This window comes from Schistocerca americana, chromosome 6, assembly GCF_021461395.2.
Source record: "Schistocerca americana isolate TAMUIC-IGC-003095 chromosome 6, iqSchAmer2.1, whole genome shotgun sequence".
NCBI lineage: Eukaryota > Metazoa > Arthropoda > Insecta > Orthoptera > Acrididae > Schistocerca > Schistocerca americana.
The window spans coordinates 586,172,478-586,460,835 of NC_060124.1; the positions used below are offsets into that span (position 1 = coordinate 586,172,478).

Sequence of the window (288,358 nt, forward strand, 5' to 3'; positions counted from 1 at the left end):
ATTCACCATCCGTTTTGAGGCAAATTTTGTAGAAAAAGCACTTTTCATATTTCATATTTATTTGATCGTTTCTTTACCTTCCTGTTTCTTTCTTTATTTCTTGAAAGACAGTCCACTCCTTTTGTAAAAATAGGTACACACAATGCTGTGCGACTGTTCAGCGATAGAAAAAGAGTGAAAATGTGGTTTCGTTAGTTCTGTCATATATTTTAAAACTGTAAGATCAGTTTGTGATTAGTATAATAACGTTATACCATAAATTTGATAATATCGTGTTGTATGCTCGTTCAGTTTGGCACCGACTCTATAATTAATTATAAATTATAGTTTCCAATTCTCTTAAATTCTGGAATATCGTCCTAAATAAATATTGCTTACAGTCATGTACGTGAATTAGTGACCAGCATATTGGCCACGGGTCAAGTAAGCAGAGCAGTCGGCAGACAGCTCTCAGGGTGTAAGGTTTTCTCCACATTTGAGGTGTCTCGCTGCCAGCTTGGCGTTGAAGTGCTTTGCTGCCATATTTAGGAATGAAAGTGAACGCAATACTAACAATATTGGCAGCAGTCGTCGAACAGTAATATAATAAAACTATTACCATTAAGGGAAAGTAATCGGCAAATCACAGACTCGGATAGTTGAAAATTCCACTAGTGAAACACTTTTTTTAATTTACGAAGCATCGTCTCTGAAGACAGGACCCCCACTATCGAAATTAGAAAGTCAACGAGATAATCCAGGCACATCAGGACGTGGGAGACATCTGCTAAATCCTTAGATGCTTATTGGAATTGAAAGCCAGATACAAAAGTAAAATAGATGAATAACTACTGTAAATGGTGCAAAGATGGACGTGGAGGAGGGTCCGCAGAAGAAGACGAAACTAGAAGAAAAAAAAGCGGGAATTCGAACACGCTATAAAAGAAAGACAACCCTTCAAGGAAACACATAAGAGAGTGGTAAAACTTCCGTGCTTTATACTAAGCTATAAGGAATTGTGTTCAATGCAAAAAATTAGGTTGAGGGGTAGATGTAGATCTGAGAAACAAATATATTGAAACATGAAGGGGACTGAAGTACGAGAAGTATAAGGTGCTGAAAAGGGACTCGGCAGAATGAAAGAAGCAGTCTTACCAAGCAGCCATCAGGGCAGTTGATCCCAAACTGGCAGACATTTTGTTAGGAGGTGGGAGGCGGGTATGGGGTAGTAGGAAATTGTCTACAAGGTAAGACAGACAGGTGCGATTATGGTTCAGGCGTCAGCTAAGTAGTTTTTTTTTACAACATCGTCTTCATTATGTTTATATCAGGCGTCTCTGACCCACAATAACAGATAACGTATTTCTTTGCAAACTGACATTGCTCGTGGATTTCTTTGAATACGTAAACTGGCTTAATCTCGCCTTTACAAGTAAATATGGTGAATATTTTGAAAGTAGCAAATAAAGTTGTTAGTTTTCTTTGAATATTGGAACTTTACCAAATGGTGCCGGAGTTAAAGACGCTTCAATGGGAAATACCAACAATTATGACCGAAGCTAGAAATTAAAATTCTACCACGTCTCCGATGCGAAAAATTTAAAAATAAACACCCTTTGTCAGTGAATAAAAGACTACTTTTAAGTAGCGAAAAACGAACTATAACCCAATTTACTGAACTGTGGAAAGTCAACAGAAACGGTCTCAATAACACTGACTCCATTCGCCGGAAGGAAGTCAACCGAAAATGAAGTTTAAAGTACGACAGCAAAGAGAACGAAAGCGAATAAATATGTTAAGTTGGAGAATGACATAAAATGCTCATAGCAAGGTACGCAGAAATATAATTACCGTGTCTCAGATCAAACCGTATCTAAAAAGACGGTAAGAAATAAACAGTAGCAACTGTTTGAATGCCTCGTTACTTCTTGGCTACTGTGCACGTGAATATTGCAAAATAAGGTCGCTTTGACCAGGCGTTTTCTTCGCCTCTCCTCGTAAGTTAGTAACTAACTTGTTAGCCCACTTGTATGCAGTATGTTCATTTCCATGTTTCATAAATTCTGAAATATATTACTTTTCACTTTTGACTTGTAGATCTTGACGACTGCGGTAATGCAGAACCAGTTAACCGCGCAAATAAATAAATACCTACATTGTGTGATGAGTGGCGGCTGCCTCTGAATGTGGGAAAATATAAGTTAATGCAGGCTAGAGTGAAAATTATCATGTAATGTTCCAACATAGGATTAGAGCTGAAGTGCTTAACAAAGTCACGTCCATTAAATTTCTAGGTGTGACGTTGCTAAGCGACGTTGAGTGGAACGAGCGAGTGAAGTTGGTAGTAGGGAAGGTGTACAGTCGACAGCGGTTTGATGACAACTCTGACGCCCAGTCCACAAATGAAAAAAATCTCCGCACCGGCCGGAATCGAAAGCGGGACTCCGCGATCTAGAGGCAGCGACTCTGTCTGTTACACTACGAAATTGCAATGAAATGAACACCCTTAGCTGCTTACAGGCGTTGACATATCTCAACAGGGACAGATGAAAATGCGTGCCGCGACCGGGACTCGAACCCGGGATCTCCTGTTTACATGGCAGACGCTCTATCCATCCATTTTTTTTTTTTAAATCTCGTTTTGTTCGCTTTTGTTCGTTGCATCTGATCGAGGCGGACGTCGTAAGACGTCCATTGAGGTTCGTTGTTGATCGATTAACTCAGTTCTTATTATTACTTAGAGCACCTACAGCTCTGACCGAACACGCTGAGCTACCGTGCCGGCTATACATCTGAGCCACCGAGGACAGAGAGGATAGGGCGACTGCAGGGACTTATCTCTGGCACGCCTCCCGCGAAACCCACATTCTCAACTTATTGTCCCGCACTACATTTGTAGTGCCCCCGCCCATTATACTCATTACTCGCGGCGCGTTGCCGATTCCCGCAATAGTTGGGGCACTGTTTGTGTATTCGCACGGAAGAAGAAGATGGTCAAGTGCCCGGTGAGCCTTAACTATATATATACTAAGATGGTATCTGTTCTTTCGGACATGTCCGAAAGAACAGATACCATCTTAGTACATATACACTACGAAATGTAGACAAGACGAGAGAAATCAGGACTGACAGGGAAGCAAATAGATAGTCGTTTTTCCGTCGCTCCATTTGTGAGTGGAACAGGAGAGGGAGTGACTTGCCGTAATACTAGGTACACTTCCCCATGCAAAGTTTGGTAGCTTCCAGAGCATGGATGTGGGTGTAGAAGTTCCCAGAAATAGGTGTGTACGTTGATGAAAAATAGTTGTAAAGTTTAGGTAGGTGCACAACTCGGGTGTACAGGCCGACGTCTTGCGGCGATGAGGTCTTGTGAGCAATGCTGGGTCACACTTTTCTAGGGCGTGGTGGTGGTGCTGGATCTCGACCCGGCTGCCCCCCGCTCTCAGCCCTTGACGGCCGCGTATCCCTGCGAGACGGTGGCGGGCTGGAGGCGCGCGGGCTCCGCCGTGGCCAGCTGCCACGCCAGCAGGGGGGCGGCCGTGCCGTGCACCTCCTGCGAGTCGCGGTCGGCCTCCGGGGGCGGCGCGCTGGGGGCGGCGGGGGCGGGCGGCACCGCCTGCGGCCGCGAGCAGCAGCGGCGGTCTCCCGTGTCGCCCTCGAAGCGCGGGCAGAAGGGCTCCTCGCCCTCCGGAGTGCTCACGCAGAACGAGCCGCTGGCGCTGCCCACGCAGGACACAAGTAGCAGAGTAGGTAAAATAGCTAATATTAACACAATGGAAAACACAGGATGGAATGTAACAGCATAATGAAAAGGATAGTTGCTACTCACCACACAGCAGAGATGCTAAGTTGCAGAAAGGCACAACTAAAAGACAGGCACACAATTACCTTTCGGCCAACAACGCCTTTGTCAAAATGATTAGACAACACACACACACACACTTACGCAAACACACCTGACACATACACACACACAACTACAGTCTTTGGCAGCTGGAGCCACATTAAGTCTGCTTCCAGCTGCCAGAGGTTGTGTGAGTTGCATTTGTGTGGCTATGGCTGCCAGAGACTGTGGTCATGTGTGTGTGAGCTGCTTTTGTGTTTGTGTGTGCGAGTGTGAGTTGCGTTTCAGTGAGTGTGCGTGTGTACGTTGCCTGCCTCCGGTTGCGATAAACTGTGGTCTACATCTACATCTACATTTATACTCCGCAAGCCACCCAACGGTGAGCGGCGGAGGGCACTTAACGTGCCACTGTCATTACCTCCCTTTCCTGTTCCACTCGCGTATGGTTCGCGGGAAGAACGACTGCCGGAAAGCCTCCGTGCGCGCTCGAATCTCTCTAATTTTACATTCGTGATCTCCTCGGATGGTATAAGTAGGGGAAAGCAATATATTCGATACCTCATCCAGAAACGCACCCTCTCGAAACCTGGACAGCAAGCTACACCGCGATGCAGAGCGCCTCTCTTGCACAGTCTGCCACTTGAGTTTGCTAAACATCTCCGTAACGCTATCACGGTTACCAAATAACCCTGTGACAAAACGCGCCGCTCTTCTTTGGATCTTCTCTATCTCCTCCGTCAACCCGCCCTGGTACGGATGCCACACTAATGAGCAATACTCAAGTATAGGTCGAACGAGTGTTTTGTAAGCCACCTTCTTTGTTGATGGACTACATTTTCTAAGGACTCTCCCAATGAATCTCAACCTGGCACCCGCCTTATCTACAATTAATTTTATGCGATCATTCCAGTTCGAATCGTTCCGCACGCTTACTCCCAGATATTTTACAGAAGTAACTGCTACCAGTGTTTGTTCCGCTATCATATAATCATACAATAAAGGATCCTTCTGTATATGTATTCGCAAGTGTGTGTGTGTGTGTGTGTGTGTGTGTGTGTGTGTGTGTGTGATGTCTAAGTCTGGCTCTGGCTGCTAGAGAATGTGGTCATGTGTGTGTGTGTGTGTGTGTGTGTGTGTGTGTGTGTGTGTGTGTGTGTGTGTGAATTGTGATTTTGTGTGTGTGTGTGTCTGTGTGACTGTATGCATGTGTGTATGTTCTCTAAGTGTGGCTGTGGCTGCCAGATGCCGTGGTCATGTGTGTGTGTGTGTGTGTGTGTGTGTGTGTGTGTGTGTGTGTTGTTTAAGTCTGGCTGCCAGAGACTGTGGTAATGTGTGCGTGTGACCTGTGTTTGCGCGAGTGTGTGCGTGTGTGCATGCTGTCTAATTTTGACAAAGACCTTGTTGGCTGAAAACTCATTGTATGACAGACTTTCTGTTGTGCCTTTCTGCGACTCAGCATCTCCGCCATATGTGAGTAGCAACTATCGTTTTCATTATATTGTTCATATTAAGGCAGGACGAATTAAAATTAGCCAAGTGACAACTTACATAGTATAATAAAAATGTATGAGAAGTCAGATTGCTACTTACTGTAAAGAAAACAGGTGGAGCTGCCGGAGTTAGTGGTCTTGTGTGCGTGAGGTGTGCTTGCTCGTGTGAATAAGTGGTATGTGTTGCTCTTTTGCTCATGAAAGCTGGGGCCAGAAGCTTTGTGTGCCTTTTAATTGTGCCTGTCTGCAACTTAACGTGACTTCTTTACGGCAAATAGCAATATATTTTTTTCCCAAGTTGTTGATACTCCTGTCTGGAGTTTCCATTGTTTGTTAGGTAGCGTAATAGCTAAATATCACCGTAATATTCCCCAAAAATCACTGAGGTGACGAAACTCCTGCGACACGTCATGACGTCGTGTCGGACGTCCTTTTGCGCGGCACAGTGCAGCAACTAGACGCGGCGTGAACTCAACAAGTCGCTGGAAGTCCCCTGCAGAAGTACTCGGCCGTGCTGTCTCTTTAGCCGTACATAATCGCGAAAGTTTTGCCGGTGCAGGATTTTGCGCACGAACTGACCACTCGATTCAATTCATGTCGGGCGATTTGGGTAGCAAAATCATTCCCTCGAAATGTCCAGAATGTTCTTCAAACCAATCGCCAACATTTATGGCCGAGTGACATAGCGCATATTCATCCAAAAAAATTCGATCGTTGTTTGCGAGCATGAAGCCCACGAATGGGTCCAAACGATCTCCATGCAGCCGAACATAACGATTTGCAGTCGACGGTCAGTCAGTCCACGTAAACGTAGCCCACAGCAGTACTGAACCACCACCAGCTTGCACAGTAGAATAAATTTCTTCTATTTTCGGAGATTATTACAAAATTTTTGGTCATCAGCTTGCACATTGTCTTGTTGGCTACTAGGGCCCATGGCCTCGTGGGGTCTGCACCACACTCGAAATTCACTATCAACTCTTACTAACTAAAAGCGGGACTCACTGAACCGGCAACGGTTTTCCAGTCGCGTTGGATCCAACCGGTATGGTCAGGAGCCTAGGACAGCCGCTGCAGGCGAAGTCGCGCTGTTGGCAAAGAAACTCGCGTCGATCATCTGCTGCCATAGCCTATTAACACCAAATTTCGCTGCACTGTCCTAACGGATTCCGTCGTCCGTCCGTCCCACATTGATTTCTGCACTTACTTCACGCAGCGTTGCTTGTCTGTTAGCACTGACAGCTCTACGCAAAAGCCACTGCTCTTGGTCGTTAGGTGAAGGCCGTCGGCCAGTGCGTTGTCCGCGGTGAGAGGTAATGCCTGGAATTTGGTATTCTCGGCACACTATTGACACTGTGGATCTCGTAATACTGAATTCCCTGACGATTTCCGAAATGGAATGTCCCATGCAGGCGCAATTCCAGCTGCCACTTCGTGTTCAAAGTTTGTTAATTCCCGTCGCGCAGCCATAACCACGTCGGAAACCTTTCCACATGAATCACCTGAGTACAAACGACAGCCCCGATCCTGCCGTTATGGCCGAGCGGTTCTAGGCTCTTCAGTCTGGAACCGCGCGACCGCTAGGTCGCAGGTTCGAATCCTGCATCGGCCATGGGTGTGTGTGATGTCCTTAGATTAGTTAGCTTTAAGTAGTTCTTAGTTCTAGGGGACTGAATACCTCAGATGTTAAGTCCCATAGCGCTCAGAGCCGTCTGAACCATTTGCCAATGCACTGCCCTTTCACACCCGTTGTAACTGATATTAGCGCCATCTGTGCAAGTGCATATCGCTGTCTCAGCGTATGCTGCTATGACCAAAAATTGACAAAAGTATGCAGAATAACATAAAGAATATGAAAAAAATGGTTCAAATGGCTCTGAGCATTATGGGACTTTACTTCTGAGGTCATCAGTCCCCTAGAACTTAGAACTACTTAAACCTAACTAACCTAAGGACAACACACACATCCATGCCCGAGGCACGATTCGAACCTGCGACCGTAGCGGTCGCGCGGTTCCAGATTGAAGAGCCTAGAACCGCTCGGCAACACTGGCCGGCTGAAGAGTATGAGCTATTAAAATGAGGTAAAATTTGTCTTGTAAAACAAATTACCAAATCAGTTTATGATAATCAATTATTTAAGAATAAAATACGCATAATAATCAAGCGAATCTATGGAATTAGATGTTGTTTACGTTTTTTATTGACATTATCACATAGTTAACCTACGATTTTCTATCGACTCCCAACAAATCCTTTTACTACAAAAAAACCTAATTTCTACCCGATGAAATTTAGAATCAACAGCATTTGAATTTAAATCTAAATTACTATCAGAGAACACAATGTATGATAGCCTTCATTTTTTTCTAACGTTCACACCATTTTCTTAGACATTTATTTTCCCACTTTACGACAAACAGTTTCTAATCTCTAAGCACAGGCTTCCACGGCCGTTGCACAGTAAAAAATTGCTTTTGGGTATGTGACCGCACTGTCAATGTGTAAAATTCTCCGACGTATTGGCCACTGTGCAAGTGACCTTCCTCTTATGTTTCTGTTAGCAACAGTACTCAGAGAAAGGCCGTTTGCAACAGTGGCCGAAACTTCGGAGAAATTTACACACTGACAATGCGGTCACATACCATGAAGAATTTTCTAATTTAATCAAAGTTTTTTCACTTGTTCTGTATTCTCCACTGTTGGCACTTATGATGGCTCCAAAGCAATTTGGGCAGCGGGAATAAATCCTAAACTTGTTTCTAGTTTGTTACTAGTTTACCGTATATCTTGTGTCAAGAAATCAGAAGATTAATACCTTTATAACTATCACATTTTCTGCGATCACCTTTTTTAAATAATGGGATATCAACCGCTATTTCCCAGCATTCTGATATGTTGATGTATTTCCAACAAGAATTTATAAAATTCAGTAGTTTTATAAGTAACAATTCCGAAGTATATTTAAATAATTTCACATTGCGGTTGTCTTCTCCTGAAGATTTTCTGTTTTTAGATTTTTTAACACAGCGTTTAGTTCTTGCCTTGATCCTTGTCACTAGCTGAATTTTTTCCATTTTCCTCATCATCTCTCCATAGACTATGGAAACAATCCAACCACTCATTTTCTGAAATGGGGTTAATTTGAATTACATCTCTTCCACCTTTATTGTTTCAGAAACACATAAGTTTTAGTTTGTTTCCCATGTACATCATGCTCCACTTCACTCAGAAAGTATTCCCAGCTTTGCTATTTTATTTTTTTCGTCTCTCTTTTGACAACTGCTATGCGTCGCTTATACTCGATGTAGACTTCTTGTTTCTTCGATTGTAGATATTTCAGGTAGGACTGTTTCTTCCATTTTATGATGTGTGCTAGTTATTGGTTACAGACTGGAATTCTTCTTTTGTCCTTACATTTCATCCGTTTCCCTAAAGCTTCACTAGCAGCTATGTCCATTGTTCTTACTATTTCTTTCCACTCTTCATTAATGTTCTGTTTTTCTTGCACGTGCTTTAGTACTTCGTCTAAACTTTTACTGTTTGAACATCTAATACTTGGATATTGTAGCATATGTATTCTATAGACTTCTTCTCGTTTAGGTTTTTGATTGTGCTTTTACTGTTATAAAGTGGGTTCTTAGTTTTGATATTACCAGAAAATGATCAGTACTCTGTAGACTCTAGTGTCTTCTACCACTGGGATGGCTTTCGCATTTACAATAAGATAGTCTATTATAGATCTGTTACCTCGTAGCATACCATGTAAATTTATGGATGGTTGTATGTGGAGAATACTATTTCTTATTCTAAAGTTGATAAAGGTAGAAAAACCTCTTAACTAATTTCTATTGTATTTTTAGTACGTTCTCCATGTGGCCCTACTAAGTCTTGAATGATAGATTTACCTGTCCTCGCACCTCTCACTGAAATCTCCAGGAAGTATTAAATACCCTGCTTTAGGTTTTCCATTAATCGTCCCCCGCATGTATTCGAATCTCCTCTGTTCCGGTTTGCCCACTGTCCATGATTCAGTACCATACAATGGTTTGCTCCGAACGTACATTCTCAAAAATCACTTACTCAAATTAAGGCATATGTTTGATACTAGCAGACTTCTGTTGGCCAGGAATGCCCTTTTCGCCGGTGTTAGTCTGCTTTTCCAAACCTCCTTACTTCTTCCATCATGGGATATTTTGCTTTCAAGGTAGATCTTCGTCAATTTCGTGATCAGCAATTTTGATCTTATGCTTGGCTATTCTCATTTTCGCTACTTCCGATTACTTTTGTCGTCTACCAGCTTATTCTCAATCCGTATTATGTACTCATTAGACGTTCCTTTCCATTCACCACATCCTGTAATTCTTCTTCACTTTCACTGACGATAGCAACGTCATCAGGGAATTTATCATTGATACCCTTTCATCTTGAATTTCAATCCAGCTCTTGAACATTCCTTTTATTTCCGTCATTGCTTCTTCACCGTGCAGATTGAAACCAGCGGGTGAAAGACTGCGTCCCTGTTTTACACCCTTTTTAGTCCAAGCACTTCGTTCTTGGTTTTACACTCTTATTATTCTCTCTTGGTTCTCGTACATATTGTATATTACCAGTTTTCCCTACAACTTACTCGTATTTTTCTCAGAGATTCGGATATTTTTCACCATTTTACATTGTTGAACGCAAATCCTATGAATTTGTCGATTTTTCTTCAGTCTTGCTTCCAACGTCCGAACTGCCTCTCTGGTGACTTTACCTTTGCTAAAGCCAAACTGGTCGTCATTTAATTATCCTCAATTTTCATTTGCATTCTTCTGTTATTCCTGTCAGCAGCTTGGATGCGATAGTTCTCGTACTTATCTGCCGTTGCTGTCTTCGGAATTGTGTGGACGATATTTATCTGAACGTCTGTGGTATGTTGCTAGTCTCATACACTGACGGAATAGGAACGCAACACCAAAAAATAATTAATGTACAGTAATGAAATTTCTGGAATACTCTTGTCTAGGTAACAAATTTAAATGATTAACACTGCAAATCGCACGTTAATGTAAGCGCGATGGCCGGCCGGAGTGGCAGAGCGGTTCTAGGCGCTACAGTGTGGAACCGCGTGACCGCTACGGTCGCAGGTTCGAATCCTGCCTCGGGCATGGATGTGCGTGATGTTGTTAAGTTAGTTAGGTTTAAGTAGTTCTAAGTTCTAGGGGACTGATGACCTCAGAATTTAAGTCCCATAGGGCTCAGAGCCATTTTTTGTAAGCGCGATGTCTAGTCGGCAGACAGGTTGGTTGCAGGGACTCAAACGGCCTCCTTCTAAACAACACACGGCCATGACTGGCACCGAGGGAGAACCCAGTTTCGTCAGAAAACGCAAAAGGCCACTCCCTTGCCCACCAATGAGCTCAAAAAATGGTTCAAATGGCTCTGAGCACTATGGGAGTTAACATCTGAGGTCATCAGTCCCCTAGAACTTAGAACTACTGAAACCTAACTAACCTAAGGACATCACACACATCCATGCCCGAGGCAGGATTCGAACCTGCGACCGTAGCGGTCGCGCGTTTCCAGACTGAAGCACCTAGCACCACTCGGCCACAATGGCCGGCCCAATGAGCTCAGACGTGACACAATTGAAGTCACAAATGGCAGTGGTTTGGGCTCTGTGGATGCACGCTGTGTTGGAGCTGTCGCTGAAATAACCGGTTGGTAACAGACTGCTGCTACAGATGCAGTACGATGCACCGGAGCCATACGCCGAACGCTGTCGTCTTCCCTCTTTGTAGTGCCACGTGGCCGTTCGGAGCCTGCTCATATTTCCGTCGTTCATTCTCGTGACCTCAGCTGCCAATATTCGCGGGGTGCAGTGGCTACATTTCTGCCAAGACTTTCTGCATTATCGCGTAAGAAACAACCAGTTTATCGTAGCCCTATTACACGACCTCGTTCAAACTCAGTGTGATGTTGATAATGGCATCCTTGTCACGTTAAAGGCATTCTTGACTAACATCAACTCACCATGTCTAATCTAAAAGGTAAGTAACAATTACGACCGTTATAGCGTGTATTTAAAGCAAACCTGATTTCTATCCTTTTAGTGGCGCTATTGTCCCCACTATTACGCGACTGGCGAAAATTTTAAATATTCATTTTTCACACGTAGAAACACGCCTCCCAACTTTATGTCGTACAACTCCTTTTCGTGTTGCGATTTTTATCCGTACACATCAACTTGAACAACCGTTAGGTTGCTACTTCCCCAAATGCTTTGAAATACTATGATGAGCCGCGGGTTTGGGCGAGCGGTTCTAGGCTCTTCAGTTCGGAACGCCCTGCTGCTACGGTCGCAGGTTCGAATCCTGCCTCGGGCATGGATGTTCTCAGGTTAGTTAAGTTTAAGTAGTCGTAAGTCCAGGGGACTGATGTCCTCAGATGTTAAGTTCCATAGTGCTCAGAGCCATTTTTGTTATGATGAAATGTTGTCTGTCCCTCCTGTTTTATTTTATCTCAACTCTTTTAAATGCTGAGTCTAATACTGGACCCCTGTGTCTTCCATATTGACTCCAGTTTGTTCCTCTATCACGTTATCGGCCAAGTCCTCCCCATCATAGAGGCCTTCAATGTACTCTTTCGACTTCTCCGCGCTCTCTTTGCGTTTAACAATGGAACTGCATTCATAATGTTGCAATGCTTGCTTTTAATTTCATTGCTTTTGTTTTGGTTGCCCTATATGCTGAGTCAGTGCTCCCGATGATCATTCCTTTATCGATTTCTTCATATCCCTTCCTCAGCCATTTCGGCTTGGCTGCCCTGCTCTTTCTATATATTTAATTCGCAACGATTTGCGTTGTAATCCTGATTGTTCTGGAACATTTTTTGTGGTTTTTTTTTTTCTTTCGCCAGTCAACTGAAGTATTTCCCTGGTTACCCAAGGTGTCTTCTGATGTGCAAGCGCTGTTCCTAAGTTTGTCCGCCCAACACCTCTGATTGCCCTTCATATAGATGTGCAGTCCTCTTCAACTGAAATTCACGCGATAATATTCCTTATGGGAGTATGCACATCCATAGCGACGTTCAAACACGTCTGATCATTCCTTAGTACTTCAGCATCCCATTTCCTTCAGCAATAATTCTGCCGGTTGATTCTCTTAAATTTCTGTATACCCTTCATCATTGCTAATCTGCGATCTGACTCCATATCTGCTCCTGGGTACGCCTTACGATACAACATCTGATTTCGGATTCTCTGACTATGCTATAATCCAGATGGAATCTTCCCAAGTCTCCACGTCTTTTCCAATTATACTTCTTCCTCTTCTGATCCTTGAACAGAGTATTCGCTATTACAGTCTGAAATCATTGTAGAACTCAGTGTTTCTCACCTCTTGCTCATACAGCCAAGCATATTTTCTTCCGTAATACTTCTTTCTATTCCTCCCCCTACAACCAAGTTCGAACTGCCCTTGACTAATTAGATTTTCATCTCCCTCTGCACACTGAATTACCCGTTAAATATCCTCGTCTACTTCTTCTCTCTCTTCATCTTCTGCTTGGCATGTATACTTTAAGTATCATGATTGGTGCGGATTGGCTATAAATTCTGATGAGGCAAGTCTATCACTGTTATCCACTCTCTGACCTACCTTTGTATTCACAACGCATCCTGCTGGTATTGACGTTATACTGTACTCACTTCACTAGAAGTTCTTGTCTTCTTTCCATTTAACTTCACTGACCCACACTATATCTAGATTCAGCGTCGGTATTTCCCTTTTCACATTCTCTAACTTGTGTACTACGTTCAGACTCGTAGACTATTATCCCACCATTGGTTATTCCAACTTTTTCCGCCGTGTGGGGCAGCCGCGCGGTCTGAGGCGCCTTGTGAATGTCCGCGCGGCTCCCGCCCGTCGGGGGTTCGAGTCCTTCCTGGGGCATGAGCGTGTCTGTGTGTGTGTGTGTGTGTGTGTGTGTGTGTGTGTTGTCCTTAGCGTAAGTTAGTTGACGTTAGATTAAGTAGAGTGTAAGCCTTGGGACCGATTACTTCAGCAGTTTGGTCCCATAGGAACTCACCACAATTTTCCAGTTTTCCAACTTTTCCCCATGGTCACCTCGCCCCTCGCAGTCCCTTCCCAGAGATCCAAATGGAGGACTAATCCGGAATCTTTTGCCAATATCTAGATCATCATGACACTTTTTCAATTACAGACCCCATTTCCTGTCGACATATGTACATCATGTGTCTTAATGCAGTGGTTTCCACTACCTCCTGTATCCTCGTGCCGTTGATCATGGCTGATTTTTCCGCCTTTTGCGGCAGTTTCACGCCTCAGGGGCAAGAGAGTGCCCTGAAACTGCGTAAACTTTGACAAGGCCACTAATGGACCAGAGGGGTCACTTTTTATGCCGGCAGTATTTGGCCGCCATTGCCGGTGATTTTTATTCAAAATGTAAGCAGTGTCTGGATGTGAACCCAGGATCAAGGACGTTCTGATCTCTGGTCAAAGTGGCTACCCCTAGGCGACAGTTGGACTATTGTCATGTATGAGGGTGAGTCAAATGAAAACCTTAAATATTTTTTAAATATTATTTATTGTGCAGAAGTGGTACAAAGCTGTATCACTTTTAAACTTAATCTCCCCAACGCTCAATGCAAGTCGTCCAGCGCTTACAAAGTGCATAAATACATTTAGAAAAAAATTCTTTTGGTAGTCCGCAGAACCACTCATGCACCGCGCGGCGTACCTTTTCATCAGAACGGAATTTCTTTCCTCCCATTGCGTCTCTGAGTGCTCCAAACATATGGAAATCACTTGGGACAATGTCTGGTATGGTGGATGAGGAAGACACTCAAAATGCAGGTCTTTGATTGCTGCAACTGTTGTACGGGCAGTGTGGGGCCTTGCATTGTCATGTTGCAAAAGGACACCTGCTGACAGCAATCCACGTCGCTTTGATTTGATTGCAGGCCGCAGATGATTATTTTTTAGGAGGTCTGCGTATGATGCACTGGTGACAGTGGTCCCTCTAGGCATGTAATGCTCCAAAATGACGCCTTTTTCGTTCCAAAAGAGAGTCAGCATAACCTTCCCTGCTGATGGTCCTGTTCGAAACTTCTTTGGTTTTGGTGATGAGGAATGGCGCTATTCCTTGCTTGCTCTCTTCGTTTCCGGTTGGTGGAAGTGAACCCAGTAACGATTCTTGCAAGGAAGTCATCACCTTCTCGTTCAAAGCTCCGAAGAAGTTCTTCACAAGCATCAACACGTCGTTCTCTCAATTCACGAGTCAACTGCCGTGGCACCCATCTTGCAGACACTTTGTGAAACTGGAGCACATCATGCACAATGTGGTGTGCTGACCCATGACTAATCTGTAAAAATGCTGCAGTGACCTTCTGTGTCACTCGGCGGTTTTCCTTCACTATGGCTTCAACTGCTGCAATGTTCTGTGGAGTCACAACTCGTTGTGCCTGACCTGGACGAGGAGCATCTTCCACTGAAGTCATACCATTTGCGAACTTCCTACTCCATTCATAGACTTGATGCTGTGACAAACATGCATTACCGTACGGAACCTTGATTCGTCGATGAATTTCAATAGGTTTCAAAGAGAACGCTGTTCTTCCGTGGTGCAAGTCGCAAGTGGGGCGGCCATCTTTATACTGATATTGCGACGGTATGTGTGCATCTGCACCATGCTGCCACTTTTAGGCCATTCTGCACGCTGATTGGAGCACGCTTACCAACTTACAGGATAACGGCGCGAAATTTCGATTTGTTATTACAAATTTAAGGTTTTCATATTTGACTCACCCTCGTATAAGTAGTTTGAATTGTAATAATACTTTTTGCCTTTTATGATACTTTTTCTTCTTGGATGTGCAGAACTATGTAGTTGTTAATGTAAGGGAGAGTGTTGTACCGGGAGGATAGCGTACCTAGGAACACATGATGTTTGCTGGTCAGTGTTTGAATCTAGTGATCGATTTTAAAATATTACGTGTTCTATGTATGGAAGTGATGTATAATATGTTGCAGCTACGTGGGAGATACTGTAAATTCTCCAGTTTTTATGTCGAGTAAAATATTTACGTATGATCAGTTAAGTTGTACTTCATTAGTAGCACACAATGTCGTAGCTTGAAACAGAACATGTGATATTTGCAAATGAAATCGGTTGCTTTAATGCCTTATTGCTCTATCTCGAAAATCGGAATTTCTGTTAGTTTCAAGCAGTGCGGGTGAGGTGTACCAAACACGTACAGCTCAGTCTGGCTGCTTTCTCAGTTCTAGACACGCCATTCTCACTTGAGAACGGTTTTGCTGCGGGAGACCGGTGTGGGACAGGAGTGGTGAAATGTGTGGCAGCGGCTCCGTACACACCTGGGGGGCGCGAGGTGTCCGAACAGCAGACCGCCGGGCCTGGTGGCCGCGAGGAAGCTGCCCGGCCTGTGGGCTGCTCTCCCTGCGGGGGCGGCGCCGGAGGCGGAGGCGGCGGAGGAGGCGGGGGCGACGCAGCGGCGGCCGCAGGGAGCGGCACGGCGCGCGCCCTCCGCCTGCAGCGTCTCGGCCAGCAGGCAGACGGAGCGCACGTGGCTGCACAGGTGCGGGTCTGCAACAGCGGCGGACGCGGCCACTGAAAAACACACTCCCTCCTCCCTGTACAGCAGCTGCAAGCACCCCACTCATGTTCCTATCTTTTTATACAACTACCCTTCTGCTCGTAACTCTGCCTCACACACACACACACACACACACACACACACACACACACACAAGCTGATCATTCAAAACATTGTAACCATCAACTTAATAGCTTGTTTGTCCATCTTTGGAACGAAATAAACTACTGGCTATTAAAACTGCTACACCACGAAGATGACGTGCTACAGACGCGAAATTTAGCAGACAGGAAGAAGATGCTGTCATATGCAAATGATTAGCTTTTCAGAGCATTCACACAAGGTTGGCGCCGGTGGCGACACCTACAGCGTACTGACATGGGGAACGTTTCCAACCGATTTCTCATACACAAACAGCAGTTGACCGGCGTTGCCTGGTGACACGTTGTTGTGATGCCTCGTGTAAGGAGAAGAAATGCGTACCATCACGTTTCCGACTTTGATAAAGGTCGGATTATAGCCTATCGCGATTGCGGTTTATCGTATCGCGACATTGCTGCTCGCGTTCGTCGAGATCCAATGACTGTTAGCAGAATATGGGATCGGTGGGTTCAGGAGGGTAATACGGAACGCCGTGCTGGATCCCAACGGCCTCGTATCACTAGCAGTCGAGATGACAGGTATCTTATCCGCATGGCTGTAACGGATCGTGCAGCCACGCCTCGATCCCTGAGTCAACAGATGGGGACGTTTGCAAGAAACCAACCTTCTGCACGAACAGTTCGACGACGTTTGCAGCAGCATGGACTATCAGCTCGGAGACCGTGGCTGCGGTTACCCTTGACGCTGCATCACAGACAGGAGCGCCTGCGATGGTGTACTCAACGACGAACCTGGGTGCGCGAATGGCAAAACGTCATTTTTTCGGATGAACCCAGGTTCTGTTTACAGCATCATGATGGTCGGATCCGTGTTTGGCGACATCGCGGTGAACGTACATTGGAAGCGTGTATTCGTCATCGCCATACTGGCGTATCACCCGGCGTGATGGTATGGGATGCCACTGGTTACACGTCTCGGTCACCTCTTGTTCGCATTGAAGGCACTTTGAACAGTGGTCGTTACATTTCAGATGTGTGACGGCCCGCGGCTCTACCCTTCATTCGATCCCTGCGAAACGCTACATTTCAGCAGGATAATGCACGACCGCATGTTGCAGGTCCTGTACGGGCCTTTCTGGATACAGAAAATGTTCGACTTCTGCCATGGCCAGCACATTCTCCAGATCTCTCAACAACTGTAAACGTCTGGTGAATGGTGGCCGAGCAACTGGCTCTTCACAATACTCCAGTCACTACTCTTGATGAACTGTGGTATCGTGCTCAAGCTGCATGCACAGCTGTACCTGTACACGCCATCCAAGCTCTGTTTGACTCAATGCCCAGGCGTATCAAGGCCGTTATTACGGCCAGAGGTGGTTGTTCTGGGTACTGATTTCTAAGGATCTATGCACCCAAATTGCGTGAAAATGTAATCATATGTCAGTTCTAGTATAATATATTTGTGCAACGAATACCCGTTTACCATCTGCATTTCTTCTTGGTGTAGCAATTCTAATGGCCAGTAGTGTACATCACTGATCCTGCGTACCAGCGATCCGACAGTTTGTTGGTACGTATGTGGCATTTGATGTGTCTCTGCACAGGTCATGTAATTCGCGTAAATAAAGGGTTGCGATTTCAGTACGTGGTGATGGCGCCAGATGAGTTCCGTAGGATTTACATCTTCCACTACCACCCCAGTTCCCATTCGAGAACTGTAGTTGGCTGATTCCAACTACACACAGCAGAAATGGAAATTTCAAATATAGTGTAGTTGGAATCAGCCGAAACAAACTGTTCTCATCATGTGTTTCATGGGACGCCAGTGTCAATTTCTTTACTGTTCCTAAAAAGATGATTTTAAAAGCGGAATTTTTCGTACCCATTCGACAGGGCGGTCCCATATTAGTGTGTGCGATATTTGTTTTATCAGAATGTATTAACAGGGACAGTATATATATATATATATATATATATATATATATATATATATATATACGATGTGCGCCAATAAACTAATGAGACTGATTTTATTTGCAAGATATGGCAACCCTGCAATCTTGCGTAGGCACAGTATCTTTGCCTTTGGTCTATAAGCTGCTTCAAGCCCAAGCAGCACATCGATGCAACTGCTCAGTCATGAGTTGTGCTGTACTAAGTTAACACAAGTTTGTGTCTCTCATCATGGAAATGGAACCGAATAATATAGCGCAACGGTACGGCATTTCTTTTTGCGTTAAATTGGGTGAAAACGCGACGACAACTTACGGTAAACTTCAGAAGGCTTTTGGAGAGGAGGTTACGTCAAGAGCTCAAGTTTTTTGTTGGCATAAAATGTTTAGTTGAGGCAGAACGAATACTGCAGATGAATACCACAGTGGACGACCATCAACCTCAAGGATGGATGTCAATTTGGCCAGGGTGAGTGAACTCATACGATATGATCGAAGATTATCCGTGAAAATGATTGCAGAAGAACTGAACATCAATCGAGAAATGGTTCGTCTAATAATAACTGAAGATCTTGGTATGAGAAAGATTTCTGCAAAAATGGTCCCCAAAAACCTCACACCACAACAGTGAGAAACATAGAAAGATGTGGCAGCCGATCTGTTAGAGCATGCGGAAATCAATCCAGAATTGTTGAGCCGTGTTATCACTGGTGATGAAAGTTGGTTTTTTCTGTACGATTCAGAGACAAAACACCAAAGTTCGCAATGGTGCTCAAAGAGATCACCCAGACCAAAAAAAACTCGCATGTCGAAGTCAAAAGTGATATGCATGCTTGTGTGCTTCTTTGATTCCAAGGGAATTGTTTATAAAGAGTGGGTGCCTCCTGGACAAACAGTTAACCAATATTACTAGAAAGAAATTCTAGAAAGACTTCGCAAAAGAGTTCTTCGTGTCCGTGTCAACATTGCTGATAATTGGATTCTGTATCACGATAATGCGCCATCCCATACTGCTCTGTCAGTACAGCAATTTTTAACCTGAAAACAAATTTCAGTACTACCACAGCCACCTTATTCGCCAGATATCGCTCCTTTCAAACAACACAAGATGTCCAAAAAGCTGTGACGAGGGTCTTGGAGGATATTACAGAAGATGAGTTCCAGAAATGTTACCATCAATAGCAGAAGCGCTGCAATATATATATATATATATATATATATATATATATATATATATATATATATATATATATATTGCGGAAATGGAAAGTGTTACTGATATATGATTTGCACATAATATAATAGTATTTATAAGCTGAATTTTTTTGCGCACATACTCTTTTTTAAATGGAACAATGCTTATTGACGTTAACAAACTAAAACTAGGATAAATTAGAAAGTCAATGGTGTTTGTTGCAGATTTCTAGTGCCCGTCGTTTACGAGATATGGTATTTTGAAAAGTTACACACTGACACCTGTTTGGCCCATTCAGCCTGCGTTGTTGCTAGGTACGAAGTTGTAATGTTTATTTAGAGTGTGCTTGTGTGTCCGTTGAGTGTATTTCTACACGCTAGTCAGTCAGTGAATGGCAGTCCAAGCAGTAGGTCGTGAGTAGACGATGGAATTCACCAACGCAGAAAAAGCCGTCATGCTCGTGGTGCATGGAGCGTGTAGGAAGAATGCAGCTCGTTCTTGTGTACTGCATGTGGAAAGATATCCCAACAGACGTCAACCATCTCGACAGTTATTTACCAACCTCTTCAACAAGTTACCTGAAAGTGGTAATGTAACACCCAGAGAATGTAACAGAAGAAAGCAAGTGACGACAGAAGAGGGCAAAATTAATGTCCTTTCTGCTGCAGCAGTTGATCCACAATTTAGCTCCCTCACAATCGCATAAGGAAGAGGCATGAGTTAGGCAAGTGTCCTAGGCATTCTCCATCGACACAGGTTACAACTGTATCAGAACTCTCTCCATCAAGAGCTGCATGGAAACGATTGCGATAATCGTGTTAACTTCTGTACATGGGAATTAAGGCAGGATACTCCGGATGTGTCATGTATCTTATTGAGTGATGAAGCCACATTTATCTCTCATCGGTAGGTAAATCACCGAAACATGCATTGTTGATCTGTTGACAGCTCTCAGCTCTCATTGGCTTCATCAGGTGGAACGTCAGCGTCCATGGAGTGTAAATGTGTGGTGTGGGATAGTGAACCATCAACTCAAAGGCCAGCATTTCATAGCCGGAACACTGAGTGCACAAAAGTATTGCAGCCTCCTAATGTACTATCTTCCATGAATGCTAGAAGACGTTTCTGTGGTACCAACACGATGGCTGTCTAGCCTATAGTGCATGAAGTACTACAACATGTCTTCAGGAATTGTTACCAAACCTTTGGATTAGACACAGAGGATCTGTATCCTGGCCAGCCCATTCCTGGATTTGACGCCAGTAGACATTTTTCTGTGGGGAAAGCTGAGAGACACTGCCTGCAAGGATATAACAACTACACGTATTATTGCTGCCTGCTCGGATATGTCTGCTGATATGCTAGTATGTGTGCAGCAGTCGTTCCGTACCAGACTGAAACCTTGTATTTCCGTTGCCGGTGATCATTTTGAACAAAACCTGTGATGGACAATTGTCTCGTTACTAGTCAGAATCCAAATAACTAGTGTATGCATTTGTGCTGTTCTTCAGTGTGTGCTATCACAAGTATTGTATAAGCGTCGGTTTGGTAACTTTTCAAAATAAGACACCTCGTAAACGACTCACACTAGAATCCTGCAACAAACACAACTGATATTCTAATGAACACTACTTTTAGTTTTTTAAAGTCAATTGAAAAAGTGTTTGTTTGCACAAAAAATACACTTTCTAAGCACATATACAAAGAGCGTTCAAAAAGTTTTGCACAGTCGTCTCTATTTTTTTTTATTTTTTGCCGGAGGAGAATGAAATTTTTTGTGAACGTACTTGAAAGTTTAGCTATAAGTTGGTGTATAAAAGCATTTTAAATTATTTGCAGGTGAGCCATAATGGACCGTGAAGTAGACCGGCGATGATTCTACACAGTGGATCGCAACAGTATCCAGCGATGGTTGCAGAGGTTAAAAGAAGGGGAGGGTGGACAATGCAGGATGCGGTAGACCATCGACGGTAGTGAGCGATGTGAATAAGGAAACCATCGATCAAATCATCCAAAATGACATGTGTGACGACACGACAACTTGCTGAAATGACTCGTTTGTCATTGGGTAGTGTGGTATCACTGATACAGTCACTGGGCACAGAAAAATCTGTGCGCGTTGGGTGCCTAGATTATTGACAAGAGAAATGAAAACGATGAGGAAGAATGTGTGCGGGGGGCTCATGAAGACCTTTACTGAAGAGTGGAAACAGTGTTTTGACGGCGTCATTACCCAGGATGAAACATGGTTGTTTTTGTCCGAACCTCAGAGCAAAACCCAACCCATGGAGTGGCGTCATCCGGGTTGCCCTCAGAAGAAGTAACCAAGGCTTTCACGAACGGCAGGCCGAAAGGTGATGGCCTCCTTCTTCTGGGCTCAGTGTGGTGTCATTTTCATTGACTTTTTGGATCCTGGCTCCACAATTAACCGGGATCGTTACTGTTTGTCATTGGACAAGCTGCTACTTGCCACCAAGATCCACAGACGACAGCTAAAGCTCAGCTTATCAGACTACACCATGACAATGCCGAACCCGTACAGCCCTTATGACGCAGGAGAAAATCAGGAAAATGGGTTGGAATATTGTTCCTCATTCTCCCTACGGTCTGGACTTGGCTCCGTGTCATTTTTACCTGTTTGGTCGTCTAAAGGCCCACCTGCGTGATAAAACACTTGATAGTGAGAAAGACCTTATTTCCTGTGTCAAGCGATGGTGTAAAAGTCAATAGCCAGAGTTTTACCGAAGTGTATTTACATCATAGAAAGATCGTTGGACCAGATGCGTCACAGATGATGGAGGCTACAGTGAGTAGGCTCAATATAATAAAAAAATTAGAGACGACTGAGCAAAACTTTTTGAACATATGAGGTAAGGGACCCTGATCCAGAAACTACTGAGTGGAAGTGACAAAGGAAAATCCTTTTCATACTGCATACATTGGACCTCTACTGATGCAAGCTCTTTGGTTTCCATATTTTTGGAGGAGGTAGTATGGATAAAATCAGTGATAAAACGTCAAGTAAACATGGGTTCTGAAATGCATACCTTTCGAGCTATGAACACTTTTTCACTAGAATGCATGTGTTTCACAGCAGCAAAAATGAACAAGTGCTGATTGCTCCTAAAGTATGCACTTTAGAGCCCATGTTTACTTCACAGTTTTTTCTTGTTTCGATCCAAGTGGAAGAAAAAGAGCTTGAACTAGGTCCACCGTCAGAGATGTCAGAACGATTTGCGCTTACAACACCCGACTCGATCGTTTGTGGATCAGTGTCCCTTACGCCACAGTGAGGTGATATTAAGTCGTGAGATGGCAATATGCACGTATACAGGTGGCGTTAGCATCGCGTACAGCGGATATAAAAGAGCGTGCGTTGGTGGAGCTGCCATGTTTAGTCACGTGACTCGTGTGGAAAGATGTCCGACGTGATTAAGGCTACACGACCGGAATCAAGGGACTTTGAACGCGGAACGGTAGTTGCAGGTAGACGCATGGGACATTCCATTTCGGAAACTGTTACGGGATTCAATATTCTGAGATCCACAGTGTGAAGCGCGCGCCGAGAACACCAAATTTCAGGCCTTACCTCTCATCACGGGCAACGCTGTGCCCGACGGACTTTACGCAAACGATACTGCTATTGGTCATTAAGTCGAATTGCCAGTGCTAACAGACAAGCAACACTGCGTGAAATAACCACTGAAATCAATGTAGAAAGAACGACGAACGTATCCGTTAGGAGAGTGCAGCGAAATTGGGCTATGGAGTCGGATGATCGACACGGGTGCCTTTGCTAACAGCACGACTTCGCCTGCAGTGTCTCTCCTCCGCTCGTTACCATATCGATTGGACGCAACACGATTCGAAAACCGTGAACATTTGAGCCCAGATTTCAGTTGGTATGAGCCGGTGATAGGGTTCGAGTGAGTCGCAGTCCCCGAGATGCCATGGGCCCAGGTTGTCAACAAGGCACTGTGCAACCTGGTAATGGCTCCATAATGGTGTGGAATGGAGTGGTTATGTTCAGCTCCTTGGAGTCCATTTCCAATCATTCATGGACTTCATGTTCCCAAACAACTACGGATGTATGGCAATGCCCTATCTTACCAGGCCACAATTGTTTTCGATTAGTTTGAAGAACATTCTTGCTATTCCAGCGAATGATCTTGTCGCCCAGGCAGCCGGACGTCTGCACTGTGTGGTGTTCGTATGCAATGTGTGTTGCTTATACGGCAGTCGACTGCTCCGTGCGAACTGGGGTAGCCTGAGCTTCTAAAGATCTTTCTCCGCTTAGAGACAATCATTCTTAAGTTTTCCATTTGAAAATTACTCTATCAGTTTTTCAATGTAGGTAGCACGTACATGTAGCACACCTGGTTAGTAGGTCCTCCTAGTTAGCCGAACTCTTGTCGTTCCAGAGCCGGCGAATGCAGTTAAACGACGTCTGATGGCGCTCTGAACCGTCGGAGAACAGTTTGTATCTGACACTAAGCTAGGTGCCTTCTTTATAATATGCAGTAATACAGCACAGTGAACGCATTGTCGTAGCCTAGACAGACACGAAGTCCACACCTACCACAGTAGTACAAGTTAACTCTGCACATGATGAAGAGATTGGAGAATTGTTTAATGAGATAATAGAAATTATTCAGATTGCTTAGGGAGTCAAAAATTTAATTGTGATGGAGGACTTGAATTCGATAGAAGCAAAAGGAAAAGAAGGATAGGAATGATAGAGTAAGCCGCCTGGTAGAATTTAATCATCGCTAACGCTTGGTTTAAGAATCATAAAAGAAGGTTGTGTGCGTGGAAGAGAGATGGAGACACCGGCAGATTTCATATTGATTGTATAATGGCGAGACAGAGATTTCGGAACCAGATTTTAAATTGTAAGACATTTCCAGGGGCAGATGTAGACTATGACGACAATTTAGTGGTTATGAACTGCAGGTTAAGCTACAGTTCATAACTGAAAAAACTGCAAAAAAGTTAGGAAGGCAAGGAGGTGGGACCTGAATAAGTTGAAGAAACGGAGGGTTATTGAGAGTTTCAGAGGAGAATTAGGCAACGACTGACCACAAAAATGGGAAGATATACGTTAGAAGACGGATGGGTAGCTCTGAGAGATGAAACAGCGAAGGCAGAAGAGGATCAAACGGATAAAAAGACAAGGCCTAATCGAACTTCTTGGATAATACAGCAGATATTAATTGTCATTCATGAAAGGAAAAAAAAAAAAAATGCAGCAAATGAAGCAGGCGAAAAGGAATACAAACATCTAAAAAATGAGACTGACACGAAGTGCAAAATGGCTAAGCAGGAATGGCAAGAGGACAAATGTAAGGATGTAGAAACACATTTCCCTTGGAGAAAGATAGATACCGCCAACAGGAAAGTTAAACGCGCCTTTAGGGAGAACAGAAGCATCTGTATCAATATCAAGAGCTCAAATGGAAAACCAGTCCTCAGCAAAGAAGCCAAAACTGAAAGGTGTAAGGAGAATATAGAGGGTTTATACAAGAGATATGAACGCGAAGGCAGTATTATAGAATTGGAAGACGACGCAGATGAACATGAGATGGGAAATATGACACTGCGAAACGAATCTGACACAGCACTGAAAGACCTAATTGGAAACAAGGCCCCTAGAGTAGATGACATTCCGCCTGCAGTACTGAATGAGGAAGTCGACTGGGAAAATCTCTCTGAAATTCTGAAGGTAGCAGGCGTAAAGGAAAGGTAGTGAAAAGCTATTTACAGCTTGTACAGAAACCAGACGGCAGCTATAAGAGTGAGGAGCATGAAAGGGAAGTAGTGCTTGAGAAGGAACCGGGACAGGGTTGCAGCCCATCCCCTTTGTTATTCAGTCTGCACATTGAACAAGCAGCAATGGAAACCAAAGAAAAATTTGGAGCAGGAATTAAAGTTCATGGAGAAGAAATAAAAACTATGATGTTTGTAGATTACATTGTAATTTTGTCAGAGACAGCAAAAGGCTTGAAAAAGCAGATGAATGGACAGTGTTTTGAAAGTAGGATGTAAAATGAAGATCAATAAAAGCAAAACAAGATAATGGAATATAGTCGAATTAAATGAGGTGATGCTGGGGGAATTAGATTAGGAAACGAGACACTAAAAGTAGTAGATGAGGTTTGCTATTTGGGAAGCAAGATAAATGATGATGATCGAGGTAGAGAGGATATAAAATGTAGACTGGCAATGGCAAGAAAAAATTTCTGAAGAAGAGAGATTTGCTAACATCAAGCATAGATGTAAGTGTTTGGATGTCTTTTCTCAAAGTATTTGTGTGGAGTGTAGGCATGTATGGAATGAAACATGGGCGATAAACAGTTTAGACAAGAAGAGAATAGAAGCTTTTGAAATGTGATGCTGCAGAAGAATGCTGAAGATCAGATGGGTAGATCACGTAACTAATGAGGAGGTACTGAATAGAGTTGGGGAGACGAGAAGTCTGTGGCACAACCTGATTAGAAGGAGGAATCGGTTGGTAGCACATGTTCGGAGACATCAAGTGATTAGCAATGTAGTATTGGAGGGAACTGTGTGGGGTAAAAATCGTAGAGGGAGGCCAAAAGATGACTACATTAAGCAGATTCAGAAGGATGTAGGTTGCAGTAGTTATTTGCAGATGAAGATTCTTGCACAGGATAGAGTAGCTTGGAAAGCTGCATCAAAGAAGTCATCTGAATGATGACCACAATAACACCACTACCACCATCACCAACACCACCACCACCAACAACAAAAGCCTATGCACACCAGCATCGGAAATTGGTCTCTTTTTTATTATTATTACTTATTTTATGGGCTTCATTGGACAACTCTAGTCAAAAATACTAAGTTGTAAACAAGTTGTTACACAAGGATACAATTTGGCTCAACAATAACTTGAAATGATATTTAGGTAATATAATTATTAGAGTCTATTCTTATATGAAATGTGTTTTGGTCTTCTGTCTGCCCAATATTTCTTCATTCTTTCAGATATTTTCTTTCTTTCTTCGTCTGAGACAATTCTTCCTGTACTCCTCTTATTGATTTTCATTTGTAGTCTGGTTTGCGGGTCTTGCAGTATTCTGGTATTCTCTGTCTTGTTTTTTAGGTCATCTACTGTAATTTGGAGTTCTTTTATATCTTCCATAATTTCTGTGATCCATTTAATGTTGCTCTTGCTATTCCACAATTTTTGTATTATTTTTTTACTTATTCTGTTTTCTGGAGTTCTCATCAGATGTCCAAAGAATGAATGAGATGCGTTTCTTCCTGATCGTGCCCATGACTGGGTCTATTTTCTTATATAATGTTTCATTTGATGCTATTCTCCAATGTCCATTTATTTTATACAGTTTATTTATACATGTCTTAATTATTATTCTTTCTATTTTTAGCATTCCGTCAATTTCTGCTGTATTAGTTGTTTTGAAGAAAGTTTCAGCTGCATACGTTATTTCTTGTTGTGTAACTGTTTTATAGTGTTTTAATTTTGCATCTATAGATAGGCCTTTTTTGTTGTATGTAGTTTTGGTAATGTAATTTGCGTAGTTCAGTTTTTTTATTCTATTCTGCCATGATGGCTTTTCATTTAGATTGTATATTATTATTTCGCCTAAATATTTAAATTTATCAACAATTTTGATTTCCTGTCCTCCTGTTGTAATTTTCTTTGCAAGTGGTGGATCAGTTAGCATAATCTCCGTTTTTTCAAATGATATTCTAAGTCCTACTTTCTCTGCTATTTCTTGTAGTGATTTCACTTGTTGCCTGGCTTCTTGAACGGTGTTGGTCTTTCTATTAGTGAAAACAGTTTTAAACTCTGTAGAGTAGTTCGTGAGATTGGGTTTCATGTAGACAGGAAAGAAACGTCACTCGATTTTAATTTATAATATGTATGTATTAATTACTTAGAAAATTTTATTTCAAGTAAGACTATACATTTTTAGGACTTGTTATACAATGTGTGGTCGGTAGAGGTATACTTTGACGGTCAAAATGTATTTATTTCGATAATACTTGCACTTAAGTTAATTTCAGCTTCTGCTTGTTGGTGTGTAGAAGAGCAATAACGTTAACAGATAGACAGCTGAACACATTATTGGCGGGATTTCTGAATGGAAAGTGTTACATTTCTGTCGAGTATTTCTTTCTATCTACATGATTATGTGTACCTTGGAACATGTTTTTAAATCTTTCTGGAAGAATATTTGTAATCTCACAAAAAACTGCACAACATAAAAAGTGAATGCCATAATTTAAAATCGCAGTAACAAAATATTAAATTTCAGTTGCAGAGCCGCCCCAAGGCTGAAAACTACCCCAAGTTACAACACTCCCTGCAAGTAAGTACATCGATGAGCCAAAACATTAGGACCACCTGTTTAATGGCGTGCTATCCCACTTATGAAACACGGTGCACGAGAGATTCTGCTTGGCATTGATTCTAAAAGTCCTTGACAAGATTCCAGAAGCATGTGGTACGATATGTCTACGCACAGGTCAAGCAGTTTCCTCAAATTACCGGATGGTGGTTTAAGGGCGCGCAGCTGGGGCTCGATATGTGTTCCAGTGGGTACAAATCAGGCACATTTTCTGGCCAAGATATCAATGTGAATTAATGCCTCTCAGACCACTATAGCACGATTCTGACTTTGCAATACGGACAGTGCTGGAAGATGTTATCGCCATATGGCGAGACTTAAAGAATGAAGAGATGCAGGTGGTCCCCAATAATGTCCTCGTAGATCACTGCTGTCGTGATGCATCTGTTGCGCGATGCATGTTTCATGCAACCATCCGCCTGGATGATGGCGTATGAGGACTCAACCACGTACCTGGTGTAACGAGAAATGCGATTCATGCCCACTGCAATCATAACTGACGATGTCGTTAGGTCAACACAGGAACACGTAGGGATTGCTTGATGTGGAGCTCGATGTTAGACAATGGCCTTTGAACGGTGTGCTCCGAAACACTTGTGCCTGCCCCAGCATTGTACTCTGTCGTCAGATCTGCCACAGATTGTTGCCTGTCCTGGATTATACAGTGGGGAACCCTGTGACATCTACGTTTTGTGGCGGGACGTGGTCGTCCAACACCATAAGGGCTACTCATTATTTCACCATGCTTCAACCACTTTGCATAGGTAGACACGACAATAGTACGCCAACAGGAGCAGAACTTAGCTGTTTCAGAGATTCTCGTGTCCAGCCGCAGTGCAACAACAATGTGCGCTTAGTGAAAACTGCTTACATCAGTGGATTCTCGTACTTGTGGCCCCTTCGCTGATGACTGGCCATTGGTCTCTCTTTCGCTTACATTCTTTTCTTGCTGCATAATGCTTCCTCAACATAATGTTTTGGCTCATCAGTATAGTTCCATGTGTAAACGGTTAAGAGTTGAGAGGAGCCGCACAACGTGGTTAGGAATACCGAGATCCACATTCTGTATACGAGGACAGGTTACGTAGCGGGTTTCTCGATCAGAGTGAGTGAGGAGATCCCTCTACGCCTCGCGTGAGGAGTACACAATGGCTGCCAGCACATGTCGGATGTCGACATCCGGACGATCGTTGCCTCGATCTCAGCTGACACAACTGTCTCATGGAAATCTTTTGGAACAAGTCCTTGCTTACGTTTCTTCATTTCTCTACAACTGCAAAATCTCTGTTGCCACTCAAATAGTTGTGCTGACGCACCAAAAACTTGTGTGTCACCTCTTCAGATCCTCCCAGGCTGAACGCAGGTGACCACAACACATGGCACTTGGAACTCCATTCACAAACACTACTTGGCAGAAAGACCATGCACCAGCGTGAAAAAATGGCACTTAGAACATTTTCCACTTGCATTGTTCAATTTTTTCACGCACATCTATGCCCTGCAAACCACCCTATGGTATATGGTGGAGGGTATAGCACATACCTCTATTTCCAACGTAAACCTAAACTGCTGCTTGTGACTATTTGTTTTCCCCACTTAACAACCACACTGACACACGGCAAGTTGATGCTGCTTAATCTGATATTTATACTCCTAAGCTGCAGTACTTGCGCTGATAGTATGTCACCAGATGGCACCATTTTTCAACATTTCTTAAGAGGCTTTATGAGTTTCTCGAGAATTTGACAGCTTTTCACAAAACACTCGAGAGAGCCATATTCGCATCCATAAATCACTTTAGGAAAAAAACTTATTTTGCTTTGCACAAATACAATCCAAAAAGAAGTAAAAAGACTTGTCATGCCAAAAGAGACAGGCACAACTGCAACTGAATTTTTTTGTTTACTCATTGACCGGTTTTGGGCTACACCTATTCTCAAATCAATCGATGTTTGCCAAGTGAACTGTCAATCAAAACAGCAATAAACAAAGTGCATACAGATGTGTACGGTCCCAACTAACATTCCTCAACCAGTGTCAGACTCAGTATATGTCACAAATCATGGACAACGCCTTCTATACCAGTGGCATCCATGTAAGACCAGAAGTTAAAAAAACGTTGTTCGAACCACCAATCTTACACAGACATCATTGCTATACGTGATGATCTTCATCCTCTATGACATAATTGTGGCTGGTTCTATATTTCTCTCAAAAGTAGTGTAAGCTTGAATTAAGCTGTGTACTTATTAATATCATATAACAACATGTACATTTACAAGGCAGCAGGGTCTACGTGACTCAGTTCGAAAAGTGTCCGCCCCGATAGCTGAGTGGTCAGCGTGACAGATTGCCGTCCTACGGGCCCGAGTTTGATTCCCGGCTGGGTCGGGGATTTTCTCTGCTCAGGGACTGGGTGTTGTGTTGTTTTAATCGCTATTTCATCCCAATCCGGCGCGCAGGTCGCCCAATGTCGCGTCGAATGTAGTAACACCTGCACCACGGCGGCCGGACCTGCACCGTAAGGGGCCTCCTGGCCAATGACGCCAAACGCTCAATTCCATTTTTTCAGTGGGTCCACGGCAATAGCGCAGAGCGCACAGATATACTGTTCACTCATTAGTTCAGGACCGGCCAGCCACGTCATATACCTAGAGTTACGAAATTCACTTGTCTGTAATGTGACAATTACCTAACAAACAAGGTGGCGATGCGACAGCTGGAACACCATGGGCTGCCAGCATGGGTGTTGCAGATGCAGCTCGACTTGCTGCAGCAGCAGCAGGAGGAGGCGGATCTACAGCGGTGCGTCCCGTGACATCGCTAGACACTGGAGTTACACCCCGTAGATTCTATGTGCAGCACCACAACGGACGTGCCCCTGTATGGACACTTCGAGGAGCACCAACGTTGCCAGATTTCGCTCGTCGTTGCCACATGGGCCCAACTCCTGAGGTGCCCTCGTTCACATAGCTGTTAATACGAGCAGCATCATTTAGTGGCTGCGTCCTGTCTTCAGGGTGAGGTTATCTTTCAACAGAACAACGGAAGACCGCGTGTTAACCGCACTGTGCTGCCCTACCTCCATACAGAGGCTGGTGTTCTGTCGCTCTGGCCAGAACATTCTGCACACCTCTCATCCACTGAAAACATCTGGGTATAGGTTTCCGACCGACTAGCACCCCACGACTTTCCAACCACAGGAGTTGACAAACTATGGCACGGTGTTGAAGGAACATGGTGTGACGCACCTCTGTCAGCCATTCAGTCTCTGTTCGATTCGGTGGAGAGCTCGGTCAGAAGCATCGTTGAAGTCTGAGGTCGCAGCTCTGAGTGCTAATTTTCGCACCTGTACACCCTATACTCCCTACAAACTTGATCATATAGCCTTCCTACTACACTGTAATCGCAGAACATGCACGATTTCGTTGTTTGCTACCATCCCTGGTGTCACATTTTTAATCTCCGGTAATACAATATATATGCTATTAGGCAGTGAGTACAGCGTACCAGCCCGTCACAAGGAGCTTCTTTTGTTCTTAATTCATAGAACGAGCATTACTAAGTGTGACTGAAAACGTAGAATTGAAGGAACTCAGTCTGAAAGTTAGCCACGTCAGTTAAGTCAGTATTAAGTCATTATATAAATAATCACGTGCTTGCAAGGAAGCGCGTGGAAATTTTCTGATCAGATGCAAGGTAACGCTAGGTTTCAACAAAGTCACGCAGTACTGCATGTCGCTCATGATGTTCTAGTCTACCGTGGCACGGAGGAGCTATCTTCTTCATCATCTGTCATTAATAACTGAAATGCAGTCCGTTAGACAGAGCGGGGTGGCGCAGTGGTTAGACACTGGACTCGCATTCGAGAGGACGACGGTTCAATCCCGCGTCCGGCCATCCTGATTTAGGTTTTCCGTGATTTCCCTAAATCGCTCCAGGCAAATGCCGGGATGGCTCCTCTGAAAGGGCACGGCCGACTTCCTTCCCCATCCTTCCCTAATCCGACGAGACCGATGACCACGCTGTCTGGTCTCCTTCCCCAAACCAACCAACCAACCAACCAGTCTGTTACCTGTGGTGGTGCACCACTACGAACAGGAAACGTCTTCTGTGTCCCAAATGTGGTTTCACCATCAGGCACAAGACTCGGGGATTTACTTCTTTCCATCAGCAAACGAAACTGAATTTAATCTTGGCTAGAGTCCTCCCACTTGCACACAATGTCTGTGGCTCTCAGTCCCAGCCAGCCAAACATAAATCACATACGTAATTCTTGGTCGATACAGAAGAAAACTGCAACGAAGTGTTTCGCACCTGTCAGCAGTGGACATAGCTGCAGCTGTTTCTCGGCCGCGCCCCACCTGCAGGCGGAAGCCCTGGAGGGCCGCCGCCGTCACCGTCCCTCTGTCTGGGTGGCCCTTTTATAGCCATCTTGGCCCTTCGTCATGTTTACATTACAGTCTCGTTTACTTTCTTTTCCCTGGCTTCGGCAAGTATCTTCACAGGTCCGGCGTGTTATTCTGGATTTAGCAACGTTGCTGGTAGAGGGTGGCCAGATGCCCTCCCTACCGCCACCCCTTTCCTCCTGGGACAGAATTTGTGAGTTCCAGTTGTGCGCTCCTGGTGTTATCCCCTGTGGAAGTGCTTGAGAATTGTGTAACTGAAGCGGGACGTGGATTCCAACCTGGTGTCCAGCTACTCGCAAATAGAAAACCGCCAGGCTGGCGGCACACCGTCCATCGTCGTTAATCCGCAGGTTGGTGACGACCTGGGTCAGTACGCCTTCCCGAATCCCGGAAGCGGTGTGCTAACACGCGCAGCTATCTTGGCCGGTAGTACAATTTAAGCGCTATTAGACAGTGGCTACAGCATTTCTATCGGTGCCTTACGTTATGTTCTGTTAGATCCTTTTCAATCTTGGCGCCTTCGTCCTTACCACAGAAGCCAGGCTGGTGCTTCGTTCCCTCTTTCTGCCCTGAAAACTGGACTATAGGGAAAGCCTGAAAGTCTCCATTTGCCCACTAAAATGGTGTTCTAAAGGAGGCTATCAATTTAAAATCATAATAAGACTCATATCTTAATTAATCTATTTCAGCGATGAACGTGCTAAACGGCAGGAAGGTCATTATTGTTTTTTTCGTTCGCTTTTGTGTGTTCCATAGTGACATGGAATGGTCTCTCGGTTAGCATTTCATTTACCGACTTTGCCAGCCTTGTGCATGTGATAATACGTAGAAATTTGTAGATTATATCCTTCCTCCAAACTGTGTCGTACGCTGCCTTAAAGTATAAAAATGCAGTTGAGGGTTTGAAGTTTCTTTAGTGTCCCGCCTTAATGAATGTTGTAAGAGCGAAAACCTGACCAACGCAACTTCTGTCTGGTCGGAAATCAGCTTGCTCAAGAGGTACAGTGCTCAGTATTTTCTGAGTTATTCTGTTATACAGTAACCCTCGCTAGCAGTTTGTAGGTCGTGCTAAGTAGCAATATGCGGTGGTAGTTCTCAGGTCTATCGTTCTGTCTATTAGGCTAAAGAATGACAATAATTCTTGCTCTCGGTGTGGTATAATACGAGATTGCAAAATGTGGCTCAGAAATTATACCAACAATATTTTTGTATATTTTTTCACAATTTTTCTAAAAGTTCTAGATGAATATCGTCTTCACCTGTGGACCTGCCAAGTTTTATGCCGTCTATATTTTTATTCACTTCCTTGGAAAAATATAACACGTATACAGAATAATACGGATGTCTGTTTGGCATAAGTGGCACTTCCTACAAGAGAGTCTTCGTGTAGCACGGTGTGTCTTTCTGTTAACATTTGAAGCACACGCATCCCAGAAGAGTCAAACAAATTACTGCTGTCCTCGAGTTGAGAGGTCCTCAAAAAGCGTTAAGCAAAGCCATAATGCATGTGCGTAGAAGCGCCCTGGCAATACTGTGCCACATGAGACAGTGACACGTTTACCAGGTCTACCCACAGGGTGGCGTCTACTGCACGTCCCCTGTCCACACCACTGGCATACAAAACGCGAGTTAGGAGTGGTTGTGGTGACAAAGGAAGCGCAGTGGTTCTCCGTAGCATGGCTTGTATCGGTGCCTTCCACTGACTTCCCAAAGGGGTCACAAATTGTGTGCGCCGCGGTCATAGACTCCCCGTGCATCTTAACCCTTAACTCTAGGGGTGACTTTTCTGTAATGTATATTACGAGATGTACTCTCCAGCATTCCTATGTTAAAACAGAGATTTAAGGAACAAATCATTTGCAAACTTTAGTGTAAGTTATGTAATATTTATTTTTATAATTATAAAATGGTTGTTTATTGCAGTAAACAAAGCCTGCTGTGTTTTACTTTTCATCACACATCATCACATATTTTAGTGGGTTTTCTAAATAGTACACATAAACTCCTACAGAACTCAATTTTACATTCTGAAAAACTGTAGAATCTCTCTAGCAAGTAAATTTTCACGTAAATCTAAACTACAGGATTTGATCTTATAAAAAATAAATAAATAAATAAATAGAAAAATAAAAAAATGCACTCGATAGGTACAAAAAGAAGGATTCAAAAATTGTCATTCAATGCTGGGATCTAGATTTCTTTTTGCCATCGTTCAGAACCCATTTGATTTTAATTAAGACTAAGTATTTTAATGGAGAAACAGAAAGGCCCTTAACACTACTGTCCTGAAGTTGTTCTTACAAATGATCCTCTTGTTCACTATCAGAATTCTGGTAGTTGGCTATTGCGAAATCGTTCTCTGTCTCAGCTATTGCTTGACGTACATCACTGACATCACTGGCATCTTTTTTCATCCTCTGAGTAATTATTTCATCAGATATAGGATCGTTAAACTTGTCACGTTCCTACGAACACAGTTGGTGTTATGCTGGAGAAAACAGATAAATAGTTCACGGGGTGTGTTCTAGAAAATCCTAACTTATGTCAGAAACAGGAGTGAACAACAAGCAAAGAAGGTGAAAAACCAATCAAGAATGGAACGTTGTGCGGTTGTTGATTTAATGGAGGGGGAGGGGGGAGGATTAAAGAAGCATTCCGCCAGAATCGACACTGGAGAATGAGTTCGAAAATCCTCGCTCAGTGTGAGGAACCACACCTCGTGAGTTATGTCGGGTTAAATATGTATCATTAACTGTGATCCTACTTAACTGCAAACAAAACTCACTAGGAATAGGTAAGCTTTTGCCACCCCGGAACGCTCTGTCGTTTCAATTTAAAATCGCGTGAATGATGTTGCTGCTGCACAGTCCACACTGCAATGGCGGGACACGTACTGTGACTAAGGTCAGAGTTTAGAAACAGCTCTCGTCCGATACAGTCCACTGTCCGCTACTTCTCGTTCTTCTAACAAAGTTCGTGCCTTCCTCGCCGCATTGCCTCGTTTTCGGCGGCAGTACCGAGTGGTAGCAACCACTCAACGTGTGTTGAGGAAGTGAGAGTATACGCGGATGCGTAATGCTGCGCCTGCCGGCCGGCAACCCGTCCTACGGCCGCGCTACACGGGTAACAACCGCACAGGCGTTACTCTGAACCTGCCGCGGAGCAGCAATGCAATTGCACCATTTGACGGTTGCCGAGTTGGAGTATTAACGGGTGTGGTATGGTAAGAAGGCAACCTCCAAGGGACAATTAGTCTTAGAAAGCCACAGTTATGTAAGAAGGGACGAATTTCACTGTGATTACTTTTAAAACGCTTTGATTGCTTATAGCAGAAAATATGTCGCGAGGACAAGACAGTTATTCATCGACTGCACTATTTCTACCACATAAACTTCGCTGTGTAATGTTATTACCATTATCTGAAGGTGACAAGTCTTTTGATGATTCAATAAGTGATCAAAGTTCGTGATTTGATCCTCTTGGCAATCAGCCGAACATGGTGCATTTTACGAGAGCCCAATGTTCCAAGGTGATTGATGAAAAGGTGCAAAAGCCTAAAAACCAGAAGATTTTTATGAACTCTTTGTTACAGATGAAATATTACAAAACATCAATAACAAACATTTGTGCCACACAAAAGACAATGATTTCATAACGTTTGAATAATACCATATTCAGATCACTTTATAGTGGAGGAAGTGAATAAAGATATAGATAGCATAGAACTTGGCAGATCCACAGGTGAAGACGACACTCATCCAAAATTTTTAAAAAATTATGAAAAAATATACAAAAATATGGTTGGTATAATTTCTGAGCCACATTTTGCAATCTCGTATTATGCCACACCGAGAGCAGGAATTATTACCATTATTTAGCCTGATAGACAGAACGACAGACCTGAGAACTACCACCCCATATTGCTACTTAGCACGACCTACAAACTGCTAGCGAGGGTACTGTATAACAGAATCACTCAGAAAATACTGAGCACTGTACATCTTGAGCAAGCTGGTTTCCGACCAGACAGAAGTTGCGTTGATCAGGTTTTCGCTCTTACAACATCCATTCAGGCGAAATACTTAGGAAACTTCAAACCCTCAACTGCATTTTTAGACCTTAAGGCAGCGTACGACACAGTTTGTGGGCAGGATATATTTTACAAAGTTCTACGTATTATCCCATGCACAAGGCTGGCAAAGTCGGTAAAGGAAATGCTAACCAAGAGACTATTCCACGTGACAACGGAACACACAAAATCAAACCAAAGAAACTCAATAATGACCTCCCTCCGGTTTAGCACGTTCATCGCTGACATACGTGCAACAGCTTTAAAATTTGGATATGCTGACGATTGTGCCCTGGCGACACAGCATACAGATATAGACGACACTGAAATCACAACACTGAAATATGGTTCAAATGGCTCTAAGCACTATGGGACTTAACATCTGAGGTCATCGGTCCCCTAGACTTAGAACTACTTAAACCTAACTAACCTAAGGACATCACACACATCGATGCCCGTAGCAGGATTCGAACCTGCGACCGTAGCAGCAGCGCGGTTCCGGACTGAAGCGCCTAGAACCGCTCGGCTACAGCGGCCGGCCTGAAATTAGGTCTTAGTATCATGAGTAACTGCTTCCGGTATTGGATGTTATTGCTAAGCCCAACGAAGGCAGAAGCTACATGTTAGCACTTGAATAATAAATTGTAAATAAAGGGCTAGTGCTTTATGCTAACATCCATTTACTGACCAGTAATATCTACACCGAAGTATCTGGGACTCACCTTGGATACTACCACCAGTTACAAATAGCACTTATCAAAAACAGCTGCTGAACTCCTAACCAGAAAGAATATAATTCATAAGCTATGTGCCTCACCTTGGGGCTCTAAGGCATGCATTCTATGAGCATCTGGTCTGGGACTGGTGTATTCGTCGGCAGAATATTGTTCACTTGTATGGCTAAGTAGCGCTCACACGAAGAAAATCGACGTGGAAATGAATAGAACCACGAGAATGATATCTTGGACATTAAAACATACAGCCATCCACTGGCTAGAAATACTTAGTCATATTCCAGCCCTCATTTGCGCAGGCAGGGTGCACTAGTCAGAGACTACAGAAAATACAAAACAACGCCCAATTCATGATTTCAATCATGAAAACTGCACCAGTAACTTATTTTGTGGTGCTTAGCACACCGCGTTTCAAGAATTTATTCTCATTTTCAAGTGTTTTTGTGCATTTGTTTACATGAATATGTTTGGTGATATTTGTATGTGTGATTTTTCTGCCTGTCTTGCGTCTTTTTGAAATTACATTGCAATCGAAAAATCGGACAAAATGAATCACTGAGTGTCTGTAAGCGTTAATGCTAGAAAAAGTACTTTTCTTTGACTCTTGCAAGTATTGTGCCTCCTCCATTATACAGAAAATCACACACACGCAAAACATCATTCACACTGTTCGTTTACAAAGATATTGTGACACTATGGCTTGGCAAAGAGTTTATACACAGTCAAATTGTTACAATGCTATTGTGTTACATTACGTATATATATATATATAAAGTTGTAAATTATAAGCAGTATTTTTTACCGCTATTGACTGCTAAATCATGGAATTTTTGTCTAATGAGGAAATGAACATATTTATGAAAATTGTTAAAATTATCATATGCAGGAGAAACATTTGAAGAAATTAGCTGATTCAGTATCTAGTCTGTCATTCAGAATTTTTTCTCCTTGCTTTTTGTGGGGCACAAAAATTTCGAGCTCTTCCATTAAATCCGTTTTTGAAAGTCGTTAAGTATATTAAGATCCTCTTCTATGTTTTCGAACGAGTGTTCAGTGTTTTTTATGTGTACTGCTATTGCTGATTTTCTAAATTGGTTATGTGTCTAACAGTTGATATGTTCATTGTATCTTATATGAAAATTCCTGACAGTTTGCCCTATATAGCAACTTGAGAAAATTTACATGTTATTTTCTATATTACCGAGACTGAGAATTTATTTTTTTATTGTTTAACGTGTTGACTAGTTTCTGCTGTAGTTTGTTGTGGAGAACGCCACTTTCATTTTATGTGACCTACGTAGGTTTGATATTATTTGAGAAATGTTACCCACGTAACATATGCTAGCCACATATTTGATTGTTTTGTTGGTTCCTTCTAAAGAGCCAGGAATTTCTTTCTTTTTTGATATTTGTCTCTGCTTACTGTCAATCACTGAGCTGAGGAAGTCATTGTCCACTGCAGCTTGCTTAATGATGTCTAATTCTTTCTCCTAGTTCTCTTTGTTCATTGGAAATTTGTTTGCTCTGTGTATCGTCGTTTTGTACACAGCCTTCCTGTGTACATCTGGATGACATGATGTGACAGAGATTGTGTTCCTGGGGATTTCTTTTTTCTGTATATCTTGAAATTGTGCCGGTTGTTATTGTTTTCTATATGCAAATATAAAAAAATTATGTTATTGTGTTTTTGGTATTCAGCTGTCAAATTTATTTCCTTGAGTACATTATTACACAAATTTAGGATGTTACTTGTGTGTTTGGTATCGCCTTTGAGCAAAATTAAGGTACCATCGACATATCTTTTGTAGTATACTATGTTTTTAAACAGGGTTCCTGGCTGTTCAGTATTTTCTGTTCTAGGTGGTTCATGAAAATGTCTGCCATTGTGCCAAATATGGATGAGCCCATGGCTAGCCCATCTGGTTGTTGATACGCGGTGCCACTGACTGCAAAGTAGTTGTAGTTGAAGATTATTTCTAGCAAGTCTATAAATTGAATAATTTCACATTGTGAATTCTTTTTATGCTTTACTAAATTGTTCTTTCTTACATCGACGGATTCTTTAACAGGGAATTGGAATATACGTTTGTGACATCTAGTGACGTAAAGTGGGCATCATCTGGAACGTTTAATTCTTTCATTTCAATGACTAGTGTGGAACTGTCCTATTCAGTTTATGTTGCTTCGTATGTGAAATACTTTTTTGGAACTGACTGAGCTTGTGAGATAGTTGGTATGCAGGGCTGTTCATACTATTAACTACAGGTCTTATGGACATACTTCCTTGTGTTTGGGATTGGGGAGCTTTAGGGTTTATATAGGTGATATATTTTTTTCATATTCTGTCAGTAAGAAATATGTTTTCTTTAAATGTCTTTTGATTTTGTTATGGAACTGTTTTGTTGGATCTTTGTTAAGTTGTACTATGTTGTTTTCTGTGAAGAATTTAAAATTTCTTTCATAATGACAGTCGTGTGGATTTTATCTGGTTTTAAGGTTAATGCCTGATTTCCTCTGAGTTTGTTGTTTATAATGCTTACTGTTTTTGAATCATTTTGTATGTGTCTATGGTTATCTTCATACTTCAGTACTTTCTTTTCGAGGAGTTGTTTCCTTTGTGATCTATGGCAGATTTTTCATTGCTGTTTAGTTTTACAACCAAGCCTGGAAGAAAACTAGCCTTCCAGCCGGTCCCAAGCCCGGATAAAGCTGGAGGGTTAATCGTTGGGCTAACTATCCAACATTGTAAAAAACTGACGGGTTCCTATATACTCACACCGAGCCTTGGATTGGAATGGATGTAATGGAAAACGACCCAAGCTTATGAATAAAGGACTACGAATAGGTACATGCAACGTAAAAACACTGTACGCTGCAGGACTGACAAAAATACTTGATGAATAACTAACAGAGTACAAGATGGATATTACAGTCCTGCAGGAGATACGATGGCCTGGACAAGGTATGCACAGAGAGAAAAACTAAACGATCATATACAGCAGAAACAAGCATGGTCACCGCATATTTGGGACAGGATTTGCGGTTCATAATAAAATAATGGCCAATGTGATGACACTAGAAAAGTCAATGAAAGAATATCCTACATCAGAATCAAGGCAAACATAGAAATATCTCATTAATAAGTGTCCATGCCCCAAGTGAGGACAAGAAGGAAGACATAAATGACGAATTCTATGACACCTTAGACCAGATGTACTCCAGATTACCACAGTACGACATCAAAATTGTGCTGGGGGACTTAAATGCCAAAATAGGGCAAGAACAGCAATGGCAGCCATATATAGGTATGTTCAGCCTTCACACTGAATCAAATGGTAATAGTACAAAGCTTGTCAACTTCGACACAGTTAGAAGCATGAAAATAGGAAGTACATCATTCCCCCATAAAGACATACCAAAGCAACATGGACCTCACTGGATGGATTAACTAGGAACCAAATAGACCATGTTTTGATAGATAAAAAACATAAAAAGGCAGTAAATGTTAGGACAATGAGAGGGGCTGAGATAGGATAAGACCATTTTTCTTGTGCTAATGAAGATGAAACAATCATTACCAAAACCACCAAGTAAGAACAACAGTGGTAAAAGAACCCAAATAGTAGATGTGAATAGGCTAAAAGAGGAGGAAGTGAATAAACAGTTTAAGATTAAGCTTAAAAATAGATTCGCTGAATTAGTGAATGACAACCACAGAAAAGAAGCTGAAGATATAAACACAAAATGGAAGGAGATGACAACAGTTATGAGGGAGACAGCGCATGAACTACTAGGAGATAATAATAATAGCAATATGAAGCGCAAGTTGTGGTTCGATGAAACATGTAGAAAAGCAGTACAAGACAGGAAGAGAGCCAGACAGGCAATGATGAACAACAACAACCATGAACATCAAGCAACATACAGGAAAGCCACGAGAAAAATGAAGAGTATAATAAGGCGAGAGAAAAGAGCATTCATATATAAACAGATAGAGAAGGCTGAGACGAACTATAACCAGAACAATAGTAAACAGTTTTACAGGACAATGAACAACTATAGGAAGAGTACAGAGCTAAGGCTGCGATAATGAAGGACGAGAATGGGAAATTGATCACTACGAATGAAGGAAATTTAGAAAACTGGAGGAAATACTTCAAAGAACTGCTGAACAACCCGGTAGATACCCACAACAATCAAAACAAGGCAGAAAAGAATCAGAACGTACAACCATTAGTCGAAGAACCAACTCTGATGGAGACGGCGAAGGCAATAAAAAGACTAAAAGATGGGAAGGCCCCTGGAATAGACATGATATCAGCAGAGCTCATCAAAGAAAGGGGACAGAAGGTATATGGGTGGTTAGCCAAACTGATGAAAGAGGTATAGAGAAAAGAAGTAATGCTGGAGGGATGGAAAACTGCTGCTGTATGTCCCATATACAAGAAAGGAGACAAAATGCTGACACACAACCACAGAGGGATATCTCTCCTACGCACATGCTATAAAGTAATATCAAGAATTATACTGAACAGGCTCAACCCACGCACTGAGGAAATGTTAGACACAGCACAAGCAGGGTTCAGAAAATATAAATCAACAATCGACCAAATTTTCACACTAAGACAAATATTAGATAAGAACTGGGAGCACAATCATGATACGTTTGGCCTGTTTATAGATTTCAACAAGTCATATGACAGCATAGTAGGAGAGGAAATGAGGAGGATAATGGCAGAGTATGGGATACCTGTTGTTGTTGTGGTCTTCAGTCCTGAGACTGGTTTGATGCAGCTCTCCATGCTACTCTATCCTGTGCAAGCTTCTTCATCTCCCAGTACCTACTGCAACCTACATCCTTCTGAATCTGCTTAGTGTATTGATCTCTTGGTCTCCCTCTACGATTTTTACCCTCCACGCTGCCGTCCAATGCTAAATTTGTGATCCCTTGATGCCTCAGAACATGTCCTACCAACCGATCCCTTCTTCTAGTCAAGTTGTGCCACAAACTTCTCTTCTCCCCAATCCTATTCAATACCTCCTCATTAGTTACGTGATCTACCACCTTATCTTCAGCATTCTTCTGTAGCACCACATTTCGAAAGCTTCTATTCTCTTCTTGTCCCAACTGGTTATCGTCCATGTTTCACTTCCATACATGGCTACACTCCATACAAATACTTTCAGAAACGACTTCCTGACACTTAAATCTATACTCGATGTTAACAAATTTCTCTTCTCCAGAAACGATTTCCTTGCCATTGCCAGTCTACATTTTATATCCTCTCTACTTCGACCATCATCAGTTATTTTACTCCCTAAATAGCAAAACTCCTTTACTACTTTAAGTGTCTCATTTCCTAATCTAATCCCCTCAGCATCACCCGATTTAATTTGACTACATTCCATTATTCTCGTTTTGCTTTTGTTGATGTTCATCTTATATCCTCCTTTCAAGACACTATCCATTCCGTTCAACTGCTCTTCCAAGTCCTTTGCTGTCTCTGACAGAATTACAATGTCATCGGCGAACCTCAAAGTTTTTATTTCTTCTCCATGGATTTTAATGCCTACTCCGAATTTTTCTTTTGTTTCCTTTACTGCTTGCTCAATATACAGATTGAGTAACATCGGGGAGAGGCTACAACCCTGTCTCACTTCATTCACAACCACTGCTTCCCTTTCATGACCCTCGACTCTTATAACTGCCATCTGGTTTCTGTACAAATTGTAAATAGCCTTTCGCTCCCTGTATTTTACCCCTGCCACCTTCAGAATTTGAAAGAGAGTATTCCAGTTAACGTTGTCAAAAGCTTTCTCTAAGTCTACAAATGCTAGAAACGTAGGTTTGCCTTTTCTTAATCTTTCTTCTAAGATAAGTCGTAAGGTTAGTATTGCCTCACGTGTTCCAACATTTCTACGGATTCCAAACTGATCACCCCGAGGTCCGCTTCTACCAGATTTTCCATTCGTCTGTAAAGAATTCGCGTTAGTATTTTGCAGCTGTGACTTATTAAACTGATAGTTCGGCAGTTTTCACATCTGTCAACACCTGCTTTCTTTGGGATTGGAATTATTATATTCTTCTTGAAGTCTGTGGGTATTCACCTGTCTCATACATCTTGCTCACCAGATGGTATAGTTTTGTCATGACTGGCTCTTCCAAGGCCATCAGTAGTTCTAATGGAATGTTGTCTACTCCCGGGGCCTTGTTTTGACGCAGGTCTTTCAGTGCTCTGTCAAACTCTTCACGCAGTATCTTATCTCCCATTTCATCTTCATCTACATCCTCTTCCATTTCCATAATATTGTCCTCAAGTACATCGCCCTTGTATAGACCCTCTATATACTCCTTCCACCTTTCTGCCTTCCCTTCTTTGCTTAGAACTGGGTTGCCATCTGAGCTCTTGATATTCATACAAGTGGTTCTCTTCTCTCCAAAGGTTTCTTTAATTTTCCTGTAGGCAGTATCTATCTTACCCCTAGTGAGACAAGCTTCTACATCCTTACATTTGTCCTCTAGCCATCCCTGCTTAGCCATTTTGCACTTCCTGTCGATCTCATTTTTGAGACGTTTGTATTCCTTTTTGCCTTCTTCATTTACTTCAATTTTTATATTTTCTCCTTTCATCAATTAAATTCAATATTTCTTTTGTTACCCAAGGATTTCTATTAGCCCTCGTCTTTTTACCTACTTGATCCTCTGCTGCCTTCACTACTTCATCCCCCAGAGCTACCCATTCTTCTTCTACTGTATTTCTTTCCCCCATTCCTGTCAATTGTTCCCTTATGCTCTCCTTGAAACTCTGTACAACCTCTGGTTCTTTCAGTTTATCCAGATCCCATCTCCTTAAATTCCCGCCTTTTTGCAGTTTCTTCAGTTTCAATCTGCAGTTCATAACCAATAGATTGTGGTCAGAATCCACATCTGCCCCTGGAAATGTCTTACAATTTAAAACCTGGTTCCTAAATCTCTGTCTTACCATTATGTAATCCATCTGATACCTTTTAGTATCTCCAGGATTCTTCCAGGTATACAACCTTCTTTCATGATTCTTGAACCAAGTGTTAGCTATGATTAAGTTATGCTCTGTGCAAAATTCTACAAGGCGGCTTCCTCTTTCATTTCTTCCCCCCAATCCATATTCACCTACTATGTTTCCTTCTCTCCCTTTTCCTACTGACGAATTCCAGTCACCCATGACTATTAAATTTTCGTCTCCCTTCACTACCTGAATAATTTCTTTTATCTCGTCATACATTTCATCAATTTCTTTATCATCTGCAGAGCTAGTTGGCATATAAACTTGTACTACTGTAGTAGGCATGGGCTTTGTGTCTATCTTGGCCACAATAATGCGTTCAATATGCTGTTTGTAGTAGCTAACCCGCACTCCTATTTTTTTATTCATTATTAATCCTACTCCTGCATTACCCCTAATTGATTTTGTATTTATAACCCTGTAATCACCTGACCAAAAGTCTTGTTCCTTCTGCCACCGAACTTCACTAATTCCCACTATATCTAACTTAACCTATCAATTTCCCTTTTTAAATTTTCTTACCTACCTGCCCGATTAAGGGATCTGACATTCCACGCTCCGATCCGTAGAATGCTAGTTTTCTTTCTCCTGATAACGACGTCCTCTTGAGTAGTCCCCGCCCGGAGATCCGAATGGGGGACTATTTTACCTCCGGAATATTTTACCCAAGAGGACGCCATCATCATTTAATCATACAGTAAAGCTGCATGACCTCGGGAAAAATTACGGCTGTAGTTTCCCCTTGCTTTCAGCCGTTCGCAGTACCAGCACAGCAAGGCCGTTTTGGTTAATGTTACAAGGCCAGATCAGTCAATCATCCAGACTGTTGCCCCTGCAACTACTGAAAAGGCTGCTGCCCCTCTTCAGGAACCACATGTTTGTCAGGCCTCTCAACAGATACCCCTCCGTTGTGGTTGCACCTATGGTACGGCCATCTGTATCGCTGAGGCACGCAAGCCTCACCACCAACGGCAAGGTCCATGGTTCATGGGGGGATACCTAACAAGCTGATAAAGCTAACTAAAATGTGTGTGATGGAATCAAAGTTTAGAGTGAAAGTACAGGGGGAGTTCTCAGAAGCATTTGAAGTAAAAACAGGAGTGAGACAGGGAGATTTTATATCACCAACCCTGTTCAATTTGGCCCTCAACAACACCCTGAGGAGATTAACATGTGAAAGTGCAGGAGTCACTATAGGAAAAAAGATGAACGTCCTGGCTTTTGCGGATGATATTGTGCTGATAGGAAAGAACATGGAAGAACTTGAGAAAATGGGGACTGTGCTAATGGAAGAAGCTAAGGAAGTAGGTCTAACCATAAATTAAAGTAAAACAAAGTTCATGGTAGTAGAAAGAAGAGGTCATTTAGGACCAAACATCTAAAAATTGGAAATCTAACAATACAGAAGACAGACACACTCACATACCTCGGCATCAACATAAACCAACAAAACCTTATAGAACAAGAGATAGTAACAAGAATTCAAGCTTGGGGAAGATGTCTAGCAGCTATGCACATCATTACAAGATCGAAGTTATTATCTAAGCAGGCAAAAAAAAAAAAAAAGAAAAAAAATACATCATACCATTATCAAACCAATAGTGTGCTATGCTAGTGAGACATGGACCCTGACAAAGAAAACAGAAAAAACTCATCACTTTTGAATGTAAAGTAAAGTAAAGTACTGAGAAAAATATACTGGCCAGTGAAAGAAAATGAACAGTGGAGAATAAGGAAAAACAGAGAACTTAGACAATTATACACACTGCCTGACGTCGTTGCGAATGTGAAAATTAAGAGACTAAGATGGTACGGACATGTGGGGAATAGAGGGGAGAACACGGTAATAAAGGCTGGAATGGATGGAGAAGCTGAAGGAAAGTGACCACCGAGACGGCCGAGAATGAGATGGAAGGATAATACCATGGGAGTCATGCAGATACTGGGTATGGGAGATGAAGATGCAGATGACAAGAAAGTTTGGAAGGCTGGACTGAGAGAGGCCAAGGACAAGTTGCGGTTTGTGTGGCCAGTATAAGTAAGCAAAGTAAGTTTAGTTTCACAGTGTCTGTTGCATTCTTTGTTGTCACTATGAGCTGTTTTAGAGTGTTGTCTGACGGATTTGCTTTTGCATTATTTTTTAAAGCTTTATTTAACAGGTTTAACTCTCTTTCATTAAAGAAGAAATGTAGTGTTGTTCACGACTCTGCTGCAGAATATGTTTGTGTTTTTAACAATGTTCCCTTCCTTACTACTCTGATATGGTATGGATTTACGATTTCTAACAATAACTTTTAAAAACACTCAGTGATTCATTTTCTCCGATTTTCCAATTGGAGCTTAACTTCAAAAGATGCAAGAGAGGCAGTAAATCACACATCAAAACATCGCCAAACATATACATGTAAACAAATGCACTCGAAAACGAGAATATGTTCTCAAAAGGCGTTGCGCTAAGCATAAAAAATAAGTAAATGATGCAGTTCTTTTTATTTAAATCATGAATGATACAGTTGCAGGCTTTCCTGAATCATCTAATATGATGAACGAAATTAAAAAACTACCAATGCCCTATTCATTGCTTCTCTGAAGATGCAAACATTAACAGATTTCAGTCAAGAAATCTTCCAATCGTTACTGCTGTAGATCTGCAACGAGATGACTTCGACATGATAGAATGTGCCAAATTTGGTCTTCTCAGGAGAGTGTGGACAAGGCTCAAAAGGAAAAGAACGGACCACGGAAGATTTGCAGACGCCGTATGATTACTTCTGGTTGTAGTGACTGCGGTGCTGAAAGACAAAAGGTTCCCTACGTCGACGGGGAATTCCCTGTGAGGAGGTAACACGCCCAGACTGGTGATTTCCTGAGCGCGAGCGAAATCATCGATTATATTAGGAATCTGCACATATTTTTGTGGACTATGTTAGTAATCTGGACATATATTTGTGATGCGCATCGTATTTTGTTGTACATTGACTGAGACTTTCGTGTCGTTATATCTATACTTCTATCTTCATTTATACTTATTTTCATACTTGTGTTTGGATATTTGTGATGTGACTGTAACTTTTATTTGTATCATTCATGAGCATTTACGAATTTATGTTCCGTATGGTGTCCTTTATAAAAAGTAATTTGTACCATACATTTAATAAATAATGGGTACCAAAAAAGGAGGATAAAATAAAGCGATTGTTTGTACTGATTTTGTGGGTGGGATTAGTGAAACTTCCATCATACATTTATATTGGTCCCACAATCCACTGTTTATTCTAACATTCTCACAAAAGAAAATGATTAAAGATCGTTTAGAAATTATGTTGTGAGTGCTGCATTTCGCAGACAAAACAAAATTTGATGCTTTAGATCGTCTCTCAAAAGTTCAGTTCATCATCGAGGATCTGCACAAAAGTTTTTAAAAAATATTATGATTCTTCCGAAATACTATGTACTGATGAGTCTCTAATACCATTCTGAGGACTGATTACATTCAGACAGTATTTAAAACAAAAGAGACACAAGTATCGCCTCAAGGTGAAACTTCCTGGCAGATTAAAACTGTGTGCCCGACCGAGACTCGAACTCGGGACCTTTGCCTTTCGCGGGTAAGTGCTCTACCAACTGAGGTACCGAAGAACGCCTCACGCCCGGTACTCACAGCTTTACTTCTGCCAGTTTCTCGTCTCCTACCTTCCAAACTTTACAGAAGCTCTCCTGCGAACCTTGCAGAACTAGCTCTCCGAAAAGAAAGGATATAGCGGAGACATGGCTTAGCCACAGCCTGGGGTACGTTTCCAGAATGAGATTTTCACTCTGCAGCGGAGAGTGCGCTGATATGAAACTTCCTGGCAGATTAAAACTGTGTGTCCAACCGAGACTCGAACTCGGGACCTTTGCCTTTCGCGGGCAAGTGCTCTACAAACTGAGCTACCGAAGCAGGACTCATGCCCGGTACTCACAGCTTTACTTCTGCCAGTATCTCGTCTCGTACCTTCCAAACTTTACAGAAGCTCTCCTGCGAACCTTGCAGAACTAGCTCTCCGAAAAGAAAGGATATAGCGGAGACATGGCTTAGCCACAGCCTGGGGGATGTTTCCAGAATGAGATTTTCACTCTGCAGCGGAGTATGCGCTGATATAAAGCTGTGAGTACCGGCCGTGAATCGTGCTTCGGTAGCTGAGTTGGTAGAACACTTGCCCGCTAAAGGCAAAGGTCCCGAGTTCGAGTCTCGGTCGGGCACACAGTTTTGATCTGCCAGGAAGTTTCATATCAGCGCACACTCCGCTGCAGAGTGTTTCATCGCCTCAAGATGTTTAAATTTTGCTGCGACAAGGAATACTGCTACAGTTATCGATTTTACGCTCGCAAAGTACTTGGTACAGAAAATACCACACCAGCAAACGTTATTTTGAATCTGTGTCATGACTTATAAAATAAAGATCATGTATTACTCAATGATAATTGCTAGACCAATGAAGGTTTGGCAAGCAAACACGTAACACAGAATATGCATGTGGTTCGTACCCTTCGACTAAATCACAAAGGAATTCTCAAAAAAATTGTAACGGCCAAATTGAAACGCAGGGAAATGATTCCAAAAGAGAACAGCCAAAGAATTACAATCCTGAAAACAAAAAACAGAAGAGACGTTTTTGTTCCTTCCACCAAAGATTCGAGTGAAATAAAAACGTGACAATCGAAAGGGTGGTTTACGGAAAACCAAATATTGTTACTGAATTATATAAAGGAATACATGATACTGACTTTTCTGATCAGATGAGTGAACATAGCAGTCCACTGAGAGAGACAGTAAAATAGTATCGAAATTAGCATTTGATCTTTTTCTGAACACCGCTGTTGTGAATGCGTTATATTTATTCCAAGATGTGTCAAGAGGGAAAAGTCAGTCATAATATTTCGGCAACAGTTGGTAACTGCGCTCACATGGTATTCACGAGAAGAAGGTAAAAGTAGGAACAAACACCAATTGGGAAAAAGGAAGGAAAGGCGCGTGAAGTGCGGAGATACTGCTCTGGATCTTACAAGACGAACATTCGGGTGCACTGCAGCTAGAAAATCAAGATGTGCAAATGTAAACTCCTTTTCTATATTTCTTACCGCTGATGTCGTCCAAACTAAAAGTGGACTACAATATTTATTCGCTGACTGCGAATTCCTTGCCAAACAAAAAGTTTTCGTTACATAAAAGCGCAGACGTTATGCGATCAACTAAACTTTATTACTTATAATATGCAATTTATATTACTGAGGACTGTTAAATGCACAACAGCCTTAAGCAATATTAATTGCATTTTTTAAGTAATACAATTTAGTTGTCACATAACTTCTGCGTTTTTATGTAACGAAACCAACAGACTAACAACGAACGATGTGCGGCTCTAATTATGTGCAAAACAATCAAACAAACAGCAAAGAGAAGTTCCCGGCCCCCAGTGTGACAGCTCAAGATAGCAAAACGAAAGCCGAAGCTCTAAATTTCATGTTCAAGAAATCGTTCACGCAGCAGAATCTTATAAACATACCGTAGTTTGCCATCGATACTGACCCCCGTGTGGACGACATAGTAATAAGCATCCCTGCACACAGAAGCAACTGAAGAAGTTCAAAAGAAATAAGTCTCCAGGTCCGGATGCAATCCCAATTTGGTTTTTCAAAGACTACACTACGGCATTGGCCCCTTACATAGCCTGCATTTATTGTGAATGTCTAGCGCAGCAGCAGACGCACTACGAACCTCTGCACTCGCCTTAGTGTAGTCTGCAGCCGAGTACTGTGCACCAGCGTGGTTAACCAGCAAGCATGTAAACAAGGTGGACACCCAGCTCAACGCTGTTACGAGAACCATAACTGGATGCATAAAGACTACCCCACTATCTTGGCTTCCAACACTTAGTCATAGAGCTCCAGCCTCCCTGCGAAGACAGGAAGCTCTGATGAAGAAATACACAAAAATAATGAATAACCCCCAACTTCCTGTCCATGAAGATGTCCCAACCTTAGAAAGAACACGACTCCACTCCAGAAATCCCCCTTTAAGACTGGCTCAACAACTGGCAGCTGCCAACTTCAGCATGGATACTAAATGACACGAGAGCTGGAATGATAGTGCCTCTCCAGACAACCGTGAACTTATATGTCCATCAGGGAAACCTAAGGGCTTTGAACTTCCACGACATTTGTGGAAAAGCCTAAACAGAATCCTAACAGAACATGGATTATGTGCACACAACCTACACAAGTGGGGAACGCTTCCCAGCCCTAGCTGTGACTGTGGGGCACCCATGGATCGCCAATTTGGACGTCAGAATTTGAAGACTTGTGTAACGCAAAATATCTGCTGTGATGTTACTTTCTATTGTGTTTATGTATTATATTTTATCTGAATATCTATCCTTTTTTTAGTGTATTTTATCATATAATTTCATAGCGTAATGAGTATAAACCATGTGTGTAGCGCCATACGCTAAATAAATAAATAAATCTAGCGCAGTGCAAGGTCCCAAGCAACTGAAAAAAGTGCAAGTGACTCTTATGTATAAGAAGAGCAAAAGAACTGACCCGCAGAATTACAGACCAATATCCCTAACCGGTTTGCTGCGGAATTCTCCGAACACAATAAATTTTAGTGAGACTGAGAAGCTTTATGTCCACGAATCAGCGTGGTTTTAGGCAGCATCACTCCTGCGAAACTCAACTTGCCCTTTTCCTTCACGATGTACTGCGAAATGTGGATGAATGGCAACAAGCAGATTCCGTATTTGTAGATTTCTGGACAGAGTTTGGCACGATGTCCCCCCCCCCCCCCCCCCCGCCCTCCCCCCCGCTCCCCGCCAGGGGCGGGTTCGTGCTTGGCTACCAGGGGGCCCCAGCCTTTGCAGCATCACTTCCCTTCCGTGCTGCATGTCTATCCTCTTGCTGTTCTCTTTCTCCTCCCTTGGGGAACATGCCTGAGGTGGTATTGGGAATGTTCTACAGCGCCTGTCGCTGACATAAGAGCAGTCTCACCACTGCTTTACGTTCCCTTTTCCTTTCTTTGTTTCCCTTCTCCTCTCGTTCCTCCGCTTCGGCGTTTAAGGTTCCTCTTTTTCTTCTTCCTCCCTGTGTGCTCCTGAAGGCCGGCCCACGCGACTGACGCGTAGCAGGTGACTGTGTAACGCGTAATTCCCAGCCCCAGGTCGACAGGTAGGGTTCGCACGTACCCCCTGGTACAGGCCAGGCCCAGGTAGGGGTGAATGCCTGAGCTGTAAACTTTCGAAACTGCCGATTTGTCCCTCTGTTAGGTGTCCAGGAGGTGTGACCTGAGGTGTGAACAGTCATCCAAGGCGGGTGCGCCCCCTTGTGAAGGGTGCCCCCACTTGGGAGGAGCGCGCCACTGGAGACGCTGGCAATCAGGGGGATTTACTCGCTTTGAGCCAATCATCTTCCCAACCAACGTCTACCAAACGTTAACGTAATGCGGCTAACGATTCAAAGACCCTTCCCACTGCACCACGGTTCCTCAAAAATGGCTCTGAGCACTATGGGACTCAACTGCTGAGGTCATTAGTCCCCTAGAACTTAGAACTAATTAAACCTAACTAACCTAAGGACATCACAAACATCCATGCCCGAGGCAGGATTCGAACCTGCGACCGTAGCGGTCTTGCGGTTCCAGACTGCAGCGCCTTTAACCGCACGGCCACTTCGGCCGGCTCACAGTTCCTCGTGGTCTCGCGTACTGAAGAGGTCAGTCATTCGCCACGGTAAATCCGTTTATTATTCAGAAAGGTGTTGATGCAATAGCCGGCCCTATGAATCCCTGTTCTCGTTTACAGAATGGCACTTTACTTTTGGAGACTACTTCTGATTCTCAAGCAAAACAACTGCTTGCCGCCTCGCTTCTCCACGGCTACCCTGTTCGTGTCGAGACCGTTGGAACTTTGAATTACGTCCATTGGGTGATGTAGATGGTAGATTCCTCTTAAGTGCCAACGCGCACTCTTTTTCTCACCATTGATAGAGTAGTGCTTCCGCCCAAAATCAAAGCAGGCTATGAAATTTTCACAGTCCGACCGTACCAGTCTCATTGTCTCATCCACACTAGAATGTCTTGTCGACGCAGCTAAATGTGTAACCTGTGGTAGTGACGTGAATGAGGGCGATTGTCTGCCTCCTCCACCACGCTGTATCAACCGCAGAGGCGGCCATGCCGCCTCCTCTCGGAATTGTCCCGTGTATCTTGATGAGCGACCTGTCCAAGAGATCTGGGAAAAACCCCGTCGCTCACAAGTCATTAGCTAGTCACAAACCCTACATTCTGCCGTCTGGCACCTGTAGTTCCGTTCTTGTTACCCTCGCTGCATGAAGGACATGGCTGCGCAGTCATCCGACCTCAAATTCAGCTCTGAAGTTGTAAAATCGCGCAGTGTCAAGGTAACATCATCACCCCCCCCCCCCTCATCCAGCTTGCAACGAACCATCAAACTCTAGCACGAGACGCGAAACCACCAGCTACACAACCAGTAGGCCAGAAAGGACAGAAGGAGTATTCCTGTGAAGACTTGCTATGTCCTTCCAGTCAAACAACACCCGAGTCTTCCTCTGCTAACTCTAAAAGGTCCACTAAAGGCAAACGTTGTTCTCCTTCGCCGACTCTAAGATCCTCCTCCACGGTGTTGTGATATCTTAGCCCGCCCGGCCTCTGTGTCGCCGGCGCGCACACCACCAACTGGTTTTCAGCGTTGGGCTCCACAGACCGACAGCACAATAAAGCTGATGCTTCTGTGGATCCCACTCAGCAGTATCCTCCTGCTTCTGTGCCCTGTGGCAGCGACTCCTCACATGCTGTCACTCGGCAGCCACCGTGGTCACACTCCTACATCTGTTCCTCATCATGACTCTCTTCCAATGGAACGTTCGCGGCCTTCGATCCCACAAAGAAGATTTACAGCTGCTTTTAGAATCGCAGCGTCCCCTTCTACTCTGCCTTCAGGAAACGAAATTGCGTCCTCACGACCGGTTTGAACTTTCACATTCCTTCCTAGTTCGGTTTGACCAGAGGTCGGCATTCCATCTCATGGGGGCGTCATGCTGTTCATACGGGATGTCGTTCATAGTCAACCCATCTCCCAGACTACCTATCTTCGAGCTGTTGCAGTTTGCGTCTTCCTTCCCTACCTGACTCTTTTCCTCTGTACCATTTATGTCCCTCCGTCATTCTATGTCACCAGGGCAGACTTTCTTCAGCTTATTGGGCAGCTACCTCCCACATTTTTGCTGCTCGATGACTTTAATGCGCATCATCCCCTTTGGGGTTCTCCCAGGACCTTTGAGTGAGGTGCCCTCTTGGCTGATCTTCTTAATCAACTTAACCTCTTCTGCCTTAACACAGGAGCACCCACTTTCCTTTCTGACTCCTCACACACTTATTCCCATTCGGACCTATCCCTCTGCACTGCCCTGCTTGCCCATCGTCTTGAGTGGTCCGTTCTTTCTGACACCAACTCGAGCAACCATTTCCTGTGTGCTCTTCCTCTGCTGACTCCTACCCTACCTGCGTGCACACCCAAATGGCAGCTTACTAAGGCTGACTGGCAGCTTTACTCCTCCCTGGCGACCTTCGAAGAACAAGATTTCCCCAGTTGTGATGACCAGGTGGAACATCTCACAAATGTTATCCTTACTGCTGCAGAACGTTCCATTCCTCGCACTCCCTCTTTACCACGTCGTGTCCCCGTCCCTTGGTGGACTGAGGCGTGCCGCGACGCAATTCGAGCACGGAGACGTTCTCTCCGCTTTTTTAACCGTCATCCTACGATGGCAAACTGCACTCATTATAAACAGATGCATGCAAAGTGTTGCCACATTCTTCGGGATAGCAAAAGAGCTAGCTGGATTTCATTCACTAGTTCTTTTCACAGTTCCACCCCTTACTCTGTCGCGTGGGCCAACCTCCAGTTGCTCTCTGGGGCCAAGATCCATTCCCCTACATCCGGCCTGACAGTAGCAGTTGATGCCATTGTGGACCCTGCTGCTATCTCCAACACCTTGGGACGCCACTCTGCGGACATTTCAATCTCCTCTTCCCACTGTCACCCGGCCTTCCTCCATCGGAAACGGGCGGAGGGGGCTCGGGCAATACCCTTCTCCGGGTCGTGAGTTCTACAATGCCGCCTTTACTATGGCGGAGCTACATCATGCTCTCAGTTCATCCCGATCCTCCGCCCCAGGGCCAGGCGCCGTCCACATTCAGATGTTGCAGCACCTCTCTCTTGCGGGCAAGCACTTTCTGCTTAACACGTACAACCTCATCTGGACAGAGCACACATTTCCCGGACTTTGGAGTGAAGCCACCGTCATACCCATACCTAAGCCCGGTAAGGACAAAAACCTTCCTTCTAGCTATCATACCATCTGTCTCACCAGCTGCGTTTGCAAAGTGATGGAATGTATGATTCATGCCCAGCTCGAGTCTTGCAATTTACTGACGAATGCAAAGTGTGGATTTCGAGAGCGGCGTTCTGCAGTTGAGCATCTCGTTACTTTGTCCACCCATGTCATGAATGGTTTTCTGCGGAAATCCCACACTATGGCCGTGTTTTTCGATGTGGAGAAGGCCTAAGACACCTGCTGGAGAACTGGTATCCTCAGTAATCTTTGCACGTGGGGCTTCCGTGGCCGCCTGCACTGTTTCCATTGTGGCATCTTTTTAAAAGACCGAGTTTTCGAGATGCGTGTGGGTTCTGCCTTGTCGGACACCTTTATCTAGGAAAACAGTGTGCCTCAGGGCTCCGTCCTGAGCGCTGTCCTCTCTGCTATCGCCGTTAACCCTGTCATGGCCTGTCTCCCGCTAGGCATCTCCGGGTCCGTTATTTTTTTTTTTTTTTGACGAGTTTGCCATCTATTGCCGTTCTGCGGAGACTCACTCAGCGGCATCTTCAGCGATGTCTTGATCGTCTTTACTCCTGGAACGTCGACAATGGCTTTCGGTTTTCACTGACACTGTCCGTATGAATTTATTTCGGTGCAATTGCTTTCGCCCACCATCTTTACATATTGGGCCTGTTCTTCCGTTCGTTGAAACTACGAAATTCCAGGGGCTCATGCTCGATAGGAATGGTCCTCCCATGTCTCTTAAAAAATGGCTCTGAGCACTATGGGACTTAACATCTGTGGTCATCAGTCCCCTAGAACTTAGAACTAATTACACCTAACTAACCTAAGGACATCACACACATCCATGCCCGAGGCAGGATTCGAACCTGCGACCGCAGCAGTCGCGCGGTTCCGGACTGAGCGCCTAGAACCGCTAGACCACCGCGGCCGGCCCATGTCTCTTACTTGGCAGCACACTGTACGCGGTCCTTCAATGTCCTACGTGCCCTCAATGGTACTTTATGGGGTGCTGATCGAGCCACCGTCCTCCGTTTGTATCGGTCCCTTGTCCGTTCGAAACTCGACTATGGATGCTTTGTTAATGCGTCTGTACGTCCATCCCTCTTACACCGTCTCAACACTATCCACCATTGTGACATCTGTTTGGCCTATGGCGCCTCTTACATTGCCCCGATTGAGAGTCTGTGTGATGAAGCTGTGGAACTACCACTGTCCTACCGCCGTGACTTCCTCCTCAGAAGGTATGCACGCTGTTTGTCTGCTATGCGTGGCCACTCATCCTATGCCTCTTTCTTCGATGACTCCTTTGGTCGCCAGTATGGGACGTGTCCCTCTTCTGTGTTACGTCCAGAAGTTCGCTTTCGGCACTTGCTATGGCGCCTTAACTTCACACTACCTGCAACTTTCCCAGTGGGTGTGAACCCTTGAGCACCTTGGCTTCGTGAAGCGGCCCATGTTAACCTTGGCCTTCATTCGCTTCTTACAGACATTACTCCAGTCTCGCTCTATCGCCTTCAGTTTCACGGCCGTCGCATGGAACTTCACCATAGTACGTTTGTATACACTGATAGCTCTCGGACTGACTGTGGGATCGAGTGTGCCTTCGTCATTGGCACACGTGTCTTTAGATATCTGCTTCTGCCACACTCCTCAGTACTTACAGCCGAGCTCTTCGCCCTGTATGAGGCCACGGAGTACATACTTTCGAATTGTGTCCTCTGCTCAGACTCTCTCAGCGCTCTTCAAAGTCTATGTGTCCTGTACACCACTTATTCCTTAGTGCAGCGGGTCCAGGAAAGCGTTCACTTGCTCACTCTTGATGGAGCCAGTGTGATGTTTCTGTGAGTTTCTGGTCATGTCGGTGTGCCAAGGCTGCAGTCCTCGTACCTTAGCCCACAAGTTCCTACATTTCCTCCATCGATCTCAGTGTTGCTGTCTGTCACGAGGTGGTGTCCCTTTGGCATCGCCATTGGTCCTCCCTTCATGGGAATAAGCTCAGGATTATTAAGCCTCCCCCAGAGGCTTGGACAACCTCCTCTCGGCGCTCCCACCTGGAGGAGGTCATTTTAACTCGGTAGCGTATTGGACACAGCCTTTTTAGACATCGTCATTTGCTAAGTGGCGCTACCCCCCTACCTTTGTACACATTGGGCCCAAGTTTTAACTGTCAGCCACTTCATGACGGAACGTCAATTTTTTAAATCGTTTACGTTCTCGCTTGGGTTTGCCGTCTGAGTTATCGACCGTTTAAGCAAATGACGCGCGGGCTGTCGACCACGTTTTACTTTTTATCTGTCAAAGCAATTTAATTTTTAGTTTTTAGTTTCTGACCTCCGTTTCTGTATGGCGTCTTTAGTAGCCCTTTCTCCACGACACTGTTTTTAGCTGCTTGGGAATGACGTTTAGTCGTTTTTTAATTCCTCTCTGTTTTCGTAATCTATAGTTTTGACGCGGGCGCATATGGCCGCAATTGTTTTTGCGCCCTAAGGCAAAACAAAATAATGTGCCCGCGTCAGTCAAACGCCTGCGCGCGCTGTGCCTCGGACGCCGTCAGAACTGGGCAGACTTAAATGCGTTCTCCGTAGAAGTAGGCCGTGAACTCGCGAGGACCGTACACCGACGTGGGTCGCTTAGCTTTCACGGAAGTAACTTTGTGTGCCGCCTGCAATGTCGACGAAACCGTGTGGCAAGTGACGAGATTAATTCTCTACTTTTAAGGCGAGCAATTAACTTTCGGTGATTGTCAGTCAGGGTGATATACCATTTTACTTGGAACTTGCCGTAGAGATCGCCTCTGAAATATTCACAGTGCTGTCTCGGAAAGGGATATTATTATTATTAATTACTATTATTGTTAGAGATGTTATTATATTTCGTGCGTGTGAAATTTTAAAAAATATATCAATCAGCTGGAGTTTTGAGCTTTTATAGTCGTAGTTCCTGATCCCGCTGACTAAATATCAAGTATGTACATTTTTCTTGAGTGAGCACAAAGAGTAATGTGGACTTGCAGGCTGGAAGTTATGGCCACTACATTCTCCATCGCTTTCTGGCTAACCGCAAATATAATTTTCGGGCTCCTCTGTACGACTAAGGTAGATGGAAAGCACGCACAGACAATTTAAGTGTCTTTTCGTAACGACATATCGAAGTAAGGACCGTTTGATAATTTACACGCCGCCCCACAGGCGGGCTGCTGGATTTGTTCCCGGTCTGTTCGAACAACATGCAAGTGGTACGGAGATTATTCGGGAACTGAAATAGGAATCCCTGCAAGGAAGGCGAATTTCTTTTCGAAGAACACTATTAGTAAAGTTTAGAGAAACGGTACATGAAGTTGACTGCCTAACCATTCTATTGCCGCGAGCATACAACGAAGTGCCACAGAAACTGATACAGGCAGCGTATTCTAATACGGAGTTATGTAAACAGGAGGAATACGGCGCTGCGGTCGGCAACGGCTGTGTAAGACAACAAGTGTCTGGTGTAGTTGTTAGATCGATTACTGCTTCTACAGTGACACGTTATCGAGATTTAAGTGAGTTGGAACGTGGTGTTATAGTCGGAGCACGAGCGATGGGACACAATATCTTCGAGGTAGCTACAAAGTGGCGATTTTCCCGCACAGTAATTTCCCGATTGTACCATGAATATCAGGAATCCGCTACAATATCAAATCTCCGACATCGCTGCAGCCGGAAAAAGATCCTGCAAGAACCGGACCCACGACGACTGAAGAGAGTCGTTCAACGTGACAGAAGTGCAACGCTTCTGGAATTTGCAGCTGATTTCAATGCCGGATCATCAACAAGTGTCAGCGTCCGAACCATTCAACAAAACATCATCGATATGGACTTTCGGAGCCGAAGGGCCACTCGTGTACCCTTGATGACTGCACGACACAAAGCTTTATGCCTTGTCTGCGCCCGTCAATACCGACATTGGACTGGAAACGTGTTGCCTGGTCGGACGAGTCCCGTTTCAAATTGTTTCGAGAGGATGGACGTGAATCCACGGACCGTGCATGTCAGCAGGGAACTGTTCAAGCCGGTGGAGGCTCTGTAATGGTGTGGTGAGTGTGCAGTTGAAGTGATATGGGACCCCTGACACGTCTAGATGCGACTCTGACAGGTGACATCTACGTAAGCATTCTGCCCGATCACCTACATCCATTCATGTCCATTGTGCATTCCGACCATCTTGGGCAATTCCAGCAGGACGATGCAACATCGCGCAAGTCCAGAATTGCTACAGAGTGGCTCCACCAACACTCTTCTGGGTTTTAGCCACTTCCGCTGGCACCCAAACTCGGCAGAGGCGAACATTATTGGGCATATGTGGGATGCCTTGCAACGTGCTGTGTCAGAAGATATGTCCCCTCGTACTCTTTAGGTTTTGTGGACAGCCCTGCACGATTCATGGCGTGAATTCTCTCTAGGAATACTTCAGACATTAGTCGACACCATGTCTTGTTGTGGCAGTACTGCGTGCTCGCGGGATCGCTACACGATACTAGGCACGTGTACAAGTTTATTTGGCTATTAGGTATACATTTCGCGTAAGAACCGCGAAGATAAGATAGGAGGAATTAGGACTCATACGGAGACGTGTCGACAGGCGTTTTTCCATCGATGTATTAGCTAGTGGAAAAGGAATGGAAATGAGTAGCAGTGGTAGAGGGTAGACTCCGCCAAAGGAGTGTAGATGTACCGGGTGATATATAAATTTGAAAACTGAATAAACCACGGAATAATGTAGATAGAGACGTAAAAATTGACACACATGCTTAGAATGACATGGGGTTTTATTAGAACAAAAAAAGCAAAGTTCACAAAATGTCCGACTGATGGAGCTGGACAGCAAAACGTCAGTGACTCCGCATGGCAATCGTGTATAAAAGGAGCTGAAATGAGAGAGAGAGAATCAGATGCGCCAGCAGTCACAGTATGTTGACGTTACCCGAAAAGGCGCTTTTAGTGAAGCTGTATCATCAGGGTCCGCAGGGGGCTCCCGTCTTGGGAGTATGTGGGTGGCAACCACACGGGCCCTTAGCTAAGCCTGGCATTACTTCCACTTACTTGTGTCAGGCTTCTCCTGTTTCCTTTCCTATCCGGCCCCCCTCGGCCAACTCTTGGTTTCTTCGACCCCAACGGTATTAGGTTTCCGAGGCCCAAGGGTGTCTTTCACTTTCCTCTCTAGTATCTATTATCTACCCTCCGACCCAACGGCGAAGCGAGCGGAAGAAGAATCTTATATCCCAGGTTCTCAAAGATCGTGGAGGCGGAAGAGGTCATGCCAGACGAACTGGCTGTAAAGGCGCCGCTCAGCCATCATTGAGCTCGCGGCAGTTCGTTGCAGTTCTGGTACCTGAAGCCACATGTCACATACATATGTGCCGTGATGAATTGTTCCAGAATCATAGTGTGTGGGTCACTTCCTCGCAAGCTGTAATCCACCTTAAAGAAATTCACGCAAATGGCAATTTCTCCTGTCATTTTCTCTAAAGACCAATGGCGATGGGATAAGGACGATGGTAGCAGGCTCCGAGTGAGGCTGGAAGCTACTAGTCTGGACCTGCACACTGGCGGCAGGTGTGTGATGGTCGCCTTCCTGAGAACCCGTGTGACTACTCGGGAATCCGGTCCTGCATCTGCGACTGAGCAGGCCTATTTAGGATGACCGCTGCCCACCCTGAATGGGGAAGGCCCTAGAAAATGTGGGCTAAACATCGGAAGTCACACTTGAACCGGGCTGGGAATCCGCACCCAGTAGGTCACTCCTTATACTGCGGACGTAAACAAAAGAAGAATGAAATGATTATGACAATAGGGACATGGAATGTCAGGACCCTCCTGGACGTGAACAATTACAGACCAGAGAGAAGACCCGCTCTTATCACCCAAGAACTAGCCCGTCTAGATATAGACATAGCTGCCTTGAGTGAGACAAGACTCTCAGGTGAGGGACACATCAGTGAGGTACGTTCAGGGTACACCATCTTCTGGAAGGGAAAGGATGCAGGAGAACCACGCATCCATGGTGCAGGATTTGCCGTAAAAACGAAAATAGTGAAAGATCTTCGACTTACACCTGTCTCAATTAATTAAAGACTGATGACTCTTAGAGTACCCATTGGTTCAGACAGATTCATCACCTTCGTCTCTGCATATGCTGCTACTTTAGACAGTGATGAAGACACAAAGAATCAGTTCTACCACCAACTGAACAGTACTCTCTCTAAAATACCCATTCAAGATAAATTAATTTTACTTGGTGATTTCAATGCCAGAGTGGGAAGGGACAACCGTTTTTGGAGAGATGTCATGGGTAAACAAGGGGTGGGAAACTGCAATGCAAATGGGTTGCTACTTCTTGGTCTATGTGCTGAGCACGAGCTTTTCATCTCCAATACCCAATTCCGTTTGCGTAACCGCTATAAGACCACATGGATGCACCCACGCTCTAAACATTGGCATCTTATAGACTACGTTATTACGCGACAGCGTGACAAGAAAGACATTCTCATCACAAAAGCAGCACTAAACATCGATGAGTGCTGGACGGACCATAGACTTTTAGTCAGCCGTTTGAGAGTACCAAAGTATCGCAAGCCACGATCCCACTTTTCAAACCCACCACGCAGAAAATTCAACATAAGCAACCTGAACAACAAAAATGTTCGCTCACACTTCCAAGACATACTGTCCGAACAACTTAACAAAGCTCCAGCAACCACAGATGACGTCGAACAAGAATGGACCACATTAAAGAACATCATCAAAGAAACTGCTGAGAATGTTGTTGGTTGTAGTGCACGGAAAAGAAGTGACTGGTTTGATGACAACCACGGAGAAATCCAAGCCATCATCAATGCAAAGCGGGATGCTTACCTATCCCTTGCTCAAGATCCATCCTGCGCAGAAAAGAAAGCACACTTTCTAGAACTCAAGCAGAAATGTCAAAGTGAAATACGAGTAATCAAGAACAAATGGTGGCAACAGAAAGCCACAGAACTCCAAAATCTTTCTGATGCAAGGAACCTGCACACTTTCTAGAACTCAAGCAGAAATGTCAAAGTGAAATACGAGTAATCAAGAACAAATGGTGGCAACAGAAAGCCACAGAACTCCAAAATCTTTCTGATGCAAGGAACCTGCGTGGCTTTTACGCTGGTATTAAAGAGCTGTATGGACCTATCCGCTCATCATCAGGAGCACTTAAAGCTGCTGACAACTCCACCATTCTTACTGAAAGTCAGGACATCTTAAATCGTTGGAAAGAGCACTTCAGCTCACTGTTAAACAGCCCTTCTACTGCCGCTGGAGATTTTCTCAAAAATGTCCCACAGCACCCTCCAAAACCCTGGCTGGCTGATCCTCCAACTTTTCAAGAATTTTGCAATGCACTCAAGAGTGTGAAACCTGCGAAGGCTCCTGGACCTGACAGCATCCCGATGGAGCTTATTGAGGGTGGCGGCTTGCCTCTAAAAACTAGACTCTTCTCACTTATTATATTAATGTGGGAAACCCGCAAGGTACCAGCTGACTTGAAGAACTCCACAATTGTCACCATCTTCAAAAAGGGCGACAGAAGCGTCTGTGGTAACTACCGGGGAATATCTCTACTCTCTGTCACTGGAAAAATTTTTGCAAGAATCCTTTTAAATCGCCTCCAGACACTTTCAGAGACTATACTACCTGAGTCTCAATACGGGTTTCGACCTTCAAGAGGGACAATTGACATGATCTTCTGTGCACGACAACTACAGGAGAAGTGCAGAGAACAGCAAAAGCCTTTACTACTTGTTTTCTACGATCTAGAAAAGGCCTTTGATACAGTTCCCAGAGAAGCCATGTGGATGGTCTTAAAACGCTTCGGCTGCCCTGAACATTTTGTTGACCTGATTGAAGCTCTCCACGTTGATATGACTGGACAGGTCCTCTGCCAGAATGAAATGACTGGTGAATTCCCAATAACAAGTGGGCTTAAACAAGGATGCGTTCTTGCACCTACATTATTTGCATTGTACCTGCCAGCTATGCTTTACGAGACAACCGTAAACAATGCAGGAATAGAACTAAAGTACAGGTTTGATGGAGGATTATTCAACCAGTCCAGACTCCATTCAAAAAGGTTCACCAGTACCACTCGTGTGACAGAGCTGCAGTATGCTGATGACAATGCCTCTCCAGCTCATTCACCTGCAGAGTTGCAGCTGTCAGTTGATTCCTTCAGCAGGGCGTACGAACGATTTGGTCTCTCCATCAATATTTCAAAGACAAAGGTGATGGCGCAGCCAACTCCTGGCTCCTCCGTTCCTGACTTCAGCATATCCATCTATGATACACTCCTGGAACAAGTGGACCATTTCCTCTACCTGGGAAGCATACTGTCATCCAACTGCTCATCTGGAAAAGAAGTGGAGAATAGAGTACGTGCTGCACATGTAGCATTTGGTCGTCTTACAAAGCGTGTCTTCCTGAATAAAGACCTAACACTGTACACCAAACTGATGGTGTACAAAGCTGTAGTCATTTCCACCCTGCTATATGGTTGCGAAACCTGGACGTTGTATCGCTGCGATCTGAAGAAACTAGAACGCTTCAACCAACAGAAGCTAAGATATATCATGAACCTGAAATGGGATGACTTCATATCCAACACGGCTGTTCTAGAGAAAGCAAAAATGCATAGCATGGAAGCTCTTATCATTGGGCATCAACTCAGATGGGTCGGACATGTCCAGCGGATGAAAAATGACAGACTTCCACGCCAAATGCTGTACAGCGAAGTGAACACAGGTAAAAGGCCACGAGGTGCCCCTCTCAAACGTTATAAGGATCAGTACAAGAAAAATCTGAAAAACTTGAACATCGATCCGAGTAACTGGTCCACAATAGCAGAAGACCGAAGTCGCTGGCGCTCAGTTACCTCAAATGCTCTTCAAAACTTTGAGCTGGAACGTCGAAGAACGGAGAATGACAAACGCCAGAGACGTAAACTCCTCCAGGCTCAGCCACGTCCTCCACCTTCCATCAGCTGTAATGTCTGTGGCCGCCTGTTCCACGCTAGGATTGGATTGCTAAGCCATCAACGACACTTCCACGCCTGAACCGTGACAAAGGAAATCTCAGGAGAGAAATGAAAACTCGGATACGAGTATCAGCCGACGACGACGACGATCATCAGAATGGCGAATGTGCTAGTTCAGCGTTACGATCCTATCCCCATAGGAAGGGGATTCGAATGGGTGAAGGTCCGTTGACAAATGCAGCTGTGGCGAGAATGATTTCGAAGTTCGAAGCCACGGGTTGTTTAGAGGATAGACCCCGTAGTGGCCGACCGAGCACGAGGCGTAATGCTGCTGAGACAGTTCAGGAAGAAATGGAGACTGTAGCGGATTCGTCTACGCACGGGGAAGTCAGGGCTCATGCAGTCGCACGTCGCACCGGTATTCCATACACTACTGTTTGGTTGGCACGTAGGCGTACCCTCCGATGCTATCCGTACAAAATCCATCGGCATCATGAACTGTTACGTAGCGATTTAGTGAAGCGGAGGGCATTTGCGGTGTGGGCGTTTCAAAAGATGGCGGAAGATGACGATTGGTTGAGTAGCGTGTTGTGGACCGACGAAGCTCATTTCACGCTCCGAGGGTCTGTCAACGACCACAACTGCAGAATTTGGGCTACCGAAAATCCTAGAACTGTCGTGGAAACTCCATTGCACGACGACAAAGTCACGGTATGGGTTGTATTTAGCACATCTACGGTTATCGGGCCTTCTTTCTTCGAGGAAATGCGTGATTTTGGTTTTCTAACTGCTATCGTGACGGGTGAGAGGTACGCCGATACGTTACAGAATCGCATCGTCCACAACCTAGCTGATAAACACCTGCTGGAACGTACGACGTTTATGCAGGATGGCGCTCCACCCCATATTGCTAGATGCGTGAAAGATCTCTTGCGCGCGTCGTTTGGTGATGATCGTGTGCTCAGCCGCCACTTTCGTCATGCTTGGCCTCCCAGGTCCTCAGACCTCAGTCCGTGCGATTATTGGCTTTGGGGTGTACCTGAAGTCGCAAGTGTATCGTGATCGACCGACATCTCTAGGGATGCTGAAAGACAACATCCGACGCCAATGCCTCACCATAACTCCGGACACGCTTTACAGTGCTGTTCACGACATTATTCCTCGACTACAGCTATTGTTGAGGAATGATGGTGGACATATTGAGCATTTCCTGTAAAGAACATCATCTTTGCTTTGTCTTGCTTTGTTACGCTAATTATTGCTATTCCGATCTTTCAAATTATGAAGGTGGCAGGGGTAAAATATAGGGAGTGAAAGGCTATTTACAATTTGTAGAGAAACCAAATGGCAGTTATAAGAGTTGAGGGGCATGAAAGGGAAGCAGTGGTTGGGAAGGGAGTGAGACAAGCTTGTAGCCTCTCCCCGATGTTATTCAATCTGTATATTGAGCAAGCAGTAAAGGAAACAAAAGAAAAATTCGGAGTAGGTATTAAAATCCATGGAGAAGAAATAAAACCTTTGAGGTTCGCCGATGACATTGTAATTCTGTCAGAGACAGCAAAAGACTTGGAAGAGCAGTTGAACGGAATGGGCAATGTCTCGAAAGGAGGATATAAGATGAACATCAACAAAAGCAAAACGAGGATAATGGAATGTAGTCGAATTAAGTCGGGTGATGCTGAGGGAATTAGATTAGGAAGTGAGACACTTAAAGTAGTAAAGGAGTTTTGCTATTTGGGGAGCAACATAACTGATGATGGTCGAAGTAGAGAGGATATAAAATGTACACTGGCAATGGCAAGGAAAGCGTTTCTGAAGAGGAGAAATTTGTTAACATCGAGTATAGATTTAAGTGTCAGGAAGTCGTTTCTGAAAGAATTTGTATGGAGTGTAGCCATGTACGGAAGTGAAACATGGGTGATAAATAGTTTAGACAAGAAGAGAATGGAAGCTTTCGAAATGTGGTGGTATAGAAGAATGCCGAAGATTAGATGGGTAGATCGCATAACTAATGAGGAGGTGTTGTATAGGATTGGGGAGAAGACACGTTTGTGGCACAACTTGACTAGAAGAAGGGATCGGTTGGTAGGACATGTTCTGAGGCATCAAAGGATCACCAATTTAGTATTGGAGGGCAGCGTGGAGGGTAAAAATCGTAGAGGGAGACCAAGAGATGAATACACCAAGCAGATTCAGAAGGATGTAGGTTGCAGTAGGTACTGGGATATGAAGTAGCTTGCACAGCAAAGAGTAGCATGGAGAGCTGCATCAAACCAGTCTCAGGACTGAAGACCACAAAAACAACAACTGATCAGATGAAGCGCCATCTGTCGGACATTTTTTTAACCTTTGTATTTTTTTGGTTCTAATAAAAGCCCATGTCATTCCAAGTGTGTGTGTCAATTTGTACCCCTCTATCTACATTATTCTGTGGTTTATTCATTTTTCAAATTTATACTGACTTTGTGATGACCCGGTAGAACGTGTAACGTGTGGCCCGCGCTGTGCAGAGAAGTGCCGGTGTGCCGCCGCCGCCGCCGCCGCCGCCGCCGCTCACCTGTCTTGTCGAGGCAGAAGGGCTGCAGGCGGCCGCCGTTGACGCAGACGGAGACGTGCGCCATGCGCGGCGTCGCCAGCTCGCCGTAGTGGCCGGCGTTGGTGTGCAGCGTCTGCACGTGGCCGGCGTCGCCCTGCGCCAGCCGCAGCGCCGCCCTCACCAGCGGCCGCGCCGGGTCCAGGCCTGTGGCACGCACAGTGATCTCTGAACGCGGCACACTAGTGGCTCCCACTCTACTCCACAACCTAGCTCGCTACCGCCGCCTGTTCTAACGCGCCAGTCAGGTTTAGAACAACTTTTAACTGTGTTAGTAAGTACGGAAAGCAACCCGCCAGGTTAGGGGAGAGCGCTAACGCGCTGCTTCCTGGACTCGGGTAGGCGCGCCGGCCCCGGATCGAATCCGCCCGGCGGCTTAACGACGGAGGCCGGTCTTCTGGCCTGGATGTGGTTTTTAGGCGGTTTTCCACATCCCACTAGGTGAATACCGGGCTGGTCCCCACGTCCCGCCTCAGTTACACGGCTCGGAGACATCTGAACACATTCGCACTATTCCATGGATTACACTAGACGCAGACAGTTGGTCTCGCGTCCTTCGGCCGTCGTAATTTAATATATTATTATTATTATTACTGATTGTTGCCGACTTACATGGTGGGCCTTAATAAAAATTATATTTCATTCAATTTTGATTTACGATTAAATGCTTTCGTGAAGTTCTCCTTTTTAACAATATTAATCTTAAATTATTTGTTACGTTAATGAATGTTAGACTGGCTGAATCTTAAAACATGAGCATATAAGTTGAACAATGGAATAAACTTTTCATATTAATTTCCTCGGCTAGTCCACTTTAAAGCAAAAAATCTTTAGGTATTAACTACAACTGCGGCCCACACACGCGCGAGAGTATTTTTTCTTACCTCCGTTAACCATTGTATTGTAGTCAGAGTCCTGGCTCTGGCTCTCGGCTATGGTACTGAAAATATTATGTTAATAGCGGGCGAGTTTTTCGCTTCCGCTAATTTTTTATAAGTTAATATCGCCACGTAATGGCGTCGTTGGCTGCATCGGCTGCTGCGATTGTGGAACTGTAAATTACTCGAATGCAGGTTAATTCAAAGGAAGGCGGACATGAAATCGGGATCACCTGTTAAAAATTAAAAGTGAACAATGATATTAAAACAATATATTATCTGCTTAATTCATACAATTATGCTTACATTTGCCAGCACACGCAAGATGTCCGTCTACACACAACCAAGACAAGAGAAGAAGTGAAGACGACTGAAAAATTAACAAAAGAGCGTATCTTGTCGTCTGTTTAGATCATTTTGTTATATTTCTTTGCCCTCGAAACTTACAAAGAGAAATGATAAAAATTCATAATATTCAATTTTTAAAAGTCTCTTCTTTATAAATACCGTTTTCTAAGTCTTTTCGTAATATAGCACTGGGGACGCTATATTGGGGTACACTATTTCCGTTCTCTGGGGTACAGGGTGGTGGCAGGAAGGGCAGCTGGCCACCTCTTAAATTAACCTTGCCAAATCCAACTCACCACGCCGACCCTGCGTCATTGCGGGAAAAAGGCACAAGCAAAAGAAACAGAGAAAGAAACACAGTATGTACGGGAAGCGCCCCGAATAAATAAAAATACCCTCTTATACACTGAAAAGCCTAAACATTACGACCACCTACTTGGTAGCTTCTTTGTACGTCCTTGGAAGCAAATACATGACTGATTCTGCTTTATCAGTGATTCCACACTTTGTTGCTAGCTTTCTCGAGGAATGTGGCATTAGTTGTCTACGCACAGGTCATGTACACTGAAGAGTCAAAGAAACTGGTACACGTGCCTAATATCGTGTAGGGTCCCCACAAGCACGCAGAAGTGCCGCAACACGACACGGCATGGACTCGACTAATGTCTGAAGTAGTGCTGCAAGGATCCTGAAGGACTGTCCATAAATCCGTAAGCGTACGAGGGGATGGAGGTCTCTTCTGAACAGGACGTTCCAAGGCATCCCACATACGCTCAACAATCTTCGTCTATGGGGAGTTTCGTGGCCAGCGGAATTGTTTAAACTCAGAACAATGTTCCCGGAGCCACTCTGTAGCAATTCTGGACATGTGGGGTGTCGCATTGTTCTTCTGGAATTGCCGAAGTCCATCGGAATGCACAATAGACGCGAATGGATGCAGTTGATCAGACGGGATTCTTACATACGGGTCACCTGTCAGAGTCGTATCTCGACATATCAAGGGTGCCGCATCACTCCAGCTGCGCCACACCATCGCAGAGACTTCACCAGACTGAACAGTGTCCTTCTGACAAGCAGGGCTCATGGATTCATGACTTTGTCTCCATACCCGTACGGTCCATCCGCTCGATACAATTTGAAACGAGACTCGCCCGACCACGCAACATGTTTCCAGTCATCAACAATCCAATGTCCGTGTTCATAGGCCCAGGCGAGGCGTAAAGCTGTGTGTCGTGCAGTCATCAAGGGTACACGAGTGGGCCTTCGGCTGTGTTGCCCCAAATCGATGATGTTTCGTTGAATGGTTCGCTAGCTGACACTTCTTGATGGCCCAGCATTCCAATTTTCAGCAATTAGCGGAACGGTTGCACTGCCGTCACGTTGAACGATTCTCTTCAGTCGTCGTTGGTCCCACTCTTGCAGGATGTTTTTCCAGCCGCAGTGACATCGGAGATTTGATGTTTTACCGGACTTCTGATATTCTCGGTACACCCGTGAAATGGTCGCACGGGAAAATCGCCACTTCATCGCTATCTCGGAGACGCTGTGTCCCACTGCTCCTGCTTCGACTATAACGCGACGTTCAAACTCACTTAAATCTTGATAATCTGGCATTACAGCAGCAGTAACCCATCTAATAACTGTCTCACGCACGTGTTTACATCTCTCTGTATTTGAATACGGATCACTACACCTGTTTCTTTGGCGCTTCAATGTAATTGTGAACAACGGGCCGCTGATTTACGTACGCGGTGGGTTCCATAGGATTTACATCGGGCGAATTTGGTAGCCGAGACATCGACGTGAGTGCACTATCATGCTCCTCAAACAACTGCAGTACAGTTCTGACTCAGAGACGGACACAATTACACTGCTTAAAGAAGACATCAGCATCGGGGAAGACATCAAGCATGACGGAATGCAGCTGGTTCGCAGCTATCAGCGTGTCTTCGATGACTATCACAGGTCCCGTGTTAGCACAGGAGAATGTCTCCCACCAGACTGCATCAGTGCCGCTGTACACACTCCGAGCCGCCGTTCACCTCGATGACCGCCTTTGTGGAGACGACCGTCGACCTAGTGTACTAAAAATGTGGTTCACCCAAAGGGGCTACATGTTTCCATTGATCGACGGTCGAACCCCGATGGTCTCGTGCCCACTGCAATCGTACCTGAGACTGTCGTTTTGTCTTCATGTGGACACGTACGGGTGGTCTGCTGCGGAGCTCCGTGTTCAACAATTTACGGTGAAGCGTTGTGCTCCGAAACACTTGTGCGTGGACCAGCACAGCGCTCTTTCGGTAGAGTTGCCACAGATCACCATAAATCCTATTTTACAGAGCAGACAAGCGTCCGAACCCAACGCTTTGTTGCCTCCAACATGCACTATGTGATCAAAAGTATCCGGACACCTCTCTAAAAATGACTTACAAGTTCGTGACCCCCTCCATCGGTAATCCTGGAATTCAATGCGGTGTTGACCCACCCTTAGCCTTGATGACAGCTTCCACTCTCGCAGGCATACTTTCAATCAGGTGCTGGAAGGTTTCTTGGGGAATGGCAGCCCATTCGTCACGCAGTGCTGCACTCAGGAGAGTTATCGATGTCGGTCGGTGAGGCCTGGCACGAAGTCGGCGTTCCAAAACATCCCAAACGTGTTCTGTAGGATTCAGGTCAGGACTTTGTGCAGGCCAGTCCATTACAGGGATGTTATTGTCGTGTAACCACTCCGCCACACGCCTTGCATTATGAACAGGTGGTCGATCGTGTTGAAGGATGCAATCGCCATCACCGAATACCTCTTCAACAATGGGTAGCAAGGAGGTGCTTAAAATGTCAATGTAGGCCTAGGCTCCGATAGTGCCACGCATAATAACAAGGGTTGCAAGCCCCCTCCATGAGAAACATAACCACACCATAACACCACCGGCTCCGAATTTTACTGTTGGCACTACACACGCTGGCAGATGACGTTCACCGGGCATTCACCACACCGTGCCATCGGATCGCCACATTGTGTACCGTGATTCGTCACTCCACACAACGTTTCTCCACTGTTCAATCGTCCAATGTTTACGGTCCTTACACCAAGCGAGGGGTCGTTTGGCATTTACCGGCGTGATGTGTGGCTTATGAGCAGCCGCTCGACTATGAAATCCAATTTATCTCACCTCCTGCCTAACTGTCATAGTACTTGCAGTGGATCCTGATGCAGTTCGGAATTCCTGTGTGATGGTCTAGATAGATGTCTGCCTATTACACATTACGACCCTCTTCAATTGTCAGCGGTCTCTCTCAGTCAATAGGTGAGGTCAGCCTGTACGCTTTTGTGCTGTACGTGTCCCATCACGTTTCCACTTCACTATCACAACAGAAACAGTGGACCTATGGATGTTTAGGAGTGTGGAAATCTCTCGTACAGACGTATGACACAAGTGACACCCAATCACCTGACCACGTTTGAAGTCCGTGAGTTCCGCGGAGGACCCCATTCTGCTCTCTCACTATGTCTAATGACTGTGGTCGCTGATATGGAGTACTTGTCAGTTGGTGGCAGCACAATGCACCTAATATATAAAAAAGTATGTTGTTTGGGTTGTCCATATACTTTTGATCACATAGCGCGTAGGAACACAAAGATAAGTTAGGGCTCATGCGGAGGCATATAGATAGTCGTTTTTCCCTCATTCGGTTTGCAAATGGAACAGAAGTGGAAATTAGTAGCAGGGGCATGGGGTATCCTCCACCACGCGCCGTAAGGTGGATTGCGGACCATCAATGTAGATGTTCTGCGAAGGGTCGTGGACGTTACACACCCATGCACAGGGATGGCAAGTGTGAAGTATTCACCAGTGTAGGGGAAGTATAATTCCCAAGAGATGCAAATTGTTACCCTCAAATACTACACACTGTGTTCCTGAAGATAACATTTCCTAGGAAAAAAAATTGACAGTATCAACAGACGCAGTGGATTTCAGTACGTCCGCGCTCGCTATCCCTGACAGAAGTGGAGGCATCGTGCTTTTTCTTCTCCGCTGGCCGCAGGCTCTGAAGTGCATGAAGTAAACAGTGTCTGACGAAGTGGCAAACGGGAAAGAATTCAGTGTTATTAAACTTGAAATTATGGAGTATTTGGATGCCATTGGATTTTTATTTCAATTAATAGAAGCCAAGAAATCAAGAAAAAGGTTCTGAGAGCCATTCTATCGTTAATAATCACAAGATTCCCGGTCATTAATCATTAGTTCCCCATATCCACAAATCAACATGAGATCGCACACGTATGTTTTTTTCCGATGCAAATTTGACAATTAATTCAGTTTTTACACCAAGTTGCATTTCACACGCTAGTCCCCATATCGCCACCTTGAAAAAGCCAATCTTCGCACAAGTACGTCATCCGAGGTAATTTTCAACAAACTATTTGCGTCTTTATGTGAGATCAGATTTTATACACGGGTTTATGCCCTCTCGGAACCCACTTGTGATTGTTCCATCTTTTCCATCGATAAGCACTGACAGCAACTAAAATTTGTAGTTAGCATTCCCTTATGAAACTATGATTACCGAGTTCTCAGTTCAAATAACGTCATCAGCACGGTTGGAACTGTATCTTAATATTCAAACAGTAAATAGAAATTATAAAAGATTCCCTTCTTGACGCCCAGTGGGGTAGGCGAATCCCCATTTTCACTCTGCTCCAGTAGGATAACGCTCTTGTTCCTCCGGTTGTTCTGACGCTGTGTGACCATCTGGCGCGGCCTTCGATGAGTCTACCTCGTGATCCTACCTACTTGCTAGCCTCCCGTAGCAGAATCTTCCTGCAATGAGCGTTAAAATATAGCAACAAAAATGTAATAAACATCGGTAGGTATGTGGCATAAACGCCACACCATGAATCAATGTAGTGAAGCGATCTGATTGCAAAATGTGTAGAATATTAGCTAGACAGGGGACACTTTAGTAGGGGGAACGATTTCCAAGGCGTGTACCAAAAGACAATTGAATTTATGTGAATCTGAGTAGGCATAAGAAACATTTCACTTTGAGTGAAAACGTGTAAAGCAACGTGGTTCGTAACTCGGTGCAGTACAGTGTGCAGCTAGAGACAGACTGTTAAGATAGCTTGCACATAACAAGCAAAAAGTATTCACTCTTCCCCTGAAATGATCAACTGTAACTCTGCCATCTCCATCTGCTGGATCACAACCTTCTGTTCTGAAAGGCAATGCATTGAAACGCGACAGGTAATGCTTACCGTAATTGGTCAAGAGCTTGAACCCGTTTATAGAAACAATTTTACAAAGAAGAAATTATCTTTGCTGATGGCAATGTCTTTCCTACGTAGTATATCGTTACACTAACAGCAGAATGTAACTCCTTGTAAATCTGTCTTAATGTAAAAGTGATGGCAAGCAAATTCAATTAATATCGAAAATGTTTCAGTAAAACGGCATGCAGTTACTAACAAAATGTAGTTAAGCCACCATTACACTCATAACATTAACGCTCGCAGCACGTGGAACAACAGGTTACAACTCATGAAAACTTGAAACAAGAGAAAGCCTAGATGTATTAGATATGTCTAACAACACCGAAAAAAGCCCACTGGCTGGGAGTGCGACGAATTTAAATGGTCTACTGTTTGGATGGATTGATAGCAAACCGATTTCGTACCGTGCGTCGAATACTATTCTCTGCAAATGGCACGAGGTAACATCACAGCTATGAAACACTCAGTATAACTCCACACCTTATACCATCTCGCACCTTACCAAAATCGTAGCGGCCCATACAGGATGTAGTGCAAGCAGCAGACAAGAGGCTAGCCCCCCACTATTGTGTGATTCAAACACTACCCACACAGTTCACCAACAGGTGCGGGCTTGATTGGTTCGTTCACCCGGAACTCTAACAAGTCTTCGCCACGTTATTACAGAATGTATCTTGCAGTGAATCTGCGAGTTAAAACTACGCGAAATAAATTAGTAGTGAAAGCTACGAACTTGACAAACAACTTTCACTGTGAGCTAACACTCGTCTCGGAGTGAGGCAGTTCGAGTCCTGGTTATGGAAGAAATTTTCACCGTCAGCACTTGCCCGACCACAGGAAGAGAGGCGATGACGTAATGTTTCCGACCTCCAGGCTCTGCGACAATGTGCCGCATTAAATTCCAAAACTCTCCACAGTGAATCACGGAGGACGGGCATGTCACAGATTTTCTAAGATTCGTATGTCACATGGGGACATTAAACCCAGAGGCCGACATGGTGCTATTCGTGACGAACTGAATCTGTACCGGCGCTAGGTTTCTACCTCTCCCCTCCCTCATCGTCATGTCACAACACTATACACACATTTGTTACAAGCACCCACACTCAACAATACACTTAAGGCTCAACTGTCGTACATGAAGGTCAGTTGAGCACTAGTTTTGTGCGTGACATAGCGATGTTGTTACGCGTGACAACACGCATGTGCAAAAAGTAACAGACTAGGACACAGACAACACATATCTTTACTTTATGCTATTTGTTTATTTTATGGAAGAGGGGTTGTGAAGACAGATTGCTCTCTTTCGCCAGCCGTGGTGGCCGAGCGGTTGTAGGCGCTACAGTCTGGAACCGAGCGACCGCTACGGTCGCAGGTTCGAATCCTGCCTCGGGCATAGATGTGTGTCGTGTCCTTAGGATACTTAGGTTTAAGTAGTTCTAAGTTCTAGGGGACTGATGACCTAAGAAGTTAAGTCCCATAGTGCTCAGAGCTATTTGAACCTTTTTTTTCCCTCTCTTTCGTTGCCTAACGTGTAAGTAAGATTCAGTCGTGACAGTTTAATTGTGACTTGGAGATATCGACGAATATTAATACGAAATGATATTGACACAATTATCTGTAGCCAAAGGTTTCGGCCCATGTGCTAATCATCCAAATTAATCCACCTGTCCATCCATCCTCGGTTAGGTTAGTGTCAAAGGTGACTGTGTCTTGCCAAAGTCAACGAATCATATGGCACGTGAACAACCATAATTACTGTTGTGGTACTTGTTTTAAGCATCTTGGACGTTGATGAGAACCTTATTTCCGTTATTTTTATGGCACCATGGAGGAAGTCAGACTGGTGGCATTGACAGGTTCAGTTTTTCCACATACCACGAACACAGGAACCATGGTGTGCACACGAAGAAAACCCTTTCTAGTCCGACATCTGGATCAACCCCACCCAACAGCTCCATACGACTTCTCTCTGTTTCTCTCTCTGCCTTTCTTGCACACTTTGATACGCAAGACTCCAGAAGGTTTACGATTTTACGAAGGGAATCACACGCAGACCTTTGCCTAAACGTCACCACCCACAGCTCTGTACGACTCTCCACACCGCTGCACAGACCTACACCCCTTCCCCCCCCCCCCCCCCCCCTCCCCGAAAAGGTTAAACCTCGCTGCCGCTCATCAGCACCCGAACGAAACCTCTCGCAAGAGCAAAACGTGCCTTGCAAACAAGCGGGAAGAAGACGCAGGAAGAAGACAATAGGTATTATAATTATTCAGTAAACTAAAAAGACACAAAGCTGTGGACGTAATGGGTTGTGTCTAGGAACGACTGTGACTGCTCAAGCCTGGAGCGCGCAGTATTGGCCGTCAGTGAGGCGGCAAGTGCACTGGGAAAATCAAACGCTGCGCTTTGCGGTTCAGTGAGGGGCACACACGCTGACTAGCTAGAACATGACGACCACGTACCTAACAGCCGGATTCCATCTTTGGCACGGATAACAGTGCCAATGGGTTGTGGCATGGAAGCAATGAGACCTTAGTAAGTCGCTGGAGGAAGTTGGCACCACATCTGCACACACAAGTCATCTACTTTCCACAAATTCTAAGGAGGTGGACGATGAGCTCTGATGCTACGCTCAATCACATCCCAGATGACTTCGATCGAGTGCAGATCTCGCGAGATGGGAGCCGGCATATCAACTGAAATAGGCCACTGTGTTCCTCGAACCATTCCATCAGACTCCTGGCCTTGTAGCACACACACACACACACACACACACACACACACACACACACACACACAACACATATCCACAGAAAACCTGTATTTACAGCCCACTCCTCTACCCTTTACACTCAGCTGAAGAGTCACTGTTGCAACGCTGCAGGTGGAACAGAGAAGTGCAAAATCGTCCACAAATAAGGAGCATTATACAGAGCTCCTTGCCGCACATGTGATACTGTTTATCGTTGTGGCAAAGAGCATAACACTTAAAACACTTTCCTAAAGAATATCCTGCTCAAAATGATGTGATAGCACGTCAACAACTAGGGACAGAAAAAAGCGCTTATAGGAAAGACCTATGGGGAGGTTGTCCGAAAGCCCCGTTAGTGGAGCTGCTCTAAAATACTGGGTCTCCAAGCACTGCTGTGCGCTTTACTGATGTCAAAGAATATACCGATACCGCGATGTTTACGAAGGAAGGCCTGCTGAATAGCCGCCTCTAGTAGGGTAACGTTGTCGAAAATGGATCGAAATCTCCGGAATCCACACTGAGAACGGCTGTAGGGTTGCCTGGTCTCTAACAACCAGACGAGACGACGGTTAACCATTGGCTCCAGGGTCTTTGCTACAGAGCTCGTTTGGAAGACGCTCCACTAAGTACAGGGACATCATCGGTCCGTCCCTGGCTTGAGGAGAGCTATCAAAATTGCATCTTCCCACGAGCTGGGAAACTGGTCTGTATCCCACATTAAATTTGACACTGCTTGCAAACGTCGAAACTTACTGTACTGGATTTGGTCGTGACCGTGTGCAATATCACGAACCTCAGATAGAGCCGAAGCCACCTCCCACATGGAGGAAGCGCAGCTGTAAGACTCAGAATTGTTGGATGTGAAGTACAACTTGCCCCTCTCTACAGTCGCATGGTAGCGGCGAAATGCCGGACCTCAGCTGGCATCGTCAGTAATCTTTGCAAAAAGCTCTGCCATCGTCTGGGCGGTGTCTCTGGGCACTGCTTGGAGACGCCCCTCTTTCAGTAATGCTGCTATTAGCGAACAGCTGCATTGATCGGAAATCCTTCTGATAGTTTCCCAGACTTGGTCGAGTCCAGGAATGTTAAACATCACCTTTTCTTGTTCTTCTTAATTACGTGTCAAACTTTGACTCTCGTGATTCGAAAGGGTGCAAGGTTTTCTGCTATTGGGTGGCATTTAAAACGTCATAAAGCCACTCGCCCGACCGAAATTGGTGAGCAGCACTCGTAGGTCCATTTAAATTGCGTTCTAAGATGATGTGAGGACACTGGGATGGATGAGTCAGCGGCATGGTGGATCAATAGTATGATGTGGTCCACCAATTCCTGGACACTGCCTCAGTGTTCAAACACAGCCAGATGGCTGAACAGTATCCAGCTGGCTCTGCTCACCATCTATTTCGGCGGTTTCCTTACTAATAATGCTTCGTTTGGTAGGACGATCCACTGTGTGAAATAGTCACTAGATTGAAGATCATCAGTGACTTCCCACTGAGCAGAGCCTCCGAGGGCGCAGAAAGAAAGGACGATTGCTGAGGGCAGTCCAGCAGCAAATGAGAAACGAGTGGGATTGCTTTGTTGAGGATGGATAGCTCCTGAGACGTCATGAGACTCTCCAAGACTCGACGGCTAGGGCAAGCTGAGTTCAAGAAACATAATACGAGGGTGAGTCAAACGAAAACCTTAAATATTTTCTTAAAAATATTATTTATTGTGCAGAAATGGTATAAAGCTGTAATACTTTTCAACATAATCTTCCCCACGCTCAATGCAAGTCCTCCAGCGCTTACAAAGTGCATAAATTCCTTTAGGAAAAAATTCTTTTGGTAGTCCGCGCAACCACTCATGCACCGCGTGGCGTACCTCTTCATCAGAACGGAACTTCTTTCCTCCCATTGTGTCTTTGAGTGGTCCGAACATATGGAAATTACTTGGGGCAAGGCCTGGTGAGTATGGTGGATGAGGAAGACACTCAAAATGCAGGTCTGTGATTGTTGCAAGGGCAGCGTGGGGCCTTGCATGTCACGTTGCAAAAGGACACTTGCTGACTGCAATCCACGTCGCTTTGATTTGATTGCAATCCGCAGATGATTTTTTTAGGAGATCTGTGTAGGATGCACTGGTGACAGTGGTCCCTCTAGACATGTAATGCTCCAAAATGGCGCCCTTTTCGTCCCAAAAGAGAGTCAGTATAACCTTCCCTGCTGATGGTTCTGTTCGAAACTTCTTCGGCTTTGGTGATGAGGAATGGCGCCATTCCTTGCTCGCTCTCTTCGTTTCCGGTTGGTGGGAGTTAACCCAGGTTTCGTCCCCAGTAACGATTCTTGCAAGGAAGCCATCACCTTCTCGTTCAAAGCGCCGAAGAAGTTCTTCACGAGCATCAACACGTCGTTCTCTCATATCAGGAGTCAGCTGCCGTGGCACCCATCTTGCAGACACTCTGTGAAACTGGAGCACATCAAGCACAATATGGTGTGCTGACCCATGACTAATCTGTAAACATGGTGCAAAGTTATTCATTGTAACTCGGAAGTTTTCCTTCACTATGGCTTCAACTGCTGCAATGTTCTGTGGAATCACAACTCGTTATGCCTAACCTGGACGAGGAGCATCTTCCACTGAAGTCACACCATTTGCGAACTTCCTACTCCATTCGTAGACTTGCTGCTGTGACAAACACGCATCACCGTACTGAACCTTCATTCGTCGATGAATTTCAATAGGTTTCACACCTTCACTACGCAAAAACCGAATAACAGAACGCTGTTCTTCCGTGGTGCAAGTCGCAAGTGCGGAGGCCATCTTTACAGTGATACTGCGACGGTAGATGTGCATCTGCACTATGCTGCCACCTACAGGCCTTTCTGCGTGCTGTTTGTAGCACTCTTACCAACTTACAGGATAACGACCAGAAATTTCGATTTGTTATTACAAATTTAAGGTTTTCATTTGACTCACCCTCTTACATCATGGGCATTAGGAGAAATGGATTGGTGGGTTGTCTTATAAGGCCAGTGAGAGCCTCAGAGTCTATCGCATCCTGTGGATGTGAACACAGTGAACAGAGGGTGATCTTTTCACGCACATGAACTTCAACAGCTACTGCTTCTAGATCAGTAACCAAGGAGAGAGAGGTGGTGTGCGTGGCCCTTTCATCAGTCACGTCACACTTGCGGGAGACAGCATGGGTCAACAGCACAGGGGTGTCAGTGGCTTTAAAATGAGTTTGTAAACACAAAAACAGGGGATGTGCCTTTGTTAGGAGTGTCAGCTCCTCTACAAGAACTGTGAACCCATTTATATTCCCCTGTTGTGTGGGAGCCATTTATCATGGGGGTTGGAGTTTCACCCTGTGTCTCTGCCAGGGTGGGGAGCCCGGAAAGGGTGGAGGTGCAGTTTTGTGGTGAGATGGTTGCTGCAGGCGACTTCACATTTCATTGACTTCAAAGGACAGTCACAAGAACCATCAGATTGAACGACGACGACATGGAGTGACTGTTTGCTACCTGTTTTTGCCTGCAGTTTCTGCTTCCCGTTTTCTTTATTGGGTTGGGAATGCTAGGTGGAAACTACCGGAGTAGCGGTAGAGGCATTACTGGACTGTTTACTAGACTCTGCCTTTGGAGGTACCAGGAGCTCCGCAATGACGGCAGTCGTGACTTTTTTATGACGCTGAAAGGACGGGTGGAGGGGGTGGGGGCGCTACGAGTTATAAAATAACTGCAGTTTTGCAAGTGCACTGGCAAACGCACATAATAGTGCTCACAATGGACACCTCCGTTTATGTAGATGCATTCGGCTGTTGGAAGAGGTTTTTTAAGAGCTCTGACGAAAGATGTATTGAATGTGGGAGGCTGCATGGCCATAGAGATGTTTTTGGACACGTCACATGGGATGCACTTTGTTCTTTTAAGGTCCTGTATCTTTCTTTCCTCTTTCTACTCCAGACAAGGCCTCCAGAGCAATTTCGGAGAAGATGAACAAATGACACCTGCACAGGCGGTCTTACCGTGGCTTCTTCCTTGCATTCGAGAGTGGTGTGCCGAAACCGATGGCATTTAAAACAGCACATTGGGTTGGGAACATGGCCGGACGCTTATGCCAAGAAAACCTGGGAGTAAGGATGAAGGAGTCAGATTTTACCAGGTCCTCACCCACCCGTTTCATGACGTTTTGCATTCCGACAGTACCTTCTTGATTGCACTTTGTCAATTATGCTTTCGAAACCCACACATGACACAACACCTTTACCGTAGTTCATGATGTTGTGGACTCCGTTTCGATAGCATATTTCCCGAGGAATTTATCTTTGCAGAGGTTCGTCACTTGCTGGAAACTAGAAGTTTCAACCAAGAGCGTTCCATTTCGCAAACGCTTGGCTGATTTTAAAGTGCCAACAGTGCCCTCTAAACCTTTTTGAATGCAAAAGGGCGAAACTTTCTCAAAGCTGCCCTGTTTCCTCTTATCTATTGAAAACACATTGTGACTAGCAGCACGCATTCTTTCACTAGAAACAAAAGTCTCTTAATTATTTTCTCAGTCAGGATGACTGGCTACAAGAGCCCTCTTTCTACATTTGATGCTGATATTCACTAGCAGTTCATCCATTCCGCTGGGAGTTGAGTTTAAGGTCGAGCGTTGCCCATCGGTGCTGTGAGCAGGTCGGGAAATGAGCTCCATCCAAACAGTGTAGTGCTTCGAGAATTTCCGCGTAGATTCTAGAACCACTCGTCCTTCTACCGTCTCGAACACACGATATTTTAAGTACAAGTGGGAGTGTGGAAGCGTACCTACCACGCCACCTGTTTCTCTGTGCAGGTTGGAAGTTTGTTATGTAAGCGTGACGGTCGAACGACGCCGACAATGGGTTTGCCGCGAGCGCAACAGAAGCCGTGATGAAAGAACAAGGAGTAATTATGTAGTATTCTTTGCTGTTTTATTGACTGTGATTATTGTTAAAGAAAAATGAACAACAGGATCTAGACTTCTAAGTACTTTATGTGTTCGGCTTGCTAGCAGCAAGACATGTTCATAAATTATGTGGTTGTTAAAACAATTTTATTGTAGATTTTATAGAGCCTAACGCGAGACGAATCGGTTGACTTGTAAACATTGGAATATTAACACGAGAAATGGTGAATATGTTATTTGTGGAAGTTGAAATATACCAAGACCCAACGAAAAGTATTCTTCGAGTACTAAATTATTTCAATAGTAGAGAGAGAGTCTTATAAATTCCTGTAACCAGCAGTATTCTTCGGAGAAGAAGGTTTTGGAGATCGACGGAGCCGGCAAGCCAGAGAAGAAGATCGGCTGTGCAGATCAAGTAAGTGAACTGATGTGTGGATTTTGCAATCCAACTTCACACCGCTTCGGGTCTTCTAAAGCAGGGGTCTTCAAACTTTTTAGTCCGCGGGCCACATTGACTCCTCCACGAAGTCATAAGGGCCAAGATCTACCTAGTGGGATTAAAGCACCCTAGCACTCCACGATCACCGTAATGTAAGGCTAAAGGAAAGATGAAATCGCAAAAATCTAAGGTTGTGGGAATAACTAGCACTGAAACGAAGTACGATTTTTATTTAATTACATAATTTTGATTGGTGGACGTACCTTACCGAAATTCTGGCGTATTTTACTCTGGCGAATTTCACCGACAAAAAAGTATGTCACTGCGCATTCTTCACGAAAGTGTCCTGCAAAGTTAACGAAATCTCCAAATCATTGTTAGCAACGCTATTACTGCAAGACGTAACAGAGGTAGAGTATGTCAACGCATTGTTATTTCAAGCGGCGCAACAATAAGTTTAGTTATGTAGTCTTGTAGCGAGTAGCAGAGCCAATGTCTCGGTGTATTGGGCGTGATAGGCCGCGAAACTCAATTGTTGGCAGTATATGTACCACCTCAGATATTTGGCGGGCCGGATACCGGGGGTGTCCGGCCAGCTAACGCGGGCCGGTTTGCCGGACCTCGCGGGCCGTAGTTTGGAGACCCCTGGTCTAAAGCATTTGAACAGAGCCCCATTTTCCTGGGTAAACCCTATAGAACTAAGGTGCGGCAGCTCCCTCAGAAGTTGCCCACTAACGACTGGCGCACCACACCTTGAGAATGAGGGATTTTTCATAGAGGTTCTGACCATCCTCGCAATCCGGGTGAGTATGTCAAAATCCCTGTTCCATGTGACACACAACGTTCCACTGGTCTGCCGTTCGGCAGCCGCTAAAGCGTGCTCAGAGCTCACAGTTGCAGGGAATTGAAGCACTGAACCGGTCCCCAGCTCAGGAACCCTGGGGTCGCCAAGCCCGTGTGCCTGGCAAAGGAATGCTGAGCTGCCTGATGTGCTCACCATTCAGCACAACCAGAGGGGCACGTGTGTGGCTCGTCGGGTGCCAGGGACACAGCGAGCTGCTGTGATGCTGACGTTGTCGAAGGCGCAAAACTGACAGATGGGTTTTTAGTCTGAGGACAATGATTAAATCATAAATAATTCCATTTCCGGGGAAAATTGTGTGAAATACAGCCAGCTTGCTATTGGTGAAAATGGAAAAAAATTCTAATTTTGGAGTGGAAGATCAGAAAATACTTGAGCTGCATTAATTCAAAATAATGAGACAGCCTATCAAAGTCACTTCTCCCTCCACTGGGGAAAAACAACCTCTGACCCAGAAAAATTCGAGATTCCCGCCTAACGGTGTCCCAGGCTCTCCGCTCGACACGGGGACCACCAGCCGCTGAGCTACGCCGCGGACAGCAACACGCAGCGCTCACAACACAACGCGGCCCGCGACGTGAGGCGTTCGGTAACGCAAGCGGCGGCGCCGTCAGTGAAGGAGCGTGGCCCGTATCTGGCGACCCGCATCGGCCGTTCGTCTAACTTCCTGCCGCCTACCACAGCGGTCGTCGCACTGCGTTTCTCAGCCGTATTATGTAATGACAACCACCGATGCGACAAAACTCATGGGATTCCACCTAACAGAGTGTCGGACCGCTTTTCCCCCAATCTAGTGCAGCAAATCGACCCGGCATGGCGTTAGAAGTCCCCTGCAGAAATATTGAGCCATGCTGCCTCTACGTTGTTGTCGTTTCAGTCCAGAGACTGGTTTGATGCAGCTCTCGGTGCTACTCTTTGCTGTGCAAGCTACTTCATCTCCCAGTACCTACTGCAACCTACATCCTTCTGAATCTGCTTAGTGTATTCATCTCTTGGTCTCCCTCTACGATTTTTACCCTCCACACTGCCCTCCAATACTTAATTGGTGATCCTTGATGCCTCAGAACATGTCCTACCAACCGATCCCTTCTTCTAGACAAGTTGTGTCACAAACTTGTCTTCTCCCCAACCCTATTCAATACCTCCTCATTAGTTACGTGATCTACCCACCTAATCTTCAACGTTCTTCTGTATCACCACATTTCGAAAGCTTCTATTCTCTTCTTGTCCAAACTATTTATCGTCCATGTTTCACTTCCATACATGGCTACACTCCATACAAATACTTTCAGAAACGACTTCCTGACACTTAAATCTATACTCGATGTTAACAAATTTCTCTTCTTCAGAAACGCATTCCTTGTCATTATACCTTCTCTACTTCGACCATCATCAGTTATTTTGCTCCCCAAATAGCAAAACTCCTTTACTAATTTAAGTGTCTCACTTCCTAATCTAATTCCCTCAGCATCACCCGACTTAATTCGACTACATTCCATTATCCTCGTTTTGCTTTCGTTGATGTTCATCTTATATCCTCCTTTCAAGACACTGTCCATTCCGTTCAACTGCTCTTCCAAGTTCTTTGCTGTCTCTGACAGAATTATAATGTCATCGGCGAACCTCAAAGTTTTTATTTCTTCTCCTTGCATTTTAATACCTACTCCGAATTTTTCTTTTGTTTCCTTTATTGCTTGCTCAATATACAGATTGAATAACATCGAGGAAAGGCTACAACCCCGTCTCACTCCCTTCCCAACCACTGCTTCCCTTTCATGCACCTCGACTCTTATAACTGCCATCTGGTTTCTGTACAAATTGTAAATAGCCTTTCGCTCCCTGTATTTTACCCCTGCCACCTCTAGAAGCCGGCCGCGGTGGTCTAGCGGTTCTAGGCGCTCAGTCCGGAACCGCGCGACTGCTACGGTCGCAGGTTCGAATCCTGCCTCGGGCATGGATGTGTGTGATGTCCTTAGGTTTGCTAGGTTTAAGTAGTTCTAAGTTCTAGGGGATTGATGACCACAGATCTTAAGTCCCATAGCGCTCAGAGCCATTTGAACCATTTGAACCACCTTTAGAATTTGAAAGAGAGTTTTTCAGTCAACATTATCAAAAGCTTTCTCTAAGTCTACAAATGCTAGAAACGTAGGTTTCACTTTCCTTAGTCTTTCTTCTAAGATAAGTCGTAAGGTCAGTATTGCCTCATGTGTTCCAACGTTCCGACGGCATCCAAATTGATCTTCCCCGAGGTCGGCTTCTACCAGTTTACCATTCGTCTGTTAAGAATTCGCTTTAGTATTTTGCAGCTGTGACTTATTAAACCGATAGTTCGGTAATTTTCACATCTGTCAACACCTGCTTTCTTTGAGATTGGAATTATTATATTCTTCTTGAAGTCTGTGGGTATTTCGCCTGTTTCATACATCTTGCTCACCAGATGGTAGAGTTTTGTCAGGACTGGCTCTCCCAAGGCCGTCAGTAGTTCCAATGGAATGTTGTCTACTCCCGGGGCCTTGTTTCGACTCACGTCTTTCAGTGCTCTGCCAAACTCTTCACACAGTATCGTATCTCCCATTTCATCTTCATCTACATCCTCTTTCATTTCCATAATATTGTCCTCAAGTACATCGCCCTTGTATAGATCCTCTATCTACTGCTTCCACCTTTCTGCTTTCCCTTCTTTGCTTAGATCTGGGTTTCCATCTGAGCTCTTGATATTCATACAAGTGGCTCTCTTTTCTCCAAAGGTCTCTTTAATTTTCCTGTAGGCAGTATCTATCTTACCCCTAGTGAGATAGGCCTCTATAGTCGTCCATAAATGCAAAACTTTTGGCGGTGCAGGATTTTGTGCACGAACTGACCTCTCGATTATGTCCCATAAACGTTTTACGGTGTTCATGTCGAGCGATCAATGTGGCCAGATCATTCGCTTGAACTGTTCAGACTGTTCTTCAAATGAATCGCCAACATTTGTGGCCTGCTGACATGACTCACTGTCGTCCATAAGAATTCCATCATTGTTTGGGAACATGAAGATGAGTGGCCGAACATCCAGAGGACCCAGTCCATTCCATGTAAACACAGTCTACCATTATTGAGCCACCACTATCTTGCACAGTGCCGTGTTGACGACCTGGATCCATGGCTCCGTGGAGTCTGCGCGACAGTCGAAACCTACCAACAGCTCTTACCAATTGAATTCGGGAATGATCTGACCAGACCACGAGTTTCGAGTCGTCTAGGGTTCGATCTATATGGTCACGAGAGCAGGAGAGGCGCTGCTGTTAGCGAAGGCAATGTAAAATCAAGAGACAGGAAATTGTTGACAATTGAAGGACAGTTGAGGAGGGAGACGAGTAATGGCGTTTGTTGCACTGGTTAATGGGGTGATACACAAAGTTATTGTAAAGGGCTGTCAGAATTAACTGTGGGTGTGGAATGTCGATGTAAATGAGGTAGACTGTTGAAAAATAGTAGAAACGAGAGAAGTAACGGCTGTGTGTGAGTCTTGTTGGAAAAATGTCGAGGGAGCCGTGCAAGGGTTGCCCAGAAAGTAATGCACCGCATTTTTTCTTCAAGAATCATTGAACATAATGAGAGTTACACACACGAAAAATGATGTATCTACACACCCTATTTTCCCACGTAACCTCCATCCTATTCTATGGCCTTCCTCCAGCGCGAAACAAGGGCGTATATGCCCTGTCGGTACCAACCCTGCATCTATAAACATATACCGCAATCCACCATGCGGTCCGTGGCGGAGGGTACCTCATACCACAACTAGCACCTTCTCTCCCTGTTCCACTCCCAAACAGAACGAGGGAAAAATGACTGCGTATATGCCTCTGTACGAGCTCTAATCTCTCTTATCGTATCTTTGTGGCCTATCCGCGACATACAAGTTGGCGGCAGTAAAATTGTACTGCAGTCAGCCTCAAATGCTGGTTCTCTAAGTTTCCTCAGTAGCGATTCACGAAAAGAACGCCTCCTTTCCTCTAGAGACTCCCACCCGAGTTCCTGAAGTATTTCCGTAACACTCGCTTGATGATCAAACCTACCAGTAACAAATCTAGCAGCACGCCTCTGAATTCCTTCTCTGTCCTCCCTCAATCCGACCTGAAAGGGATCCCAAGCGCTCGAGCAGTACTCAAGAATAGGTCGTATTAGTGTTTTATAAGCGGTCTCCTTTACAGATGAACCACATCTTCCCAAAATTCTACCAATGAACCGAAGACGACTACCCGCCTTCCCCACAACTGCCATTACACGCTTGTCCCGCTTCATATCGCTCTGCAATGTTACGACCAAATATTTAATCGACGTGACTGTGTCAAGCGCTACACCACTAATGGAGTATTCAAAACACTACGGGATTCTTTTCCCTATTCATCTGCATTAATTTACATTTATCTATATTTAGAGTTAGCTGCCATTCTTTTCCCTTGTCCAGGTGGCGGAGCCGGTGTTTCACTGCGTGAATCCTCCTCAAAATGTTTTCCACGAATGGCATCCTTTAATGGCGCAAACAGGCGGGAGCTCGCTGCAGCACGTCAGGTGTGGCAGCCGTGGCTGGCCTCCCCGACCGCTGCAGATCTTGGCGCTCCGCCGAACCGCCTTCTGATGACCTCACCCTCCGTGCCCAGCGGTAACTGTGCTTCTGTCGAAAGCAGATGCTCCATACTAGACTTTGCACAAGCGTCTGTGAATATTCCTCGCAATTTCTTTCTCTGCAGTGAGAAATTCAGTGACGGAACATTGCTTGTAATGTACATCACCTACAGACGCCATTTTCAAATTGTCGCGCAACTAGGCTATATGTCGGCAGTGACGCAAAGTTGGCGCGCTCGCTCAGGAGACGTCCTCCAGGACGTAGAACATCTCAGAAAAACAACAACGGAAACAAACAAGCTAATGTATCTTCCACAGGTCCCAAGTAGAATGATCGTCACTTTTTAAAATGAAAACTGTATGAAAGAATCATTTTACAAACACTCATTTACTATGATCGCATTAATGCACCGAATTTAAAATTTAAAAAAAGTTTTTTATTTATTTATAAGGTAATAAACATATAATAGAACTACTACAATACTTATTTACAATGAACACATTACTGCACTGAAATGGTGCGGAAGTTAGATTGTACTTACACACACACACACACACACACACACACACACACACACGCACACACACGCACACCGACACACAAATCAGTTGGTTCTACTGAGAAATTCATTAGTGGAGTAGGAGCAATTGGCCAACAATAAATCCTTTACGCTTCTCTTAAACTGAATTTCATTGGTTGTTAAGCTTTCTATGGCTGCTGGCAAGTTATTGTAAATGTGTGTTCCTGAATAATGCACACCTTTTTGTACAAGAGTAAGTGACTTTAAATCCTTATGAAGATTATCCTTATTTCTAGTATTGATCCCATAAATTGAGCTGTTGGTTGGAAAACGTGATATATATTTAATGACAAATTTCATTTAGGAATAAATATATTGGGAAGCAGTAGTTAGTATCCCTAGTTCCCTGAACAGACTTCTGCAGGATGTTCTTGAGTTCACACCACATATAACTCTTATCGCACATTTTTCTGCCCGGTAAACTTTAGATTGACTTCGTGAATTACCCCAAAATATAATCCCATATGAAATTATGGTATAAAAGTAAGCATAGTATGCCAGATTTTTCATTTTTATATCCCATAAGTCTGACAGAATTCGCACTGCAAATACACATTTGTGAAGACGCTTCAGCAGTTGTGTGGTGTGCTCCTCCCAGTTGAATTTATTATCAACCTGTAATCCCAAGAATTTAACACCACCCACTTCTTCTATCTGCTTGTCATCGAATGTTACGCATATTCTCGTCAGACACCCCTAACAAGTTCTGAACTGCATGTACTGTATTTTTTTGAAGTTTAGTGACAAAGAATTGGATAAGGAACCAGTGATTAATGTCCATAAATATTTTATTAGCCGATCTTTCTAAGACTACACTTTATTTGCTATTTATTGCAATGTTTGTATCATCGGCAAACAAAACAAACTTACCATTTGGTAATGTTACTGATGAAGGGTCATTGATATACACAAGAAAAAGTAAGGGCCCTGAGATAGAACCTTGTGGGACCCAACATGTAATTAGTTCCCAGTTGGATCATTGCTGATATCTTAATACATGTCTCTTTCCTAATAACACCCTTTGTTTCCTGCCAGAGATACAAGATTTGAACCATTTTGCACCATTTCCTGTTACACCATAATATTCTAATTTCCTTAAAAGGATATTGTGATTTACACAATCAGATGCCTTTGACAGGTCACAAAATATACCAGTCGGCTGCAATTTTTTGTCTAATGAATTATGTACATTTTCACTGTAAGTGTAGATAGCCTTCTCAATATCAGAACCCTTTATAAACTCGAACCGTGACTTTGGCAGTATGTTATTTGTGATAAGACGGTTATAAAGCCGATTGTACATTATCTTTTCTAAAATTTTTTAGAATTCCGGCGAAAGTGAAATTGGACGGAAATTTGATATTTATCTCCCTTCTTAAACAGTTCAAATAACACATACGTAATGTTTCGCATTCGTAGCATTGTTTTAGGTTGAGAAAGAAAAATGTGCTGCATTACATTCTGGGCAACCGTCGTACATAAAGTTACTATGGAAGACGTTACAAATTACTCATCTCTGAGGAAGGTAACTTGTAAAATGAACTGCTAAGAACTGGGCATATTCAGCGTGGTACTCTCAAACGAGAAGCGACATTATTTGAGGAGCCACTTATACGAACAAAACTGTGGAAGAAACGACATGTGCAAGTAATTAAATAGTGATAGAATAGTCCTGAATGGGACCTATGAACTAAGGTACAAAGTACCTCTTTACATTGAAGTGGATGGTAGGAAGAATCAGCCTTAAAACACAAATCAGTGTTAGCTGGCTACGTACGGCGTGTCATCCTTTCTCCTGGTCAACACATTAAGGAAGAGAAGGCCGACCTTGACAGCAATTGATTATTGGGGTGCATTGAACTGATATGTGCTAAAATCCTGTGCAAATTCTCGCTGTGATGAGGCCAAATAACAAAATATTGGACGTCTGAAGGTATTTATCTTTGGTTGTGTGGTGGCACTGTGCGCTCGCGCGCGCGCGCGTGTGGGTCTGTGTGTGTGTGTGTGTGTGTGTGTGTGTGGGCTTGCGCGCGTGCCCTATCGTCTGGTTTGCTCCTCGACGCAGCCCCGCCTAATGACAAGGGAAACGCCCCACTACATACCCCTCGGATTTGTGTAAGAGGGCGCATCGGACAGCCCGTCAAAAATTGAACATAGATCAAGCATGCCAGCTGTTGTGGCCGAGCAGTTCTAGGCGCTTCAGTCTGGAGCCGCACGACCGTTACGGTCGGAGGTTCGAATCCTGCCTCGGGCATGAATGTGTTTGATGTCCTTAGGTTAGTTAGGTTTAAGTAGTTCTAAGTTCTAGGGCACTGATGACCTCAGATGTTAAGTCCCATAGTGCTCAGAGCCATTTGAACCATTTTTATATCAAGCATGAAAACAGGAAGAAGGTGTACTGAGCAGTGAAACGAAAGCAAAGTGGAAATAGTGAACGGTCCCAGTTCAACAAGTACAACATTGAGCGGCGTAGAAGAGCCACGGTGTCGTGGTTAATTGGTCATCCTATTGGAGTGCAAACTGGGCGGGCTATAGCTCCCTCGGGCCAATTTTTTTTTTTTTTTTCGCTGTTCGCTGTATTCAAATTTGTGTTTGTGTCGTGGTGTAACGTCCGTTTGCAACAGCTATATGTAAGGTAGGGCTCTATAATGAGAATTTATTCTCCAGAACTACTCTATTAGCAGACGATGGGAAGTGGCTTTCGAATGGGAATCGCAAACGTTTGATTACAAGGCGACGAGTCAACCGAATCCTCCACCGGTAAACACAACTGGTGTGGCATACCCGGTATTAGCGACGGAGTACGTGTGTCATATGACAGGAATCTCTTCATCGGCACACCTAATTTGTACACGACTGGTAAGTGAGTTAGGTATGCCTCCTTGCCCGATATACGTGTTCGTATGAATGTGAATTTGGTCACTCCCAAGGAAACGATGAAGAGATAATAGTTTGTCACATAAGCTGCCACAAATGAACGCAACAGTTTCACAATCACGCAGTTTCTCTGTGGTCTGCCAAAACATATATTTTTAATGTTCTTGGAGTTGCGTTCCATTTTGGAAGTCTTGACTCTTGAATTCCTTTTTTTGTAACATAGTTCAAACCCGTTTATTTGGGACTTCCTGGCAGATTAAAACTGTGTGCCGGACCGAGACTCGAACTCGGGACCTTTGCTTTTCGCGGGCAAGCGCTCTACCGACTGAGGTGCCCAAGCACGAATCACGCCCCGTCCTCACAGCTTTAATTCCGGCAGTACCTCGTCTCCTACCTTCCAAACTTCACAGAAGCTCTCCTGCGAACCTTGCAGATTTAGCACTCCTGGAAGAAAGGATATTGCGGAGACATGGCTTAGCCACAGCCTGGGGGATGTTTCTACACTCCTGGAAATTGAAATAAGAACACCGTGAATTCATTGTCCCAGGAAGGGGAAACTTTATTGACACATTTCTGGGGTCAGATACATCACATGATCACACTGACAGAACCACAGGCACATAGACACAGGCAACAGAGCATGCACAATGTCGGCACTAGTACAGTGTATATCCACCTTTCGCAGCAATGCAGGCTGCTATTCTCCCATGGAGACGATCGTAGAGATGCTGGATGTAGTCCTGTGGAACGGCTTGCCATGCCATTTCCACCTGGCGCCTCAGTTGGACCAGCGTTCGTGCTGGACGTGCAGACCGCGTGAGACGACGCTTCATCCAGTCCCAAACATGCTCAATGGGGGACAGATCCGGAGATCTTGCTGGCCAGGGTAGTTGACTTACACCTTCTAGAGCACGTTGGGTGGCACGGGATACATGCGGACGTGCATTGTCCTGTTGGAACAGCAAGTTCCCTTGCCGGTCTAGGAATGGTAGAACGATGGGTTCGATGACGGTTTGGATGTACCGTGCACTATTCAGTGTCCCCTCGACGATCACCAGTGGTGTACGGCCAGTGTAGGAGATCGCTCCCCACACCATGATGCCGGGTGTTGGCCCTGTGTGCCTCGGTCGTATGCAGTCCTGATTGTGGCGCTCACCTGCACGGCGCCAAACACGCATACGACCATCATTGGCACCAAGGCAGAAGCGACTCTCATCGCTGAAGACGACACGTCTCCATTCGTCCCTCCATTCACGCCTGTCGCGACGCCACTGGAGGCGGGCTGCACGATGTCGGGGCGCGAGCGGAAGACGGCCTAACGGTGTGCGGGACCGTAGCCCAGCTTCATGGAGACGGTTGCGAATGGTCCTCGCCGATACCCCAGGAGCAACAGTGTCCCTAATTTGCTGGGAAGTGGCGGTGCGGTCCCCTACGGCACTGCGTAGGATCCTACGGTCTTGGCGTGCATCCGTGCGTCGCTGCGGTCCGGTCCCAGGTCGACGGGCACGTGCACCTTCCGCCGACCACTGGCGACAACATCGATGTACTGTGGAGACCTCACGCCCCACGTGTTGAGCAATTCGGCGGTACGTCCACCCGGCCTCCCGCATGCCCACTATACGCCCTCGCTCAAAGTCCGTCAACTGCACATACGGTTCACGTCCACGCTGTCGCGGCATGCTACCGGTGTTAAAGACTGCGATGGAGCTCCGTATGCCACGGCAAACTGGCTGACACTGACGGCGGCGGTGCATAAATGCTGCGCAGCTAGCGCCATTCGACGGCCAACACCGCGGTTCCTGGTGTGTCCGCTGTGCCGTGCGTGTGATCATTGCTTGTACAGCCCTCTCGCAGTGTCCGGAGCAAGTATAGTGGGTCTGACACACCGGTGTCAATGTATTCTTTTTTCCACTTCCAGGAGTGTAGAATGAAATTATTTCTGTGAGTCGTCTATCTGGTATCTCGCCTGCTCTCACTATTCATCACATTTACTTGCGACGGCAACGTATTCTTACCATATTACTCGTGTTCTGTAACCCATGTTTAGTATGTCCACTGCCAAGACTACAGAAAGAGAACAAACATTTCAATGATCGGACGGACAGTTCATAATGTTGTGGGAAAAAATGTTAATGGCAGATGGGAGTTCTGAACACGGCCAGTGCCGTTTTTTTTTCTTTTCCCTGGAATTTGTTCGGTGCGGATGTCGGATGACAGCCGTTCAGGTTCCTCGTTGATCCGTTCACTCAGTTTTCCTATTGCAGACGTCAGCTAACCCTCTGACCGAACACGCTGGCTACCGTGCCGGCAGCGTTTGTCAGTCCAGTACTACGATCGCTTACCCACGACGCCGTTGCTGATGAAGATTGCTCTTTCTTGCACTTCTTGTTCTTGAACCGTTCACTGTTTCTATTTTTTTCCACAGTTCAGTACGCCTTCTTCCTGTTTTCATGCTTGACCTGTGTTCAGTTTTCGACGGACTATCGACTGGGCCCTCTTACCACTGAATCTGAGGGGGGAGGGGGGGGGGGGGGGTTACGATGTGAGTTTCCCTTGTGAGAGTCTAAATGTTCACCTCGCGAAGCATCGTCGGTTGTAGAGGACACTGTTCAGATGCAGCTCCGTAAGCTATTTGAACGCTGGGTACGGTGGGAGAAAACTAAATGAAGTACCACAAGCGCCCGTCGCAGCGGACGAGTGTCGTCACTACCCGCCCGCATTACTCCTTTGTTTCGCTCTCGCAGCTGCGTCGTGGTGTGCGTGACGTGAGCACTCACCGATGATGGAGGGCAGGCGGAAGCGCAGCTGTCGCGCCAGCAGGCCGCAGAGGTGTGCTCCCAGCGAGTGGCCGACGCAGGCTGCTGGCGCCAGTCCGGCGAGCTGGCGCAGCGCGGACAGCTGGCGCGCCAGGCAGCTGGCGGCGGTCCGCAGGTTGTGCACGGCGGCCGGGTAGCAGGGGGGGCGGCCGAGCGCGCCCCAGTCCACCACCAGCACCCAGAAGCGGCCCGAGCGCAGGTACGCTGCGGGCAGAAAGCGGTCCGGAAGCGTAACGTGGCGACGTTCACAGGATGTCTACACTACTGGCCATTAACATTGCTACACCACGAAGATGACGTGCCACAGACGCGAAATTTAACCGACAGGAAGAAGATGCTCCGATATGCAAATGATTAGCTTTTCAGAGCATTCACACAAGGTTGGCGCCGGTGGCGACACCTACAACGTGCTGACATGAGGAAATTTTCCAACCGATTTCTCATACACAAACAGCAGTTCACCGGCGTTGCCTGGTGAAACGTTGTTGTGATGCCTCGTGTAAGGAGGAGAAAAGCGTACCATCACGTTCCCGACTTTGAGAAGGTTCGGAATGTAGCCTATCGCGATTGCGGTTTATCGTATAGCGATATTGCTGCAAGCGTTGGTCGAGATCCAATGACTGTTAGCAGAATATGGAATCGGTGGGTTCAGGAGGGTAATACGGAACGCCGTGCTGCATCCCAACGGCCTCGTATCACTAGCAGTCGAGATGACAGGCATCTTATCCCCATTGCTGTAACGGATCGTGCAGCCACGTCTCGATCCCTGAGTCAACAGATGGGGACGTTTGCAAGACATCAACCATCTGCACGAACAGTTCGATGACGTTTGCAGCAGCATGGACTATCAGCTTGGTGACCATGGCTGCGGTTACCCTTGACGCTGCATCACAGATAGGAGCGCCTGCGATGGTGTACTCAACGACGAACCTGGGTGCACGAATGTTAAAACGTCATTTTTTTTCGGATGAATCCAGGTTCTGTTTACAGCATCATGATGGTCGCATCCACGTTTGGCGACTTCGCGGTGAACGCACATGCGAAGAATGTATTCGTCATCGATACTGGTGTATCACCCAGTGTGATGGTATATGGTGCCATTGGCTACATGTCTCGGTCACCTCTGGTTCGCATTGACGGCACTTTCAACAGTGGACGTCACATTTCAGATGTGTTACGACCCGTGGCTCTACCCTTCATTCGATCCCGGCGAAACCCTACATTTCAGCAGGATAATGCACGACCGCATGTTGCAGGTCCTGTACGGGCCTTTCTCGATACAGAAAATGTTCGACTGATGCCCTGGCCAGCACATTCTCCAAATCTCTCACCAACTGAAAACGTCTGGTCAATGGTGGCCGAGCAACTGGCTCGGCACAATACGCCAATCACTACTCTTGATGAACTGCGGTATCGTGTTGAAGCTGCGTGGGCAGCTGTACGTGTACATGCCATCCAAGCTCTGTTTCACTCAATATCCATGCGTATCAAGGCCGTTATTACAGCCAAATGTGGTTGTTCTGGGTACTGATGTATCAGGATCTATCCACCTAAATTACGTGAAAATTGTAATCACATGTCAGTTCTAGTATAATACATTTGTCCAATGAATACCCGTTTATCATCTGCATTTCTTCTTTGTGTAGCAATTTTAATGGCCAGTAGTGTAAATCAAACGCTGTAAATATGATGGGTTCACCACTTCTTTAGCACATTCCTGCTCCCTCTCATGCAACCGAGATGGATTCTTGGACTTTGGTGAAAGAGTGCTGATGTCGGTGTTTGATGAGACAGAAACAGAATTGTTCCATCCTCTAGAATGTCGAGGTGTTAAGCCGTTGACACAAGGGATGAGTCAGCTAACTTTTACTTGGCGCTCTACGAGTTTTGTGATGTCATTTCCGTCCTGGCGTAAGATGTCGCCAGCACACCAGTCGGCAAAGATGTGGTGCAAAGATCGACAGTAGCCGCCGGATCGAGCGCGCCTATCGCGAGAGAGGCCAGAGACACACGCACAAGCAACACGCCGCCAATGCCCTCTGCACAGCCTGTATTTAGATCGCCGTCACGGACTCACTCATTCGAGTTTGGCGTCTGTCATTCCTCGCCGAGCGGGCTCAGTTCACGTCACAGGCTGCCACAGAACATAGCGACCGGTTTAGTGACTATACCGAGGATGAAGTTTGTAATAGCAAGATTACCGATATTGTTTGAAAGGGGACTCTTACTGATGAGCTTGTACCACAACACATGGACTCTATTCAAGTTAAGTAACTGGTCATGTAAATAAAGAACAGTATTAATCCACGTGTGCATTTGTGTTGTAGAGAAATGATCCTGGCTACCCATAACAACATCCTCTCCCTTGCTTCCTTGCAGTACAAGACTATACAATTTCCTACTGTTTCACGTCGAGCAGCCATTTCTTCGCGTGAAACATAAAATAACTTCTCTGCCATTTTCCAATGTGGCACATAAAGTAGAACCGGTGGGAAGCGAGAACACTCCCTGCGTCGCAGATAGAAAGTCTGAGGCCCACGGAAAGCGAGATGCCTTACTGAACTTGTTCAATAGAAGCCCATCTTCAGTGAGTTTTGTGTTACACCTTACACCCCACGAATATACACTACTGGCCATTAAAATTGCTACACCAAGAAGAAATGCAGATGATAAACGGGTATTCATTGGATAAATATACTATACTAGAACTGACATGCGATTACATTTTCACGCAATTTGGGTGCATAGATCCTGAGAAATCAGTACCCAGAACAACCACCTCTGGCCGTAATAACGGCCTTGATACACATGGGAATTGAGTGAAACAGAGCTTGGATGGCGTGTACAGGTACAGCTGCGCACGCAGGTTCAAAACGATACCACACTTCATCAAGAGTAGTGACTGGCATATTGTGACGAGCCAGTTGCTCGGCCACCATTATCCAGACGTTTTCAATTGGTGAGAGAACTGGAGAATGTGCTGGCCAGGGCAGCAGTCGAACATTTTCTGTATCCAGAAACGGCCGTACAGGACCTGCAACATGCGGTCGTGCATTATCCTGATGAAATTGTAGGGTTTCGCAAAGATCGAATGAAGGGTAGAGCACGGGTCGTAACACATCTGAAATGTAACGTCCACTGTTCAAAATGTCGTCAATGCGAACAAGGGGTGAGCGAGACGTGTAACCAATAGCACCCTATACCATCACGCCGGGTGATAAGCCAGTATGGCGATGACGAATACACGCTTCCAATGTGCGTTCACCGTGATGTCGCCAAACACGGATACGACCATCATGATGCCATAAACAGGACCTGGATCCATCCGAAAAAAACGACATTTCGCCATTCGTGCACCCAGATTCGTCGTTGAGTACACCATCGCAGGCGCTCCTGTCTGTGATGCAGCGTCAAGGGCAACCGCAGCTATGGTCTCCGAGCTGATAGTCCATTCCGCTGTAAACGTCGTCCAACTGTTTGTGCAGATGGTTGTTGTCCTGCAAACGTCCCCATCTGTTGACTCAGGGATCGAGACGTGGCTGCACGATCCGTTACAGCCATGCGGATAAGATGCCTGTCATCTCCACTGCTAGTGATACGAGGCCGTTGGGATCCAGCACGGCGTTCCGTATTATCCTCCTGAACCCACCGATTCCATATTCTGCTAACAGTCATTGGACCTCGACCAACGCGAGAAGTAATGTCGCGATACGATAAACCGCAATCGGGATAGACTACAATCTGACCTTTATCAAAGTCGGAAACGTGATGGTACACATTTCTCCTCCTTACACAAGGCATCACAACAACGTTTCACCAGGCAAAGCCGCTCAACTGCTGTTTGTGCATGATAAATCGGTTGGAAACTTTCCTCATGTCAGCACGTTGTAGGTGTCGCCACCGGCGCCAACCTTGTGTGAATGCTCTGAAAAGTTAATCATTTGCATGTCACAGCATCTTCATCCTGTCGGTTAAATTTCGCGTCTGTAGCACGTCATCTTCGTGGTGTAGCAATTTTAATGGCTAGTAGTGTATGCTGTTTCTAAGCATCAGCACATTGTCTCGAGAACGAATCGTTATTGATACGATTTGTAGTAATAACACTAAGGCAAACATCATGTCGATGATTAAAGAATTCCCGTATTTAGTTGTTACTGCGTCATAAGAGTAAAGTGTTTTGAGTTAACTGCCCATTAAACATTTATGAAAAACCTGTCGTTCTTGTTGGGATTTGTTACAATTAACTGTAAATTGACAACATATCGGCGATCACAGACTGTAGAAGACTATAACACAAGAGCCAGTCTTTCATAGCGAAACTACAGCCCAGCCTAATGTGAAGAGGCACCATGTTGCTGCACCAATTAGGTCGGTATAGGATTCGAGACCTGTTGCATCCAGTTATCTTTTCTTCACATTCAAGATTTTCCAAAAGGCTGCTGGACTTTCTTACGAAACTGATAGAACTCATTTCTGTAATAGTTAATGTTATGTAAATATAAGTGAGTTCTCTATCAGGAGCGAGTCTGTTCGATTTAGTGAACTTTTGTAAGCTGATGTTCCCACTGACCGAGACTTGTATCTTTCCTTTTTCTCTTATTACATGTTCACGAATATTGAAGTTTTTACTTTTGTATACCACAGACAGAACACACGACTAGCATATAGACAAGAGAGGAGATGTACGTTTTAATAGGGGTGACATAGAAATTTTACGTGCGTCTATTTTCCTGAAAAAACTACATCGTTCGCGAGCCAAATAAAGCTGACAACTCCACCGTAAGCGCTGAGACTACAAATTCGCGTTAACCAGTTCGCCCTTGGTGGCGACGACACTGTCTCTCGTGATGCTGAACATCCTGTGTGCGTGCAGTGCACGTCGGCGTTAGCTGCTCCGCCCCATGTGCCGAGGGCTTAACGCTTTATCACGACCACTACAGTTCCCACAGTTTGAGAATTCGCGTTTTTGCTCTTGGGAAAATCATGATTGCCAGTTACAGAGGAATATTCCACATTACGCGAGACATCTTTGTAGTTTTGTTTTCATCCTGAAATGTTCCACTAGCTTAGTGCTATCTTCACTGGGCTTATTTCGTATCCCACTTCTGCATAAATATTGTTACTTTTGTGAAATGAGCGATTATTGTCAATTTATTTTACATTGGTTTGCATATTGAACAGAGCTGCTGGGTAACAATTATTGAACTATGTGAAATGAAAACGTCATAACCTCTGAACGGTTTGCGTTAAGACGTTCAAACTGCACGGTTGGCCGCGAGGCATGATGGGAATTAGTATGCGCATGTATGGTTTCGTTTAGCGACGAGGCCCAGCTTCATTTCAATTGGTTCGTCAATATCGAAAATTGGCGCGTATCGGGACTGAGGATCCACATTTCGCGATCGATAAGTCTCTTCATCCTCAATGAGTGACGTGTGGCGTGCAATCTCCAGTCACGGAATAATCGGTGTGATATTCTCGGATAGCATGGTGACCACCGAACGGTACGTGAAGGTTTTGGAAGATGATTTCATCCCTGTTATCCAAAGTGTCCCTGACTTCGGCAAGATGTGGTTCATGCAAGACGGAGCTCGACCCCATAGAAGCAGTAGAGTGTTTGATGTCCTGGACGAGCACTTTGAGGACCGCATTCTGGCTCTGAGGGTTCCAGAGGCCACTGGCATGGGCATCGATTGGCCGCCATAGCTTCCGGATCTGAACACATGCGACTCCTTTTCGTACCGGTTAATTCTTACAGTAAAGCAAAAAACAGCAACCAGCCGCTGGTAACATGTTATTCATTAGAAGCAAACAGCATTGGCAGCGGTTTCGAATCTATAGGTTCATCATCAGATGGTTGTTCACTATGAAGTTAATTTACGGTGTACATGTGGTGTTCGCTGATTGTGGCGAAAATCTCGCAAAGGGGTGGTGGAAAACCGCAAAAAATATCTAAGAGAAAACAGCTATTTTTGTAGAAGATGGACCTAAGAATGAATTATAATAACATAAAGAAATTCCTAAGATAAGGACCGAATTAATTTTGCGTTACTGCAGCAGCTCAGCTCCATGGTCGAAACTTTCGGAACGTCATGTTACAACCTCTGCTCCCCACGTGGTGAATCGCAAAGACTGGCACACCACAACCTGACAACTAACTCTGCTGCTAATGCTGAGTACTGGAAGTGCGTGTGCAATAATTGAGACTCCTGGGTACTCAAAGATGTGGTCGGCAGGGGTTCCACAACAGGCCACAAGAATGTAAGGAAAGCCAAGTCGTCAGAACTGCTGGAGCAGTATCAGGCCGATGGAGAGGCCTTTGTACACGAATCGTTACAAGTGACGAAACCTGGGTGCATCACTTTCGACTGGAAACAAAAAGGCAGTCACTGGAGTGAGACGCCAGCTGTCACAAAAAAAGGACAAATTCGAGGCAGATCCCTCTGGTGGTAACATCATGATGAGGGACTTTTGAGACAGCAATGCTCTAACAGTCGTGGATGGCTTGCCAAAAGGTCAAGTATTAATTCAGACACATATCTGAAGACTCTGGGCAAACTCGAGAATCGTTGTCGACATGTTCCGTCTGACAAGAATCCAACCAAATCTTACTCCAGCACAACCTTGCGTGACCACACACAAGTCTCAGAACCCAGGAACACATCGCCAAATTGGGCACGACATTACTGCCTCATCCACCATACTACCCAGACGTGGCGTCCTCAGAATTTAATCAGTTTGGGCCCCTTAAGGGTTTTCTACATAGGTCACGCTTTGAAGAAGATGACAGCATAATTCATGCAGTGAAAGCATGGCTACGAACACAGGACAAGACCTTTTACCAACAGGGAATACTTACTCTTACACAACACTAGCATACGACCTTAAAATGTGACGGAAACACACTGAGGTTACATAAGTCATGTGATGCCTCCTAATATCATGTCGAGCCTGCTGTCCGATGTACAGCAGCAGTTGGACGTAGCATGGATTCAAGAAGTCGTTGGAATTCCCCCGCAGAAATATCGAGCCCTGCTTCCTCTATAGCCGCCTGTAATTGCTAAAGCGTTGCCGGTACAGGATGCTGTGCACGAACTGACCCCTCGATTACGTCCCATAAATGTTCGATGGGATTCACGTCGGTTGATCTGGGTGGCGAAATACTGCGCTCGAACTGTGCAGAAAGTTCTACAAACCAATCGCGAACAATATTGGTCCGGTGACATGGCGCATTGTTGTCCTTAAAAATTCCATCGTTGTCTGGAACATAAAGTCCACGAATGGTTTGGCTGCAAATGGTCTCCAAGTAGCCGAACATACCATTTCCAGTCAACTATCGATCCAGTTGGACCAGAGAACCCAGTCCTTCCATGTCAGCACAACGCACACCATTATGGAGCCACAACCAGCTCGCACAGTGTCTTCTTGACAACTTGTGTCCACGGCTTCGTGAGCTCTGTGCCACACTCCAACCCTACTAGCAGCTGTTACCAACTGAAACTGGGACTCATCTGACCAGGCCTCCGTTTCCCATTCTTCTAGGGTGCAAAAGATATGGTCACGCGCCCTGGAAAGGTGCTGCAGGCGATGTCGATAGCCCAATGACGCCATATTTCGTCGCAGTCTCCTAACAGATACGTTCATCGTACGTCACACGCGGATTTCGGCTGTTATTTCACGTAGTGTTGCTTGTCTGCTAGCACTGACAACCCAACGTAAACGTCGCTGCTCTCGGTCGTTAAGCGAAAGCTGTCGGCCACTGCACTGTCCGTGGTGAGAGGTAATGCCTGAAATGTGGTATTCTCGGCACACTCTCGACGCTGTGGGTCTCGGAATACTGAATTCTCTAGTGATTTCAAATTGGAATCACCACGGGTTTAGTTTCAACTACCAGTCTGTGTTCAAAGGTTGTTAATTCTCGTCGTGCGGAGGTAATCACGCCTGGCACCTTTCTCACACGAGTCACCTGAGTACAAAAGACAGCTCCACCGACGCACTGCCGCCTGTATATATGTGCACGCCGCCATTCCGTGACTTTTGTCACCTCAGTGTGGAACGTGTAAAAGAACTGTTGACTGATCTTGTCACAGAACTGTAGCTCTGTAGTTAGAATAAATTGCAGGGCATTATTCATTGACTACTGTACCTTCATAATTTATTGTTACATTGACTTAAAATGAAATAGTCGTTTCTTGCACCGGTTTTTGGCGAAAGGCAAGACCACTGCAAGGAAGTTTCGCCACAATCAATGAACATCACACATACAGCACACATACAGCAAACGTGAACAGTCATCTGACAATGGACCTGTCACTTCGAAATTTTTAACACTGTTTTTTTTTTCCCTAATACATAATATCATTAACAGCATCCGGCATACTGTTTTGACGTTTTTCTAAGATTTAATCTATTATCGAGAGATACTTAATGACAGCTTCGTTTTGTTGTGTTTATTTGCTTGGATGTGTGGAAAGCTGTGATTCTAGATCCAGTATCCATGTGATTCGTGTAGAAAATATTGTGATGAAATCCCAGTACAGGGTGATGCGAAATTCGCGCATTTGGGCTTCGCAGCTAGACTCCTCACATGCCAGCGATAAAAAAATGTCTTTCACAGAATTTCATGCGGCAAGTACGTCCGACAGAAAAAGGACGTTAAAGAGTGGCAATATGGCAACACTGTAACCATATATATTGCAACTACCTCTACCAGCACACAATAGTTGTGATGTACAGTTGGTGCAGTGGATAGGGTTTTGGGTTAGCACGCAGGAGGTCGATGGTTCGAACCTGTGTTGAGGCACATGCTTTTTATTTGTTAAGTGTAGTCCAGGTGGAACGGTATCTGGTATCTTCATCTTCAACAGCGATTGCAGTGAGTCCTCCAGAAAACATTGAAACTTACATACTACAATAGTGCAAATGGAAGAAGCCATTTCCACATCGTGGGTGTGAATTTATTCGCACCACTTCATCTACTAGATGCGAAACGTTTTTTCTTAGTACCCTCTTCCAATGGTCGCATAGATTAATACCATCTGTTGTTCTTGCCTCATTCATCTCCATTACATTTCGTTAGGGCCTTACGTTACCAGTAGGACTAGCAACGTGCTTTGCGAATAATGTCCAAAGTCGCTTACCATTTGTATGTGTTATTACCATGGTACCAGCATTGAGTTGAGAGCTGCATGCTCTGGGGAGAAGAGGAGCTTGTGGCACAAGTTGACTAAGAGAAGGGGTCGATTGGTAGGACATGTTCTGAGACATCGAGGCATCACTAATTTAGTATTGGAGGGCAGCGTGGAGGGTAAAAATCGTAGAGGGAGACCAAGAGATCAATACACTAAGCAGATTCAGAAGGATGTAGGCTGCAGTAGGTACTGGGAGATGAAGAAGCTTGCACAGGATAGAGTAGCATGGAGAGCTGCATCAAACCAGTCTCAGGACTGAAGACTACAACAACAACAACAACAACAACAACAACATTGAGTTGGGTAAATGCGTGCTGATCAGTACATATATCAATGCATTATTATTATTATTATACAAATTTGGCCGTTAAAGACCGTGAAAACAGTTATTTCTTGCGCTTCTGGGAAGTCTTCTTTCTCTCAGTCCACACTTCTTTCATTCTTGCGCTGAAGGCGGCTTTTCTGTCTTCAGACGATTTAGTTCCACAAGTCTTCTTAATTTTCACACCGAAACCCGTGAATGAATTCAGTTTTTTTCTAAAAATGTTTCTGTTAAATATTGTTTCCTGATCTATGTCCATTTCTTTTAGATCTCTTTCTGTGTTGATAAACCATAAATTTTTATTTTTTAGATTTGCGATGTACGAAAATATTTGTTTTGTAAGCCTATTCGGGTTCGTCCTCATGATGTGAGCAGAAAAAGGAGCATCTTCTTTTTCTAATTTCGTCTGTAATTTTGCTGCACTTCGTATACACTTCTTTGTTGCTTTTTAGTCTGTATACAGGCTTGCCTTGATCATCTGTTATTTTCCTGTGTCCAAGAATTGTCCTCACAATTCTTCTTTCACGATTTTCTATCTGTTCTGCGTATGTAAAATTTGCCAGTGTTTCTGATGCATATAGTATCTGCGGTCTAATGACAGTCTGGTAGTGTCTGAGTTTAATGTTTTTGGATATACATTTTTTTGAATACATTTGTCTGCAGTAGTGAGTTGCTGTCTCTAGTTTTTGTATTCTAGCCCTGCAGGCTGGATGACCTTTTGCCACAGGCTGAATTAGTTCAACAAGATATTTAAAATGTTTAGATACCTGTATTTTCCCGTATTTCGTAGTTATTTTCTTTGGTGGATTTTTGATATTTGTAATGATTTCTGTCTTTTCAAATGAAATTTGCAAGCCTGCTTTTTCAGCAGTTTCTTTAAGTAATTCTATTTGTTTTATTGTGTCTTTTTGTGTGTAAGCTAAACAGGCGAGATCGTCAGCGAAGGCAAAACAGTTGGTTTCAATGGCTTTGTAGCACTTCCCTCCAATTTGGACTTTCTCAACTCCATGTTTTTGCGTGAGTTTTCTCCATTCTGCTATGACTTTATCCAGAACACAGTTGAAGAGTACCGGGGACAGCGCATCTCCTTGTCTGACACCGGTTTTGACCTCGAAATGCCGTGAAATTTCTCCTTGGAATTTTACTTTTGATGTTGTATTTGTTAATGTTTCTTTGATTATGGTGATTGTTGTTTCATCTATTTCATATTCTCGAAGTGTTTTGATGAGTGTGTTCCTATCGATTGAGTCATAAGCTTTTTTGAAATCAATGAATGTTATAAAATATTTCTTGCTCCTTGTAGATAAATAGTTCATTGTTGTTTTGAGGTTAAAAATTTGTTCGGCGCAGGATCTTCCTGGTCTGAAGCCAGTTTGATATTCTCCAAGTTTTCCCTCTATAATTGGTGATACACGATTGAGCAGGGCTTTTGATAGAATTTTATATGGGACTGGGAGAAGCGATATTCCACGATAGTTGTTAACATCTCTTTTGTCACCTTTTTTAAACAAAGGGTGAATTAGGGCAGTTTTGCAGTGACTTGGGATTTTCTTGGTTTCCCATACTTGTTTAAGTTCTTTGTGTAGTGCTTCTACTGATGTTTCTCCCCCAAGCTTGAGCATTTCTGCTGTAATTGTGTCTTCTCCACATGCTTTCCTGTTTTTGAGATTTTTGATTATGTTTGTGATTTCCTCTCGTGTCGGAGGTGTTGAATGTGTTGGTAATGTTTCTGGTTGCGTAAAACTGAGAGTCTGGATGGGTGTTTGGCAGTTTAGGAGTGTCTCAAAATATTCAGCCAGGATTTCACAGTTTTCAGTATTGTTGGTGGCGAGAGTCTTTATTATTTCTCATATGGTTTAGGCAAGGTGACTGGTATCCTCGGAGTTTCTGGTTGAATGTTTTGTACCAAGCTGCCGTGTTGCATTATTATTATTATTATTATTATTGTTGTTGTTGTTCTCTCGATGGGATTGTTGAAACATCACGTCTTTTACCATTAGGGAAACAGTGTTATTCAAAACGGAACATTTCACAATTAGCAGTGTCGGGATGAATCATGCAGAACAATATCTGTCAGAGGAGCAATGCGCATTAGGTGGAAAAGCGTGCGGGACTGACGGCGTGTTTATACAGTATGCGCTGTCCACCAGACAGGTACTAGTTGTGAGTGGAGTAATACGCCCGTGACAGACTCCAATGTACACGCTTACACGTATCGAATTTTCTCATTGTAAACATCGAAACCAATCTGGCAGACGTATGCCATACACAAACGACGAATATGTGGATATGTTTCTCGTCCTTGGTGCGTCTGATAACAGGGCTGGTGTTGCCGCTCATGAATACGTTGCTATATATTCTCGTAGACGCCATCGAGATAAAAATCTGTTTCGTCATCTGGAGTTGCGTCTTTAAGAGTCAGGTTCTCTCCTTCCACCATCGCTTGACAGATGTTGCCCACAGACACACCGTACTCCAGCTACTGAGAAAGCTATTCGGACGTCATACACCAAGAACCTCAAAGAAATACAAATGGTTCAGATGGCTTTGAGCACTATGGGACTTACATCTGAGGTCATCAATCCCCTAGAAGTTAGAACTACTTAAACCTAAGTAACCTAAGGACATCTTACATATCCATGCCCGAGGCAGGATTCGAATCTGCGACCGCAGCAGTCGCGCGGTTCCGGACTGAAGCGCCTAGAACCGCTTGGCCACAGCGGCGGGCTAACGAAATACACATAGTGTAACAAGGCAGCTGTGTGTCCCACAATGCACGAGCATGGGCTGCATCCTTGTATTATGCTTTCGCGCAACACCTGCATCCTGCTGATCGCCATCAGTGGATTCAATTCTGTGAATGGTTCCATCAACAATGGGAAGTCAACGATGACTTTGTGAACACCGAAACATGGTCGAATGGAGCGGCATTCACTTGTGAGGGTGTCTTCAATATACAATGGTGTGAGGTAAACCCGGACGTCATCCACAGCCGTGAATATCAAGTTCGCTTTGGTATCAATGTCAGGGCCGGAATATTGCGTGACAGGTGTTTGGGCCCCTACATGTTGCCTGACCGGTTGACTGTATGAAGGTGTCATGCATTCCTCTCAAACTATCTGCGTGGTGCGCTGGAAGATGTCCACTACATGGTCGGCAGAGGATATGGTTCCAGCATGATGGTGCACCTCCACACTCTGGAATCAATGTGCGACAGTAATTGGACAGAACATTTCCAGGGAAATGGTTCGCCGGACCTAAATCCCGTGTATTTATTCCTGTGGGGGCACCTGAAGGTGCATATGAACTCTATTTCGCGAACAAATGTTGAAGAATTGGTAGCGCGTGTTCATGATGCTCTCGTTACTGTGGATGCAGCTTCGGTGTGAAGGGTCCAGAGCTGTATGGCCCAGCGGGTTGCGCAATGTCTGGATATGCAGGGAGGTCTCTTTGAGCATCTGTTGTTCTGAGGACAACGTATTCTGTTGTGATGGTCATGTGGTCATTAACAGTGCCTTTTTTCTAAAAGAAAGTTTGAGGGTACTCCGACATTTGATATAATGCAGCGAAAATTAAACTGAAGCATAGGATACCACCCATCTGCTTTTAGCCATGACGTCATCAACATGTCGAACTACAAAAAATGGTAACGGACTCTTCAGTTGACTTTATGCAAGGAAACTATTTCTTCTTTTCTGGAACCACCTGAAGATGACACAGACACTGTAGCCCAAGGCTGGCAATGTTCATGCCTTGTTTATTTCTTTGTACGCCTATACCTCCTACTTCGTTGCAAATTCTGCAGCCAAGTTTTTTGTTTGAAACGAGCAACCACTCATTTTTCTCACAAAATGCGATTTCTTGTTCCAAAGACCAACATTCTGGACGATCATTTAATTTTCTATCATGAACACGTTCGTTCACTGCATTATCACACGTAGGTTCAGTGCTCAGGTTTACAGTTTCACTTCCGTCATCCACTGATGTTGAACTTCCTTGCTTTTCACTCGCACAGGAATTATTGACAGTTTTTGGATTTTTAGATGCAGGAGAACAAGTAAAATAGTTTGCTAGTTTTCTGCTCATCTATCACCTCCAACTTAACTTAGAAGTTGCAACGAAAGACAGGACACACTGTAAAACTTCGTCCAACCGACAAGAACGGAACAGCAAACACAAAAGAATAAAGAACGACAAAAGAAAGATCGCAATGAATCACGAAGGATCATGGTAGCGGGTCTGTAGAGACATCTATCGGTAGCTCGGCGTTTGAGCGTACCCATATCCGTGTAGCACTACCGTGTAGCGTTCCCATATCAGTGTACCCATATCCGTGTAGCACCCATATCCGTGTAGCACTACATGCTTGTCGAACTGGCTGCCAGCGATTCAGTTGCCGAGAACGGTTGCCCCAGCTTCTAAATGTCTGAAACAGTCAATGACATCGCATTTCCCACCAAAAACTGCACTGGTATCGTTCGTATTGCAATTATCAACACGAAAAAATGAAATAAATTTACGTCCGTGAAATAAATCTTTGGCACTCTTCCAAGTTCTCAACATCGTAAAAAAATTACTTTGTTGACGAAAAAGTTTAGGGGTACGCATCCCCCAGCGTTCCCCCAGAAAACCAGCACTGGTCATTAATATGGACCTTACTATTGTCACTGGTTGCTCATGTGCGACACCCGAGCGCTCATATGATATGTAGTATAAATAACAAATAGGTGTTGTGTTATTGTACTGTACTATCATCTTTAGCCTCTCGAAACTGATTATGTTTTTGTAGTTAATCTCTCCTATGAGGGGTCATTTGTTTCAACTGTCTGTTTCTTATTTGTCTAAACACGTATTTGTTACGTTCAGCGTTAAAAATGCTGTAAATTTAGGATACATGCGACCTAAGAAACGATGTATATTACAGTATGAAATGTCAGAACGAAATTAGCAAATTTAAAACCGTACAGCATGAGTAATAAGAGCTGATGCAGTTACCGTACATGTGGTTATAGTGTTGCCAGATTGCCACTCTTTAACGTCCTTTTTCTGCCGGATGTGCTCTCCGGACGAAATTTAGTGAGACATATTTTTATCGCTGGCATGTGAGGAGTCGCACTGTGAATCCCGAGTGCGCGAATTTCGCTTCACTCTGTATATCGGGGAAATGTATCGAAGTCGTCAGTATACAGGGTGGTCCACTGATCGTGATCGGGCCAAGTATCTCACGAAATAAGCGTCAAACGAAAAAAACTACAATGAGCGAAACACGTCTAGCTTGAAGGGGGAAACCAGATGGCGGTATGGTTGGCCCGCTGGATGGCGCTGCCATAGGTCATACGGATAGCAACTGCGTTTTTTTTAAAATAGGAAGCCCCATTTTTTATTATATATTCGTAGTAAATTAAGATAATATGAATATTTTAGGTGGACCACTTTTTTCGCTTTGTGATAGATGGCGCTGTAATAGTCACAAACATATGGTTCACAATTTTAGACGAACAGCTGGTAAAAGGTAGGTTTTTTAAATTAAAATACAGAACGTGGGTACGCTTGAACACTTCATTTCGGTTGTTCTAATGTGGTATATGTACCTTTGTGAACTTTTCATCTCTGAGAACGCATGCTGTTACAGCGTGATTACCTGTAAATTCCATATTAATCCAATAAATGCTCAAAATGATGTCCGTCAACCTCAATGCATTTCGCAATACCTGTAACGACATTCCTCTCAACAACGAGTAGTTGACCTTCCGTAATGTTCGCACATGCATTCACAATGCCTGACGCATGTTGTCAGGCGTTGTCGGTGGATCACGATAGCAAATATGCTTCAACTCTCCCCACCGAAAGAAATCCGGGGACGTCAGATTCTGTAAACGTGAGTGCCATAGTACGGTGTTTCGACGACCAATCCACCTGTGATAAAATATGCTATTCAATATCACTTCAACCGCACGCGAGCTATGTGCCGGACATCCATCATGTTGGAAGTACATTGCCATTCTGTCATGCAGTGAAATATCTTGTAGTATCATCGGTAGAACATTACGTAGGAAATCAGCACACATTGGACCATTTAGGTTGCCATCGATAAAATGGGGGCCAATTATCCTTCCTCCCATAATGCCGCACCATACATTAACCCGCCAAGGTCGCTCATGTTCCACTTGTCGCAGCCATCGTGGATTTTCCGTTGTCCAATAGTTCATATTATGCCGGTTTACGTTATCGCTGTTGGTGAATGACGCTACGTCGCTAAATAGAACGCGTGCAAAAAATCTGTCATCGTCCCGTAATTTCTCTTGTGCCCAGTGGGAGAACTGTACACGACGTTCAAAGTCGTCGCCATGCAATTCCTGGTGCATAGAAATATGGTACAGGTGCAATCGATGTTGATGTAGCATTCTCAACACCGACGTTTTTGGGATTTTCGATTCTCGCGCAGTTTGTCTGCTCCTGATGTGCGGATTAGCCGAGACAGCAGCTAAAACACCTACTTGGGCATCATCATTTGTTGGAGGTCGTGGTTGACTTTCACATGTGGCTGAACACTTCCTGTTTCCGTAAATAACGTAACTATCCGGCGAACGGTCCGGACACTTGGATGATGTCGTGCAGGATACCGAGCGGCATAGATAGCACACAGCCGTTGGGCATTTTGATCACAATAGCCATACATCAACACGATATCGACCTTTTCCGCAATTAGTGAACGGTCCATTTTAACACGGGTAATGTATCACGAAGCAAATACCGTCCGCACTGGCGGAATGTTACGTGATACCACGTACTTATACGTTTGTGACTATTACAGCGCCATGTATCATAAAGCGAAAAAAGTGGTCGAACTAAAACACTCATATTTCTTTACGTACTACACGAATACGTAATAAAAACGGGGGTTCCTATTTTTTAAAAAAACGCAGTTGATATCCGTTTGATCTATGGCAGCGCCATCTAGCGGGCCACCCATAGCGCCATCTGGTTTCCCCCTTCAAGCTAGACAAGTTTCGTTCTGTGTAGTTTTTTCGTTTGACGCTTCTTTCGTGAGATATTTGGCCCGGCCAGTGTCAATGGACGGAGATTGTCCGTGCGGGTCATCCGCGCAGACGTGCGCCGCACGCGGCCTGCTGGTGGTGACGTACCGTCGCGCAGCACGACGGCGGGCAGCAGGCCGTCTCCGCCGGCGTACCCGTGCACCAGCAGCACCAGCTGCCGGCCGCCCAGGCCGCCGCCGCCCCCGACGGCCTCTCGCAGCCACTCGCCTCTCGCCAGCGCCGCCCGCGACTGCGGCACCTCCACGCGGCTCGCGTTGGCGCTGCAACACCAGCACACGTGACACGTCCACGGTCACCAACATTCGGGCAAAACAGGCGGCTCGACACATCTGCAGTACGCCGCACCTTCATCAGCACACTTCATCAGCGTACGACACCTCACTGCCAGACAAACACTTTGTGAGTTACAGCTGATAGAAACTGTCTAAATGAAACAATCTTCAGACACCTGTGGCTGTCGTACAAATTTCTGTTGTGCATGTATCCTTACAATAATTTAGTAAATTTTACTACCATAACTACAAAATTCACAAAATACAAACAGAAAGCTAACAGCTTACAAATGCTGGTAACAATAAAACAAATTTTAAATTAATACAATGTATAGCACAATCTGACCTCAGTAGCCACAGACTGTCGTCATTTGTGTGTGAGAGGCACTTATGTGGATGTGTGTCTGTGTTATCTATTTCTGATGAAGGCGTTTTTAGCCGAAAGCTTACTTGCTGACACTCTTCTTGTTGTGCCTACCTGCACTCAGTATCTCCACTGTGTGCTCAGTAGCAACTATGCTTTTCATAATACTGTCGTAATCTATAACTACTATAAAAGGAAAACACAGTGTTTAACACTGTTATCAAAAAGGTCAAACGTTCTTGACCAATGATACTCAAAAACGTTTGGGCAAACACCGGTTATATTTTTGTTGACATATACTCCACTGGCCATTAAAATTGCTACACCACGAACATGACGTGCTACAGACGCGAAATTTAACCGACAGGAAGAAGATGCTGTGATATGCAAATGATTAGCTTTTCAGAGCATTCACACAAGGTTGGCGCCGCTGGCGACACCTACAACGTGCTGACATGAGGAAAGTTTCCAACCGGCTTCTCATAGACAAACAGCAGTTGACCGACGCTGCCTGATGAAACATTGTTCTGATGCCTCGTGTAAGGAGGAGAAATGCGTACCATCACGTTTCCGACTTTGATAAAGGTCGGATTGTAGTCTATCCCGATTGCGGTTTATCATATCGCGACACTGCTCCTCGCGTTGGTCGAGATCCAATGACTGTTAGCAGAATATGGAATCGGTGGGTTCACGAGGGTCATACGAAACGCCGTGCTGGATGCCAACGGCTTCGTATCACTAGCAGTCGAGATGACAAGCATCTTATCCGCTGTAACGGATCGTGCAGCCACGTCTCGATCCCTGAGTCAACAGATGGGGACGTGTGCAAGACAACAACCATCTCCACGAACGACGTTTGCAGCAGCATGGACTATCAGCTCGGAGACCGTGACTGCGCTTACCCTTGCCGCTGCATCACAGACAGGAGTGGCTGCGATGGTGTACTCCACGACGAACCTGCGTGCACGAATGGCAAAACGTCATTTTTTCGGACGAATCCACGTTCAATTTACAGCATCATGATGGTCGCATCCGTGTTTGGCGACATCGCGGTGAACGCACATTCGAAGCGTGTATTCGTCATCGCCATACTGGCGTATCACCCGGCGTGATGGTATGGGTTGCCACTGGTTACACGTCTCGGTCACCTCTTGTTCGCATTGACGGCACTGTGAACACTGGACGTTGCATTTCAGATGTGTTACGACCCGTGACTCTAGCCTTCATTCGATCACTGCGAAATCCTGCATTTCAGCAGGATAATGCACGACCGCATGTTGCAGGTCGTGTACGGGCCTTTCTGGATACAGAAAATGTTTGACTGCTGCCCTGGCCAGCACATTCTCCACATCTCTCACCAACTGAAAACGTCTGGTCAATGGTGTCCGAGAAACTGGCTGGTCACAATACGCCAGTCACTACTCTTGATGAACTGTGGTATCGTGATGAAGCTGCATGGGCAGCTGTACCTGTACACACCATCCAAGCTCTGTTTGACTCAATGCCCAGGCGTATCAAGGCCGTTATTACGGCGAGAGGTGGTTGTTCTGCCTATTGATTTCTCAGGATCTATGCACCCAAATTGGAAATGTAATCACATGTCAGTTTTAGTATATTTATCCAATGAATACCCGTTTATCATCTGCATTTCTTCTTGGTGTAGCAAGTTTAATGGCCAGCAGTGTATAATATATTAGAGGGTAATGTTCTTAGCAAAAATCTTCAAAAGTTCTCGATCAATTTACTTCAACTTTTTACATGATATTCTAATAAAATTCAGACAGACATAAGCTATAAATTGTTTAAACAAAAATTTACAGGCTTGATGTTAAAACCGAGAGTGACGAAGAATATCCTGCGCTCTTCTGTGACAATGTACGGCTTAGTTTTCTTTCTCACACTTAGTTTTAATTCTGATAGCAGGGCATTTGAACATTAGACAAATTGTTTCTCCCATGTATACTCTTTGTCCTTGAATATAACTTTAAATGAAAACTGAATACAAACTACACTGATCACTCACTCAGAGCGTTACGACCACCCACCTGACAGCCGGTGTGTCAACCTTCGCCATGAATGACAGTGACGGCAGGCCACGGCGTAGATGGGATCCGTGAAACCCTGCAACGCTCTGCCACTGCGTCAACATCCAGTGGCAATGGTCATGTGCCGATTTCACTCATAGTTGCTGACCTTATGGTGTTAACATTGACACATATATGGGTCGTCCGAGGTCCAGTGTTAGGAGAGTCAGTGCAATGTGTGTTTGGACGCACTTGTAATAAGCATTAAGAGTATGATGTTAGGTCTGCGACAGTTCGCCACCTGTGCAGTTTCACCAGCCTGCCAAGTCTACGACGTCTGACATCTGTAACGAAGAGTGGCTGCCAAAACTGACGATGTCTGGACGTGGTTTCACCTTTGCTTCACGACACGTTGAAGATACTCGCCACAGCACTCCTCGAACACCCCACTAGTCGCGCACTTTCCGAAACGCTTGCGCCGAGCCTCCAGGCCATCGCAATCTGCCCTCGGTCAGACTCAGACAGATCGTGCGCCTTCTCCATGCTTCACACAGACAGCACGCTCACTGATACTACATGCACCGTCTATGTGTCCGACTAGCGGTCTTCCTCGGCAGGTGACGCCGCTACCATCTGGATTGGTATCTATCAGTGGTAGGTCGGTAGTTATATTGTTCTGGCTGATCAGTGTATATGCTATTTTGTTTTCTACCTCACGGTCAGTTGCAACAGAAAACAGCCAAGTTGTACTTATGGGTTATCAGCTTATAATTAAAATACTAATACAGAATTTTAATCGTCCAAAACTTTGTAATCCTACATGTTTGTAAATTAAAACTATGCAAAATACTGTCACTCAAGCTACCATCCTCACAGCTTCCTATTAATACAAATGTGATAGAATTCTTGAAAGTGAAGTATGGGTGTAATGGAATTTTTTTGATATCTCCATTTAGTCCTAACGGGTTGTTATACCCTGTTTGATGAAGAAAGAATAAGAGTATTGCTGCCAAAACTGCAATAATAAATGGTAATTCAAAGTGAAATGTGAAGAATAGATCTGAGGAGAGAAGGTGGACAGAGAGGGAGAGGGGAGGAAATGGGTATCAAGAGGGGGAAGGAGGCTATGGACAGAGGGAGAAAGAGGAGGAGGAGTGGAGAGAGGGATTGAGCAGGAGATGGACGGACAGAGGGTTGAGGAGGAGATGGGCAGATGGTGGAGAAGGAGATCTGGACATATATCGAATTGTAATACATGTTTAGCAATTGCGAAGTGTTGCCAGGTTCACTAGTATAAAGCAAAGGTGTATGATCCTACCGCTCTTCATGACAGATTCTTCTACAGTCACAGTCCCCATCCCTAATTTTCTCTTCCTCCCATTTATTTCCCATTTTGCTTACTGTATAGTTAAGAATCTGTTAACTACTGTTCTTTGAAGATTACATTTTACAGTTGTATTCTTATAATAACATAAATTATAAATATTATAAATATTTTTTGTTTTCAGTAAAAAAATTTTAACTAACTACAGTAATAACGATAAATTACAGACAAAACATAGAAAATTATAAAACTGTAAATTAGTTAAAGTAAATGCATGCTACTGACTGTCAACATTGCACAAGGGAAAGAAGAATAAAGAAGAGGATACAGTAGTGTGGCAGGAAGTAGGAGTGTCCTACCAGCAAAGCCAATTTACTGGAAATTGGGGCTTTGTGATGGAACATCCTGGTCTAGTATCTTTGGTTCCAATATTCTTATTCTAATTCTGGCAGTGCCCCATACTGAGGTGATATTCTGCATAGCCAGTAAATTTTGTTTATTGTATATTTTCCAACAGAGTGTTTCAAATTTTCGTACTTATTTCACTGATCCCCAATTATGTTAGTTTAAAATTGTTTTATACTTAATATGTCATAATAAATTCCGAATTAATTGTAGAAATGCAATGTTAATTGCTCTGTAAAATATCTAGCATCTAAAGAAATTAATATTTGACGATTATTTTCTTTATGTACTTTTTGATGTTAAAAATGTTGACTTCTTTATTCTTTACAAGATGGCTGTAGCTGTAAAAGCAATAACCCATAAATTATTAAATGTTGAATGTGTTACTAAGCTTTAAATAAGCTTCTTTTCAGTTACACTTTAGGTTACTTGTTCTCATTTTGCAGTTATATTAACATGTTGAATCAATCTAAAAAGCTTTGTAATAACGAGGGAAATATTTATTTTGTTTACAGCAACTGTTTTTTTATGTCGGCCTGTTCAGGCGAAGATAGCATAAGCATTATTCTCAATTTTTTTAGCGTTTCATACCTCCACTGGTAAAAACGGAATCCTTATAGGATGACTTCTCTGTCTGTCTGTCTCTCTGTCCGTCTCTCTATAAAGAACCTTTTTTGTCAGGAACGAGGACAGATATCAAGTTTCCAGATACTAAATTTCTAAGCCAACCTAGTCAAAAGTTGCGGCCACATACGAGGTGTGGCTATAAAATAACAGGGCTGATGCTGTCACAGAGTAACCACGCAAGCGCCAAAGATAAACGACCAATAGCTGGGAAGCATGAAGCCTTCTCAGTCAAGTGTGGGATCTCTGGTGTATGTGGGTAAATCAGTGTGACCCTGGTCTTCGTTTGCGTAAGAGCTGTTATTTTATTTTGCCACTAGAGGCTGAAGATGACTCATCCCGGGGACGGCCTTCAGCATCAACAGATATCGAAAAAGTAGGTAATCCGATTCGAACTGATCGTCGGTTGAGTAATCGATCGATTGCTGAAACTGTAAGAATTGAGAAAGAAAGTGTGAGACAAATGTTATATAACCGAATCAACACGAAAAATTATATTGCGGAACTCTCGCCGAAAATTATGAAGATAGAACAAAAGGAAGCTTCACCTAGAGGGAGAAAGGGTCGAGTGAACAAATCAAGATTCAGAGTTGTTCTTCTTTTCGATATTCAAGGAATTGTGTATTTTCGCTCCGAGAGAAAATACGAAGAAAGACGTCTCCAACTGTGGAAGAACGAATCACGTGTTCTTCTGCATCAAGACAACGCACCGGCTCACACCGCGTTGTTTGTAAAGAGGTTTCGAGCATCCCGGTATTGGACCGCCCTCCTTATTCGTTTGACGTGGGACCATGTTACATTTATCTGTTCGCCAAGGTCAAATGTGCCTTAAAAGGAACAAGATTTCAGTCCGTTGAAGCAATGACAGAAAAAGCGGCACGCGTCATCAAGCAGCTTGCAGAGGAAGACTTCCAGCACCGTTTCCGTCCATGGAAAATTCGCACGGGGCGTTGTAGGGATAGAGGGAAGACGCGGGAGTATACTGAGGGTGACAACTAAATATGTACGTTTTTGAAACAATGTTTTACATACATAATTCCTGGCCTCGTATGTCACATATTTTGACATTCCCAAGCTCACTCATGATAACCTATAGATGAAGTGTATATGTACAGTCTTAGACATAAAAACTGACCGCCGGCCGGCCGCCATAGAGACTAAGTCCGAGTCGTTCACTTAAGGTGGCCAATAAAACTGACTGCCCCTGACAACTTCAATGCACAATTGATTTCTCTTGATTACACCACATGTAGCTCTTCTGAGGTCGTCTTTGCGTTCTTTTATGAGGGCTGCACTATTCATAATCCGAACGATCAAATCGACTCTAGGGTTTACTTTTACTTTGTAGACTTCGCCTTTAACCATCTCCCCAGGCAAAAATCCAAAGAGATAAGGCCCGGGGACCTTGAAGGCCAAGAAAAGTGCCAATATCTAATGATACATCTTCCGGGAAATGTTCGGTTTGGACAATGTGTCACCTGACGACTAGAATGTGCAGGAGCCCCGTCATGCTGGAGGAACATACACATTCTTGTAGCCAAATGAACCTCTTCCAATAACGCTGGAAGCTCATTTTCAAGGAAGTGTAGACAAGTGGATCCTGTAAGGACCAATATTCGAAACGAAAATGAATTGAACATAGCTATTTGTACGCAGTAAAAATTGGACACATGTTATATGTCATTTTTTCTGCAATTTCTCTATACTACCACCTCGTACAATATTTACTATTCCTCCTGAACCATCCTGTATATACATTTGGGTCTCGACGGGTCATCGAAAGTTTTCAGTGCTAGACGCACACGACATCGTCCGAACCCTCGCGGGAATACAGTGTGGGCCGCGAGTGAGTGGCGAGTGGAATAATGGACGGCGGTGGGGGGGGGGGGGGGGGGCCTTGGTCTCATAAGTTCTTACCATAAATTTACAAAATTTTAAATCCAAAATACTGCATCTCGGTTCTTACAATAGTGCAATAGGTGCGCGCTGGTTAGATGTAACTGAAGAGAGACTCCAACTCGGATTGTGGGTAAGGGCGAATCCCAAGCGCATGGCCGAGAACAATTGGGAGCGGAAACTTAATGTCATCGGAACCTTGTTGAAGGACCATGACATGCTATTGTTAGTCCGACTGCAGAAAGTTCACTTTATAAATACATACATACTTAGCAAAATATATCATGTCGCAGCAGTCTTACTCCGGTAAATTAAACTACAAAAAACTAGAGGAACGCCTGGAAAAATATCAACAATAAAATTATACCAGCTAGAGTCAGTGCCGTATGGTGCGACGTTGTAAACGAAACCATACCCACAGCGGAACGATTATGGAAAATCAAATGTCGGCTTGTAGAAACTGTAGCGTTTATGTGTAAATAGAATCAGAATTTGGAACTGGACTAGGAAGAAATTAGCACTATAAACAGAACCGCAGAAAATCATATACCGATAAGTGAAGCTTTACAACCCGACTGGAAATGTTACCCGTCCGCAAAGAGTAACAGTTATTCGTGGCTTCTGGTACAGTTTGTGTTTTGCGTCGTAACAAACAAAACTTAGTAGAGTACATGTTCTGTATTGCATAAGAACATTTTAAGCTAAAGAAGAATAACAAATTTTTTTTACCTATTGCTTTATGTGGGCTACAAGGAGGTGGACAGCTTTATTGATGAGTAGCAGAATACTATTCTTTCACTTTTTTTCCTGGAATATTCTTTTACGTTGGTTCTAAAATCAGAACTGTTCTAATTTGGCAAAACACCTCCGGGTCCGAAATTTCTCTCATTTGTTGAAAAATGTATGGCTTCCTTAGCTCATTTGCATCCAGTGTATAATAACTTAAACTGTGAATATATTTCTGAATGAATGTTTGTTATGTATTTTTCGTTACCCTTTTCACTGTTATAAGTTATGTTCTACAAGGAACGCACGCCATCGGAGGCGGCAGTCTGAAATTTATTTTACCTTAATTACTACTTCAATTTTGTTCTACAATTTAAAGGAATATACGCGTGCTAACACGGAATACATGGTAATAATGAAGCTGCTCAGTGACAGGTATAGGGGAGGACCCCTGCCCTCTTTGCCTTCGCCTACCTGGTGCTGAAAGTCTTCTCAAACTTAAAAAAAAAAAAAAATAGTGCAGTGATCAGCACGGCTGCCTAGTAAGCAGGAGGTCTAAGTTCGAAGCCCAGTCGGTCACAAATTTTCATCTGCCGTCGTTGCTGTATTTCAACGCGCTGTGCCAGTGTGGACTTCGGTCCTCCGATATTTAAGATGCAATTGTTTTTTTAGGCAAAAACATTTGTCTTCCCATCAGTGGAACGGGACTTCAACGGCATCCAACCCTTAGTCATTGCCGGCGCTAACCCATGTCATATACATGCGAATTAGATTGTAGTTCATATTTAGTCAAGTAACGAATGGTCAGTATACAAGTATGCCGGCCGGGGTGGCCGAGCGGTTCTAGGCGCTACAGTCTGGAACCGCGCGACCGCTACGGTTGCAGGTTCGAATTCTGTCTCGGGCATGGATGTGTCTGATGTTCTTGGGTTAGTTAGGTTTAAGTACTTCTAAGTTCTAGCGGACTGATGACCTCAGAAGTTAAGTTCCATAGTGCTCAGAGCCATTTGAACCATTTTTGAAGTATACAAGTATTTACGAACAGTAGAAGCAGCATTGCAGCGAACTGATCACTTAACCAAGTACAACATAGAGTACCTGTGTAATGAGTCATTCCAGTTGCATAGCTGAGGGAAATATTTGTTAAACAATTCATTGCAGAATTAATGTAATACTCGCACGATGATCTCTGTAGTCATACTGTATCATTAGCAGCCCGCGAATGGAGTACTATGTTCGTTAAATCGGATTACTCAAGCTGAGGCCAAAAAAGGAGAAGCGGAGACGCCACAACACTATCTTTACTTAAGTAGGTAGTCAGCGCTAAATTATGTGTGCCACCATTAACGTTACTGTAAGCAGTTTGACAGCGTAACCCCACCACAACTACTGACAACCTGAGCCATATCATCACGCAGTTGTGACTCGCAGTGATTACAAGTTGCTGATGTTTGTCAAGAATAGCGGAAAGTGCCTCTGAAGTTCCATTTGCATTACGACTAGGACGGAGAGAATCCTAAATAACAGTAATAGGTCACCCAGCGAAGAGAAGAGCCCATGTATTGTCTCAAGTTCTTGCAGTTTGATATTAATGCAGTTCCCGATGGCTTCACACTAACGGGTTCTTTTGGCTATCGGAATACTCATATGGGAATTATAAAAGTGTAATTGCTAGAACGCTCAACTACCTTAATAACACCTCATTCTGGATTGAATACGACTCGAAAAGCGACGTTAATTTGACGTTTGCATCCATCTCCTGACGTCTTACCGAATGAAGTCTGAAGTGCACGCACAGTTGTGTTGCCTGCCGCAAGGATTCTGTGAAGTGTTGTGGCAGCTGGTAGCCATTGCTGACGGAAGACATGTGCAAATATCCTCACTGCTCTAGAGGAACTAGAGCATTTTTTTCCATACCGTAATTAGCACAATAACATAAGGCTTGTTCTGCTGAAGAACTTGATGCCCGCAAGTCCTTAAATAAGAATCTCCAAGCGGGAGTAATGTCTGAAAGGAAGCAGACTGTTGGACAAAAGAATGGACAGCTCCCTGCTTTTTGCGTTTCCGATAGCGCCTACGATAAGAATCTGGTGTCATATTATGCTTCAGAACCCTAAACTGTTTATATTTTACTTCATACTAAAACAAAAGTTATGATATGAGAAGAGGAAATGACTTACATGCTTCTCAGGAACTTTAGTTCTTCGTGTTTATTTTCTCACTTCATACTAAAACAAAGGAGTTAATATGAGAAGAGGAAATGAAATATACGCTTCCAAGACATAATATTTCCCTGTGTGCTACTACTGCATACATGAAAGTCCTGCAGATAATTTTTGTATGCTGGATAAATTTTGGTATCACCTCACATTCCTTTGTGAGAAGGTTCCCATTTTCTTGGGATTCAAATAGAATGTACATTACATCACTGGTTAATATTCTGATGACTAATGGCATGATACCCGTTGCAAATGCTCCATGGCACCTGTGAGTAGAGTCTCACGTTGGTTACTATAAGAACACGCAGGCAGTGATATCCGCTCACTGCAGTCAGAGCCAAGGTGATTTCTTTCTGTTTATTGCGAAGCGTCTGTTGCAGTGTCCACGCTCAGCCAACATAAACAAATCGCGGCAGCAATGGGCACTGCAATCGCTGCACTTGTCGCGAGCCTCAAGAACAAGAGCGCACTGTTTCTGCTAACGATACTATGGAGTTAATACATCTTACTTAACGTAACGTAATATGCAGGTCGTGGGTTGGGTAAGAATTCAGTTTGGAACTTCCCATCGCATTAAAATACTTTACAATCATATTTGTGCAATATTTATTGTTGGTTGTCTCTCTAATGTTAAAAAGCACCCCCCCCACACACACACACACATACACGCACACAGTCATTGATTCCAGTGAGGGTGACAACTACTGTGTGTTGAACTACACATGCACCAGTCAGTTCCTCAGCTGGCGTCGAGTGGGTGAGATCTTTCAATTACCTTGCATTGCAATAATCGTAAAGAGGAGACTGAAAGGAAATGGACTTGTATGCTAAAGAGCTGCGGCAAAGCAAAGCTTAACCGATATCAGATAATTGTCCACATGGGTTTTGTGGACGAATATACTTTTAGTAACCAACCCACCCACGATCATTACGTAAGATTTCTCGAAGGCGTAGGGGCATTGATTTCATTAAGTCGTCGACAGTGTAGCGTGATGGTTTACTTCCCACCATACGTTTTCTATATTCGTCCAAAGGTCGCTTGCATTTGTAGGTCCACATGGCAATGACCTTGTTACCTCTACCCACATTTTCTCTATCTGGTTGATGTCCGGTGATCGTGGAACAAACGGCAACAGCTTAATCCTGTCTTGGCCCTGAAACCAATGTCGCACTGCTCTGCTATGATGGATGGGGCTCTGCTCCTGTAAATGAAATGTTATCTCGTTAGTTTATATTTTTATATTTAAATAACGTTTTTGTAATAAGCACATTGGATTATTATTTTCCACAGTGTTTCAGAATCAGGCCCTGTCATAGATAAGTGATTTAGATTCAACAGTCCGATTAAGAATGTGGTTTACCTAGTCTATCATATGATGAGAGTCGTAGTCGGATATCCATATTAAGACTGACTGGCTGAATCCGATTAGAAAGATCTGGTATCGAAATGAAATTACAGAAATCGGATAATTTGAACGTCTGTATTGCAACAATGCTGCGCACATAAATTCCTTGCCACGGGCATGGATGTGTATGATGTCCTTAGGTTAGTTAGGTTTAAGTAGTTCTAAGTTCTAGGGGACTGATGACCACAGCAGTTGAGTCCCATAGTGCTGAGAGCCATTTGAGCCATAAATTCCTATGATGGAATATCAGGTAGCAACTGTCTTAAGAAAAAGTGAGAAATATGTCCACTAGCAGCAATGTAATGTAATTATAACCCATATTTATGTGATGGAAATACTGAATCGAACAATACACATCTATTTTAGTGGTGGGAAGATACACCATATCGGATTTGCTGATGACATAATGACAATAATAATAATAATAAAAATCCCGTGTGGCCGATAGGGTAAACCCTCCCTCATATGGGTGGTACCGAGGAAATCAAATACTTGTGGTGAACCAAATACTAACACAGTCCTGAACGGCTCCTCATTCCGTTGAACCCAAAATCCAGACACGTCTGAGTGAAAATCACCGCTACTCTGGTCACCGTCTCTTAGCTCAATGAGCTCGGCTGTAAATATTTACTTCCAAAGGCTTCAACAACCTCTGGTTCTGTCCGGTCCTGGAATCACTCAGGCCAAACCAATGAAACACAAGCAAACATGAACTGTGCAAGCAAAGTCAACTTTACCCCAGGTGGTACACAACCCGCCTGTCGACAGGCGGCAGTTGGATTTTCGGATTCTGGGGAGTCCTGGTTAGCACAGCAGAGAATCTCGAAGATCTCTGGTAAATTTCCCTACAAGCAGAAAACATGCATTTTGGAAACTAATCATCGATACATTGGTCCAAACACGAAAACTAAACAATCTCACAAAAGAAATCCACCGACAAAAATTTCTCATCCTTGCTCTTCAAGAACCACGACTAATTGACAATCAAACCTTGCATTACGGAAACCATTGCATCTTCAAGAGCAAAATACGACAAAAGGTAGCGAAAGGCATACCAATCTTCGGCACTGTATTTCTCGAACACAGATCTATCATCAACTCTGTCAAAGAAATCACGCTCATCAACAATCGACTTATGACTATGCTCATTCAGAACCCCAGTAAAAAATATACACTCATCAATGCACATGCCCCCACCAACATCGAAAATAAGGAAAACACCGAAAATGTCAAAAAATTCTGGAACACACTCGAAAATACTATGAGCATAATTCACCAAGATGACGTGAAAATAAAAATGGGAGACTTCAGCTCTATTTGGGACAGAAAAAACCTGTAGGAAAATCATTGGTACAAATTCAACACACCGAAACGCTTAGACCAACAGCACACGTCTGACTGACATTTGCCAACAATTCAACCACAAAAGGATGTCATCCAACTTTAGGAAAAAACCAGCTTCCAGGTAACAAACATGCTTGTCTACCACGTGCAAGCTGCCTTCGTTCGCCTTTCGAGACTCGCTGAAGGCCAGATATTTAATTATTTTGTAGCAGAACTACAAGCAGGCAGATACAAACTCAATAAGGGAATCGTAAGACAACGCTCGAGCAAAATTCGTCTTGCTACTTTCAGTAACGCTTAGTGTCAGAGCGAAAACCTCACGGTACTGCCAAATTCATAATGCCACTTTTGTTTTCTGCCGACATATTTTCTGTTGTTGTGAATACATAATTTTATCCATTTTCATAATACTTGCGAATGATACAGGAAATGTAGTAAAAACAGATCTTTTCGAAAATAAAAGTCGGTAATATTCTACTAATTCGTGTTATAGGCTCAATCGTCTTACAGACGCTTAATGATTCATTAAGATAGACTGCCGTCGTGATGTTTCTGCAGTAAGCTGAATTTAATTTGTATTAGTACAGAGAATATTTCAATTGCATTGTCCATTAGTTTACTAAACGCAACAGTAATCATCAAAGAGAAATTTCTTTCACGATATCTAAAACGATCTGACAATGCTAAAGTTGTTTACAAATTCTACGCCAGTAGAAACCTACTGGCTGTAACGATGTCATTAAACCAGAGTAGTTTTAAGAGTATTTTCGTCTAGACATGAATTGCCTTGACGGTTGATCGATCAAGAGCGAGAAAGGTAAAATTTTACGAACATATGACGAGAGGGACAAGTGCTTGGGAGAGGACTTGTATCAATAGAAGTGCTGAGAGACGACGTTCCTATCAATCTCCTGGATAATTTTGTTTTCAAACCAACATAGTGCGTTATCATGCACTAGCACAGGTGATGTAGTTTTGTTGCTCGATTTTCTTACACTGCGACCGAAAGGTGCCTCAGTTGTTGACAACAAATTCCAGCTGGGTTAAACACAGCCCTTTGGGCAGAATTCGAAGCCCAAAACACACTTTTGCAGCTATCAGATGTAAAATATTATGTTCACACTACTCTTTACTCGAGTTTATGTCTTTTGGTGGGGCTCAGCCTTTCATTTCTTCTTAGGAAGTTAACGATAAAGGCATCATAACACGTCACCAGTACCTCATAGGAATGCCCAATGAGCGACCTGATGACGTTCAATAATAGTCACTCCGTTGATTTTTGTTGTTTCGAATTAGAGCATGCAGTACTCCTACACCAGACCTCTGAACTTTGCCTGTTGAATGCGAATGTCGCATGATGGTAAAATGGTAATCTATCACATATATCAATAGTCGAGGCTCCCTTAATGAAGTTAGTTGATGATCGATTAACTCAGTTTTTTTTTATTACAGAGGGTACGAACACGCTGAGCTACCGTGCCGGCTTCAACACTTCCTCCTAACACTTCCGCATCTTACAGTGTTGCCAGATTGTGCAGATGGCCGGACTTAGAGTTGTCAGGGGCGGTCAGTTTTATTGGCCACCTTAAGTGAACGACTCGGACTTAGTCTCTGTGGCGGCCGGCCGCCGGTCAGTTTTTATGTCTAAGACTGTACTTGTCGGGCCTGGAAACTGAGATAATGTGGTATGGAATGTCACTCGGGTCACGGGTTTTCAAGTCTTTGTTTTAACGTCACCTTCTGCGCTTAACGGTATGAAGAGTCGCCAGAAAGAACAAATGGTTCGGATTCCACGTTAAACTGTAGGTCCCCTTTCCCCAGTTGGATAACTGAGGTAGGCTGGGGACGTCGAAGTGGCGTCCAGTAGAAAGACTGGCACCAGGCCACTGATCCACACGAAACTATTATTTTTATCTGTATGCATAATTAGGTTTGTGCAGAACTGTCAGAGCTCGAGACGGCTCGCAATTTTTCATTTTATTTTTTATTTTTACTTTATTTATTTATTTATTTATTTTTTGCCAAGCCAAGAATTCTTTCCTGTGCGAACTTCATCGGCTCAAACTAGCACTTCACCCACCTCCCTCAGTTATTTGCTAGACGTATTCCAGTCTCTGTTTTCCCATACAATTTTTACCCTCTATAGTGCCCTCATGCATTGCAGAAGCTTTTCCTTGATACCTTAACACACGTCCTATCATACTGTCCCTTCTCCCGGTCGATGTTTCCCACACATATCTCTCATCACCGACTCAGCGGAGAACCTGCTCAATTGTTGTCTTATCAGTCCAGCTAATTTTCAACATTCTTCGATAGCACCACGTCTCGAGCGCTGCGATTCTCTTCTCATCTGATTCCCAGAGCCGATGACTCACTAGAATACAATGTTGTGCTTCAAACGTACATTCTCAGATGGCCAGGAATATACCCTTTGTATATGCTAGTCTGCTAACTGCGTCGTTGAAGTTTCATCTGCCATGTGTTATTTTGTTTTCTTGCTAGAAGAATTCCTACAATTTATCTACTTCGTGACACCAATTTCGAAGTTACCTTTATTGCTAATCCCATTTCAGCTACTCCCCATTACTTTAGTCCTACTTCGGCGTACTTCCAATTAATAGTGTGCACATATTAGACTGTTAGTATCATTCAGCGCATTCTGTAGGTCCTCCTCACTTGCGCTGTCGATAACAGTGTTATCGAATAATATGATTATTGATGTCCTTTCATCGTGAATGTTAATCCCACTCCTGAATCTTCCTTTTATTTTCGTGATTGCTTCTTCGACATTTTCCTTAGAGTTTCGAACGTTTTTCGCTGTATTACATTGGCATACGCTTTTTCTAGGTCGAGAAACTCTATGAAAATGTTTTGATTTTCAGTCACTAGCATCCATTATCAGGTGAAACATTAGAAGTAGCTCTTTTGATCCTCCCTGTTTTGTCGATCATTTGAACCATTCTTTCTACTACATAGCTTCTTCATAGTTACCTACATCAATCTAAGGTTGCGCATTTTAGATGTACCTATTCCTCTTCAACTGCAAAGTGTATTGTGGTATTCATTACCGCAGCATCTACAGCCTTAGAGAACTTCAAAAGCACGCCACCATTCCTCAGTACTTCCCTATCCCAGTTTTATCCAAATCCATTCTTCTGGATGATTCTCTTATGCTTCAGTATACTCTTCATCATTACTAAATAAAGGTCTGAGTATATATTTGTCCCTGGGTTCACTTTAGAAACACATATGTTTGTTTTTCATTCGCTTTTATTTAATAGAGTTGTACATTTTTTAGAATATATTTATTTAATTATAGTATGCTAGCGTAGTTAGTGAAAAAATTATATTAAATTGTATTAAGTATTTTTTGTTGATTGTGCATTTGGTATGAGGCTCTCTCGAAATTTAGGATCTATGTATTGATTTTGATCAAGGTTTATTTACAGTCACATTCAGTGTTTCTGCAGTTGCAAATATGGACTACTATCAGTCACAGAATGGAATGACGACAGTGAAAATTTGTACTGGACCGAGCTCGAACCCTGATTTCCTACTTATCGCAAGCGGTCGCCTTACTGTTTGGCTATCCGCGCACCACTCCCGGCTACACCCAAACTTCCGTATGTCGTCAACCACGCGTCTACGCATCCATTATATATTTTCCCGTATAGGTGAAACATTTTCCTTGAAAGTCGCTTGTCCAGTATCATTGAATAAATACGATATCTGCAGTGCCTGGGTTATGCGCATGTTGAAAGGAACTTTGCGTCGTTATTCAGAATAACATAGGCAGTGCAATATCGTACATACACTCCTGGAAATGGAAAAAAGAACACATTAACACCGGTGTGTCAGACCCACCATACTTGCTCCGGACACTGCGAGAGGGCTGTACAAGCAATGATCACACGCACGGCACAGTGGACACACCAGGAACCGCGGTGTTGGCCGTCGAATGGCGCTAGCTACGCAGCATTTGTGCACCGCCGCCGTCAGTGTCAGCCAGTTTGCCGTGGCATACGGAGCTCCATCGCAGTCTTTAACACTGGTAGCATGCCGCGACAGCGTGGACGTGAGCCGTATGTGCAGTTGACGGACTTTGAGCGAGGGCGTATAGTGGGCATGCGGGAGGCCGGGTGGACGTACCGCCGAATTGCTCAACACGTGGGGCGTGAGGTCTCCACAGTACATCGATGTTGTCGCCAGTGGTCGGCGGAAGGTGCACGTGCCCGTCGACCTGGGACCGGACCGCAGCGACGCACGGATGCACGCCAAGACCGTAGGATCCTACGCAGTGCCGTAGGGGACCGCACCGCCACTTCCCAGCAAATTAGGGACACTGTTGCTCCTGGGGTATCGGCGAGGACCATTCGCAACCGTCTCCATGAAGCTGGGCTACGGTCCCGCACACCGTTAGGCCGTCTTCCGCTCACGCCCCAACATCGTGCAGCCCGCCTCCAGTGGTGTCGCGACAGGCGTGAATGTAGGGACGAATGGAGACGTGTCGTCTTCAGCGATGAGAGTCGCTTCTGCCTTGGTGCCAATGATGGTCGTATGCGTGTTTGGCGCCATGCAGGTGAGCGCCACAATCAGGACTGCATACGACCGAAGCACACAGGGCCAACACCCGGCATCATGGTGTGGGGAGCGATCTCCTACACTGGCCGTACACCACTGGTGATCGTCGAGGGGACACTGAATAGTGCACGGTACATCCAAACCGTCATCGAACCCATCGTTCTACCATTCCTAGACCGGCAAGGGAACTTGCTGTTCCAACAGGACAATGCACGTCCGCATGTATCCCGTGCCACCCAACGTGCTCTAGAAGGTGTAAGTCAACTACCCTGGCCAGCAAGATCTCCGGATCTGTCCCCCATCGAGCATGTTTGGGACTGGATGAAGCGTCGTCTCACGCGGTCTGCACGTCCAGCACGAACGCTGGTCCAACTGAGGCGCCAGGTGGAAATGGCATGGCAAGCCGTTCCACAGGACTACATCCAGCATCTCTACGATCGTCTCCATGGGAGAATAGCAGCCTGCATTGCTGCGAAAGGTGGATGTACCCTGTACTAGTGCCGACATTGTGCATGCTCTGGTGCCTGTGTCTATGTGCCTGTGGTTCTGTCAGTGTGATCATGTGATGTATCTGACCCCAGGAATGTGTCAATAAAGTTTCCCCTTCCTGGGACAATGAATTCACGGTGTTCTTATTTCAATTTCCAGGAGTGTATTTACAGTTTATTTATTTTTAATGTAACATAGTTATTAGTGAAGTAAGTACAGAAAGGAAATTTTAATCTAGTTTCCTAACAAAAAACTCCATTTTTATAGTTAATTCTAGAAAGGGCCAGTAATTATAGTAATTTATGTAGTACTCTTATATTTCTGTTTGTGTCTCTGCTTATTATATAATCACATTAGTCTACTCTATTCATTACGCTTTAAAAAAACTATGTTTACTATAGTCACTCATGACATACGAGGGTCATTCCACAGGTCTACTTCTACATCTACATACATATTCCGCAATGCACCATACGGTACGTGGCGGAGGGTACCTCGTACCACAACTAGCATCTTCTCTCCCTGTTCCACTCCCAAACAGAACGAAGGAAAAATGACTGCCTACATGCCTTTGTACGAGCCCTAATCTCTCTTATCTTATCTTCGTGGTCTATCCGCGCAATATAAGTTGGGGGCAGTAAAATTGAACTGCAGTCAGTCTCAAATGCTGGTTCTCTAAATTTCCTCAGTAGCGGTTCAGGAAAAGAACGCCTCCTTTCCTCCAGAGACTCCCACCCGAGTTCCTGAAGCATTTCCGTAACACTCGCGTGATGATCAAACCTACCAGTAACAAATCTAGCAGCCCGCCTCTGAACTGCTTCCATGTCCTCCCTCAATCCGAGATGATACGGATCCCAAACGCTCGAGCAGTACTCAAGAATAGGTCGTATTAGTGTTTTATAAGCGGTCTCCTTTACACATGAAACACATCTCCCCAAAATTCTACCAATGAACCGAAGACGACTATACGCCTTCCCCACAACTGCCATTACATGCTTGTCCCACTTCATATCGCTCTGCAATATTACGCCCAAATACTTAATCGACGTGACTGTGTGAAGCGCTACATTAGTAATGGAGTATTCAAACATTACGGGATTCTTCTTCCTATTCATCTGCATTAATTTACATTTATCTATATTTAGAGTTAGCTGCCATTCTTTACACCAATCACAAATCCTGTCCAAGTCATCTTGCATCCTCCTACAGTCACTCAACGACGACACCTTCCCGTACACCACAGCATCATCAGCAAACAGCCGCACATTGCTATCCACCCTATCCAAAAGATCAGTTATGTAGATAGAAAACAACTGCGGACCTACCACAGTTCCCTGGGGCACTCCAGATGATACCCTCGCCTCCGATGAACACTCACCATCGAGGACAACGTACAGGGTTCTATTACTTAAGAACTGGCAGCTGTGGTATATCGAGCAAACATGTGGCATCGCCGTAAGCACAGTAAATAAATTCGAAAGCCCCGGCACACATTACCGAAATCAGCCAGCAGATTGCGACAGCGTGCAATGATGGCTCGGTACCAGCGCTCAAAGTGTTTAGCGTGAGCTCGGCTGTGCTACAAAATGGATCCTCCCGTACCCGCGCTACGCACCAGACCTCGTTCCATGCGACTTCGACCTCATTCCACCATTGAAGAAACGATTTCGTGGAAGGCGCTTTCCAAACAGGACGGATATCCTCAAGGAATTTCGGTAACAGCTGGTACACATTGAAGGCAATGCCAATATTACTGAGCGCCTTCCCCATCGTTGACAACGCTGCGTGGATGCACTGCGGCACTATTTTGAAAGACAGCAGTTAATTCTGATTCACATTGTTCCATTTGCACTCGTGCACAATAAATTTATACACAACTCCAATGTGTGTGTTTCATTTCAACCTCTGCCGTGACCTCCTGTACTGGAACCCCACTTTACGTCGGCATCCAGGTACACACTGCGTCACCGGTGCAATGCACGGCGCGCCGTGCAGTTGCCATGTTGTCGCACACTACTGCAAGGTGTTCCGTAGCTGCCACGACTTTTGGAGTGGCCATTGTATATTTATATCTTAGACTTTTAACATGACCTTTTGTAAGTAGGCTGTTTAAGTTTTTACGTTGGTAACGTCACGTAGCGCTCTGTATGAAAATTACTGGCTGTGCTGTGGCTGGTTGGCATTTTTGGAACATTCGTTATTGCAGTGTTGGGCAGTTGGATGTGAACAGCGCGTAGCGTTGCGCGGTTGGAGGTGAGCCGCCAGCAGTGGTGGATGTGGGGAGAGAGATGGCGGAGTTTTGAGAGCGGATGATCTGGACGTGTGTCCATCAGAGACAGTAAATTTGTAAGACTGGATATCATGACTTTTGAACATTATTAATGTAAATACATTGTTTGTTCTCTATCAAAATCTTTCATTTGCTAACTATGCCTATCAGTAGTTAGTGCCTTCAGTAGTTAGAATCTTTTATTTAGCTGGCAGTATTGGCGCTCGCTGTATTTCAGTAGTTCGAGAAACGAAGATTTTCGTGTGGTAAGTGATTCATGAAAGTTATAGGTTATTGTTAGTCAGGGCCATTCTTTTGTAGGGATTGTTGAAAGTCAGATTGCGTTGCGCTAAAAATATTGTGTGTCAGTTTAGTGTTGATCAGAATAAGTAAAGAGTGAAATGTCTGAGTACGTTTAGTTCTTCTCAGCTGTTTGAAAATCAAGTAACATAAGATGGTTACCACCACAGTTCAAAATGGTTCAAATGGCTCTGAGCACTATGGGACTTAACATCTGAGGTCATCAGTCCCATAGAACTTAGAACTACTTAAACCTAACTAACCTAAGAACATCACACACATCCATGCCCGAGGCAAGGAATTTAAGTGCGCAGCATTGTTGCAATACAGACGTTCAAATTATCCGATTTCTGTAATTTCATTTCGATACCAGATCGTTCTAATCGGATTCAGCCAGTCAGTCTTAATGTGGATATCCGACTACGACTCTCATCATATGATAGACTAGGTAAACCACATTCTTAATCGGACTGTTGAATCTAGATCACTTATCTATGACAGGGCCTGATTCTGAAACACTGTGGAAAATAATAATCCGGACTGAAGCGCCTAGAACCGCTCGACCACTCCGGCCGGCACCAGCACAGTAATTCATTAATTTTTCTAAGGGGACGGTTCACTTTCAGCAACAGTACTCAACCACTTGTTGCTCTGCGTATGTGTGGTGCATTATTGGATGTGTCTGAGTGCTTATTTTTTGTGCTTTCAGATGTTTACATGTGTGGTTGGGTGTCACTGTGTGTGTTGGCATCATTTCGATTTCTCATCTGTGTTCATCTGTACGGATGTTTTTTTCCGTATAATGTGGCCGATAATTTTTCAGTCCATTTGATTTCAGCTTTTATGCTTTCATGAATAGCACTATTTGCCGTGTGATTACTCCTCAGATGCCTGTACAACCCACACTACAGGACAGTGTGTTTAGGAGAGTCTAATTCCCCACACCACTGCCCCGTCACCACCCGTACACCCCCTCCCTTCCTTCTCCCGTCTCCCCTGCCCTACTTTCTTATTCCCACCCACCACCACTCGACCAGTCACATCTGCACTACAACTCTTAACAGAACTCTTGTAATTTCCCGCATACACACACATACATCATTGAAAAAGTGCACTCAGTTTTGTTAAAACTTGCAACACACAAAAAACAAAAATGGAAATGATCGTATGGCATTGTTGGCCAGGAGGCCCCAAGCGGGGGAGTTCGTCCGCCGTATTGCAACAAATGAAGAGACAAGAAAACAACACTAAATGCAAAACAAATGAAGCCTTCCTCTCCGCTCCCACCACCACTTACCACCTTGCATGTTCATTGTACCTTCAGATTAAACTTTCTAAGTTCATGCGCACGCACACACACACACACACACACACACACACACACACACACACTGAAAGTGTTGAGAAATAGGGTATCTGCAATGTAGGCAATACTTCTAACACACACACACACACACACCCACACACATACGTGCACATGCACACACACACACACACACACACACACACACACACATATATATATATATATATATATATATATATATAAACACACACAAAAGAAATGAACACACAAAAACACGGCACTCAACGCAAAACAAGTCAAGCCACAGTAAAATTATTATAAAGGCACTGTGTGCAAAGTAACTGACGTGCCGCAGAGTGAAATACATTAAAAGGAAAAGTAGATTCCAAAGCCACGAAAAAACCCGAGTAAAGAGAGTGAACACTAGCTTTTTTCCATTAGCAACCTATACTGTCAATACAAGGAAAACCTGTTGTCTTCAAAATAATTAAAATGGAGCAACAGACGCCATCAGTATTGTGCACACTTCATTCGTAAGAAAAACTGTTTTGAACTCTATAAGAATCAAAAGTTAAAGATCTTATATGTAGACATTCACAGAATTACCATCGATGATGATTTGTCAATAAAAGCAAAACACGTGTGGTACAACACTCTGCTAATTTGAAGAAAGCTTAAAACAGAAATAAACTATTTAGAACATTGTTAAAGCATATATTACGTCAATGAAACCTTCTCGGGTCTCCAGCCATGTCAGGTGGTTAAAACCCCACGAGCCTTCGAGCATCCTGTCCTCAGCCATTGTATAGCCGCGCTGCTGACTTCTACGGCTCTGCTGCTCTCTTCCTCGCCAGCAGTGGTGATGTTTACGCCACACGTTACTCGTAGAACATGCTTCAACCTCGCGATGGCTGAGACCCAGGCTGTGCTGATCTACAAACTGCCATCCTCGTTGAAAGCGTTTTCAGATATTCTTCTTTCTACTCTCTTTTATGACACTATCCCAAAATCCCTTCATCCAAATAAACAGAATTCGGTGTCGATTTTCTAAAGCGTGTTCTACAACGGCTGATTTTTCAGGATAGCGAAGATGTAAGCACCTCTGGTATTCCGGCTGGCGTTGCTGTGTGGCCGACTTAGCGGCAGCCACGCTGGCATAGTATTTCCTACTCTCCAGGGCTTCTAAGCCCCACATCGTCCCCCTCGAGCCTCATGAGCTGTCGTGTTTTTGCTGCGGGCCTGAACACTGGTGAGATACTGTGTCTTCTCCGGGTCGGTTAATCTTTCCCGACACTGTGCCACAGGGAAGCAAAACCGCAGGTTTCTCGTTCTCTTCTTCAGTGGTGTTTCTCCTGCATGTCTCACCAAAGATAGCCTGTGGTACCGGACGTTAATTATAACCGTTTTCCCAGAAGACTTTTCGGAGATGTCTTAGTTCTAGTGACACATTTTCAGTTCTCATACTTTTATTTTATTATGTAAGTTTTTTGTTATTGATGTTTCTATCTGTACCTAAATAGATGCGTTTATAGAGTTGATTCCAATATCATGTTTTCATTTCTCTCGGCGTGTTTCGTTTAATTTTCAATATTTTTCGTTCTGTGGGCAATTCTTTAGGCACAGCAAACTATTACAATACCGTATACGTAATTTAAATAATCCCTAACCTAAGTAGCACTGCACATTCATATAAACAATTAAAGTTTAGAAATGTTATTGCCTTTGCAACTGAGAGAAGCAGCGAATACTTTAATCCATCAATAAAGATTTTTTAAATTTCTAATCTACTGTCATTAATGCTTTAAAATAAAATAGTTTTTTTCCTTTAATAAATAAAGTTAATATATAAATATATTGTTAGTAATATTTCACATTTATACATTGTTGCTGGCAAGTAGACTCAAAGTCTCATTCTGATTTCGCAGAATCCCAGGTACACCTTTATCCAAGATAGTAAAGTCCGTGAAGCAAGGGAAGAAAAGTATAACAGGTATCTCCATGTTTTACTCTGTAGCTGCTCTTTCTAGAAGTGTACCACTTTAAGGGTAATTTAAATTTACTCATGTGTTCCTGAACCATCGGAAATGTGAAGCACTTGCCTTATCAGACTTCACTGATAGTAGATGAATTTTCCTTGGTGATAAAGCATTGTCAATAAATGCCATTGCAGTCTAATTCATACACGTGAAGAAAACATAACAGACGACTGTACATAGCCATGTAAACGATACTACGGCGCAGACGACGGTCATAATTGATGGCTGCAAGCTGGCCATTTACAGCTGTTTTTTTATGACTAATTATCTTTACTCAAGAACTGCTCTGTGATACAGGAGTTGTTCAGGAGAAAGCTGTTTAATCTTCATTTGAAAACACTTCTGCCGTTTTGCATTTTATTTCCAAAGTTAGATTGGTAAGTTAATATTCCCAGCTCCTTAAAGAGGCAGCTGCAAATTGTGAACTCCACAAATAATTCCAATTATTTTCTTTTGTGCAAAGAACGCGTTTTCCCCACCTGAGGAGTTAGCCTACAATACTATCCAATAAGACTCAACAAACGAAAATATGCAAAATGAGTTACCTTTCTAAATTCTGTACCACGAAAGTTGGCAGTTATTCTTACGGCAAATGCAGCTGGATCGGGACTTCTCACCAGGTCTACTATATCTTTTTTTTAAAGTTTGTTTCCATTAATATTAGCACCTAACAACTTACAATTTTCTACCCTGTTCATTATTTATTCCCGGTATACAAGAGTAATAGGAGGAGGATATTTTTGGCAGTTACTGGTCGAACTGCCTTTTAATCTAGTCCACTTGTGCAAGACTGTTCAGTAACTTTCAATAAAAACTTCATCTACTACCCTCTCTGCTGGTACTTCTTTGCTCAGCTTCCCAGTAATGCTTGTACCAGTTCCTGACTTAAATAAATTGTCAGATCATTAACGAAATGAAAGAAAAGTAATTGCACCACGCTTGGACCCTATGGGTACCCAAGCTGATTTCCACCCAAGCAAATGATGTGGCATCCCTCTTTGTATTACTTGAACAGCCTAAGGTAACTTTCTGTAGTCTCTTCCTTAAACAGGAACTAAATCAAACATTTGGTGAACTTAGTAGTCCTTATAAACATAACTTCTCTAATACTATATTATGACTGACGCGATCAAATACCAACAATAAAACACAGAAGATTTCAATCGGTGAAGTCTGTATTGTGTGCTCAGTAAATGTATGTATATAACTGACTCAGTAGAATGGCCTTTTTGAAATTCGAACCGTGATTCGCTAAGTACACCATGACACTGTATCATCTCTAGCAATACGGAAAAAAATTGATTGTACCATTGCTGTATCTACACCAGCAAGAAATATACTCCTTGTTAGATTATCTTTTCCTGTCCAGCCGTGGGAGTACATCTGAATGTCCTCCATTAGATTCGTTGCAGAGTGATTGGCTTCCTTGATACAGATGTCAGTTGATGTTTTGTAATGTATATTAAATATGATGTACAAAACATTTTCTGTTAATGGTACCTTCCAGGTAAATTAAAATACGTTTACAGGTTTTGCAGTGAATGACAGTAGATTATAGAAACAAGTGGGATTACTATATCTCCTTGGCTACTTGAAGGAACCCCTGTCCAAGGACAGCATCCCATGGCAGTTGTTTTTCCCTGTACCAAAACAATGGTGACGTAACTGGGCACCTCAAAGCTGATGTCAACCAACGCCTTTAGTGGTACAGTCTGGGTACTATAGACCAACAACGTGAAGAAGTATAGCAGACGTCAGGTTGTGGAACCATATCACCCACTGGGTGTAAAGTTACAGACAGAGGTCTGAACACAGGCATGTGCCACCCACGAAGTGGAGAGATACTCAAGGAATTTTAGGTCATCTGCATACAATATATTAGTACAGTTAGGATAACAATACTGTATATCATTAACATAAATCAAGAAAAGAAGGGGTCCCAAGACAGAACCTTGAGGCACTCCATATTTGACATAAGTAATTTTAGATTTGTAAGACCCATGTTTGTTTTAAGCAAATCAAATTGTTTTCTATTGCTCATACACGATTTTATTAGCTCATAGCCAGTTCCTCTGATACCCAGGTTCCACAGCTTGTCAAGTAATATGGTGATGTTGACACAATCAAAAGCTTTTTCTAGATCAAGAAACACTCCAGTTACATAGTCCTTGTTCTCTATGGCCATTATTATTTTGTCTATTAATTGTGCTGCTGCTACTGAAGTTGACTTGTTTTTCATAAAGCCATTCTGATTTTCAAATATTAAATTATGTTGACTCAGGAATGTCATTAGTCTAGTATAAATAACTTTCTCAACTACCTTAGAAAATGCAGGTAAGATTGAGATGGGGCCATAGTTTTCAATTTTAGATTTATCACCTTTCTTGTAAACTGAGGTTCAAAAATGGTTCAAATAGCTCTGAGCACTATGGGACTTAACATTTATGGTCATCAGTCCCCTAGAACTTAGAACTACTTAAACCTAACTAACCTAAGGACATCACACAACACCCAGTCATCACGAGGCAGAGAAAATCCCTGACCCTGCCAGGAATCGAACCCGGGAACCCGGGCGTGGGAAGCGCAAACGCTACCGCACGACCACGAGCTGCGGACATAAATTGAGGTTACTTGTGCTATCTTCAGAATATCTGGGAAACAACCCGATGCAATTACATCATTTACTGCTGTGGCCATGGCATCAGATATGTTGTCTATGCATCTTTTCAGTGTACTGATAAACAATCCATCATAGCCTGCTGATTTTGTATTTTTTAATGACATTACTATGTTTTTGACTTCCTTGCTATTGGTTGGGGCCAAGTATATGCTTTGTTCACTCAATTCATGTAGAATTCTGGTTACAGGCAGATGTCACCCACCTGGTGCCAAAGTGTGAGCAGAGCTATGGGTCGAGGCAGATGCCACAGACCTGATGTTGACATACAAGCCGAGATCTGGGTCTGAGGATGTAGCATGTGAAGCCTATCTTGTATACAGGTATAGGCAGATGTCTGGATTGGACATGTGTCACCTACATGATGGAGAGCTACAGGGAGACATCTTAAGTCCAGTCACATGTCTGTCACATGATGTAGTTGTACCTGCATACATCTCCAACTAACACAACTCACCCATATAGTGTAGAGCTAGAGGGAGATGTCAGTCTCTTGGAAGCAGGCATGTGTCACTCAGTTGATATAGTGGTAACGGTGGATATCAGGATTTGGGTGTACGTTATACACCTTATATTAAGCTATGGGCTCACAGTCTTCAACGTAGTGTAGAAGTGCAGGCAGAAATTTGGGTCTCAGCACATTCATCCACTTGGTGTATAACATCTTGGTCCAACATGTGTCACCTACCTGTTGTACAGGCAAACAACTTTATTTGGGCATAGAGGTACAGGTTCTGGGAAGATGCTCCAACGTGTTATAGAGGTACAAGTGGAGGTCTGTACCTGGGCACATATCATTCACCAGATGTCTTGGCGAAGTTACATATGACTTATCTGTTGTGGAAATTGGAGCATGGTCTGTCTGACTCACCAGTGTGACTCAGCTGGTGTGGAGATGCATATAAAAACCTGGACCCAGGTACTAACATGTGTGACTCACCTGGTGTAGAGGTACAGGTGGATGTCTGGGTCAGGGCAGGCGTCACGGTCGCCGCCTCTGCGCCACACGCAGTCCCGGAAGGTGAACTCGTCCGTGGAGTTGAGGCCGAGCAGCAGCGCCTGCTCCAGGGCGCCCATCCACTCGGCTGCGGCACAGGAAGAGGGCGAGTCAGGGACACTTCGCACTGCTCTGCTGACAGCTGAACTCAAACACCGAGCGTGTCCAACATACCGTACTATTTGAAAGCCAACTGCTGCTCACTGAAGAAACCGAGCCCAAGCTTTATGCCCCTTTGGAGCAGAGTCATGTATCCAGTTCAACATGACTGGTACCGCGTCGAACAAACTGATATTGACTTAATGCGGACTGATTGCTGTGTACATTAAGACAAACTCGCGGTGGAAAACTGTACTGTGTATCAGTTGACAATCCCACACTCTTTAACAGTCAAAAGTGAGTGAGTTAAAGCAGGTGTGTCACGAGTAATCCCCATGACATTAGTCGCTGCAGCTGTCCACAGTTCCGATCGCGATAGTGCATCCATGAAGGAAAGTGCCGCGCACACTGAGCGCCGACTGGATCAGCTGAAGGTTGCACGGTGTGCAGAGACTCTACAGTACACGACAACTCCACGTATCAAGGCAGGTGGTCACTAAAACTGTGTAAGCATTACATTAAAGGCACGAGTTGCAGTGTTTGTCTCGCGACTTTCTCAACATTTTATGAAGAATGAGGAAAACGTGCAGCTTCTATACTGTTATATTTGCAAAGTTCAGATTTGGTGGATTAAATCCGATTCGTGATCTCTATCAGTATCCACAATATTCGAAGATCTGAAGCCATTGTTACCAAGAACTTTGTTCATTTCATGTACACATTGTCAGTTTCCAAACTCAAATTTAAGGGAACAATGAAAGAATGTGTTCTCACATTTTTTAGAGCAAGTATATCTTTCATAATGAATAACATAGTACTTTATTCTATCTTCTTTTGAATGAACAATGTGAAAACGTAACTTGCTATACGAGTTTAGGGTAATGGTGTGACACGGTTCTCCTCTGCAGGCCCTTGTTCGCACATTTCGTCATCCACATCTGTATCAACATTTTCAGTCACGAGTTATAGTGCTGCAGACGAATGTCTTTTGACCACAGCGCACCAAAATGCTCTTTGAACGTCAGCCACCTTTGACTCTGCTGCAGGATTGCCAATTGGCAATGGGTTTGCGTGCACAGAAGCCCATTTTCTGCATTTGTTTAGGATATGCTCGTCGAGGTTCTTTCCTCGCTTCATCTGGACTACGGTGTGCATCGGTTCCCCTAATTTCCATCTTGGCTGTCAAAACACTCACTGAGCCGTTTCTTCTTTTCCTCCCCCTTCATTTGCTGCACCTTTCTAGGCGGCATGAATTTCCCTTAGGTTCCTATACCTTATCGCTGACGCGGAGTCTTGAAAACACGCCAGAGTGTGTGGATTCAAATGGTTCAAATGGTTCTGAGCACTATAGCACTTAACTTCTGAGGTCATCAGTCTCCTAGAACTTAGAACTGCTTAAACCTAACTAACGTAAGAACATAACACACATCCATGCCCGAGGCAGGATTATAACCTGCGACCGTTGCGGTCTGGCGGTACCGGACTGTAGCGACTAGAACCGCTCGGCCACTCCGGCCGGCTAGAGTGTGTGGAGTTGAGGGGTGTGTGGGCACGTGGCGAGAGGGCAGTGCTTGGTCCGTTGGCATTGTTGTGCGGAGACTGGTTACTTCCGAATGTGTCGTTAGTGGCTGTATAGCAGTTTTCACCACGGCCGTTAATGTGCATCAGCTGAATTTCCCTTATGTCCATGCTGTGCGCTTTTGGATGCTGGCGTTTTGCATTGAGCTGCAATTATATAATGACGACTTCTTGACGTAGCAGTGGTTAGTATCTTTCACGCTGTGATACGCCCGACTCTGTAACTCTAGCCTTAGGTATCTCAAAAAAAATTTCGCCTGTAGTAATTATTGCTAACCACAATTGGTCAGTTCGAATTTGATCCATTTAATGCTTGTTGCTTCTTCCACACGTGTAACGGTGGCTGCTTTCCATTGTTTGAAGATTTGCTTTACTGTTACTTAAAAAAAAAAGTAAGTTCAAATGTGTGTGAAATCTTATAGGACTTAACTGCTAAGGTCATCAGTCCCTAAGCTTACACACTACTTAACCGAAATCATCCTAAGGACAAACACACACACACAAATGCCAGAGGGAAGACTCGAACCTCCGCCGGGACCAGCCGCACAGTTTACTGTTACTTGTTTACGCCACAAGCTGTCTGGTACTTCAAATCTGGTGGCTTTAACATCAGCGTTATTTTCCTGCAAGTGCCGTCAGACCTTAATGTTAAATGAAATTGGGTATTTAGTGCTGTTAAATTGCTCATCGGCTCTGTGGCAAATCTAGTTTATTAAATGGTTGTTTTTTTTTTAACACCTTGGGATATTTTCTCAGATTTATTATTTAATCTTTCAATTACTTTAAGGAAATTTGTAGAACTAATATACGCTGTTCAAAATGCGTTTTAGCTCGTTCTGAAATCCAAGTAGCATACTAGAGAGCCTTACCTGTAAATGCTAGCAATTTAGTGCCTCCTCCTAGGGTTAAGCTGCTGTTTCTAATAGAGTTTTCAGTTTGGTGCAAACAAGCGTGACTGTGTAGCCTAAGTGACTTACTGACTGTTTTTGTACTTGAATCCTTCTGAGATAATGATTTCACCCTATTCAGTTGAGTTGTTTTGGGGGAGATGTTTATTTACCGTTTTATGTTACTAACCTGTGCTTCCTCCGTGCAATTTTGAGTAACGTTACTATTTGCTTATTATGGCAAGATTTGGAGTTTTTATCCCATTAAGTTATTAAAGCTTGGGCAAATTATATTTTCTTAATTTATATCTTTTAGCTCATGTTTCACCTGAGTGGTATTTTTTAACAGCTCCTAATTTCACGAGTTACCGGTCCACTCTTTGGGGTGGCACTCGAAACGGGGACCTCTTGCTCTTACGCACTCGCACGGTGTTTTTTGGGAGTGTTTGTGGCTGCCCGACGTTACCTTAGTGGAGCTGTTTGCACTAGGAGCGTTAAGTTTGTTTATCCTACACTCTTATTTACAAGCTCTTATATTAATATTTTCCGCCAAATATTTTATATCTCTCCTGAAATGGATAATATTAGCTGATTTATGAATAACCTTCAGATTTTCTGAATCAGATCATTTCAACCTGTGTTTATTGTGCCAATATTTGGAAGCTTTCAACTTACTTTCTCTACTGGTCAATACTTTGAGATGTTTTTCAAATTATTTTGCTATCACTTCTGTACTGTATTCATCTCATGCACGTAAAACGAAATCTTGTTGGATCGTAATTGTTGGCACTTAACTTTCACGGTTGGCCGGTTCTGAAAATTGACTTGTGGTTTCGTAATTAGTAATCACAGCTGCAAATGTCCCTTCTAAAGGGTAATCTGATTAATACTGAAATTAATTTAAATGTTTATAATTAAATTTTCCTGAGTCTCACCTTGATCTAAGATAATGATGGAGCCTGCAGAAATGAATTAAAATTTGTGACACGCCTGGGACTTGAACGTGGGAGTCCATGGGTAGCAGGCAGAAACGCTAGCCTTACAGCACAATAGCACAACAGCACTACAGTTAACATTGCTGCACCAAGTGCCCAAGTCCAGTACCCTTCCTAACACAGACTTCACTTCCTCAACTTATTTCCCCCTTCTTAGATGGCCACTGCTGATGGGACTCTGCGGCACTGGAATAGCGCCGCAGCATTGGGTGTAATGGGGAAATTCTGGACCTTAAGTGTAGGTGATCTGTAGATCTTATAATTAAATTTTTCTCGAGACATTTGAATCTCATCTTTATCTACGATAATGATGGAAGCTCAAGAAATGAATTAAAGTCTGTGCCCATGCCAGAACTTGAACCCAAGGCCTCCTTGCATACTAGGCAGGAATGCCAGCCATCACACCACAGCAGCACTATAGCTAGCAATGCTGCGCTTAAGTAGGCCGTGCAGCGCTGTTACGTACAATGCCGTGCCAGTGTAATGGCTGCCATTCCTGCCTAGTAAGGGAGGAGGCCTGGCTGTACCAGAAATTCAGTTTTTCAGCTTCCTTCATTATCATAAATTTAAGTTTTGTTTTAAAATCCCTTTAAGAGCATAAGTAGCGATTTGTTCGTAAAGTTTTGGGAGAGTAATTCTTTTAATCATTCCAAGGCCAAATTGCTTTAATTCAGAAATTGCCATTTTGCATTTATTACAGATTTGTTGCTTGTGGTTCGGGGCCTTTTATCAGTGGGTTAAACTAATTATTTCTAAAAAGGAAAAAGAAAGAAAAATAGTCTTGCAGCTTATTCTTTGGCATGGTTTACATTGTATACGGTTTAGTTAGTATAATGTATTCTGTAAATAAATGTAAACTCTCAAAGGAAAAAAGATCCACTTATCGTGGGACCACCCTTCCTAGTGATCTTCTCCTTTCTCATCTTATACAGCGTGGTCCATTGATAGTGACCGGGCCAAATATCTCACGAAATAAGCATCAAACGAAAAAACTACAAAGAACGAAACTCGTCTAGCTTGAAGGGACAAACCAGATGGTTGGCCCGCTAGATGGCGCTGCCATAGGTCAAACGGATATCAACTGCGTTTTTTAAAATAGGAACCCCCATTTTTTATTACATATTCGTGTAGTACATAAAGAAATATGAATGTTTTAGTTGGACCACTTTTTTCGCTTTGTGATAGATGGCGCTGTAATAGTCACAAACGTATAAGTACGTGGTATCGCGTAACATTCCGCCAGTGCGGACGGTATTTGCTTCGTGATACATTACCCGTGTTAGAATGGACCGTTTACCAATTGCGGAAAAGGTCGATATCGTGTTGATGTATGGCTATTGTGATCAAAATGCCCAACGGGCGTGTGCTATGTATGCTGCTCGGTATCCTGGACGACATCATCCAAGTGTCCGGACCGTTCGCCGGATAGTTACGTTATTTAAGGAAACAGGAAGTGTTCAGCCACATTTGAAACGTCAACCACGACCTGCAACAAATGATGATGCCCAAGTAGGTGTTTTAGCTGCCGTCGCGGCTAATCCGCACATCAGTAGCAGACAAATTGCGCGATAATCGGGAATCTCAAAAATGACGGCGTTGAGAATGCTACATCAACATCGATTGCACGCGTACCATATTTCTATGCACCAAGAATTGAATGGCGACGAATTTGAACGTCGTGTATAGCTCTGCCACTGGCCACAAGAGAAATTACGGGACGATGACAGAATTTTTGCACGCGTTCTATTTAGCGACGAAGCGTCATTCACCAACAGCGGTAACGTAAACCGGCATAATATGCACCATTGGGCAACGGAAAATCCACGATGGCTGCGACAAGTGGAACATCAGCGACCTTGGCGGGTTAACGTATAGTGCGGCATTATGGGAGGAAGGATAATTGGCCCCCATTTTATCGATGGCAATCTAAATGGTGCAAATGTATGCTGATTTCCTACCGATGTTACTACAAGATGTTTCACTGCATGACAGAATGGCGATGTACTTCCAACATGATGGATGTCCGGCACATAGCTCGCGTGCTGTTGAAGCGGTACTGAGTAGCATATTTCATGACAGGTGGACTGGTCGTCGAAGCACCATACCATGGCCCGCACGTTCACCGGATCTGACGTCCCCGGATTTCTTTCTGTGGGGAAAGCTGAAGGATATTTGCTATCGCGATCCACCGACAGCGCCTGACAACGTGCGTCAGCGCATTGTCAATGCATGTGCGAACATTACGGAAGGCGAACTACTCGCTGTTGAGAGGAATGTCGTTACACGTATTGCCAAATGCATTGAGGTTAACGGTCATTTTGAGCAATTTTTGCTTTAATGTGGTATTTACAGATAATCACGCTGTAACAGCATGCGTTCTCAGAAATGATAAGTTCACAAAGGTACATGTATCATATTGGAACAACCGAAATAAAATGCTCAAACGTACCTACGTTCTGCATTTTAATTTAAAGAACCTACCTGCTACTAACTGTTCGTCTAAAATTGTGAGCCATATGTTTGTGACTATTACAGCGCCATCTATCGCAAAGCGAAAAAAGTGGTCCAACTAAAACATTCATATTTCTTTACGTACTACACGAATATGTAATTAAAAATGGGGGTTCCTATTTTAAAAAACGCAGTTGATATCTGTTTGACCTATGGCAGCGCTATCTAGCGGGCCAACCATAGCGCCATCTGGTTTTCCCCTTCAAGCTAGACGAGTTTCGTTCTTTGTAGTTTTTTCGTTTGATGCTTATTTCGTGAGTTATTTGGCCCGTTCACGATCAATGGACCACCCTGTATAAGAAGAGCTAAAGAACGGACTCGCAGAATTACACATCATTATTCCTAACTTCATTTTGCTGTAGAATCCATGAAAATATTCTCAGTTAGATTATAATGAACTTTCTTGCGACTGAGAAGCCTACGTTCAGGATTCAGCATGGTTTTAGAAAGTATCGCTCACGTGAAACTCAGCTTGACCTTTTATCACATGATATACTGCGACCCGTGGATGAAGAGCAACAGCCAAATTCGAATTTCTACATTTTCACAAAACATTGGACACGGTGCCCCAAAGTAGCCTGTTAACGAAGGTACGAGCATATGGAATACGTTCACAGATATATGAGTGGCTCGGAGACATCTTAATTAATAGAACGCTGTATGTTGTCCTCCATGGCGAGTGTTCACCAGAAACAACGGTAACGTCAGTAGAGTACCATGGAAGTGAGATAGGATCGCTGTTTTTCTCTCTATATATAAATGATTTGGCGGACACGGTGGGCAGCAATCTGCGGTTGCTTGCTGATAATGCCGTGGTGTACGATAACTTGTCGAAACCGAGTGATTGTAGGAAGATACAAGATGACTTAGACAAAATTTGTAGTTGGTGTGATAAATGCCAGCTAGCTCTAAATGCAGAAAAATGTAGGTTAATGCGGATAGTAGGAACAACAAACCTGTAAAGTTTCGATACAGTATTTCTAGTGTCTTGCTTGACACAGCCAAGTCATTTAAATATCTGCGCGTAACGTTGTAAAGCGATATGAGATGGAACGTTCATATGAGAACTGTGGCAGGTAAGGCGGATTTTTGGGAGAATTTTAGGAACGAGTGGTTCACCTGTAAAGGAGACCGCATATAGGACGCTGGCGCGAGCTGTACTTGAGTACTGCTCGAGCGTTTGGGATCCGTACCAGGTCGGACTGAAGGAAGAAGACGAAGCGATTCAGAGTCGGGCTGCTAGATTTGTTACCGGTAGGTTCGAACAACACGTAAGTGGGGTTGGGTTGTTTTGGGGAAGGAGACCAAACAGCGAGGTCATCGGTCCCATCGGATTAGGGAAGGACGGGGAAGGAAGTCGGCCGTGTCCTTTGAAAGGAACCATCCCCGCATTTGCCTGGAGCGATTTAGGGAAATCACGGAAAACCTAAATCAGTATGGCCGGACGCGGGATTGAACCGTCGTCCTCCCGAATGTGAGTCCAGTGTTTAACCACTGCGCCACCTCGCTCGGTCAACACGTAAGTGTTACGGAGATAGTTCACGAACTCAAATGGGAATTCCTGGAAGGAAGACGATGTTATTTCCGAGAAACACTATTGGGAAAATATAGAGAACAGGCATCTGAAGCTGACTGCCGGACGTTTCTACTTCTGCCAACATACACTGCGCATAAGAACCACGAAGGTAAGATGCGAGAAATTAGATCTCATACTGAGGCATACAGATAGTTGTTTTTCTCTCGATCTCTTTGCAAGTGGGACAGGAGAGGAAATGACTGGTAGTATCTTTGTAGATGTAGATGTAGAATTTGCCCGTCCGTAGGTAAAGAAGGTGGCAACCTGTGGTTGACTGGGAGAATACTAGAGATACTTCTGCGTGCTTGCGGAGGCCCTACACGATATTAGGAAGATGCACCAGTTTCTTCGGCTCTTCAGCGTATATATTTTGTAAAATAGATACTGTGTCATATGACAGCAATAAATGTAACATCTCCAGAGAGATAATAGAAAGCAAAGTACATGTAACTAAACCACGACAAATGATCTTTATTTTTGGTCTAAAAAACTGATAACATCACCGGCCTTGAGCTCTCTCGGAGTCTGACTATGAAGCCGATTAGACTCTGTAAGTGATTAATATTATTGAAATCATAACGTAGTTGGTTCAAATGAGTGTCGTGTCACTTATTTAAAATTCCACCCCTTCCCTGTCAGTACAATGATTTTTGAATACATCTAAATGTGGCCATCTTTCATAAGCGGTACCGATTCGTAATTTTAACAGTCATAGTTCAGCGCCATTTTGGTCCATTTCCATTTTCTAAGTATTTCAGAAACAAAACATGAAGAATTTTGTGAAACAAGTTCTATTTCAGATTAAATTGATTTCCACAGATTATTATTTTGTAATCGCTTGCGTACAAAATTTGAAAACGAATCGACATGAAAGAGATGATGAGCCTAGATGTGAATGTGAGTGTTCACCAAAAGAGAATTTCAAGTAAATAGAGACTTAATTAAAATAATTAAAAGCCTATACGAGAGACTGCATATAGGCTTGTAGCAAAAGCAGAGAGAAACATTATTTTGTATCTGTTGTTGGCTAGCAACGTGAAATTCAGTTAGAAAAAGTTGGGGAGTGCAGGCCCTGTAGCACATGAGCCAAACGGTAGATGTCCAGCGGAGAAGGCTTACTAGGAATATTTGAAGCACTAGGTTTAAGCGAGGAATCTGGGAACATACGACAACCCGACTGTGTCACTGCTGTTACGATCGCAACTATATGTTTGGGGTAATTACAGCGGCCACTTGAGGGGATGGAGCATTGGCTCTGCCTGACTTCCGTACGTGTTTGGAGCGGGAAGAAGCCGCAACAGTAACTCCTACCACGGAGTGGCCAAAACGAAAGAGGCCTCGTGTCTTATAAACAACATACAGAAAGTTCACTCGTTTACTGTAAATACAGAATACGGAGTAGTAAATTATTATTACGAAAAACAACGTACTGAACGTTCAAGAGCTGAACTTTTCAGAAGAGGTGCTAAGAAAGTTCACCGTAAACTCAACACATCTCAACATGTTTCTGGAAACATTTACCAATTCATTTCGTGTGATTTCCGAATTCACATTGTGGGTGTCTGTTTTCAACTGTTCAATTGTATGCGGGTTGTTACTGTAGACTTCACCCTTTAAATTATCCCGCAAATGAAAATCGCGGGTGGACAGATTGGGCGATATGGGAGGTCATCAACGTGCGGAAACTGTGTGTTCTTCTTCTAAAGCTTCATGGACGTGTGGTACTGAAAACGGTGGAACATGCGCCGTAGCGCCGTCTTGCTGGAAAAAGGCACGCCCTCCTTCCTCCTACGTTAGCTGCGCTGTGAATGGCTGCAGCAGTTCCGTTATGCACACTTGAGAGTTCATGGTGTTGTTAAAGAAAATGGGATCTGCAATCCATTGGCCTGAAGCTGCACATCGAGCGCCAGCGTTCCCTGGAATTGTCAGTTGACCAATAGCGTGTGTTTTGAGAGCTCACTCACCAGTCTGAGCTAGGATCGAGGTAACCATCAGCGACGTGCGTCAGTAATCATTCACAATAAGGTTGTGGGTGTGCGTAACCCGTCGGTTTTAATGCTCTCATACGTAACTGTCCCAACATCTTCTGGCATGACGTTCGTTTGATGTTTGGTTGCGACGACAGATGTCTACACTCATGCTCATAAATTAAGCATAATTGCAGAATGTGGTGCCACACAATGTGGCACTACACAAAACTGGCGCTAATAGCATAGGCATATAGGGAACACACACGACACAGATCTGTAAGTCCACGGTATTGGCGATAAGTTGAGAAAACCGTCCCGAAACACAAAACGCCACTGTTTCCTGCGCATGTACCCCAACATCAATATGGAAGATGATCACCATGTACACGTACACAGGCCGTACAACGGGTTGGCATACTCTGGATCAGGTGGTCGAGCAGCTACTGGGGTACAGCCTCCCATTCTTGCACCAGTGCCTGTCGGTGCTCCTGAAGTGTCGTAGGAGTTTGAAGACGTGCAGCGATACGTCGACCGAGAGCATCCCTGACGTGCTCCATTCGATTGATATCTTCTGTTTCAAGGTACTTCTCCACGATGAAGCTGGGTGGGGCCGTGCGTTATCATCCATCAGGAGGAAGGTGGGACCCACTGCACTCCTGGAAAGGCGGACATACTGGTGCAAAATGACGTCCCGATACACCTGACCTGTTACAGTTCCTCTGTCAAAGACATGCAGGGGTGTACATGCACTAATCGTAATCCCACCCCACACCATCACACCACGACCTCCCTATAGGTCCCTTTCAAGGACATTAGGGGGTTGGTATCTAGTTCCTGGTTCACGTCAGATGAAAACCCGGCGTGAATCACTGATCAGACTATGAGTACGTGGACTCGTCCGTGAACATAACCTGGGACCACTGCTCCGATGACCATCTACTGTGTTCTTGACACCAGGCCTTACGGGCTCTCCTGTGACCAGGGGTCAGTGGAATGCACCTAGCAGGTCTCCGGGCGAATAAACCATGTCTGTTAAGTCGTCTGTAGACTGTCTGTCAGGAGACAAGTGTTCCAGTGGCTGGGGTAAGATCCCGAGCAAGGCTGCCTGCAGTACTCCGTGGCCATCTGCGGGCACTGGTGGTGAGATATCGGTCTTCTTGTGGTGTTGTACACTATGGACGTCCCGCACTGTAGCGCCTGGACACGTTTCCTGTCTGCTGGAATCGTTGCCATAATCGTGAGATCACACTTTGTGGCACACGGAGGGCCCGTGCTACGACCTGCTGTGTTTGACCAGCCTCCAGTCGCCCTAGTACTCTGCTCCTCATAACGTCGTTAATATGTGTTCCTTGAGCCATTTTCAACACACAGTCACTATTAGCACGTTTGGAAACGTCTGCACACTTGCTCGCTGCACCGTACTCTGACATGCACCAACACACCTCTGCGTATGTGGACTGCTGCCAGCGCCACCGTGCGACGACCGCAGGTCAAATGCACCGCATGGTCATATCCGAGGTGATTGAAACGCGCAAACCGCCCACCAGAGCGCTGTTTCACCATGTATCAGCATTATCCTTAATTTATGAGCATGAATGTAGTTGATTTCCGTGGACGTCTTACCATAGTCTCGTGAACACGTTGAATATTTTGCGACGAATAAACTTCATTTAGATAGTTACGTTCGGCGTTAACAGCTGAACATGTTGCACTAAATTTAGTGATCAATTCCTCCACAAGAATTTTTGCAGCAGCAGCTGCCTGGATATTTTATGGTGAATCTTGCACTTAACGTTTTAAACATTTTAGATCCAAAAATTTCTGAACAATAAATAATCTTTGTCCAAGTAAAAAAGGTATTCTGCAGAACTGTAATCACAACAAGCTCCAAACTGGCAACTGACAAAATAACTGAGAAATAACAACACTAAGACAGCTTCAAATATCACGCACGATCAGCATGACACGGCCTCTCTTTTACCATGGTCACCCCGTAGTATGGGGAGTACCCTCTCCCGTGCACTTCACAGTGATTTTCCGATACGGGAATAGATGCAGACACGCTTTCCGCCAACGTCACGATGTCAGCGTTTCTTCCCCCTTCTTTCCGTGGTGTTGGCTTCCACCGTTTTGCGTTGTCCTCCTCTACGCACAGTGGTATGGCGGTCGCTGCCTGAGGACTCACGAAACGAGTCGGCTTTGTTGCCGGCACCGGGACGGTCAGGCTGCGAACCCGTCTGCGTGCTTTTTCACTGATCTGGAACGTTCCAGGCGGTCTGTCTGCCAGCCCATTCGTATAGACAAGCCCTCACACAAGGGACTGAAAGCCACCTGTGTGATCTACACTCTGGAAACCAACGAGAGGAGCATGGCAGAGGGTACGTCCCACTGCACCAGTCATTAGGGACTCTTCATGTTCCATTCACGTATGGAGCGCGGGAAGAGTCATTGTTTGAATGCCTCCGTGCGTGCAGTAATTATTCCAATATTATCCTCGCGATCCCTACGTGAGCAATACCTAGGGGTTGTGGTATATTCCTGGAGTCATCGTTTATAGCTGGTTCTTAAAACTTTGCTAATAGACTTTCTCGGTATAGTTTACGTCTGTCTTCACGAGTCTTCCCGTTCAGTTGCTTCAGTATCTCTGTGACACTCTGACACCCGTCAAACAAACCTGTGACATGAAACTTCCGTGCAGATTAAAAGTGTGTGTCGGACCGAGACTCGAACTCGGACCTTTGCTTTTCGCGGGCAAGTGCTCTACCAACAGAGCTACCCAAGCACGACTCACGCCCGCTCCTCACAGCTTTACTTCCGCCGGAGAGCTTCTGCATAGTTTGGAAGGTAGGAGACGATGTACTGGCGGAAGTAAAGCTGTGATGAGGGGGCGTGAGTCGTGCTTGGGTAGCTCAGATGGTAGAGCACTTGCCAGCGACAGGAAAAGGTCCGCGTTCGGGTCTCGGTCCGGCATACAGTTTTAATCTGCCAGGAAGTGTCATATCAGCGCACAATCCGCTGCAGAGTGAAAATCTCGTTCTGGAAACCTGTAACAATGCGTGTTGCTCATTTCTGTATAGGTTCAAAATCCACTGTCAGCCCTGTTGAGCGATATTCTAGAACCTGTCGCACGAGTGATTTGCAAGCAATCTCCTTTGTAGACTGACTGCGCTCCTCCAACATTCTACCAATAAATCGGCCTACCTGCTGCTTTACCCAAGACTTAGCCTATGCCATTATTCCATCCCATATGCCTACAAGTGTTACAACCATGTATTTGTACGAGTTGGCTGTTTCGAACGGTGACTCACTGATATTATGTTCATGTGATACTACGTTTTTTTCCCTTTTGTCAAGTTCACAGTTTTGCGTTTATCAACATTGCCAATCTTTGCACCACTTTGAAATCTTATCAATACCTGACTGAATATTAATGCAGCTTCTTTCAGAAAGTACTTCATTACAGATGTCTGCCTGCTTCGCTGAGTGGTAACGTGTTTGCCTACCATGCAGTGGGCTCGAGTTCCATTCCCGGCCGTATTTGAGATTTTCTCCGTTCGTGGACTGGGTGCTGTGTTATCGCCATCACATTGTCACCTACACGAAAGTCGTCCAATGTGGCGTCACCTGAAATAACACTTACAACCCGCGGTCGAAATTCCACAAAAGGAGCCTCTCGGCCGTCAGTGCCACACGTTCATTTATTTCCTTTCGTTATAGGCAACTGCATGATCTGCAGAAGGTCTAAGGTTACTATTAATATTGTCCGCAAGGTCATTAATATACCCTACGAACGGCAAGGGTGCCCACACACTTCCCTGGGGCACACCCGGAGTTGCTTCTACATCTGACGAGGCTCTCCATCCGAGACAACATGCTGCGTCCTCCCTACCAACAGGTCGTCAGTCCAGTCACAGATTTCACTCGATACTCCACATGAGCGTACTTTTGACAAAAAGCCTAAGTGTGGTTCTGAGTCGAATGCTTTCCGGAAATCAAGATACACTGCATCTACCTGATTGCCTCGACCCAAAGCATTCACTGTGTCATGTGAGAAAAGTGAGAGTTGGGTTTCACATGATCGATGTTTTCGGAATGCATGCAGATTCGCACGGAGAGTGTCTTTCTATTCTTAATACCTCATTATGTTTTATCTCAGAATATGTTCTAAGAGTCTACAAAAAAACTGATGTCAAGGATACTGGAAGGTAGTTTTGTGGATTTCTTTTACAACGCTCTTGTACACCTGCGTGAACTGTGCTTGTCATTTCCACGATTCTCCGCCATTTTCGAGACTGTCAGGTTTCGAGCAACTCTGTTCTCTGAAAGATAGCTGAAAAATAAGGATATAGATATACGTAAAAGCACAGTCGTATTTACAGAACTGGCCATTAAAATTGCTACACTAAGAAGAAATGCAGATGATGATAAACGGATATTCATTAGAGAAATATATTATACTAGAACTGACATGTGATTACATTTTCACGCAATTTGGGTGCATAGATCCTGAGGAATCAGTACCCAGAACAACCATCTCTGGCCGTAATAACGGCTTTGATACGCCTGGGCATTGAGTCAAACAGAGCTTGGATGGCGTGTACAGGTACAGCTGTCCATGGAGCTTCAACACGATACCACAGTTCATCAAATGTAGTGACTGGCGTATTGTGGCGAGCCATTTGCTCGTACACCATTGATCAGACGTTTTCAGTTGGTGAGAGATCTGGAGAATGTGCTGGCCAGGACAGCAGTCGAACATTTTCTGTATCCAGAAAGGCCCGTACAGGAGCTGATCATACGGTCGTGCATTATACTGCTGAAATGTAAGATTTCGCAGGGATGGAATTAAGGGTAGAGCCACGGGTCGTAACACATCTGAAATGTAACGTCCACTGTTCAAAGTACCGTCAATGCGAACAAGATGTGACCGAGACGTGTAACCAATGGCACCCCATACCATCACGCCGGGTGATACGCCAGTATGGCGATGACGAATACACGCTTCCAATGTGCGTTCACCGCGATGTCGCCAAACACGGATCCGACCATTTTGATGCTGTAAACAGAACCTGGATTCATCCGGAAAAATGACGTTTTGCCATTCGTGCACCCAGGTTCGTCGTTGAGTACACCATCGCAGGCGCTCCTGTCTGTGATGCAGCGTCAAGGGTAACCGCGGCCGTGGTCTCCGAGCTGATAGTCCATGCTGCTGCAAACGTCATACAACTGTTCGTGCAGATGGATGCTGTCTTGCAAACGTCCGCATGTGTTGACTCAGGGCCGGCCGGGGTGGCCGAGAGGTTCTAGGCGCTTCAGTCCGGAACCGCGCGACTACTGCGGTTGCAGGTTGGAATGCTGCCTCGGGCAGGGATGTGTGTGATGTCTCTAGGTTAGTTAGGTTTAAGTAGTTGTAAGTTCCAGGGGACGACCTCAGATGTTAAGTCCCATAGTACTCAGAGCCATTTGAACCGTTTGTTGACTCAGGGATCGAGACGTGGATGCACGATCCGTTACAGCCATGTGCATAAGATGGCTGTCATCTCGACTGCTAGTGATACGAGGACGTTGGTATCCAGCACGGCGTTTCGTATTACCCTCCTGAACCCACCGATTCCATATCCTGCTAACAGTCATTGGATCTCGACCAAATCGAGCAACAATGTCGCTATGTGATACACCGCAATCGGGATAGACTACAATCCGACCTTTATCAAAGTCGGAAACGTGATGGTACGCATTTCTCCTCCGTACACGAGGCATCACAACAACGTTTTACCAGCCAACGCCGGTCAGCTGCTGTTTGTGTATGAGAAATCGGTTGGAAACTTTGCTCATGTCAGCACGTTGTAGGTGTCGCTACCGGCGCCAACCTTGTGTGAAGGCTCTGAAAAGGTAATCATTTGCATATCACGGCATCTTCTTCCTGTCGGTTAAATTTCGCCTCTGTAGCACATCATCTTCGTGGTGTAGCAGTTTTAATGGCCAAGTCCGCAGCTCGTGGTCTCGCGGTAGCGTTCTGGCGTCCCGAGCATGGGGTCCCGGGCTCGATTCCCGCCGGGGTCATAGATTTTCACCTGCCTCGAGATGATTGGCTGTTGTTGTGTCGTCATCATCATCATTCATCCCCATTACGGTCGGAGGAAGGCAATGGCAAACCACCTCTGCCTGGTACGGCGGTGCGGGTCTCCCACGTCGTTACCCTACACTCTGTCAAGGAGTAGGGGACTTCATCATGATTTACACAAACGTTTATTCTGTAGGGGCGGCGGTCTGACACGGCCCCCATAATCAGTCCGCGTCTACTGCTTCCGCGCCGTTGGCGCCACCGTCCCGCCGACGCCGCTGCAGCGAGCACGTGGCGCCGACGCGTGCAGAGAGCAGTGCCTTTAAGCGAGCAGTGGGAGGGAGCCGGCAGTGCGTGAGACGGGCCAGTGGGTCGCGCAGGCCGGAAGCCGGCAGCGGCGGCGGCGGCGGCGGCGGCGGCGGCGGCTTTCCTCCCGCCTCTGCCCTCCGCTCTGTGCGGCCTAGACCCCTGACGTCGCGCCGCGGCCGTGAATGCCGGCTGGTGCGCCAAAGACATCTACATCGACACTCCGCAAGCCTCTGCTCGGCGCGTGGCGGAGTGTGCTCTGTCCCACATTAGTCATTTCCTTTCCTGTCACACCGGCAAATAGACCAAGTGAAATGCCTCCTTCTCGGTCTTCTCACTGGTTTCATGCGGCCCGCCATTAATTCCTCTGCTGTGCTAACCTCTTCATATCAGAGTAGCACTTGCAACCTACGTCCTCAATTATGATGTATTCTAATCTGCCTTCCTCTACAGTTTTTGCCCTCTACAGCTCACTCTAGTATCATGGAAGTCATTCCCTCACTTCTTAACAGACGTCCTATCGTCCTGTCCCTTTTTCTTATCAGTGTTTTCCATTCAGGGTGGTCCATTCATGGTGACCGGGCCAAATATCCCACGAAATAAGCGTCAAACGAGAAAACTACAAAGAACGAAAGTCGTCTAGCTTGAAGAGGGAAAACAGATGGCGCTATGGTTGGCCCGCTAAATGGCGTTGCCATAGGTCAAACAGATATCAACTGCGTTTTTAAAAATACGAACCCCCTTTTTTTATTACATATTCGTGTATTACGTACAGAAATATGAATGTTTTAGTTGCAACACTTGTTTCGCTAAGTGATAGATGGCGCTGTAATAGTCACAAACGTATACGTACGTGGCATCAAGTAACATTCCGCCAGTGCGGACGCTATTTGCTTCGTGATGCATTACTCGTGTCAAAATGGACCGTTTACCAATTACGGAGAAGGTCCATATCGTGTTGATACATGGCTATTGTAATCAAAATACCCAACGGGCGTGTGCTACGTATGCTGCTCGGTACCCTGGACGATATTATCCAAGTGTCCGGACCGTTCGCCTGACAGTAAACTTATTTGACGAAACAGCAACACGTGAAACGTCAACCACGACCTGCGACAAATGATGATGCCCGAAGTAGGTGCTTTAGCTGCTGTCGCGGCTAATCCGCACATCAGTGGCAGAAAAATTGCGCGATAACCGGGAATCTCAGAAACGTCGGTGTTGAGAATGTTACATCAACATGGATTGCATCCGTACCATATTTCTATGCATGAGGAATTGCATGGCGACGACTTTGAACGTCGCGTACAGTTCTGCCACTAGGCACAAGACAAATTACGCGACGATGACAGATTTTTTGCACGCGTTCTATTTACCGACGAAGCGTCATCCAACAACAGCGGTAACGTAAACCAGCATAATATGCACTATTGGGCAACGGAAAGTCCACGATGGCTGCGACAAGTGGAACATCAGTGACCTTGGCGCGTTAATGTATGGTGCGGCGTTATGGGAGGAAGGATAGGTGGCCCCCACTTCATCGATGGCAATCTAAATGGTGCAATGTATGCTGATTTTCTACGTAATGTTCTACCGATGTTACTACAAGATGTTTCACTGCATGACAGAATGGGGATATACTTCCAACATTATGGATGTCCGGCACATAGCTCGCGTGTGGTTGAAGCGGTATTGAACAGCATATTTCACGACAGGTGGATTGGTCGTCGAAGCACCATACCATGGCCCGCACGTTCACCGGATCTGACGTCCCCGGATTTCTTTCGGTGGGGAAACTTGAAGGATACTTGCCATCGTGATCCACCGACAACGCCTGACAACATACGTCATCGCATCGCCAATGCATGTGCAAACATTACGGAAGGCGAACTACTCGCTGTTGAGAGGAATGTCGTTACACGTATTGCCAAATGCATTGAGGTTGACGGACATCATTTTGAGCATTTATTGCATTAATGTGGTATTTACAGGTAATCAGCATACGTTCTCAGAAATGATAAGTTCACAAAGATACATGTATCATATTGGAGCAACCGAAATAAAATGTTCAAACGTACCTACGTTCTGTATCTTAATTTAATAACCCTACTTGTTACCAACTATTCGTCTAAAATTGTGAACCATATGTTTGTGACTATCACAGCGCCATCTATCACAAAGTGAAAAAAGTGGTCCAGCTAAAACATTCATATTTCTTTACGTACTACACGAATATGTAATAAAAAATGGGGGTTCTTATTTTAAAAAAAAAACGCAGTTGATATCCGTATGACCTATGGCGGCGCCATCTAGCGGGCCAACCATAGCGCCATCTGGTTTCCCCCTGCAAGCCAGACAAGTTTCGTTCTTTGTACTTTTTTCGTTTGACGCTTATTTCGTGAGATATTTGGCTCAGTCACGATCAATGGACCACCCTGTATATTCCTTTCCTCTCCGATTCTGCACAGAATCTCGTCATTCCTTACCTTATCAGTCTACCTAATTTTCAATATTATCTGTAGCACCACATCCCAAATGCTTCGATTCTCTTCTGTTCCGGTTTTCCCTCAGTCAATGTTTGGCTACCATACAATACTGTACTCCAGACGTACATTCTCAGAAATTTCTTCCTCAAATTAAGGCCGATATTTTATATTAGAAGACTTCTCTTGGCCAGGAATGCCCTTTTTGCCAGTGCTAGTCTGCTTTTGATATCCTCCTTGTTCCGTCCGTCATTGCTTATTTTACTGTCTACGTAGCAGAATTCCTTAACTTCGACTAGTTCGTGACCATCAATCCTGATGTTAAGTTTATCGCTGTTCTCATTTCTACTACTTCAGATTACCTTCGTCTTTTCTCGATTTACTCTCAACCCATACTCTTTACTCATTAGACTCTTCATTCCGTTCAGCAGATCATGCAGTTCTTCTTCACAGGACAGTAACGTCATCAGCCCCTCGTATCATTGATATCCTCCGTATGAGTCCTAATTTCCACTATCTCAAATTCCTACACCTTAGGCGCAATTTATGTTGGAGGCTACGGAATCGTTCTGCAGTCAGCTTCAGTTGCTGGTTCTCTAAATTTTCTCGACATCGTTCTTCGAAAAAAAAAAAAAAGTCACTTCCCCTCCAGGGATTCCCACCTGAGCTCCTGTATCATCAACCGTAAGACTTGCATACCGATCGAACCTATAGCTAACAAATCTAGCAGTCCGCCCCTGAATTGCTTCGACGTCTTCTTCCAATCCGCACCCAAAACACACGAGCAGTAATCAAGAATAGGTGACACTAGCGTCGTACATGCCGTCTCCTTTACAGGTGAACCACTCTTTCCTACAATCCTCCCAATAAACGGAAGTGGAGCACTCGCCTTTCCCACTACAATCCTGACGTGCTCGTTCCACTTCATATTGCTTTGCAAAGTTACATCCAGATATTTAAACAATATGATTGTGTCAAGCACGACACTACAGCATCATCAGCAAACAACCGCAGCCGCGCAGGGCAGCCGCGCGGTCAAGGCGCCTTGCCACGGCCCGCGCGGCTGCCCCGGTCGGAGGTTCGAGTCCCCCTCGGGCATAGGTTCAAATGGTTCAAATGGCTCTGAACACTATGGGACTTAACTTCGGAGGTCATCAGTCCCCTAGAACTTAGAACTACTTAAAACTAACCAACCTAAGGACATCACACACATCCATGCCCGAGGCAGGATTCGAACCTGCGACCGAAGCGGTCGCGCGGTTCCAGACTGTAGCGCCTAGAACCGCCTGGCCACCTCGACCGGCTCGGGCATAGGTGTGTGCGTGTGTGTTGCTTTAGCGTTAGTTAGTTTACATTAGATAAAGTAGTGCGAAAGGCTACTGCGAAAGGGTAGGAACCGGTGATTTCAGCAGTTTCGTCCCATAGAAACTGACTACCAAAACAACCGCACATTACTGCCCACCTTCTCCACCAAATCACTTGTGTATATAGCGAACAACGGCGGTCCTACCTCACTTCCGTGGGGCTCTCCTGACGATACTCTTGTCTACGATGAACACTCGCCGTCGAGGTTCAATTAGGCCTACCTGAGAAGTCTTCGATCCACGCAGATATCTGCCAACTCATTCCGTATGCTCGTACCATCGTTAAGAGCCTGCAATGCGACATCGTATCAAACGCTTCCTGGAAATCTACAAATATGGAATCTGCCTGTTGCCATTCATCCATAGTACTCAGTATAATCATATGAGAAAAGGGCAAGTTGAATTCCGCACAAGCGTTGCCTTCTAAAACCATGCTCAAGTGTTTATTGTATTCGAACTGAGGATAAGGACTCTGCAGCAAACCGATGTTGGGGATATTGGTCTGCAATTGTGCGGGTCCGTTCTTTTGTCCTTCTTACGCACAGGAATCACCTGCGATTTCCTGCACTCCGCTCGCCCTACTCGTTCCGTCTAGGCTGCATTCCGCACTGAGCCGCCAACGCTCTACCTGCAACATGGTTTCTGCGTAAGTGTGCGGACTAACGAACAAGGTACCGAGGCAGCCGTAGCAGACCCACGGCGGCGACACAACCCGTACCCATAGAAAACGAAGGCTCCCGCAAGCCATAAAAGCCACAAGTTTCAATTTTTGGAAAACTTATGACCAAACTTAGATGGGAAAACATTTTTTACAAACTATTGTTCTGAAATTAAGGTTTTTAAAACATAATAAATTACACTCACAACAATGAAACAACAAGATTTAATATAAACAAGAGGAGCTACCGCGTGTCTCCGCTGCAGCGCAGCACCGTCACGTCCTTTCCTAGTCCTGCTCGGTAAAGAGGGTGTTCTGAAACTCGCGTCACAGATTTCTAGGACTTGTAGAGGGGAGTGAGTACATATTATTTCGAATAGCAACCCCATGGTCTGCCGCTGTGGCCGAGCGGTTCTAGGAGCTTCAGTCTGGAACCGCGCGACCACTACGGTTGCAGGTTCGAATCCTGCCTCGGGCATGGATGTGTGTGATGTCCTTAGGTTAGTTAGGTTTAAGTAGTTCTAAGTTCTAGGGGACTGATGACCTCAGCAGTTAAGTCCCATAGTCCTCAGAGCCATTGGAACCAACCAATATTTCCATAACTGTCGCTACTTCTCTGTGGCTCTGAAATGTCAGCTAAAAAATTCGTTCGTAAGCTGACCACATGGCAAAGACTTCGTTTACCTACTTCGTCTAGACGATACCGTGGTCGCAGAGTGCACAAACATTTCCAGTAGCGAAACCAGACGGCGGACTGCCGTAGCTTCCGACACACCGGAAGCTGTTTGCTCCGTGCCAGGGCTGCACCGCACTTTCCCTGCCCAGAAAGCTACGTGCCAGCCGCCGGTTGTCGGCGTCAAACAGGGAAGTCTTCCGCGCGGCGGTTTCTTCCTGCATGCCGCGTACGGCTGTCTGTAGCTGAGTCGCGTAGTTTCCGGACGTCACTGATTTCCGCAAAATCGCTCTGAAGTAAATTATTTGAGGAAACCATTACCCACGCAAAGATCATTAACAGGAATTTTACGTTCCAAATTACTTGTACTTTGCAGAAGACATTCCCACACTCATCGAAAACTCCTCCTGTATACCAAGAAAAGTATTACTGCTAGTAGCCGGCCGCGGTGGTCTAGCGGTTCTAGGCGATCAGTCCGGAACCGCGCGACTGCTACGGTCGCAGGTTCGAATCTTGCCTCGGGCATGGATATGTGTGATGTCCTTAGGTTAGTTAGGTTTAAGTAGTTCTAAGTTCTAGGGGACTGATGACCTAAGATGTTAAGTTCCATATGGCTCAGAGCCATTTATTACTGCTAGTAATCTTGATAAATATGTAGCTCTTATGACACACATTACCGCCTTCACATTAAATACAAATAAAAACTGAATCAAGGAACATAGCACGTTGAGAGAACAGCTTTTATACATCACATATGTTACAGAGGAAAACTTAAAATAAAAACGCACGTTGCCTACCGCATTAGAGGCGAGTGTTGTGTACATGTGGACATATTTTGAACCTTGTTAGACGGCCTACATCACGTGAAACAAGTAATAGTTGGTAGTGTGATAAATAGCCAGCAGCAGAGAAGAGGTGCAAAAACTTCGTTCCTTAGCCGATACACTTTATAAGTTAGGTAAGATATGACACTGAAGAGCCAAAGGAACTGGTACACCTGCCAAATATCGTGTAGGGCCCACGCGAGCACGCAGAACTGCCGCAACACGATGTGGTATGATCTGGACTAATGTCTGAAGTAGTGCTGGAGGGAACTGAAACCATGAATCCTGCAGGTCTGCCCATAAATCCGTAAGGCTACGAGGGGCTGGAGATCTCTTCTGGGCAGCACGTTCCCAGGCATCCCACATATGCTCAATAATGTTCATGTCTAGGGAGTCTGGTCGCCAGCGGAAGTATTTAAACTCAAAAGAGTGTTCCTGGAGCCACTGTGCAGCAATTCTGAACGTGTGGCGTGTCGTATTGTCCTGCTGGAATTGCCCAAGTCCGTCGGGTTGCATGATCGACAATAATGAATGCAGGCGATCAGACAGGATACTATGTCACCTGTCACAGACATCTCGGCGTATCAGGGGTGCCATATCACTCCAACTGCGCACACTCCACACCATTACAGAACCTCCACTAGCTTGAACAGTGCCCTGCTGACGTGCAGGGTCCATGGATTCATGAGGTTGTGTTCATACGCGTACACGTCCATTGATTGACTCGATACAATTCGAAGCGAGACTTGTCCGACGAGGCAACATCTTTCCACTCATCAACAGTCCAATGTCGTTGTTGACGGGTCCACGGGAGGTGTCAAGCTTTCCGTTGTGCAGTCATCAAGGGTACACGAGTGATCCTTCGGCTCCGAAAGCCCACATCGATGATGTTTCGTTGAATGTTTCGCCTGCTGACACTTCTTGACGGCGCATCACTGAAATCAGCATCAATTTGCGGAAGGGTTGCACTTCTGTCACGTTCAACGATTCTTTTCAGACGTCGTTGGTCCCGTTCTTGCAGGATCTTTTTCCAGCCGCAGCGATGTCGGAGATTTGATGTTTTACCGGATTCATGATATTCACGGCACACTCGTGAAACGGTCGTGCGGGAAAATACCCACTTCATCGCTAACTCGGAGATGCTGTGTCCCATCGCTGGTGCTCCGGCTATTACACCACGTTCAAACTCACTTAAATGTTTATAACCTGCCGTTGTAGCAGCAGTAACCGATCTAACAACCGCGCCAGACAGTTGCCTTATATAGGCGTTGCCGACGGTAGCATCGTATTCAGGCTGTTTACATATCTGTGAATTTGAATAGGCATGCCTATACCTGTTTCTTTGGCGCTTCAGTGTAAATACCTCTCGGTCTGGTGTTGCTTTAGTCTTAATCACAGATCTGATTGAGGCAGCAGGCGAAACAGTGTTTAATTTAAGAAATGGGGAGTCCTCCATGCACAAAAAATTTTCGGAGTGCATTTTCACAAAAGTTGGCCTAATTATTAAAATAATGAATGCACTAATGAAGTGTTGCAAAAGACCGCGTGAAGGTATGAAATGCGTAACGTGCGTCTAGCGGCTGGCGGCCGCTGGCAGGGAGAGTTAGAGGCCAGGAACAGACCGCGTCCTCCAACTGCGACTCGCAGAGGCTGCGAGGAGCCGCCAGGGGTCGGCGACCGCGGGCGTGGCGGGTCGCCCGGTTCCCCACAACGGCAAACTGCGGCCGCGCTGCCGCTCCCGTTGCGTCTGTATCTCGACTGCAGGGCCCGGACTTTAGTGACCTAAAGGAGACCGGAATATGCAATCATTTACGACTTTATACAGGGTGTTACAAAAAGGTACGGCCAAACTTTCAGGAAACATTCCTCACACACAAATAAAGAAAAGATGTTATGTGGACATGTGTCCGGAAACGCTTAATTTCCATGTTAGAGCTCATTTTAGTTTCTTCAGTATGTACTGCACTTCCTCTATTCGCCACCAGTTGGCCCAATCGAAGGAAGGTAATGTTGACTTCGGTGCTTGTGTTGACATGCGACTCATTGCTCTACAGTACTAGCATCAAGCACATCAGTACGTAACATCAACAGGCTAGTGTTCATCACGAACGTGGTTTTGCAATCAGTGCAATGTTTACAAATACGGAGTTGGCAGATGCCCATCTGATGTGTGGATTAGCACGGGGCAATAGCCGTGGCGTGGTCCCTTTGTATCGAGACAGATTTCCAGAACGAAGGTGTCCCGACAGGAAGACGTTCGAAGCAATTGATCGGCGTCTCAGGGAGCACGGAACATTCCAGCCTATGACTCGCGACTGGGGAAGACCTAGAAGGACGAGGACACCTGCAACGGACGAGGCAATTCTTCGTGCAGTTGACGATAACCCTAATGTTAGCGTCAGAGAAGTTGCTGCTGTACTAGGTAACGTTGACCACGTCACTGTATGGAGAGTGCTACGGGAGAACCAGTTGTTTCCGTACCATGTAGAGCGTGTGCAGGCACTATCAGCAGCTGATTGGCCTCCACGGGTACACTTCTGCGAGTGGTTCATCCAACAATGTGTCAATCCTCATTTCAGTGCAAATGTTCTCTTTACGGATGAGGCTTCATTCCAACGTGATCAAATTGTAAATTTTCACAATCAACATGTGTGGGCTGACGAGAATCCGCACGCAGTTGTGGAATCACGTCATCAACACAGATTTTCTGTGAACGTTTGGGCAGGCATTGTTGGTGATGTCTTGATTAGGCCCCATGTTCTTCCACCTACGCTCAATGGAGCACGTTATCATGTTATCATACGGGATTCTCTACCTGTGCTGCTAGAACATGTGCCTTTACAAGTACGACACAACATGTGGTTCCTGCACGATGGAGCTCTTGCACATTTCAGTCGAAGTGTTCGTACGCTTCTCAACAACAGATTCGGTGACCGATGGATTGGTAAAGGCGGACCAATTCCATGGCCTCCACGTTCTCCTGATCTCAACCCTCTTGACTTTCATTTATGGTGGCATATGAAAGCTGTTGTCTACGCCACCCCGGTACCAAATGTAGAGACTCTCCGTGCTCGTATTGTGGACGGCTGTGATACAATACGCCATTCTCCAGGGCTGCACCAGCGCATGAGGGATTCCATGCGACGGAGGGTGGATGCATGTATCCTCGCTAACGGAGGACATTTTGAACATTTCCTGTAACAAAGTGTTTAAAGTCACGCTGGTACGTTCTGCTGCTGTGTGTTTCCGTTCCATGATTAATGTGATTTGAAGAGAAGTAATAAAATGAGCTCTAACATGGAAAGTAAGCATTTCCGGACACGTCCACATAACATATTTTCTTTCTTTGTGTGTGAAGAATGTTTCCTGAAAGTTTGGCCGTACCTTTTTGTAACACCCTGTATACAGTGATGGACCAAAACGTTATGGCGACCTGCTTAATAGCTTCTTTTGTTCCTCTTTGGAACGAAATAAATCAGTGATTCTGGGTATCAGGGATTCGACACTTTGCTCGTAGGTCTGTAGAGGTACGCTGCATTAGCCGTCTAAGCACAGGTCATGTAATTCTCCTAAGTAACGGGCCCCTGATTTGGGTTCGCGGTGATGGCACCCGATAGCCACCCAGATGGGTTCCAAAGATTTACGTCATCGTGAGTTCACTATAATGCTCCTCAAGCCTGTAAGAGGTCCATGATTAAGGAATTTGTTGCTAGCGCACTCGAGCAGATGTAATTTCGATGGATTGCCCACGTGCTGCCTGCGATATGTAAGCTAGAAGAGAATCTCAGACCAGGGAGCAGTGTTGTCAGCAGTAGGAACTGTGTAGCAGTTCTAGTAGTAGTAGCTATCGGTCTGGTGTACCGAGTTGGCTGGGCCGGTCGTGGAGAGCGATGGCGGTGCCCGAGCGTTGTAGTATAAGGTAAAAGCAGCGTCGCGCAAATGTAGTATTGTTATACCAAGTCCTATGTAAATGTTTTTAAAAATCTCTTAATAATAATCTTCTAATAAAAATTAACGTTTGACAATCATTCATCTCAATTTAAAGAATTTAATAATTTCTCCAATCCACGGTCATCCCGATTATTGTAAAGAAAAATCAGTTGTTTCTTTTTTATACATGACAAATCTATCGGCCAGCATTGCACTGAGCTGTACCAGAAAAATGTCTTATAGGAGCAGATATATACGCGTTATCCGGCGACCTTATTGCGGTAAAAGTTTTCTATTTATTCAGAATGATCTTTCAGGGCCATGACGCAGCACTGCTGACGTCCAAAATTTAGCAGTTTAAATTCACAGTCAATTATTGAAAGGTTATAAGTGAGCCACAATTTTATTGAGAGATTAGTCACATTTTATTATTGGTAGGTTACGGAATTCATTTATTGGGATGTTACGCTGAATGTGAATTATAGAAAATTATATTATTATCTTTTGGGAGATTACAAGCCACTGTACCACAGTTCTCGCTCCGAGACACGGACAGTTATACAGCTGAAAGATGACGTCGCCATTGAGGAAGACATCAAGCATAAAGGGACGCAGGTGGTTCGCAGCTGTCAGCGTGTCTACGATTACTGTCACAGGTCCAATGCAAGCGTAGGAGAATGTCTTCCATAGCGTGATACGGCTCCCGCCAGCCGGCGTCCGTGGCGCGCTGCACCTTTCATTCCATTGTCTAATGCTCTGTGCTGAAGGAGGAGCCACACCATACCTAGTACGAAAGTCACACCGAACAGTTATTACTGACCTGACAAAACGTAGAACACAAAACTCTTTCCGTTGTCCCGACACCATTTTTACTAGAACTGAAGTGGGCCCACACTGCTGCTACCTAGCGGGAACTATGTAAAACTCGAGTTTTGTTCTTTTCATACACATATCTCAAATAACATAATAGTTACGATTTTTTATAAATCGGATGATTTTTTATACACCCTGTATTATTAACTGTAATCCTATTTCCCTGTTGTTCACATATAATGTATGTAGGACTGTGGGGAAACCGGAACAGAAGAGAACCGAACCATTTGAAATGTGGTGCTGCAGACGAATGTTCAAAATTAGGTAGACTGATAAGGTAAGGAATTAGGAGTTTCTGCGCAGAATCGGAGAGGAAAGGAATGTGTGGAAAACATTGACAAGGAGAAGGGACAGGATGATAGGACATCTGTTAAGACATCAGGGAATGACTCCCATCGAAGCTGTAGAGGCCAAAAGCTGTAGAGGAAGACAGAGCTTGGAATACATACGGGACGTAGGTTGCAAGTGCTACTCTGAGACGAAGAGGTTGGCAAAGGAGACAAATTCGTGGCGGGCCGCATCAAACCAGTCAGAAGACTGATGACAAAAAAGTCTACAGGTTTTAGTTTGTTGTGAAATTCATATGTCTACTGATTAATCTGATCACGATCTTATTTGACACGGTGCATGTGCATTTTTGGCAAAAGTTTGCCGACATTGACCTATTACGGGATAAGTTGGCCGAAATAGGAGTTTTTACTAAAAAAAAGGTATAAATACGAGTTAATATGCACAGTAAAAATACATTTTTCTACGCTACATTATCGGGATTAGTTTATAGATTGTTGTAAAATTGTGGTCTAGCAATTGCAAGAAAGGCGCTCTCTAAGACGAGAAGTTTCTTAACATCGAATATAGATTTAAAACTAGAAAGGCTTCCAAAATAAAGTTTTATTTCCACATCGTGGTTGATACATCAGTATCAGCTGCTTTTTGGGCTTCCGTTATGGAACACTTTTTACACAGATATAGAGATCACTGTTCTTCTGACAGTCTGAGGTAGCTGCTATAGATTTAAATGTTACGAACCCTTTTCTGGAGGTGTTTCTCTGGAGTAGTAGGCTTCTATGGCAGTGATACGTGGATGGCGAAAAGTTCAGACGCGAAGAGAATAGAAGCCTTTGAAATGTGGTGATACGGAGGAATGCTGAAAATTATATGGGTAGGTCATGTAACTATTGAGCAGGTTGTGAATAGAATTGGATAGAAAGGATGAATATGGTAAGCAGATTCAGGAAAATGTAGGTTGCAGTAGTTATTCGGGTATTAAGAGGCTCGCACAGGGTAGAGTAGCATGGAGAGCTGCATCAAAAGCCGGCCTCTGTGGCCGAGCGGTTCTAGGTGCTTTATTCTGGAACCGCGCTGCTGCTACGGTCGTAGGTTCGCATCCTGCCTCGGGCATGGATGTGTGTGCTGTCCTTAGGTTAGTTAGGTTTAAGTAGTTCCAAGTCTAGGGGACTGATGAATCAGATGTTAAGTCGCATAGTGCTCAGAGTCATTTGAACCTGTATCAGATCATGAGAGCAACAACATGAAGTGGTCACAGATAAAATTCAAGGTGCGAGAGGCTGTGTGCAGCTTGTGCGGAGAACGTTATTTTCATTGCTAATAATAACTTAGACGTCTGGGGCAGGTTAAAAAGAGCGGTGATAGCCACTTACAACTGGTTGTTACGGTATGGTAGAAAACTAAAAGTCGCAGGGTGTGAAGCGGAATTTCGCCTGGATCGATTCTCTCGGGTGCGAGAGTATGAGAATTAGCCCCATCCTCACTGGCTGTATCTTACTGCATGGTAAAAGCGGAAGGTGTAGAGGTGGAAGTTGACACGACGTAAAGTTAGACTTGGCATCGGGCTTGGCAGGTTGCTGTTGGCGCGTAATAAGTTATTTCATTCCGCAAATGTTCTTCCATTTTAGATTCTTGTAAATTTTTCATACAATCGTGAGTGTGAACGCTGACAGCCTTTCGCAGAGATATAGGTAGGCCTGCATGGGGACAGGTGTATATGTAGATTGCAGGGTGTAGACGTGGGAGTAAACGCAGACGTCGAAACGTCCCCTTAGAAAAATTTATGAATTACTGTGCTGATAAACCTCTTACGTTATTTGATTTTCAAACAGCTGAGCAGAACTGCACGTACTCAGACATTTCGCTCTTTACTTATTCTAATCAACACAAAACTGACACACAATATTTTTAGCCGCAACGCAATCTGACTTTCAAAAATCCCTACAAAAGAATGGCCCTGACTAACAGTAACTTATACATTTCACGAATCATTTACCTCACAAAAATCTTCGTTACTCGAACTACTGCGAAACAGCGAGCGCCAATACTGCCAGCTAAATAAAAGATTCTAACTACTGAAGGCACTAACTACTGATAGGCATAGTAAGCAAATGAAAGATTTTGATAGAGAACAAACAATGTATTTACCTTAATAGTGTTCCAAAGTCATTATATATATATATATATATATATATATATATATATATATATATATATATATATATATATATATCGGTTCATGACATCCTGTCTTACAAATTTACTCTTTCTGGCGGACACACGTCCAGATCGTCCTCTCTTAAAATTCTGCTATCTCTCTCCCCACATCCACCACTGCTGGCGGCTCACCTCCAACTGCGCAACGGTACGCGCTGTTCACACCCAACTGCCCAACACTACAATAGAGAATATTTCAACAATGCCAACCAGCCACACACTGCACAAAGCAAAGTCAGTGATTTTCATGCAGAGCGCTACGTGGCGTTACTAGCATAAAATCCTAAACAGCCTACTTGCAACGTAGACACAGGAATTTCTTTGTTGTTTACTGTGCATGTTGCAGTATGATCAAAAGCGTCGCTAACGTTGCCTTGTTTTGTGTGGTTCGTTCATATGGATCAGATCCGGTTATCTGCACCACAAAATTCTTTGTTCTTGACGGTCTACTGAGAGAACAAATTCATCGAAAGCGAGTGAACATTGCAGCGCCCGCTCCTCTTGAAATGTGTGGTTAACTCCACACGAGCCTCTCAGTCTCGGCGCTCTCTGACATGCTTCAGTGGAACTTGCGACGCCAACATCAACAAGCGTTACTTCACTGTAGTGCCTTTCCGACAGCATTTTAATATCGTTAGAACAGTATCGAGCTCCGTTCGTAATAACCATACTTGTTTCGATCTCGGTACGCATGTAACAGCAGCGTTCCTAATATGTTCCAAAACGCCTGGGCTTGCACGTCGTGTTCTACTAGTGGTAGAAAGGTAGGATCAAGTGTTTTGGACAGCCCTTGGGCTAGGGACAGTTTGTATACCCAACGCAGGGATCGTCTCGGTCTCACTGTCCAGGAGTACAGGGTCAAAGTATGAGTGTGTTACACTTCCTACAGCTTAGGCAGATGGAAAAGTCGGTTGGTTCTTTTTGTATCTGATGTGGTCTACGGTGGGCCGTAAAGAGTTTATGGGGGCACCAATAGTTCACTGGGGGTTCCTTCGAAAGCCACAAAAAAGAGTTTTTTTTGTCGTTATTTCGTACCAAAACCGAGCCGCGGGTTCCAGGACGGCTATGCACAGAAAGTTGTTGAAATTTTTATGATGCATTTCTAAGATCCCGATTTTCTTGATGTGTTTATCCATTCCAAAGTTACCCATCTTCTAAACGTAAAATCCGATGTGAGGCAAAATGTAAATAACAAAAACCATATAAAATTGCTCAGATTTTATCGGTACATTCTATAGGCGCTTATCTAGAAGTGCTGTCTTCCCATTTTCAAAAATCTTGAGAAACATCCACAAAAACGTGATTTTGGTGCTCCAGGAGGCCTATGCACAGCAAATAGCCCTAATCTTTACATACATTTCTGACATCCCGATGTCGGACAACCTTGAATTTCTCCTTTATAGCTTTATCCGTTTCCAATATACATAAGTTCAAAGTTACTCTATTTGTAGACGTAAAATACGCAAGTAAAATCCCGTATAAAGCAAAAAGGTAGTTTATAAAGTGACGCAGCACGGAGAAATATGTTTTAAAGTACTTCTGTTATCACCACAATAATTCTGGGAACTACGTGTTTTGATACTGAAGCACATGCAAAAGACTGACTGAAGAGTGGGAAACCAGCTGCCTCAGTCTGCTTTCCTCAGCATCTACGTGGGGGAGCTGGAAAATAAGTTTCCCCTGTCGACTGTGGTCAGAGCTATGTGTGAAAGGTAAAAAAAAAAAGAGAATGAGACATTAAAGATGTATCTTTATTTTTCTACATAATTTCCAAGTACATTGAGACATTTGTCATACCGCTTTATAGGCTTCAAAAAGCCTTCCAGGAAAAAAATCAGAGCGTTGCATACGGAAGAAGCGTTGAACGGCTTGTTTGACGTCAGAATTGCTGCCAAAGCGCTTACCGCCGACAGTCTTCTTGAAAGCAGGAAACAGATGGAAGTGACTTGGTGCGAGATCCGGACTGTAAGGCGAGATGGTGTAGGCGCCCCCAACCAAGAGTCGCAATATGGTTTTGCGTTGCCGTCGCCGTGTGTGGTCTCGCATTGTCATCCAACAGCAGAACGTCAGATCTGAGAAGGCCAGACCGCTTTTTCCGAATCACCTCTTTCGATTTCGACAGAGTGGCACAGTACCGCGCAGCATTGATTGTTGCATCCTCCAGAAAGTCCAGCAGCGAAGCTCCTTTGGGGTCCCACAAGACGGTGAGTAGCACTTTACCTGTAGACGGAGTGCTTTTGAACTTCTTCCGGACAGGTGATGACGGATGTTTCCACTCCATGAATGCGGCCTTCGATTCGGGCGTGTAATGGTGGACCCACGTTTCATAGCCCGTCACAATCCGAAACAGAAGGCCATTGCCAGATTCATGGTAACGTACGAGCTGTTCCAGGCTGAACGCCATGCGTTGTTCCATGTTTGTCGGGGTTAGTTGGCGGGCCACCCTTCGTGCTGACACCTTCCTGTGTCGAAGAATGTCGTGGATGATCTTGTGAGTTCGCTCATGTCCGATTCCAAGTTCTACTCCATCAATGGTGATACGCCGGTTCGCTTTAATCGTCTCATCCACCTTCCTGACATTTGCATCTGTAGTGACCGTGCGCGTCCGTCCAGGTCTCGGTATGTCTTGCACTTGCTGACGTCCATCACTGAATTGCTGACACCGTCTCCGCACTATTTGCTCGACTTCACACCTGACCCATACATCTCAATAAGGCGGTTATGAATTTCTCTACCTGATACTCCACGGGCCAATTTATAGCGGATAACAGCTCTCACTTCCGCCTCTGACCAGGACTCCAAAACGCACCCTCTCTCCATAGCTCCGGGAAAAGACTGAGCGGCTGACCTCCGCTTTGCGCAGGCACTGCGACAGCGCCACCTGCTTGATCGCGGCCGACCTCTACCCACTGGTGTATCTGTGTCTTCCACGTGCGCGTTCACCGCCGCGTCGTCTTTCGCCCGTATCGTACAACTCTGCCCACAGTCGACAGGAGAAACTTATTTTCCAACTCCCCCTCGTCTAAAAATGTTCGCAAAATTGTGGCACGCAGAGACTTTCGTGCTTTGTTATGCTGAGAGCGAATGACACAGTGGCAGTAGGAAAGACACAGAAAAGTAGTACACACTGGAAGGTGGTAGACAACGGATGTCGTATAGAAAGAGCGAAGGCGGCAAGGATACTGTGAGAAAAAGAGAGGGACACCGTGCCAGTGGAATATAGATAACAGTGCCAGAACAGTGCTACGAAAAGAGTGAAGGAGACAGTGCCGGGAGGGGGGGGGGGAGGAGGAATAAAGAGAAGGAGGAGGTGGAAGTGGGTGACAACCAGTGATAATGAGAGACAGAGTCTATGACAATGACAAAAGGAGGAAGAGAGTGGCAACGAGAAGAGACAGCAGCAGCGGGGAGGAACGAACGAGACAGTAACAGTAAGAGAGAGCAAGGGGGAGACCGTGACAGTGAGAGGAGGCAATACCAGGAGGACACAACGACGGAGACATTGGCGGTGGCACAGGAGACAAAATGATTATGACAATGAACTGAGTTGAATTAGTGAGTGAGAGTGGGCAGTTGGGAGTGGTTGGGTGTGTCGCGACTTAGAGCGACAGACTAGTGGATATGAGCGAGTTACAGCTAGGGGAGCTTGTGGGAGTTAGAGGTGAGATGCACGCTAAGAAGGAAGCCAAATATGATCGCGTGCCAAACTTTTTGGGAAGATACTTAAAGGTGTTGACGAAGTTAGGATGAGGCAGCTCGTTCCCCACTTTTCAGTCGGCGTCTTTTAAATAAACAGGAACATATTCGCGTTTTTTGTGCTCGGATAGGAGCATTTTTCCGCTGTCATCTATTGATGTAACTTAACAACGTTATGTGCCTTTGTACTTGCAGATAAACTCGTTTCGACGTCTCGAAGCGAAACTGGAGCAACTCACCTTCTATAGGGGCGCCTTCATCCATCACGGCATCTCTCGATGGTACAGACTGTCGCGTTACCATAAGCCTCGTAGCATCTAAAACAAGTTGTTCACAAGTACGTACAGGGTTTAGGAGGACTACAACGCGAAAACTACGAGACGTACAGAAAAATGGAAGACGCCAGTAGTACAGAGCATTGCACCAAATTTCAAATGGCGATATTTTGACGAACGGCACACCGAGAGATAGTACATGCCGACAAACTATCCGCTCCGTATTCTCCCAGTGAATTAATTCGCGCCTGCGGGTAGGCAACTCAATGAACAGAATTCAGAATCGGGCTGCTCGCGCGGTGTCTTTTTCACCTCCAACCGCACGAACCGATGTGTTCTTTTAGCTGTATAAATATGTGGCGCGTCACAAGTGCTGCCGATATTTTAGCAACTGTAGTGTGAGTTGAAAACTTGGAGAAAGGCTCAGTGCAATGACATGTTACTTTTATCTAGGAGGTTTCGTAGTTCCCGTGCAATCGTCTTCAGAAGACCAGGAGATACTTATGAACAAGAGCGTATAAATCGTGTACATCTTCGCCGAGATGGCTGGAATAGACGACAGAGGGATAGAGAAACAATTAAAATCGCTCAAAAGAGGAAAGGCCGCTGGACCTGATGGGATACCAGTTCGATTTTACACAGAGTACGCGAAGGATCTTACCCCCTTCTTGCAGCGGTGTACCGTAGGTCTCTAGAAGATCCTAGCGTTCCAAAGTGTTGGAAAAGGGCACAGGCCATCCCCGTCGATCAGATGTGCAGAACAATAGACCTATATCTCTAACGTCGGTCACTTGTAGAATTTTGGAACACGTATTATGTTCGAGTATAATGACTTTTCTGGAGTCTAGAAATCTACTCTGCAGGAATCAGCATGGGTTTCGAAAAAGACGATCGTGTGAAACCCAGCTCGCGCTATTCGTCCACGAGACTCAGAGGGCCATAGACACGGGTTCCCAGGTAGATGCCGTGTTTCTTGACTTCCGCAAGACGTTCGATACAGTTCCCCACAGTCGTTTAATGAACAAAGTAAGAGCATATGGACCATCAGACCAACTGTGTGATTGGATTGAAGCGTTCCTCGATAAACAGAACGCAGCATGTCATTCTCAATGGAGAGAAGTCTTCCGAAGTAAGAGTGATTTAAGGTGTGCCAGAGGGGAGTGTCGTAGGACCGTTGCTATTCACAATATACATAAATGACCTTGTGGATGACATCGGAAGTTCACTGAGGCTTTTTGCGGATGATGCTGTGGTATATCGTGAGGTTGTAACATTGGAAATTTGTACTAAAATGCAGGAGGATCTGCAGCGAATTGACGCATGGTGCAGGGAATGGCAATTGAATCTCAATGTAGACAAGTGTAACGTGCTGCGAATACATAGAAAGATAGATCCCTTATCATTTAGCTACAACACGAGTATAGCAGGTCAGCAACTGGAAGCAGTTAATTCCATAAATTATCTGGGAGTACGCATTAGGAGTGATTTAAAATGGAATGATCATATAAAGTTGATCGTCGGTAAAGCAGATGCCAGACTGAGATTCATTGGAAGAATCCTAAGGAAATGCAATCCGAAAACAAAGTAGGTTACAGTACGCTTGTTCTCCCACTGCTTGAATACTGCTCAGCAGTGTGGGATCCGTACCAGATAGGGTTGATAGAAGAGATAGAGAAGATCAAACGGAGAGCAGCGCGCTTCGTTACAGGATCATTTAGTAATCGTGAAAGCGTTAGGGAGATGATAGATAAACTCCAGTGGAAGACTCTGCAAGAGAGACGCTCAGTAGCTTGGTACGGGCTTTTGTTGAAGTTTCGAGAACATTTCTTCACCGAAGAGTCAAGCAGTATATTGCTCCCTCCTACGTATATCTCACGAAGAGACCATGAGGATAAAATCAGAGAGATTAGAGCCCACACAGAAGCATACCGACAATCCTTCTTTCCACGAACAATACGAGACTGGAATAGAGGGGAGAACCGATAGAGGTACTCAAGGTACCCATCGCCGCACACCGTCAGGTGGCTTGCGGAGTATGGATGTAGATGTAGATGTAGATGTAGAAGAGATGGACTGACCTGTGTTATCTGCTGACGCGAAAGCAACTGAGACGGTTGGGAGCTGCTGGAATTCGCAGCGCGTGTTCTGTGGGATCCTCATTCACACACCAGATGGCCGCCGTTCCACAGTGGGACAGTCTCGAGAAGAAACTTCTCCGGCACTACACGGACATCGTCCAGGGGAGGACCCGAGCACTTTACAATGTACCCACCAGAGCGAAGAGTCCAGTTCGATTTCACAAATGTGATCACTGCATAACACGCCTGGCCTAGTGACATAGCGCATTATGTTGTTGAAAAATGCCACTGCTGTCGGGAAACATGTTCGACATGAAGGGGTGTATGTCGCCTGCAACCAGTGTACGATACTCCTTAGCCGTCATGGTGCCGTGAAAGAGCTTCACTGGACCCATCAATGCCCACGTGAATGTTCTCCATGACATAATCGAGCCACCGTCTGCTTGTCACTGTCCCACAGTACACGTGTCAAGGAGCTTTTCCCCTGGAAAACGATGGATTCGCGCCCTGCCATGTGCAAGATGAAGAAGGTATCGGGATTCACAAGACCATACAACGCTCTGCCATTGCACCAACGTCCAGTGACGATGGTTCAAAATGGCTCTGAGCACTATGGGACTTAACATCTGAGGTCATCAGTACCCTAGAACTTAGAACTACTTAAACCTAACTAACCTAAAGACATCACACACATCCACGCCCGAGGCAGGATTCGGACCTGCGACCGTAGCAGTCGCGCGTTTCCGGACTGAAGCGCCTAGAACCGCCTGGCCACCGCGGCCGGCCCTCATTCTACGCGCGGGCAGCACGCTCACTGATACTAGATGCGCCGCGCATGTGTCTCAGTAGCAGCCATCTCTCGCCAGGGGCTCTATTCTGTATCGTTCATCTCGATCGGTGTAGTTTGTTCGTTTCGGTAGTGACGTCATTTTCTGTTCTTTATCGAAATATCCTATTCAGTAAGCTTCTGAGAGTTGTTACCGAACGGTCCTTCCACCGATTTTACGACAATTGTACCGAGAGGTTTTGGATTTCGGTTGATTCCTGTGTCTCCCACTTCTCTAAGCACCACAGGCTCGGTGGTGGTGAGGGGGACACTGTGGCCAGGCCTCGGGTTTCGACGCCACCCCACTTTGCTCCCCGAGCCCCCACTGCTCCACTACACCCAAAAAAAAAGTGGTTAGCGCGCGGGATTGCTACATGTAAGGACACGGGTTCACGCATGGATGGATGAAATTTTCTTTTTTTCCTGTTCATATATGCAACACGTTCTGAGACATCGTTATTCGTTAAGATTTTTCTGCCATATTACTTACATGTAAGGGCGCACTTCCTCAGTAATGATTTCGTGATTTCTGTGTGTTTAAAATATGAAATATGAAATTGTTGGAGACGAAATTGCTGTGAGTGAAACAACCGACAGTGACCTTTATATTTTTTCTTGTCACAAATAATTCACCATTTTTTCCGAATATGTAGTGATTTCCGAGTATAGCGGCTAGACAGGAATCTATGAGCACAACTTAAATTACTGGGAATGTAACTAGCAGCAGTCATCTTCATGATCTTGCTTGTCACAAGTCTTTATCTGCGATCGAATCCTCAACAACAGTAGACAGAGATGAAAGGTCTCTGCCGTAATGTTTTTAGACTGTGGCACCACATACAAAATATTTTCAATCATGAGATGCATGTTACAAACTTCGACAAACTGCAGGAGCTCTCGAAAACGCGTTTTTTCAATTTTATTTTTAAGACGGAAATCGTTGACGTATCGTATAGGGAAATAGGCCACTTCATCATTTGGATTTCTAGGAGAGAGTTATCACTACATTCTGTTTATCTTCTTATTCTTTTAGCACAGGCTACAAATACTGGCAATAACTGTACAGTAATAAGTGCCTCTCCATATCCAGGGTTGCTGTTATTGTTTCAAATGAATTACCCATAAACGACAATCACAATAGCAATCGTTAGCAATCTTTCTGGGTCACTAAACTGTGAACCTACCAATCTCATTTTCGTTCGACATTTCCGCTGGTATTTTAGCAATACTCCGTACTGCGAAAACGCAAGTTTGGTAGTGCGAAGAATAGCGCGCCTGTGTCGTCTGCTAGCCGCCTTGTGTTGGTGGCGCTGTGCGCGCTGCAGTGCGCATGCGCCGATGTGCGGCCGCTTGCTTTTGATCGGCTTGCGCGACGCGAACCGACAACAGCGCTTCGGTTCTCTAGACCCGAACGGTATCGCTACCGAAATGCATGCTGAATAATGATGGGAGTCGAATTCGAGTACTAGACCGTTCGGTGGTCTTGAGTACCAAAACGATCGGCACAATGGCGGAAAGATACAGGATAGGGCCCCAGATAACGCATCGCCTGGACGGGTTTAGGTGGTCGTAATATCCTGGTCGATCCGTCTATACGGCAGGTGAAAATTGCCCTTGACCAATTGCAGAGCGACTGGCCTGGAAGACACCGCTTTTTCCACTCGGCATTCAGTGTGCGTGGCGAGGGCCGACGCTGTGAGCGGTAGGTTACTGCGGCCGGCAGCGCAGGTGCACGCGGGTGCCGGCGTCACGGCCAAGCCCGCCATCACGCCGTGTTTGGCTGCGGACGCGCGCGTCGAGTCCCGGTGCCCGGCCGTGTCTGTGGCTGTGTGCGGGGCACGTAGCGGAGTGGCTGGCCCACTTGCTGCCCTCCCGCTGGAACTGGAACTCACTGCCTCCGAATGCCCCACATAGCGATGAAGCAAGAACTCACCTATCTGCTACACCACTGGCCATTAAAATTGATGCAGCATGAAGATGAGGCGCTACAGACGCGAAATTTAACCGACAGAAAGAAGATGCTGTGATATGCAAATGATTAGCTTTTCAGAGCAATCACGCGAGGTTGGCGCCGGTGGCGACACCTACTACGTACTGACATGAGGAACGATTCCAGCCGATTTCTCACACACAAGCAGCAGTTGACCGGCGTTGCCTGGTGAAACGTTGTTGTGATGCCTCATGTAAGGAGGAACAATGCGTACCATCACGTTTCCGACTTTGATAAAGGTCGGATTGTAGCCTATCGCGATTGCGGTTTATCGTATCGCGACATTGCTGCTCGCGTTGGTCGAGATCCAATGACTGTTAGCTGAGTATGGAATCGGTGGGTTCAGGAGGGTAATACGGAACGCCGTGCTGGATCACTAGCAGTCGAGATGACAGGCATCTTATCCGCATGGCTGTAACGGATCGTGCAGCCACGTCTCGATCCCTGAGTCAACAGATGGGGACGTTTGCGAGACATCAACCATCTGCACGAACATTTCGACGACGTTTGCAGCAGAATGGACTATTAGCTCGGAGACCATGGCTGTGGTTACCCTTGACGCTGCATCACAGCGATGGTGTACTCTACGACGAACCTGGGTCTGCGAATGGCAAAACTTCATTTTTTCGGATGAATCCAGGTTCTGTTTACAGCGTCATGATGGTCGCATCCGTGTTTGGCGACATCGCGGTGAACGCACATTGGAAGCTTGCATTCGTCATCGCCATACTGGCGTATCACCCGGCGTGATGGTATGGGGTGCCATTGGTTACACGTCTCGGTCACCTCCTGTTCGCATTGACGGCACTTTGAACAGTGGACGTAACATTTCAGATGTGTTACGACCCGTGGCTCTACCCTTCATTCGATCCCTGCGAAACCCTACATTTCAGCAGCATAATGCACGACCGCATGTTGCAGGTCCTGTACGGGCCTTTCTGGATACAGAAAATGTTCGACTGCTGCCCTGGTCAGCATATTCTCCAGATCTCTCACCAATTGAAAACTTGGTGGCTGAGCAACTAGCTCGCCACAATACGCCAGTCACTACTCTTGATGAACTGTGGTATCGTGTTGAAGCTTTGGGCAGCTGTACCTGTACACGCCATCCAAGCTCTGTTGGACTCAATGCCCAGACGTATCAAGGCCGTTATTACGGCCAGAGGTAGTTGTTCTGCGTACTGATTTCTCCGGATCTATCCACCCAAATTGCGTGAAAATGTAATCACATGTCAGTTCTAGTATAATATATTTGTCCAATGACTACCCGTTTATCATCTGTATTTCTTCTTGATGTAGCAGTTGTAATGGCCAGTAGTGTAAAAATCACAGTGATTGAGAAGTCATAGGTATCACAATAAAAACTTTAAAGAAACTGGCTGCGAGTTCAGTCACAAATATGAGTCGGAAGTAACATTTAACATTCAACGCCGTGTGTCATCTGTTGGCCGAATTTAGTATTTCTTCCTGTGAACCATGGCGGAATTTCGTACTTTTTCCTGTGAACCTTTTGTCTAGCTGCGATTTCAATGATCAGTCGGAAGTAGCAAAGCCGAAGATAACATTCAACGCCGTGTGCCATCTGACGGCATAAGTTCGTACTACGGTTTTTCTTAGTGACGCGCTATCAACAGAGTTTTCTGTTACAATTTGCAGCTGGAAGTCGCAAGTAGTAACTACAGACCGCAGTTAACATCAGATGCCGTACGCCAACTGTTGTCCAACGTCCGTACTTCTTTCTAAGAACCGTGTGTGTCGCGGTATGGATCTATTACATGCTTACTCCGTCTTCAGGCCACGAGTGGCCTACCGGGACCACGCGACCGCCGTGTCATCCTCAGTTGAGGATGCGGATAGGAGGGGCGTAGGGTCTGCACACCGCTCTCCCGGTCGTTATGATGGTATTCTTGACCGAAGCCGCTACTATTCGGTCGAGTAGCTCCTCAATTGGCATCGCGAAGGTGAGTGCACCCCGAAAAATGGCAACAGCGCATGGCGGCCCGGATAGTCACCCATCCAAGTGCCGACCACGCCCGACAGCGCTTGACTTTGGTGATATCACGGGAACAGGTATTACATGCTTATGGTCGAAGAAATGAACCGAGAAGCGGTTGAGAATTGTTGCAGCCGAGGAATGTGAAGGCCAAATAAACGTTGTGCTAACAGACAGATCTATAGCGTAGCCTGGAATTTTCGTGACATATTTAAACACACTCCTCATGATAAAACCTAATGGAAATGGAAATAAAGTCTCGTGCTGCTTAACAGAGCCTAGGGGAACTATGCGGGAGACCCACAAAGACTCGGCAAGGACCTAATGGAGGTGGTTTACCGCTGCCTTCCTCCGACCGTAATGGGGATGAATGATGATGAAGAAGACGACACAGCAACAGCCAGTCATCTCTGGGCAGGTGAAAATCCCTGTCCCCGCCGGGAATCGAACCCGAGACCCTGTGCTCGAGAGACCACAAGCGGCGGACATAAAAGCTAATACTGCAGGGTAATTTCAGAAAACAGATGATGTGTGTTTCACACATTTATCGTACATAAATTTCTAAAAATGCAATCTGATGTCTACTGTGTAACTTTTACCAAACTGTATTCACAAGACGGATATTTTTTCCGACAGTACCACACGCAGTTAAACTTTTGTCAGTATTTTCAAATATTCCATTAATATTACTGTTATCACGTGCCATTAGACCCTGTTGATCACGCAAAGCTTCTTGATTCTTTTTCCTTTATATCCACACAGCTCCCATTTTTTTCCGCACGGGCTCCAATCCTTTCCTCTGTCCATTTTGTTTCTCCTTCCTTCGGAGCTTCGTTCTCTGCCTTAACTTCCCATATGTTAACTTTCTGCTTGAATACCTTTCTGTCCAAAATATGTAAATAATTTATATGAACTTTTTGTAGGTCCTTTTTGACCTCTTGTATCCAGGCATCACGCAAAGCTTCTTGATTCTTTTTCCTTTTTTTATAGACTGCTCTGATTTTTCCTCTCTCCATTTTGTTCCTTCTATGTATTTAACAATTTTGTGCGTAAGTCTTGTTTTGGGAAGCCTAGAGAAGTGACCATAAAATTTTAATAGCCTTTTTCTAATGCCTGCTACTAGGTTGGCCAATTTCTCAGCTGTTTGATGAGATTGTAGTGGGCTGTGTTTGTGTGTGTGTGTGGGGGGGGGGGGGGGGGGGGGAGGGTGTTAGATTTCACACTTTGCATAAACGATGTCCCTATGTTCATTCACAAACTTAGAAACTAACCAACTTCTGACGGCAACTTTTCCATTTATGCTGTCAGTCATATTGTGAATTGTCGCTATATTGAATGACTGACAATATGGTTCAGATGCTTGTGAACGTAAAGACGTGGTTGGAATCCGTATGCTAAACATGAAATCTTATGTCCTGTGTGGTAATTTGTGTTATGATTCTCAACATCACACTATCAATATTTCCACACTTGTTCCATTTGTATAAAACTAAAGCCAAAGGAAGAACATACGTAAAACATACTTAATACTGACTGTTTTGTTGAGATGAAATTTTATCTGAGGGCAGGCTTATCTTTCGTATATCATATAACGACTAAGGAAGAACGGTTGGAAATATTAATAATACCAATTCACGTAACTTTTTTGTCGCTTGGGTTATTCAAACGTTACATTAGGACCCGACAAATAATCGCCTATACAGACGGGAACATATTTCTCGGTTGCACTGACAGAGTTCACTTGTTACATGTGACTAATGACAGTGGAATGTCTACGGTGACAAATCGCAAAAGTCACAGAAATCGCAGGAGCAGTAAAATCGCAGAAGTCGCAGAAATAGCGGAGGGATACAAGTCGTAAATTCGTTAACTGCGACTCTTAACTGCTATAAATCGCAGTTAAGAATCGTGCTTACCGAAAAGTAGCATTCACAGAAATCACTGGTATCGGAAAATCGCAGTTTAGCCCATCCCTACCCCCACACCGACCGAGCTGAGGGTGGAGTCCACGTCCGCGCCCAGACGAGTGGGCGCAGTGGGGGGAAGGACTGGCGGCGGCATCACACACCCTGGAAGAACATCAAACAGTTCGCTAAATAAGGCGTATTACTCAGAGCGGTGACCGTTTACGCTTTTGTTTACCAAACAGAAACCAGTTTTTTACTATACTTCCGGGATGCCGGACCGTGGACATATCGATGTTTCGTCTCGCTTTCAGAGCGAAAGATAATTTATGTTACAGATCATCTCATTGTACGCTGAGGCTCCACAATAAAATAAAATAAAGTAAAATAAAAATTAACTAACATGAAAGGAACATCTGGACGACAATAAAAGATACAAGTCATTACGAAAGTAGTAGAGATGTTAGGACCTTCACATCCCAATGTAACAGAGAAAGACGTGAAGAAAAGAACTATCTACTCGTTTTACATAACCAGGAATGGAACAGAATAAGGAAATAGATGCTTTTCGATTATTTAACAGACGAACGAATTCTAACAAGTTATTAAAAGTTTCACTGTCAATTCGGAGAAATATAACGGAATCATTAGTTTTTATGCACAATATTCTCTTTAACCCCCCCCCCCCCCCCTCGCATGAACCATGCATCTTGACGTTGGTGGGGAGGCTGCGTGCCTCAGCGATACAGATAGCCGTATTGTAGGTGAAACCACAACGGAGGAGAATCTGTTGAGAGGCCAAACAAACGTGTGGTTCCTAGAGAGGGGCAGCAGCCTTTTCAGTAGTTGCAGGGGGAACAGTCTGGATGATTGACTGATCTGCCCTTGTAACACAAAACGGCCTTCCTGTACTGATACTGCGAATGGCTGGAAGCAAGGGGAAACTACAGCCATAATTTTTCCCGAGAGCATGCAGCTTTACTGTATGATTAAATGATGATGGCGTCCTCTTGGGTAAAATATTCCAGAGGTAAAATAGTCCCCCATTCGGATCTCCGGGAGGGTATTATCAGGAGCAACAAGAATGGCGAACTACGTATCGGGGGATGGAATGTCAGATTCCTTGATTTAAAAAGCCAAATCCGTAGCATAAAGTTAGATATACTGGCAATTAAAAAGGGAAATTCATAGGTTAAGGTTAGATATAGTGGGAATTAGTGAAGTTCGGTGGCAGGAGGAACAAGACTTCTCGTCAGGTGAATACAGGGTTATAAATACAAAATCAAATGGGGGTAATGCAGGAGTAGGTTTAATAATGAATTAAAAAACAGGAGCGCGTGTAAGTTACTACGAACAGCATAGTGATCGCATTATTGTGGCCAAGTAGACACGAATCCCATGCCTACGACACTAGTACAAGTTTATATGTCAACAAGCTCCGCAGACGACGAAGATATTGAAGAAATGTATAATGAGGTAAAATAAATTACGCAAGTAGTGGAGGGAGACGAAAATTTAATAGTCATGGAGGACTGCAATTCGATAGTAGGAAAAGCAAGAGAAGGAAACGTAGTAGGTGAATATGGAATGGGGGTAAGAAATGAAAGATGGAGGCTCCTGGTAAAATTGGCACAGAGCATAACTTAATCATAGCTAACACTTGGTTCAAGAATCATGAAAGAAGGTTGTATACATGGAAGAGGCATGGAGAAACTGGAACGTTTCAGGCAGATTATACAATGGTAAGAAAGACATTTAGGTTCAAATGGCTCTGAGCACTATGGGACTTAAATGCTGAGGTTATCAGTCCCCTACAACTTGAAACAACGTAAACCTAACTAACTTAAGGACATCACACACATCCATGCCCGAGGCAGGATTCGAATCTGCGACCGTAGCGGCCGCGCGGTTCCAGACTGTAGCGCCTAGAACCGCTCGGCCACTCCGGCCGGCAGAGATTTAGGAAGCAGGTTCTAAACTGTAAGACATTTCCGGGGGCAGATGTGCACTCTGAACAAAATCTATTGGTTATGAAGTGTAGATTAAAACTGAAGAAACTGCAAAAAGGTGGGAATTTCAGGAGATAGGACCTGGATAAACTGACTAAACCAGAGGTTGTACAGAGTTTCAGGGAGAGCATTAGGTAACGATTGACAGGAATGGGGGGAAGAAATACAGTAGAAGAAGAATGGGTATCTTTGAGGAAAGAAGCAGTGAAGGCATCAGAGGATCAAGTAGGTAAAAAGACAAGGGCTAGTAGAAATCATTGGTAACAGAAGATACATTGAATTTAATTGATGAAAGGAGAAAATGCAAAAATGCAGTAAATGAAGCAGGCAAAAAGGAATACAAACGTCTCAAAAATGGCTAAGCAGGGATGGCTAGAGGACAAATGTAAGGATGTAGAGGCATAAATCACTAGGGATAAGATAGATACTGCCTACAGGAAAATTAAAGAGAACCTTGGCGAAAAGAGAACCACATGTATGAATATCAAGCGGTCAGATGGAAACCTAGTTCTAAGGAAAGAAGGGAAAGCAGAAAAGTTTAAGGAGCATATAGAGGGTCTATAAAAGGGCAATGTACTTGAAGACAGTATTATGTAAATGATGTTGATGAAGACGAAATGGGGGATATGATACTGCGTGAAGTGTATGTCAGAGCACTGAAAGACCAAAGTCGAAACAAGGCCCTGGGAGTGCACAACATTCCATTAGAACTACTGACAGCCTTGGGAGAGGCAGCCCTGACAAAGCTCTACCATCTGGTGAGCATGATGTATGAGACAGGCGAAATACCCTCAGACTTCAAGAAAAATATAGTAACTACAATTCCAAAGAAAGCAGATGTTGACAGATGTGAAAATTACCGAACTATCAGTTTAATAAGTCACGGCTGCAAAATACTAACGCGAATTCTTTACAGACGAATGGAAAAACTGGTAGAAGCCGACCTCAGGAAAGATCAGTTTGGATTCCGCGGAAATACTGGAACACGTGAGGCAATACTGACCCTACGACTTATCTTAGAAAATAGATAAGGAAAGCCCAACCTACGTTTCTAGCATTTGTAGACATAGAGAAAGCTTTTGACAATGTTGACTGGAATACTGTCTTTCAAATTCTGAAAGTGGCAGGAATAAAATACAGGGAGCGAAAGGCTAGTTACAATTTACCAGATGTCAGTTATAAGATTCGAGGGGCATGAAAGGGAAGCAGTGGTTGGGGAGGGAGTGAGACAGGGTTTCAGTCTATCCCCGATGTTGTTCAATCTGTATATTGAGCAAGCAGTAAAGGAAACAAAAGAAAAATTCTACTCCAAACTGATCTTCCCCGATTTCAGAACGATGTATACCGTATGTCAGTCACAGTTTGCATTAGCAACAAGGCAGCAGTATCTGTTTATTACGTTTACATTTGTGCAAGTTATTGAGATCATACGTACACAATAGGTTGAGAAAGGAAGTCTGGGATAAAAGCTTACAGATATGTAACGTTTACTTGTAAGTCAATGTGAATCGTTGCACATAACTGATTGGCCATTCATGCAGTAAAAGACGTATTAAAACTTTTAAAATAGAATACTGATCGAAAAGTCCAACAGTCCCCAATATCTGTATTTCTTGAAGTCGGTGAGAGACTCACACAACCGGTTTCGCAGATTTTAAGTTTCATCTTTTGGTGTACATCTGCACAGAAATTTTCATAAATTAACGCTTTGAAAATATCTCAGATAACTTCATTTCCCCATTACCAAAGTACTGAGTGAACAGATTTAAAGTAAGAAATTAGGTGCGGGCCACATACGCCCCTCAAAGAACGGGTCCATTCGTATACAATGAATAAGATTTGTAATGTTTCATACCCCCCTCCCCTCCAACGGTATCCTTACCTTGTCGTGGTGATGGGGCTTGCGTGGTCAAATGATCCTGAGAGCTAAGCCGGTAGGGCCTCCCAAGGTGATGATCCAGACTAAATGGGATACTGGTCCTCCAGGCTAGGAGTCGGACGTGGGACTAACAACCTCACCTCGTAAAACCAGTCGTGTTACGAAAGCTAAAGAGAAGCCTCGGATACAGAACAGGCACCCAGTACAACGAACTAAGCATAGGAAAGGACTACGATTTGGAAAATGGAATGTACAGTCTCTGTACAAACCTGGGGCGGCAATGACTTTAGTTAGAGAATTGTAAAAGCAGAAAATGTTGTTGGTTGCTCTCCAGGAAGTTCGGTGAGAAGGTACAGGGACAATAGACGTAGAAAATCACACAATATTCTACGGGGAAGCAGTCAAGCACAGTTTTGGAACTGGTTTCTTTGTTAACAAAGACATTGTACCAATGTTAAAGAATCTTACGGCAGTGAACCCAAGGATCTCAGATCGAGCTTTATCAGTGAAACACCACCAACTTACCTTTGTGAAATTTCATGTACCAACAGAGGAAAGTGAAGATCAAGTAAAGGATATATTCTATGCAGAGATGGAAGATGTCATGGATTCCATCCCTAAAAACAGCTGTAGAATTCTCATCGGTGATCCCACTTCCAAGACTGGAAAGGAGACCAGCTTTACTCCCACAATAGGCCTTCACAAACTACGTGAAAATAGTAACGACAACGGAATAAGGCTAATTAGCTTTGCTACGTCCAAGGGCATGTTTATCAGTAGCACTAACTTCCCACATAGACAGGTGCACAAGGGAACATGGGTATCCCCAGGTGGAAAAACAGTCAACCAAATACACCACAATTAACGCAGAAGCCAGGAATTGGATTATGGGTTTAAGAAATTCCCGTGGGGCTGTGTGTGTTTCCGACTATTTCCTGGTTAAAAGTCAACTCAGAGTCACCCAAACCAAACCAAAGAAGTGAACTAAAGAAAGTGGCAAGTTTAGAAATAGAAAAAGTAGACAGCACGAAACCAGAAATGAACTTCAAGTTGAGATCAGGAATCGTTCTACAGTACTGCCGGAAACTGAGGACTCAGATGTTAATCAGCAATGGGAAGAAATTAGAAATGTGGTTACAAAGGCTGCAGAAGCAGTAATTGGAAAAGGAGTGACGAGGAAGAAGGAATGATTGAATGAGGTCTGTGAAGAGGCGGTCAACAGAAGAAAAGAAGCCCGTGACAAGTGGTTACAGTCGACAACTGATTAGAGCAGTAAGGCAGAATTTGACAGAGTCCGAAAAGAAACACAAGTGGTATTGCAGAGAGGAAAGAGGAAGTTCGTGAGTGGGGTTATTACAGAAGCAGAAGAAGATTTCTGCAGATAGGTCAACTATCTGAGAAAAACTTACATATAAACCCGCTGAGAAATTCATAAAGAAATGCCAAAGGAGAGATGCTGACAAATGAATATCAAATTGCAAAGAGATGGGAAGAATATTTCAGTGATTTGTTAAATTGTGAAGACCCAACGACACTCTTTAACTTCCCCCTACCACAGACAGCAGTCCCTCAATACCTATCACCAACAGTAGAAGAGGCCAGGAAGCAGATAAAACGGCTTAAAAAGGACAGAAGTCCAGGAGAAGATGACATCCATGCTGAAATAATTCAGGAAGGGGGTGAATACATTGTCACGAGGTTCCACAAATTAACAGGGATCATTTGGAACACTGAAGACATTCCAGAATACTGGAGGAATGCACTAATCTGTCCCATCCACAAGAAGAATGACCGAATGGCATGTGAAAACTACCGTTGTATTTCTCTGCTCAATATTTGTTATCAGATCTTCTCGAACTATCTTCTAGATCTAATCCAACCGTTGTCAGACACCATTATTGGAGAATATCAAGGAGGATTTCGTCACGGGAGATCTACTATCGACCAAATCTATGTCCTACGCCGTATCGTAGAAAAAAGGTGGGAATTTGGCCAAGAACTACATATGCTGTTTGTTGACTTCAGAAAAACATATGATTGCATTCATCGGGAAAGTATGCTGAGATGTCTGGAAGAGTTCGGTTTTGCCAAGACACCAGTAAGCCCCACGAAGGCCTATCTGGTGGACACTACAGCAAAGGGAAAAATTGGAAATAAGGTGACTGAAGCATTCAAAATAAAAACTGGGCTACAGCAGGGCGATGGACTATCACCTGTTCTTTTCAGTCTCGCATTAGAGAAGGTAATGCCAGAAATGTCATCTAATGAACTCAGAGGAGTCCAGACCTGGGATGTGAACATCAAGTACCTCAGATATGCCGATGGTATAGTGCTACTATCTGGATTGCAAGAAGAATTAGGGGAAATGGCTGGCATTCTGGAAACAACAGCGAGGAAAACTGGACTTCAAATCAATCGTGACAAGAGGGGATGCATGGTTCTACACCGTAGACATAATGAAACTCAAGAATCACTTCCGCCCTTACAGACAGCTGAAGGTTCTTATCGTCAAGTCAGGGAGTTGAAATATCTGGGCGCAGTATTCAGAGATGAACCATCCAGTAAAATGGAAATACAGGCAAGACTACAGGCAGGTAATCGCTGTTACCACAGCCTTAATGCTCTCCTCAAAACCAGAAGTTTGTCAAGACATTTCAAAATAAACATCACAAAACACTCCTACAGCCAGTAGTACTATATGAATGTGCCACGTGGAGTACAACCAAGCAAGATTTGAACAGACTGAAGCCGGCCGGTGTGGCCGAGCGGTTCTAGGCGCTACAGTCTGAAACCGCGCTGCTGCTACGGTCGCAGGTTCGAATCCTGCCTCGGGCATGGATGTGTGTGATGTCCGTAGGTTAGTTAGGTTCAAGTAGTTCTAAGTTCTAGGGGACTGATGACCTCAGATGTTAAGTCCCATAGTGCTCAGAGCGATTTGAACCATTTGAACAGACTGATGGTATTTGAAAGGAAAGTCCTTCGGAAGATTTTTGGGCCAGTTTACGATAATTAGAGTGAAAAATGGAGGATTCGTCATAATACAGAGTTGTATGATATTTTCAAAGAGCTGAACATCGTGGCTATAACGAAGACACGCCGACTCCAGTGGGCAGGGCATGTTGCTCGAATGCAGGACAACCGATGGCAGAAAACTGCACTTAACACCAGGCCAACCGGCAGAAGGGCCGTAGGATGACCTAGAACTCGATGGAGCGACTGCGTATCCAAAGACCTTCAGAGTGTAACTGCTGGAAGGATGGCAGAAAGGATCTGAAGCCAGGTTGGAGGCAATCTCTCAAAGGAGCGCGCGGTCCATTGGTCCTGTTCGTGTAAAGTAAGTAAGTAATTTTTCATACCAAAAGATAGTTACTTACAATTCTGTGTTATACTGAACAGGGAACTGTTACGGAATACCGTCGAGTAATAGCTGGCATGGTTAGGCAAAGTTCTCAGCCTTCTTCAATCGATAAAAATATCATCAATGATCAGTGTCCGGTCTATAAAACTGAATGAATGAAATTAGCAATCAGAAACTGATCACAGACTAAAAAACAGTGAAGTGGTAAATGGAAATACAAAAGAGGTGGGGATAGTCCCATGTCATGTGGAACAACTGAGTTAGCATCACGATGAGCTGTCTGTCACTTGACCGGTTAAAGTATGATGCTGTGGCCCCACGTCAAGCAAGGGAAGATGCCAGAACCCAATATTTTTCTGTATAACATTCACGCGGGTCTTATAATAATTTATGTTTTGATTGAAAGACGTGATATTCAACTCAACTGAATTGATGCCCCACCCCATACTCTACTATCAACGAAGACAACACACATTTCCAGTTACATATTAGACACAAGTACACACCAGGAACATTTTGACAGTAACATATGCAGCCTTGCCGGAATTTAGCACTGTGCTCGAAGTATACAAGCGAGTGAACAGAGTATGTGTGCACTCGTAGGTAAAGAATTCAGAAAATCACGAAATTCACGACCGAACTACAATAAGCACTACCATGTACTGGTAGCAGTACACAAGGACTGTATCAACCAAACTACTGAATAAAGTATTGGAGTGCAAAGAAAACGAAATTAAATTTTTTGCACGTCTTTGCCCGGAAGTATACACAAAATATTGCCTGTCCGGCGTTTCAACAGTGTGGTGCGCAGGAAGCAAGTCCGACCTATCGAGGCCCAGTGCATCCACAGCCGGGAGGGCTGGTGTGGGGCAGGGGCAGCAGTTGTGCCACCACACGTCTGCTTCCTTTACTACTGCGGCGAGCGTGGCAGGGCTCGTAGCGGCTACGGTACGCACAGGTAATGTGTTATTGGACCGCCAATGTTGGCAGCGGCCGGGCAGAGAACAATTCGTGGTCGGATGTCGGCCGATTTCAACCAGCTTCAGGCGACCCAGAACTGGGTGTCCTCTGTAACGGCGTTGTGAACAAACTGCAAGTACCTCGCCTCTAGATGCCCTATCAAAACTCTTGCACATACCGTTAAGATAGGTTTGCGCACTGAGGGGAACATACCGTCTCGCCGCGGGTGTAAACTACCCCTCCAGTTTTGATGAAAGGCAAAAGAGAAAGAGGGTCACTGCAGAAAAATGTATTCATACTATCGATTTACAAAGCTGCTGACAATTTATAACCTTAATCGATTTTTTAAATTTATATTGAACATAAACTGCACATAAATGCTGATCTTCTGATAATAATTTCGTACGGCTCAGTGCTAGGTTTTTCAATTGGACGCCGCTTCAACGACTTACATCTACCCCAGTTATCCAACCAGGGAAAGGGGACCCGCAGTTTAACGTGGAATCGGAACCACGTGTGCCCGAAAGTGTGGCCGAGCGGTTCTAGGCGGTACAGTCTGGAACCGCGCGACCACTACGGTCGCAGGTTCGAATCCTGCCTCGGGCATGGATGTGTGTGATGTCCTTAAGTTAGTTAGGTTTAAGTAGTTCTAAGTTCTAGGGGACTGATGACCTCAGATGTTAAGTCCCATAGTGCTCAGAGCCATCTCGGAACCATGTCTGGCTTCTGGCGCCTCACCGTATCCTCGAGAGATGAAGATAGACCGAAAGAATCCGCCCGACCAGAAATCGATCTCGCGACCTCTCGGTTTCCGGGCAGCCGCTCTGCAGCTAGACAATGTGACCCCTCCCCCCACCACCACCACCACCACCAACGTCCAATCGCTGTCATCCAGCAAGCCGGGCACGCAACACTTTTTGAACCATATTGTTTGAACGTTTGTTTATTTTGCACAGCGTATAAACGCCAGTTTTGGAAATTTGTAGCGTAACAATAAAACAGAATTTCGAAGTTTGTTGATAATTGTCTTCCAACGTTACCATCCATTGGTGAAGACTAAATTTCACTCTTTGCTTAGCAAAAAGCTGTGCTTGTCCTAAGTGTAAAATGGCGGAACTTTGAGGCTTATAACAGTCACAACAAAAATGATACGCCAACAATAATGATTAACTTCCCAACACAACCGATATCGTTGCTCCATTTCGAACGAAGGCGAGAGCAGTACAGGAGACGTTTCAGTGATTCGGAAGTATACCGGTACTGGTAAGGCCCAGAAGGTAAACAGCAAGTACAGGGTGTATCAAAAAGCATCAGCCGATTTCGCACGTCTGCATTTCTGAAACTAATAAACATATACAATGAATTTTGTTTTTTGATGAACGGGAACCCCAAAAAGTTTTTTTTTTTTTTTTTTTTTTTTTATACCGTTTCATAGGTGTTCGGTATGCCCCCTTTGAGATGCATGGCACATGTCAATGTGATATTGAAACTGTTCCCACACTGCAGCGAGCATGTCTTGAGTTACGACTTCCACAGATCACTTCTTTCATTGTAGTTGGTAACGGAGGCACATAAGCAGTCTTTTATAAATCCCCGCAAGAAGTAAAGACATACAGTCAGGCCCGGTGGCCTTGGAGGCCAGTAATGTAAGACTGAGTCATTTGGTCCAGTGCGATCGATCCATCGTTCAGTAATCCTTTGATTTAAAGCGCTTGTAGTAGCTGAATTTCGTATGGTTTCATTTGTAAACGTCGACGGAACACAACGCCAGACGGACATCGGGAGCGTGTTGAGCTGTCGAGCTGCGCGGCGAACGGATTTCTGCGGACTCCATGTGAAAATGTGGCGGATGCTTTTGAAACAATTACTGAATAGGGAAGCACTATCGTTCGATCGGTCGGCATCAGCTCGCCTGAGGAATCCGAAATGACAGGACACAATCTTGCGAATACTGTAGATTTAGGTTTTGCGTCCTCACCGTTTTCTCAAATAAGTCAAGACGCATTTTCTGCTTTTCAAAATGCGAATATTGTCGGTTCAAATGCACTGCCGAATAGCACTGAGGAACATGTTTCAGACACCAGTGCATTGTTATTACAATTAATGCAACAAATGGGACAAAAGCTTCAAAAGTTAGACACAATGGAACAAAATCAGAGACAAACACAGCAAAAGTTAGACACGATGGAACAAAATGAGAGACAAACACAGCAACAGCTTCAAAAGTTAGACTCAATGGAACAAACGCTTGAACAAACACGTGAAGGTTTAACTGCTGAGTTACTTAACATCGAATCGAAATGTCAAAAAGTCTGTAATGACGTAAAAAGACAAATTTGTGAGCATTTTCAACCTATTTTTTCGCGTCATGAAAATGCATTACAGAATCACGAAGCAGCCATAAAAGAACTGCAAAGTATCATTCATGAAAGGTATAGGTTATTGTTAGTCAGGGCCATTCTTTTGTATGGATTTTTGAAAGTCAGATTGCGTTGCGCTAAAAATATTGTGTGTCAGTTTAAGCACAGTCATAAATTTTTCTAAGGGGACGTTTCACGTTCGACGTCTGTGTCAGACACTCGGAGACGGCCCGGTGATTTGCCTTTACACAAACAACCTGTTTCTCGGAATTGTTCTTGCCATCGTGTAACGCTCTGTGCTGTAGGAGGATCCACACCATGCCTAGTACGAAAGTCACGCTGAACAGTTATTACTGACCCGCACTGCGCAAAACGTAGAACACAAAACGCCTTCTGTTGTCCCGACACCATTTTTACTGGAACTGAAGTGGGCGCACACTGCTGCTGCCCAGCGATAACCACGTAAAACTCTTTCCAACAGTACGTTGTTCACGCACATATCTCAAGTAACATAATAGTTACGATTTTTTAGGATCGGGTATTGTTTTTGATACTCACAGTAATTTGTGGCTGACAATTGCGCCAATACGGGATTCCTGGAACGGCTCTTCTTGTGTGGGGCAAACTCGGCGCGAACCGTGCCAGCAAACGATACTTCCCGAGAAGCAACGGGAGTGTTGGACAATGTGTGTAACTCAGCTGTCGGAGTGACATGTGTCCCTCTCGTCTCGGATGTTTTATCGAACACATACTCAGTTTTTCCCCGTGTCGTATGTTCTGAACGCACGCAGCAGCGCGTGCCCTGACCTCGTCAGAGTAGCAGGTATAACAGGTATGCAGACAGGTACACAGCCTGTCCCGTTCGTTCCGGTAGGTCGGCCGACCTCTGCCAGCTGCGTCTGCAGCCTCACTGCGCACGTGACACGACTCTCGGAGGACGGAAATCAGGACACGGAGCCGAGCTTACTGCGGTTTCGCAATGTCCACCGAATATCTGTTGTCCGAGCGTCAGTTCATTTATGCGAAAATGGTGTCTATTCCGACTTCATAGGTCTGAAGAACTGAGGCGGTTGGCACCTTCGTACATTTAAGTAGAAAGAGAGTCCGATTTCATAGTGGACCTTACTCAATTAGTACAGAAACAGACGGGGGATATATTCCTCAAGAAGATATCTTTAAAAATCGTTTCGGTGCCAGAACTGCGTGTGAAACTGTTTATTACACGCGTCTATATCAAGCGTGTTGTGGAAGAAGTCTGCGGACTGACCGCTGGGGGCAGTCTGCTGTAATCCTGTCTTTTAAAGTCTCGTAGCGGCTAGAAAACTTTCAATCTGTGAAGAAATATTCTTACTGCTTCGCGGAGAATCTGCGTACGTGTTATCAGCCATCGATTGAGTAAGAGAGTCTCGCCGCTGGAAGACAGAGTAGATACACCAGTTTTCAAATTAGCCTACCATACATAATATATGTTTGTAACACACAGGGGAAACTTGAAAGTGAATTAAATTTCTGGGAGAAGAAACAAAAACATACGGCTTTATCGATGACATTCTAAGTCTGTCATAGACGGCAAACCGCTTGGAACAGTAATGATACGGAGTGGATACTGTCTGGAAAAGAGATTTTAATAGCAATATCAACAAAAGTGAAACATGAGTAACTGAATGTAAGACTCAGGCGATGATGAGAGTGTTAGATTAAGAAATGCGACACTAAAAGTAATAGATGAATACTGGTATTTGGCAACCAAAGTCATTAACGACGGCGAGACAGAGAGAATGTAAATTGCAAACACATCGTTAGGCATCCAGGATTCGTCAGTATGGTAATGTGCGCATAGTGGTCCATTGATAGTGGCTGGGCCACCATCATTTGCTGGAGGTCGTGGTTGACGTTTCACATGTTGCTGAACACTCCCTGTTTCCTTAAATAACGTAACTCTCCGGAGAACGGTCCGGACACTTGGATAATATCGTCCAGGGTACCGAGCAGCATACATAGCACACGGCCGTTGGGCATTTTGATCACAATAGCCATACATCAACACGATATCGACCATTTCCGCAATTGATAAACGGTCCATTTTAACACGGGTAATGTATCACGAAGCAAACACGTCCGCACTGGCGGAATCTTACATGATACCGTGTACTTATACGTTGTGACTATTACAGCGCAACCTATCACAAAGCTAAAAAAGTGGTCCAACTAAAACATTCATATTTCTTTACGTACTACACGAATATGTAATAAAAATGGGGGTTCATATTTAAAAAAAAAAACGCAGTTCATATCCATGTGACCAATGGCAGCGCCATCTAGCGGGCCAACCATAGCGCCATCTGGTTCTCGCCTTCAAGCTAGACGAGTTTCGTTCTTTGTAGTTTTTTCGTTTACCGCTTATTTTGTGAGATATTTGGCCCGGTCACTATCAATGGACCACCATATATATATACAGGGTGTTACAAAAAGGTAAGGGCAAACTTTCAGGAAACATTCCTCATACACAAATAAAGAAAAGATGTTATGTGGACATGTGTCCGGAAACGCTTAATTTCCATGTTAGAGCTCATTTTAGTGTCGTCAGTATGTACTGTACTTCCTCGATTCACCGCCATGATTTCATACGGGATACTCTACCTGTGCTGCTAGAACATGTGCCTTTACAAGTACGACACAGCATGTGGTTCATGCACGATGGAGCTCCTGCACATTTCAGTCGAAGTGTTCGTACGCTTCTCAACAACAGATTCGGTGACCGATGGATTGGTAGAGGCGGACCAATTCCATGGACTCTCAGCGCATCAGGGATTCCATGCGACGGAGGGTGGATGCATGCATCCTCGCTAACGGAGGACATTTTGAACATTTCCTGTAACAAAGTGTTTGAAGTCACTCTGGTACGTTCTGTTGCTATGAGTTTCCATTTCATGATTAATCTGATTTGAAGAGAAGTAATAAAATGAGCTCTAACATGGAAAGTAAGCGTTTCCGGACACACGTCCACATAACATATGTTCTTTCTTTGTGTGTGAGGAACGATTTATATATATATATATATATATATATATATATATATATATATATATATATATATATATATATATAGTGAGTGTGTGTTTGTGTGTCTGTCTGGTGGCGGGGGGAGGAGGCCAGACTTGTAGAGGGATACCAGTAGAGGGATGCAGTAAGCATACAAGAAAAGATGGAGGTTGCTAGTTGCTAGTTACTCGGAGATGAAGACAATGCGCATGATAGAACACCATGCAGAGCTGCATCAGACCAGCCTCCAGACTGATGAGACTGACAGCAATAACCAAACAGTTCGATTTTGCTAATGAGGAAATGTATCAGCATTTATGTACGTGTTTCCATTTATTAAATAAAGAAAATGAGTGATCTCCAGGTCAGTCAAACACTTCATCTGTTTCTTCACTCCACACAAAGCCACTTGATCTAAGTCAGACAATATTTTGAAGATCAAGTAGCAACCTGCACAACCCAGTCACGACTCTGCTGCGGCAGAACGTTCACATGAAGCGAAAGTCGACTGTGGGCGTCGAAATCCAGCAGCCAAGTCACAGTGGTGGTCAGCATCGACGTCCAAGTGTTTACATGTACGTCCAACTAGATGTGGCACTGGGTACTCGTTTCACCGAGGGGCGGGTATAGTAGCCCATGTAAATGCGTTGTTGGTATGTGGTAGCTAGGTTTCGGCTCTACATCTACTCTGTACGACAAAAATCTGAAGCTCCCAGGAGACGACAAATCAAGATGAAACTTTGACGTGGCATAGCCTCTCAGCCAGTGGTTTAGTGATTGTAATACCGAGTCTAATTTATGACGAACTTCACAGTATGAACCCACTTATCAGTATGACATTGCATCCTCTCTGGCCTGGATTACCCAAAAAGCCAAAAACCGGAATACATTGCCTTGTGCGGAGCTCGTGTTGTACGCATTTCTGCCGCTAGGGGCGTACAGCGCAACTCAATGCCAGTTGTCAACCCGGCTTGTTCTGTTCCTCTATACAGTGATTGTTTTTGCTAGCACGGTTTTGTTCTTAGTTTAGTTTTTTTACGATGGCAAGTTTAACTGAACAACGTGCGTTCTGGACGTCCGCCAACTGCCCGAATCGACGAAAATATTTTTAAAAAATTGAGAGCCTGTGCTGACAGACCGTCGACAGATAACTGATCAACTGTCAGAGATTTTTAAGAAGATTGTACAACAGTGTTCGTTAAAAAAGACCCGATTTGTCGCAGACAGGAGACTGTTTCTTCCACCACAACAACGCACCTGCACACACACTGCCATCTCTGTTTGACAGTTGTTTTGCTAACAGTGGCACTGTTCCGCCGACCTCCTCCCCCATCTTACTCGCCTGATCTGGCTCCTTGCGACTTGTTCTTATTTCCACCCACGAAAAGGAGGATGAAAAGACGCCGATATGAGAACATTGAAGTAGTCAAGAAACAAAACGAGGGAGGAGGTGTCAGCCATTTCTAAAGATGACTACAATAAATGTTTCGAACAGTGGGAGCACTGCTGGGGCATATGTATTAGTTGTAATGGAGAGTATTTTGAAAGGGATGAGGTTGTTTTGTAAACAATTTGAAAATATACAGCTTTTAAAAAATAATTCCGGTTTTTTTAGTACCTCTCGTATATGACGAGATGAAAATCTTAAAAGATGTTTATTACGCTTCTACACTTGAGCCTGAGCGGCGGGTTACCACCCGGAAACCAGTCACAATCAACGAAACAAATAAATAGCTATGGAACTTGTGTTTGCAAAACAATATTTCATAAGCTTATAATTAAATTTTCCCCGAGAAATTTAAGACATCTTCATCTACGATAAGGATGAAAGCTGAGGAAATGAATTAAAATATGTGCCACGGCCAGGACTCGAACCCGGCAATAGTGATAATTTAGAGGAAAAATAAACTGAAGATATGAACTGAAGTTGGTGTTGAAGAATCTGGCTCAAATGACTGAAATGGATCTGAGCACTATGGGACTTAACTTCTGAGGTCATCAGTCCCCTAGAACTTAGAACTACTTAAACCTAACTAACCTAAGGACATCACAAACATCCACGCCCGAGGCAGGATTCGAACCTGCGACCGTAGCGGTCATGCGGTTCCAGACTGCAGCACCTTTAACTGCTCGGACACACCGGCCGGCCGAAGGCACTGGACTTGTGTAGTATTTGCAGCAATGTTGCCCATAGTGCTGCCTAGTAAGCAAGGAGACCTGAATTCGTGTCCCAGCCTTAACACAAAATTTAATTCATTTCTTCAGGTTTCATCCTTATCGTTAATATTTCTCAAGTTACGGAACTGCAAATCAAGTTGATCTTCGAAAGTAAATCAGAAAATTATAAAAGTTTTTCTACCACTAAGATACCGAAAGTTCGCGGCAGATCAAAATTTTGTGCCGCACTGGAAGTTGAACCGAGCACCTCTACCTTTCCCGCGTAATGCTCTTACATCCAGGCGCAGCTGACGGTCCGCCTGCACAACTCTACTTCCGCCAGTACTTCATCTCCTACCCTGAAAGCTTCAAGTATTTCTCTGATGTCCTGCTTTAATCCGACATGGTGTGGATCCGAAACGCTCGACCACCAATTTTAGGAGCTTTTCGCGGCCTTCAAATTTGGTGTAGATACTGAAAACACTCAAAATTTTTGTAGTGAGTTATTGACGTCAGTTGAAGAACCGGGTATATGCCTGAAAGCGTTCTTCGTACCCGAATAATGTCCGCCCCTGGTAGCTGAGTGGTCAGCGCGACGGCATATCATGTCTAACGGCCCGGGTTCGATTCCCGGCTGAGTCGGAGATTTTTTCCGCTCAGGGACTGGCTGTTGTGGTGTCCTAATCATCATTTCATCCCTATCGACACACAAGTCGTCACAGTGGTGTCAACTCTTACGACTTGCACCAGGCGAACGGTCTACACGACGGGAGGCCCTAGCCACACGGCCTTTACACGGCTTACCTTAGCGCACGACACGCGGCAACAGGGATATTACTGTCTCAGCAATGCTGTGCCACGTGTTTGTTGCTCATTTCTGTCGGCATTTTTATCAAAATAGCACTGGTTACTTTTCCTATTTTCTATAATAACGCAATATTTCAAATCAATGCAAATTTTTCAGGTAAAAAAGGAGCCATTATGAATATGTTAGAGGAAAAAAATGGCTCTGAGCACTATGGGACTTAACTGCTGAGGTCATTAGTCCCCTAGAACTTAGAACTAGTTAAACCTAACTAACCTAAGGACATCACAGACATCCATGCCCGGATTCGAACCTGCGACTGTAGCGGTCTTGCGGTTCCAGACTGCAGCGCCTTTAACCGCACGGCCGCTTCGGCCGGCTATATGTTAGAGGAAATAGAAATACATACACACACAAATACTTCCCCTGATAATATCCTTAATCAGCAGACTGAACTGCGTAACACACCTGTCCTGAAAAACTTCCAGGAAGTACTTTCTGTACTCAGATATAAATAATATTTGTACACCTATCTGCAGATCAAGTAACTAATCTTATGATATTGTTTGTACCTACAATCTTGTTGCTTTTGTGGTCTTCAGTGCGAAGACTACATTGATGCAGCTCTCCATGCCACTCTATACTGTGCGAGTCTACAATAGTCAATACTGTTTATGGTATTAAATACTAATAAATTTTAATGTATGATCATTATCTTTGTTCAGCTAGCACGTAAGGACTTCTCACACTTCTTCCCACATTTGTATCTCTATCGTTATATAAAATAAGTCTGTAGTACTACAATTCGCAAAATTCCATATATTTGTCGTTTCTGTCTGCATTTAATGTCCTAGATTTAATGTAAAATACTTTTTCAATCTAACATGACAGTCTTCCTTTCCCAAAAAATGACATATCTTTGTATGATTTCATTGCAGCATCTTTGACACTGGAGTACTTTATAAACTGTGTATTTCTTCTAGTTTGTTGTAAATCCAAATAGGTGGTGCACATTTAAAATTCATTTTGTGACCGAACGAAAGTGGTTTACACTGCAGTGCGACTGTGAAAAATCAAACGTCCTTGAGAATATATTCCATTGCAAGAAAACAGCAAAAAGAAATGCGCCATTTCACATAAGTCGCATTCCAACACAAATCTGCAGTGCAGCAATTTCGGTTACACGTTTGTAATTGTGAGTTATTGTTTGTACTAGTGTAAGTCACAGTAAACCAATGTACATTTGTTTTGATGAAAGCATGAAAAGAAAAAAAATGGTCTGATGAACTGTGAAACCGGTAGCGGTGCTTCTTGAGTAAGATAACCTAAACTCAATTAGTGGCTGGTTGTTGTAGACCATCAACAGTTCATTTCATCTACATTTATACTCCGCAAGCCACCCCAACAGTGTGTGGCGGAGGGCACTTTACGTGCCACTGTCATCACCTCCCTTTCTCGTTCCAGTCGCGTATGGTTCGCGGGAAAGACGACTGCCGGAAAGCCTCCGTGCGCGTTAGAATCTCTCTAATTTTACATTCGTGATCTCCTCGGGAGGTGGAAGTAGGGGGAAGCAATATATTCGATACCTCATCCAGAAATGCACTCTCTCGAAACCTGGCGAGCAAGCTACACCGCGATGTTTAGCGCCTCCCTTGCAGAGTCTGCCACTTGAGTTTGCTAAACATCTCCGTAACGCTATCATGCTTATCAAATAACCCTGTGACGAAACGCGCGGCTCTTCTTTGGATCTTCTCTATCTCCTCCGTGAACCCGATCTGGTACAGATCCCACACTGATGAGCAATACTCAAGTATAGGTCGAACGAGTGTTTTGTAAGCCACCTCCTTTGTTCTTGCACTACATTTTCTAAGGACTCTCCCAATGAATCTCAACCTGGTACCCGCCATACCAACAATTAATTTTATATGATAATTCCACTTCAAATCGTTCCGTACGCAACTCTCGGATATTTTACAGAAGTAACTGCTACCACTGTTTGTTCCACCATCATATAATCATACAATAAAGGATCCTTCTTTCTATGTATTCGCAATACGTTACATTTGTCTATGTTAAGGGTCAGTTGCCACTCCCTGCACCAAGTGCCTATCCGCTGCAGATCTTCCTGCATTTCGCTGCAATTTTCTAATGCTGCAACTTCTCTGTATACTACAGCATCATCAGCGAAAAGCCGGATGGAACTTCCGACACTATCTACTAGGTCACTTAAATATATTGTGAAAACCAATGGTCTCATAACACTCCACTGTGGCATGCCAGAGGTTACTTTAACGTCTGTAGACGTCTCTCCATTGAGAACAACATGCTGTGATCTGTTTGCTAAAAACTCTTCAGTCCAGCCACACAGCTGGTCTGATATTCCGTAGGCTCTTACTTTGTTTGTCAGTTGAGAGTGCGGAAATGTATCGAACGCCATCCGGAAGTCAAGGAAAATGGCATCTACCTGGGAGCCTGTATCTAATGATGAGCAAATAAAGCGACAAAAGTGCAAGAAATTACTCCTTTTTTAAAAAAAAAGGTTTATCTAAAATCAAAAAATGTAAGCTCTGCTGCTACGGATAATTGATATTTCGGTCTTTTTACTCAGTTATTACTTATTAGTAAGAAATAAAATGCTTCTTACAATCTAAACCAAAGAAACATCGAAAAACGCCGGTTATTCAGAAGTAAAATACCGATATCGGTTTTAACTCGTCGGTGTTTGCCATCCCTGTCTCGTGAGGCGCCTACCTGCGGAGGCGGCAGCGGCGGTGGCGCAGCAAGCGGCCAGCAGAGCCAGCGGCAGCGCCACCTGGAGGCAGCGTGGGCGGCAGAAAGGCGGCGCGGTGCCGGCGGAGGCCATGGCGGGACTGCAGACTGGGCCGGCAGCGGCTGCGGGGGCCCGCCTGCCCCCCTCCCACCGTCCCCCCCCCCCCCCCCCCCCCCCAGAGCAACACGCCTAGCCGTCTGGATCGTGCCGGCAGACTTCCCGATCTCTGCGGGATTAACCAGCTTTCTGGCCGAGATCGACTGCTCGTCACGGGTGCGCTGCGCGCCACGTACCTGCGTGTACACCAGCAGCCAACCACGTCGCTAGTGGCACAGTGACGTCACTGGTCAATTGACTGGGCAGAGTGTGGAGTTCTAAAATCTCTCCCATGCTGCAGATTATGCGTGCGTAGATACAAGGCGCTCAGGTGGCCTCTGTTAACATCGGAAGTTGACCTACTCTGGCCCAGCCATACTCCTGCCCTGAAAGGCCAAAGAAACTGGTACACCTACCCGTGAGCACGCAGAAGTGCCGCAAAACGACGTGGCATGGACTCGACTAGTGTCTGAAGCAGTGCCGGAGGGAACTGACGTCATGAATCCTGCAGGGCTGTCCATAAATCCGCAAGAGTACGAGCGGGTGAGGGAGGTGAGGGTATCAACTGGAGTGCCCCAGGGAAGTTTGGTAGGTCAGCTGTTTTTTTTTTTTTTCTATCTACATAAATGATCTTTTGGATAGGGTGGATAGTAATGTGCTGCTGTTTGCTGATGATGCTGTGGTGTACGGGAAGGTGTCGTCGTTGAGTGACTGTAGGAGGATACAAGATGACTTGGACAGGATTTGCGATTGGTGTAAATAATGGCAGCTAATTCTAAATATAGATAAATGTAAACTAATGCAGATCAATAGGAAAAAGAATCCTCTAATGTTTGAATACTCCATTAGTAGTGTAGCGCTTGACACAGTCACGTCGATTAAATATTTGGGCGTAACATTGCAGAGCGATATGAAGTGGGACAAGCATGTAATGGCAGTTGTGGGGAAGGCGGATAGTCGTCTTCGGTTCATTGGTAGAATTTTGGGGAGATGTGGTTCATCTGTAAAGGAGACCGTTTATAAAACACTAAACGACCTATTCTTGAGTACTGCTCGAGCGTTTGGAATCCCTATCAGGTCGGATTGACGGAGGACATAGAAGCTATTCAGAGGCGGGCTGCTAGATTTGTTACTGGTAGGTTTGATCATCACGCAAGTGTTACGGAAATACTTCAGGAACTCGGGTGGGAGTCTCTAGAGGAAAGGAGGCGTTCTTTTCGTGAATCGCTACTGAGGAAATTTAGAGAACCAGCATTTGAGGCTGACAGCAGTACAATTTAACTGCCGCCAACTTACATTTCGCGGAAAGATCACAAAGATAAGAGAGATTAGGGCTCGTACAGAGGCATGTAGGCAGTCATTTTTCCCTCATTCTGTTTGGGAGTGGAACAGGGAGAGAAGATGCTAGTTGTGGTACGACGTACCCCCCCCTCGCACCGTATGGTGGATTGGGGAGTATGCATGCAGATGTAGATGTAGATGTAGGGTGCATCCACAGATATACTCAATAGTGTTCATGTCTGGAGAGTTTGGTGGGTAGCGGAAGTGTTTAAACTCAGAACAGTGTTTCTGAAGCGACTCTGTAGCACTTCTGGACGTGTGGGATCTCGCATTCTCCTGCTGGAATTGGCCAAGTCCGTCGCAATGCCCAATGGACATGAATGGATGCAGATGATCAGACAGGATGCTTACGTACGTGTCACCCGTCAGAGTCGTTTCTAGACGTATCAGGGTCCCACTCAATCCAATCGGACACGCCCCACACCATTACAGAGCCTCCACCAGCTTGGACAGTCCCCTGCTCACATGCAGGGTCCACGGATTCATGAGTTTGTCTCCATACCTGCTGCCCGATGCAATTTGAATCGAGACTCGTCCGACCAGGCAACATGTTTCCAATCATCAACAGTCCAATGTCAGTGCTGAAGGGGCCAGCCGAAGCGTAAAGCTTTTGCGTTGTGCAGTTATCAAGGATACACGAGTGGGCCTTCGGCTCTGAAAGCCCATATCGATGATGTTTCGTTGAATGGTTTGTACACTGGCACTTGTTGATGGCCCAGGACTGAAATCTGCGGCAATTTGCGGAAGGGTTAGACTTCCATCGCGTTGAACGATTCTCTCCAGTCGTTGTTGGACCCTTTCCTGCATGATCTGTTTCCGGCCGCAGCGATGTTAGAGATTTGATGTTTTACCAGCTTCATGATATTCACGATACACTCGTGAAACGGTCGTACGGGAAAATCCTCACTTCATCACTACCTCGGAGGTGCTGTATCCCATCGCTCTTGCGCCGACTATAACGGCAACTTCAAACTCACTTAAACCTTGATAACCTGACAGTGTAGCAGCAACAACCGATGTAACAACTGCGCCAGACGCTTGTTGTTTTATACAGGCGTTGGCGACCGCAACGCCGTATTCTGCCTGTTTACGTATCTCCGTATTTGAATACGCATACCTATACCAGTTTCTTTGGCACTTCAGTGTATAACAGAAAAAGTTGCACGAGGATCTTATATTTTTCCTACTAGTGTCTTGCATCTGCTTCTTTACACTATGAAGCTCATGCCAGAGTGCATGTACCAATACAGCAGTTATTAGGGCTTTTGAAACTTTGTTTTAGACTTTCTCCGGATAGTTTCCGCCTATCTTCAAGAGTCAGCCAGTTCAGTTCGCTCGATATGTCAGTGACATTCTCCCGTGGGTCAAACAAACGTGTGAGCATTCGTGCTACCCTTTTCTGTATACGTTCAATATCCCCTGCAAGTCACGTTTGGTATGGGTCTCACACACTTGGCAGTATTGTAGGATGGATCGCACTAGCGATTTGTAAGCAACCCTCTCCGTAGGCCGACTGCATTTCCCCAGTGTTCTAGAAAAAAGGAAGTCTATAGCCTGATTTACTCGCCACTTCATCTCCCTCCTAAGTGTTACACTGAAGTATTTGTATGGGCTTACGGATTTCAAATGTGACTCATTAGTATTATATTCGTAGGATACCCCGTTTCTCTATTTTGTGAAGTGCACAATTTTACATTTCTGAACATTTCAGCTGTGCTTCCAATCATTTCACCACTCTGAAATCTTATCAACATCTCAATGAATATTTGTACACCCTCATTCAGACTGTACATCGTAGCACACAGAAGCGCCAAGAAACTGGTATATGCATGCGTATGCAAATACCTAAACATGGCGAGCACCACATCGTACATCACAACAACATGGAGTCGTTGCAGGTATTAAGGAAATTACGCAGAATTGTTTGTGATTGAAACTCTGATCTTTTTGTTCCGTGTCATTCGTACTCTGCGTTTGGAGACAACTTGGTACCATCGAACGCCTCCACCACTGTGTCCCACATGTCCAACATGGTGATGTATAGATGTTCTGGGATGACATCACATGGGGCCACGGTACACGTCTCGTGGTTGTTGAGGGGCAGTCCGACTGCTCTACGGTACAGGACGAGATTTTGCAACCAACAGTTTGGTGACAGTTCCATCTTGATCTCATGAATACGTTTCTTGAGCATGCTGGGACTGGAGCGGCCAGCCTGTTGTCTGGACACGAACCCAAACGTACGTGTGTCGGATGGACTGAAGCGAGCTGTGTCTGGATGTCAGCGTCGACGACGACCACGTACTCTCCGCAGCCCACTCAGAATCTCGCCGTTGAAGAGAGGGACAATTCGGACCAGAGCAGACTCGATGATGTCATCGATGGTATGCCACGACGGACTCAAGCCTGCACCCCAGCAAGGGGACGTTCCACCGCGCGTTGCCCTTGCTCAAGGGTACTGCGAAAAACACCCCATGGGAAACAGGCGATTTTGTCGTTACACAGGCGATTTTGATTTAGTGATCTAGACACATAGCAAATGAATTTATATGCATATCTCGAAGCCAATTTCTGTTTTCTGTGCCAGGAATTTCGAAATAAAGGGGTGATGCAAAATTTTTGCTGCATTGTGCATTTAGGCTAAGTGTTACGATATCTGGCCAAAGAAAACGTCTACACTGTTTAAAAATAAGAACGTAAATAGATAAGTGTTTTCATGAAAATTAGTTCAACAGTGAAAAATTAATAAGTATTTAATGGGAAAAATTATTTTCGATGTTATTTGGCACTTACGAGGGAAACTTCCCATCGCTTCCCCGTCAGATTTAATGGAAATGTGGCCCAGTGTACAGCCTGTCTCTCAAAAGTGGAACACAGATCAAGCATGAGAACAGGAAGGAGGTGTACTGAACTGTTGAAAAAGGAGCAAAATAGAAACAGTGAACGGCCCAAGCTCAAGATGTGCGACACGGAGCGAACTGGAAGAGCTACTGCGTGGTGCTTATGTGCTCACGGTTTTGGCCCAACAAAGCTGGCAATTCATTTTCAAATCTCCTGCCCGTCTTTTCTTTTCACAATATTATGAACCATCCGTCTTCTCATTGGCGTGTCTGTTCTCTTTCTGTAGTCATCACAACTATCATACTACATATCGGTTATAGAATATGAGTCAAATGGTTCAAATGGCTCTGAGGACTATGGGACTTAACTTCTGAGGTCAACAGTCCCCTAGAACTTAGAACTACTTAAACCTAACTAACCTAAGGACATCACACACATCCACGCCCGAGGCAGGATTCGAACCTGCGACCGTAGCGGTCGCGCAGTTCCAGGTTATAGCGCCCAGAACCGCTCGGCCACTTCAGCCGGCAATATGAGTCATGTGGCAAGAATATATTACTATCGCAACTACATATAATGAATAGTGAGAAGAGGTGAGATGCCGTATAGACGTTCCACAGAAATGTAAACAACAATTAAACTGCCGTGAACTACACTACTGGCCATTAAAATTGCTACACCACGAAGATGACGTGCTGCAGACGCGAAATTTAACCGACAGGAAGAAGATGCTGTGATATGCAAATGATTAGCTTTTCAGAGCATTGACACAAGACAGGTGCCGGTGGCGACGCCTACAACGTGCTGACATGAGGAAAGTTTACAACCGATTTCTCATACACAAACAGCAGTTGACCGGCGTTGCCTGGTGAAATGTTGTTCTGATGCCTCGTGTAAGCGGTAGAAATGCGTACCATCACGTTTCCGACTTTGATAAAGGTCGGATTGTAGCCTATTGCGATTGCGGTTTATCATATCGCGACATTGCCGCTCGCGTTGGTCGAGATCCAATGACTCTTAGCAGAATATGGAATCGGTGGGTTCAGGAGGGTAATACGGAAAGCGGTGCTGGATCCCAACGGCCTCGTATCACTAGCAGTCGAGATGACAGGCATCTTATCCGCATGGCTGTAACGGATCGTGCAGCCACGTCTCGATCCCTGAGTCAACAGATGGAGACGTTTGCAAGACAACAACTATCTGCAGGAACAGTTCCACGACGTTTGCAGCAGCATGGACTATGAATCAGCTCGGTGACCATGGCTGCGGTTACCCTTTACGCTGCATCACAGACAGAAGCGCCTGCGATGGTGTACTCAACAACGAACTTGGGTGCACGAATGGCAAAATGTCATTTTTTCGGATGAATCCAGGTTCTGTTTACAGCGTCATGATGGTCGCATCCGTGTTTGGCGACATCGCGGTGAACGCACATTGGAAGCGTGTATTCGCCATCACCATACTGGCGTATCACCCGGCGTGATGGTATGGGGTGCCATTGGTTACACGTCTCGGTCACCTCTTGTTCGTACTGACGGCACTTTGAACAGTGGACGTTGCATTTCAGATGTGTTACGACCCGTGGCTCTACCCTTCATTCGATCCCTCCTAAACCTTACATTTCAGCAGGATAATGCACGACCGCATGTTGCAGGTCCTGTAAGGGCCTTTCTGGATACAGAAAATGTTCGACTGCTGCCCTGGCCCGCACTTTCTCCAGATCTCACACCAACTGAACACGTCTGGTCAGTGGTGGTCGAGCAACTGGCTCGTCACAATATGTCAGACACTACTCTTGATGAACTGTGGTATCGTGTTGAAGCTGCATGGGCAGCTGTGCCTGTACACGCCATCCAAGCTCTGTTTGACTCAATCCCCAGGCGTATCAAGACCGTTATTACGGCCAGAGATGGTTGTTCTGGGTACTGATTTCTCAGGATCTATGCACCTAAATTGCGTGAAAATGTAATCACATGTCAGTTCTAGTATAATATATTTTTCCAATGAATACGCGTTTATCATCTGCATTTCTTCTTGGTGTAGCAATTTTAATGGCCAGTAGTGTATGTTACAACATAGGAATTCAATGGTAAAAACTTCCGAAAGGGAACGCAAGAGTCATAAAATGCGGTACTTGTGTAGAACAAGTAGGAGCTTGGTACATCCGGAGGGTCATCGCCTTGTAATGACGGATTCACAGTGTGCAGTACCGGTGAAAACACACGAGAGCTCGGAACCAACTTTCATTATAGGTCACATCCTTATACCTCCCCCTAGAAAACGGAGTTTTACAATTTTGTGAAAAAATGGGCACGAGGAAGTTGTGAACACGGATCTCCCGCTTTGCAGTCCAACACGGCGGCTATAGCAGCACGGCGTCGCTGCTTTCCCAGTCCTCTCGATGTCGCACAGCTTCCTGTTTTTACGATCGACCTGTGTCCAGTTTTTGACGGGCTATTCACCGGGCCATCTCACCACTAAATCAGGGGAGGTGGAGGGGGGGGACGTTTCCCCTGTTAGCAAGAAAACAAGATACAAAAGAGAAAGTAAAAATTCGCTATTTACTGTATTGTAAATATAGTTTGATGTGTTTGCAAGTATTCATCTTCGCATTCAAATAAATCTGTGTTATGTTTTGAAATGTTTGGACGACACTTTTCCTGTTCTTTCAATTCTCAGAATTCACCACACGACCTTTGACAAGGACATTCTCTATGAATTTGGTTTTGGTCGTTAATAGACTACTATCATTCCTTGTTCCTACATTTTGTTGCTATATATACTGGGTGTTACAAAAAGGTACGGCCAAACTTTCAGGAAACATTCCTCACACACAAAGAAAGAACATATGTGGACATGTGTCCGGAAACGCTTACTTTCCATGTTAGAGCTCAGTTTATTACTTCTCTTCAAATCACATTACTCATGGAATGGAAACACATTGAAACAGGTCGAACCAGCGTGACTTCAAACACTTTGATACAGGTAATGTTCAAAATGTCCTCCGTTAGCGAGAATACATGCATCCACCCTCCGTCGCATGAAATCCCTGATGCGCTGATGCAGCCCTGGAGAATGGCGTATTGTATCACAGCCGTCCACAATACGAGCACGAAGAGTCTCTACATTTGGTACCGGGGTTGCGTAGACAAGAGCTTTCAAATACCCCCATAAATGAAAGTCAAGAGGGTTGAGGTCAGGAGAGGGTAGAGTCCATGGAATTGGTCCGCCTATACCAATCCATCGGTCACCGAATCTGTTGTTGAGAAGCGCACGAACACTTCGACTGAAATATGCAGGAGCTCCATCGTGCATGAACCACATGTTGTGTCGTACTTGTAAAGGCACTGTTCTAGCAGCACAGGTAGAGTATCCCGTATGAAATCATGATAACGTGCTCCATTGAGCGTTGGTGGAGGAACATGGGGCCCAATCAAGACATCACCAACAATGCCTGCCCAAACGTTCACAGAAAATCTGTGTTGATGACGTGATTGCACAATTGCGGGCGGATTGTCGTCAGCCTACACATGTTGATTGTGAAAATTTACAATTTGATCACGTTGGAATGAAGCCTCATCCGTAAAGAGAACATTTGCACTGAAATGAGGAATGACACATTGCTGGATGAAGCATTCGCAGAAGTGTACCCGTGGAGGCCAATCAGCTGCTGATAGTGCCTGCACACGCTGTACATGGTACGGAAACAACTGGTTCTCCCGTAGCACTCTCCATACAGTGACGTGGTCAACGTTACCTTGTACAGCAGCAACTTCTCTGACGCTGACATTAGGGTTATCGTCAACTGCACGAAGAATTGCCTCGTCCATTGCAGGTGTCCTCGTCGTTCTAGGTCTTCCCCAGTCGCGAGTCATAGGCTGGAATGTTCCGTGCTCCCTAAGACGCCGATCAATTGCTCCGAACGTCTTCCTGTCGGTACACCTTCGGAGTGTGCGCTGCAGAGTGAAAATCTCATTCTGGAAACATCCCCCAGGCTGTGGCTAAGGCATGTCTCCGCTCTATCCTTTCTTTCAGGAGTGCTAGTTCTGCATGGTTCGCAGGAGAGCTTCTGTAAAGTTTGGAATGTAGGAGACGAGATACTGGCAGAAGAAATTTGGTATTCTCGGCACACTCTTGGCACTTTGAATCTCGGAGTATTGAAATCCCTAACGATTTCCGAAATGGAAGCGTCCCATGGATCTAGCTCCAACTACTATTCCGCATTCAGAGTTTGTTAATTCCCATCGTGTTGCGATAATCACGTGGGAAATCTTTTCACATGAGTCACCTGAGTACAAATGACAACTCCACCAACGCACTGCCCTCGACTATACCTTGCGCACGCGATCCTACCGCCATCCTCACGTATGCATATTGCTACCACATCACTTTTGTCACCTCATTGCATGATGCGTATTCAGTTCGAAAGTGGTGTAGTACACCGGAAATGAGTTTGTGAACGCGCCGACGTCGGCAACCGAGAAAGCTGGGATTCGGTACGCTGTGAGGTCGCCATAGGGCTCACTGCGCGCCCCATCTGTACATTCCACAGACACTGAGTCCTGTTGCTTCCACTGACGTGTTCTGGCCGCTGTTTCCTGAACAGTATTTCAGATTCTGCCCCTCTCCCGCATACTGAGTCACCGCGACTCCCCTTTGGAGTGTGTCAGCAGGGCAGACCGGGATTACTTGGCACATAGATTCTGTTTCCTGCCATCTTGCAGCTAGAGCGCTGTCGTCGAGCTAGTGGCAAGTCTATGTGAAGCTGCTCCATCCGATGTAACTGCTTGGAAGCGTCACAGTGGAAGGACACCTGCTTTAACTTTTTCTGACTGGTGAATAGAGTGTTTAATACTGCATTTTCTTCTGCTCCGACGAACCTTTTGATCGAACTGAGGCACTATTGACTGCGGTTTTCGAAAGAATTATCTGTCGTAGATCCCCCGAACACAAAGCCGTGCACAGTAGTTCGAAAGAAGCACAGATCACACCCATACACAAGAAGGGTAGCAGTAGTGTTTCACTAAAGTACCGTCCAACATCCTTCATATCCATTTACATATATGAGCTCAAACATAATGAGTAATATTTCGAACAGCATGACCTCTTCCATGCCAATCGAAAACATCAATCATCTGAAAGCCAATTCGAACTTTTCTCACATGTGACGTTCTGAAAGCTACGGATCAAGGCAGTCCGCAGATGCAGCATTTCTCGGTTTCCGAAAAGCATTTGATTCAGTACCACACCTGCGCTTATTATCGAAATAAGATCGTATGGGGTATCAAGCGACATCTGTATCCGGATTGAGGATTTTCTGTACGGAAGACGCTGCAAGTTATCTTGGATGGAGAGTCATCGTCAGATGTGGACGTAACTTCGGATGTACCCTGGGGACGCCAATTTGATACCTTGCTATACGCTTTGTATATTAACGACCTTTCGGATAACATTAACAGTAACCTCAGACTTACCCCAGATGGTGTAGCTATCTATAGTGAAGACAGTCTCAAAGAAGCCCCAGGAATATTCAGTCAGATCATGATAAGATTTCAAAGTGGTGCTCGGATTAGCCACTTGCTTTAAATATTCAGAAATGTAAAAATATGGTGTATTTCACAAAATGAAAACACATAGTATCCTATGAGTACAGTATCAGCGAGTCACAGTTGGAATCGATAAATTCATATCAAAACGTGGGTATAAGACAGTGCACGGACATGACATGGAATGCATTCACATAGCCTCAGTCGTGGGTTAAGTAAGTAGCAAACTTCGGTTTATTAGTAGAACACTAGGGAAATACGACATCTGCGAAGGAGACTGCTTACAAATCACACATCGCAGAATATCGTTCAAGTGTGTGGGAGGACTAGCATCCGATGTTGAACCTAGACGGAGAAGGTCAGCACGAATGGTCACAGGTTTGTCTGACCCACGGAGAGCGTCAGAAAGGTGCTGAAAGAACCGAGCTGGCAGACTCTTGAACATAGACTGAAACTACCACCAGAATATCTACTAGCAAAGAACAAGATCAGCTTAATTATAGGACACACAGAGGCATTTAAAGAGTCATTCTTCCCACGTTCCATACCTGAATGGAATGGAAGAAAACCCTTGGGAAGTACCCTCTCCCATGCACTTGACAGTGGGTTGCAAAGTGTAGATCAAGATGTAGACTGTGGTTGCACGCATGTGTCTTAAACATTTGTCTCTGCTGTTTGGGCTTGCGTGGTAGCCGTTATTTATGCGAAAATACTCAGAAGGTATCCCTGAACAACATCTGAATGTTTGCCAGCAGCGTTTTGTGACACCTTGTGTACAGGGTGCAGCAGAACTCCACCAACAAACTTCAGGGGGTTGTAGAGGCCGTCCTGAGGAACAAACTGAGGATGGAAACCTGTGTCCAGCGTGTCCAGAAACGTCACCCGACGGCGCTGCACAGGCGTCGGCGCCTACCGCCAGGCCACCCGTTCGGCTGGAAACGTGACTTTCTGCGCTGACGGACCATAGGCGGAAAGTCTCGCAATGTTGACTGTTTTTCAATGATCGTGAATGATTGCCACGATAGCCAGTGGAAAAAATGGAGCTGGCTCTTGCAGAGACAGACCTCGCCCCCTGCGAATACAATGCTCTGTTGTGTTGATGGATGACGTTTCGGGACTCTGATTTCCAACCACAGTTTATTGCAGATTTTAGACGGCTCCAGGAGAAAAGTAAACAGCGGATGGAAACCAGTGTCTGAAACCGATGTCGAACGATGTAACAGAACGTAGCAGCTAACTCCATTTGTCCACTGGCGATTGTTTCAATCGGTCGCGAGCATTGAATAACAAGCAACATTGCGAGACGTTCGCCCTATAGTCCGTCAGTGTACAAAGTCACGTTTGCTGCCAAAGGGGTGGCGTAGTAGCCGGCGCAGGCGCCTGTAAGTTCAACGCACTGCAGGGCCGTTGGACGACGTTTACGGACACAGATTGCTGTCCTGGACCTGTTCCCCAAAACACCCTCTACCCCCCCCCCCCCCCTCGAGGTTTGTCGGTGTCGTTTTGTAACATCCCGTACGCACCCTTCACAAACATTCAAAGACTGACTCACCTTGTACTCTAATCGAAACTCTAAATAAATGTGCAGAAAGAACCCAATTGCAGGTCTCCTTGGAAAAGACAGAATTCATGACCAATATAAGTGTTACCTTCCTTGAAGTTGAATTTGGCTATGTCAGTAATGTACCAAAATTTAGGTGCCTTGGAGAAATCATTCCAGAAAAAAAAAGGAGAACTAAGACTCGCACTCTCACATTGGAAACAGCATACAGGACTATGAATGAGCTTTATAATAAACAGACATTAGCAGAAATTCCGAGCTCTGTCACTACATTACAGTTATCACGCCAATAGCACTTTATACTTCAGGGACACTCATACTAGAAAAGGTATGCTTACTGTGCACACTGCAACTCAGAGAACTCCAAGTTATCACAAAGAAATTAGGACGTAGGAAAAACCATGGCGGCGAGCGAAGGATCAGGAACAATACAGAATTGTACCGACACAGTGAACTGCTGTCTGACGTGATACGGATGTGATGCTTCAACTTCTGTTGCCCTGTAAACAGAGCGCACTCCAGTACATTGGCCAAGAGGATGCTGAAACACTGTACGAAGTATGCGTGCACGAGACACGTTCGCAAAAACCGAGAATACCAGACAGATCTGGCAATACAGAGGACAGGTCGATATACAGGAGTAATGTTGAGAAGTGGGTGACATTACTGGAAAGAAGGAAAAACTCTCTGGAGAACAGAGGTAGCAGGTACAGGGGGTTGCTCAAAAATATGGAAACACGAAAAACACGACATATTACCGTGCCTAACACTGTGTAGGGAACCAGCTGGAATTCAAAACCACTCCCAAGTCACCTCGGAATAGAAAAATACAGGTCATGTATGGTTCTCAAGGGAATTAATCATAAAAATCTAATTTCTTTAGATACTAAGTACATTGAAGCGCCAAATTAACTGGTATAGACACGCGTATTAAAATACAGAGATACGTAAACAGCCAAGATACGGCGCTGCCATAGGCAACGCCTATATAAGACAAGTGTCTGACGAAGTTGTTAGATCGGTTACTGCTGCTACAATGGCAGGTTATCAAGATTTAAGTGAGTTTGAACGTGCTGTTATAGTCGGTGCACGAGCGATGGGACACAGCATCTCCGAGGTAGCGATGAAGTGGAGATTTTCCCGTACGACCATTTCGCGAGTGGACCGTGAATATCAGGAATCCGATAAAACATCAAATCTCCGACATCACTGTGGCCGGAAAAAGATCCTGCGAGAACGGGACCAGCGAAGAAAGAAAGAATCGTTCAACGTGACAGAAGTGCAACAGTTCCGCAGATTGCCGCAGATTTCTCTGCTGGGCCATCAACAAGTGACAGCGTGCGAACCATTCAAGGAAACATCAGCATCATGGGCTTTCGAAGCCGAAGGCCGGCTCGTGTACTCTTGATGACTGCTGCAGGACACAAAGCTTTACGCCTCGCCTGGGCCTGTCAACACCGACATTGGACTGTTGATGACTGGAAACCTGTTGCCTGGTCGGGAGAGTCTCGTTTCAAGTTGTATCGAGTGGATGGACGTGCACGGGTATTCAGACTACCTCATGAATCCATTGACCCTGCATGTCAGCAGGAGACTGTTCAAGCTGGTGGAGGCTCTGTAATAGTGTGAGCGTGTGAAGCTGGAGTTGTAAGGGACCCCTGATACATCTAGGTACGACTCTGTCAGGCGACACGGACGTAAGCATCCTGTCTGATCACTTGCATCCATTTATGTCCATTGTGCATTCCGACTGACATTGGCAATTCCAGCAGAACAATGCGACACCCCATGGGTCCAGAATTGCTACAGAGTGGCTCCAGAAACATTCTTCTCGGTTTAAACACTTCTGCTGGCACCAAACGCCACAGAAATGAACATTATTGAGAATATCTGGGATGACTTGCAACGTACTGTTCAGAAGATATCTCCATTCCTTCCTACTCTTACGGATTTATGGACAACCCTGCAGTATTCATGGTGTCAGTTCCCTCCAGCTAGTAAGGCGAACTGAAGATCAGAACGAGATACTAGATGATTTAAACAAGATACTTTAGTGGCGCCAAAAGGAGCAATTGACAGTGACAAGTGCAAACCCATGAGTTCTAACAAGATTCCATCGAATAAATAAGACAGTTTTAGAGGGTGTCGATTCAAGTGGGTGTATATTGGTTAGAGTTATAAGCATTTTCTACCGGAAGAACCAAATAGGAAGTTTTGTGGAGAGAACTAAACAAAGACTGCACTCTATTGGTAGAAGATTTACAAGATGTAACAAATACACTGAAGAAAATGTCTGAGTATATTTGTCCGGCATCTACTATGAGTACTTCTGCGCAGCAAAGGTTTTTCATCAGAAGGGATTGACGCAAGACATCGAAGAGACCGAAAGAAGGACGGTTCCTTTTGTCATCATGCGATAAGCGAGTTGGGGAGGCAATCATTAAACCAAAAACCCTTATCCATAGCTGCGAAATCTTCATCAAATTGCAAGCAATAACTTTCTCTTCTGAATGTCAATTTTTTTGTCTCCCACTTACACGTAGGGATGACCTCTGTGAATGGAACAGAAGAAATTTGGAAGTGGAGCGTTGCCAAGCACTTGAACGTCAGTTTGGGAGTAGCCATGTTGATGTAGACGAAAGTATAGATGCAGGTGTAGATGTATGTGATGCAGTTGCGTTCCATGTTTTCCCTGCCAAGTAACGAGAGCTGTGTGGACAGTAGCGACACCACTCTCTAGTCGTCATCAATGTTTATTGAGTATGGTAGCGAGGAAATTGGGACACAAGCCACGAAACCATCTTTGCAAGTGTTACAAGCCGAGTAAGTGGACGATGTACGAACTATTGGAGGATGGATTCGATGCCGAGGACAGCAATTATGGACTACGCACTAAATCAAAGGACAAGACGCAGAACGTATAAGTTTTCTGTCAACGAAATGCTTAAATGTCATATCAGACAGTAGTTTCCGCGATACAATCAGAAGGAGGCAGAATCTCTGCATTGTCGCTCAGGAATAACTTCAGGATTACTGAAGCAATTGCCAGATAATTTATTCTGTCGAGGGCTGTACACTTACAAAAGCTTCCGATGTAAAGTGAACATGTGAAAATGATAAAATATAGCTGGGAACTTGGCACGCAGGTGCTGCCGATGTATTCGATTTTTACGAAAAACTGAAACAGCGTCATCCAGTGGCTAATAGTTTAGGTAGCCGAGACGTCGTTTCGCCCATATCGCACTGTGAATACGTGACACCGTGTGGCGTGACGTGTCCTGTCGAACGAAAGTGAGGCCTAATGTCCAGGCCGTGAAAGCGCCACACCGTCCTTGTCACCGGACGTTTAGGCCGTGAAAGCGGCGACACATTTGTCACGAATGCCAGGGCGTACGACGGCGAACTCTCTCTCTCTCTCTCTCTCTCTCTCTCTCTCTCTCTCTCTCTGGCTGGATCCCGAAACTGCCTTACCCGGTGGTAATAGACTGGAACATACGTGCAATTCCTCAGCGTCCATGAAAAGTAGTCCCCAGAAAAGCCATAAACCGAAAAATCTCCGGGAGGCGAGGGTGAAATCGAGGAGCCAAACACGAACAGCGGACAAACTTCAGCCGCCAAATGATTCGAGACAGAAGAAAACGACCGCAGCGTAAATATTTGGAGAAAATAAAGAGAAAACGAATTTTGCTGTCAGAGACACAATATTACGTATATGAAGAACAGCGGGTTCACTTTTATAAAGATGAGACGCAGCCCAGAATTCAGTTCCACCGTGAATCCGGTGTTTCGTTTCAAACAAAAAGAGGGGAGGAGGAGGCTAAATTCGGCCTCCAGCGTCCGGAGCGAACGGAATCTGTAGACTACTGAAAATCTTTTTCTAGACTGGTTGAAGAGTTGTCGCCCACGTGCAAACACTTTTTACGCCCTCTGTTGACCGAGTGCGCCTCCGTAGCTGAGTGGCCAGTACTGCTGGCTGCCGTACGGACGAGACGGGATCGATTCTCGGTGCTGCCGGGGATTTTTCCTTCGTGAGAGGACTGGAATGTGGTGCACTCAGGCTTGTGAGGCCAATAGAGGAGCTACTTGAGTGAGAAGTAGCGGCTCCAAAGCCACGAAAACCGGTAACAACCAGGAGACCTGTGTGCCGACCCCACACCGAATCCAGAGACCATTGGCGGAAGATGACATGGCGGTCGGTCGGTGCCACTGAATACTTCAGAGCATGTGGATGGAGTTTACATTGACGTTCATTGAGTGAACGATTCCTTTCGAATGATTCCACATTATTAATACACTTCTCGTCAAACTGTGTATGTATAGCGATGGCAGAGCTAAACTGATCAGCTAGAACATTAAGAGCACCTATCTAATAGCCGGTATATCCAACTCTTGCATGGGTAACAGCGGTACGATTCGTTGTGGCATGGAAGCATTAGGGCTTTGTAGGTCGCTGGAGGGAGTTCGCGCCACATCTGCACACCCAAGTCACCTAATTCCCGTAAATTCCGAGGAGGGGGCGATGAGCCCTGATGCCACTTTCATTCACATCCCACACATGTCCCATCGGGTTCAGATCTGGTAAGTTAAGGCCTAGCACATTAATTGTAACTCACCAATTTGTACCTCGAACATTCCATCACATGGCCTTGTTACATGGCGTATTACCGTTTTGTGCCTTGCACAAACTCCACTGGACCCATGGATGCCCACGTGAATGCTCCCCAGACCATTATGGAGCCGCCATCAGCTTGTCTCCATTCTGCAGTAAGGGTGTCAAGAAGCCGTTCCCCTGGAAGACGACGGACTCGCACCCTCCCACCGACATGATGAAGAAGGTATCGGGCTTCGTCAGACCTTGCAACTCTCTGCCACTGTGCTGACGTCAAGTGCCTATGGTCAAGTGCCCATTTCAGTCGTAGTTGCCAGTGTCATGGTGTTAACATTGGCACATGCACGGGTCGTCAGCTGTGGACGACATCGTTGAAGTTTTCGATGCACTGTTTGTTGAGACAAAAGTCTGATGTTAGTACCACCATAGTTCGCCCCCTGCCCTATTTCACCAGTCTGCCCAGCCTATGACATCCGACATCTGTAATGAGGGGTGACTGCCCAACCCCACGACATCTGGACGTGGTTTCACCTTACTTTCGCCACGTGTTGAAGGCACTCACCACAGCATTTCTTGAATACGAGAAAAGTTGTGCAGTCTACGCGCCGACACCATCTGCCCTCGATCAAACACAGATAGACCAAGAGCCTTCCCCATTCTACACATGGACAGCATGCTGACTGATACTACATGCACTGTGCATGTGTCTGACTAACAGTCATTCCTCACTGCGTGACGCGGCCATCGCCTTTACAGGATTATGTCAATAGTCGGTTCTGATCGCCCTTTTCTAATCGGAAGATATTCCTTGAAAACGCACATATACTGTGACAGCACAAGTCTTGAGCTGCTAAATCGACAGCCAACGCGTAATAGAAATATTTTAGATCTGGTAGCCACGAACAGACCAGACCTCATCGACGGTGTCAGTCTTGAGACAGGCATTAGTGATCATGATGTTGTCATTACGACTATGGTTACGAAAGTTAAAAAATCGGTCAAGATGGCTAGGAGAGTATTCTTACTAGAAAGAGCAGATAATCAGTTGTTAGCATCCCACTTAGTAAATGAATCGACTTCATTTACTTCCCGTACGATGGACGTGGAAGAATTGTGGGCAAATTTTAAATAAATTGTAAATCACGCATTGGAGAAGTATGTGCCGAAAAAGTGGGTAACGGACGGAAAAGACTCACCGTGGCTTAACAGCGCAATTCGGAGAATGCCCAGGAAGCAAAGACAGTTGCACTCGCGGTACAAGAAAGATCGGGAGAATGAGGACAGCCAAAAGTTAGTAGAGATTCGTGCTGCTGTAAAAAGAGCGATGCGCGAAGCATTCAACCACTACCACCGTCATACCTTAGCAAAAAATCTTGCTGAAAACCCAAGGAAATTCTGGTCTTACGCAAAATCGGTAAGCGGGTAGAAGGCTTCCATCCAGTCACTCACTGACCAGTCTGGCCTGGCAACGAAAGACAGCAAAACGAAAGCTTAAATTTTAAAGTTAGCATTTGAGAAATCTTTCACACAGGAGGATCGAACAAACATACCGCCGCTTGAGTCTCGTACATATTCCCGTATGGAGGACATAGTGATAGACATCCCTGGGGTTGTGAAGCAGCTGAATGGGTTGAAAATAAATAAATCACCAGGTCCTGACGGGATTCCAATTCTGTTTTACAGAGAGTACTCTACTGCATTCGCTCCTTACTTAGCTTGTATTTATCGCGAATCTCTTGCCCAACGTAAAGTCCCGAGCGACTGGAGAAAAGCACAGGTGACGCCTGTATATAAGAAGGGTAGAAGGACGGATCCTCAAAATTACAGACCAATATCCTTAACATCGGTTTGTTGCAGGGTTCTCGAACAGATTCTCAGTTCGAATATAATGCATTTCCTTGAGACAGAGAAGTTGCTGTCCATGCATCAGCACGGCTTTAGAAAGCATCGCTCCTGCGAAACGCAACTCGCCCTTTTTTCACATGATATCTTGCGAACCATGGATGAAGGGTATCAGACGAATGCCATATTCCTTCACTTCCGGAAAGCATTTGACTCGGTGCCCAACTGCAGACTCCTAACTAAAGTACGAGCATATGGGATTGGTTCCTAAGTATGTGAGTGGCTCGAAGACTTCTTAAGTAATAGAACCCAGTACGTGTCGTCGATGGTGAGTGTTAATCGGAAGTGAGAATATCATCTGCAGTGCCCCAGGGAAGTGTGGTAGGTCCGCTGTTGTTTTCTATCTGCATAAATGATCTTTTGGATAGGATGGATAGCAATGTGCGGCTGTTTGCTGATGATACTGTCGTGTACGGGAAGGTGTCGTCGTTGAGTAACTGTAGGAGGATACGAGATGACTTGGACAGGATTTGTAAGTGGTGTAAAGAATGGCAGCTAACACTCCATATAGATAAATGTAAATTAATGCAGATGAATAGGAAAAAGAATCCCGTAATGTTTGAATACTCCATTAGCAGTGTAGCGCTTGACACAGTCACGTCGATTAAATATTTGGGCGTAACACTGCAGAGCGATATGAAGTGGGACAAGCATGTAATGGCAGTTGTGGGGAAGGCGGATAGTCATCTTCGGTTCATTGGTAGAATTTTGGGAAGATGTGGTTCATCTGTAAAGGAGACCGCTTATAAAACACTAATACGACCTATTCTTGAGTACTGCTCGAGCGTTTGGGATCCCTATCAGGTCGGATTGAGGGAGGACATAGAAGCAATTCAGAGGCGGGCTGGTAGATTTGTTACTGGTAGGTCTGATCATCACACGAGTGTTACGGAAATGCTTCAGGAGCTCGGGTGGGAGTCTAGAGGAAAGGAGGCGTTCTTTTCGTCAATCGCTACTGACTAAATTTAGAGAACCAGCATTTGAGGCTGACTGCAGTACAATTTTACTGCCGCCAACTTACATTTCGCGGAAAGACCACAAAGATAAGAGGGATTAGGGCTCGTTCAGAGGCATATAGGTAGTCATTTTTCCCTCGTTCTGTTTGGGAGTGTAACAGGGAGAGAAGATGCTAGTTGTGGTACGAGGTACCCTCCGCCACGCACCATACGGTGGATTGCGGAGTATGTATGTAGATGTAGATGTAGATAATAGAAGGAAAGCAAAGAAGCTCATGTGTTTCAGTGTCAAGATCAGTGGAGATTATTCCTGAAATGAATAAAACAGTATATTCATAGCGAGCACCACTTGCCAGGTGAGCTGAGGGCGCTAATACACTGCTTCGTGGACTCGGATAGGCGCACTGGCCCCGCATCGAATCCGCCCGGCGAATTAACGACGAGGGCCAGTGTGCCGGTCAGCCTGGATGTGGTTTATAGGCAGTTTTCCACATCCCACTGGGTGAATGCTTCGCTGGTCCCCACGTCCCGCCTCACTTACACGACTCGCAGACATCTGAAAACGTTCGCACTATTTCATGGCTTACACTTGACACAGACAGCTGGGGTACACTAATTCCTTCCCGGTGGGGTACAGTGTGGCGACAGGAAGGGCATCCGGCCACCCTCTGCCACTAACATCGCCAAATCCACAGTAACAAGGCCGACCCCGTACAGAAATGGGACAAAGGCCCAAAGGAAATGATGATGATTCATAACGAGCACCACAGGAGACATTTTATCATTTAGACCATATTTATCCAGCTCTCTTCTTCGCGACACAACCCATTTCGGCTTCTTAAGACATTACAGAGTGTTTACGTAAGATGGTGTGCAGTGATCATGAAAACGGCAAAACATTGACACGATGTGCTAGCGTTTGTGCTGAGCCACAAATACCATGCACCCAGTATCTGTGAGACAATCATGAAAATTATAATTTGAAAAGCAACATGAACGTTGGCAAATCGTGTCGACCCACTGTCATTTTTATGCGTTTGTCACGTTGTCTTATGTAAACACTCTGTAATGGCTCAGATAGTCGAAACTACTTGTGTCGTTGAGCAGAGGTCAAAATAAATAATAAACTACTCTTATTTGATTACGCATTATATCCTTGTGCTAACCTAACCAGAATCCTGTTCTCCCTGCCACCGCACTTGAATAATTCCCAATATATCCAACTTCAACCTACCCATTCTCTAATAAAAAGAAATTTTAAAGAAATATATGAGAGAAACAATTTGTCTCTCCTGGATATTTATTTATTCTTAATTGTGTAGCCTCTTTGCATGAAGAGAAGTTTGAAATATCGAAACAATAATTGCTTGCTTCTGCTCCTATGCAGTGGATTGGTTCGGGAACATAAAGCTCTGGGTCGATTCCTTCACATCGAGAAATAACGAAAGAAGATTTTCTTTGCCTTTTATTTAATTTAGAGCACGTACATTATCGGATTTCTGGGCATGCACTCACATGCAATACTAAATGACTTTGGGATCTTTCTCTGTAGTACTACTCAGATAATTAAGACTCTCATAGTGATGAATGGTTAAATATGGCAGAACAAGACAGAAAAGCGTGTGTCTATTGAGCTGTCTGTAGAGAGGAAGAAAGTTGAGCCCCTGAAGAACAGAAACAATATCGTTAGTAGTTGAACAAAGAGAGGGCCACCTCACTCTGCACTGTTGCCAAGTTTATTCAAGTTGGTGGGTCGAAGATGGCGGCCATAGATGTGGCAACGTCGCACTGGCGTCGTGGTGGGAAGTTCAAATTTTGGTGGGAAAATAGGTCAACTGGGCTGCCTCCACGAACCTAACTCCACTTCTCATCTCCCTCCTTCCCTCCCCTTCCCCATCTGGAAATTGGTGGGAAAAGGACTCAGTCCGTGCAGGGCTGCTGGATAGGACAGACAAGTCTATTTTGTATGCAATGTGACACGTTGTTTATTTAAACAGTTTCAGTTGTCATAGACAGTAGCTCCATCCAGTGTGTTCATCTTGAGGTCTGAAGCCAACTTACCCAGTACACAAAACCACCACCAGAGGGCGCTGTTGGCCCATCCTCCTCTCCTGTGATGTAATCCAAGAAGGCAGTCTGGGGAAAAGTCGTGGGAAAAATTCGCTCAGTCTGTGCTGAGATTCTCAACAGGACGGAAGCACTTTCTTACTGTGTACTATCTGTTCAGCGTATGAGATGTCTGTACCGGAGAAGGAGAAGCTTAGTGGGTATATTGGCTGTAATGATGCAGCTAAGTCGACAGCCCTCGGCACAATGTTTGGAAAGAAATGATATTTGGTGGCTGTGTGAAGAAGACAAAAACGCTTTATCGATAATGAAGATGCAGCTGGATGGGACTAAGTAACACTTCGCAACTCATGCTGATAAATGTGTATGCTGTGATGGTAGATCATTCGATAAAAGTCCAGTCAGTCTTCTGAAGCGCAAGAGGCGAGACATTCACCCACTTGGCACGCGTGCTCCCTGCTCACTCCAGGCTCACGGCACCGCCATGTGGTAGCTCCAGGGACTTCCGTGCACTAAGTACTTCTCGTGGGATCCTGCCCACTTGTCTCTTATAGGATGCCTAAGAAGCTGTTTTCTTGGATAACTAGACAACACACAAGCAAATCATATTAAAGAAGTTTATTACAGTAATTGAACTGTCAATACTTAACTTTCGTTTCTACATGTGGAGCGCAGGCAACCTGCGACATGCAAATAACACAGGCCAACGAAAAAATTTTTTGAAAAACTTTTTTTACTTTGATAGTTCATCTTTATAGATTTTTATGAGCTGAATCCAAATCTAGCCTTAGTTTTTTTGTATTTTCTTTCTCTTTTTTCTTTGAAGCTTCTTGTGTAGATTTTTCTACGATGAGTCGCCTGCTTAACTTCTCGGTGAAGTGACCAGCAGTACTCCCCCATCATGCTGGTATTCCAGCGGCCTTGGTAGCGTTTTCCATCACTTTAATGTCCTGGTGAAAATGCTGTCCTTGCTCCTCACTAACATCTCCCATATTGTCCGGGAAGTAATCGAGATGACTCTTCAAAAAGTGAACTTTCAGGCTCATTAAACATCCTAAAGTTTTAGACTTCTTTAACATTGTAGCTATAATAGAAACATATTCTGGGTCTTTTTCGTGTCCTAAGAACTTTGTAACGACTTGATTGAATGCTATCCATGTTTCTTTCTCATTTAAGGTCATTGTGGATTCAAATTTTCTAATGTGAGGTCCGACAAAGATGCCTTCTTTTAGTTTAGCTTCTGAAAGGTGTGAAAACTTTTGGCAGAGATACTTAAAACATATTCATTTTTAGGCAAAGCCTTTACAATCTGTTTCATTAGGCCTAACTTTATATGTAGACGTGGTAGGAGTACGTTTTTTGGATCTACCATGTTTTTGCGTAGAATGCTCTTTTCACCAGGTTTTGAAGACTCCGTCACAGGCCAGTTCCTTCCGCACCAGTGTCGATCCCTGGCCCTACTGTCTCATTCACACAAGAAACATGGAATTCTCGTAAAGCCACCTTGCTGACCAAGGAGCATGCTTGTTACTTTTAGATTGACACATGTCATCCAACCATGAGCAGAATTTTATTTAGCACTAGGTTTTCGTAGCTTTCTTTGATATGTGAAGAATGTCCAACAGGTATAGATGCATACATGCTACCATTGTGTAATAAAACGGCCTTTAAACTAGTTTTGGATGAATCAATAACAAGCCTCCAGTCTTCCTTTTTGTACTCAATAGCAATCTCATTCATCAGAAGGGCAATGTCTGAGCAGTACACTAAATCACCTTCTTGTTGAAAAAACTTGGAAAATTGCTGCTCTCTCTTTCTATACGTGTATATACTGGTTTCAACTGCCAATAAGTTCTTTTCTTTTAATCTAGAGCCAAGCAATTCGGAATTCTTCATCATCTGCTTCATCTAAATCAGATTTTACATCAGAAAATACTTCCGTTGGAATAGAATTTAAATCATCTGGTGGTTCAGGAACTGTCAAATCTACACCATGCCCTACTGGTTAGATGGCATACGGAAGGTTAGGGTAGCTTGTTATCTTCTTATTTTTCGAATTATGACCAGTAATATCAACACTGCAAAAGTAACAATCATTGGAATGATTTCTTGGCTCCCTCCATATCATAGGAACAGCAAATCTAAAGGCTTTTTTCTCCTTTTTGGACCATTTTCTCAGATCTTCAACTCGCACATAACATACCCTATGTGGCGCCCAAGGTAAAACCTTGATCACCAAGTTTAGATCCAAAGTATGATAGATAAACCTCTTTCACAAAGTCTGTAATGTTTCTTTGGTGTTTTTTAATCACAAATTCACCACAAATGCAACAAAAACTGTCAGCAGAGTTTTTACAACCACGATTAGACACTATACTGAGCACATGTACAGGAAACAGGAAAGTGAGGTTAGGCTGACAGTAAACAAAACACAATCTTTTAACACAGAAATAGAATCGACTTTTCTTAGCAGCAAATGCTTTTCAGCAATGCAAGCAACGTCATCTACATTCATTACACCTCCTTTTTAAATTATGTCAACTATATAAAAGCTGTTGAATTTATTGAGTTAAGCGATTTTTTAAACGATTTAACTGTAAAATGTGAAGAAACGGTGGGTGATACAGTTTTTTAAGTATCATACTTGGATTTCCCACCCTAAAAAACATAAGAATAAGATATTTTCAGCAAAAAAGTTTTTCCATCGTTGGCCTGTGTAATTAATGTCCTTTGATAGCTACGATTTCCAGTGCAAACTAACCACACAAGTTCATAAGTCACTGCTATTGTTAGCAGCACTGAGGCTCTTCTAGTGCGGCCGCGGCTTGCGGCGCGTCGCTTTTATTCTCTTCGTGTAGAGGCCCCTGCTGTCGTGGTGACATGGACTCTAAACAAAGATCACAGCACACTTGTGAAACCTCCCTGAGACACTTTGCGCGCTTTTATGGGAAATACCACGTCCTTGCCTTGTCCCTGAGCACGAGCTTCTTCAGTACGTATTAAATCCAGTTGAATATGTTTCTAAATATACTTCCAGAAAGATCGCTGCACAGCAGTTTGTTTGAGTTTTGTGATGCATAGCGTAACCCTTGAACAGAGAGTCTAAAAAGCGTCAAAGCTTTTCATGCTTATAATTAAAGGAGATAATTGATTTTAAAATCAGTCATTAGTTTATTGCAATATATGAAGTGCGATGGAGGTGAATTATTGCGTCATTAAGCATCCGTAAAGGGCTATGATTCTTCTCTTTGCAAACTTGGTACACTTTGTGCAAGAAAGGAATTCTTCTGATGCGTTCCCAGCCAGGAAGCCCGGCGAACAGGTGGACACAGGTAGTGCGCCCACGGGGGAGCGGCGGTCGCGCGCCTGTGTCGGCACGCTTCACAGAGGGCAGGCCCCCAGAGGATTAGCGACAGGCGAAGACGCTGCATACATCAACACGCTGCCAAGAGAAACCGTGGACATTCCCACGTGTGCGCGAGGCAGCGGAAACTACAAACTTAGAGCGAAAACCAGTTTTGTGACGATTCTAGGTAACGCGGACAGAGCGGCGAGTTGAGTAGCAAAAGACGACTTGGGTGTCCAACAATCTCAAGTGGCCAGGGGAATTTTGGCCGTTTCCCGCGAGCAGAACACCTGGGAACGTAGCGGCAATACTCAGAGGCAGAATTCTTGGTTTATGTGTATACTTTGTCTCACACAGGGTATGGCTCTCTTTTCCTCGCGGAATGCGACGGCAAGGTGAGAGGAAATTTTGAAACGGACCTCTTCATTGGCAAGAATCTCCGATTTGAAAAATAGTACAAGCTCCGTAATTTGCGGAAAGTTGGAGACAAGACGCTGGAGGGGAGCGGCTCTCTCTCTCCAGGTGCGAGGAGCGCACTAGTATGAAGGATTCCGAATTTTGCTTCTGAGGATGCAGGAGTTCACTCTTGACTGCTTCCGGTAAGTCGCAAGTATTCTCTTATCGCTTGTCATGAGACAATGCACTTTGCACTGGTCGCAAACAGCGTAGAGAGCAAAGTCTATTAGATCACTGTGCGCGTTATCAAGAACTTAACTCAGGATCACATGTTGTTTTACTACATGTCCGATGACGGTAGTACTATCAGAACAGTTTTGAGCTTTGTTTAATGCAGTTTCACGCAGGTTTGCACTTGAAGATGGACGTATACCGTCGTCCAGTAATGATAACTTCCAGTAGCAGGTTTCGGTCACTATTTTCGGGGTAGGGCATGTTAGACGCTATCAACTACGACGCCGGCAGGGTCTTGATGCAGCCGTACGCAATCAGCCGACTCCACCGCCACGCCCACCACGCTATGAACACGGTAATACAGAAAACGCCCGCTTTCCTAGCTGCGCATTCTTCTTTCGCTTTCTTCAATTTCTTTTCAATGTGTTAGATTCTCCTAAAGACGCGAGGCACAGTATTCACCGTTTGCCCGCTAAGAGAGTGATATGTTCAGCTGTTTTTATTGTATTCTTTCCTCATTTATTACATCAGGTCAACCTGTGTTGAGTAGTTTATTTATATGTTAAATTAGAATGAAGTCATACAATGCTCATGTTAAAAAGCAAATACCAGGGCAGGCACCTTATATGATTCACTTGTTGTAAGCTCTGGGTGCCAATTCAATTCTATTTGTTCTTTTTTATTTGATACTTTCTACAGTACCGGGCCACCCAAATTTTTTATTTTTGCTTATCATTATTTGAATAATTTGTGAGTGATTGTTAAATGAATTTGATAAAATTTCAATAATTATTGCATGTGCAGTTTAATGCAGTTTCACTCAATAAACCACTTATATTTTGAACAGCACTCCGTGAATTTCATTTATAAAATTTAAATAAAATTCACACCTCTTTCTCCCTCCCACACGTGGTATCTTGCAACTCTACAAAAACAGTGGCACGATAGTGAAATCTCTCAGCCCTTCTCCACTACTCTGGAATGTTTGCGTGCTTAAACAAATTAAGTAAAGTGTTTAAATCCTCAAGAAATTTACAAATGGTGTTTTAAATACCTTGTTTCAAATATACTTGCACACAAAACACTGCACTGACTTGCAATTCCGTAGAATTGGAATACATTGCGGGAAATATACCCGAAAATACATCGCGTGGAAATATTGTTTATAAATTGAAACTAAAATAAATGAGAGCAAACACAGCGCGTCGAAACTCTGAAGACGATCCCACAGCACGTAAAACAAATGTTGTGAAGTACACCATCTCAGTACTTGGCTACACGTGGCGCGGTCGTAATTGGGAACCCGCAAAGCGGTAGCCCTTCTTCTGTGAACGGCAGCAGCTCGCCGCAAAGTGAAGCGGCGACCGGAAGCGGGCCTTTCCGGCCGAATACACGAGCTCGCGGACCCCGTGGCCGGCACAGCACCGCCAATCTGTCCTGCGTGCGGAGACCAGCATTCATCTGCAGGTGGGGTGGAATGCCGCACTCCTATTGGCTCCTGAAAATACGACTCAGGACTTCCATTATCCACCCTACCTGACTGGATGCCGTCAAATCACTGTGTCTATATAAACCGTAGCTCCTCCACTCCTGGTATCATTGTGCCAGCGTCAGTTCGCCAGTGCGGTCGTTCTTTTAGTTGTGTATGCGTCTGTTGGCTGTTGAAAATGAAGCGTTCGGCGACATCGCACACCGTCAGCGTTAGCGGCAAATAACATAGACTTGTAGAAGAAGAAGAATTGTATGAACTGCCACATAAGTAAATAATTTGTTTTTGTAAATATGTGGGCATGGCGTTGAAATAGGGTAAAATATTGTGTGTTAAGGAATTCTGGTCGGTAATTCAGTTTCTTTTCCTTGTTCTACAGGATTTTACCCTGGAGTGCGAGGTTGGGTAGGCGAGAGGAGGAGGAGGAGGAGGCTCGACCACAGTGAACTCTCCGTGTCGAGCTCCAGTCTTCCCCTGTGGAAAGCCTCCAACTACAATTGCCAAGTGAGTCTTGAAAAGAATTCATGGTAGTAGTAGCGTAATTTGTCTCTGTATCGTTCATTTATTTCTTATTACATACTTTTTGTTGTAGCTCACATGGTGAAACTGCAGGTTAAGCTAGAGGCAATATTGGAGTCTGAAAAAATGCACCAGCCACACACTGTGAAACAGCCTACGGCAGCAGATACACAGCGGCAACAGTCACGGAAGCATAGAAAGAAAACAAGTATCTATGTAGTAGTAGCTATGTAATTCAAATAAAAGATATCTTTTTTCGTCTTGTTACAGCAACAATTCGAGGGATGCTACAGCTCCTAGACAGGCATCTGGAAGCTATTCGCCAACTGCAGCAGCAGTCTCTGGCGCGCACTGAGACAACAGAGTGGAAATAAAAGATTTATAATTTTTTGTATGTTTGTGTCTGTAGTATAGAACGTTTTTCTTCTTCCTACACACTACTGCACATTAAAATTCCTACACCAAGAAGAAGTGCAGATGATAAACGGGTATTCATTGGAGAAATATATTATACTAGAACTGATATGTGATTACATTTTCACGCAATTTGGGTGCATAGATCCTGAGAAATCAATACCCAGAACAACCACCTCTTGATACCCCTGGGCATTGAGTCAGAGTTTGGATGGCGTGTACAGGTACAGCTGCCCATGCAGCTTCAACACGATACCACAGTTCATCAAGAGTAGTGACTGGCGTATTGTGACGAGCCAGTTGCTCGGCCATCATTGATCAGACGTTTTCAATTGGTCAGAGATCTGGAGAATGTGCTGGTCAGGCCAGCAGTCGAACATTTTCTGTACCCAGAAAGCCCCTTACAGGACCTCCAACATGCGGTCGTACATTATCCTGCTTCAATGTAGGGTTTCGCAGGGATCGAATGAGGGTTAGAGCCACCGGGTCGTAACACATCTGAAATGTAACGTCCACTGTTCAAAGTGCCGTCAGTACGAACAAGAGGTGACCGAGACGTGTAACCAATGGCAACCCATACCATCACGCCGGGTGTTACGCCAGTATGGCGATGGCGAATACACGCTTTCAATGTTCGTTCACCGCGATGTCGCCAAAAACAGATGCAACCATCATGACGCTGTAAACAGAACCTCAATTCATCCGTAAAAATGACGTTTTTCCATTCGTGCACCCAGGTTCGTCGTTGAGTACACCATCGCAGGCGCCCCTGTTTGTGCTGCAGCGTCAAGGGTAACCGCAGCCATTGTCTCCGAGCTAATAGTCCATGCTGCTGCAAGCGTCGTCCAACTGTTCGTGCAGATGGTTGCTGTCTTGCAAACGTCCCCATCTGTTGACTCAGGGATCGAGATGTGGCTGCACGATCGGTTACAGCGATGGGGATAAAATGCCTGTCATCTCGACTGCTAGTCATACGAGGCCGTTGGGATCCAGCACGGCGTTCCGTATTACCCTCCAGAAGCCACCGATTCCGTATTGTGGTAACAGTCATTGGATCTCGTCCAACTGGAGCAGCAATGTCGCGATACGATAAACGGCAATCGCGATAGGCTACAATCCGACCTTTATCAAAGTCGGAAACGTGATGGTACGCATTTCTCTTCCTTACACGAGGCATCACAACAACGCCGGTCAACTGCTGTTTGTGTATGAGAAATACGTTGGACACTTTCCTCATGCCAGCACGTTGTAGGTGTCGCCAGCCTTGTGTCAATGCTCTGAAAAGCTAATCATTTGCATATCACAGCATCTTCTCCCTGTCGGTTAAATTTCGCGTCTGTAGCACGTCATCTTCGTGGTGTAGGAATTTTAATGGCGAGTAGTATAAGACGAGTTGGATCAGAGGGTGACGAGGATGAGATACCTGAATGGATCAGTGAAATGGCCGTAGAAGAAGGGCTGCAAAGGGGCAGGGTGACCTGGCTGTTTTAGAGGACGAGTTTAATGAAGGGGTGTTACAGATACATGAGAACGTCAAGGAGCAGCAAGCGGCGTCTAGAACGCTCTACTTAATTGTGTTCGTTATTGTTTCTGTCTTCTACAGTGCCTACATCTCGGCAACTGCAGCACACTGTGGTACGGGTACCGGTGAGTGCGCAGCCTGTAGCACGGAGGCGAGGTGCAGTGCGGCACGCTTTGCCAGCGCTAAAGGCGGCAGCCACCACCGCGGCCGCCACTGCCGCCCCAGCTACCACCACCCCTCACTCTAGTGGCAGCAGCAGCGTCGCCACAGCCAGGCAGTTCCCAGTGACGTCTCCCGGCAGCGCCGCCTCAGCCTCTGCCTCAGCCTCTTCAGCACCACTGCCGGCAGCAAACAGCACGTGTGCCTCGGCACATACATCTGTACACATCGCCGACTCAGTCATCAACAGGGTGGACTCGTCACCCTGTAGTAGTTGTATCATTAGCAATAGAGATGACCCTGTGCCTAGCGGCAGTCTCCTCTCCCACCCATCAACATCTACATCTACATGGTTACTCTGCAATTCACACTCAAGTGCCTCGCAGACGGTTCATCGAACCATTTTCATACTACTTCTCTACCATTCCACTCTCGAATGGCGCGTGGGAAAAAGGAACACCTACATCTTTCCGTTCCAGCTCTGATTTTCCTTATTTTATTATGATGATCATTTCTCCCTACGTAGGTGGGTGTCAACAAAATATTTACGCATTCGGAAGAGAAAGTTGGTGATCGAAATTTCGTAAATAGATCTTGCCGCAAAGAAAACCGCCTTTGTTTCAGTGACTGCCACCCCAAACTCGCGTATCATATCAGTGACATTCTAACCCCTTGCTCGATAACACGAAACGAGCTGCCCTTCTTTCCACTTTTTCAATGTCCTCCGTCAATCCTACCTGGTAAGGATCCCATACCGCGCAGCAATATTCCAGCAGAGGACGGACAAGTGTAATGTAGCCTGTCTCTTTAATGGGTTTTTCGCATCTTCTAAGTGTTCTGCCAACAAAGCGCAGTCATTGTTTCGCCTTCCCCACAATATTATCTATGTCCTCTTTCCAATTTAAGTTGCTAGTAATTGTAATTCCTAGGTATTTAGTCGAATTGACAGCCCTTAGGTTTGTGCGATTTATCGTATACCCAAAGTTTATCGGATTTCATTTAGTATCCATGTGGATGACCTCGCACTTTTCTTTATTTAGTGCCAATTGCCACTTTTCGCACCCTACAGAAATTCTCTGTAGATCATTTTGTATTTGGAGTTGATCGTCTGATGACTTTACTAGACGGTAAATTACAGCGTCATCTGCAAACAATCTAAGGGGACTGCTCAGATTATCACCTAGATCATTTACATATAAATCAGGAATAGCAGAGGGCCTATGACACTACCTTGTGGAACACCAGATATCACTTCTCCTCTACTCCATGATATACCGTCTATCACTACGAACTGTGACCTCTCTCAGAGGAAATCACGAATCCAGTCACACAACTGAGACGATACTCCTTATGCACGCTATTTGAGTAATAGGCACTTGCGAGGAATGTTATCAAAAGCCTTCTGGAAATCTAGGAATATGGAACCGATCTGAGGTCCCTTGTCGACAGCACTCATTACTTCATGGGAATAAAGAGCTAGGTGTGTTGCACATGATCGGTATTTTCTGAATCCGTGTTGGTTATGTATCAATAAGTCATTTTCTTTAAGATGATCCATAATGTTCGATTACAGTATATGCTCCAAAATCCTACTGCAAATTGAGGTCAGTGATATGGGTCTGTAATTCAATGGGCTACTCCTATTTTCCTTCTTGAATATTGGTGTGACCTGTGCTACTTTCCAGTCTATAGGAACAGACCTTTCGTCAAGTGAGCGGTTGTACATGATTGCTAAGAAAGGCGCTATTGTGTCTGCATACTCTGAGAGGAACCTGACTGGTATAGCATGTGGACCGGAAGACTTGCCTTTCTTAAGTGATTTGATTTGTTTCGGAACACGTAAGATATCTACTTTTATGTCACTCATGCTAACAGCTGTTCTGGTTTCGAATTCCGGTTTTTTTTTCCACTGGTGCACTTTACATACGACCAGAATCTCTTTGGGTTTTCTGCCACATTTTGAGACACTATTTCATTGTGGAAACTATGAAAAGCATCTCGAGTTGACGTCCGCACTATGTTTCGAGCTTCCGTGAAACTTAGCCAGTCTTGGGGATTTTGCGTTCCTCTGAATTTGGCATGCTTTTTTCGTTGCTTCTGCAACAGTGTTCTGACGTGTTTTGTGTACCATGGTGGATCAGTCCCGTCTCTTATTAACTTCTGCGGTATGAATCTATCTATTGCTGTCGATACTGTATCTTTGAATTTAAGCCATATCTGGTTTACACTTACATAATTAACTTGGAAGGAACGGAGACACTCTCTTAGGAAGGCATCAAGGGAATTTTTATCTGCTGTTTTAAATATATTCTGCGTTTATTTTTAGTGGTTTTGGTTGATATGGTTTTGAGCCTCTCTACAATGACCTTGTGTTAACTAATCCCTGTGTCCGTCATGACGCTCTCTATTAGATCAGGATTATTTGTGGCTAATATGTCCTTCTAGTGAAGGACATCACGTCACCATACCGCAGCTGGAATACTCAGTGATTGCAGACCCCTTTGAGGAGCAAATCTCGTTCACAAGGATCGAGAATCCGGCAGGAGGACACCGCCACCCTGTCGTGTTTCTAAGGGTTGGGTTGGGTTAATTTGGGGAGGAGACCAAACTATGAGGTCATCGGTTTCATCAGACTAGGAAAGCAAGTTGGCCGTGCCCTTTGAAAGGAACCATCCCAGCATTTGCATGAAGCGATTTAGGGAAATCACGGAAAACCTAAATCAGGACGTCCGGACGCGTTACTGAACCGTTGTCCTCACAACTGGGATTCCTGGGTGCTAACCACTGCGCCGCCTCGCTCGGTGCTTCTAAGGACATGCCTTTCTGTCGTGGAAACGGAACTCCTCAGAGTAGTCAAGGATCCGTGGTATCCTGCCATTAAAGGCAGTGCAGTGCTCTGTGTCAAACTATCACAACCTCCCCCCCCCCCCCCCCCCTCCCAAAAGTTGCCTCTATCATTGAAATAAGTCTTCATTATCTTGGGGGGGGGGGGGGCGGGGGCGTGATAACACGGAGCACGTCACTCGCCGACTGGTTTCGTGACTCCATCTTGAGTGCTATACTGGCTCAGTTTTCCGAGATGGAAGTGAGATGGCGAGCTAAAGCACTTGGTCGAATACTACACCTGGACATCCATACACATGTCTATCATCCAATAAATGGGGGGTCCAGCTATATCAAGCTCCTTAACTATACAGCTAATAAGGAGGCCTGCATTAATATCGAAAATAGAAAGGAAGAGCCTTGTTCTGCATGGTCAATCATGGCTTGCGAGAGAAATTACAATTACAGAGATCATCCTGAGCGTCCTAGAACATACTATGTAGCTGATAATATTCGTGGGTGTTATAACTTTGATGGTGTCGAGGACCCCCATCAATGTCCAGGATATACCTAAATTTGAGGTGCAGAACACTGGAATATCGATTCACGTTTATGGCCTGGAGAAGAAAAGGAAGCCAGATGAGCAGGACAAGTAAGCAGTTGTCAGCACCACCATTTCTCGAAATTTGCCGGTGAGAGTGAGATGCAAGTAAACATGCTACTCGTTTCTGGACGTGATGATTATCATTATGTTTGGAACAAAGACATGTCCCGAATCCTTTTCATCCAACTGAGTAAGCATGATGGCAAACGGCATATTTACTTAAGGTGCCTGAATAATTTTTCCTCAGACAAGCTATTAGCGGCACATCTAGTAGATTGCGCTTCCAAGGACCTGGTACATGTTGTGATGCCTATTGAGGAAGATAAATTCAAAAAGTCTAAAAACGCTCACCACCAGGAGCAACTCCCGTTTTTAGTGTACGCGCCTTTGAATGCTTCCTCGCACCTGTGACCGCACGACTTCATATACCCCCTGATAGAAAAACACGTATTGTATGTGGCAAAGTGCAAATTGTATCCTCCTATGATTCAAGTCTTAACTGCTACAAATTTTATGTCGGGGATAATCCTGCATATAAAAAAAACATTCTCGGTATTCTTGCCGCGTCAGTTCTGGATAAAACATCGAGCTTTTGACGATTACCTCCATCGTCATCTTCAGCAGCTGACTCCCGTTTGTAGTCAGCTCCTGACGATGACGATGGAGGTAATCGTCGAAAGCTCGATGTTTTATCCAGAACTGACGCGGCAAGAACACCGAGAATGTTTTATATACAAGCGCCGTCGCGAAAAACTTCGTTCCCGATAATCCTGCAGTTTGACTGCTCACTGAGTTCGACAACCTTTCACGGGAGGTTGATATGCTTTACAGCGACAACGTTTCTATGACCAAATCGAAGGAGAATGAAGATTTGTACAATAACGCGGTTGACTGTCATATTTGCGGGCTGCCCATGGACAGAAACTCGGAAACTCCTCGTAGGGTCCAGTGTCATCTTATGGGGAAGTTCCCTGGCGGTGAAATTTGCAGTGTCACCTACCAAAGCACATACCCATCTTCTTCCACAATTTAAGTGGGGATGGCGCTCACTTTCTTGTTGTCACTTTCTTGTTGGCTAATGTCGGCATGGAGAACGATCAGCTCAGTGTCCTATCTGAGAGCGCCAAGAAATACATTTCATTCTCCGAACGAATGACGCCGCTTCCTTGACACGCTACATTTTATGCAGGCGCCACTCTAGAAACGCATTGAAACTCTACCTCAGAGGTAATGCATACGACTGGAGCTGCGTTTCCTGGTCGGACTAGGAAGGGGATTTTCCCTTAAAAGTATGTGTATAGTATGGCAAAACTCTACCAGGTTACCCGGCATAGCTGCATTCTCTAGTAACTTTACAGGCGATGTCATAATGCATGCAGAGTATGGGTATGCCGTGAATGTCTGGTGGGAATTCGACATTCGACATTTACACTTTAGGGGACTATGCATGGCTCTACATGGACATAGATGTCCACTTGCTTGCGGATGTTCCTGGGAAATTCCGGAGTCTGTGCATGACCACATATTCTCTGGATCCGGCCTTTTATTAAACGGTAACTGGATTGACTTGCGTCCCAATACTCAGGGAAACGAAGGTCTGTTATTGCAAGAAATATCTTCAGGAACAAGGAACAGAACGTGGTACCAACACGATGGGTGTCCGGCACATTTTTCGCTGATGGCTAGAAATGAGTTGCAGAGACAATTCCCAAATCATTGGATTGGATGTGGAGGAGATGTGTCGCGGCCAGCTCGTTCGTCAGACTTGACGCCTCTGGATTTTTTCTTGTGGGTATTTGTAAAAGACATTGTTTATAAAGATGTTCCAACTACACCTCATGATATGCAAGAGAGAATTGTCGAGCATGTGCTTCGATAAGTGCCGAAGTGATAAGGAATACCACTCAATCGGTGAAAAGAAGATTGCAGCACTGCACTGATATGAATGGTCATCAATTCGAACACCTTCTGTATATGGACGTTCATGCAACCTTTGTGACCTTCGTTGACCTTGGGTTCGTCTCGATAGCCGCTATCAGATAATAAGTACCAAACTATGGCATCCCATTTAAAAAAACAAAGTTGACCTTCATATCTCTGAAGCGACCCCGCCGAGCAGCAAAACGACAACGTCATATTATGGCCCCCTTTGTCCCATTCAACTTTTGTCCCACAAACTTTTGAGTTCCTATCATACTTTCGGAGTTTTTCTCGGTGCCATTAGTGACTCACCCTGTGTAACATTCCACTATGGAACATTTGCACCACAATTTTCTGGGCATCTTAGACGAATGTGCTTTCTGTCAACATCACCGACTGTAGTTGGGAAGCTCTGCATTATTATTATTGTTATTTTCGATTATTCCCATTTAAGAGAGCGTTTGAACTTAAATTCCTTTATGATGATTGTTTATGTTTCTTCTGAGCCCAAATTTTCTTCATGTGTTCACTGTGTTGTTTCTTTCGCTCCGCTGTCCCTTTGCATCCTAGTCTCTTCTGTGTTGTGGTGTCAAATTTATGTTTTTTGATGATGTTCCTGAATTCAGTCCTATTTTCTGCATCGTTTACTGTTATGTGTGCTTGTCTGAGGTCCTCTTCAACTTCTTTTATCCATTTTGTTTTTCCCCTGCCTGAGTTGATGACTTTAAGAATTCGCTTTGAAATTCTGTTTTCATTCATCCTGTGGATATGTCCGTAGAACTGCATTCTTCTTTTCCTTATTGTATCCGTAATCTTGTCTGTGTATTTATATAATTCTGATGTTGGTCTCTTCTTCCAGATTCCTTGCTCTTGTATTGGGCCAAAAATTTTCCTTAGAATTTTCCTTTCTTGTTTCTCTACTTCTTTGATTTTAGTTTGCCCACCTATTTGTGTTGTTTCAGATGCATACAGTGCCTCCGGAAGTACGACAGTGTTGTAGTGCCTCAATTTTGCGTTAATGGATATGGACTTTTTGTTATAATAGTTCCACGTGAGTTTATATGCTTTCTGTAGTTTTTTAATTCTTTCCTCATTGGCCTTTAGGTTGATCCCTGATGGCTGGATGATTTCTCCCAGGTACTTAAAGTGTGGTACTTGTACGATTTTCCCATGAGTTGTCACAATAGGCAATTTGTCTTGTGGCACTCTTTCTATGTACTGGGTTTTCTCATATGAGATTTGCAGGCCAGTTCTTTGTGCAATTTCGTATAACTTCTCTATGGCGTTAGTGGCTTCTTTTCTATTACTTGTGAGGATTGCAAGGTCATCCGCAAAAGCTAAACACTTCACATTGAATCTATTATCTTTTCTAATGCCAATTTGGATTCCTTTGACTTCTTTTTCCCATGTCCTGATGATTTTTTCAAGAATGATATTAGAGAGTAATGGTGAAAGTCCGTCACCCTGTCGCACTCCAGTTTGGATTTCAAATGGTTCCGAGATATCCCCCACAAATTTAACCTTGGAGACTGTGTCAGTTAATGTTTCCCCAATGATTGCTCTTGTCTTTCTGTCAATGCTGAATTCTTCCAGCGTCTTGCAGAGCGCTACTCCGTCTATTGAGTCGTAGGCCTTCTTAACATCTACAAAAGTAACCACTGTGTTTCGGGTGTTTCTCATCTGGAGAATCATTTTCAGATTCCAGATCTGCTCTATGCATGATCGTCCCTTGCGAAAACCAGCCTGGTATTCTCCTATTTGTGGGTCAGCTTGTTCTTCTAATCTATTCATGAGAACTTTTGATAGGATTTTATATGTGACCGGTACGAGTGGGATACCCCTGTAATTATTTGGTTCAGTTTTGTCCCCTTTTTTGTGGAGTGGATGGATGAGTGCGCATTTCCATTCAGAAGGGATCTGTTCTGTTTCCATAATGTTTAATATGATTTTGTGAATTTTTCCTGTTAATCTTTCATCATTTAGTTTCCATAGTTCTGCAATAATTCCATCTTCTCCTGGGGCTCTATTGTTTTTCAGTGTCTTGATAATTTCTACTATTTCGTTGATGGTTGGCGGTTTAGCGTCAGGATTTGATGTAGACGTCTCGTAGTGAATATCCTCTGTAGGTTTTTTGCAGTTGAGAAGTTTGTTGAAATAGTCTGCGAGGATTTGGCAGTTATTCTTCGTGTTAGTTTCTAGTGAACCATCCGGTTTCTTGAAGCAAAGATTGGGTGGCTGGTATCCTGCAATATGTTTTTTAAACGTCTTATAAAAATTCCTGGTGTTGTTCTTCTTAAAGTCTTATTCTATCTCATCTAGTCGCCGTTTGTCATAATTTCTTTTTTCCCTCCGAATAGTTTTCGATGTTTGTTTTCGGATTACTAGAAATTGTTGCCATTTTTCTGATGTTTTGTGACTATTGAAGTTTTTCCAGGCATTGGTCCTTTCTTCTATTGCTTGGTCACATATTATATTCCACCACCTGTGTTTTCTCCTTCTCGGGGGTTGACCCAGTTTCATCGTGGATTTGAGGACGTCCACAAGTTCTGTCCAGTTTGTGGTGTTTGTCTGACTAATTTCCTGTAAGATGTTTTCCTTGTTGAGTTTCATGTATTCGGGGTCTGGTCTCAGCACTTTGTTTAGTTTTGGCTTTTTTCTATTGGGTTGTAATCTGGTCTTTATCTGTAGAAGATGGTGGTCTGAGTCAAAAAGTCCTCTTCTCGTTTTCACATTCAGAATTTCTGCTGTGTTACTCTTGGAGATGGCCACATGGTCTATCTGGAATTCACCCAACATTGTGTTGGGTGACTTCCAAGTATAAGTTCCTTGTTGGGTTTTTTGAATTGTGTTGACATAATTACGAGGCCGAAATTTTCGCAAAAGCTTATCAATCTTTCCCCATTCTTGTTAGTTCTCTTGTGAGCTGTATGGATTCCAGTGATTTTCCTGTATTTTTTCTCTTTACCTAATTGTGCGTTAAAGTCGCCTAACAAGATTATTACATGGTGTTTGGCAATTTTGTTTGTCGGCTCTTCAAGGTCATTCCAGAAGTCATCCACTTTATGGCAGTTCTTCTTGTTATAGGTATTTGTGGGTGCGTGTGCGTTGATCAAGGTATAAGCTTTGTTGGCCGATTTGACGGAGAGCATTGATATACGTTCTGAGGCAGACTGGAAGTCAATGACAAAGTCGCTGATAGATTTGTGGACTTCAAATGCTGTACCAAACAGTTTGAGTCCTTTCTCATTAGTTTTAACTGCTGGTTTCCCTTTGTAGATCCTGTAGTTGTCTGTATCAAAATGATTTTCGTCCGTAAATCGTGTTTCCTGGATTGCAAGGATTTTGATCTGGAATTATTGCAGCACGTCTGTAAGTTGTTTGATCTTGCCCAGTTTGAAAAGAGTATTAGTATTAAGTGTACCGATGAAGTGTCTTTGTTTTGTGTGTAATAATTTGGACGTCGTCTGGTTCTCAACCTTAGGCGTAACATGATGCTCCTGGTCCGCGGAATCCGATGACCAGGCAAAGCCAGCCTTGCGACTGGTGCCCGGGGTAGTGGATTCATTCCTTGTGTTATCATCATGTTTGTTTTTCAAGTTGAAAACTAACTTGGTGGTGGTCCTTCCGAGGAAAGATCACGAGGAATACGACTTGATTGTTGAGATCAAGAAGGTTGCTGCAGCCGCACCATCTAGGCGAACAGACGCTGACCCCTAACCGCTGGATACCAGGCAGACGTTAGTGGATTTCGGTTGATAGTTTTGGTCCACCCCGGGTATTTTATTTCCCCGGTACCCTCCATATATGGAGAGCATTCCCCTATCCGCCACCTGGGGAGGTGGCCTATGGGAGACTATCAACTCTGTATGTTATACAAATCGTTTACGGTATGTAGAAAACCGCACTCGCATGTTGTGTGGCTAGTGGCAATCCCACAACATTTCAATAGTTCCATCCACAACATGCACAATGGTAGTGAATTCTGTTGTGAATGTCAGAGCGGTATCTCGAAAAACTCTTCTAGTTTTCTATGAAACTATAACAATTCTTGTTTCATGAGTAATCTATGGTCCTTAAAAATGGTGTTATTTCATTGGAAAAATCTGCAGTAGTTTGGATATCGGTTATTAGTCACATGACAAAATATTCTCGTCTTTGCGTATTGTCAGTTTCCAGAATGTTGTTTCGATATATCAAACCGTTTATGATATATGGGGAATGTTACACAAATTTCATTCTGGCTTTTTCGCTATCGCGCGAGTCCGGAACGAAGCGTTTTCATACAATCAATTGTCCCAAGATGGTAATAGATAGCGACATTTTCCAAAGTTTAAAGGATAATTTAGTATGTTAGCTACGTTTCATACGCAGAAACATGTGACGTAACATCCAGCAAACGTGATTGCATAGCGAGCACTGTTTTTCAATATAAACTGTTAGAAATTCTTGCAGTAGGTTACTTAATTTTGAAAGATCACAATGAGTACGAAATGATAGGCAGTTCATCATGAAGCTAACGAGTAAAGCTGTGAGATGCGGGAGAATCAAATGTTTTTCACGGGTAGTTTGCTCAAAATGGTTCTGTTCTTTGAAGAGAGAACGTGTTGACCTGATGCCACATCAGAACCGAGCGACTCAGCTCCTTGCGTCTTTTTCTAGCCAGATTTTTAATCTCCTGGTGAATCGACGCGTAATACGTACGGCAGCTGTCTGGCTGCAGAATGCGATCCACGCTGGCCTGACTATTTCCTGAGGCAGTTTCTCTGGAGCTGACGTTCTGTTTTGTGAGCGGCAGCTGCCAAAAGGTCTACTTCGTCAGTTCAGTTTGTTGCAGGACTCCTCCTTATCCTATGGGTAGTAAGTACTTGCCTTCCAAAAACAATTTTTTGTACGTTCGCTGAACTGTCGTTCTTGTTGGACACCGCCTGTTTAGCACATCTACTTTATATTCGTTTCTGAAAGGCATAACTGTTTCACGCGAACCAGTATTCGACACGCGTAAGAGACATAGGCAGAATGGAAGCTACATCTTCTCTGTGTCCCTTTCATACTGGTATCGCGGCGGTGCACAACTATTTCCTTCGTACCTGACACGATGTGTTTCCTTACACGAGTATCGAATCCTTAGCTTCCACATTAGACAGCAGCCAGTTTCATGTCGAAAACAGATAAATTAATATGAAAATAGTAATCCGATTTTGCAGAGTAAAGTACCGTTGAATTTTTCTCTTTGAGAACTGCAACCTAGCAGCATAAATTCGTGTACTTCCATTAGAAAAAGCTAAATTGATACTGATATCTCTCTAATTAATGTGGCTATGAGAAAATACTATTCGCTGTTTGGTGGGTGCTTTCTCACAGTTAATCTTGGGGATTATCCGGTAACTACAGGGTGTTTCAAAAATGACCGGTATATTTGAAACGGCAATAAAAACTAAACGAGCAGCGATAGAAATACACCGTTTGTTGCAATATGCTTGGGACAACAGTACATTTTCAGGCAGACAAACATTCGGAATTACAGTAGTTACAATTTTCAACAACAGATGGCGCTGCGGTCTGGGAAACTCTATAGTACGATATTTTCCACATATCCACCATGCTTAGCATTAATATGGCGTAGTCTCTGAATGAAATTACCCGAAACCTTTGACAACGTGTCTGGCGGAATGGCTTCACATGCAGATGAGATGTACTGCTTCAGCTGTTCAATTGTTTCTGGATTCTGGCGGTACACCTGGTCTTTCAAGTGTCCCCACAGAAAGAAGTCACAGGGGTTCATGTCTGGCGAATAGGGAGGCCAATCTACGCCGCCTCCTGTATGTTTCGGATAGCCCAAATCAATCACACGATCATCGAAATATTCATTCAGGAAATTAAAGACGTCGGCCGTGCGATGTGGCCGGGCACCATCTTGCATAAACCACGAGGTGTTCACAGTGTCGTCTAAGGCAGTTTGTACCGCCACAAATTCACGAAGAATGTCCAGATAGCGTGATGCAGTAATCGTTTCGGATCTGAAAAATGGGCCAACGATTCCTTTGGAAGAAATGGCGGCCCAGGATGCAGGGACGATGGGACTGCAACATGGGGCTTTTCGGTTCCCCATATGCGCCAGTTCTGTTTATTGACGAAGCCGTCCAGGTAAAAATAAGCTTCGTCAGTAAACCAAATGCTGCCCACATGCATATCGCCGTCACCAATCCTGTGCACTATATCGTCAGCGAATGTCTCTCGTGCAGCAATGGTAGCGGCGCTGAGGGGTTGCCGCGTTTGAATTTTGTATGGATAGAGGTGTAAACTCTGGCGCATGAGACGATACGTGGACGTTGGCATCATTTGGACCGCAGCTGCAACACGGCGAACGGAAACCCGAGGCCGCTGTTTGATCACCTGCTGCACTAGCTGCGCGTTGCCCTCTGTGGTTGCCGTATGCGGTCGCCCTACCTTTCCAGCACGTTCATCCGTCACGTTCCCAGTCCGTTGAAATTTTTCAAACACATCCTTTATTGTATCGCTTTTCGGTCCTTTGGTTACATTAAACCTCCGTTGAAAACTTGGTCTTGTTGCAACAACACTGTGTTCTAGGCGGTGGAATTCCAACACCAGAAAAATCCTCTGTTCTAAGGAATAAACCATGTTGTCTACAGCACACTTGCACGTTGTGAACAGCACACGCTTACAGCAGAAAGACGACGTACAGAATGGCGCACCCACAGACTGCGTTGTCTTCTATATCTTTCACATCACTTGCAGCGCCATCTGTTGTTGAAAATTGTAACTACTGTAATTTCGAAAGTTTGTCCGCCTGAAAATGTACTGTTGTCCCAAGCATATTGCAACAAACGGTGTATTTCTATCGCTGCTCGTTTCGTTTTTATTGCCGTTTCAAATATACCGGTCATTTTTGAAACACCCCGTATGTGAGACGAGTAGCTTAGCTGAGCGCCCCGTACAGCAGACTACTGTCAGCTAAACTATAATTTTTAGTATTTAGTTCTCTATGAGTACAGTCTGTAATTTTCGTCGCATCAGTTGGATGCGTTTTCAAGTATCCTTAAAACACAAGCGATTGTTATACATTTTGATATGTATTCACACGCAAAACATAGGCGCTTATTTCTATTTGGAAATAGATAAGGTAACTGATGTAATGAGGGAAGCAAGACTGCAGTGTTATGGACACACAACACATACCGAATGGAGAGTAACAGACTAATCAACGAGATTGTCAATTTACTAAACACCTACAAATCCAAACCCACGTGACACACGAAACTGACAAAGACACGAAAAACACTGAAATTATAATGGACACAATAGATAAAAATATTTTTTACAGAAGCAACACGACGGACAGGATTTTAGGAATGAAACAATTCTGCTAATGGAAGGAAGCGGAACCAGGAACAAACGGAACGATTCGATGGAAGGAAGGAGGGAGTATCACAGCAACGAAAATTAAACACAAAGAGGCAAAACCAAAGTTGAGTTATGGTGCCCTACAAAAGTGTTATTTGAATTAATAAATAAACAGGTGCTTATTATGCTAGCGCAACTGGCCGAGCGGTTCTAGGCGCTACAGTCTGGAACCGCGCGACCGCTACGGCTGCAGGTTCGAATCCTGCCTCGGGCATGGATATGTGTGATGTCCTTAGGTTAGTTAGGTTTAAGTAGTTCTAAGTTCTAGGCGACTCATGACCTCAGAAGTTAAGTTCCATAGTGCTCAGAGCCATTTCTGCTAGCGCAAGCGTCTGTGACGTTGTTATTTTCAGCAAAACTTTTCCGTGTCGCCAAGTTGTGTTTAGGTACCGACGTTTCGGCCGTTGTCACGAGCCTTATCGAAGACAGTGCTGCCAAAGCAGATTTGCTAAACACAGCCTTCACAAAAGAAGACGAAGTAAATATTCCAGAATTCGAATCGAGAACAGCTGCCAACATGAGTAACGTAGAAGTAAATATCCTCGGAGTAGTGAAGCAACTCAAATCACGTAATAAAAGCAAGTCTTCTGGTCCAGACTGTATACCAATTAGGTTCCTTTCCGAGTATGCTGATGCATTAGCTCCATACTTAACAATCATATACAACCGTTCGCTCGACGAAAGATCCGTACCCAAAGACTGGAAAGTTCCACAGGTCACACCAATATTCAAGAAAGGTAGCAGGAGTAATCCACTAAATTACAGGCCCATATCGTTATCGTCGATATGCAGCAGGATTTTAGAACATATATTGTGTTCGAACGTTATGAATTATCTCGAAGGAAACGGTCTATTGACACACAGTCAACATGGGTTTAGAAAACATCGTTCCTGTGAAACACGACTAGCTCTTTATTCACATGAAGTTTGCTATTGACAAGGGATTTCAGATCGATTCCGTATTCCTGGATTTCCGGAAGGCTTTTGACACTGCACCACAAAGCGGCTCTTAGTAAAATTGCGTGCTTATGGAATATCGTCTCAGTTGTGACTCGATTTGCAATTCCCTGTCAGAGAGGTCACAGTTCGTAATAATTGACGGAAAGTCATCGAATAAAATAGGAGTGATTTCAGGCGTTCCCCAAGGTAGTGTTTTAGGTCCTTTGCTGTTCCTTATCTATATAAACGATTTGAGACACAATCTGAGCAGCCGTCTTCGGTTGTATGCAGATGACGCTGTCGTTTATCGACTAATAAAGTCATCAGAAGATCAAAATAAATTGCAAACCGATTTAGAAAAGATATCTGAATGGTGCGAAAAGTGGCAGTTGACCCTAAGTAACGAAAAGTGTGAGGTCATCCACATGAGTGCTAAAAGGAACTCGTTAAACTTCGGTTGCACGATAAATCAGTCTAATCTAAAAGCCGTAAATTCAACCAAATACCTAGGTATTACAATTACAAACAACTTAAACTGGAAAGAACACATAGAAAATGTTGTGGGGAAGGCTAACAAAGGCTGCATACACTACGCTTGTCCGTCCTCTTTTAGAATACTGCTCTGCGGTGTGGGATCCTTGCCAGGTAGGACTGACGGAGTACATCGAAAAAGTTCAAAGAAAGGCAGCAGCACGTTTTGTATTATCGCGAAATATTGGAGAGAGTGTCATAGAAATGATACAGGATTTGGGCTAGAAATCATTAAAAGAAAGGCGTTTTTCTTTGAGACGAAATTCCAATCGCCAACCTTCTCCTCCGAATGCGGAAATATTTTGTTGACACCGACCTACACAGGGCGGAACGATCACCACGATAAAATAAGGGAAATTAGAGCTCGTACGGAAGGATATAGGTGTTCATTCTTTCCGCGCGCTATACGAGATTGGAATAATAGAGAATTGTGAAGGTGGTTCGATGAACCATGTGCCAGGCACTTGAATGTGATTTACAGAGTATCCATGTAGATGTAGATGCTGCGCCCGAAATACCGGCTTCGGTAAGCAGATATCGCCTCTGTCACCTGGCCACACGGCGAATGTGAAGTGCCACTGTTTCCGTACCACCTTAACCAGCAGCTCGCTGATATCCACTCGACGGCGAAAATTGGAGATACTGAGAGTACACGGAAAGCATGATGCCCCACTCGGTCACGGAGCGCACAGGGAACCTGCCAGTACCTGCGGCACGCCGGGAACGAGACACTGCCAGCCTGCACGCGTTAACCGACAGGGCACGGAGTGACGGCGTACGCTCGAACGCAGAAGTTGAGAGGCTGTGATGTACTGTCAGAGTCAGTGGCGACGACAACAGAACGATACCTACCAACACGGCATCACAAAATGTAACCAAAACGAAGGAGGAGACGGAACACAAGCACATGGGCCTTCTACCGTAACGAGAGGCTGCCAGTGCAGGAGTGGCGAAACGCAACCCCCGCGAGGACCCTACAGTGGCATCAACGAGATCGGAGATGTGGTAGTCTCGAACGACGCAGAAAGCAAGCTGCAGCAGTCTGGAGTGTACAAAGTCAGCTGCGACGGCGACACGGTTTGCATTACGGGGTGTCCAATTAGCACGCGCCTAACGGCACGCGAAAGGTACACACGTCTCTGACGACGCGTGCGTCATCAGTGGCGGAACGTCACCGTGAGTACCGCGAAATTACAGACTTGCTGGAAGATCGCTGCAGCCGGCGCTAGCCAGCCGCGTACCTTACAGAGAAAGACAAGACAACAGACTGGAAGTGTGAAGCAGCCTGGCTACACAAATGCCGAGGACGGAGCCCGCTTCCAGTCGAGTCTTATAGGCAAGCGGCCTACGGACCGACAGCATTCAGAGAGCCGCCCCAGAAACCGTGGCAGCATAGGACGTGGCGCCCGAGGCAGCCAGCAGACGCGAGATGCTCCTGGCCTCAGCCGCCGGCAGCCATTGTGGGAGCAAACTGCTGCCACACCACTCGTCCCTGATACCAGTCAACAGCAACTGAAAGGAAAAGTGCCACCCATAAGACTACAGTGAACAGCCGAAACATTATGACCACCGCCCACGGCGACGTCGGGTGTCAACTGATGGTGTTGCGGACACGTGACGCGGTAACAAAAACATGTAAGCGGAGCAGACACGTTCGGGTAATCGCCCCAGCTAAGATATGGGCTGCAAATGGGGAAATCCATCGAGATAAGAGACTTTGATAAAGCGCTGATAGTTATTACACATAAGCTGTGAACGAGTACCTTGAAAATGGGGTAGCTGGTCGAATTTTCGCATTCTAGTCGTGAGCATGTAAGGAAAGACGTACAAGCACCGTGGAACTACCAGTAGGCGCTATGTGGTTGGACATGTACAGCTCTTCACAGAACGTGGGGTTCGGAGGCTTGCCTCTGTCATTTCTGCACTCCACGAGAAGTGCATGGAGTTGTGGGAGGAAGAATGGCTGGCGGTGACGGCCAACAAACTGCGGTTGGTGAAGTCAACAAGTCGGCCGTGGCGTTCCTCCTGCGGGTTGCTCAGGCGGGAAGAAGTGACCCTCACGCGTCTTCGGATTGGGCACTGGCCTCTCACACATAGCTTTCTATTACAGCGGGAGGATCCCCCGTTTTGTGATGCTTGTGGTGTGCGCTTCTCTGTCCGCCACATTTTAACAGACTGTATTTTATACCTTGATGCAAGGGCAGAAGCACAAGGTGATGGGGATCTGTCCTGTGTTTTAGCTAATGACGAGACGTGTGTGTCTAGGGTTCTGTGATGTGTCTGGACTCTGGCCTAAACTTTTAGGCTGGAGGTTTTAGTGTATTGCACAGTCGCTGGCTCCTCCCTCTTTCCTTGCGGCCAGCCAGCCACTTCCATCTGTTATATTGTTTTAGCTCCCTCTACCACTTTGTTCCTGTGTTGTCCATGTTTTACTGCTGGCGGCATGCTTCGTCCCACGCTTCGGTGTGGGTAGGCCCATATTTTTCCAAGCTTGTTACCTGTGTTTTACGTTCTGTTTTATCTTACTGTTCTTTTCCTTGACATCCGTCTCAATCTGTTACTGAGCGGGCCCTGAAGACCTTGCCGTCGTGCGCCAATACAACCCTCTCCATCCACATCCATCTGTTCTGTAAAGTAGGGTAGCGGTGATCTTTGGCATCTCTGCGGAAAGAGGCCAATGCTGGTGCGCGCACAAGTGCTTAGGAACACGCAGTCCATGGTACATTGTTGAACATGGGGTTCCGCAGCAGGCCACCCCTACATGTCCAAACGTTGACCCAAGGACATCGTCAGTTACGATTGCAGTGGGCACGGGACCAAAGGGATTCGACCGTCGATTAATGCAAACGCGTGAATCACTTTTTGCTGCAATCGATCGCTGGTCGTCTCCATAAACACCGTCATCGAGGTGAACGGCGGCTCGAAACGTGCCGCGCGCCACGGACGCGAGCTGGTGGCAGCAGTATTATGCTATGGGAGACACTCTCCTGTGCTTCCATGGGACCTGTAGCTGTACTCGAGGACACGCGACAGCTGCGAACCACCTCAATCCCTTCATCCTCGATGTCTTCCCCATCGGCAATGCCATCTTTCAGCAGTACAGTCGTCCGTGTCTCGGAGCCAGAACCGTGCTACGGCGGTCTGAGGAGCATTGTAGTGAACTCTCGATCATGTCCCGGCGACGAAATTCGCCTGATGTGACTCGTAAGGAACCCGTCTGCGTCGATATCGGGCGCGACCACCGCGTACGAAAATCAGCGGCCCATTATTTCGGCGAATTACATGACCTGTGCGTAGACATCTAACGTCACATATCTCCACAAATCTACCAACAAATTGACAGATCGATGATACGCACAATTAGTGACGCATTTCGTTCCAAAAATGGACAAACAAGGTATTAAGCAGGTGGTCATACTGTTTTGGATCATCACTGTATGTCAGTCTGTCGCTCAGCATTTCAGCCATACGATCCAACATGAAGTTCAGTGACGTCCTTGACAAACTGACTCGAAAATAATCACAAAATAACGCTGTATAACATCTGAGGCGGACATTCCCACGCCCCCAAATTCATATGCTAGCAGTAAAATCTACAGGGAAACAATTATTGAACTCGGGTTCGATTCCCGGCGGGGTCAGGGATTTTCTCTGCCTCGTGATGACTGGGTGTTGTGTGATGTCCTTAGGTTAGTTAGGTTTAAGTAGTTCTAAGTTCTAGGGGACCGATGACCATAGCTGTTAAGTCCCATAGTGCTCAGAGCCAGAGCCAATTATTGACTATATTAAAAAAACCTAAATTACTTACAAACTACGGCGTCCACACACTTCATTCAACATGTAAAAACGTCACCATACATACTGGGATTTAGGTTATGACATGTTCAATTTGTCTGCCATCATTGGCCATGATGTGGCGCAGACGAATAGTGAAATTCTGCATGACCCTCCGAAGTGTCGGAACGTTGATGCTGTCGATGATCATCTGAATGATTGTTTCAAGCTCATAAATGGTTTTTGCGTTAATGGTGTACACCTTTTCTTTAATACAGCCCCACAAAAAGAAGTCGCTTGTGTTCAGATCGGGAGAACATGGTGGCCAATCGAGGCCCATCCCAGTGGTCTCTGGGCCAGAATGCGGTTCCCAAAGTGCTCCTCCAGGACATCAGACACTCTCTTGCTTCGATGGGGTCTAGCACCGCCTTGCAAGAACCACATCTTGGCGAAATCAGGGCCACTTTGGATAATGGGGATGAAATCATCTTCCAAAAGCTTCATGTACCATTTGGTAGTCACCGTGCCATCAAGGAGTATCGCACCGATTATTCCGTGACTGGACATTGAACACCACACACTCACCCGCTGAGTGTAAAGAGACTTCTCGATCAGTCCGCTAAATGCGGCAATTTTTCTTGTTGAGGGACCTATCCCAACGAAAGTGTGCTTCGTCAGTAAATCAAACCATACAGCGCATACTAAATCCCATCATGCTCTGCGGCCAACCGTGCAGTTTGAACGTCCTACCGTAAACCGTTCAGAAGTTATGATGATTTTGTTTCATATTGTTCAGTAACTGTCACCCTGTATATTCACGCCTGCACACCGCATGCCACCCTTCGGCGTGTGTCGCACGGTGTTTGGTTGGTCGGTTTGTCGGATTGAAGGGACCAGACTACTAGGGCCATCGGTCCCTTTTCCCACGAACTTGAAACACCCACAAAGAATAAGAACAAGCAATGGAGATGACAAGAGACGATACAGGACAAGAAAGACACAGACAAAGACCAGAAAAAAGGAATTAAAATCACACCGAGTGTAACAGTGGTTGGTCGACAATAGAAACAAAAAAGGAAAAGCCAACCAGCAAGAAACGCACTAAAACCCCGTCTAAAATCGTAGGCCAGACTCAACACAAAAAAAGGACAAAGACTTAGATCAAGCGATTAAAACCCCCTGCACGAATAAAACTCAAAACTAAATGTCATCTGATAAAAGTGCAGGAAGCGTATCAGGCAGCGCAAACGTCTGCCTGAGCGGAATTAAAAGCGGGCAGTCCAACAAGATGTGGACCACCGTCAAAGCTGACCCATAGCGAAGTAAAGGTGGGTCCTCGTGGCGCAATAAATAGCTGTGCGTTATCGAGGTGTGGGCAATGCGCAGCTGGCAGAGGACAACAGAGTCCTTGCGAGAGACCTGCAAGTAGGAGCGCCATGCACCGGTAGCCTCCTTGATGGCCCAAAGTTTGTTGGGTGAAGGAAGGGTGCGCCATTCTTCACCCCAGGTGTGAAGTACCTTCTGCCGCAAAACTGACCTGAGGTCACTCTCCGAATGGCCAGTCTCCAAGGCTGGTGCAGCGACAGCCTGTTTGGCCAGCGTGTCAACACATTCATTTCCCAGGATGCCGACATGACCCGGGGTCCACACAAAGACCACAGAATGGCTGCAATGGACAAGAGTATGGAGGGATTCCTGGATAGCCATCACCAGACGAGAGTGAGGGAAACACTTGGCGATAGCTCGTAAACCGCTCAGGGAGTCACTACAGATAACGAAGATCTCACCTGAGCAGGAGTGGATATACTCTAGGAAGCGAGATGTGGCGACCAGCTCGGCAGTGAAAACACTGCAGCCAGCCATCAGTGAGTGTTGTTCATAATGATCCCCTAGAGTAAGAGCATAACCGATACCACCAGTAACCATCGAACCGTCAGTATAGACAACATCAAAGCCTTGAAACACGGCATGGATTGAAAGAAAGCAGCGACCGAGGGCCTCAGGAGGGACTGAGTCCTTCGGGCCCTGTGTCAAATCCAGCTGAAGGCATGGGCGGGGCACACACCACAGGGTTATACACACAGTGGCCCAGAAAAGAGGTGGAAGAGGGAAAACAACAATCTCGGAGAGAAGAGATCTGACACGAACCGAAATCGTACATCCTGACCGGGGCCGCCGATCTGGATTATGGACGACCGACTGAGGGAACAGGAGACGACAATTGGGATGCTCGGGCAAGCTACAAACGTGTGTAGCATAAGCGGCCAGTAATCGCTGGCGCTGGAACCGCAATGGAGGGACACCTGCCTCCACAAGTATGCCGTTGTCAAGGCATGTCCAGAAAGCTCCAGTGGCGTGTCGGATCCCACTGTGAAGGATGGGGTCCAGCACCTGCAATACGGAAGGGGCTGCTGAACCACAAGCCAGGCTCCCATTATCTAGACATAACTGAATTAACGCCTGGTACAGCCGTAGAAGGGTAGACCGATCGGCACCCCAGCTGGCGTGATGCAAGCAACGGAGAGCGTTTAGGTGCCGCCAGCATGTCCGTTTAAGCTGCCGAATATGAGGGATGCAAGTCAACTGGGTATCAAAAACCAATCCCAAAAACCGATGCATCTCCACCACAGCAAGAGGTTCACTGTCAAGATGAAGCCGTGGCTCAGAGTGAACAGTGCGTTGCTGGCAGAAGTGCATAACGCAGGTCTTGGCAGCCGACAACTGGAAACCATGCGCTACAGTCCAAGACTGTGCCTTGCGGATAGTGCCCTGCAGTTGCTGTTCAGTATCTGCAATGACAGTGGGGCTAAACTATAGGCAGAAGTCGTCAGCATACAAGCAAGTTGAGACAGACGTTCCCATCACCACAGGGAGCCCATTAATTGCAATTAAAAAGAGGCAGACACATAAGACAGAGCTGGCCACACTGGCCGAGTGGTTCTAGGCGCTACAGTATGGAACCGCGCGACCGCTACGGTCGCAGGTTCGAATCCTGCCTCGGGCATGGATGTGTGGGACGTCTTTAGGTTAGTTAGGTTTAAGTAGTTCTAAGTTATAGGGGACTGATGACCTCGAAAGTTAAGTCCCATAGTGCTCAGAGCCATTTGAACCATTTGAACTTAAGACAGATCCTTGCAGTACCCCATTCTCCTGAACTCGGGAGGAGCTATGGGAGGCTGCAACTTGCACATGGAAGGAACGAAGCGACAGAAAATTTTGTATGAAAATTGGGAGCATACCACAAAGACCCCAACCAGGAAGCGTAGTGAGGATGTGCTGTCACCATGTCATATCGTATGCCTTCCGCATGTCAAAAAAAGATGGTGACCAGATGCTGACTGCGGGCAAAGGCCATACGGATGGCAGACTTCAGGCACACCAGATTATCGGCGGTAGAGTGGCCCTTACGGAACCCACCCTGAGATGGAGACAGAAGTCCCCAAGACTCAAGTAGCCAACTCAACCTCCAGCTCACCATGCGTTCAAGAAACTTGCAAAGAACGTTGGTGAGGCTAATGGGGCGGTAGCTGCCCACCTCCAGTGGGTTCTTGCCAGGTTTCAACACGGGGATTACGATGCTTTACCGCCAATGAGACGGGTACTCACCCTCAACCCAGATACGGTTGAAAAGGTCTAGGAGGCGTCGCTGGCAGTCCACTGAGAGGTGTACGAGCATCTGACAGTGGATGCGATCTGGCCCAGGAGCCGTATCAGGGCAAGCGGCTAGGGCACTTTGGAATTCCCACTCACTGAATGGAGCATTGTACGATTCAGGGTGGCACATGTGAAATGAAAGACTCTGACGTTCCAACTGCTCTTTCAGGGAGAGGAAGGCCAGTGGGTAATTCACAGAAGCGAAACTCCGAGCAAAATGCAATTGTGTCAGAGTCAGTACAGACTGCTCCATTCAGTGTAAGCGCAGGTATGCTGATGAAGTCCAATAGCCATAGAGTCTTTTGATCTTGCCCCAAACCTGCGGTGGAGAGGTACAGAGGCCAATGGTGGAGACATACCTTTTTCAGCACTCCTGCTTACGTTGGCGAATGAGGTGGAGGGCTCACACACACAGCCATTTAAAGGCGATGAGGTGTTCCAATGAGGGAGGCTGCTTGTGACGCTGGACAAACCTGCCTGCGATCTTTAATTACCTTGGCGATCTTGGGCGACCACCAAAGCACAGTCCTCTGCCGAGGGGACCCAGAAAAACAGGGAATGGCAGTAACGATGCCAGTGGTGACCAAGTGAACCACCACATCAATGGCGTCATTGGTAAGAGGCTCAATAGTGGCAATGGAGGTGAACAAGTCCCAGCCTTATTCATAGCCCATCTGCAGGGACACCCAGAAGAGTGACGCTGTGGCAGTGATAGAAAGGTTGGAAATTGGTCACTACCACACAAGTCATCATGCACACTCCCTTTGACAGATGGTAATAGACTAGGGCTGCGGATCGAAAGGTCGATGGCTGAGTACATGCCATGCGCCACACTGAAATGTGTGAAGGCACCAGTATTTAAAAGAGAAAGGTGGTGCTGTTACAATACTTGCTGAACGGTGCTGCCTCAGCCTGTTGCCACTGATCCACCACACAGAGGGTTATGGGCGTTGAATTCGCCCAGTAACAAAAAAGGTGGCAGCCAGGACATGCTGCAGGACATCACTATCCAGTGGAAGATAGAGACTGCAGACAGTTACAGCCTGAGGCATCCACACCTGAACAGCGACAGCCTCTAAAGGTGTTCGTAGAGGAACAGACTCGCTGTAAAGATAGTGAAGGACATAGATGCAGATGCCACCAGATACCCTCTCGTAAGCTGCCCGGTTCTTATAATAACCACACTAGCCATGGAAGACGGGGGTTCGCATCGCCGGAAACCAAGTTTCCTGAAGAGCAATGCAGAGGAAAGGTTGAAGGCTGAGAAGTAGTTGGAGCTCAGCAAGATGGTGGAAAAAACCGCTGCAGTTCCACTGGAGGATGACTTTGTCCATGGCCGAGGAACATGTGAAGGGACCAAGGAGGCAGATTACGCCGCTGGGTCACCTGCTGCCACGAATTGAGTACCGATGGGAGTGACATCCATCATGTCCGAGGAACCGGCGAGATCTAGGTCCTCAGCAGACACCATAATCTCCACCATGGCCTCAGATGCAGAACTTGTAGGTAGCGGTGGAGTGGGGTGCCACCCCAATTTCCTTGGTCTTAGGGGTCTTTGATTTCGATTTCTCATGCTGTTCCTTTGGTTGCCCTTGCTGGGAGGGCTTCTTTGATTCAGTCTCTGGGACTAACGAAGACCACAAATTCCTACAACCAGCTACCTGGGGCTTCTTCAGCCCCTGGCAGGTGACTGGTTTGCCGCTGGTAGGAACCTGGGAAGGGAGTGACCCAAGGGATCCCTTCCTAGCGAGAGAAGCCAAGGAAGACTTACGCTTCTCTGGCTTAGAAGTGGGGACTGGTGTCCCCGATGGCTGAGGGGGTGCTGCTCCCAAGGTAGGTGGTGCAGGAGCAACAGAGAGGGAAGTGCCCCTCAACATCAAGGGGGCAGGTGTCCTTTGAGAGCTGACTGTATGTGGTGCAATGGATGGAGCTGTAACAGGAGTGATGGCTCTGAGAGCTGACTGTACGTGGTGCAACAGATGGAGCTGTAACAGGAGTGACAGTGGCAGCGTAAGGTGACGTCATGTTGCATGGGATGAAGCCGTTCAAATTTATGTTTAGCCTCAATGTAGGTCAGTCAGTCCATTATTTTCCATTCCTTCTATAGAATCTTCCAGTCCAGCAAGCAAGGGGGATGGTGGTGTCTGCAGTTCACACAGATGGGAGGTGGGGCACATGGAGTATCAGGATGGGATGGACGACCACAATCGCGACATATGAGGCTGGAAGCACAGTGGGAAGACATATGGCCGAACTTCCAACACTTGAAGCACCGCATTGAGGGAGTGATATATGGCTTAACATCACAGTGGTAGACCATCACCTTCACCTTCTCAGGTAATGTGTCACCTTCGAAGGCGAAGATGAGGGCACCTGATCATTGCCTGGACCCCGGTGGATGCGCCAAATGAAATGGACATCTCGTCGCTCTAAGTTGGTGTGCAGCTCGTCATCGGACTGTAAAAGAAGGTCCCTATGGAAGACAATGCCCTGGACCATATTTAGGCGTTTATGGGGTGTGATAGTAACACAAACATCCCCCAGATTCTTACAAGCGAGTAATGCCTGTGACTGGGCAGAGGATGCTGTTTTTATCAAGACTGACCCAGACCGCATTTTTGACAAGCCCTCCCCAACTTTAAATGCTCTACAAAGAACTTGGGCTTCATGGACACAAAGAATTCCCCATGAGCTCTCATACAGACTAGATTCCGAGGCGAATACGTCTCGCTGTCATTCATAGCCTTTCGTTCCTCCCATGGTGTGGCCAGGGAGGGGAACAATTTAGGGTCATACATGTTTGCATTAAAGTGAGCCCCCGAACGCTTAGAGACTGCTGGTGGTTGGCCATCAGCAAGAGAAGATGTGCCACGCTTCATTGCGTGTCATCCACCCTGATGCGACCTATTCAAACCAAGGGCCCACCCCATGGGCGCCACCCAGCCACAGCAAGGGCCACCTGGCAGGAAGGCCATTGCTGGGATTCCTGATGCCCCAGGGAGATAGACATCTAATCCTTGGCATACGTGGGGAGTTAACACAGGGATCGGTCTACTGGTGCCTGCGCCATTGTCAAGGGCTACAACCAACAGGGTATATGGCGGCCCCACCACAACAGACTGGCTACCGTGTTGGATATTAGGTGGCAAGTGGTCCATGGTCGTCGTCAGTGCAGAAAGCGACACTGCAGAGTGCATGGCGGAAATCGCATCCATGAATGTATCCTCGCCCAAGAGATGGTGAACGAGTTGTGTTGGACGACATGTATGATGGCCGGGGATCGCTTATGGGTTGCCTGCATGTGCTGACTCGTGATTTGTCCTTGTTATTGCACAGTCGCTGCTGTTAGTATCGTCTAGTCCTTCGTGCAAGTGTTTGGGAAACTGTGTGTAGCTTTTGATGTCGACTGCTCAGTTATTTTAGTGCTGTCCCCGTGCTGATGTGTGGCAGTCGGTCGGTTGGCTTGGAGCAGCGAGGAAATCTCCATGGGTTGTAGTTTGGCCGGTCCCACTGGCAGTGTCGGAGTATCTGGGGCTGTGCCCATTGCTACGAGGTCTGTGGCTCACCGACCCTGGACATGAAAGTTGAGTTTGGATGTAATTTACCAGGAAGTCAAGACTGTTCACATTGTACCGTTTGGTTCTTGTTGTTGGCTGTTCGGACATTTACGCGAGCACAACGTATGTGTTCGAGTTGGCAAAGATTTAGCCACCGTCTGGGGGAGTCTAACTGTATTTGGTTATTTGCAACTGAAATGCACCAGCGGCATTTTGTGCCTTGTGGCCGTTAACGTTCCGGTTACCTGTCCTGGCTGTTGACGTAAATTTAGGCAGTGTCCTTTCCTCGCCGTGTTGTCGCTGTCAAGCGTGGTGTGTAATTCGACAGCTTAATGTTTGCCTTGAACTCCCGGTTGTGTGCTGGTCGAGTGGAGCGCAAGTTACCTTGTCAGTGGGTCCGTTGACTGTCTGTTGGTTGGGTTGTCGTCGGATCGAGAATGGTTGCGCCGACTGCCTGTGCTCCGTTAGCTGCACTGCCTTTCTTATTTTCTGTTGTGTGTATTTGTTTGGCTCATAGCCGATGGTTTTGAATTAAAGTTGAATTGTTTTGAGTGGTGTTTTAAGTCATGGGCCTTCAGCCATTTTAAAATTAGAGTTCCTTGCTTGTTAAGTGTTAGATTGTTTGGGGCCTTCAGCCTAATTTAAGATAAGGCTTTGTTGTTTAAATTTATTTTACCTTGAGTTTTAAGTCATGGGACCTCCAGCCGTTTTTAAATTTAGGATCTTTATCTTCCGAGCATCAGACTGTTTGGGACCTCCAGCCTAATTGAAGATAAGGCCTTCTGCCTTGTGTTTTTTAATTTAAATTTATCTTGAATCTTAAATCATTGGCCTTCAGCCATCTTTAAATTAAGGTTGTTGCTTTTCAAGTGTTAGATTTTTGGGACTTCAGCCAAATTATAGAACTTACTTAACGTGAGGCCTTCTGCCTTCTAAATATTCCTTTTGGCGTCTAAATTTTCAGTTAATGGTTATTATCCGTTTTTTTAAAAAATCAAAGTGGTTGTGCCCTTAAGGCATAAGATAGTGTGGCGTATTCAGCCGATAACTAAGTTGAAGAATTTCTACTGTAATGTTTGGCGAAATAAATAAAGTTATATGTGTTCGAGTGTAACTGACAGCTGCTCATTTTGGCCCCTTTCCACAATTCGAGCTACCTGTCCTGTCCTGCGGGTTTACAGGGCGTTTCACACCTCCTTCACGCTCTCCTGTCGAGTGAACGATTGCGTGACGAAAAGTGTGAATGAATTACATTTCCTTACGAATTCCTCAATGAACCTCGATGAAACATCAACTAATGCTTCGTGTAATCAGTCCACTGAGGTCGCTCCCGATGACTGTTCGCAGCTAATTTACGTTAGTTACTGTCCGCCCCCTTAGCTGAGCAGGCAGTGCCTCTGACTGCCACGCAGCGGGCCTGGATTCGATTCCGAGGCGGGTGGGAAATTTTCTCCGCCTGGGGATTGACTGTTGCGTTGTCCTCATCATCATTTGATTATCATCGACATGCTAGTCGCCCAGTGCTGCTTCAACTGAAAAGACTTGCAACTAAGTGGCCGAACTTGCCCAAGTGGGGACTCCCGGCCATTGACGCCATAAGATAATTTCGTTCTCTTTTCCTACGGTAGTTGCTGTTTCCAGTGGTTAGTCGCATACAGTGCAGTCGAATAGCAGTGGAGCTCTTCCCCCGTCTGTGTGCAGTACGTTACATACATTTACGCCGAGGATCACGTGCCCGCCCCTGCGTCAATCTTCGGCCCTCTGCACGTCTTTCTGTGTTTCGCTGCAGTCTCCTGGAGTGGCAGCCTCCCTACAGAGAACACCATCGTCCGATAATAGTCTCGTGCAGCGTCCGACATGATCCACTAGGACGCCAATGTACACTGTAATTATACTAGCGGCCCTGTAACACAATCGTGGGGCACTCCAGAAACTACCTTTACATTTGTCAACTTTGTTCCCTTGGGAACGACGTGCTCAGTTGTCTTTGCAGTGAAGTCTTGTATCCAGTACAAACCTGGGTCGTACTCGGTAAGCTCGTATTTTGCTCGCTAAACGACCGTGCGGAACTGTATGAAACGCCTCCCGGAAGTCAAGCCACAGGGCATCGACCTGTCGACCTGAGCGCCTTTGCCTACGGCGCCTCGCATCTCGCGGATGAACAGAGCGACCTGAGCTTCGCAAGGTCTGCGTTTACGTATTCCGGGTTGATGTTCATAGGGGAAGTTTACATTCCCCACAATACGTGAGCATAAAACTTGTCCGATAATTCTGCAACAAACTGACACCAGCGACATAGGTCAATAACTATAAGCACCTGTCCAACGGTCTGTCGTGAAATCGGGAATGACCAGTCGATGGGCAGCTTCCACTGCTTTAGTAACCTACGATAAGCTACTGCTACAACAGGAGCAAGTTGTTTCGCATAACCGCTGTAGAAACCCCATAGGTACCTCGTCCGGCCCTTTGGCCACCCGACTGTTGACTAGTTTTAGGTGATGTTCTGTTCCGCGATCGCTTACATCAGTTTCCGCATTTTCGGCATTCGTGTGATGACTGAAGTGCGTAAATCGAATGCTTCCTGGGACTCCATCCACGCCCAGATAGAAAGCTACTCAGTTTATCTACAACAGCCCTCACTGCACTGTTTCTCCACGGTACACTCTCTCGATCCACGTACACCGACACCTCTGTGAACCCAGTTTAAACTCACCCACGTGCTCTGCTACTCCTAAGTGCATCCACCGGCTTCAACTATCCATCCGTCACACCCGAGACTGGGACACCCTCGCACGCCACTGGCAGTTGCAGCAGTACACCCATAACCTCCCTCAGAGAAAGAACCGACGAAACTGGCGGCAGCCATGTACAAAACACAATATGTACGAACTCAATAAAGTATTGAAAAGCTTTTCATTGTCTCACTGGCATAAATCCCTAGCATTGTCCTCTTCTTCACTACAACCAGCCAGCGAACCTCAGTAAGGCTAACTTCGTTGTCGGTACCTCGAAGACATCCACATTGATCCTAACGATCTGCACCGAACTACCAACCTGACCACCCCAGCCCTTGCTGCCAGCTCTCAGCGTCTACACGCAATGCCACAAACTGTTGTATTTATGTCTTGTAAACTAATTGGCTTGTTTAATTGAGTCTCCCAGAATCATAACTTTGCGCCTGGTCATGGCTCCTACGATCATCATGAAAGCTGCGTCTCCTTCCTTCAGTTCCTAGAAAAAGCTGTACAACACCATCCTATACACTAGTTTCTATCGCAAGCCATGGAAGTCCTCCAAAATACTCATATTCCCGAAACCTAACAAATCTCCCTCTGATACCTCCTCCTACCGACTCATTAGATGTTTTGACATACAGTGATGTTGACGTGTGGAAGCTACACCGTATATTGCTACATTTATATGTCTTTTGGCCAGTAACTTACATGAATGCCTTGTTGTAATGCAAGACTTATTAATTGTCTATTATCAAATCACGCCTGTTCATAAGCAACTAGAACTCCTACTCAAGACGGTTCCACAACAGCTACAGTAATCATTAGGTTCGTCTCCAACAAAGTATCTGTAGCTACCCCTTCCCAGCAGCCATTGTACACTCCGAAATATTATGCAGATTAGTAACTTCTCGACCTCATTCAACTCTCCTCCCTGCAACTGAATAAAAGCCATTAAATCAATTTTTTGTATCCCTTGACAAGAAAAAAACCTTTGGCCTAGTAAGGCAATCTGGTACCTTTTTCAAACTACAGCTTATGCACTTCCATTGAACTCCATCAGTCTTTTGGCTTGCTTTCTATATACCACTCCTCTTTTGTCGCCATTAACCATGCCTAATCGTGGATCTCCCATCCTTCCATCCACAGGAGTGTGCCACGGATTGACGATGTCCGTTGTGCTGTTTCCTCTGCACACACACCTGATATCCCTCAGCTCAGCTGCCTCGCCCGTCCACGTGCTTTGTGCCCGGGCTACTGCGCCACATACTGCATAACCCGGTGTAATTCGCCTTCTACGTTGTTTTTTAACCTTTCTAATTCGCCTCCTCCGTTGTTTTTTAATCTTTCTGGTTATTACGCCATTTGGTGCAGTAATTTCGAAAATGGGTTTAATTAGAAAGTCGCGTAATAAATATCGCGGTGGAGGGCCGTTGCGACAGTAGAAATACACGCAAGTGGAAACTGTGCCACAGAGTACTACTAAAATGTAAGTAATATTTAACACCAGACTGGCTGCAACAACGAGAAAAGGGGCGTACATCCGTGAGTGGGCCGTCTAATAACTGCTGCATTTGGGGATGATGGAAAGAAATTTTAATTACTGTAAAAGTCACTCACATATGACTAATAAACGGGTGAGGTAATGTTCGCGCAAACAAAGTTGACACTCGGTGTGGTGGCTGATAGGAGTGACTGTAAATGGGAAAATGCCTTTACGGTCGCTCTCATCAGCCACCGCGCCGAGTGTCAACTTTGTTTGCGCGTGTAGTAGACGCCAGTATTTTCTTACATTTACCTTTCCCTGTGGCGTGATTGCAAAGAATATTGGCTATAGTGGAAATAAGAATCAGATAAAAATTATAACAAAAGCAATCGGACTTCGTTACAAAAAGAGGAAAGATGGAGATCGCAGGTATTAGTGTCGCAACAAATGACCAAATTTTAAAAAATGAAAATGACGGCCGCAAAGGAAGAAAATGGCGTATTCACCTACCTCCATTTTTTTACTGCACCGTCGCGAAGATCGCCGCTGCTGTCTGTATCCATCTCGTATAGATACACTACTGGCCATTACAATTGCTACACCACGAAGATGACGTGCTACAGACGCGAAATTTAACTGACAGGAAGAAGATTCTGGATTATGTAAATGATTAGCTTTTCAGAGCATTCACTCAAGGTTGGCGCCGGTGGCGACACCTACAACGTGCTGACATGAGGACAGTTTCCAACCGATTTCTCATACACAGACAGCAGTTGACTGGCGTTTCCTGGTGAAACGTTGTTGTGATGCCTCGTGTAAGGAGGAGAAATGCATACCATCACGTTTCCGACTTTGATAAAGGGCGGATTGTAGCCTATCGCGATTGCGGTTTATCGTATCGCGACATTGCTGCTCGCGTTGATCGAGATCCAATGCCTGTTAGCAGAATATGGAATCGGTGGGTTCAGGTGGGTAATACGGAACCCCGTGCGGGATCCCAACGGCCTCGTATCACCAGCCGTCGAGATGACAGGCATCTTATCCTCATGGCTGTAACGGATCGTGCAGCCACGTCTCGATCCCTGAGTCAACAGATGGGGACGTTTGCAAGACAACAACCATCTGCACGAACAGTTCGACAACGTTTGCAGCAGCATGGACTATCAGCTCGGAGACCATGGCTGCGGTTACCATTGGCGCTGCATCACAGACAGGAGCGCCTGCGATGGTGTACTCAACGACGAACCTGGGTGCACGAATGGCAAAACGTCCATTTCTTTTTTCAGATGAATCCAGGTTCTGTTTACAGCATCATGATGGTCGCATCCGTGTTTGGCGACATCGCGGTGAACGCACATTGGAAGCGTGTATTCGCCATCGCCATACTGGCGTATCACCCGGCGTGATGGTATGGGATGCCATTGGTTACACGTCTCGGTCACCTCTTGTTCACATTGACGGCACTTTGAACAGTGGACGTTACATTTCAGATGTGTTATGACCCGTGGCTCTACCGTTCATTCGATCCCTGCGAAACCTTACATTTCAGCAGGATAATACTTGACTGCAAGTTGCAGGTCCTGTGCGGGCCTTTCTGGATACAGAAAATGTTCGACTGCTGCCCTGGCCAGCACATTCTCCAGATCTCGCACCAACTGAAAACGTCTGGTCAGTGGTGGCCGAGCAACTGCCTCGTCACAATACGCCAGTCACTACTCTTGATGAACTGCGGTATCGTGTTGAAGCTGCATGGGCAGCTGTACCTGTACACGGCATCCAAACTGTGTTTGACTCAATGCCCAGGCGTATCAAGGCCGTTATTACGGCCAGAGGTGGTTGTTCTGAGTACTGATTTCTCGGGATCTATGCACCCAAATTGCGTGAAAATGTTACCAAATGTCAGTTCTAGTATAATATATTTGTCCAATGAATACCCGTTTATCGTCTGCATTTCTTCTTGGTGTAGCAATTTTAATGATCAGTAGTGTAATAACATCAATGGTCCAGGAGAATGTGTTATTAGGCTTTCATAAATAATGATAAACATGGAGATTTCGTTTTGACTTAAACTGGTGATTATTCAAATAAACTTTCATAAATATAGTACCACGTTTCACATAAGCGTGTACTCTTTATGACGAACAAGAACAGAGCGGAAGACTGCTACTAAAGCTACTAATTGAATAGCGTAATTATGTCATTGTCTCTCAGAGTCTGTCAATGCTCTTACTTTTCTTTGATTGGCCGATCGATATCTGGAAAATATTTTACATTGTGGTTTATCAATAACTACTGAAAAAGTACCTCCACACCCTGTAGCACGCCGTATACCGCCTTGTACTATTCCTATGGATACCTGGTATGCTTCATTCGCACATACTTTAATTTTTGAGCAGCCATATTTTTGCAGTGAATCAAGTCGTTTCTGTTTCTCTACCTTGGGAATAGTTCTTACTATGTGCTAGTTCAAAGCATTAATACGAGCTGCCCTAAAGTGCTCAACATCTCTCAACTTCTTGGGATGTAGAGAGGTCCAACTGAAGAGCGCTTTGCCTTGGTTGAAGAAATTGGACAAAGTTGCTATTGACATCGATAGCATTAATCACATCAAAAATGGCAAGTTCCTTAGCAAACAGAAGAATTTAAATGTGCATATGTCCACTGCAGCACCATTTTGTGACTGTCTTATGGTGCTTAAAAACTATGATTAATTGGACTGAAAAATTAGAGAAGGAACCATTTGTCACCTTACAGGAGAAAATGTATGTCGTGCACTTATGTGGTAAGTTATACAAATTTATCTCCACGAGATACGACGTCAAGGCAGAAATACTACTTTTTCTACATGGGAATCACAGTGTGACAGCAAGGGGAATGCTGGATAAAATTGGGAAGGAAGCATCTACAACCCTTGAGCCATATCATGTAAACTGGAATTGGCATATGTTAAGATGGGAATTCCGATGGAACTACTGCTTAGTATACAATGACAGACCAGAGTTCCTTGATGTACAGAGTACGACAGCGTCTGTGCCTTCTTCCTTTTCAATCCAAATACTTTCCCCTTGGACTTACATTTCTACGATTTCCTAGAACTTCTGTTACATATTGTTAATTACCAGTCTTTCTCTTTAATCTATAACTATTTTTCTTATAATTTCTAACATCTGTTAATATCTCGTCCGAAATCCTACCCTCTTGTCAGCCAAATGTTTCTCAGATTCCTCCCACTGCTGCAAGAATGTGATAGGAAGATGCACGATATTAGTCAAATGTTGGAGAGAACTGCGAGAAGCTGTACCAGAAAATATGTCTCTTACATCTTTGATCTGATTACAAGACATATACTGTGTCGGTTCTGGGTATTATTTATAAAGATTCCAAAAGACTGTTTCTATTACACTTCAACATACACATGGAGCTACTACTGAACTAACTTACAAGTTAGAATGCACTCACAGATGAATGACGCATGCAGTCATACAATGGAAACTACATAACCCTTTTATGAAACTGCATGCCAAACAAAAGTAATACACAAATTTATAGGTGGGAAAATGGGGGTTGCCATGTTTTCAACTACCCACATTCAACTACTTTACAGTTACTCAACCATTGTAGTGTCACCATCCTTATTAACTTTATCTTACAACACAAAACGTTTGTAACCTTCTGCTAACAGTATTAACATAGTCAATTGCGCGGTGCCAACTGCATGGCAATTGCGCCATACATCCTCATTTTACAGCAAATTTGTAGCTAATTACACCCATATATCGTCACGTTACAGCATATTGTCGCAAGATTGTATGAAAATACAGCCACTGCATTCCGACCAGGTCACATTTTTGTAGCTGTACTATCTGGACATCACATTCTCAGGCATCCTAAATCTCACAAATGATGCCATACATCGCCATGTTAGACTAAAATTGTAACAAATTACCCCATGTTACAGCAAAACTGTAACGAATGGCCTCATGTTGAAACCAAATTGTAGTAAAATGCCCCATGAATCTCCAGGTTTTATCAAAGTTGTAACTAATTGCCTCATCTTACATCAAAATTGTAACAAAATGCCCCATGTTACAGTAAAACAGTAACAAATTGTCCTCTGTTAAAGAAAAATTGTAACAAAATTCGCTATGTAACAGCATAATTGTAACAAAATTGCCCGATGTTGCAGAAAATAGTAACAAATTCCTCCTAGTTACATCAAAATTGTAATAGCTCACTCGGTTCACTGTCATGTTACAGCAGAATTGTAAGATCATGTTCCACAGCTTCTGTATGCTTTCTGTAGTTCCTTTCCAACTGTTTTCGTTGACACCATTGTCTAGAAGCATATTAAGCCTAGTCGTCACCCTCATTGTAATGACAGGTTGCATTTAGATGTGATTACTGTATTACGATTAGCATATTCCTATATTATTTTTGGAGCCCGTGAAAATTCAAGGTGCCGCTGGACTACGGATAAATGGCAATGTGCCTGTGGTCTGTATCAGTGGAACCCCCTTGATACACAGATTGTAACTCAAATGTGTGATGTGACAAACTGTGTGCAATGGAAACGATTGAGAAACTAATGGCCTTGACAAAAATTTTGTAGGCATGGTTCTTGTCAATATAAACAAAAATAAGTGGACCTATGGGGTTCATCTAACTGCAGAGGCAAAAGATAGGTCCGCTCTGATCAATATTTATTGTTATAAAATTCAAAAGGAAAGTCAAACATTATTTATAAATGAAATAGTATGTTCTCCAACACAACAGATATAAAAGCATATGACAGTATAGACCGAGAATCCCTTTTTGAAGTATTAGCAGAATTTGGACTAGATCAAAAGACAACAAACATCATAAAAGAAACACTCACGGAGACCAAATCCAAAGTAAAATTTATGGGAGAATTGAGCACAGAATTTGAAATAGACTCAGGAGTACGACAAGGGGATGTACTGCCCCAGTGCTCTTCAATTGTGCTCTTGAAAAAGTTGTTAGAGAATGGAAAAAAGCAGGTGCACCAGCACACAGACTGGGACCAAGACATAAGGGCATAGAATTACACTGTTTAGCATTTGCTGATGACATGGCACTGATCGCACAAGACATTATTGATGCACAGAAACAGCTAGAATTATTACAAGAACAGGCAGCTAAAATACGAATTTCATTTGAAAAAACAAAATTTATGACTGACGTCAGAGATGCACCTTCTGATCTCAAAATTGGTAATAACTACATCTCTCGAGTAAAAGAATTTAAATATTTAGGTGAATGGATTGCAGAAAATTGTAATGAAAAGAAATCTGTCAGATCAAGAGTCCAGAAAATGGAGACAGCGTTTCAGTTCACAAAAAACATTTACAACAAAAAGAGTCTCTCATGGAACTGCAAAATACGACACTACACAACAGTAATTAGACCCGAAGCTCTCTACACATCTGAGACACTAAACCTTCAACACAGAACACTAAAAGAGGAATTAGAAGTGAAAGAACGTAAGATAATGAGGAAAATCCTAGGACCAAGAACTAAAGATGGGGTACATTATCCAAAACCCAATGCAGAAATATATAAAAATATCTCCAAAATAACAGACACAATGTGCATGAGAATAATCCATTTCATGGGACACTTAGAAAGAATGGACTCAAACAGGTTAACGCACAAAATCCATACATTTTTAAAGAACAAAACTACAAGATCGAACTGGTACAAACAGACGGAAAAAGACCTGAGAGAATTAGGGTCTCCAAATCTACACAATAGAAATGAAATCAGAAAAATCACAAACACACGGGGTTTTGAGGAAGAAGAGAGAAAAACTAACCGACATGCATGGTCTACGCAACGAAAGCTAGCCCATTCGTTGTTTATGAAGGAATACTGGGCAAAAAGGAAGGCCAACAAATGTTGATTACGCGTGGTCCTAAGTGATCCATCCGCGAAGAAGAAGAAGATATAAGAGAAAATTGAACTTCAGAATATCTACAGTACACTCAATTAACATAAAAACAGCAATAAGTGGCGATGTCTGAGAGAAAGGGAATGAGAATGTATTTGGTACGAAAGTCACGTTGCTTCAAAATAAATCGAAAACATGGCTCCAAACAGGACATGATTACATCGATCATTGTGGGGTGAAAGAAAACACATGCAGGCTCCTTGATACTTTAGTCATGAGCAACCAATGAAGCACCATATAATCTGTGACAGTATCCCTGCAAGTCTGAAGCCACACGTACCTCTTGACCTGCGATCACACTGTCGTGTGAACTCACCATGATACTGCAGCACGAGAAGGTGGACTGCACCATATATAGGTGCAGTGGCCGAAGTTCATGTCATAGCTGGAGACAAAGTACCTCAGTGCAAGATCCCACAGGAGATCAGCTGAAGAACCAGCAACAAAGTCTCCCGAAGAAGTCAGGAAGAAGAGAGACAAAGAAAGCCTGCTCCTCCGAGCTCTACATGGAGAACCTGCCAAAAACTGGTCATCTGCCAATCTGCCAGCTTGTATGACGAGCTTACAATGGGTTGCTGCATAACAAACCTTGCCCTCTTTCCTCCAAAAAATTTATCCACTAGCCAATCTCTAAATGCTGCAATGTAAAAAAAGAAAATTAGCTGTTTGGTACTAGGTTCCCACTCTCGAAACAGTTTTCATCTCAGACCAATGAAATCTATCCATGATTCGTTTTCTTGGAAAAATGTGCGCTAGCTTCAATCTGTTTACTTTTTTAAACACGAAGCAATTATAGTGTCTATCGCCCTGTACAAGAGCAGGTGTTCAACTAGCTACGTGCCCTAGTGTTAGAAACATGCACCAGGCAAACACTCCACAAGTGCCACACTCCCACGGACTTGGCCATATTATCTAGTGCATCATTCACCCGTCTGTTCTTTTATGACTAGCGCCCAGCTTGTGCCCAGCAAGTGCTGCAGGGGACAGTTTGATTGAATAGGACGGAGCGTAAAGAAATCCACAAATACTGCCTCACAATAGTGGCGCCCTGGACACAAAGCTTTGCGGACCTGTGACTGACCAATGTCCCTGGCTCCAGCAGACGGAGCCCACTGCCATGGAAAGGCTCGAGAAAGCTGGCCCACAGAGGGGTCGCCATCTGGTCAAAGGGACACCTGATGGTGTATAATCTCGCCTAGGCATTGATTAATTTGGTACTGGGTTTTCATGTTGTACTAGGTTGATAAATTATCAAAGTGAGATTATTGGTTTCAGATTAGTTTTTGTTTTAGTTGTCATGTTCCGTAGATCATTTTCCCGATTATTTTATCGATATGATGTGGAACAAGTCCGATTGCAAGATACATAAACACATATGAATAGTGCTAATTTTAATATTACTGAAAGTTTTAGTCCTGCACATACAACTACATTTAGAGGTACATTTTATTATTATTTAGCTATTTTTTTTACCATTTCTGAAACAGAAACTCGTTCATGGAGTAGAAGCAGTTGTCCAAAAGAAATGATTTTAAGCTAGATTTAAAACTTGATTTGCTACCTGCCAGACAATGTTGTTGGGCAAATGATCAAAGATTTTAGATTTTTTTTGCTGAATAATGTACTCCTTTTTGAGCAACTGACAGCTGCAATAACGGATAGGAAAGGTCCTTTTTCCCTCTAGTGTTGTACGTATGAACATCACTGTTCTTCGCAAATTGACATGGATTACTTGTAACGAATTTCATTAGCGAATATATGTACTCTGATGGTGTAGTTAAAATACCTAACTCCTTCAAAAGGTGCCTACATGACGTCATTGGGTGAACACCACTAATTATTCTCACTGCTCTGTTTTGTGCAATCAATACTTTCTGTGTAAGTGGTGAGTTACCCCAGAAAACTATTCCATAAGACATTATTGGGTGGAAATATGCAAAGTACGTTAGGAGGCTGATCTGTTTATTACCAAGACTAGCAATTATATGAAGAGTGAAGAAAGCTGAACTTAGTTGTTTGAGAAGCTCAGTAATATGCTTCTTTCAGTTCAAGTTGTCATCAATGTGAACACTCAAAAATTTGGAGAAATATACCCTGTTTACTGGGCCATGACTCTGTTCGGTGTCCATTTTCTGAGGACCACTTAATAATTCTTTGAGAGACATCCTTAACAACATCTTCAGCTACTTTTTCTGGAATGGGGTTTATTATAACACTTATGCCATCTACAACATGTACTAGTTCCGTTTGCTGAACGTTAAGTTGGAGGTCATTCACATGAATATGGAACAGCAGAGAACCTAAAATTGAACCCTGTGGGTCTCCCTTTGTGATAACTCCCCATTCACTAGAAGTTACCACCCTCCCAACATTATTTGTGCTATTCAGCACAACTGTTTGCTTTCTGTTCATTAAGTACGATTCAAACCAGCAGTGTATATAGCCTTCAATTCCATAGAACCTGAGTTTTTCTAAGAGTGTGACATGATCTACATGTTCAAATGCCTTGGAGAGACCACAAAAAATACCAGCTGGCGATAATTTGTTATTTAGGGGTTGTACTATTTGATGGGTAAACGTGTTGATTGCATTCTCAGTCGAGTAACCCTTTCGGAATCCGAACTGTGACATGCTGAGTAAATTATTTTCACTTAAATGTGAGACCACTCTTGAATACGTAACTTTTTCAAATATTTTAGAAAGTGAAGTCAGCAATGATATTGGTCTATAATTATTTTAATCACTCTTGTCCCCTTTCTTATGAAGAGGTTTGACAATGGCATATTTCAATCTGTCTGGAAAAATTCCCTGTGCCAGTGAAGCATTACATATATCGCTAAGGACTCCACTTATTAAATTAGAACAACACTTCAAAATTCTGTTAGAGACTTCATCAACACCACATGAGCTCTTGTTTTTCAGTTTATTTATAATTCCCTTAATTTCAGTATATTTATAATTCCCTTAATTTCAGTGGGGGATGTTGGTGCTATTTCTAAAGGCCTAAAGTCCTGGGGAATGACATTTTTAACATATTTTTTTGCTTCTTCAACTGAACCCTTTAACTCGATTTTTGCTGCTACATTCACTCACAACACCATCATTTAGCTTTATTGCTATGGTATGTTGTGCACTGTCAGGCTGCCCCATCTCCCGTTTGACAATATTCCATATAGTTTTAATCTTACTTTCCGCATTATTAATTTCTGTCAGAACACATAAGCTCCTCGACTTCTTAATGACTTTCCTTAAAATATTACAGTATCTTTTGTAGTAAGTAAGTAACGTCAGATCTTGACTTATTCTGGTCTGTCCATATATTTCCCTCTTCCTCTTACACGATATCTTAATTCCCTTAGTAATCCATGGCTTACTTGACTTTGTAATGGCTTTTTTGGATAACGTTTGAGGAAAGCAACTCTCAAATATTGAGACAAATTTACGGTGGAATAAAGTGAACTTGGCATCAGCATCATTTTCTGTGTATACTTCATCCCATTCTACCTCTTCTAGGTTGATCTTAAAGCTCTGTATCCTGTTTGCATTAATAAGCCTCCCTGCCTTGTATGAATCTGCCTGAATCCTGTAAGGTGCTATATATGTTATTTCCATTAACTGTGAATCATGGTCAGATAGCCCACTAACAACTGGGTGCACATTCATTTTCATGATTAGCTGAAAGTTACCTTGAGGGGATCTGTAGACTGTTACAATTACTATAGAAGTCTATTGCAGTAGCAACTCAAAAGCACATGCTTCAACGATCTGATCTACACAAAAACTATTTGTTTCAATATTTTTGACTTTGTGTCCAGTTTTTATGTAAGTAGCAACTCCTCCTTTTTCCATGTTGACTCTATATGAATAAGGTGTTCAAATGGTTCAAATGTCTCTGAGCACTATGCGACTTAACTTCTGAGGTCATCAGTCGCCTAGAACTTAGAACTAATTAAACCTAACTAACTTAAGGACATCACACACATCCATGTCCGAGGCAGGATTCGAACCTGCGACCATAGCGGTCGCTCGGATCCAGACTGTAGCGCCTAGAACCGCACAGACACTCTGGCTGGCCATGAATAAGATGCTAATCTGTAATCTCTTAAATTTAACTTCTCCATCCTTGCAGTTACATGGTGTTCAGAGAGACATAAAACATCTATACCTTCAGGATTTACTCCATTTTCTTGACATACAAGAAGCTCATCTTCTTATTTTTCAGTCCTCTAATGTTCTGATGAAACACAAATTTTAATTCTTTGGATACTGCTACAGACATTATAGCACTGTCTTGTTTTAATCTCTTTCAGTACTCTCCGTCTGTAACCTGACTGTAACGTAAAAAATGTGTCCCTCTCACTCCAGTTGTTGTTGTTGTTGTGGTCTTCAGTCCTGAGACTGGTTTGATGCAGCTCTCCATGCTACTCTATCCTGTGCAAGCTTCTTCATCTCCCAGTACCTACTGCAACCTACATCCTTCTGAATCTGCTTAGTGTATTCATCTCTTGGTCTCCCTCTACGATTTTTACCTTCCATGCTGCCCTCCAATGCTAAATTTGTGATCCCTTGATGCCTCAAAACATGCCCTACCAACCGATCCCTTCACTCCAGTAATCACAGGTATTTTGCCATGTGTGCATGTGGCCCCCTTACATTTTCTGTAAGAAGATCAACTAATCTATCCTTCCCCCTCCTATTCAGGTGCAGGCCATGACTAATGTAACCCCGCCTCCCAACTGCATCAACAGGCACAGAACGAGATTTAGTTTCTGCCAATGGTAACCCTCCCCCCCCCCCCCCCCAGCTCTCTGTCAACACGGCTGACAGCCGTATTAACCCAGGGCTGGTCATGGCGCTGCAAAACATCCACAAACCCCATACGAGTGTGATCTGTTGCTGCACCTATTACATCCAGGTCACACTTAATACTGTTGTCCGAATTGCTAGCCAGGCTGTTGCCTGCTCCTCCTACTATAAGAACATGGTCCTCGCCATCAAAATCTTTGCACAAGGCCCCTGGGTTTTCTGTAACCTAGATAAGCTTAGCACTAGGTTTCACAATGCTTGTGACCTGGTACTCGACTCCTAGCATATCCTGTAGCAACTGGCCTACACCTTTCCCGTGACTGTTACCTTAGCACTAGGTTTCACAATGCTTGTGACCTGGTACAAGACTCCTAGCATATCCTGTAGCAACTGGCCTCCACCTCTCCCGTGACTGCTTCCTAACAGCAGGACTCTTTTCTTTCTGCTTGACTTTACTCCCGACCTAGCATTACAATTGTCACTACGAGTCTGCTGCACCCTGCTTTGCTCAAAAACTCTTTGAGGCTCTTCTGCTTCAGGTAACAAATCAAACTGATTGCTCACTGGAATGTGAAAAGTGATTTCTGAGGTTTTCTCCTTCTGACTACGACCTGTTACCTGTTCCCAGCTCCTATTGTCTCTTTCCCCCTTCAAATTGTCTAATTCAAAGTACACCATTTCTAATTCAGCCTGAAGGGCACAAATCTTTTTTCCCTGTTTCACGATTTCCGTGTCACGGCTACGTAATCTACAACTCCATTGGCGAGCCTCATCTGGCACTATAACAGCTTCCCCACTACAATCTCCCCAGTGAAACACCAACCCACAATCCTGACATTTCACTCCCGTGCTCACTAATCTACGACAACATCCACATTTGTCACACATGATGGCAGATTAAACAATGCAAATTACACTACAAACAAACAACACAAATACAAACAATACAAATTACACTACAAACAATTCCCCTACACCAATTAATAATTAGCAGAAAGTAACTTAGTTTGCGGTGACATGAGCAGAGAACTTCTGGACGTCAGGCGAATGTAGCAGCAGGCGAATGTAAACAGCGCGAAGTTAATTGCTGGTGTAGGTTATAGTGGAGGAAATCACGAATCGAGTAAGAAACTGAAGAGGCTCGATATTTTCTAACGACAAATTTGAACAGGTGCTATCACTGAATTATGTATAAATACTCTAATGGATACAGAAACACCTCTTAACGACTTTACTGCACAATATGGAAAATTAACTGTGCAGAAGTACAGAAACACAGAAAACACGAACCGAATACAAACTATACACTTACGATACTCCTCACAATAAAGGTACACAGACACTACCCGCAAATTATTGAATAATCACATAACTTACTGCTGTCAGTGTCGAAAACAAACCCACGGCAAAGGTTTGCACTTTAGAACAGTTATCTTTTCTCGAAAACTACACAAGTAAAAGCGAAACCTTCAATATATAGATCACAAAAGATACTAATTTACTTATTTAAGCTACCATATTGGCTTAATAAATTGTTTTCAACGATAAAACACCTATATTTACGAGCGCACTAAGTAAACACACATGCCTGCTTCAAAGAGGGAAGTTATGGTCTTTGCAGTCATGTGTGTCCAGATTTGCGTATTAAATCTTGCACCACATAATCAAAGACAGAAACCAATGTAATTATTGCATGATTAAAGAGGAAATAATAGTAACAAAAATGAAACAACGGAATGGTTGCAATATGACACATTTCAAAGGTTCCTAATGATCATGTACGCAACCATATCACTAGACAAACAATCACTGTAAGCCTCTCTTAGATTAGCGATGGTAGTCTCTTATTTGCCCTTGTTCAAAGTCTGCTAGGTCTGATCTTACGGTTTATTAACAGTGTCATGAGGGTAGGAGGCACATTGACAGCTATGGACAGCTGCGAAATCAGGTCTGTGCATAACATGTAGTCAGAAATTGCGCTCAAGGGGTGTTATTTATATCACTTCTTACTTTATCCAACCTATATTCTTATATGTTGAACTTTCAGCTTCCTAGTTGTTACGATTTTGAGTCTCTGACAGAAATGACGAAACATCATTAGTGCTATGTCCACAATTGGCCGACATTTATTGAGAAAGATCGGGATGAACGAGTGTGCGCTTCCTGTCCCTCGTGTTAGTACAGTATCTGCAACATCCTTTTACGTTGAGACATCGGACGTTGCCGCCCGCAGAAGTCTATTGCTGTCGGTGAGCTCGCTTTCATAGTGTCAACCTCTGAGATGTGTATTGATAAAAGCCAGTTTTGAGAGTTCTCTGTAAAGGTATTCAATACCAATGCAGTTACCAATGAAAAACAATAAAATTCCTATGTATGTGCACTATACTGTGTACAACTTTTTTGTTTTGAGCGAAGTCGTTCCTCCATTTAGATGTTCACACTGCTTTACCCAACATCGTTTTACAAGAGCGAGGTCGTCATTCCTCCATGAAATTCCATTTCAGTTCCCAGAGCATTTCTGTTACACTTCTATATGGAGGCTGTATTGATCTGTTAAAGACTCTAGCACGATGTCTGTGACTTCGATTTCTGTTTTCATATATTCTTCATAACGACCGCAAGCACCTGAAAAATACTTCAGAATTGGCGGCACTAGCGCATTATATGTGATTTCCTTTAAAGATGCATTGAATTTTCCAGGAACGATTCCACTCACCTTGTCTAATACTGATTCTCTTTGGTCGTTCCATTTAACAGTATTGATCCTGAATACTTGTACAATGTTCACAGGTAATCTTGTGATTAGACATTGTGGAAGTCTTTCTTCATATTGCTATACACTTAAAGTTAGTATTCTTCATTACACCAAAAGGAAATTTTGTTCTCAGTTTTGCGCAGTTCTTTATGACTGTCCAAGGACTATACTTTCCTCTACGCAACAGCATCGTCGCCCAATAGTCTTGTAGTGTTACTGATCCTGTCTGTCAGATAAGTAATGTATACCGAGATTTGTGACATTCGTCGTCCAGTATAACACACCGTTTTCCATTACTTAGGTAGTCCCTTACGAAAGACTTAAAATGTTTCAAAAAGCATGGTTTTACAGTACTGAAAACTCGTTCTCTATGCTGCACACAAAAGTACGAGGGCTGTTCAAAAAGTAAGATGACTTTTCAAATTGCGCGGGCAACGTACATTCGATTATTGATTTGTTTTGTTTTGTTGGTACACATGTCCCGAACACAGTTTAAAGTGTACAGCATACTTCGTTTGTTTTTTACAGATAGAAAGATTAGACGTGTGTTAGTGTCCCACGCCGATTTTCAGTTATTATACAAAATGGAGGAAAGAATTTGCATCAAATTTTGTGTGAAAAATGGAATCAAGTGCTCTAAAACACTTGAAAAGTTGACAGTGGCAAACTGGGAGTCTGCTCTAAGTAAAATATAAGTTTACAAATGGTACCAACTCTTCCAAGGTGGCCGAGAAGATGCCAATGACTAACCTCGCTCTGGACGCCCCAGTACATCAATAACAGATGATGGAAATGAGCGTTTGACGTCATTGGCCAGGAGGCCCCTTACGGGGCAGCTCCAGCCGCCTTGGTGTGGGTCTTATTACATTCGACGGCACACTGGGCGACCTGCGCGCCGGATGGGGATGAAATGATGAAGACAACACAACAGCCAGTCCCTGAGCGCAGAAAATCTCGGACCCAGCCGGGAATCGAATCCGGGCCCGTAGGACGGCAATCTGTCAAACTGACCACTCAGCTATCAGGGCGGACAATAACAAATGATGAAGTCAGCTGCGAAGGAAATTGTTTTGGAAAATCGTCGAATGACCGTAAGAGATTTTGCTGAGGATGTTGGCATATCGGTCGGCTCGTATCATGCAACGTTTTCTGATGTTTTGGGCATGAGATGTATGTCAGCGAAGTTTGTTCCAAAACTTCTCAATTTTGAACAGAAGAACCGCCATGAGCATCGCTCAGGAGCTCTTGAATGACGACAATGACGATCCTGATTCGCTCAAAAGGGTCATAATTGATGGCGAAACATGGGTTTACGATTAAGGGGTCGAAACCAAAACCCAATTGTCCCAGTGGAAGCACCCTGGAGAGCCAAGACCGAAAAAAAGCACGCCAAGTTCGATCAAAGTTTTGCTCACTGTTTTTTTTTTTCGATTACCATGGCGTAGTGCATCATGAATTTTTGCCTCAAGGTCGTACGGTCAATAAGGGGTATTGCCCTGACGTTATGCGCCGTTTGCGGGAAGAAATATGCAAAAAACGTCAGGAATTGTGGAAAAACAATTCATGGCTTTTGCATCACGACAATGGACCTGCCCATTCATCGTTGCTTGTGAGAGATTTTTTGGCCAAAAACAAGACGACAATCATACATCAGCCACCATATTCATCGGATTTGGCCCACTGCGACTTTTTCTGTTCCCAAAACTGAAGAGACGTATGAAAGGACGAAGATTTTCAACGATTGAGGAAATAAAAACTGCGTTGCTGGAAGTATTCCAGACTGTACCAAAAAGTGCTTAGGCGAAGTGCTTCGAGGATTGGAAGTAGCGTTCGCATAGGTGTATTGTATCTGAGGGGGATTACTTTGAAGGGGATAACATGAATATTGATGAATAAATAAATATGTTGTTGTTGTTGTTGTGGTCTTCAGTCCTGAGACTGGTTTGATGCAGCTCTCCATGCTACTCTATCCTGTGCAAGCTTTTTCATCTCCCTGTACCTACTGCAACCTACATCCTTCTGAATCTGCTTAGTGTATTCATCTCTTGGTCTCCCTCTACGATTTTTACCCTCCACACTGCCCTCCAATACTAAATTGGTGATCCCTTGATGCCTCAGAACATGTCCTACCAACCGATCCCTTCTTCTGGTCAAGTTGTGCCACAAACTTCTCTTCTCCCCAATCCTATTCAATACTTCCTCATTAGTTATGTGGTCTACCCATCTAATCTTCAGCATTCTTCTGTAGCACCACATTTCGAAAGCTTCTATTCTCTTCTTGTCCAAACTATTTATCGTCCATGTTTCACTTCCATACATGGCTACACTCCATACGAATACTTTCAGAAATGACTTCCTGACACTTAAATCTATACTCGATGTTAACAAATTTCTCTTCTTCAGAAACGCTTTCCTTGCCATTGCCAGCCTACATTTTATATCCTCTCTACTTCGACCATCATCAGTTATTTTGCTCCCCAAATAGCAAAACTCCTTTACTACTTTAAGTGCCTCATTTCCTAATCTAATTCCCTCAGCATCACCCGACTTGATTAGACTACATTCCATTATCCTTGTTTTGCTTTTGTTGATGTTCATCTTATATCCTCCTTTGAAGACACTGTCCATTCCATTCAACTGCTCTTCCAAGTCCTTTGCTGTCTCTGACAGAATTACAATGTCATCGGCGAACCTCAAAGTTTTTATTTCTTCTCCATGAATTTTAATACCTACTCCGAATTTTTCTTTTGTTTCCTTTACTGCTTGCTCAATATACAGATTGAAGAACATCGGGGAGAGGCTACAACCCTGTCTTACTCCCTTCCCAACCACTGCTTCCCTTTCATGTCCCTCGACTCTTATAACTGCCATCTGTTTCTGTACAAATTGTAAATAGCCTTTCGCTCCCTGTATTTTACCCCTGCCACCTTTAGAATTTGAAAGAGAGTATTCCAGTCAACATTGTCAAAAGCTTTCTCTAAGTCTACAAATGCTAGAAACGTAGGTTTGCCTTTCCTTAATCTTTCTTCTAAGATAAGTCGTAACGTCAGTATTGCCTCACGTGTTCCAGTGTTTCTACGGAATCCAAACTGATCTTCCCCGAGATTGGCTTCTACTAGTTTTTCCATTCGTCTGTAAAGAATTCGTGTTAGTATTTTGCAGCTATGACTTATTAAGCTGATAGTTCGGTAATTTTCACATCTGTCAACACCTGCTTTCTTTGGGATTGGAATTATTATATTCTTCTTGAAGTCTGAGGGTATTTCGCCTGTTTCATACATCTTGCTCACCAGATGGTAGAGTTTTGTAAGGACTGGCTCTCCCACGGCCGTCAGTAGTTCCAATGGAATATTGTCTACTCCGGGGGCCTTGTTTCGACTCAGGTCTTTCAGTGCTCTGTCAAACTCTTCACGCAGTATCATATCTCCCATTTCATCTTCATCTACATCCTCTTCCATTTCCATAATATTGTCCTCAAGTACATCGCCCTTGTATAGACCCTCTATATACTCCTTCCACCTTTCTGCTTTCCCTTCTTTGCTTAGAACTGGGTTTCCATCTGAGCTCTTGATATTCATACAAGTTGTTCTCTTATCTCCAAAGGTCTCTTTAATTTTCCTTTAGGCGGTATCTATCTTACCCCTAGTGAGATAGGCCTCTACATCCTTACATTTGTCCTCTAGCCATCCCTGCTTAGCCATTTTGCACTTCCTGTCGATCTCGTTTTTGAGACGTTTGTATTCCTTTTTGCCTGTTTCACTTACTGCATTTTTATATTTTCTCCTTTCATCAATTAAATTCAATATTTCTTCTGTTACCCAAGGATTTCTACTAGCCCTAGTCTTTTTACCTACTTGATCCTCTGCTGCCTTCACTACTTCATCCCTCAAAGCTACCCATTCTTCTTCTACTGTATTTATTTCCCCCATTCCTGTCAATTGCTCCCTTATGCTCTCCCTGAATCTCTGTACAACCTCTGGTTCTTTTAGTTTATCCAGGTCCCATCTCCTTAAATTCCCACCTTTTTGCAGTTTCTTCAGTTTTAATCTACAGGTCATAACCAATAGATTGTGGTCAGAGTCCACATCTGCCCCTGGAAATGTCTTACAATTTAAAACCTGGTTCCTAAATCTCTGTCTTACCATTATATAATCTATCTGATACCTTTTAGTATCTCCAGGGTTCTTCCATGTATACAACCTTCTTTCATGATTCTTAAACCAAGTGTTAGTTATGATTATGTTGTGCTCTGTGCAAAATTCGACCAGGCGGCTTCCTCTTTCATTTCTGTCCCCCAATCCATATTCACCTACTACGTTTCCTTCTCTCCCTTTTCCTACACTCGAATTCCAGTCACCCATGACTATTAAATTTTCGTCTCCCTTCACAATCTGAATAATTTCTTTTATTTCATCATACATTTCTTCAATTTCTTCGTCATCTGCAGAGCTAGTTGGCATATAAACTTGTACTACTGTAGTAGGCGTGGGCTTCGTATCTATCTTGGCCACAATAATGCGTTCACTATGCTGTTTGTAGTAGCTTACCCGCATTCCTATTTTCCTATTTATTATTAAACCTACTCCTGCATTACCCCTATTTGATTTTGTGTTTATAACTCTGTAGTCACCTGACCAGAAGTCTTGTTCCTCCTGCCACCGAACTTCACTAATTCCCACTATATCTAACTTCAACCTATCCATTTCCCTTTTTAAATTTTCTAACCTACCTGCCCGATTAAAGGATCTGACATTCCACGCTCCGATCCGTAGAACGCCAGTTTTCGTTCTCCTGATAACGACATCCTCTTGAGTAGTCCCCGCCCGGAGATCCGAATGGGGGACTATTTTACCTCCGGAATATTTTACCCAAGAGGACGCCATCGTCATGTAATCATACAGTAAAGCTGCATGCCCTCGGGAAAAATTACGGCTGTAGTTTCCCCTTGCTTTCAGCCGTTCGCAGTACCAGCACAGGCCGTTTTGGTTATTGTTACAAGGCCAGATCAGTCAATCATCCAGACTGTTGCCCTTGCAACTACTGAAAAGGCTGCTGCCCCTCTCCAGGAACCACACGTTTGTCTGACCTCTCAACAGATACCCCTCCGTTGTGGTTGCACCTACGGTACGGCTATCTGTATCGCTGAGGCACGCAAGCCTCCCCACCAACGGCAAGGTCCATGGTTCATGGGGGGGGAAATAAATTTTTATGAAAATATATTTATTTTAAATAAATATATTTTCATAAAAATACGAAGTCACCTTACTTTTTGAACACACCTCGTATAACAGAAATTTGGATGTAACAGAGCACACCATTGTATTTTTTCAGCATTATGTAAGGTTTACCTACTGAAGATTCCATTCTACTGACATGTATGACAACCGCTTTCGTGTCTATAACGGTAGCATACAAGAACACTTAGCTTGTTATGATTGGCGCAAGCTCCCAGGGAAAGATGATGTCTCCACCAACCGTTTTCGCCCACATGAAACCTGTGACACTTGTCACCTTTAGTCCAATATGCAGCAAAGTAGGACTTTCAGCAATGAAAAGGGTTACTCTCTCACATCTAGAACTATTTGCCACATTTGTAGGTATAAAGCATTCACGCTACTCCTGCCATGCTACAAACTGTTATCTTAGAAATGCTGTTATGTGGATCGATTTAGCGACTGCTTTAGGTTTTCGAACTGCTGGAAACCCTATTTACCACAAAATTCGCTGGTTTTGGTTCAAAATTGAAAGATTGGATTACAGTCCGCCTTGAGATTAGAGTCCACCAAGCAAGTCGTAGTTGAGGGGATGTGTACCACACCATTTCACACCACCATTCATCAGAAACGATATAGAAAATTTGTAGAAACGTGAAAGTTTGCGCCAGAAACGACTTTGTACCACTACTCTTCTGCAGCTCAGAATATAGTGTGAACCCGGTAACGACGTTTCTTTCTTTCCCGCTCTTGTTTTCTCCTCAGAAAAAACTAAACAACCCCCAAGAGCTTCCACAACAGCGACGTCTATTTGTTACACTGGTGACCAAACACGGGTCGTACACTGTACGAGGTTGTATGCACGTGGTGCGGCACAGCAAGAGCGCAGTCGCAGCACGATGCCCTACGTGGTAGCCGTTCACAATGACGCCTCGGGTATCAGCAAAATAAATTTCATAATTTACTTAACAATATTCTCGCTGGAACTTTTAAGAAGGTTTAGCAAAATGCAAATTCATTAGCATCGGCAGTTGTACAGGTGAAATAATTTCATACCTATTACAGTATTTCATTTTCTTTCTGAAAATATGTTTTTTTCCATGATTAAATGTGTGTTTCATGTATCTATAAACTTTGAGAATGTTCAAACGTTTTCTTCAGTCCAAAAACAGGATGACAATTATTCAACTATATGCAATAATGGTCATAACATCTGAACGGTTTGCGTTAGGACGTACAAACTGCACGGTTGTCCGTGGGGCATGATGGGAATTAGTATGCGCTGTATGCTTTGGTTTAGCCCACTTTCATTTGGATGGGTTCGTCAATAAGCAAAATAAGCCGTGGCGGACTGGCGCCAGCACCAGGTACGCTCCTTATATCGTTGCGATCGATTTTGGAGGTTACATATGATCTTTGGATATCGTGTGGCTTTCTTCCGGGTTAGCAGGCTTCATGAGTCGGCCATCAGCTTTCGAAAGTGTGGTGTGCGAACTGTAAGACCTTCGGTACACACACCATCAGATTATTTGCCTTGTCGCTCTAGCGAAGTAGGCGAGTGTCAGGAATATGTTTCGTGGTCTTATCGTGGCGTGTTTATCTTCTGCCACTTGCACGCTTAGAGTAGCAGATTGACGGTGACCAAAATAAAAACAGAACTTGATTAATTTTCACACACATTTATTAAAATAATAACAAGCATGGAATTTCTTGATTCTGGATACTATTTACAATTGACAATCTAAAGTTCCTTTGGTCTTGGTACGTTAATCTTATTCTCACATATCTCTGATACTTGACAAAGTGTCTATACATGGCCATGTACCAGAATATGGCAATCTTATTAGGTGCAGACTGAAACTTGGCTATAGACTAATGCAGACTGATGCAGACTGACTAATCGGAGGTCTGTACACTCGTTATAACACCTCGTGCGTTCAGGTATCACTACGCGACTATGATCCGCGAGGAAAAATGGTTCTACGTTAGCAGCAATCTCATTGGCTGCGTTACATATTAATACGCGGATCGGCGGAAGCAGTATTTGGTCCGTCTCTATGGCACCGCCTTCTCGTAGAGCGGAGACGGACGAGCGCTGCGCCTGCCGTGTTGTGCTTAGCGGGGCGCGCTCTAGTGGGAAAGTTGTGTACGTGCTGACTACGCGGAACTATGTACACAACAGAAAGAAAAATATTGAGAGACTTGGGATGTCTCCGGAGAAAGGAGTGTCGACTGCGACCGGGTGTGCCCTATCAGTCTGATACGCCGCGGAGTTGTATTGGTCGGCATGTCTGTGTTTTGAGGCAGCTCGGAGATCCAAGTTTCGTGATTTCTATCAAGGAAAAGGTCCCTGAAGTAAAGTGTTTAAGCTGCATGAGCCGCTGAGTTGTGCTGTGTGCTAACATCAAGTAAGTTGGCCGTTAGTTTATGTGGCTCAGCGACTTGTTGAGAGGCGTCTCACTCTCTAGATGTTTGTGGAACATACACAGCAGTTAATCGAAAAGCTCCGTGTGAGCTGGTTAAATGTTGGCTTCGCAGTGAAGTCTTAGTTATAACTGTACTGGTTGTTCTCTTATTGATCATTAAGGGTACTAAGTGATTGAAAAGTGCACCTGAGTGATATTACTATTATCAGTGAACCATCCTCAAATGGTTTCAATTTAAATGTCAGTGATTGCTGTGTACGGAACATTTTGTAGACTGACGCACCTATGTCTGGTGCAAGAATTCTGCCCTCTATTTTTGTGTGTGTTTCAGTGAGTTGTAATTGCCGGCCGGAGTGGCCGAGCGGTTCTAGGCGCTTCAATCTGGATCCGCGCGACCGGCACAGTCGCAGGTTCGAATCCTGCCTCGGGCATGGATGTGTGTGATGTCCTTAGGTTAGTTAGGTTTAAGTAGTTCTAAGTTCTAGGGGACTGATGACCTCAGATGTTAAGTCCCGTAGTGCTTAGAACCATTTTTAAGAGTTGCAATTGTCCTCTGTTTGTCAAAAGCTGCTGTAAGTGCCAACACCTTGGCGGGGATTGAGGTGTAACCCGCAGTGTAGGTCCTGCTGTGTTTACGTAACCCTGCCACGGCTGGATTGCCTTGGGCGAAGACCCCATACCAAAGTTTAGTATATCTTTCCTGTCCACCAAGGCAGGTAAAACGCGTTTTGTAATTTCACTGTGATTTTCTGATGTTTAAGCAAATGGTTTTTTTGGGTTACATAAAGATAGACCTGCAATTAATTAAACGTTAGCAAATAGAGCAGATGTAAAGTAATTAAATTCTCTCTATCGATTGTCATGTAATTCTGGGCTAAGTGCAGTGATCTGTCTCTGTAATAATAGACAGTCCACAGTGCTTGTTGATTCGATTTCACATCTCTAAGTTACAGTGTCTAGTCACGTAAAGTGTAATCTGGGTTTGTTTCATGGCAATCTTTCTTGCTTCTGTTACATATCCACGTTCTACTGAATTGTGGTTAACCACGTGAGCTGGTTGTAGGTTGGGTTCCAAAACTGGACAGCATAGAGACAGAAGTACTGACACTTTCCGCAGGACCTGACCATTATTTTGCAGGACAATGCTCAAGCACATACAGTGCAAGCTGTTACTGATTTGTTTGACTGATGGGACTTATAAGTGCTATACCGCCTATTGCATTCCTTTGACTTAAGCCCTGGTAATTCAACTCGATTTCTAAACTGAAGGGAACACTTCACGGCATTCGCTTCAGAACTGCTACAAATTCGTCGGGCAACAGACCGCGCCGCTCGAACTGCCAACACAACTGGTCCTGCTAAGAGTATCCTACGACTTCCACCTCACTGGCAACGGGTTATACACAATGCTGGTGACTACTTGAAACATGTACATATTTTGTACGAGCTGTAAATAAATAGTTGCCACTATTAAAGTCCCAACCATTGTATATGGAACACTGTTGTGGATCAGATCATGCTGAATAATCAAGAAATGAGCTATATCTAGAGTACAATGACATAAAGAGAATTGTGCGTTTTTACCATCTTGCGGCATAATGAGTAATCCATTAAATTTCGGACATGCAACCGCGCAAATATTATTTGTACCACTGATATTTCGACGGCGTACCGTCCGGCCATCCTCAGTGTGAGTCGCAAATCTTGTAATATTTGCGCGGCAACAAGCCCGAAATTTAATATATAAATAGAAGTTCACACCAAATATGTGCTAGATACAAAATACGTCGATTGTAGAAATGGGAAAAATCTGAAACTAATCAGCCAATAAATTAGTAGTAGCTTTGCTGCAACCATTTAAAAATAGCTTTTCTTCAAAAAAAAAAAAATAATGTAACAAGGAAAACAACTTTTTTTCGTAACGACGGGCAGTAATTTTTCAAAACTTTTACTAACTTTCAAAATTGTGACTAACTGAAAATAAAGTGAAAAGGTGGTGAGATGACCTTGTTTTCGTCACGTGCACTGTGTGATGTAATTCTTATTCATCGTTCTTTTTCTTTTGAGTATAAGACATCATGCTGTACGGTTACTTTAATTACGTATTTCTCCTTTCTTTTCTTCCACATTTCTGTCTTCATTTCTTGGTATTCCTCTCATCTTTCTTCTGTTCGGGTAGCTACCTTCTTCCTCTTGGGTTTTTCGTGAAAACCTTTACAATCTCGCGGGCCGAAGTGGCCGAGCGGTTCTAGGCGCTTCAGTGCGGAACTGCGCGACCGCTATGGATGGATGTGTGTGATGTCCTTAGGTTAGTTAGGTTTAAAGTAGTTCTAAGTTCTAGGGGACTGATGACCTCAGATGTTAAGTCCCGTAGTGCTCAGATCCAACTTTTACAATCTCGTTATTTGCAGCCGTTCCTCAGCATCTCGTGGAGCAATTCCGTTCATCCATGATACGCCCGATAAACCCGCTGGGTAGAACAGGTGATTAGGATTTTGGAAAGTGAAAAATAAGGTATCGGTCAGGTTCACTCAAAATCGTAATTTATTGTAATTTAATAACACCTTTAAACCAAGACGGCACATAGCCGAACCTTTAGAACTACAAGTTTCAAAAAGGCAATTATTTCACGGCTGAAGGCCTCCAGACAAAAAATCTTAAAGCAACAAGATAAATCTCAAGTGGCAAAAAAAAAACATGCAGTTGAAATTGCAAATAATATAATTAACATATACATATACGCAGCGAGCCTGAGAGCCTCAAGGAAAGGGTGAATAGACAAACATAAACAAGATGCAATACAAACAGCCGAAGGTTCACAATAAAATTTTCAAGATTTAAAATAAATTACCATAACCTTTCAAAGGCAGAAGGCTGCAATGTTTTCTTTTTTTTAATTTAGAATAAGGATTTAAGTGGCTGAAGGCGCACAATTGATTTTCTAAAATTCAAAAACACATAAAATCCAGTAAAAACAAGAATTTCTTTAAATCATTGGCTATGATAGATTATAAACAGACAAACACCGGTGAGAAGGGCAATAAAGAAAGCGACACTCAGAAGCCCCCAGGAAGGTCTGTCAGCCCTCGTTCACTTAGGTGAGACAGGAGGTAGTGAGCCAAACTACACTTGATCCCTCGGAACCCAACCAGGGGACAGCCATGGACCGACCGACAAAAGGACTTGCTTGCCACCAACCGGTACATGAGAACTCAAACACCAAAAGTTACAAAGGTGATTATCCACAATGAAATGTGTATTAGCTGTCAAAACTACACGCCATGTTGGACAGCGACAACAGGTGAGGAAAGGACGCTGCCTGAAATTAGGTTAGTGGCCAGGGCAGGTAACTGGAACACTAACGGCCACACGGCAGAAAATTCCGCTGGTGCACTTGAATTGTAGTCAACCAGTATAGTTAATTCCACCGCATGGCGGCTAAATTTCAGCAATAGAAACACTCAGTGTTGCTCACAGGAAAATCTCCCCAACAGTGAACCACCGAAAGGAACCACACAACATGAATGGACGTGGCTTGGGTAGTTGAAACCACTACTCACCTTTGACGTTCTGGGTCGTTGAACCACGAAGCTCGTAGTGATCGGACAGCTCCACCCATGCTCCGACTCTGCACAGGGACCGCCAGCGGACCCAGCCGACTGCACCGCGTGGAGATGACTTCCCTGGTCCCCAGCAACCAACCGACTCCATCAGAATGCCGACAACATCTAAAATATTCATCAATGGAAATAACGCCAACCACACACACAACCTGACAAACACTTACACGAAGACCTGAACGATACCCCACAGTAACTAAGCACGCACGAAGACAAATCGGGAGTTGATGCGCGCACACACACAGCCGACTCAAGAACGATCGGCGAATCAAAACACGTCGTCCGGTAGGACGACCGACCGACGATCCAGCAAGACCGTGGCCCGGCTCAAGTGGTGCGTGGCGGCAACGGTCGGGCGAGCCATGTCGACGCAGACCTCACTGCTGCTCCAACCCGACTGCACCGGTGCCGCATTGCAACTCCCCGACTGGCGGGTCCAGACTGCCCTCCAGACGCGTCCCAACTGACTGGCAGACCCGAACTCGCTATCCGAACTCGCTTACGACAGACAACGACCGGGAAGTAATAGTAGTCGAGCAAAGATACTACGAGAGGGGATATATCGATACGCGCTGCTAGCGCCGCTCACGGTCAGGCAAAGCAGCAGCTCAGTGACAGAAGTAATTTAAATTAACGTAATGACGTGGAAGTACGTTAAAAACAGGGTGTGAGATACATGACGGCGGGAACAAGAGCCACACACGGCTCAGTCCATTTCCTTTCAAGTCGTTTGCATCGTGTTTCATCAATTTTGAATTTACCGAAGTAACTATATAGTCTTTTTGTGTGTGTGTTGGGACTTATCCACTGCATGTGGCCGTAAAAAGCTATCTTTTCCTAAACGTGTATTTAATTTTTTCAGTATGTGTGCTAAGTTCACTATTATGACATCTTGTGTATTGAGTTTGTTCTTTAGCTAGTCCAGAAATTTCCCTTGCTATTGTTATTTCTGTGATTTTAAAAGGTTCCGTCATCGCCTTTTTTTATAGAGTTAAACATTCTGTTAGATGAAATGCTTCTGAGCGAATTACTGTAGAGTAGTGTTCTAGTTGTGTTGGGGGATACTGATTTCTTATTATATACGTTGTTAGTGAGGTAGAATGCCGTTTTCATCTCAGTAAGTGTTGTTTAATATCTTCTTTTTCCTCCAAGTCACTTCTCACAGATACTTGAATTTGTTATTTATGTCATTTCTTCAATATTTACTTTTAATTATCTTAGAAGCTGCCTTAATGTTTGTCATCAATTTGTTTTACTCGAACAAAATTTGAAGCTGCTTTTCTCAGCTTGTTCTTTGAGCAATTCCATTTGTCCACTGGCTGTTTCCATGGAGTCTGAAAGAATAGCTATGTCGACCGCAAACGTTGGACAGTGTATTCGTAACTTCTCCCTTCTGTAGCCTATTGTAACTCCTCTCATTGATTTGGCTTTCTCCTAGTGCCATCACCCATTCCGCCATGAATTTCATCTAGATCACAGAGAGTACCAGGGAGAGACCATCTCCCTGTCCGAATCCAGTTTTGATCCCAAAATATTTACAAATTTCACCTCCAAATATGGCTTTAGAATTGGTGTTCGTTGGTGTTTGATTAATTTGGTCGAGGAATTCAAACAGTGACTGCCTATCGCCTGAGTGATAGGCTCTCGTGAAGCTGACAAATGTGATTACATTTTTAGATCTTCTCTTCAGATACATTGTTATTGACTTTCGGTTGACTCTGCTCTAAACAAGATCTATTCTTTCGAAAACCATACTGGTATACATCAGCTGGAGGGTCGATTTGTTGTTCCGCCCTAGCTAATAATGTTTTTGATAAGACATCTCATGTAACAGCTAGGAAAGAGATGCCTCTGAAGTTGTTCACATCGCTTGGGTGAATCAAAGATGTCTTCCAGTCTTTAGGAATCTTTTCTGCTAAGCAAATAATTGTGTTAACTGGAGCAGAAGCTTGTCATTTGAATATTTCCGAAATTGTGCAACTACGGATTCCTCCCCGGGCACTTTATTGTTTTTGAGGGACTTGATGATCCTCAATGTCACCTTCCTTTGGGGGATGTAAGTCGAGATACTGAATATGCTTCTGTCTGAAGTTAATACTTGATTTCAGACATCTAAACTTTAGTGGGCCAAACACCCCTAAAGCCATCTCAGGGTGTACCAGTATCTCATCCGGACGTTTAGCAGTAACGCGATGTGTACGGTCTTAGAGAAACAAACTTTGGGTTTTCACAATGTTTACACAATGTGAATTATTGAAGAAATATAGTACGTGAGCATCCACAGCAAGCACAGCAGAAGTCCCTGCAAAAAGTGATTAACACGAGAAAAGTGATCAATACACGTCGAGAGTACAGCGTACAGGATGTGAAAGCTGACACAAACAGCATAATGCTTCAGTGCCTAAGCTAAAGCATTCCGCAAGGCAAGCTGGCACACTGGACGTGCACGCAAGGGGGGACAGTGATTCAAGTGCCCTCCCCTCGCCACCCCTCCCGCTCCCTACCTCCCATCGTTCAGATTTATTATGCCGTGCTGCAGTTATCAGAGTCGAGGGGTATGAAAGGGAAGCAGTGGTTGGGAAGGGAGTGAGACAGGGTTGTAGCCTCACCCCGATGTTATTCAATCTGTATATTGAGCAAGCAGTGAAGGAAACAAAAGAATAATTCGGAGTAGGTATTAAAATGCATGGAGAAGAAATAAAAACTTTGAGGTTCGCTGATGACATTGTAATTCTGTCAGAGACAGCAAAGGACTTGGAAGAGCAGTTGAACGGAATGGACCGTGTCTTGAAAGGAGGATATAAGATGAACATCAACAAAAGCAAAACGAGGATAATGGAATGTAGTCGAATTAAGTCGGTTGATGCTGAGGGAATTAGATTAGGAAATGAGACACTTAAAGTAGTAAAGGAGGTTTGCTATTTGGGGAGCAAAATAACTGATCATGGTCGAAATAGAGAGGATACAAAATGTAGACTGGCAATGGGAAGGAAAGCGTTTCTGAAGAAGAGAAATTTGTTAACATCGAGTATAGATTTAAGTGCCAGGAAGTCGTTTCTGAAAGTATTTGTATGGAGTGTAGCCATGTATGGAAGTGAAACATGGACGTAAATAGTTTGGACAAGAAGCTTTCGAAATATGGTGCTACAGAAGAATGCTGAAGATTAGATGGGCAGATCACGTAACTAATGAGGAAGTATTGAGTAGAATAGGGGAGAAGAGGAGTTTGTGGCCAAACTTGACAAGAAGAAGGGACCGGTTGGTAGGGCGTATACTGAGGCATCAAGGGATCACAAATTTAGCATTGGAGGAGGGCAGCGTGGAGGGTAAAAATCGTAGAGGGAGACCAAGAGATGAATACAGTAAGCAGATTTAGGAGGATGTAGGTTGCAGTAAGTACAGGGAGATGAAGAAGTTTGCACAGGATAGAGTAGCATGGAGAGCTGCATCAGACCAGTCTCAGGACTGAAGACCACAACAACAACAACAACAACATCATGCCGTGCTGCATGGCAGCGAGTGGTACATCGTTCACAGTCCGCCACGATCCACATCTAGATCTCTACTATCCACAAGCCATCCTACGGTGTGTGGCAGAGGCCACGTTGCGTGGCAGTAAAACTGAAACCAGTCGTGTGAGCATCGCAGAACGAATGTCTGCTAAGCCTCCGTTGGACTTGAATCTGTCTGATTTTATGTCCATGGTCTTTTTGCCAGACATACGTAGGAGGAAGCAATAAACTGGCTGTGTCTTCTGGGAATTCCGAGAGTAGTGATGCGCCTGCCACAGGAGTCGGGTGAGCATGTCCGTGATGCTTCCGCGCTCGCTGAATGACCTTGTAAAGAAACGCGCTGCTTGTCTTTGAATCTCCTCTATTTCCTCTATCAGTCCTATTTGGTACGGATCCCAGACTAAAGAGCAATATTCGAGTATCAGATTCAGGACGGAAGACGCTCGAATACCCTGTCGGCCATATGGAGGACGATATTCCACGTTTTTAGTACATCGCTGCAGGAAAAAGCTCAATTATTGGTTCCAAATAGACAAGTCTCCAGGTGGAACATTTGCCGTATAGGAGAGAAGAAGTAGTTGCAGGGATAACTTATGGAATTAGATGCTTTGCATCCTTTAGTAACAGTTCTGTCTTGAGAAGACAGTAAAATAATTCACAATCATACTTGTAAAACTCATCTTTTGTTAATTTCCTTGTGGGTTTTTAAACATTTATCTGCCACAACAATCCAGCATTTAATGAAGGTTATCGCTGAATTCAAAACCAGTTCCCGAAACATTCCATCTTGGATGTACCATCATTTCTAAAGTCTTGAATATCGTTGCCATAAACGCAAGATCTCCATTTCCTAAATCTGCTGGAAATTCAGATAAGAGTCTGACAAAATATAGCTAACTCTTGTAGAGTCTTTATTAGAACGAGTTTCTGCTTTTGTTGCACCAAGCAAAATGAAACTTTTTCACATATGTTTTGTAGCTCACACGTAGACTGCTAACAACTCTCTGTCAAACGGATATAGCTGCTAAGCCTAAATCGGATGTGTGCATCTTTAAAATTTATGAACCAGTTAATAGGAAACGAATCCTGATGCCAAAGTGGTGGGGAACCCCTTAAAAGACAGCTCCGCCTCTGACTGACCGTAACGGCCAGTTTCTGGTGCCGATGGTTTCGATACAGGCTGGTCGCTATGATCCATACAAAACATATTGGCTGCTGAATCAGTAAAATGAAAAAAAGAAGGCCACACGTTACTGCAAATGGTGATAATAACATTAGATTACTTACAGGGTGTCAAATCAAACACTTTTCTGCCGCCTAGTTTCCAAACTTATTTTATTTGCATACCAGTTTCGGCGATTTAGTACGGCATCTTCAGGCCTCTGACCGACGTGTAGGAAGATTCTACCTCGGTTATGGACAAAACAGGGGCGAGCAATTTAGTATTACTAGATTTCTGCTTGCTATAGCTATCGCGTCGATCAAGGGGCCTGAAGATGACGTAGTAAATCGCCGAAACTGGTAGGCAAATAAAATAAGTTTGGAAACTAGAGGGCTGAAAGGTGTTTGATACGACATCCTGTATCGAATAGCGGAGTCCCGTAACTATCTCTGAAAATATGGACGTACAGAGACTTAGACTACTTACGTCACTGGCTGTAAGCATTCTTTATGGATAATGGAAGAACCAACCGTAGATTGCAAGCTGTGTATGGTTCTAATATTCAATTGGGGAAATGTAGTCGGAGCAAAATTCTAGGCAATGAAGACAGACGTAGCATATCTATCGTTGAACAGGCATTCCATCTAAAGCCTGTTTGATGAGCAGTGTTTGGAATGTTGCTGTTACTGAGACAATAGTCTTCAGTATATGACGACCTCTGTTGCCTTACGGCCAGCGCTGCTGTGTTACTGGCACCTTAACATCGGTCTTCCATCACCAGTACTCTATAACGTGGCCAAGCAAGTAGTGAAGCTCTGAAAGTAAGACATTTTGGAGAATTGTCGGCTATCACTTAAGAGCGTCAGCAGAGTCATGCTGTTGCATACATTCATTCTAACAACTGCTTGATTTAACGCGAAAACTTGCAGAAATCTAGAATTTCCTTGTTTAAGCGCAGTGTCATACAACTGTGTACACTGCAACTTTTCGTAGGGGATGTATGTCCAATAAACACCTAGTTGGTGTGCCGGCCGGTGTGGCCGAGCGGTTCTAGGCGCTTCAGTCTGGAACAGCGCGACCGCTACGGTCTCAGGTTCGAATGTTGCCTCGGGCATGGATGTGTGTGATATCCTTAGGTTAGTTAGGTTTAATTAGTTCTGAGTTCTAGGGGACTGATGACCTCAGATGTTAAGTCCCATTGTGCTCAGAGCCATTTGAACCATTTTGAACCTAGTTAGTGTAGGTAAGATACATATCCGTATCGTTTACCTTGAGGAATGAGATTCGATCTCAGTAACAGAATTTAGCTGACAGAATAGACTCAGGTCAACGAGTGAGTGAAACAAAATGTGTTTGGGAGTAACAGAGAGTGCATTCTGAAATGCTCGTTATATGCCATGTGTGTAAAAGTTGTTATGGTGGAATGTAGAGTCTTGTAAAGGTATCGATACAAGCACTGGTTCCAGCGCTCGAGTTTTCGCGAGTTGCACGGTCCAGTCACATTAACCTGACGAACTTAAAATCCTGAATAGCCTCTTTCTGCAGAGCGGACCGATGCGAAGGTGCAGGAGGAGTGTCAGTGCGGTTCTGGAATGTGGAGCCATCGCGACTCGAGTGCTGTGAACAGCTGCGCCAGGTTCCACAGGTGAGCGTCCACGGCGTGCACAACCCGACAGAGGTGGTCCCACAGACGCGTGATTTTGTTTAAAGTCGGTGGGATTTTGTGGCCAATGACGTACAGTCAACTCATTCTAGTGCTCTTCGAACCATGCTGTTGTCCTCCGCCGAACTAATACACTCCCCGAATTTTTCTCTCGCAAGAAAAGGTTCGCTCGTGCGTCTGCACGTACAGTCGTGCTCAAAAGTATCCGAACGACCTGAATTGCATTTCGCCTGATTCGAATGCAACCCGCATAACGCAGATGTCTAGTAGGTCCTCTATTCGCTCCTCGGAATAGTCGTTGGACGATTGAAAATCGTTCCAACAAGCCACCACTAGAAAATACTGCTCTGCATGTCAATAACTCAAGATGTAAAGTAATACCACGACACTTCAAATATCAGGGAACACCTTATCACAGATAAGACTGTCCTTTAGGCTTGTAAGTTCACATTTATTACAATAAATGATATACCTGAAATGTTACCACTCTCCTTATTACGTCAGATACGTAATGCACGTAGTAAGTTCGTCGTATTTATGATTTACTCTTCAAAGTAACATACCGTACTTATTATTTAACTCAAAATGACATTAAAAATTTAAGTTATTCACGAGCGGCTAATTGAGAATATGTATGAACTTCAAATGACACGACGAACCATCTCGTTCTGCATGTGGATTCAAATCCAGGTCATGCAGACTAAGCAAAGATTTCGTAACTGACGGAAACTAACAGTCATTCCTGACTGGGCACAAAGAGAGTGATATACTTCGATTTTAGACAGTATCAGTTAGGAAATATCAACTTTAAATAATTATTACATAACGTAATCATTTTTAACGTACGCGAATTGCTACCCAGCATCTACTGCCCCTGTTAACGAATTACGAGAGATGTTAAATATTGCTTCTTCACAAGTAACTTACTTGAAATGCCCTGAGGTGTTGGACAGGGATTCGAACCCAGAACCTATTCGGATTGTTATCGAAGCATAATCAACTGTGACACATCGGATTTTCTCGCCAGTAGCTAGATGTTTTAACTGAAATGACGAGATCAAACATTAATTTTTTCCTCCCCAGGACTCCAACCCGGCAACTATCGCTGTTATATTCCAGAGAAAACGAACGTTAAATACGGGTTTGTTACACCATGTGAGCATGTTTGAACTAGAAATAATATGACGAAGAGATCAGTGCTGACTGGTAATCGAAGCCCACACATATCGTTGTTGACCACACACAAAGAGACGTCAGGTATCGAATTTTTCTCCACCAGCAGGTCGGAATAACATCCTTGAACTTACAGTGATCTCGCAAAAAGTTCTGTGTCTCACTGGAAGTCAGAAACGTC

At 44.5% G+C, this 288,358-nt stretch overlaps 1 protein-coding gene across 1 annotated transcript; it reads right to left on the minus strand.

Moving 5' to 3' along the window:
- Window positions 1-3,421: 3,421 nt before the first annotated feature.
- LOC124620301 lies at window positions 3,422-173,978 on the minus strand. Its single transcript, XM_047146973.1, has 9 exons — window positions 173,851-173,978; window positions 151,984-152,219; window positions 135,985-136,129; window positions 108,870-109,042; window positions 92,173-92,415; window positions 65,727-66,004; window positions 15,859-15,979; window positions 15,693-15,774; window positions 3,422-3,566 (listed from the first exon to the last, which is right to left on the minus strand). Exons 1-9 carry the CDS (start codon window positions 173,976-173,978, stop codon window positions 3,422-3,424), a joined length of 1,551 nt encoding a protein of 516 aa, XP_047002929.1.
- Window positions 173,979-288,358: the final 114,380 nt, after the last annotated feature.

Bases quoted from the DNA above. Each gene is read 5' to 3' on its own strand.
- LOC124620301 (XM_047146973.1), bottom strand. From the start codon at position 173,978: ATGGCGGGCTTGGCCGTGACGCCGGCACCCGCGTGCACCTGCGCTGCC. The intron at 152,220-173,850 runs GCCAGTCGCTCT...TTGGCGCACCAG, and splicing joins GAAAAAGCGGTGTCTTCCAG to CCGGCATTCACGGCCGCGGC. The intron at 15,980-65,726 runs GTCAGTATAAAT...GGGTGCTTGCAG, and splicing joins TTCTACCGGGTCATCACAAA to CTGCTGTACAGGGAGGAGGG.